Source organism: Mustelus asterias, chromosome 6, assembly GCF_964213995.1.
Source record: "Mustelus asterias chromosome 6, sMusAst1.hap1.1, whole genome shotgun sequence".
In the NCBI taxonomy this organism is placed as follows: domain Eukaryota; kingdom Metazoa; phylum Chordata; class Chondrichthyes; order Carcharhiniformes; family Triakidae; genus Mustelus; species Mustelus asterias.
The window spans coordinates 108,706,081-108,994,438 of record NC_135806.1 but is presented as its reverse complement, the minus strand read 5'-3'; the positions used below and the strand labels follow the sequence as shown (position 1 = coordinate 108,994,438).

The 288,358-nt window shown below is 41.8% G+C and overlaps 2 protein-coding genes across 3 annotated transcripts in view; both read right to left on the bottom strand.

Annotated features, from left to right (window-relative positions):
• tmem174 (transmembrane protein 174) overlaps positions 1-1,938 on the bottom strand; it is a 5,258-nt gene extending 3,320 nt beyond the window's left edge. Inside the window, exon 1 of the mRNA XM_078213882.1 lies at positions 1,301-1,938. Coding sequence (XP_078070008.1) covers positions 1,301-1,938 — 638 coding nt within the window. The remainder of the gene's footprint in view (positions 1-1,300) is intronic.
• A 75,748-nt stretch (positions 1,939-77,686) lies between these two features.
• Positions 77,687-260,554, bottom strand: fcho2 (FCH and mu domain containing endocytic adaptor 2). 2 transcript variants are annotated; one of them, XM_078214895.1, is made up of 28 exons: positions 259,997-260,554; positions 213,058-213,149; positions 199,779-199,853; positions 199,497-199,638; positions 193,267-193,419; positions 185,631-185,735; positions 182,346-182,444; positions 178,460-178,556; positions 166,367-166,411; positions 165,098-165,170; positions 163,517-163,541; positions 149,419-149,476; positions 145,746-145,915; positions 144,223-144,234; positions 143,914-143,935; positions 140,251-140,293; positions 137,129-137,223; positions 125,656-125,712; positions 119,513-119,992; positions 114,462-114,577; positions 110,016-110,145; positions 99,998-100,109; positions 95,185-95,340; positions 89,187-89,319; positions 87,702-87,901; positions 84,911-84,975; positions 80,848-81,012; positions 77,687-79,715 (listed from the first exon to the last, which is right to left on the bottom strand). In XM_078214895.1, the coding sequence occupies exons 1-28, from the start codon at positions 260,021-260,023 to the stop codon at positions 79,693-79,695; spliced, it is 2,970 nt and encodes a 989-aa protein (XP_078071021.1). In that variant the 5' UTR covers positions 260,024-260,554; the 3' UTR covers positions 77,687-79,692. The 2 variants fall into 2 exon arrangements, with proteins under 2 accessions (XP_078071021.1, XP_078071022.1); XM_078214896.1 differs by lacking the exons at positions 119,513-119,992; positions 125,656-125,712.
• Positions 260,555-288,358: the final 27,804 nt, after the last annotated feature.

Here is a 288,358-nt window from a genome sequence, read left to right as displayed (position 1 = left end):
CTCTGGGTAACACATTCCATTAAAACCCAAAGCTTTTGAGAGGGACAAGTAAAAGTTTTAGCAAATGTACTTAAAACACATTAAAACCAATTATTAGATTTAAATCATGCTTTAGTGAAATATATAGCTTTTGATTTTATTTTGTTTAAGACCTTATTTTAGACTTTGGAATTGTCTCTGACCATAGAGTCATAGAGGTTTACAGCAAGGACTCAGGCCCTTTGGCCCAACTTGTCCATGCCGCCCAGTTTTTACCACTAAACTAGTCCCAATTGCTCGCATTTGGCCCATATCCCTCTATACCCATCCTACCTATGTAACTGTCTAAGTGCTTTTTAAAAGACAAAATTGTACCTGCCTCTACTACTGTCTTCGGCAGCTTGTTCCAAGGTAAAAATGGCAGGTGATTTCTCCCCCCAACAAACATTTTGTTTGTCCAGGAAAAAACAGCCAAGAGCTTGTGCTGAGATAAAAGTTTGTGATGATAAAAGTTTCATAACTTTTTCCATTATCGTATTTATGGTATATCTTTTCAATGTTAACCTAAAAATGTGACACAATAATATGGCACAAGAAGTGAGGCTCATAGAGAGTAAATGTATGCTCTTGGCAAGAATTTTAATATAGATTCTCGAGAGAATTTATTCTATGATTAGCAAAGAAAGAATAGATCCCAAGTGCCAGAGACATGGTGAAGATCAGACAAGTGATACGTTCTGCACTTAATGAAATAAAATCTGCAAATGTGATTGTCAAAAAGGAAAAATATTTTTGCTGGTTTGAACACCAATATGTGCAGTGTAATCTCACATAATACAGAGTTATCTTTACTCCTTATCGGTCCAGCTCAATATCTATAGACTAATTGGTGCATGTATTAGATGAATACACCACTGCCATGCTTAAGGTACAAAAAGCCATTATATTTCCTTCACAGTCGAAAAACAACATGGTAGTTGAGTAAGGTGCCTTAATATTAGCTGTTACATCTTCAAAGCTATTTGATGACATGACAAAAATGGAATTATTTTTGAGACATTTCTAAATCAGGTTTGAAGCTAATGGTATGTGAGCCTCAAAACATAGTCCTGGGTTCAAATGCAAGCCACGGCAAGTAAACTATTGGCAATAAGCACTACATGCTATAAGAAAAAGTAGCTCTACTAATCTCAGTAGTTTAAAATGAATTTTGAAACAATTTTGCTCTGTGCGTCGTGTTGGTTTACTTTCAGTGTTAGTTCATGAAATTTCGAAGAGTTCTCTAGGAGATTGAATGTAAGCAATGATATTGAGAACCTACCTGATTGTTTCGTTCTCTGGTCCTTGGTAAGGTGGGCAATTATCATCTCCTGTAAAAGCTGTGCTGTCCAGAGGATAGATGCTATAGTACTGGGGAGGACATGGTGTTGTCCCTGTAGCACCATTAGGTGGATTAGTGCTTTGGGAGTTGTTCAGTGATGGCAAGCAGGTCGTGTTCATGGCAATGCCATCCTGGGCAGGAGATGCATATGGAGGAGGAATATACTGTACAACAGTAGCTCCATGGAAAGTTATAGGTTGATTAATCCCAGTAAAAACAAATGATTGTCCGCAGGGAGTCTGCTCGGTCTCCAATGTACTCTCATTAATTTGCTTGCAAGTTTTACAAGTTAACATTCGGAACTTACAAACAGCAATCAGAACAAAAGTGACTCCCACGGAAAGTAGAATGGGTCCTAATAACTGTGTCCATTCTAGATAACTAGTAGCATAATATTTAATCCAGCCCATTATTGTGAAAGTTATGCCCACCAGAACCAAAAAGACACCAGAGAACAGCAAGGTGGCCCCAGCCTTGTCACCATCTGACACCTGAACTCCAGGAGCTCTTGGTTGACAGGGAGTCACAGAAAATACATTAACAGGGAAATCATCCATGTTGCTGCTGCGCTGCTCCATTTGCATTGTTCAGTCAGTGCCGTATGACAGTTCCATGGAAGAAAAGGAGATTGCTAAGTCAGTTGGAGCAGTATATAACGTTCAAAGTTCAGTCTAGTTACAAAAAAGCACTTTGGTGCAAGTTAATAATTGATGCCAGGATATTAACATTCTTGGGAGTTGCAGAACTGGATTGTGTCTTCAATGCATTTTCCATTTTGATGAGTAAAGCATTTAATGAGGCATTAAATCTAAAAGTTGTACTCCAGCATGACCTTTCGCTTTGTATATGTGAAGGGGAAGGCTAACTGACCACAAACTCACACAACTGTACATAAGCCCCCAATATAGCCCCTTGCATTTTCAAGATTCTAGTTGAACTTTCTATTATATTGCTGGTTTTGTAGGCAAGTTACACATCCAGCCCAGTCGCTGTGAACAGTTCAATCACAATTTTATTTTATTTATCTGTTACTTTAAGTTAGCATTGATTGTCCAATAATAGCTAGTATTATCTACAGCAGAATTGGCAAAAATATACATCTAATTGGCTAGTAGCATTTTCCACATTCTTGCACGATTAGTTATTGCTCATGGTAAGTTGTCATCTAATAGAACCTAACATATAATAATGTGAATTAAACTGAAAATTACCGATTTGAGCCCTGTTCACATGATTGTCTTACTGTGCATTGGGAGTAATTATAGATAAATAGATTATGAAATCAGATTAGCACAGAAATCTTGCTACAACAAACAAGAGCTTTAGATGGTTTAGTTTGGGACAATTTACGACAAACAAAGGGAACACTATCAAATTATATGCAACCGGTGGTTTTTAAAATGCCTTGGCTAAATAGTCCAAGAAATTGGCCATGCTGGTACAGAGGAAAGCAAAAATTATAAATGAACCGCATAGGTGGAAGTAGCTGAGAATGACAATATCGACAGAATGGGATAAGATGGAGATATGCCATCGTAAACAAACAGACTGTTAATGAAAGAAAATGGACTCCATTAAAGAGCTCCCTCAGTACTGCACTGTTGTGTCAGTCTGAATTAGCTACTCAAGTGCTTGATCCCACTTCTGATTATAGTCAAGAATGCTCACAACTGAACCTCATTGACACTACTGATCAGGAGCTAGACAAATATTGCAGGAGGATTGAAATGGGAGTGTCTGTGAAAGTAAAGAATTTGGTGAACAAAACAAATTCTCAAATGGACTAATAGTCATATGAATAAATAAAATAATTGGTAAGAACTGATATCCTGTGGGGATTCATGCTGGAACCCAAACTTTTACGTGCATAGGCACATTTGCAAGTCTTCGCTTCTGATTTCCAGCCTCACAAGATAGCAGCACGGATCACAGAGTCAGCCTTAACTGCTGCCTAAGCTCCCATTCTGTGAGGCTTCACACCATGATGTCCATGAAGAGGAAAGGAATTAGCAGTCAGGTGACAAATGGATTTGGGTTTAGCATTTATTAGATGGACACTGCTGAAACTCCATGGGGTGTGGAGTATGTAGCCCAGTGTTTATGTCACTCAACTAGCAACCTGGAGGTGCAGAGTTCTGAATTTAATAAATCTGGTGACTTGAGGCCTAGGGGCAGAAAAGTACAGTAACCATGACAGCTGTCTACTTGTTGCAAAAACCCTACTGTGTCAATAATCTCCACTAGGAAAGGAAACTTCCATTATTACAGCTTATCTGGACAATATAGCACTCTTCACAGCACAGAAGTATCAGCTTAGATGCTGCTCTCAACATAGAGTGCAGTTTTCACCCATGTGCTTCTGACTCAAAGCGAAGTCTACCATTGCGCCAAAGCGGACAGTTAAATTGTGGATGATATATGTGGATTTAGATTAAATTATAACTGTGTCTCCTGAGGCAGAGAATTAATTCTCATTGTTCATTAACGCACTTGTTTGAATATGATCTCTCGCCATGAATCATGTAAATAAGTAGCTTAACATTTTTGCCAACTTTCAAGTGAAGTCCTTAAAATCCGATGATCCATATCCAAAAATTAAAAAGGAATTTGGAGAGTTGCCCCAGTGGTTTAATTGTTAAATCTGTGCATCACCTGGTAAGACACTGAGCCAGTTTTGGTTTGTGCTAAATTAGCAAATTTCAGGCACAGGGTAAAAAGTCAAGATCATTGTATGGAAATCCACCTCCCCCTTCTGTCCTTGGGAAATGTAAATGTCAGAAACAGAAAATGAAAATTTCATTCACACCAGAGAAATACCGTCAAATTGGCTTTTAGTGATGGAGCAAAATGTGCATTTAAGAAGTGGCGCCCTGTTTTACAACCTGCCTGATTTTCTTATTAATGCAGAATGTACAACTGGCTCCGGACAATGTCCAAACCCACTAATGGTTTAACTTCCTGCGTCTGAATTGGAACCATGGCAATGAGCCTTTCAGTTATGTCAAACCCCTGTTTATTCCCAGTAACAACACATATATAGAATTCAGTCGAGCCGGTGCAGGTCACGGTGGCAGGTCTGGAAATCAACGGCACTTCAATTTGCAGCAGGAATGGCTTGCGTTGGCAGGTGAATATGTGCAGAGGAGCTAAGGGGCCCAGCCAATAATGTAGTGAGGCTGGGAAGGAAGTGTCCAAACCCACCATCAGCTGATGGGGCTGGAGAACCGGGTGCCATTTTTTAAGCAGCCTCTGGACATAAATATCTGCAATGACCACAAGGCAGCATCTTGAGTGTTGCAGAAGCTCATAGAAATCCAACTTGTTTGGGTTTTGAGATGTCTGATTGGCACCCCAGATTTCTGTAGTCAGGTGACCAGGCCATGAGTCTACCTCTGGGGGCAGTCATCTTGAGATCAGTTCAATAAAAGCCTCTCACCTAAATCATGTGAATGAAGTCTGCCGTTGCAACAAGATTTCAGAAAGTGGTCAAATAAAATAGATTTTTCTGACCTGAAAAAGGAGCAGAGAAGAGGGCGGCCTTACCATCGTGCCCCACCAGCCGCTGGGCGGGGTGAGCCGGTAAGATCGCACAAGAGCCGGAGCATCAGGTTCAAGCCCGATTTCTCACCTCTCGCAATCTTACCAGCACCGGATATCCAGCGTGATCAGCCTTACGCCCATTTCCGGTGTAAGGATGAATAATTTATTTAAATTATATTTAAATGCTTTTTTGAATTGAATTAATGAGCCTGGAACGTTATTGTCTGGGCTCTCTTGCCTCTGCGGCCTCGCCGGGAGAGATGGCAGAGTGGCAGCGGGACCTCCATCCCCACACCGATCTGCTCCTCCACCACTGACCGGCCGCCTTCAGTCTGGCCCCACTTCCAGTAGGCCCTGCCCCACTCTGGCCCCACCTCCTTGGTGCAACGTCAAGGGGGTGGGGCCATGGGGCCGGGCCTACTGGGACAGGGCCAGAGCAGGGGGGGGAGCAGGGTGGCCGGTCAGTGGATGGGGGATGACCTACTGCCACTCTGCATCAGGGATCAGTGGGGTGGGGGGGGGGGCGCGATTTGGATGGGTGGGGTTGGGTCAGAACGGTGATCATGGGGGTGTCAGGCCAGTGATCATGAGGTGGTCAGGCCAGCGATCATGAGGGAAGGTCGGGCTGCAATTGCAGGGGGTCAGGCCAGCAATCAGGGGAGGGAGGCAGAGGGGAATTGGTCCGGGCAGCAAGGGGGGTAAGGGGGTCACAGGGTCAATGGGTCAGGTGAGTGGGGAGGGTTAGGATAGGCATGGGCTCCTGCAATAACTGGGGGAGGTTCTGTTTTGTAAGGCAATGCTGAGAGCAGCAGAAGCTGAGTGACAGGCCTCTGCTGCTGGAGACCTGCATATGCACAATTGCACCCTCTGCTACTCTCAGCCAGTATGTGGGTAATGTAAGCCCTGCCCCCTCCCCTACAGGTGAGAAACAATTTCTGAGGATATTTTTTTACTCTAAGCACGTAAGATAGTAAATTTGAATCGTCCAAAAAATAGATCTGAAACTCTCCCATTTTTACGCCCATCCTGGACTTAGAATTCTTTTGGTAAGATCACCCCCTGTGAAACTAGGAACACATAAAAGGTCAAAATCTGTAGAACGGCTGCCAGGGACAAAATAAAAGCACACATAGGTTGTTATGAAATTACTGGCTGCAGAAAAAAGGCAAAAGAAAAGCACGCACAGGCTGCAAGTGAAATTACTGGCTACAGAGAAAGAGGAAACACAGATAAAAGCTGCAAGTAAATTCTGAGTGAATAAAAATGGCTGCAATAAATTTTCCAATCCCATCTCTAGTCCACTTGCATGGCATAATTAGTAGTTTTTCCCATTACAATGGTAAAACCATGAGATTGCAACTGACTTAATTAAGAAGTCAGAAATGAGAAGAGTGACTGCTGGGAATGCACTACTACAAAGTATACATCACCCTAAATCTAACAGACAAGTAAAGAAGAACAACAGAGCTTTTGAAAGTCTTGAATGCACATTTTGAACACCTAATGAATGTTACATATGAATGATATGTATTCAACACTAGATTTCAGAATAAAAATTAGACCAGTAAACAGTACATCATGGCAGTAATGCAGCTACCAGAATCATATGAATTTGGACAGCTAAAAGATGATTTGATGAAAAATAGATTGGTCTTAGGCATTTAGAGGCCCCTTGGTGATGGAAAGACTGTTGAAGATGAGAAACTGATGCTAAAGAAATTGATAAATGTGTGTTGTCAAAAGAGCTAGGCAACCACAGACAAGGCGCAGGATTGAAATACCATAGAGGACAGCAAGCACAGAAAAAGAAGGAAGACTCAGATTGAGAAAAGCTGTGTTCATGCTCAGTCCCAGGCTGATCCCTGTCTCTGGCCATGGCTACATGAACTCTTCTGAAGGTGCAGTGACTACAAGTTTTGTTTTGGGCTTTTCTGGTGCAAGCTGTTTGAGTACAGTCTGTACTCTGTGTCTTACAATCAAATGAGGGGCGTTTGATCAGCCGACATACGATGAACGTCTGAGGATCGTGGGATTATATTCATTGGAGTTTAGGAGGTTGAGGGGAGATCTGATAGAAACTTACAAGATAATGAACGGCTTAGATAGGATGGACGTAGGGAAGTTGTTTCCATTAACAGGGGAGACTAGGACGCGGGGGCACAGCCTTAGAATAAAAGGGAGTCACTTTAGAACAGAGATGAGGAGAAATTTCTTCAGCCAGAGAGTGGTGGGTCTGTGGAATTCATTGCCACAGAGGGCTGTGGAGGCCGAGACGTTGAGCGTCTTCAAGACAGAAATTGATAAATTCTTGATTTCTCGAGGAATTAAGGGCTATGGGGAGAGAGCGGGTAAATGGAGTTGAAATCAACCATGATTGAATGGTGGAGTGGACTCGATGGGCCGAATGGCCTTACTTCCGCTCCTATGTCTTATGGTCTTATGGTCTTACTATGTTGACATCATGCCAGAAATGAAATTCATGCACAACATTGTTCAATTCCACGGCAGACAGAATGTCTTTTTGGATTGATGGCAGTCCTGTTAGTGGAAAATACAACTCATGCAGCCACTGCATTGTAGCAATATCAAAGGGCATCTGTTGGCAAAGTGTTTACTGTTAGATGTGATTCTGTGAATGGGCAGCACTTGCTGAACAATCTTGACTGTGTTAATAGCCTCACTAACAGACAATGTAAGTTATTCAGTTAAGCTCTTTACATGGCCCATTTACACTTGCAAAAAGCAACATCCATTCTGACACAGGGATTCATTCGCTGCGAACTAAAGGAATATGTTCATGCCTTGTACTTGTTTGTATTGCCCCTGAGTGCTTGGAGAACCCATAGTTCCTCATTACTTTTTTGTGCTGGTAATCAGAGTCGACTTGCCAACTGGTCAGGCCCCTTTTCCCCCTGGTATAAATTGTTGTGATCGTTCATAGTTTGACACTCCTGTGTTTGTCCTGATGAGTGCAAGACAAAAAGCTTCAGCAACATGTTTCAGCAATATTTACATCCTCTACTACCATACAACTGATCAGAAGAGAGTTGGAAAGAGTTCTTTTCATCGATTTTGCCATGGATATCTGGAAGTAACTGCCTGAAAGGGTGCTACATACAGAAACTTTCATTGTATTTAAAAGAATACTTGGATATATACTTGAAGTGCTGTAAACTATAGGGATATGGTTGAGGAGCTGGATAGTTCTCCTCCTGTACTGTAAATCTTTCTATGCTTCAGTGTCTGCATGCAGCAAGACCTGGACAATATCTAGTGCTGTACTGATTTACCAATTTTCTTTTCCTTCTTTTACTCTAAAATAATTTTATCCCATCCTCATCACCAGTATTCTTTTTATCCTGTTATATACTGAATTTCTTGGATAAAAAGAATGTAAAGTAATAGCACATGGATTGGGTGAATTAGGCTGACGTGACAGATAAAACCTAATGCAGATAAGTGTGAAGAGATGCATTGTGGGTCAGCCGTTCACGCCTCGCCACCACCAGAGAATTTGACACTCAGCCAACTCTCGGTTCACTGCAGCAGGACAGGAAAATCACATTGGCATGAATAGCCGGAGAATCCCACCCATGGTTGCAATAATGAGATGAGTCAATATTAACTAAATAGTACATTTGTAAAGGGGATCCAGGTATAGAGAGATTGGGAGGTACAAATACAAAAGTCCTTGAAGATGGCAGCCTAAGTTGAGAAGGCTGTTAAAGTAAACAGAATCATAGAATCCCTGCTATACAGAAGGATATCATTCGGCCCATCGAGTCTGTACTGACCACAATCCCACCCAGGCCCTATTCCTGTAACCCCCACACATTTATCTTGCTAATCCCCCTGACACTAGGGTCAATTTAGCATGGCCAATCAACCTAACCCGCACATCTTTGGACTGAGGGAGGAAACCAGAGCACAGGGAGAAAACCCACACAAACACGGGGAGAACGTGCAAGCTCCACACAGACAGTGACCCGAGGCCGGAATTGAACCCAGGTCCCTAGTATTGTGAGCGGGCAGTTCATTAAATCGATTTAAATCTGCGCCCAAATCGGGTGTTGGTAAAGCCGCGATCTGCCCGGATTCGGGTGCAGATCGCGTTAAAGGCCCGACGCCCGAATTTACTGCGATTTCGCGCCCGAAAACGGCGCAAATCTTTGGTAAAATCGGGCCCATATTTATAGCTTTTAGTTACAATTTCCAGTTACATAAATCATAAAACCTATTGATTGTTCAGGCTGCAGATGTTCTCTGTTCTCTCACTGGGAGATTGTTAATATCTATAATGTTATGGCACGGCAGGTGTAAGTGCCTGGCTGCCCAAATCCCAAAGGGAAACTTCAACAAGCTACCACTTTGCAAATTGCATATCATGAGGAGGTATCTGAAGTCAGGAGACGTTCATTTTAGACCATTTGTAAAGATTTTAAATCTTCAATTTCAAATTTATTAAAATAAAGAAAAAAAGAAAATAACACTTAAAGATACAAGAACATCATTACATAGTTAACAGTTTAGGTACAAATATTTCCTAAAAGATCTTGCCTAAAGCAAACTCAGAGCTAAATCCCTTTTAATGACAACAGTCCTCATAGATTTTTAATCTATAAAAAAATTCAGTAACATTACCACAAAATGCACTGCTACTTTAGGGGAAATCTTACACAGACTTTCCTCCTCTCTTTCGACATGGAGAAGCCAGAACCTGTCTCAAAAGCCTTGTAGACAAAAACACAATTCTCTGAGGGTGGCAGCAGCTAATTTCCACAGGTCTGTCTCAAGTGCATTGTCAAGATCTCAGCCACATACTAACAGTCTTCACTCTCTCCTTAAGTATGTATTTTTCTCTTTGATCTTTAATTCTATTGTTTCTGAAATCCTTTAGAACTTCATTTTCTCAGAATTTACCAATCGTTATTGTTATTTCATAGTTACAAAGAGCAAAAAAAAGTACAGCGCAGGAACAGGTCCTTCGGCCCTAACTAAGCTAAAAAAAAATCTTCTGCCCTTACTCGGTCCATTTGTTTATCTATTAGTCACAAGTAGGTTTACATTAACACCGCAATAAAGTTACTGTGAAAATCCCCTAGTTGCCACACTCTGGCGCCTGTTCGGGTACTGAATTTAGCATGGCCAATGCACCTAACCAGCACATCTTTCAGACAGTGGGAGAAACTGGAGCACCCGGAGGAAACCCACGCAGACATGGGGAGAATGCGCAGACTCCGCACAGGCAGTGACCCAACCGGGAATTGAACCCAGGTCCCTGGAGCTGTAAGGCAGCAGTGTTAATCACTGTGCCACCCTTATCCCTCTATTTATAGAATCATAGAATCATACAGTGCAGAAGAGACCCTCTAGCCCATCGAGTCTACACCGACACATTAGAAACATCTGAATTCCCACCTAATCACCTCTGCCAGCACTTGGCCCAGAGCCCTGAATGTTACAATGTGGGGGATCTTATTGAAACATATAAGATGATTAGAGGTTTAGATAGGGTGGATAGTGATAGCCTTTTTCCTCTGATGGAGAAATCCAGCACGAGGGGGCATGGCTTTAAATTGAGGGGGGGTAGTTATAGAACCGATGTCAGGGGTAGGTTCTTTACCCAGAGGGTGGTGAGGGATTGGAATGCCCTGCCAGCATCAGTAGTAAATGTGCCTAGTTTGGGGGCGTTTAAGAGATCCGTAGATAGGTTCATGGACGAAAAGAAATTGGTTTAGGTTGGAGGGTCACAGTTTTTTTTGTTTTTTTTTAACTGGTCGGTGCAACATCGTGGGCCGAAGGGCCTGTTCTGCGCTGTAATGTTCTATGTTCTATATGTTCTAAGTGCTCATCCAGATACTTTTTAAAAGATGTGAGGCAACCTGCTCCTACCACCCTCCCAGGCAGCGCATTCCAGACCGTCACCACCCTCTGGGTAAAAAAGTTTTTCCTCACATCTCCCCACAAAACTCCTGCCCCTCACCTTGAACCTATGACCCCTCGTGACTGACCCTTCAACTAAGGGGCACAGCTGCTCTTTATCCATATTGTCCATGTCTCTCATAAGAACCCCGATCAAGTCACCCCTCAGTCTTCTCTACTTCAACGAAAACAACCCAAGCCTACGCAACCTCTCTTCATAACTTAAATGTTCCATCCCAGGCAGCAACCTAGTGAATCTCCGCTGCACCCCCTCCAGTGCAATCACATCCTTCTGATAATGTGGCGACCAGAACTGCACACAATACTCTAGCTGTGGCCTCACCAAAGTTCTATCCAACTCCAACATGACTTCCCTGCTTTTGTAATCTATGTCTTGATTGATAAAGGCAAGTGTCCCATATGCCTTTTTCACCACCCTACTAACATGCCCTTCCGCTTTCAGAGATCTGTGGACAAATGCGCCAAGGTCCCTTTGTTCCACAGAACCTCCTAGTGTCCTACCATTCATTGAGTACTTTCTTGTCAAAATAGTCCTTCCATGGTGTATCACTTCACACTTTTCAGGGTTAAATTCCATCTGTCACTTATCTGCCCATTTGACCATTCTATCTATATCTTCTTGTAGCCCAAGACATTCTGCCTCACTGTTAACCAGCTGGACAATCTTTGTGCCATCCGCAAACTTGCTAATCCTACCCTCCCACATAGTCTTCAATGTCATTTATATAAATAGGGGGCCCAACACAAATCCCTGTGGTACGCCACTAGACACTGGCTTCCAGTCAAAGCAGCCTTCTGTCATCACCCTCTGTCTCCTCCAACTGCGCCAATTTTGAATCCACTTTATCAAATTACCTTGTATCCCATGTGAATTTATCTTCTTTACAAGTCTCCCATGTGGGACCTTGTCAAAGCTTTGCCGAAATCCATATAAACTACGTTGACTGCACTATCCTCATCTACACACCTCCTCACCTTCTCAAAAAATTCAATCAAATTTGTTAGGCATGACCACCCTCTGACGAAGCCATGCTGACTATCCCTGATCAAGCTTTGCCTCTCCAAGTGGAGATAGATGCTCTCCTTCAAATGTTTCTCTTATAGTTTCACTATCACTGACGTGAGACTCACTGGTCTGTAGTTCCCTGGTTTATCTCTACAACCCTCTTAAATAGCGGAACCACATTAGTTGTTCTCCAGTCATCTGGCACCTTCCCCGTAGCCAGAATGGAATTGAAAATTTGGGCCAGAGCCTCTGCTATCTCCTCCCTTGCCTCTCACAGCAGTCTAGGGCACAATTCATCTGGACGTGGAGATTTATCCTCGTTTAAGGCTGCCAACGCCTCCAATATCTTGTCCTTCCCTATGTCAATTTGCTCAAGCACTTCACAACCTCTCTTTCTGAATTCCATACAACTGTCCTCATTCTCTTGAGTGAAGATGGATGTGAAGTATTCATTCAACACTCTACCAATGTCCTCTAGTTCCACCCACAGATTGCCCCCTTGGTCCCTAATGGGCCCTACTCTTTCCCTGGTTACCCTCTTCCCATTGATATACTTATAGAATATCTTGACATTTTCTCCACTTTTACCAGCCAGAGCTTTTGCATATCCCCTCTTTGCATGCCTAATTGCTTTCTTAAGCTCCACCCTGCACTTCCTATACCTCACTAATGCCTCCACTGACTTACTCCCCTTGTACTTTTTAAAAGCCTTTTATTTCCTTTTCATTGTATCCAGAATATCTCTGATCATCCATGGTTCTCTGGGCTTGTTATTCTTACCCATCACCCGAGAGGGAACATGTTGGGCTTGCACCCTCCCTATTTCCTTTTTGAATGCCCCCAACTGCTCTTCTGTAGATTTTCCCATTAGTAGCTTTTCCCAGTCTACCTTGGCCAGATCCTGTCTTATTTTACTAAACTCCGCTCTCCTCCAATTCTTCCCTATTCACGTACCCATCCAGATGCCACTTAAATGTTGCTAATGTGCCTGCTTCCACCATCTCCTCTGGCAGCGCGTTCCAGGCACTCACCACTCTCTGTGTGAAAAACTTCCCCCGCACATCTCCCTTAAACTTTTTTAAACCTTTTTTAAATAAAAGTAAACTTACTACTTTGCCTCACCCATTTACAATCTCTGAATTATATATGCTCCTTTTGAAATAGAATAGTTAACTTTAAATCACTTTCCTTATCTGCCTAATGTAAATGCCTATTCATGCTCCCTCGGCACTCCATCCTAGCAATGTTCATTTCCACTTCAACAATATTATGGTACATCTTTATAAATCATTGGTTAGTCCCAGCAGGAATTATTTGTCCAGTTTTGAGCAATAGACTTGAGGGAGAATGTCAAGGTTTTAAGACAATTTATTAGAATGGTACCAGTGATATATGGAGAAACTGGAGATTCAGGGCTTGTTCTTAGCAGATTAGGAGGAAATCCAATAGGGTTGTTGAATATTTTGAGGGACTTTTTAGTATACAAAGGGGGAAACTGTTTCTACTAATGAGAAAGTCTAATGATACGTAAACAGTGAACACCGATTTAAATAGTTGGCAAAATCCCAAAGGGAAATAATTTTTTTTGCAACAAGATATGATCTGAACTGTACTGTGTGAAAGATGATGGAAGCACATTCAGTAAAAAAAAAGTTCAAAGGAGAATTGGATAAATACTCAAAGTGGAAAAACGTACGGGGCTATGGGGAAAGAACAGGGGAATGGGACTAATTAAGTAGCTCTTTCAAAGAGCTAGCACGGGTCACTTTGGACCAAATGGCCTCCTTCTCTGCTGTATCATTATTAAATGAAGACTCCAATGTCAATTAGAATTGGTACCACTACTTCCTCAACCTGCCTACAAACCATAGGTGCTGCAGTTCAGTTTGGAAGACAGCCACTTCTCGTACTAATTAAAGAAATCCTCACCTATCATTTCAAACGTTGCAAAGAATTGGGTGAACATTATGCTATTGTTTAACAGTGACCTTTAGACAGCTTGAAAGCTGTTGAACCTTGATATATTATTTATTTGGGTGCTTTTTAAGTAATAATATAATTATTAATGAAATCCAATCTCCTGCAAGAGCACAAATTAAGGCAGATCCATACCGAACTGGAATAATAACTGCTCCTTTGTAAACTGGCAGTCCCTTGCAATTTCCTGCTGAGAAACTTTAACATTAGCAAGTCATGCTGAGCCAGCTCTGGAGATAAGTATTGTCTTGACAGGGAGGTAAGCAGCAAATTTACAACTGTATGCATTCTTTCTAAATAGCAGCTTCAGCTACATGTTAGCTGGGACATGTATTCCAAGTTAACCTGGGGAACAGTCCATCAAGAAATGTTAATATAAAATACCAATATAAACATTTTGCATAATCTGATTAATTTGAGAACTTTTATTAACTTCCTAGGTGACAAACTGTCATGAGGTTGATCAGTACAGATATTTAGTGTTATAAGGACATAAGATATTTTTGTGCAAGATTTAATCACATTTTATTTATTTCAGTCAAGAGATGTGAGCGATCCAGGTAAATCCAGCATTTAATGTCAATTCCTAAATGCCCTTATGATGACAGTAATAAGCCACCTTTTTGAACAGCTAAAGTCATTGTGCTAAAAATATGCCCACAGTACTGTCAGGTAGAGGTCTCATGATTTTAACCTAGTGACAATGAAGGAACAATTCTACATTTCAAAGTCAGGATAGTATATGATTTGGAGGAAATTTGAAGGGGTGGAGTTCCATTATTTCTTTATATGCAAGTTTACCGTTCTTGAAGACAATCAAGTGTTAAAATTGCTTTTATAGTTCTATAAGTGTTTTATTGCAAAATTCTTGATGAATATGTACATTTTTGACTATTCCAACATATAAAACTTCATTCCATATAATTTAACATGTAGAGTAAACAAATTAAATACCCGGACGTAAAAGTCTGCTTCCTGCTCAATTAAAATGCCCTTTCTGTTGTTTCTTTCATGTGGGCAATGGTTTGGGAAGACAGTGTGGTTTGTGTGCAGGACATGGCATTCGGATGGGAAAATGCATCAACGCCAGGGTCATGCGATATAATCACTTTCACAACAGATCTGAAATGCAGTTCAGTACCTTGAGTCTGCTTCAATAAAATAAGAACTCAAATTCACCTTAGTTTACGCTTCTTTGGGCACAATCATGAGATCACCAATACTGAAAGTCGTACAAAGTACCAGTTTAAAAATTGGTAGCCATTGATCATGAACAATGCCCAAGGGTGTAATGGAGCATTATTACACTCACACAGCCACACGTATTTCAACCCGCTTTACTTTCAATTCTATCGATTGCAAGGGTGGCCCTACTAAAAGGAAAATACACATTTGTGAATGCACAGGTCTGTTCGTGAATTTTGGGCTCCATCCAGGTCATTTAAATACCAATGCAACCACTGTATTTACAAATTGTCCTGAGCGACACCTAAAGCTATATTTCAGCAACCTCTTTAGACTATTAGAATTGTAAGGAGAAAAATAATGAAGTGAATAAAGTAACTACAGGTCAAGTCCTCCAAACTCAAACAAATATTTAGATAATTTCACTTTAAAAATAATCAATTCTGTGAATGGACATTCCTTCTTGAATATTCAGCATATTATTTTCTTATTTCAGACTTCAATAGAACACATGTCAGGCAGACAAGGAAAGGGAAGAGAGAGGTAGGTGGTGAGAGAGTGTTACAATCCCAATTGATGTTATCACTGGACAGGAAGACTCCAGAATGGAACCCTGGCTCAAAAGACCATAACTTGTACTTTATTTTATAAAACGTGGAGTAACAGACTCACAGGACCACTTTTTACAATTATAACAACGAGAAAATAAACATTTATTAAACATGAAAAGGTTGGATTATGATACAATACTCCTTCACTCCCCCTTATCTTACAAATACATACAGATTTTAAGGTTAACATGGATTACAGAATATATCTTAAGCTACGACGGTCTCAGTTACACAATGTCCCTTTAAACATACAAAATGGCTGTGATCAAATACACGCTCCATTCTGAACCTCAAGTGAATTTCTGTGGATTCTGCTTCAGAATTCTCCTAGGTGACTGTCACATGAGAGTTTTCAAACTCCACTCCCAAAAATATATGCTTTAGAATCTTCTTTCACAATAATGCTTTCCATCTGCATTCATTCCGTCTGCATTCAAAACTCCAGTCCAGGTTTTTCAAATACTGTTTTAAACAAAGCTTCTACTCCACTTTCAAAAGTAAATCCAGTATCCATGTTTTACCACTGCCCCTATAGGATTTCTTTGCCTTGACTGTTGTACACACTGTTCACAATTGCTTTAACTATTGATTCCAGACTTTATTAAGACAACATCAAACATTTGATTTACCTCTGAAATCTGCGTTCCCACTTTAAATCTGGTTACTGCAATTGTCCATTTAACTCAGAAAATTTTGTTTACCTTTCCCCTTGAATTCCCTTGGTCTCTCTTATCTTAATTTAAGTCTTCTTCAGACATACTTTATGTCTCAATTCCCTGGTTATCTAGACTGTATCTAGTTCTTTGGGAAGCTTGCCTCTTTGTAGCTTTCTTGTCCTGTCCAGTCTTTCTTCTGGCAGAGTTGAGAGATGTTCACTCCCCAGTGTTCTGTCTCCAACCGCAAACAAATTCAGCTAAAAACTTAAACTTAAAAACCTTTCTATCCTAAATGTCCCCTAGTTGCTGAGCAACCACTGTGACTTCTATTTACTCTTCACATCGTAATCCTCTCTAAACACAATAGAAACACAATTGGAATTGAAACTAACCACCACACATGCAAAGACTTTTATCCAGCATGAGTCTAACTATAGATTTTACCCTTCTTAAAATTAAACCCACTTAAAAGTATGCCCTATTTCTAATGTTTACCAATTCAAATATAAATCTCTGAAAACTAACAAGACGATAAGCTTAAAAAATGAGAAAGCAAGCAAACGTAAGTGAATGAGAGAACAGCAGGAAATAAAAAGGAGAGAAAGCAGTTTAAATTAGGCCAAATATTTGTCACAAGACTAGCTGTTTTGCAACCAAAACCACAGAAGGTAACTGGATGCTAGATACTGGGTCAACTAGGTATAGTGCAAGTTAATGCTGAGCACAGCCACTTTAGGGACACCAGAGCCACTGCAGGTATAGAGGGTTTCCAAGCAGTCAGACAGGGCCATCTTAAGAAACTGAAGCCAACTATAGGTTTGCAATTATTTTTTAAGGTAGACGATATAGAAATTAGAAACTGGCCTGTAAGGAGTAGCTGCATGATGGGGAGGTTGTCACGTTTTTCAAAATTGTTCAGTAAAAGGTGATTGATTGGGTGACAGAGAAGGGCACTATAGCAAGGCCCATGATAGACATTGCATTTATTTATATGTTTGGAGAGGATTTAAATCTTTTTTTAAAGTTAAGTGCTACCATAAAATGCATGGCTCAAAGCTGTGATAATTTGAAGTATGGTTTTAGAACTGGAAAAATGCACTAAATGCAAGTATAGATAAAAGGGTATCAGAAGAAAGCAGGAAAATGCGACTATAAATACTAGCTCAAAGCAGAACTGAACTTCCACACAGGCAAGAATGGAATTGTCCTTTCTAGCTCTTTTCTGTTACAATGTAGATAACACCTCAATGTATGCAAGAAAATACTTTTAAAAACAAGATCATTATTGCTATTTAACATGTTATTTGGGAGTAAAAGATTATAGTTATAACAACAACTTATATTGATACATATATTTAACACAATAAAAGCAAATTACTGCGGATGCTGGAATCTGAAACATAAACAGAAAATGCTGGAAAATCTCAGCATCTGTGGAGAGAGAATAGAGCTAATGTTTCGAGTCTGGATGACCCTTTGTCAGAGCAGAAGACAATAGAACATAGGATGATATTTACACTGTTAGTGTGTGGGGGGGGCGCGGGGGGGGGGGGGTGGTGAAATTGGCAGAGATGGCATCAACAAAAAGACAAAGGGAATATGAATGGTGGTGTTCATGGCGAAGAAAAGTGCTGATAGCGGCCATGAAGAGATTAGCATGTGTAACTAGGTTATGGTCAAAGGTATGGACAACCTGAGACATGGAACTGATGGCCCTAGTGGGGTGGGGAGATGGGACACCGTGGTGGGGAAAAAAGATGGAAAGTGAGATTTTTTAAAAATGAGACAAAATGAAATGAAATAACATAAATGGAAATGGGGTGAAGGTGGAGGGGAGAGTTCATGCTCTGAAGTTACTGAACTCAATGATAAGTCCAGAATTTTAAAATCAAGGTGTTGCTTGGCCAAGAGCCAATATAGGTCAGTGAGGTAAAAACATAGAAAGCAGGAGCAGGACTAGGCTATTCAGCCCCTGAGGGCTGCTCCCTACCAGCCAGTAAGATCATGGCTGATTAGACTGTGGCCTTAATTCCACTTTACTGCCTTCTCCCATAACCTAAAATCTATCTAACTCAGCCTTGAATATATTCAACTATCCAACCCCCACTACTCACTGGGGAAGAGATTTCCAAACAATAACAATCATCTCAGAAGAAATTCCTCACCTCCATCTGAAATAGGAGACACATTATTTTTAAACTGTGCCCCCTAGTTCCGGATTCCCTCAAATGAGGAAACATTCCATCAAGCTTCATCAGAATTTTATATGTTTCAATAAGAACACCTCTCATTCTTCTAAACTCCCATGTGTATAGGCCCAACCGAGATGAGAGGACTGCACTCTCTGGGCAGGATTTTCCAACCACACGCACCCCATGACCAGAAATTCTTGCCTGGGGTCAACGGACCTTTAAATGGTCTGCCGAATTTTCTGTCCCGCCGTTACAGTTCCTGCGGCGAGCAGGAGCTGAACATCTCACCTTCTATCTCTGATCCCGTTACTCCACGGGTCACAACCTATATTAAAATGGTTTCCACAGCTAGCTATACAGTCAAATATGTGCTTTACCCATTAATCTCAGAATGACTGCTCAGTCCCCAGGTTTTTTCAATAAACAACACAATTATTAGTTGATAATAAAACCAAACATATTAAGTAGGAAGGCAAGATTATCAACCTGCAGTATGAAATGTGATCATTGCTTTCTAAATACTCTAACACACACACACGCACACACACACAACAAAGTAGCATAGTACAATTCTGCCAAAAGGTTAGAAGTCAGTGTTCAAGGGAAAAGGATAGATGGTGGAGTCTTTGAAATGGTGTCCAGGTTGTACAGTTGGTTTCTCAGCACTGATCAGGCAAACAATCGATGACTCTTGCACTACTTTTCAGTGAACCTCGAGGAACACTTGCGGTCAGTCGATTTCAGAAAGTCGAGTAATTTCAGAGCAACTTCCATTCACTCTCTGTTTTGGGACTGGGTCTGAAGTTTCAGCAACTGGGGTCTTCTTTATCCAAGCAATTGTTCCTTCTAATCTCCCCCCATGGCAAAACCAAATCTAACTTTTTAACACAGCTTTCCAGGCATGTTTTTTTTCCAAAACTGTAAACCACCATGTGACCCCTTTGTAAACAAACCATAGCATTTTGCATCATGATCTCTTACTTAGTTTTAGGGGCGGTGAACTCCACCAAAACCTATACTTTTCTTGATGTGGAGATTACAGCGTTGGAATGGGGTGGGCATAGGTGATGAAGGAGCAGCGCTCCGAAAGCTCGTGATTCCAAATAAATCTGTTGGACTTTAATCTGGTGTTGTGAGACTTCTTACTATACTTTTCTTGGCAGCACTTGTCCTGGCACTACCATGTGCCCTTGATATGTTACCTGCATTTTCACAAAGTCACATTTAGCAAGGTTTATTACCATATCAGCTGACTGCAGTTTCCTAAACAGAGCTTCTAATTGTTTCAAGTGGTCTTTCCCAGTGCCACTCTGTACCAAAACATCATCAAGATAAACCACACGGTTAGGAACACTGGCTATTACTGGCTATCACTTGGTACATTAGTCTCTGAAAAGTCGCTGAGGTGAGTTTTAGCTCGAATGGCATCATTCGTCATTGGAAAAGACCATCAGGTATGACAACGGTTAATATTTCTTTAGATCTGGGTGTTAACGGAACCTGCCAAGATCATTTTAACAAATCTATTTTGGTAAGAAACATGGCCTTGCCAACTCTTGTCAACACCGTCTCCCAAGCGAGGAAGTGGGTTGGAATCTGCTTTTGTCACTGCAGTGACCTTTCGATAGTCTATACAGAATCTGGTTGGACCATCTGGATTAGGCACTAACATGACTGATGAACCCCAACTGCTTTGGCTGGATTCAATAAGGTGATTTTCTAATGTGTATTGGATCTCTGCTTTCAGCTGAGCCTGTTTCTCTGTACACAAATGTATGAATGCTGTCTTACAAGAGAGAGTTCTCCTGCATCACATCATGTATTGCTTAGGTTGCACATCCTGATTTGTCATTACAAGCTCCTTTGAATGTTGTGCAAAGCTTTGTTATATCTTCTTCTTGTTCTGCATCTAAATATGGAAGCATGGTGTCCAATTTACCGAATAGTTCAATGTTAGCTAACCAGATAGTAGGATGTTCAATTTGAGAATTATCTAGGCTTTCTCCTGTCTCATCCTCACTATCTCTTTCATCCTCCACTCTCATTGCTACCTCATATACCAGATCTTGCTCATCTTCTCAGAATCATAGAATCATAGTGCAGAAGGAAGCCATTCAGCCCATCGAGCCTGTACCGACAACAATCCCACCCAGATCCTATCCCCATAACCCCACATATTTACCCTGCTAATCCCCCTGACACTAAGGGGCAATTAAGGATGGCCAATCAACATAACCCGCACATCTTCAGACTGTGGGAGGAAACCAGAACATCTGGAGGAAACCAACGCAAACGCGGGGAGAACGTGCAAACACCACACAGTCACCCGAGGCTGGAATCGAACTCAGGTCCCTGGTGCTTTGAGGCAGCAGTGCTAACCACTGTGCCACTGTGCTGCCCACTTCTTCCGGGCGGTGATACAGCTTCAACATCTTGGTGTGATATAGTTGATTATTTTTCCTGCGTTCTGGTGTATTAGTCAAATAATTAACTGTACTCATCCTTCCAACTATTTTATATGGACCACTGAATCATGCTTTTAGCAGTTCACACTGTAAATGCAGTAATACTGTGCAGTAATACTAACACATCATCCCCTGGTTGAAAGGTTCAGGTCTTGGCATCAGGTCTTGGTCTGCCCATTTCTTCAAGTTGTTTGGGAAGCTTTAAGGTACTCCTGAGACACTTGCGAGCCGCTCCTTGAACCCAGATAGGTAATCTGCAATGAAATGTTCGCCCCTCTCTTCCATAAACTTCTCTTTGATTTGTTTCAGAGGACTACTCACCTCACATTCATGAACTAACTCAAAATGACCAAATTCAGTAGATTCATTGGGTGCATCCCTAATGACAAACAAAAGAAATTCTAACTTCCCATCACAATCATGGGGATAGTCTTGACAGTGTGCCCTAATCATGTCTGATGGTATCGTTCTAAAGCTGTTTGCATTTGTGGGTGCTATGCTGCGGATTTTAACTTTTCTTGTACTCAGAGTACTCATAACTTCCTGCAAAATGTTAGACATGAAAATGGAACCTTAATTCAATTGGACCTCAATCAATAATTCACATCGTGTTAATTTCTCCACCACTACCTTGGCAGAAATTGTTCTCAAGGGAATGGCTCCTGGGAACCGAGTGGCCATATCCAAAATAGTCAGCATATATTGGTACCCCATTCTTGTTTTTGGTCTACCAAAACCCTACTAAACGGTTTTCCAAAAACTGGCATGGGAATTTGAGGTGCCAGTTCGATTGCAGTTTGCGGTTTTCCCACAACCTTTCATGTATGCCACATTTTAAAGAACTGGACTGCATCTCTGTGAAAACCTGGCCAGTAAAAATGTTGACTTATACGTACTTGGGTCTGTTGGATCCCCACATGTCCTGCCACAGAGATTTCACCAGCTATCCTGAATAGTTCCTGACTATATTTGGATGTACCAATACCTGATGAACCATCATCCTCTCTTCATCCACAGGTCTCCACGCACCCCAGACATATTCTCTTCCACCTTCTTCCATCGGGAAAAGGATACAAAAGTCGGAGGACACGTAACAACCGACTCAAGAACAGCTTCTTCCCTGCTGCCATCAGACTTTTGAAAGGATCTACCTTGCATTAAGTTAATCTTTCTCTATACTCTAGCTATGACTGTAATGCTACATCTGCACTCTCTCCTTTCCTTCTCTATGAACGGTATGCTTTGTCTGTATAGTGCACAAGAAACAATACTTTTCACTGTATGTTAATACATGTGACAATAATAAATCAAATCAATTAAAAATAAAGGTCTGTGAGGAGGTCTCCACATCCTCAACAGAATCTCATTTTTAACATCATAGCGTTCCTGAACTCCTTCTACTGCAGCTTTGCTTTGAGTTGATTGTGCCTCTTGACTTAATTCTGGATTGGTTTGCTGAGCCTCCATCGGAATGTTTCCTTTGGATCATCCAAATCCCCAAAGAAAGTTTCAGAGAGCCAAATATCTGTTTGTAGTGCCACATTTAACTCTAATGATGGAACTTGTTTAGTTTTTGCTTGGTTCACTACACAAGGACAAATTCCTGGAACCTTTTCCTGCAACTGCTCTGTCTCCTTGACTTCACTTGGTATTTCTGTAACTACTTGCACTCCAGTCAGATCATTTCCGAGGAATAAATCAACTCTGTCTACAGGAAAACTACAAACAACTCCCACTGTTATCATTCCAGTCATATTCCAGGTACACCCGATGCAAAGATACGGGTATAAACTTCCCACCAATACCATTCACTAAAACCTTGACAATTGGTGAACTCACTGGGGGAAAGTCAAGCTTGTCCCCAGTAAAAGAGTTGCGTTGCCCCCGTATCCCTAACTATAACTCTAGATTGACTTGCTTCATTTGAAGGATAAGGAGTTACTTTTCCTTTTGACAAGAATTTCCTGGAGCTTTCAGGTATCTTGTTCACCTCCCCTGCAATCGCAATAGTGTTGGTACAGCTGTAGTCAGTGCTACAGCTTAGTCTGTAGTCCCTTTCTCAGTATCAGTTTTGTGTACCCTAATGTGTCCCATGGATTTACCCCATAATTTCCAGCAATTCCAAGATTGTATCCCTACATTGTGGTAATGGGGATACTTAGCTCTTTGGACATCACTCCCGCTCTCAGAACTTTCCTTTCTCATCTGAGAAGATACATTCTCAGTTTTCCCTTCTCATTCCTGCCTACTTGCCTTTCTGTCACTCTCCCACCTTCTATAGTTCTCAGGTTTGTGGAGATGACGGAAGAAAGGTTGGGGCTTGTGGACAATCTCATATTCATCAGCCATAGAACCATAGAACCATAGAAAATTACAGCTCAGAAACAGGCCTTTTGGCCCTTCTTGTCTGTGCCGAACCATTTTATGCCTAGTCCCACTGACCTGCACTTGGACCACACCCCTCTCCTCCATGAACCCGTCCAAGTTTTTCTTAAATGTTAAAAGTGACCCCGCATTTACCACTTTATCTGGCAGCTCATTCCACACTCCCACCACTCTCTGCGTGAAGAAGCCCCCCCTAATATTCCCTTTAAACTTTTCTCCTTTCACCCTTAACCCATGCCCTCTGGTTTTTTTCTCCCCTAGCCTCAGCGGAAAAAGCCTGCTTGCATTCACTCTATCTATACCCATCAAAATCTTATACACCTCTATCAAATCTCCCCTCAATCTTCTACGCTCCAGGGAATAAAGTCCCAACCTATTCAATCTCTCTCTGTAACTCAGCTTCTCAAGTCCCGGCAACATCCTTGTGAACCTTCTCTGCACTCTTTCAATCTTATTTACATCCTTCCTGTAACTAGGTGACCAAAACTGTACACAATACTCCAAATTCGGCCTCACCAATGCCTTATATAACCTTACTATAACACTCCAACTTTTATACTCGATACTCCAATTTATAAAGGCCAATGTACCAAAGGCACTCTTTACGACCCTATCCACCTGTGACGTCACTTTTAGGGAATTCTGTACCTGTATTCCCAGATCCCTCTGTTCAACTGCACTCTTCAGAGTCCTACCATTTACCCTGTACGTTCTACTTTGGTTTGTCCATCTTAGCTGCCTGTCAAGCTGATGAAACCCTTTGGTTTTCTACATGAGTTCTTACTAATGGAGGGAGTGAATTTTAAATTCTTCCAGAATTATTTCCCTAAGGGCTCATACCTGGTCCCTACCTTAGTGCCCTTATACAATAATCAAAGTTAGTTTGCTTTAGCCTCTCAATTCTAAATCCATCTGCCCAGGCTGTTTCCAGTGATTCTGAAATTTCTGCCTGTGAGCTTCAGAGACCAACTCAAAAGTAGCAAGAGTAGCCTTTTGTGTAACTTCAATCTGTCAAAGCCTCTTCAGAAAGCAAGGTATAAACTTCATGAGCTCTGACAGTCAATCTGCTTTGCTTAAGCAATGTCCAGTTTTCTTTTCGTCACCCTATCTACTTCACCATTTTTTCAAAAGAAATGAAAATGTCTCTACATCACTTTGCTCAAACTTTGGGAATGTTTGTACAAATTTAAATAGTTCCCCATTGGGTCTTGGGTTAGAGTCAGGATCTTCCAATTAACATTTCCCCTCAGGAGAAGGACAACCTGTTGTTTTAGTTCCAGCATTTTAAGCCAGTGTTTCCTTTCTTTTTGTTCTTTTTTCCTTTTGTTTTGCCATTCCTCTTTCCTGTCTTTCTGCTCAATCCCTTTTAAAGTTGAACTTTTGTTTCTTCAATTCCCTTTCTCACTCCTTTTCTCTCTCCTGTCTTTGTTCTTGCTCTCCCTCTGAAATGCTTTCTCATTTTCCCTTTCCTCTCATTCTCTTGCCTTTTCCTTCATCCCTAATTCTATCCTAACTTCTTCTGTTCTGACTTGAAACTGCCCATGTAAACGTGTCTCCTGATTCTGAGGGTTCCTTTGGTTTCTTTCACTTCCATAACTCAGCTTTTTGGCCACTAGTTCGCTAGGGCAACTTGACGAATACATGTATAGGATGGGAATGGAAGGATGTGGACTCTGTAAGTGCATAAGGTTTTAGTTTAGACAGGCATCATGATTGGCACAGGCTTGGAGGGCCAAAGGGCCTGTTCCTGTGCTGTACTTTTCTTTGTTCTTTGTGTTAGTTTTCAAAGGTTGGCTTTCTAAGCTCTTGCTCTAATTTCTATCTGTAACTGTTCCACCATGCTCACCAATTGTGCAACAGTTAGATTATCAATAAAGAATTATAATTTAACTCAGACTGCTTCAAAAACACACTTGCATCAAAAGTAGCCATTACACTAACATCAATGTTACTCTATTACAGAAGAAACCTGGCTGTTGCCTTTTACCTGTTCTCAGTAATACGTTTTCAATTTGGGTTAAATCCCATGAGCCCCAGTCGTATGTTATGACTGAGATGTGAGGAGTGCACTGTCTCTGATCCCACTACTCCATGGTCACCACTTGTATTGGAATGAATTCAACAGCTGGCTATATGGCTAAATATGTGCTTTACCCAGTAAATCAGAATGACCATTCAATACCCAGGTTTCTTCAATAAGCAACACAATTATTAGTTGATAATAAAGACAGACTTATCAAGTAGAAAGGCAAAGCTTATTAACCGGTATGAAATAGGGAATTATAATAATTACTCTAAACACCCGCTCACACACATCAGAAAATACAGTAAAGTAACATCGAGCAATTCTGCCAAAAGTTTGGAAGTCAGTGGTTCAAGGGAAAAAGATGGATGGTGGAGTCCTTGAAATGGCGTCCACATTATACGGTTGGTATCTCAGCGCTGGTCGGGGAAACAATCGGTGACTCTTGCACTACTTTTCAGGTGGATTTCAGGGAAAACTTGTCGATTCAGTCAATTTCCCAAAGTAGAGCGATTTCGGGCAACTTCCATTCACTCTCTGCTTTGGGACTGTGTCTGAAGCTTCAGGATGTCTTCTTTACCTAAGCAAGTGATCCTTCTCATCGCTCACCAACATAAACCATGTGACCCTTTTGTGAACAGTTCAGCAGGGTCAAGGGGTTTCCAACTTCTTTAAAACTGTTCAATTATCTTTTCTTGCAAAATACTGTCTTCTCAAGGAACAGTCTTCTCAAGGAACAGCAGCAACCAGAATTCTTGCCTTGAAGGGACAGCGTCTTTTAAAAAAATACAAATTCTTCCAGAATGTTCGTAGTCCTTGAAGATGAACCATTTTCTGTGATTAAAGTTTTGATGACAATCTGCCCAGCTTTACCCCATAAAATAAACTTCTCGTCCCAGGAATCAGCCTAGTAAACCTTCTCTGAACTGTTTCCAATGCAAGTATGTCCCAACTTGAACAAGGTGACCATCCAGTTCACTAGGTGCAGTCTCACCAATGCCCCATATTATGGTAACAAGACTTTAATGCCCTATCCCTTGCAATAAAGGCCAATGCTGTGTTTGCCTTCCTAATTTCTTGCTGTACCTGCATGCTGACTTTTTGTGATTCATGTCCAAGGACATGTACTTAGGGATGGACAATAAATACTGGGCGAGCCAGTGATGCCCACATCCTGTGAAATAATTTAAAAAGCATTCTGCAGTCCCCTCCATTTTAATAATATTCCATTTTCTATTCTTCCTGCCCAAGTAGACAACCTCATATTTTCCCACATTATATTCCAGCTGCCAAATCTTTGCCCACACAATTAACCTATCTGTATCTCTTTGCATTCTCCTCACAACTTGCTTTCCTACCTATCTTTGTATCATTAGCAAATGTGGCTTCAAACACTCAGTCCCTTCATCCAAGTCATTAATATCAATTGCAAATAGTTGAGGCCCAAGCACTGATTCCCTTGTTATAGCTCACCAACCTGCAATTGACTCATTTATCCCCACTCTGTTCCCTGATAGTTAGCCAGTCTTCAATCGGGGATGATAGGGGAATGGGATTTAGTGGGAGTTAAGACACCAACAGCAGTTTTGGATGACCTCAAGGTTAGGGTGGGTAGAATATGGGAGAGCAGCTAGGAGTGCTCTGAATAGTCAAGTCTAGAGGGAGCAAAGGCGTGAACAAGGATTACTGCAGAAGAAGGGCTGAAACAGGGGCAAAATTACAGAGGTGGAAATAGGTGCTCTTAGTGACAGCATGAATAGGAAATCAGAATCTCACCTCAGGGTCAAATGTGACAGCAAGATTGTAAACAGACTGGTTTGTTCTCAAACTGCTGCTGGGGAGAAGGATGAAATTGGTAGTTAAGGAATGGAGTTTGGAGCAGGCTCCAAAAACAAAAGAGGAAACTTCTATTCACCCAGTACTGGATGTCAGATAAGCAGTTTGATAATTTAGCAATGATGGATTGGTGTTGGTGAGGGAGAGTTAGGTGTTGTCAGTGTATATGTAAAAGTAACACTGTACTTTCAGATGATGTTACCAAGGGACAGCATGTAGATGAGAAATGCAATTGATCATGGATTGTAAAGGGTCATATCAACAATCAAAACAACATTTCTCTAGATTATCCACCTAGTCAAATCTGCTTTATTGCTTGCTCCTCATATTCTTTAATATTTCAGTTATGAAAGGAGACTGGAGAGAATAGCGTTTTTATTAGATTTGAGAAGATTATGGAATGGTTTGATTGATGTCTTCCAACAGTTATAGAGTCATAGAGGTTTACAGCATGGAAACAGGCCCTTTGGCTCAACTTGTCCGTGCCACCCCTTTTTTACCACTAAGCTGGTCCCAATTGTTCATGTTTGGCCTATATCCCTCTATCTTATCCATGTAACTGTCTAAATGCTTTTTAAAAGACAAAATTGTACCCGTCTCTACTACTACCTCTGGCAGCTTGTTCCAGACACTCACCACCCTCTGTGTGAAACAATTGCCTCTGGACCCTTTTGTATCTCTCCCCTCTCACCTTAAACTTATGCCCTCTAGATTTAGACTCCCCTACCTTTGGGAAAAGATGTTGACTAGTTAATAAGAACATAAGAACTAGGAGCAGGAGTAGGCCAGCTGGCCCCTCGAGTCTGCTCCGCCATTCAATAAGATCATGGCTGATCTTTTTGTGGACTCAGCTCCACTTACCCGCCCGCTCACCATAACCCTTAATTCCTTTACTGTTCAAACATTTATCTATCCTTGCCTTAAAAACATTCAATGAGGTAGCCTCAACTGCTTCACTGGGCAGGGAATTCCACAGATTCACAACCCTTTGTGTGAAGAAGTTCCTCCTCAACTCAGTCCTAAATCTGCTTCCCCTTATTTTGAGGCTATGCTAGTTCTAGTTTCACCCGCCAGTGGAAACAACATCCCTCCTTCTATCTTATCTATTCCCTTCATAATCTTATATGGGATGAAGCAGCAGTATAATATGAAGGGTACCATTCTTAGCAGTGTAGAGGATCAGAAGGACCTTGGGGTCCGGGTCCATAGGACTCTTAAATCGGCCTCGCAGGTGGAGGATGCGGTCAAGAAGGCGTACAGCGTACTAGCCTTCATTAATCGAGGGATTGAGTTTAGGAGTCGGGAGATAATGCTGCAGCTTTATAGGACCCTGGTTAGACCCCACTTGGAGTACTGCGCGCAGTTCTGGTCACCTCATTACAGGAAAGATGTTGAAGCCATTGAAAGGGTGCAGAGGAGATTTACAAGGATGTTGCCTGGATTGGGGGGCATGCCTTATGAGGATAGGTTGAGGGAGCTTGGTCTCTTCTCCCTGGAGAGACGAAGGATGAGAGGTGACCTGATAGAGGTTTACAAGATGTTGAGAGGTCTGGATAGGGTAGACTCTCAGAGGCTATTTCCAAGGGCTGAAATGGTTGCTACGAGAGGACACAGGTTTAAGGTGCTGGGGGGTAGGTACAGAGGAGATGTCAGGGGTAAGTTTTTCACTCAGAGGGTGGTGGGTGAGTGGAATCGGCTGACGTCGGTGGTGGTGGAGGCAAACTCGTTGGGGTCTTTTAAGAGACTTCTGGATGAGTACATGGGATTTAATGGGATTGAGGGCTATAGATAGGCCTAGAGGTAGGGATATGATCAGCGCAACTTGTGGGCTGAAGGGCCTGTTTGTGCTGTGGCTTTCTATGTTCTATGTTCTAAGATCTCCCCTCATTCTTCTGAATTCCAATGAATATAGCCCCAGTTTACTCAGTCTCTCCTCATAAGCCAACCCTTTCAACTCTGGAATCAATCTAGTGAATCTTCTCTTCACCCCTCCAGTGCCAGTATATCCTTTCTCAAGGAGACCAAAACTGTACACAGTACTCCAGGTGTGGCCTCACCAGCACCTTACACAGCCGTAACATAATCTCGCTGTTTTTAAACTCCATCCCTCCAGCAATGAAGGACAAAATTCCATTTGCCTTCTTAATTACCTGCTGCACCTGCAAACCAACTCCTTGAGATTCCTGCACAAGGACACCCAGGTCCCTCTGCACAGCAGCATACTGCAATTTTTTACCATTTAAATAATAGTCCATTTTGCTGTTACTCCTACCAAAATGGATGACCTCACATTTACCAACATTGTACTCCATCTGCCAGACTCTCACCCACTCACTTACATTATCTATATCCCTTTGCAGGCTTTCAGCGTCCTCTGCACACTTTGCTCTTCCACTCATCTTAATGTCATCTGCGAATTTTGACACACTACACTTGGTCCCCAACTCCAAATCATCTATATAAACCGTAAACAATTGCGGTCCCAACACTGATCCCTGAGGCACACCACTAGTCACTGATCGCCAACCAGAAAAACACCCATTTACCCCCACTCTTTGCTTTCTGTTAGTTAACCAATCCTCTATCCATGCTAATACATTACCCGTAACACTGTGCATCTTTATCTTATGTAGCAGTCTTTGGTGCGGCACCTTGTCAAATGCCTTCCGGAAATCCAGATACACCACATCCACAGATTCCCCATTGTCCACTGCACATATAATGTTCTCAAAGAATTCCACCAAATTAGTCAAACATGACCTGCTCTTCATGAACCCATGCTGCGTCTTATCAATGGGACAATTTATATCCAGATGTCTTGCTATTTCTTTCTTGATGATAGATTCAAGCATTTTCCCTACTACAGAAGTTAAGCTAACCGGCCTATAATTACCTGCCTTTTGTCTACTCCTTTTTTAAACAGTGGCGTCACATTTAGCTGATCTATTCCTCTGATTATTTTTCAACCTCTATAAGATCACCCCTAAGCCTCCTAAGCTCCAGGGAAAAAAGTCCCAGTCTATTCAGCCTCTCCTTATAACTCAAACCATCAAGTCCTGGTAGCATTCTAGTAAATCTTTTCTGCACTTTTTCTAGTTTAATAATATCTTTTCTATAATAGGTTGACCAGAACTGTACACAGTATTCCAAATGTGGCCTTACCAATGTCTTGTACAACTTCAACAAGACATTCCAATTCCTGTATTCAATGTTCTGACCAATGAAACCAAGCATGCTGAATGCCTTCTTCACCACTCGATTCACCTGTGACTCCACTTTCAGGGAGCTATGAACGGTACCCCTAGATCTCTTTGTTCTCTAACTCTCCCCAATGCCCTACCATGAACTGAGTAAGTCCTACCCTGGTGTGATCTACCAAAATGCATCACCTCACATTTATCTAAATTCAACTTCATCTGCCATTCATCAGCCCACTGGCCCAATTGATCAAGATCCCGTTGCAATCCTAGATAACCTTCTTCACTGTCCACTATGCCACCAATCTCAGTGTCATCTGCAAACTTACTAAAGTTACTACTTACTAAAGTACATGCCTCCTAAATTCTCATCCAAACCATTAGTATAAATGACAAATAACAGTGGACCCAGCATCAATCCCTGAGGCACACCACTGGACACAGGCCTCCAATTTGAAAAACCCTCTACAACCATCTTCTGTCTTTCTGTCACCAAGCCAATTTTGTATCCAATTGGCTACCTTAGTCTGAATCCCAAGAGATTTAACCTTATGCAACAACCTACCATGCGGTACCTCTCCAGCGACATAGGTAGCAAAAGGAATGAGGTCCTGAAGTGTGAATATAGAGAGTTAGGCAGAAGGCTAAAGTGCAGGACCTTGAGGGTAGTAATTTCTGGACTACTGCCGGTGCCACGTGCTAGTGAGAGTAGGAATAGAAAGATTAGGCAGGTGAATGTGTGGCTTGAGAGCTTATGCAGGAGGCAAGGGAGTTGTCAGGGAGATTGCTCCCTAATTTCCCACATCTGGCAGGAGGAGCATATTACTGCCCTAACTGCCATACTGCCCCCTTTTATAGTTAAAAGGATAAAAAATTATGATAAGGTAAACAGTATTAATTGTTTCAATTGGTCAGTGAGATGGCAAGAAGCACACAAATTCAAGACATTTACAAATATAATTAAAGGTATGATCAGGAGTGAGTCTTTCTAGTGGAGTCGTTAGAATGTGAATTCCCTGTCAGAAACAGGAGCAGAATTGATTTTGTCTACAAAAAATAGTTGTACCATTTGTTGAGAAAAGGGATATTATAAGGAAATAAGGAAAGTTGGATCAGATTTTCATTTTCGCTTTCCAAAAACAGATTTGATGAGCAAAATAGCCTGTTTTGTTCATCAAAGTTCTAAGAACAGCCTGATTTAACTGAAAGCATCGAGCAAAAAAAAACCCCCCAAAAATAGCATTTTTGTTATTTATCTAAGATGCTGTTGGGTGAAGCAATTGGTTGTTCAGCTGAAGTCTGGGGATCTTTTTCCTCATTGATTGGTGATAATTCTGTTGGAAAGCAGCAGACACCAGATATATATGGTAACGTGCTGGAAAGCTCGTAAGAAGCAATCTGCCACCTGTCATGTTGGAATTAGGGTTCTCATCTTTCTGGGACCTGTCAAAGAGGTTAAAATCAAAATTCAGTTTTTGGTAGAAGAAATTATCTCATCTTAGCACGTTCAGTTCAGGAGTGGATATCTTAACATTAACAAAATAGTTCGCAGCTGTGGTTCCATATAAGAAAGGTTTTATTTAAACAAAGCAACTTCTAGAAATTGATCTATTCTGTACATTGCAAAAACACGAACAATTAAAAGGATGATACAAGGTTCTAAAGACCACTTGTTTTATTAGGATACTTTTACTATGATTTTATTTTAAATCCTTAATAATTAATGAAGAAGTGAATGATATTAGAAGATACAAAGACAGTTTCAAGTCAGTAACAAGCATGACCATCATGGGCAGATTATCTTTCACTAAACATTATATACAAAATAAAATATGGGTCATAACTTAAGCTTAACTCACTTACGCCCCATATTCCATGACCTTTTAAGCCCTGTAAAAGTAAATGGCTGGTCAATGCTCACAAGTAATTAATGGCTATTTGGATGTAACATTAGAAAGGAGAAACAAGGTGCACAAGGGATTGGGAGAGACAGGTAGAACTAGAATAAGAAATAGTAAGGTATCAGAATCAGAGGGAATATAATATGGTTTAAATTTGGTTTTCAATGCATGTATGTAAACACACGGAGCGTGCTAAATACGTTCGGTGCGCTGCAGCTGCCAATAGACAGATTGGAACACGATGTTGCGGCGATAACAGAGAGACTTGGCTCAAAAAAAGACAGGACCGTCTACTTAAACCCCCTGGATACGTTGTGTTCCAGAAAGATAGAGAAAGAGACAAAGGAGGCGTGGCACATTGATCAAGAAGAATGTTACAGTGCTGGACGGAGAAGATGTCCTAGAGGGGTCAAGAACAGAATCTACGTGGGTAAAAGCTAAGAAACAATAATGGTATCATTAGCACTACAGGGTATTTGCTATAGGGCATTACAGAGATTAACAGAAAATACAGAGTATTGAAAAAAAAACAGATATGTTGCCAAACATTTCATCCATTCTTCTGTTTGCAGGACAAACACAAGAATGCCAAATTTCAAATGATCACAACAACTTATAATAGAGGAGAAAAGGTTGCTGATTGGTTGAAAAGTCAATTCTAGTCAAGACATTTTCACGGAGAAAGCAATGGGGAACTGTAGGCTCTCCATGTTTCTGAATAATTCAAAAAAGGCTAATGGCTTGAACTTATTCCTTTTGTTTTCAAAGGACAGATCCCTGCTTCTCTTGCTTCTAGTTTGGTTAATTATCATAAATTGGTTGTTTGTGCAGCTATTGGTGCACTCAAGATTGGACAGCACTTGCTGAACACCCGTAAAATTGCATCTAACAGATGTGTTGTTTTGGGTTTTGCAAGTGGGGGCTGGTTGAGAGGGGTCTACTGTTAAATGTTATTCCATGATTATTCAGCAAGAGCTGTCCAATCGTGGCTGCACCAATAGTTATATCAACAGCCAATTTAAGGTAATCGGTCGAGCTCATAACATGGTTCACTTACATTTGCTCGAAGCAACATACATTCATATGCAAACAAAAGGAATATGTCCAAACCTCGTACCTTTGTTAAATTACCCAGGAGCATGGAAGGCCTATGGTCCCTTGTTGCTTTCTCCATAGCAATGCCTCAGTCAATCACAGTTCACTTGCCAACCAATCAGAACCCTTTCCTGTAGTATAATTTACGATCATTTAAAATTTGGCATTCTTGCATTTGTGCTGATGAGTCAAGTTGAAAAGTTTCAGCAACCTTCTTTATTATTCATTCAAGGGATGTGGGCTTCATTGGCTAAGCCAACATTTATTGCCCATCACTAATTGCCATTGAGAAGATGGTAGTGAGCTGCCTTTTGGAACCACTGCAGTCCATGTGGTGTAGATACACCCATAGTGCTGTTAGGGAGGGAGTTTGAAGATTTTGAAACAGCGACAGTGGAAGAACGACAATGTATTCTCCACCACCATTCACAGCTGGATATGGAAGGACTGCAGAGCTTAGTTGGTTGTGGGATCACTTAGCTTTATCTATCACTTGCTACTTATGCTGCTTGCTGTGCAAGTAGTCCTGTGTTGTAGCTTCACCAGGTTGACACCTCACTTTTAGGTGTGCCAGGTTCTATTCCTGGCATGCCCTCCCGCACTCTTCAGTGAACCAGGGTTGATGCCTCGGCTTGGTGGTAATGGCAGAGTGGGGGATATGCTGGGCCATGAGGTCACAAATTGTGGTTGAGTACAGTTCTGATGCTGCTGATGGTCCACAGTGTCTCATGAATGCCCATCTTGAGTTGCTAGATCTGTTTGGAATCTATCTCATTTAGCACAATTGTGGTGTCACACAACATGATGGATGGTTTCCTCAATGTGAAGATAGGGCAATGTCTCCACAAGGACTGTGCGGTGGTCACTCCTATCAATATTGTCATGGACAGATGCATCTGCTGAGACAGGTTGGTGAGGATGAGGTCAACTATGTTTCTCACTCTTGTTGGTTCCCTCACCACCTGCCGCAGTCTCAGTCAAGCAGCAATGTCCTTTAGTCCTCAACCAATTCAGTGCGTGGTGGTACCACCAAGCCACGTTTGGTGATGGACTTTGAAACCCCCACGCAGGGTACATTCTTCACCCTTGCCACCCTCAGTGCTTGCTCCAAGTGGTGTTCAACATGGAGGATACTGATTCATCAGCTAAGGGTGTGTGGAATGTGGAAATCAGTAGGAGGTTTCCTTGCCCATGTTTGACCTGATGCCATGAGACTTCATTGAGGAGTCAGTGTTGAGAACTCCTAGGGAAACTCCCTCCTGACTGTATGCCACTGTCCTACCACCTCTGCTGGGTCTGTCCTGCCGGTGGGTGATGGTCGTGTCTGAGGTATGGCTCCATGAGGGTGACTATGTCATCTTTGTCACTGACCATGCCACTGCCTCCCTATGTCTTTCTTTTCAGAATATTCAAGTTCTGTTTTACCAAGCAATTGTTTAAATACATAGTAGTTATATTGGGGGACTTAAATTATCCTAATCCAGACTGGGATAGAAATAGAGAGAGAGAAAAGTTTCTGAAGTGTTTTCGGGATAAAATTCTAGATGAATATGCTTCTAGCCCAACAATAAGGAGGCCTTGCAGGACCCGGATCTAGAGAATGAAGTGGATCAAGTGTCATTTAGCAGACAGTGATCATAGTAACACAGGGTTTAGGTTAGCTTTGCAAACTCCACACAGGCAGTCACCCAAGGCTGGAATTGAACCTGGGTCCCTGGTGCTGTGAGGCTGCAGTGCTAACCACTGTGCCACTGTGCCCCGCTTTCAGTCCTGTTGATGTCTACAGTGTTTTGTGTGGCTCGTCCGTCCCGCTGCCGGGGAACCCGCCGGGGGCGGGGGGGGGGGGGGGGGGGGGGGGTGTTGCCTTCAGCGGGACTGGAAAATCTCAACAGTGGGAAGGACCGAAAAATCCCACGGAAGATGTTTTCAAAATAATGTCAGGTTGATAATAGACGTGAGGATCAGACTGAATATAGAAAGCTTAGAGAAGAAGTAAAAAAGAGCAAGTATGAGGAGAAACTAGCTTCTAAAAGAAAAGCGAATCCAAACGTCTTCTATAAACATGCAAACAATAAAAGGGTAATGAAAAGGGCTGAATAGGGATCAAAAAAGGGGATTTTTGCATGGAGGCAGAAGGCATGGCTGAGATAATACAAAATGAGCACTTTCGATCTGTCATCACCAAGGAAGAAGATACTGCCAAAGTCATTGTGGAAGGGGATGTAAGTGAGACACTGAGTGGGTTAAAATTGGTAACGAGGAGGAATGAGAAAGCTGGCTGTACTTAAAGTTAATGTCACTACAATCAGATGTGTCTGAGAATACTGAAGACAGGAAAGGTGGAATTAGTGCAAGCACTGGGAATAATCTTGCAATCCTCTTCAGATGCAGGGGTGGTGCCAGCAGACTGGAGAATTGTAAACGCTGCACACATGTTCAAAAAAGGGTGAAAGAATAAGCCCGGCGACTGCAGGCCAAATGGTTTAACCTCAGTGGTGGGAAAATATTTCAAAATGATAATCCAGGAAATTCACTTGGACAAGTGCGAGTTAACTAAGGAAAGGCAGCACAGAGTCACTAAACTAAAACCATGTTTAACTACCTTCGTTGAGTTTTTTGATGAAGGAACAGGGAGGGTAAATGTGCTGTACATGGACTTCCAAAGTCTTTTGATAAAGTGTCACAGAACAGGCTTGTCCAAGCCTGGGAATAGGGACACTGACAGCATAGGCACTAAGTGGCCATAGTGACAGGAAACAGAGAGTAGTGTTGAAGAGTTGTTTAAAAGACTAGAGGAAAATATGAAATGGGGTTTCTCAGGGGTCGGTATTGAGTCCATCTCTTCTTTTTAAGCTTCATTAATGCCCTGAGGCTGGTTAGCTCAGTTGGCTAGCTAGCTAATGTGTGTTTCAGAATAATGCCTACAGTGTGTGTTTGATTCCCGTTCTGGCTGAGGTAGATTTGGGACCTGCCTCTGAGAGTGGAAGATAAAGGTAAAGAACACTGACAAAAACTGCCAAGAAAATGGCTCCGGGTGAAGCATCAGCAGCCAAGGAGTTGCCTTCAGGCTGATGACCCATGATGTGACAGGAAACAATTTCAACATTTCCTGACGATACAAAACTTGGAAATATTGTGAACTCTGAGGAGTATAGTCATAGACTTCATGAGGACATGGACAGGTTGGTGCTATGGACAGACATGAAATTTAATGCAGTGAAGGAATACATTTTGATAGGCAGAAGGAGGAGAGGCAATTTACTATACGGGATACAACAGTAAAAGGGGGTGCAAGGGCAGAGCAGATATATGCGCACGGATCATTGAAGGTGGCAGGATAGGTTGAGAAAGTGGTTAATAAAGCACACAGAAACCTGGCTTTATAAATCATGGTATCGAGTACAAAAGCAAGGTAGCTACGGTAAACCTGTATGTAACAATGATTTAACCTCAACTGGAGGATTGTGTCTAATTCTGGGCACCACACTTTAGAAAAAACATAAAGGCTTTCGAGGGGGTGCAGGACAGAAATGGCAACAGTTCCAGAGATATGGGACTTCATTTACGTAGTTAACTTGGAGACGGTGAGGATGCATAGGATGCATATGACAATGACCAGGTGATCTATTTTTGTAAAGTTGATTGAGGGATAAATAATGGCCAGGACACTGGGGAGAACTCCCTTGCTCCTCGTCAAAATGGTGCCACAGGCTCTTTTACATCCACCAGAGTGGGCAGATGGGGATTCAGTTTATCAACTCCTCAGAAAACGAGCACTGCCAACAGTGCAGCACTGTACACTGCAGTGGTGTACCAGCCTTGATATTTCTCTGAAGTCCTACAGTGGGATTTGAACCCTGAACCTTATGATGCGGAGGCAAGTGCTACAACTAAGCCACAGCTAACACTGGGCTGGAGGAAGTTGAAAGGAGATTTGAAGGAGGTGTTCAAAATCATGAACAGCCTGGTCAGAGTGGGTAAAAGAACTGTTACCATCGATAGAAGGGTCAAAAACCAGAAGGCAAGATTTCAGGTGAATGAAAAGAAAACTAAAACTGAAAGAAACGAATAGGATGGATCTTTTATTTCAGTCTTTCATGGGGTGTGGGCATTTCTGGCAAGGCCACCATTTAAAGTTTATTTATTAGTGTCACAAATAGGCTTACATTAATACTGCAATGAAGTTACTGTGAAAATCCCCCAGTCGCCATACTCCGGCACCTGTTTGGGTACACTGAAGGAAAATTTAGCATGGCCAATGCACCTAACCAGCGCGTCTTTCGGACTGTGGGAGGAATCTGGAGCACCCGGAGGAAACCCACGCAGACACGGGGAGAACGTGCAGACTCCACACAGACAGTCACCCAAGCCGGGAATCGAACCCAGGTCCCTGGCGCTGTGAGGCAACAGCACTAACAAGTGTTCCATTGTGCAGCCACATTTGTTGCCCATCGCTAATTACCCTTGAACTGAGTGGCTTGCTAGACCACTTAAGAGTCAACCACATCACTGTGGATCTGGAGTCACAGGTAGGCTAGGCAAGGATGACAAATTTCCTTCCCTGAAGGTCACTTGTGAACCAGGTGGTTTTTTTACGACAGTCGACAATGGTTTCATGGGCTGTGGTGGGATTTGTCCCCCAGAACATTAGCCTGGGCCTCTGGATTATTAGTCCAGTGACGTTTCCACCATGCCGCCATCTCCCCAATCTGAAATGCAGTGGACTGTGAAGGCAGATTCAAATGTGGCTTTCAAAAGACAGTTGGATAATTATTTGAAGGGAAATAAACACAGGGCTGCAGGGATAGGGTGGGGCAGTGGGATTAGCAGAGTAGCTCTTACAAAGAGCCAGCACAGATATGAAGGGCCTAGTGGCCTCCTTCTATGCTGTAACCAACCTATGATACCATTGTAGGACATCTGGTGTAGAATTGACACCTTCAGGAGAAGAGGATATATATCAGTAAGATTTGCAATGGATCGGTGGATTAAATATTTATTTCAATTTTAAGTGGTAAATGATTGACCCTCCCAACTAAAAGCACCAGGTAGTGAGTGACCTGTTATGGATATTTTTCAAAGACAAATATCTTTCAAGCGATCTTGCGCTAGGTTTTTACTTGCGCTTGAGTGCTTTACTTCAATTTTAGAATTTTAGAGTTTGAAAACTGCAATTTAGAAAGAAGCCATGTCAGGATATGTGACCTTGAGGATCTGTCCTGCATTGTTTCTAATTTTCATCATACTATTCTTCATTCCTGAAAAAAAAAATTCCAGTTAAAACTTGTTTCGAAGTTAAAAAGAACAAACATAATTGTTTAAATTTATAGCCTAACAGATTCCTTATGCGTGAAGGTGGCTATGGTGATAACTTTAATTCTGATTTGCTCCAACGGTTCACCCAATAAATTTAAACTTGATAAAAAGTGGCAGGCTCACGGAGACAGAAGCACAAAGTTATAAGTAGGGACCCATAAATGGACATTGCACTCCTGTGTGATTCTGTCATGAGGAAAGATTACTGTTTAGCTAAATAAGATGGTCAGGTAACATTCCAAGCTGGGATACTACATGCAAGTTCCAATGGTAGGATTAAGAGCCAGGTTACTTTACCTGCAGAAGACGACGCTGTAATAGGAGGGAGGACTTTCGCTGGGAGGGGGCTGGCAAATTCCATTGTAATCATTTACAACCGGTGGTGGCTCGGGGAAATAAGGCGGTGGTGGTGGAAGGACCAGCACAGAGTTATCTGAATGAAAGTAAGAATATCCATCCGGTTAACACAGCTTCCAATTCACCCAAAATATCATCTTGCATTTATATGATATTTTTAACATTAAAAAACCATCTATCTAGCATCTGTGAAGATAAGCAAAATGGAAAACATGCCGGCACGGTGGCACAGTTGTTAGTACTGCTGCCTCACAGCACCAGGAACCCAGGCTCGATACCGGCCTGGGGTCACTGTCTGTGTGGAGTTTGCACACCCTCCCCGTGTCTGCGTGGCTTTCCTCCGGGTGCTCTGGTTTCCTCCCACAGTCCAAAGATATGCAGATTAGGTGGATTGGCCATGCTAAATTGCCCCTTAGTGTCAGGGGGCTAGCAGGGTAAATAGGTGGGGTTACAGAGATAGGACCTGGATGGGATTGTGGTCAGTGCAGACTCGATGGGCCAAATGGCCTCCTTCTGCACTGTAGGGATTTTATGATGTACCGTGACAGATTAGGAAAGGTGATCGAAAACTTGGTCAAAAATATATTTGGAGGACATGTTTGAAAAAAGATTTGAAAAGTGGCGAGGTTTATGGAGGGAATTTCAGAGACTAGGCCCAAGGCTTTGCCACCCATGGCAGAGTGAAAGTGGGGCGGGGGGGGGGGGGGGGGGGGTGGGCAGGGCAAGTATACAAAAGGCCAGCATCTCAAGAATGGAGTGTGTCAGGGAGCAGGGTTACCCAGGGCCAAGAAAGCAGAAGAGGAAATAGATTTCTGAAGGAGGTTGCTGAGAGAAGGGAGAAGTCATTGCTGGAGGAAACATGCTATCAGCATAGCTAGGTACAAATGGAACAGGAATTCCAGGAGAAGCATGGCAGAGGTTGAGGACATCAGCCTTCACTTAAATCAGGACTAAGAGCTGTGAAAAAGAATAGAGCAGATCTGGAGGGAATCACTCAAGATGGATTTAGGAAAGCAGGAGATGCAGCAATAGTCAGCGAGGACTGAAGGAGCAATAGGAGGCATTTTGAGAGGGAGGGATGTGATAATATTGTGAGGATTCAAGGATGGTGCCTGACAAGAAGGAACCACTTACGGCATGAGTGAGCATAGTAGCCAAGAAAGGGAGTTGGGTGAGAAGGAGATTGATGAGGCAGGAAATGAATTGCTTTGACCGGTGGAGCTTGGGGTGAGGCTCATAAGGGTGAGAGACAACAGAGGCAATTTGAGTCTCAATCAGAGTTACAAAGAGATCTGTAAATTTCTCATTTTCATTTTGAGGGTGAAGGATGGGGAAGATGCATTTAAACGGAAACTTGGTTTTGGAAAAAGTTGCGGCCTGTGGTTAGGCTTTGAGGAAAAGTCAAGGTTTCTTCACATCCTGCATCAGGAGATAAACAGTTTGGTGGTCCAATGAAAAAAAGGTTCATTGGGTTGGGTTGTCGACATTGGTAACATCACAGAAGAACAACCTCTGGAGCAACATGGTTTAATAAAATATTACACATGATAGTCATTAAATTTTGAGCAGATAACTGCATCCTCTCTGTATGAAAATCTTGCATCGAGCATGCACTTCTTCCTCCCTTATACTTCCTATCTTATTGACATTATACACAGGCATCACAATTCTGTTGTGCTTCAAAAAGCATTGAATAGGAGAATTGTTCTGATCTTTATTGTTCAGGATCCCCCAACACTAGGTGTCACTGTTGCTCATTCAAGCGGTGTCTAACTCCATTTTTCTAGGTAACACTGTCCATTAAGTAATTAATGTAATTAAATACCAAGAAACTTGCAAATTTTAAGGGAAGCACAGATAAGCATTTCTCAAGCACTTGTACTTACCAAAGCCTTTTACAGCCAGTGAAGAGTGTTGTCATTGTTGTGATAGAAGGAAGTATTTGTAATCGGCCTTCCTCTCACACAGAAATGTTGTAAGGTGTAGCAGAGTTACTGTAAGAGCTCTGTACTGCTCCTCCATCTAATTCTCCACCCCTCAGCCATGGTTATAAACTCAGCAAGTTAAAAATGCTTCATGAGCTGTTAACATTTGTCTGCCGGTCAGTGTGCTTTGAATGGACATATCTGGTCAACAAACCAGCATGAAGGACAGTAGTGGGATATTTCAATTCAATTCTAATCAAGTGTTTCAATTCCTCCAGCAAAAGGAGTTAGTATCTGAGGGGTTGAATTATTTCCTGTGAGTTCTAATTGTCCTTTCAGCAAGCTCTGCCCCTCACAGCACTTCAGGAAGTCCGGCTGACACTTGGCACCAACATGATCGCTCACTCCACCAGTTCCAACTCAAGAGCTGCACCCTAGCGTGCTGTCATTTTCTCATGTAGTTATCACTTAAAATCATTTTCCCCCACAAAAAACATACTGGAGAAAAACATCATTCACAGAATTGTTATAGTCCAGAAGGAGCCCATTTGGCCCATTGTATCTGCACTGGCTCTCTGAATGAGAAATTCAGATTAGTGCCAATCACCCACCTTCTCTCCAGTACCTTGCACATTTCTTCCTTCTCAGAAAGCAATCTAATTCCCTTTTGCATGCCTCATTGAATCTGTTTCACCACAATCTCAGTCAGTGCATTTCAGATCCTAACCACTCGCTGTGTGAAAAAGATTTTGCTTGTGTTGCCTTTGCTTCTTTTGTCAATTAATTTACATCTGTGGATTCTCATTCTCCATTATTGCATGAGTGGGAACAGTTTCTATCTAATTACTCTGTCCAGGCTGTATCAAAACTTCACTCAACCTTCTCTTCTCCAAGCGAAACAGTCCCAACTTCTCCGATCTATCTTCATAACTGAAGTTCCTCATCCCTGGAACCATTCTAATTTTTTTCTGCATTCTCTCTAATGCTTTCATATCTTTTCCAAAGTGTGGTGCCCAGAACTGGACGCAATACTCCAGTTGAGGCTGAGCCAGTTTTTTTGTACAAGTTTTTAAAATAACCTCCTAGCTCTTGTATCCTATGCCTCTATCAATAAGGACTAGGATACTGCATGCTTTATTAACAATGTTCTCAACTTGTCCTGCAACCTTCAATGATGAAGCATGTATGAACCCAGGTCCTTCTGCTCCTGCACCCCCTTTAGAATTGTACTCTTTATTTTATATCATCTCTTCCCACCAAAATGAATCACATCACACTTCTCCACATCTGCCACTTGTTTATCCATTCCACCAACTTGTTTATGTCCTTTTCAATTTCTACGCTACCCATCTCACAGTTCAAAATGCTTCCAACTTTCATGTCATCCACAAATTTTGAAATTCTTCCCTGTACACCAAAGTGTAGATCATTAATATATATCAGGAAGAACAAGGGTCCCAAAACTGGTCCTTGGGGAACTCCTTCCTTCGTCTGAAAAATATCCATTAGCAACTATTCCCGGATTCCTGTCACTCAGCCAATTTTGTATCCATAGAGTTAAAGAGTCATAGAGATTTACAGCATGGAAACAGGCCCTTTGGCCCAGCACATCCATGCCGCCCTTTTTTAAAAAACTCCTAAACTAATCCCAATTACTTGCATTCGGCGCGTATCCCTCTATACCCATCTTACCCATGTCTACATGCTTTTTAAATTACAAAATTGTACCTGCCTCTACTACTACCTTTGCAGCTTGTTCCAGACACTCACCACTCTCTGTGTGAAAACATTGCCCCTCTGGACACTTGTATCTCTCCCCTCTCACCTTAAACCTATGCCCTCTAGTTTTAGACTCCCCTACCTTTGGGAAAAGATATTGACTATCTAGCTGATCTGTGCCCCTCATTATTTTATAGACCTCTAGAAGATCACCCCTCAGCCTCCTATGCTCCAGAGAAAAAGTCCCAGTCTATCCAGCCTCTCCTTATAACTCAAACCATCAAGTTCTGGTACCATTCTGGTAAATCTTTTCTGCACTATTTTTAGTTTAATAATATCCTTTCTATAATATGGTGACCAGAACTGTACACAGTATTCCAAGTGTGGCCTTATCAATGTCTTGCACAACTTCAACAAGACGTCCCAACTCCTGTATTCAATGTTCTGACCAATGAAACCAAGCAAGCTGAATGCCTTCTTCACCACTCTGATCACCTGTGACTCCACTTTCAAGGAGCTATGAACATGTACCCCTAGATCTCTTTGTTCTGTAACTCTCCCCAACGCCCTACCATTAACTGAGTAAGTCCTGCCCTGTTTCAATCTACCAAAATCTATCACCTCACATTTATCTAAATTAAACTCCATTTGCCATTCGTCAGCCCACTGGCCCATGTTGCTACTATCTCTTTTATTCCATAAGCTTTATTTTTGCTCACAAGTCTGTTGTGTGGCACTGTATCAAATGCCTTTTGAAAGTCCATGTACACCACATTAACAGCATTACCCTCATCAACCCTCTCTGTTACCTCTTCAAACAATTCCAGCAAGTTATTTAAATACAATTTTCTCTTAAGAAATCCGTGTTGGTTTCCTTTATTAACCAGAATTTGTCCATGTGACTAGTAATTTTGTCCTGAATTGTTTCTATCAGTTTCCCCACCATCGAAGTTAAACTGATTGGCCTGTAGTTGCTGGGCTTATCTTTATAGCCTTATCATAGATAATCATAGAATCCCTACAATACAGAAGGAGGCCATTCAGCCCATCGAGCCTGCACCCACAACAATCCTACCCCTGTTTGAACAAGGGTGTAAAATTTACAATTCTCCAATCTACTGGAACCAATCCTGAGTCTAATAAAGGCGAGTGTCTTTGGTGTATCTCACCCATCCTGGTACCTTATCAAATTTAAGTACTGACAGCCTATCCAATAACTCCTCATTATCAACTTTGAATCCTTCTAGATTATTAATTACCTTCTCTTTTACATGGCCTTGGTAGCATCCTGTTCCTTGATGAAAACAGATGCAAAGTATTCATTTAATTTCAGTTGCTTGATATCATACAACATAATTGTATCTGTTTTTATATGCAATGTTCAGTACATATTGAAAACACAAGCTAATAAAACCAATGTTCTGAAATTAGGAGCCTGGAAGTTTAGCACACACTCATTAAATTTCTTGGTCCATTCTCAACCCATGGTTAGGTTGATTTGGCCGTGTTAGACTGTCCCTTAGTGTCAGGGGTATTAGTAAGGTAAATACGTGGGGTTAAGGCCTGGGTGGGATAGTTGTCAGTGCAGGCTCGATAGGCCGATGACCTGCTTCTGCACTGGAGAGATTCAATGATTCTTCTCATTTTGAAAGGGCCCAATTTCATCTCATTAAACCAGGTGGAAAGGATGAAGGTGGTTACTACATTCTTATTAAAGCACATGATGGTTTGGAGTCCCAGATGTATGTTTCCACCGGACTTTGACAGGCAGACAAAAGTTAACATTTCAGGAAGCATTTTAACTTACTGAGGTTTCTGCCCATGGCAGATGGATGAGGAATTAGGCAGAGCTAGAGGAAGGTTATACAACCCTTTTAAATGCTCTGCTACCTCATTGAGAGGAAGGCCTATTACAAACATCACCCTGAAGCAGTAGTTACACACCAAAGTTCACCATTGACTGGTGAACTATTATATAAATGCAAGTTCCTTTCATTATGTGCTGCTGTTTCATTGTCCACCTTTGGAAGGTGTATAGGTGTATAACTCACAGATAAGCACCAGTTTTCATCATTTCACTTACCGATTGCAATTTGACATGTTCCTGATCTCTGTGGCTGTTGGTTATTTCCGGATGCACATTCTTCCTCTGCGCTTAACGCTACCTTCTTTTTGACATGGGAAATTAGTAAGAAGCAAATGCCAATAAATGTTACCACTGGACCCATGATTTGCAAGAACAGCAGTTTACACTTCTCATTTCCATTAGTTTTACTGGTTAAATTGAATCCTTCACCTTCCATGGTGCCAGGGCAGGTGATTGCCCACACTCCAATCATCGTTAACAGCACTCCACTAAAACAAAAGAGGACACCAAAGATGAGGAAACGGGCAAAGGTGTCCTGTTCGCTGCAAGAAAGAAAGCACTGTTGATCTGCTGAGTAGACAAGTTGCCTCAGATTAATTAGAGTGGTGGATCTTGATAGCAGTATGAACACCAATGCAATACCACATAAACCTGGTCCTGTTGCCTTTAGGATCACATTGCAGCCGCCACCATTACGATCACATGACTGGAACCCAAAGGTGGCAATAATGACTCCAGCGGATAGAAATGACACCCCGAAAATGAATAGAATGAATCCTGTTTTATAAGAGCTTCTATCTCCCTCTATTCTCTCCAGCGTTGGAACAGTACGCATTATCGACTTCTCAGGATTGAAATCTCCTTCTTTAATCTGAGGTGGCTGAACCTGTGAATTGAATTGAATTAAATACTGTAGCAAGTTTTGTTTTAACATCTATGATATCAAACATCATAATCAGTATTGGCGCCACCTTTCATTGACAACCAGTCTGCTAACTAACAATTGTTATCGGTGCAGACTCGATGGGCCGAATGGTCTCCTTCTGCACTGTAGGGTTTCTATGAAAAATAGAAAATGTTGGAAATACTCAGCAGGCCAGGCTGCACGGGTAGAGAGAGAAACAGAGTTAACATTTTAGGTCAATTTTAATTTCAGATTTTCAGCATCCCACAGCATTTTGATTTTGTTTTAGGTTATTAACTGGATACACTTTTGTTGTAAATCCATTACTTTTTTGTGAATTAACATCTGCAGTGCAGTATTGAAGGAGTGCTGCAGAATTACAATCTACAGATTGATCAAACTGAGGCCTTGTCTCCATGTTGAGGTGGATATAAAAAACGTAGGAAATAGGAGCAGGAGTAGACCATGTGGTTTGTTGAGCCTGTTCCACCATACAATATGATCATGGCTAAACTGTGGTTTGATCTTCACTCTCCTGCCTGCTCTCAGTATCCCTTAATTCCCTGAGAGACCTAGGCTGGAATTCTTCGACCCCGCCCACAGCAGGGGTTCCTCAGTCCCACTGCTGTGAATGGAAATCTGACTAAGCACCAAATTCTCCGTTCTCATTGGCAGTGGTGACTGGAGTACAAGACCGGAGAATTCTGGCCCCCAAATCTGTTTCAGCTTTATATCTCTGTACACTCTTAGATAGAGAGTTCCAAATATTCACAAACCTTTGAGTGAAGTAATTTCACCTCATCTCAGGCCTAAATAATCAATCCATTATCCTGAGACTGTATCACCATGTTCGAGTCAGAGAAGCCTAGTGCACTTCCATGAAGAAAAGAGAAGTTCCCTCATGTCGGGGCTAACATTTATTCCCCAACCAACACCATCAAGCAAATTAACTAGTCATTCTCCTTGAAAAGTAATCTATTGAAGCACGTTGAGACATCTTGAGGACTCAAAAGGTGCTGTGTGAATGCATGACCTTTCTTTTAATAGTTCTGCAAGAATTAAAAGTTTATATGTAATACATATTGTCAAGATAAAAGTAAGATATCACCCTGACCATGTGGAACAAAACAACCCTGTCAAGCATGAACATTTGGATAACGATTAACTTCTAGTTATTCTTACTTCAACCTTTGCTGATTTCATTTACCTATTTCAATGTGTCTACTACAGAACAGAGTTACTGTAGTATCTTGTAAAACAGCAACCACCAGAAATGTACTAATTTTCACTGGCCTTCCTGAACTCCCATTATTGCATTCTTCATTAATGCAAGAAAGAAATGAAATGGAGTCACAATCTGTACAAAACAAAGGAAAGCAATTAAAACCACGGCACAGAATGCTCGGCATAAGGGAGTTCTTAGAAGCTCATGTAAATACACATTGCTTTCCTCTCCAGTGAAAAACTCCCCAAATGGAGGTAGGGAATATCTGCCTGCCCATAGCAAGTCACAGAAAGAATATTTCACAAAAGTGAGCCATCTTTGCCTCTTTCCGGTGTCTCATCCACCTTGTCAATACCCTTCAGGATCTTAAATGTTTCAATCACATCACCTCTTATTCTACTAAACCCCAGTGGATACTAGCCTAGCCTGTCTTACTTTTCTTCATAAGACAACCCACCCATTCCTGATATTAATCCTTCCTCTAACTGCTTCTAATGCACTTACATCCTTCTTTGAATAAGGAGATCAATACTGTACACAGTTCTCCAGATGTGGTCTCACCAGTGCCCCTTTATAACTAAAGTATAATCTCCCTACTTTTAATTCTCCTCAAAATAAGTGATGACATTCCATTAGTTTTCCTAATTACTTGTGGTACCTGCATATATGATCAGGCAATGTGGGACTTGGATCGTAGGAGCATGAACTAGCTCTCAAGAATGAGATTAGGCATGAAGGTAGTAACAACAATTTGCATTTATGTAACATGTTTATTATCGTAAAATATTCCAAAGCACTTCACAGAAGTGATCAAGCAAAGTTTAAGGCCGACCCACAGCAAGAGATGTTAAAGTCAGATCACCAAAATCTTGATAAAAGGAGATTTTGAAGAACACCTTAAAGAAGAAGAGTGAAACAGAGAGGCCGAGGGTGGGAATTCCAAACTTGGGGTCCAGGCAAATAAAGATACAACTCCCAAAGGTGGAGTGAGAAAATCCGAGAAGGACAAGAAGCCGGAGATGGAGGGGTGGAGAGATCACAGAGGCTTGTAGGTCAGCAGGAAGTTACAGAGATATGCAAGTGATTTGATAACCAGGATGAGAATGTTATTATTGAAGAATTGCCAGACCAGGAGTTAAGGTAAGTCACTGAGGACAAGGGTGTTGGGTGAAGAAGGCTTGGTGCGAGTTAGGATACTGGCAGCAAGAGCTTTGGATGAGCTCAGGTTTACAGAGGGTTCAGAGCTGTGAGGCTGGCCAGGACAGCATTGGAATAGTTGAGATAAAAAGGGGTTTGAGATTAGGAGAAGAATAAGGGCATGTTTAGCTTAATGGGCAAGAGCAAAGGTTATGGGTAAGCAGCAAAATGGATGGTTTGTAACTTAATGATAGATAAATTTGTGATCTTCCCCCACATCTTGTTCATGGAGTGTGGAGGGTTTAAAAAGTTTTACTCATACTTCTTGCTATCAAATCAACTTCACTTGGTCTTAGACTGTCGACTTGAACACGAATCAATGCTCCTTTAATCAAAGTTCTATTTTGTTCTGACTTTAATTATTAAAATTCAGAACATCTAAGGCTGCATTACTCAGCAGCTACCACCAACAAGCTACATTTATATAGCACCTTTAAAGTAAAGGAACAACCTCAATCATTTCAAAAGAATGTAAAGGAAACCGACAGTGTGACTGGAAAGTCTCACTCTAGTACTTGTGAAGTGCAACATGCATTAAGCAGACCCAGGCAGTAAGTGCAACTACCCTGGTCACAGCCAATGTATCCATGAAGCAGCAATGCATATGTATATTCCTGCCTAACCGTTAGTACGAGGAGAGCACATTAGTTTAAGAAAGAAAGAGTTGCATTTATATGGTGCCTTTCACAAACTCAGGATGTGCCCAAACGCTTTATAATGGCTGAATTACTTTTGAAGAACAGTTTGTTTCAATATAGGAAATGAAGCAGCCAATTTGCATATGGCAAGGTAAACAGAAATGAAATTCTGGACATGCAATCTGTTAATGTGATGGTGGTTGAGGGATAAGGCAGAAAGGGGAGAGTTTTCCTCTTTTTCTGTGAAAGCATGCCTTGAGATTCTTTACATCCTTCTGAGGGGGTCAGACAAGGGGACGTCATTTAACATTTCGTCCAAAAGGCATCATTTTCTGAAAGTTCTGAAGTGTTAGCCTGGATTATGTGTTCAAATCTCTAATGTGGGACTTGAACCGATAACCTTCTGACTCAGTGGTACCATTAAACCACAGTGTAAAAGTTCCTTGCTGGTGTACATTTGAAATGTTGCTGTGGACTATAATGGAGTTACATCACAACCAGTGAAAACACAAAATGAATGGCATAATATAGGCTCCTGGTGATGGGTTTACAGCACTTGGGATTTGGTACGTTCAGGCATTAGGTACCATCCAAGTTACAATTGTAACCTGACATTGTTTTGCAATGTAACTCGGAATCTTGGTTTAAAATAAACATGGTGGGAATTTATCTCAGTGATTCACTTTATACTAAGATCCTCTCGCCCATCCTAAAAGCAATATATGAATCCATTGAATTCCTTCACAATTAACATGAACAGTTTTGTGTCTCTGTCCATAAGGAATTACTGTAGTGATTTCTGTAAAAAATACTCCAATAATTATTTTCAGGTAGAAATCCCACAAAAGGCAAACTGTTCATATTACCCAATTCAACATTTTAAAAATGCTGTTATTCTGTAACTACTGATATTGTGTATACCACTGAGACCAATAGCTTTTAAATAACTCCCGGCCCAGCAAAACTTCCCTGGCCCCCAGTAAGGGACAGACACATTTACACAAAGTTTGAGCTTCTCTCTCGGTTTTTACTTATTGGACTGTCTGATGAAAGGTCACCTACCTGACACATTAACTCTGGGTCTGATCGATGTTGCCTAACCTGCTGAATTGTTCCAGGATTTTCTATTCATTTAAATTACTGTGATTTTTTTTTCAGAACACAACCAGGAGCATCTATTCCCTCGAAACATTTAAAAGAATCCCGCAAAAGTATTTTATATAGGGTGGCCTGCGGGCCTTGCCTCTACTCTGCGCTGTCAAAGGGGGGGGGGCGTAGAAACATAGAAAACTACAGCACAAAACAGGCCCTTCGGCCCTACAAGTTGTGCCGAACATATCCCTACCTTTTAGGCCTATCTATAACCCTCCATCTTATTAAGTCCCATGTACTCATCCAGGAGTCTCTTAAAAGACCCGATTGAGTTCACCTCCACCACCACTGATGGCAGCCGATTCCACTCGCCCACCACCCTCTGTGTGAAAAACTTCCCCCTAACATTTCCCCTGTACCTACCCCCCAGCACCTTAAACCTGTGTCCTCTCGTAGCAGCCATTTCCACCCTGGGAAAAAGCCTCTGAGAATCCACCCGATCTATGCCTCTCAACATCTTATATACCTCTATTAGGTCTCCTCTCATTCTAAATCTCTCCAAGGAGAAAAGACCGAGCTCCCTCAGCCTATCCTCATTTGCATTTACTTGCATTTACAGAGATCCCTTTCATGATCTCTGGATTTTTCAAAGCACTCTACAGCTAATGAAGTACTGCTTGAAGAGTAAACACTGTCGTAATAAACAGGAGACATTTTGCACACAGCAAGGTCCCACAAACAGCCATGTGATAATGACCAGATAATCTTAGCAATAATCTTAGGCAATGCTGGATACACATTGGCCCGGATAGAGGGGAACAATTGCCTGCTGGCTTTTGAAATGCTACATTTTACAGAAAGGGGCCTCATCTGAAAGGCAACATCTTCCACAGTTTTTAAGTTTATTTATTAGTGTTACAAGTAGGCTCACATTAACACTGCAATGAAGTTACTGGGAAAAGCTGCAGCACTGCCTCAGTGATGCACGGAGTTCTATCTAGATTTTGACCAGAGCAGTTTTTTAAAAACCAGTGAAACTGCACTGAAATTGCAGCCCAAACCCGGTTAAACCAAGATTATCTCCCAATCTGTGCGGATTAGATGTTCATAGATTGACTTTAGCTAAAACCATGCTGTGACCAGGATGATGGAAGGTGGGGATGCAGAGTACATTCCAATTTACAGGTAAAATAGAGACAAATCTAAACGCTATTAAACATAAATGTCAGTGATTTTCCAATTAGCTAGATGATTGAGCCAGGGTGAAAATGTTGTGTTGAGAGCAGTGCCCCAGGGATTAGTTAACATGAGTCAAAAACTCTTCCCCTTTCCCTGCAAGTTCAAACCGAGCCACTCAGCTATGTTAAATCCGTGCCAGCCCCCTCCAAGCCATGCAGTCAATGTGTGGGCATTTATACTGAGCCGGAGCAGAGACGGGAGGTGTTACCTTGCTGCGCTGTGCGGAGCTCCTCTGTAACAACTACAGTTACCGGGAACCATCGGGCTTCCTCCGGCTCATCTTACACATGTAACGCCGACAATCTACCTGGGAATTTGTAACCAGTTTAACACGGGCAGTTATTTATATCGAACAGAATTGAGAAACCTTCACGCCCCAGATTCCAGAGAGATAGTTACGTTCACCAGTCTAGACCTTTGAGACCGCTCTCAACTCGACCTGACTGGTCCCGTCTGGATCCACATCCCTGCCCCCATTCTCCTTTCCTGACCCCGGGGTATGTCTGATGGAGGAGACGGACTCACAACCTGCTAAATCGTCTTGCCATCATGGGGTGGCTTATAAAATAATGACACATCTGGGCTTCAAATGTAGCATTACTGACCAAGCTTCTAGTTTTTAAAAATACATGTTGAGCAAGTTTTCACAATCTTCCATGTTTAGAATCCCTACAGTGTAGAAGCAGGCCATTCGGCCCATTGAGTCTACACTGACTCTCCAACAGAGCATCTTACCGAGGCCAATCTGAGCACCTTACCCAGAACCCTATCCCCATAGCCCCAGATATTTACAACCTGCTAATCCCCCAAACCTACACATCTTTGGGTACTAAAGGCCAATTTAGCATGGCCAATCCAGCTAACCTGCTCATCTTTGGACTGTGGGACGAAACCCACGCAGATATAGGGAGAACATGCAAACTCTACACAGTCACCCAAGGCTGGAATTGAACCCGTGTCCCTGGGGCTGTGAGGCTGCAGTTCTAACCACTGTGCCACCTGGGATCCCATTCAGTTTGTTCCAGCATTCATTCAGATGGTGGCTAATCTGTAACCAAACTCCATCCATACTCCTTAATATCTTTGACCAGCAAATATCTGACAGCCCAGACTTCAAATTATAAATTGAACTTGCATCTTCTGCTTTCTGTGAGAGAAAATTTCCACATTTACCCTTTGTGTTTCGAGTTTATTAACTTCTCTCCTGAATGAGATTCAAAGGTTATATTCTCTTAGGAAAGTGGAAAAATTCTCTTTCCATCCTATGAATTTCATTCACCATCTAAACAAGTAGTTATTTTTGTTGCAAATATATACGTTATTCATTAAATATCTGAAAAAATATTACAAACATTTCAAAATGGCCATCATACAAAGTGCAATGATATTTGCATTTTCTACATAGACCATGTAGCACTCTGAGGTGCTTCAATACTTAAACAATATATATGTTTTAATATTATTTCTTTGTCAGAGTTACAAAGCCAATGCAGAGTGGGCAAGGCAATCCCCGAATCCATCTCCTTGCTTCCTCCAAAAACCAATTCAAATTGAAATCAATCTATGGTCCCCACAAAAAAGACATCCTAGATCCAAGTTAACAAGAACAGGCATTACACCTGATCTCAGGCTTGATCCTACACTTGATCTTAACCAATACTTATGTAATATTGCCTCATTATTCAACCCATGGAACCATGGTAATATTCTGCACTACCTCCAAGGTCAGTGTACTGCTTTTAAGATGTGGTTCCGACACCCCTGGTTACAGTGCTTAAGATGTGGTCAAACCAGGATTTTGTATGGCTGCAGAAAAAAACCCTTCATTTTTCAGCCTTTTAGGTATAAAAGCTAACATTCCATTATTCTTTTTGATTTTCTTTTTAAACCTTCTACAATTTAGTGATTTGTGTACCACGACTGTCTTTTCTCTTTGGACCTCCACTGTTTCAAGCTTTTCACCATTTAAGAAATACTCTCTTTGGACCAAAATGGATGACCTCATGATTACCTGTGTTGAAATCTATCCATCACACTCCTTTTATCAGTGCCTCTTTGTAACTTTATGCACCTACCTACTTTATTTATTACATCATCTGTCATTTTGCCCGAGGCAAACCTGGATATTACAGCTCTCTATTATCTTATGTAAGTCAGAATACAATGATTATTGAGGCCCCAGCACACCACAAAGCACTTATTTCTAATCATCCCAAGTACATTACCAATACAGCCCATTACACCAGAGCCCAGCCTATTAATTACACAGACAGTCCAATACACAGCTCATTACACAGAGTCCAATACACATCCCATTACACAGACAGAGTCCAATACACAGCCTATTACGCCAAGAAGCTCCATTACATAACTAATTACATAACAAGATACTGATACACAGCCCAATCTGATATACTGCCTGTTCAAAGATAGTCACCACTTTGAGAGTTGTCACTTCTTAATTTTTTCCGCAAGACTTAAATCAGGATGGCAAATGTTTAAAACCATGATATAAAAGCAAAATACTGCGGATGCTGGAATCTGAAACAAAAACTGAAAATGCTGGAAAATCTCAGCAGATCTGACAGCGTTTGTGGAGAAAGAATAGAGCCAACGTTTCGAGTCTGGATGACCCTTCGGCAGAGCTAAGAACAAAGAAAATCAGAAGAGATTTATACAATGGGGGGGGGGGGGTTGTAATTGGACAAAGGAAATGTAAATGATAATGAAGAAGGCTGAGAAAGATGCTAAAAGTGTCCATTCAGTGATCAGAATGTGTGAATGGCAAAACAGAGGTACAGATTGTTAAGGGACTGCCTGAGGAATGTGGCAGTTGCCCTGACAGTCCAAAGAAAGTGGGAGGAAACTGGAGCACCCGGAGGAAACCCACGCAGACACAGGGTGAATGTGCAAACTCCACACAGTCACCCGAGGCTGGAATTTAACTCGGGTGCCTGGCGCTGTGAGGCAACAGTGCTAACCGCCGTGCTGCCTGAGTGGGAAGCAGTCCAAGGCCAATGCTAAACTGACCCTTAGTTTCTTTGGACTAAGAGAGAGGGAGCTCGGGCTGTTCTCTCTGGAGCGGAGGAGGTTGAGGGGAGACTTAATAGAGGTTTATAAAATGATGAAGGGGATAGATAGAGTGAACGTTCAAAGACTATTTCCTCGGGTGGATGGAGCTATTACAAGGGGCATAACTATAGGGTTCATGGTGGGAGATATAGGAAGGATGTCCGAGGTAGGTTCTTTACGCAGAGAGATGTTGGGGTGTGGAATGGACTGCCTGCAGTGATAGTGGAGTCAGACACTTTAGGAACATTTAAGCGGTTATTGGATAGGCACATGGAGCACACCAGGATGATAGGGAGTGGGATAGCTTGATCTTGGTTTCAGATAAAGCTCGGCACAACATCGTGGGCTGAAGGGCCTGTTCTGTGCTGTACTGTTCTATGTTCTATGTTCTTAGTTTCAACATGACTAGCAGGGTAAATATGTGTGGTTATGGGGATAGGGCCGTGCAGGCTCGATGGGCCGAATGGCCTCCTTGTGCAAAATAGGGATTCTAAGATTCTATGTCAATTTTAAAATTCTCATCCTTGTTTGTTTTCAAAACCCTCTGTGACCTCACTCCTCCCTATCTTTGCAATCTCCTCCTGTTCTACGAACCTGGGATATCGGTTCTCCTCCCTAATTTTCAGAACTCCACCATTTGTGACGATGCTTTTAGTCTCTAAACTTTGAAATTCCCTCTGTAAACCTCTCAGCCTCTTTACCTCTCTCTCCACCTTTAGGATGGTGATTCAAAACTACCATTTTGATCATCTGTCCACGATCTGCTTATGTGCTTCAGAATCCAATTTTGTTTGATAATATTTTGGTGAAGCACCTTGAAACACTTTACCACATTAACGATAGGATATAACCTGAAGATTGTTTCTTACAGTCTCCTCACACAATATCCTATTGGCAAAACATAGCTAACAAAGTTCTGGAAATGTTACTAGGAGCTAATTACAATTAAAATCTCAGAGACTGGTACATGTTTTGAGTGGTACAGGCTGATAGACTTACCAAGGGGCACCACTGACATCATTACCCAGCAAAAAGGCAGCTCAGCTCACTTGGCTTCTGAAGGCGAGTTAAATTTCAATGTTGGCAACATTTTGAGTGTCGTGTTGATCACAGACAGTTTCTGCTTTGAGCAACCAGCTGAAAGTAAGCACCCAGTGCCCAGTATCCAAGGTCCCAGAATAGTTCCTGATCTGCATTCGTTGATCTCAGCTGGGGCAGGAAATTGGGTATTAGAATTGCCTGCAGTCTTCTCAAACTAATAGCAAAGAAAGGAAAATACCAGCCAGGTTTCCGTTCCTGAGTGCTATCCAATGACCATGCTTATGGGTGCATGTCAAATGACAATGCTATTTTTTTTTATTCATTCGTGGGACATGGGCGTCACTGGCTGACCAGCATTTATTGCCCATCCCTTGTTGCCCTTGAATTGGGCTCAGCTGTGATCTAGTCTGGGTCCAGTAGCCTGCTGTCACTCAGTATCTAGACTGACAACAGAGGAATGGTTAATTTGAATGATTCTGGATAACTCCTGGTGCCCGTGGAAGAAAATCCCAATAGAGGTTTGTCTTCAAAAGAAAAGAAGGAAAGTTTAAGGGAAAATTGGTAAATGATTTGCAAGGCAGTGCAGTGGACTTCTGAACTTATAAAATTTTGTAGCTTACTTACTTATCCTCTTAGTCCCTTGAGGGACATAAGAGTGCGATGTACTTACACCTCCTTTCTCCATCTTTAGCCACATTTTGTGCTTTGTCCCATGAGGTGATGAAGGGCCGAATGGCCTACCCCTGCTCCTAGTTTCTATGTGAGCCCCATCTCATTCAGCTTGGCCAGCATAGCTCCATGCCATGTAGTCTTTGGCCGACCTAGCTTTCTCTTCTGTGGTGGTGTTCATCTAAGGGCCACTTTGGCTATTCTCTCTAATGGCATTTGGAATATGTGGGCATACCAGCAGAGTCAGGGATATTTGATCTCATTTATAATGCTACAACAGGCAGCTTTTCCATGCAAGTCTAAGTTGGAAGTTTTGTTTGACCAGGACATGCGGCAGGTTTTCTTTAGACATCCATTGTGGAAAGCCTCCACACTGCTCATATCTGACTTTATGACTTGCTGACGCTCTGATCCATACAGTAGAACTGATGTAACGTTGCTGTTATGAAGCCTTATCTTTGTCTTCATGCTGTATTGCTTGGACTTCCAGGTGGGTTGAAGTTGAGCAAATGCATTGCGAGCTTTGCAGGTTCTTGCATTTTGTAGCCGCTGTCACTATATTGCAGTGGGTATTAAGGTAAATTCCAGAAGGCGCCACTTGCTTGGATATAATTCAGCTGAATTCATAATCACTGGCAGGGATTTTACATTGGAAATGGTTGGAAAGTTGGGACAAACACCTCTCTGCCGGATCTAAAAGCCACAATTCAGTGTTATGTTGTTCAGACAATTAATTGCCTGCAGTCATGCTTTCCATCCCTCTGAGGCAGGATGTCCCACCTCTAAAAACTGCTGGTCAATCAGTGGATTGGCAGCTCTTCAGTTCCAATAGTGCCACTGGGTGTGGTGGCCATTGCTGGGACTGCAGCAGTCTCCAGACAGCCACAATAGAGGAGGCCCGAAGTGCATGCAAGTGGGTTCAGGGATTGCCAGGTCCAATCAGGCATGCCCTGGCAAGGAATAGGAGTGATCATAAGACAGGGGATAGAGGCAGTGATTGGATAATGCACCAGGGAACAGTTAACTGCCCAGCTTTTGTTTAAATTCAAACCAGGCAGGTCAACTATGATTGGTCAAGGTATTGCCATGGGGAATGAACAAAGGAATAGCTGTCTCCCAATTTTTATTTAGTTAAAACAAAGCACAATGCATGGACATAGACCTTCTGTCCGCAAAGGACAGCACCTGTGTGTGAATATATGTAGCATCTAGCATATGTAAGTGAGCCACACTGCGAGTCCACTGATAATCTTAAATTGTTTGTCACTGTAATTCTTAGCACAATCAGGATTGTTCAGCAAGTGTTATCCGATTGTGGAATCAAATTTAATGTTGGACATTATGTTTTGAGTTTTGCATGCTTGGGCTGGTTGGGTACACCTCTACCAATCAGAATCCATTTGTCAACAAATTAGCACTCTTCTCATGCAGTATAAATTATTGTTACCTCTACAATTGATATTGTTGCCTCTGCCCTGATGAGTGCAAAACAAAAAGCTTCAACAGCATGTTTCTTTCTTCAGCAATACTCAAGTTCTTTACAACCAAATGACGAAAACTAAATTTCTAACAATCTAATACAACTTTCACTCCTACACACTTGATAATGAAAACAGCCTCCATTCGTAAAATCTATTAAAAGCTTTTAAATCTCAAGTCATTAATCTCTTATAAAAACAAACTTTTATTCAGCCCTGAACATTGAATTCAGATAATCATTTAATAGCCTCTCTAAGCTATCATTCAAACTGTGAACTCAGAAACCCTCTGCCTAGATAATAGTAGTTTTGAAACTCAGCCAAGAATTCATGAAGAGATAATGCTAGACCTTGGGGAAATGCCAACAAAGAGCTCTATTAAAACTGCACAACCAGATGTTACGATAATGTATAAGCTATGCCATCAATCAAAGCAGTTCATTAGCGTTTATTTTAAACTCTCGCTGACAGTTGTAACTACTTTTATTTAAGCTTAAAGAGCAGGAAAAAAACTTTAGATGATGATAGTTATACAGACCTTAGCCACCCTTCAAGAGTGTTTGCATTTACTTCATCAAATTCTGACACCCACACTGCAGGTTAGAGCCCTCAGAACTGCCAAAATGGAGTTTGTTTGAGCTCAGCATTAGGTTCAAATGGTCCTGCAGAGTTTGGGATTTCCCGCTTGTGTGAATCATGGTTCGTCCCCTTTCCCCCACTGGCAAAAATTAGATCTGCTGGAAATCAGGTGCGAATTCCACATCCAGGACCTGCCCAACTCAGCAATGTTTTCTCTTCACATTTTTACCCAACTTCTTTTTGGACATTACCAACAAATCAGCTTCCAACCTCCTTTAAAGCAGTGCATTCCAAATCACTACTTGCTCTTTAGAAAAATGTTTAGTCATGTCATCTCCTTAAATCTCTGCGCTCAGGTTACTGACCCTTCCACTGAAGACAATTTCTCCCTATTTACTCTACCAAAACCATTCATGGTTTTAACAACCTCTGCTAAATTTCATCTTATCCTTCAGCTCTAAGGCAAACAACCCCAATTTCTTCAGTTTCTCCACATAACTTAAGTCCCTCTTCCCTGATATCATTCTTGTGAATTTCTTCTGCACTGTTTCCAAGGCCTTGATGCCCTTTCTACAGTGTGGTCCCCAGAATTGAACACAATACATCCACTTCTAAATGCTGATTAATTTTCCCCTGGATTATTCTCTATAAAAGTTCTCCTCACTAATGTTAGGCTGTATTTGTCAGGTTCAACCCTCTCCCCTAGTTTAAACACGGGTGGAATATCTGCAAATCTCCCATTTTCTCGTATCACCCCATATCAATAGAACTAAAAGATTGTGACTGGAGCCATTGTAATTTCTACCCTTATCTTCCTCAGTAGCTTACGATTCATCCCATCCAAACCTTTTCTATTTGCATTCCAGAAATAGTTAAAATGAAGATAAAATAAACATGAGATTTTACGGTCTCGCTCGGATGAGACTGGAAATTCCTGCCCGAGGTCAACGGAGATTTCCACTGTCGGACCCTCACCCGTTCTGATTCTGTGGCGGGCAAGGTGGTAGAGTTTGGCCCTAGAGTGTTTATTGGACTGAATGATAAACATAGACAATTAATATAGAATGAGAAACAAAGTTAATAGAATATTAAAACCTAAAGCTAAAACAGTTTGATAGAGGCAAATTAAATAATGTCCAAATTGTATGATGCTCAAATCAGACTACATTGAGTACAGTTTTTAATTCTGGTTGCTAAGGCAACAAGGAAGACATTCAAACACTTGGAAGTCTAAGTTATGAAGAAAGTGTAAATTTGAACTGTTCTGAGGATATAAACTTGGACAGAATAAATAATGACATTGACAAAGGTATAGGATTATAAAAGTCTTGAGCTAAATTTATTGAGCAATGTTTCAAAATCACAAGGACATGAATAGCACACTGATAACCGACGGACAAGTGAATAACATCATGCAGGACCTATGAACGAGAAACAAAATTTGCAAACTGATTCCTTTCAATAAAATTGTGTCATAATTTTATTAAATACCTCACAGAAGCTGAATCCTCCCAATCCAGTTTGTGTTTTACCTCTTAAACTACATTACATCCAATTCCCCGAATTACTTTAACCTATTAGACCTAGTGGTGTGGATGATACCACAAAACTGAATCTTCCACACAATCCCCAGACTTGTCCTTTAATCTGTTTACTTTGAACCACAGAAAAACTGACACTTCCTTCCAGCTCTCTGCTTTAACTTAACAAGCAGACTAAAGAGTTACATGCTCCCTGAACTATTATCACAATACTCAGCCCAGCTGATCCTTTCTAGTCCCTGTTGACACCTGGAACACTGATCAGATGCCCAGGGGGAAAGATGTGGCTTCTGACATGTTGACCAACTTCTAGCTGTATAGCAAGTAACAAAGGAAGGCAGCAAGTAACAAAGGAAGGCAGCAAGTAACAAAGGAAGGCAGCAAGTAACAAAGGAAGGCAGCAAGTAACAAAGGAAGGCAGCAAGTAACAAAGGAAGGCAGCAAGTAACAAAGGAAGGCACCCCTTTCTTATAACCCCTCTGTATATGTGTTGAAAACCGATGGCAATCAGAGATTGACTTCTCCCTACATGGTGTTAGAAATTTGGGAAGTTAACGAGGTTAACAGTTGAATTTGAGATGAAAACAACATAAGACCATGAGATATAGGAGCAGAATTAGGCCAATCGGCCCATCGAATCTGCTCCACCATTCAATCATAGCTGATATGATTCACATCCCCATTCTCCTGCCTTCTCCCCGTAACCCTTGATCCCTTTATTGATCAAGAACCTATCTATCTGTCTTAAAGGCACTCATTGACCTGGCCTTCACAGCCTCCTATGACAATAAGTTCCACAGATTCACCACCTTCTGGCTAAAGAAATTCCTCCTCATCTCAGTTTTAAAGGAGCATCCCTTCACTCTGAGGTTGTGGCCTCCAGTTCTAGTCCCTCTAGGTGTATGTGTGCATAGATCCCTGAAAGTTGGGAATCAAGTAGATAAGGTTGTTAAGAAGGCATATGGTGTCTTGGCGTTTATTGGTAGGGGGATTGAATTTAGGAGTCGTAGCGTTATGTTGCAACTGTACACAACTCTGGTGCGGCCGCACTTGGAGTACTGTGTGCAGTTCTGGTCCCCACATTACAGGAAGGATGTGGAGGCTTTGGAGAGGGTGCAGAGGAGGTTTACCAGGATGTTGCCTGGTATGGAGGGGAGATCCTATGAGGAGAGGCTGAGGGATTTGGGATTGTTTTCGCTGGAAAGGCGGCGGCTAAGAGGGGATCTTATTGAAACATATAAGATGATTAGAGGTTTAGATAGGGTGGATAGTGATAGCCTTTTTCCTCTGATGGAGAAATCCAGCACGAGGGGGCATGGCTTTAAATTGAGGGGGGGTAGTTATAGAACCGATGTCAGGGGTAGGTTCTTTACCCAGAGGGTGGTGAGGGATTGGAATGCCCTGCCAGCATCAGTAGTAAATGCGCCTAGTTTGGGGGCGTTTAAGAGATCCGTAGATAGGTTCATGGACGAAAAGAAATTGGTTTAGGTTGGAGGGTCACAGTTTTTTTTTTAACTGGTCGGTGCAACATCGTGGGCCGAAGGGCCTGTTCTGCGCTGTAATGTTCTATGTTCTATGTTCTATGTTCACTAGTGAAACATCCTTTCCTCATCCCTATCTAGGCCAATCAGTATTCAATTAGTATACAATTACATCCCCCCCTCATCCTTCTAAACTCCATCGAGTATAGACCCAGACTCCTCAACTGCACCTCATATGACAAACCCCTAATTCCTGGGATCATTCTTGCGAGCCTCCTCTGGACCCCCTCCAAAGCCAGCACATCCTTTCTTAGATACGGAGAATAACCTAACAGACAATTAACAAGATTAGCAGGCCTTTAGAGGTTAAAGAAATGCAATTTGCCCAGTAACAAGATTAGCAGGTGTCTATAGAAGTTGAGGTGTGAATTGCCATATCAGAAAATTTGTTTGCCAGAGATCAGTGGGGCCATACAAATAATAACTTCTAAAGGTAAAGAATTTGAGATATGTGGAATCTACGGGGTAAAATATCAAAGCGGTATAACTGCGAGCACCCTCATTGGGAAGAAGACTAAAAATAACAAAGAACAGTACAGCACAGGAAACAGGCCCTTTGGCCCTCCAAGCCTGTGCCGCTCCTTGGTCCAACTAGACCAATCATTTGTATCCCTCCATTCCCAGGCTGCTCATGTGACTATCCAGGTAAGTCTTAAACGATGTCAGCGTGCCTGCCTCCACCACCCTACTTGGCAGCGCATTCCAGGCCCCCACCACCCTCTGTGTAAAAAACGTCCCTATGATATCTGAGTTATACTTCGCCCCTCTCACCTTGAGCCCGTGACCCCTCGTGATCGTCACCTCCGACCTGGGAAAAAGCTTCCCACTGTTCACCCTATCTATATCCTTCATAATCTTGTACACCTCTATTAGATCTCCCCTCATTCTCCGTCTTTCCAGGGAGAACAACCCCAGTTTACCCAATCTCTCCTCATAGCTAAGACCCTCCATACCAGGCAACATCCTGGTAAACCTTCTCTGCACTCTCTCTAACGCCTCCACGTCCTTCTGGTAGTGCGGCGACCAGAACTGGACGCAGTACTCCAAATGTGGCCTAACCAGTGTTCTATACAGCTGCATCATCAGACTCCAGCTTTTATACTCTATACCCCGTCCTATAAAAGCAAGCATACCATATGCCTTCTTCACCACCTTCTCCACCTGCGTTGCCACCTTCAAGGATTTGTGGACTTGCAGGACTAGGTCCCTCTGTGTTTCTATACTCCTGATGACTCTGCCATTTATTGTATAACTCCTCCCTACATTATTTCTTCCAAAATGCATCACTTCGCATTCATCTGGTTAAACTCCATCTGCCACCTCTCTGCCCAATTTTCCAGCCTATCTATATCCTGCTTTATTGCCCGACAATGCTCATCGCTATCCGCAAGTCCAGCCATCTTCGTGTCATCCGCAAACTTGCTGATTACACCAGTTACACCTTCTTCCAAATCATTTATATATATCACAAATAGCAGAGGTCCCAGTACAGAGCCCTGCGGAACACCACTGGTCACAGACCTCCAGCCGGAAAAAGACCCTTCGACCACTACCCTCTGTCTCCTATGGCCAAGCCAGTTCTCCACCCATCTAGCCACTTCTCCTTGTATCCCATGAGCCTTAACCTTCTTAACCAACCTGCCATGTGGGACTTTGTCAAATGCCTTACTGAAATCCATATAGACGACATCCACGGCCCTTCCTTCATCAACCGTTTTTGTCACTTCCTCAAAAAACTCCACCAAATTTGTAAGGCACGACCTCCCTCTTACAAAACCATGCTGTCTGTCACTAATGAGATTGTTTCGTTCTAAATGCACATACATCCTGTCTCTAAGAATCCTCTCCAACAACTTCCCTACCACGGATGTCAAGCTCTCCGGCCTATAATTTCCTGGGTTATCCCTGCTACCCTTCTTAAACAACGGGACCACATTCGCTATCCTCCAATCCTCAGGGACCTCACCCGTGCCCAAAGAAGCGACAAAGATTTCCGTCAGAGGCCCAGCAATTTCATCTCTCGTCTTCCTGAGCAGTTGAGGATAGATGCCATCAGGCCCTGGGGCTTTGTCAGTTTTAATGTTCCCTAAAAAACCTAACACTTCCTCTCTTGTAATGGAGATTTTCTCTAACGGGTCAACACCTCCCTCCGAGACACTCCTGGTTAACACGCCCCTCTCTTTCGTGAATACCGATGCAAAGTATTCATTTAGGATCTCCCCTATTCCCTTGGGTTCTAAGCATAATTCCCCTTCTTTGTCCCTGAGAGGACCAATTTTCTCCCTGACAACTCTTTTGTTCCTAACGTATGAATAGAATGCCTTAGGATTCTCCTTAATCCTGCCTGCCAAGAACATCTCGTGACCTCTTTTTGCCCTTCTAACTCCCCGTTTGAGTTCTTTCCTACTCTCTCTGTATTCCTCCAGAGCTCCATCTGTTTTCAGTTGCCTGGACTTAACGTACGCCTCCCTTTTCATATTAATCAGCTCCTCAATTTCCCTGGTTATCCACGGCTCTCGAATCCTACCTTTCCTATCTTTCCTTTTTACAGGCACATGCCAATCCTGCAGTCTTATCAATAGTTCCTTAAAAGACTCCCACATGCCAGACGCGGACTTACCTTCGAACATCCTCTCCCAATCAACATCCACCAATTCCTGCCTAATCCGGCTATAGTTAGCCTTCCCCCAATTTAGCACCCTGCCCGTAGGACAGCACTCATCCTTGTCCATTACTATCCTAAAGTTAACAGAGTTGTGGTCACTATTTGCCACATGTTCCCCTACCGAAACTTTGATGAAAACTAGTTTTCCATTCAACAGTCAAACAGGCCAGTTCTATCTGTGATCAGAGCTAGAGAGACCTGTTCCATCTAACATTTAGAGCCCTGGCAGATTGCAGACATTCTTCAAAAAAACAGTTTTTTGCCTTTGATGAACCAGGAAAATATGTTTTCCCAGATTTAGTCATCTAAGCTGCATTGTGTGCCAACTTTTAGCTGGATGTGACTTATACAGTTACTAAAGTGAATGTTGTTTGGGAAAAAGGGTGTCTTAGCGACATATATTTGGGTATATTTTGGGAACAAGTAGTAATTACAGATAAAATGGTGCATTTTGTTATTAATATACTTAAATGTCATAGGATATATTAGTTTTTCTTGTGTGTTTTTCTTTTACTTTAAAGTTTTTAAAGTTTATTTATTAGTGTCACAAGTAGGCTTACATTAACCCCTTACATTTAATAAATACTCTTTAATAATTGTTTATACAACGACTGGACTGGTTCCTCATTGGGGGTTGTATATTGTTCCGCACACTATTGCAAACAAATATACACCATTAAGAACCAATGTTTCAAGTTATCCTGCGGGGTTTTGAGACACTCTCATGGATAACATCAACGGGTTCTTAACAATGGTCAGCTCTGTGAGAGATCAAAGGGCGATGTCACCCCTCATGGTCAGACTCCATACAAACTATTGCAAAATACCCTTTTTTGACTATTATAGGACATACAACGAGACAGAGGGTTCCACGTGGCTGGTAAGCATCACGAAGGTACATCATGACACTGCTTCAAGGTTTTTCTCCACCCTGTCTACAATGATAACCATGGAATTTGAAGAAGTTTCAAAATTTCCTTCATGATGTTCATCCTGTCAGGTATTGATAATCAAAGGCATTTGTGCCATTGAAATGCCTGCTAATAAAAACTCAAAGCTTGACCTCTTATAATTACAGGTTTTCGGTTATTTTATTATCCATATTCTTTCTTGGGACATTTCATTCTGAAGTGATCTGATCAGGTTTTCCATATTGTATTTTGTACAAATAATCATCTTTATTTAATATCCAAATTATTACAATTCAAAACACAGTGTCTACAAAAAGGTAATGGCTTTGTAATGAAGCAAAACTAATTTGCTAAATATGTCAATCAATAATAGATCACTGTATATTCATCATAACCTTTACATATCGGATTTGAAAACATACTACTGACCACTGAACCAAACTCAAACTGCAGCTAACCGATTTGTTAACTTAGCTGTTGGTTAAAGCTGGCTCGGTAATGATTACTTTTAAAACTGACTTAATAAATTGGAGCATTTGTTTGATTAGAAAATGCCAAAGATCACAGACCTTTTAGATTACAATTAAGCACTTTGGGTGGTCAGGGTATATCATACATAAGACAGGAGAATTGTCAATGTCGTTTCAATTTACTATAGAAGAAATATTGAATTCAGACAGGATAATAGGTTGAAAACCTTTTTCTGTGACAGCTATTAAGTATTATCTGCTAAGAGCTTTGAGGGGCTTTATCCATTTATGCATAGAAGCTTGGTGCAAGGTCATTATCTAAGCTTATACGGTAAGACAGGACTGTACTAAAGCAGAGTTGAAGCATTTATTTTAAAACTGCTTTTCTAAACTGATGCTATCAGCAGGAATGAAAGGACTTTTCAAAAGAGATTGATCTACACTGTGGAATGTATGTGAGAATCAGATACTGCAAATGAATGCTTAAGATTGGAAGTGTAGAAACAAAAACTAGTTCCCCCTTTAGAATTGTACAAAACTATTGCCAATGAACACAAGGTAAAATCATAGATGTTGTATCATGCACTAACTTTTTAGGTTAATTGTAATTAAACATTATGTAAGCATAACATTGTGGTACAGATAGGAAGGTTTATCTTGCTGGCCTATGTGAAGTAATTTTAGATCATTCTACCATATGCAACCACTTAAATTAAATCACTACTTCATTTGCTTCACAGTAAGCAATGAGAATTCTATTAAAGGTTTGCACCAGTTAAATACATATGACATATATAAAAGTGATCTGGACTTGTGTATAAAGGGCATTATTTAAAAGTGCCCTGATGCTAAAAAACTTAGAAACCTAGCAAATAGTGAGGAACAGACTTCATGAGGACATAGAATGTTCCCGCTGACTCGGCAAAGCAGCCAGCATAATTAAGGACCCCACGCACCCCACACATTCTCTCTTCCACCTTCTTCCGTTGGGAAAAAGTTACAAAAGTCTGAGGTCACATACCAACTGACTCAAGAACAGCTAATTCCCTGCTGCTGTTAGACTTTTGAGTGGACTTACCTTGCATTAAGTTGATCTTTCTCGACACCCTAGTGATGACTGTAACACTACATTCTGCACTCTCTCCTTTCCTTCTCTATGAACGGTATGTTTTGTCTGTATAGCGCGCAAGAAACAATACTTTTCACTGTATGTTAATACATGTGACAAAAATAAATCAAATCAGAAACTAGACTGATACCAGAAATGGGCAGGTTGTCTTGTGAGGAAAGGTGGGACAGATTAGGTTTGTATTCACTAGACTTTAGAAGAGTAAGAGGCAAGTTGATTGAAATTTTTGAGATCCTGAGGGGTATTGACAGGCTGGATGTGGAGAGTTTATTTCCTTTCTTCAAAAAATCTAGAGCTCAGGGGCTGTTTAAAAATAAGGGGTCACGCATTTAAGACCCTCGTCAGACCCCACTTGGAGTACTGTGCTCAGTTCTGGTCGCCCCACTATAGGAAGGATGTGGAAAAGATTGAAAGGGCGCAGAGGAGATTTACAAGGATGTTGCCTGGATTGAGTGGCATGCCTTATGAGGATAGGCTGAGGGAGCTCGGTCTTTTCTCCTTGGAGAGACAAAGGATGAGAGGAGACCTAATAGAGGTGTATAAGATGTAGAGAGGCATAGATCGGGTGGACTCTCAGAGGCTTTTTCCCAGGGTGGAAATGTCTGCTATGAGAGGACACAGGTTTAGGGTGGGGGGGGGGTTAGGTACAGGGGAGATGTTAGGGGGAAGTTTTTCACACAGAGGGTGGTGGGCGAGTGGAATCGGCTGCCGTCAGTGGTGGTGGAGGCGAACTCAATAGGGTCTTTTAAGAGACTCCTGGATGAGTACATGGAGCGTAATAGGATGGAGGGTTATAGGTAGGTCGAGAAGGTAGGGATGTGTTCGGCACAACTTGTGGGCCGAAGGGCCTGTTTGTGCTGTAGTTTTTCTATGTTTCTATGTTTCTAAAAGATGAGGGGGTACATTTTCTGATCCCGCTCTCCCAGGAAGCGTCACAGGAGGGAGAGACAGATAACTTAATGGACCATTAAAATGTGCATTGACCTCAGGCAGGAATTTTCAGCCCCGGGAGTGTGGGACCAAATGATCCTGTCCAAGGAAATATCTCTCTTCGCAGAGGCTCACAACTCTCCAAAATTGTCTTCCTGAAATGACAGTGAAAGCAGAGTCTTTGAATATTTTTAAGGCCGAGCTGGATCGATTCTTGATTAACAAGGGGATGAAAGGTTAATGGGAGTAGACAGGAATGTGGAATGGAGGTTACAATCAGGTCAACCATGATCTTATTGAATAACAGAGCAGGCTCAAAAGGCCGAGTGCTCTACTCCTGCTCCTAATTTCTGTGTCCATATGTCAGACCTACCGAGTATGTTGTTTCAGTTCAGTAGTCACTTTTTTTTGCTGGACCTGGCTCTCCATGCTGGTCATCTCCATCTCCATGGAGGAAACCAATGTACTTTTTTACTCTAGGCACAGTCTCACAAATGCTCTATACAGTTGTAGCAAGACTTCACAACTTTTGTACTCTGTCCTCCTTCAAATAAATGCCAATACTCTATTTGCCTTCTTAATTAGATGCTAACCTTTTGTGATGCTTGCAGTTTTCTGCATTCTCTCTCGATTTAAATATCATCTTGCTTTTCTGTTCTTCCCGCCAAAGTGAACCTCACATTTTCCCACATTGTATTCTATCTGCCAAATCTTTTGCCAAATCATTTAATCTATTTATAGCCTTTTGCAGACACTTTGGGCAATACGCTTTTGGCGAAAGAGAAAAACGTGGGTCTTACTCAATGTCAGCTCTTTTAGGGAAGACCCACAGAATTAAAGCCCACCAGAGCACTTAACTGGAGAGAGATGGCCCTTTTCTGGCATTAAGAACCCCAATGGGGTTCCACCTCAAGTGAATGGCAGCACTATCACAAAATGACAAATGGGCTTTAAAACTCGCCAATGAATTACCTGCTTGCTGAATTAATGCCTTTGGACTTCGACTCTCAGATCTACGTGTCTGTAAAGCTGAGAGCAGCATGTCCTCCCTCACTGCACAAAATTCCTGAGTTCAGTACTCCATCGATTTGGCATTTATGCTACTCCAATATGGTAGAGAATGCAGCAGTGCTCTTGTGGTTTCTAGTTTATCCATAAGACGTAGGAGGAGTAGGCCATTTGGCCCATCAAGTCTGCTCCACCATTCAATGAGATCATGACTGATCTGTTATGATAATCCTCAACTCCACTTATCCCCAAAACCCTATATTACCTTACTGATTAAAAGTCTGTTTGCCCCAGCGTTGAACATACTTAATGATCCAGCCTCTAGAGCACTCTATGGTAAAGAACTCCACAGATTCACTACCCTCAGGGCAGAAATTCCTTGTCTCTGTTGTAAAAGTGTGACCCCTTACTCTGAGATTATGTCTTTAGTCCTAGATTCTCCCACAAGGGGAAACAACCTATCAGCATCTACCCTGTCAAGCCTCCTGAGAATGCTATGTCTCAATAAGGTTGCCTCTCATTCTGCTAAACCCCAATGAGTACACCCTAACCTATTTAACCTCTCCTCATAAGAAAATCCCTTCATAACCAGGATCAACCTAGTGAACTTTCTCTGAGCTGCCTTCAATATGACACTGGTCATATGATGCCCTGATTGATATTGGGTGAATGAAAGTGTTACAAAAATCTTTGACACTCTATAAATGGTAAACCAAGGCTAGCTTTAATGAAACTTTGTAGTAGCTCTAAATATTATCTGTATTTTATACTTCTAGTTCCTTCCCCTCAATCAGTTTTGATCTCTATTATCAAATCACACTAAATCACTATTCGCCAGAACTCATAGCCACTTCTAGCATGGCGTCAGTTTGTTAGCTATCAGCTAGCTTTGTGCTGTCCAATCAACAGTGACGGAAGTGGAATCTATTTTAGCTTTTTAAAGGGGAAATGGATAAACAGTTACAAAAATGTATAAGGAGAATAGGACTTTCGGATAGGGAACTTAAGTTCAACAACTTGAAATGCCTCCTCCTGTGACATGACATTCTATGATTGTATTTCTGACAGCTTCAGATGGCAAGTGGTAAAGCTATGAAATCAAGGTCAAAAGCCCCTTCTGTGCAATGGTCTTGCCTATATTCACTGCAAGCAAAGTCTGTAAATACACAAACAGCTGAATATTCGCAATGACTGGATTTGTGAATTGAACAAAGACTTCTCAGTAACTGGCTTGATACACACTTAGCAAATTATGTCACCGGACTAATAATTCATGTTAATGAGAATATTTCAGACTGGGATTGGTGCTGGAATGCCTTACTGTCGTAGACAATGGAATGTGTACTCCATTTCAACTTTCACAGCCTAAAGGGCAGTTTGTCCTAAAAATGTTAGTAGTTTTGAATGTTTAAAAGAGAGAGTCGAAATCCCACCACAGCAGTTTGAGAATGTGAATTCAGTTTTAAAAAGATAAGAAAAGCTGGCATTAGAAAAAGTGAAGGTACAGCTGTTGGATTTTTAACTGATTTGCTAATGTTATTTATGGAAAGAAACTTGCTGCACTTGCCCAGTCTGGCTTATACATAACTCCAGTCCTTCAATGTTACTTGTTTGCTAAAATGGTCTAAAAGAATTCAATTGTCAGAAAACTACCAGAATGCGAAAGAATCAATTAGATGTGCCACTTGACTGCAACATTCATGTTGAACCAGGAAACAACAAAGGCTCATTTGGCCCAGTTCATCCTGTAAGATGTTCCTCACTAACATTTTGAGACTGGTGTCAAAGTTGGGAGGATTGTCCTGCAACTAGTCTTCAACACAGAATCATACCTATCAACCAAAATCCCAGATGTCTCCATCAGCACACCATGTATGGCAGGACTGCCATCCTGGGGATTTTACAGGTGCTCCCTCACCAGCCAAGGACCATAAAATTCTGCCCTAAGTTTTATATAAAGGCTAAAAATCCAAAAAATATTCTATTAAACAAATGAATTTCATCCAATACACAGTACTCAAATGGAATTTATATATTATTTATTTATAAGAACAGATTTAAAAGCCATGACAAGATACATTGATAAAATTAGCATTATGAAAATAATCTACAGATTTGAAGAAAACAAGTCTGTGCTTGACTTCATTTAGAATCAGAAGTAATTTGTCTTTAGTACAAATGCAAATTCCTTAAGAGTGCACTCCCCTGTTTAGACGAGTATAGGGGAGTTACAAGAGTATAGGGGAGTTACAAGGCTGTAACCAGTTCACTAACTCTCTCACTCTCTCTGGGTACTATGCCTTAAGAGGTCACTGGCAACAATGGACAGCCATGTTAATCATGCTCTGGAGGCATGGATCATCTTTGTTGATGGTACATTCATCCAGTTTGCAAGACTATAGTTTTTTTTTGCCTACTTCAATCACTTTAACCGTAAATCTTTCCCATCTACATTAGACTTTCTAAATCATGATTTGTTATTACGCGCCTAAGAAATTCCAGCTGTCTTCTTGATCTTGGTCAGGGTTTCCTCCGCTGCATCGGTTTCCTCCCACAGTCTGAAAGACGTGCTGGTTAGGTGCATTGGCCATGTTAAATTCTCCCTCAGTGTACCCGAACAGGAGCTGGAGTGTGGTGACTAGGGGATTTTCACATTAACTTCATTGCAGTGTTCACGTGAGCCTACTTGTGACACTAATGAATAAGCTTAAAATTCTTGAATCTCAAATTTTAATAGCACCTCTTTACTGGAGTGTGACTTGCCCAGCATATCTTCATCATATGCATCGGAAAACATAACTTTGCAAACTCATTCTTCTGTATTGCGTCACCGATCATCTAACACTTGCTCCATGTCAACATTGGTGAGATGTAGCATTCAAGGATTCTCAGCTTTGTTCTCATGGTTAATTTTGAGTTGATGATATTCTTTTTCATTTTTTGAAATGTACTTTTGGCCATTCCAATCCTTTATCTTATTTCTTTGTCACACTTTTCGTCCGATGTTAACATACTTCCAAGGTAATAAAATTTGTCTATCTGTTTGAACGTTTCATTCTTCACTGTGATCTTATATTCTGGTATTATCACTGAATGTACATACTTAACAGATTATAGAACCCCTATATATTTATTGGAGCTTTTAAAAAATAGAAAGCAGCTTTGAAAAGGTATTATTTTCCTCCTATATATTCATAAATACTTACTCCAGACTAGAACACATACAATTGAACTTGCTTTAAAAATTCAACTGGCTTATGTTCACATACGATTGATTGTGTAGATCTTTTATACAAATCTGCATATATTCAATTGTGCTCCGAAAGCTTATGGTATTTGCTACCAAATAAACCTGTTGGACTTTAACCTGGTGTTGTGAGACTTCTTACTATATTCAATTGTGCATTGGACAAAAATCTCAATTTGTTAAAGATTACACCTGACAAGTTTAGGTTATATTCAGATGATGTTTTATCTTCAAAAATGCATTCACAACTTTAGTTAGTAGGACTAGGGAGTGAAGAGCTCTCCCACCATGGGGACTGACATCTCACCAGTTATATGGTGCCAGCAGTATGCTCTCTTGCTGCTGCCAGGCATCATGGACAGGGCACAGAAACTATTGGCTGGACTTCACAGAAATCATAGAATCCCTACAGTGCAGAAGGAGGCCATTCGGCCCATCGAGTCTGCACCGACAATAATCCCACCCAGGCCCTATCCCTGAAACCCTACTAATCCTTCTAACATAGACATCCTGGGACTCTAAGGGGCAAGTTAGCATGGCCAATCAACCTAACCTGCACATCTTTGGAGTGTGGGAGGAAACCGGAGAACTCGGAGGAAACCCGAGAACTCGGAGGAAACCCATGCAGACACAGGGAGAATGTGCAAACTCCACACTGACAGTGACCCAAGCCGGGAATTGAACTCAGGTCCCTGGAGCAGTGCTAACCACAGTGCCACTGTGTCGCCTCTGCACAATGATGACGACTTGTATTGAGGACAGAGTGATGCTCCTCCCATTCTCAGTGACTCCTGCCTGGTAGAGTGCTTCAAGCGTCCTGCCATCGAGGTGGGCAGCTTGGCAGCACCTCAACAGCCCTTGGCCTCACAATCACAAGACAACAGTGTTAGACATGAGAGGGGTGTACCTTGTTGGAGGGGGTCAGTGCAGGGGGATTTCACCCTTCCATGTATGGGGATTGGGGAATGGGCTCCAGGAGTGGGGAGGTGCCTCCTTACTGCGTCGCCGGTGTGGGAGGGTCATAGCACTGCCATGCCATTCTCACATTCTACAGGAATGAGGTGCCAGGTGAGCTCTGTGGTTCCCGCAAGCTTGGTGAAATAAACACAGAGTGATGACTATGTGGGTGAACAAAGTGAATTTTAATGACAAACTTGCAGTACAATGGTGACCTATCTACACTGGTGCCTATATTCACCTATGCCCAGTTTAAATTATCCCTTTCACGGTCTAAGAAGTGCATTGGCCACCTTTAACATTTGCTACATCCTTACAAGGATACGTATGCTATTAATTACCAAACCTAATTTTCTGGAGCAGGTTTAAGGATCATTATATCTGCAAATCTAGCAATTATTAATAATAAATAAATTCACTAGTAGGTTCTGGAGACTCGCAAATAACAGCATTTCTCTTAATTCCCTGGACTTGCTGACTGATTTGCACATTAAAAAGTGTACGTTGTTAACATGCCATTATTTCTCCAGCAATTTCCAACCTATTTCAATTCATAATGTACGTAACCGGGAATCAAGCTTAGTTGGCAGAAACGAAGAGATTTCACTCAAAACTAAAAGACAACCAGTCTCCCTATTGTGTGGTATGTGTTTTTGTGTATACAGGTTTTAATAAGTAAAATATTAGACCTCAGGTATTTTGTCCTGAATTCTTGGCATCACTGGTTTCAGGCTGTGACAATTTTTTCCCCTTTTATTCAATTCACCCTTTCTCTGCTAAAGGCAGTTCTGGAGACAGTTCCATCAGTGTCAAAGGTTTCTAGCACCGTATTAAGTGGTCATTTCTGAAGATATAAAATAAAAACTGAAAATATTGGAAATATTCAGCAGGTCTGCAGCATCTTTGGGGGAAGAGAAAAATATTAAAGGTTGATGACTTTACAATAAAATCAAATAATTATTAAAGCACGGGCCATTCAGCCTGTTGTGTCTGCACTGGCTCTCCAAATTAGCAACTGAACTAGTGCCATTGCCCCTGCTTTCTCTCCATACCCTTGCACATTCTTCCTTTCAGATAATTACTCAAACGAAGAGGTCTTCATCACACTCAAGCAGTGCATTCCAAACCCCAACTTTTCACTGTGTGAAAATGTTTTTCCTCATGTTGCTTTTGCTTCTTTTGCCAATAATGTCTTCTCATTCTCGGTCCTTTCACAGGTGGGAAGTTTCTCCCCATCTTCCCTGTCCTCATATTCTCTATCTTGGCTCCTGATTTCGAATACATTAGTTCTAACTTTTCCAATCTATTTGCATAACTGAAATTCCTCATCCATGGAACAATTTGTGAATCTTAATTGCACCCTCTCTTATGCCTTTGTATTTTTCCTAAAGTGCAGCACCCAGAACTGGATACCATATTCCAGCTGAGGTCAAATTAGTATCTTATATAAGTTCAACCTAACCTCAGTACTGTTCTACAGTATACCCCTATTAATATAGCCTAGGATACAGTATGCTTTATTAACCAATCTCTCAATCTGTCCTGAAACCTTCAATGACTTATGCACATATCCACCCAGGTCCCTCAGCACCTGCACCCCTTACAAAGTTGTATCCTTTATTTTGTATTTTCTCTCCATGTTCTACCATAATTAATCACTTCACATTTCTCTACATTGAACTTCATCTGCCACTTGTCTGCTCATTCCATCAATTTGGCTATGGAGATTTGAGTTTAGGAATGGGGATGTTTTACTACAATTGTATAGGGTTTTGATGAGGCCACCCCTGGAGTACTGTGTACAGTTTTGGTTTCCTTATGTGAAGAAGGGTGTCTTTGCTATTGAGGGAGTGCAGCAAAGCTTTACCAGGCTCATTCCTATGTTGGCAGGTTTGTCATTTGAGGAGAGACTAAGTCAGTTAGGATTACATTCATCGGTGTTTAGAAGAGTGAGAGGGGATCTCATAGAAACTTACAAAATTCTAACCAGAATTAGGCAAGGTACACTCAGAAAGAATATTCGCATTGGTGGGGGAGTCCAGAACTAGGGGTCATAGTTTGAGGATAAGGGGTAAACCTTTTAGGACTGAGATGAGGAGAAATTTCTTCATCCAGAAAGTGGTGAATGTGTGGAATTCACTACAACAGAATGTAGTTGAGGCCAAAATGTTGTACGATTTCAAGAACTTAGATATAGCTCTTGGGCTAAAGGGGTCAAGGAATATGGGGGTAAGGCGGGATCGGGATCTTGAATTTAATGATCAACCATGATCATAATGAACGGTTCAGCAGACTCGAAGGGCCAAATGGCCTACTCCTGCTTCTATTTTCTATGTTTCTATGTCCTTTCTGAAATTCCACGCGATCCTCCTCAGTTGGCAACGGTTCTAAGTTTCATATAATCTTAAATTCTGAAATTGTTCCCTGTACACCAAGGCTTTCTAATATATATTAGAAAGAACAATGGTTCCAAAACTGACCCCTGGGAAACTACGCAAACCTTCCTTCATCCTGAAAACATCCATTAACAACTACTCTCGGTTTCCTGTCACTCAGCCAATTTTGAATTCATGTTGCTACTTTCCCTTTTCTTCCATGAGTTATAACTTTGCTCACAAGTCTGTTGTGCAATACTGTAACAAATGCCAATTGAAAGTTCATGTACACTACATCAACAACATTACCCTCCTCAACCCTCTGTTACCTTTTCAAAAAAACTGCAGCAAGTTAGTTAAATATGATTCGCCCGTAACAAACTCATTCTGGCTTTCCTTAGTTAACCTGCAATTGTCCATGTGACTATTAATTTTGTCCTGAATTATTGTTACCAGAAGTTTTCATACCGTCAAAGTTAAACTGATTGGCCTATCGGTGCTAGGCTTATCTTTACACCCGTTTTTGAACAAGGACGTAACATTTGGGGCAGCATGGTAGCACAGTGGCTAGTGCTGCTGCTTCACAGCCCCAGGGACCTAGGTTCAGCCTTGGGTGACCATCTGTGTGGAGTTTGCATGTTCTCCCCCTGTCTGCATGTGTTTCCTCCAGGTTCTCCCATTTCCTCCCACAGTTTGAAGATGTGCAGGTTAGGTGGGTTGGCCATACTAAATTGCATCTTCTATAACTTCCACGATAACCTTAATGTCCCAAGAAGTACAAGTTAGGGGAATTAGTGGAGTAAATGCGTGGGATTATGGGGATGGGGTGGAGGATGGACCGCATAACCTCCTTCAGGGATTCTACAATTTGCAATTCCCCAGTCTTCAGGAACCATCACTGAGTCTAAGGGAGACTGGAAAATTATGGCCAATACCTCCCCAGTTTCCATTCTCACTTCCCCAATATCCTTGTTGGCATCTCATCAGATCCGGATGCCTTATCAACTTTAAAAAAGACAGCCTGTCTAATACCACCTCCTTATCAATTTTAACTCCTTCTGGTGTCTGAATTACCTCTTCTTTCACCATTGATTGCTGGAGTAGCAGCTACCTCCTTGATAAATTAATATTTTGCCTTTAATACCTCTACTATTCCCCCTTCCTCCATGCGTAAATTCCTTTTCAATTCCTAATCAACACAATTCTTCCTTTTACCACCCTTTTTCTATTTATATGCCGGGAGAAAACTTTGGGATTCATTTTTATGTTAGCTGCCAGTCTCTTTTCATAATCCCCCTTTGATTCTTCATTTTCTCTCTGAATCTTCTGCATTCAGCCTAGTTTTCCATTGCACTATCCACCTGACATCTGTCATTAGTGTCCTTTTTCTTCTTCATCTTAAACTCTATCCTTTTTGTCATCTCTGGAGTTCTGAATTTGTTTACCCTACCTTTTCCTTCTGAAGGAATATACCTTGTCTGTGCCCAAACTCTCTTCTTTCAAGGAGCTCATTGTTCAGCCACTGTTTTTCCTGCCAACCTTTGATTCCAATTTATTCGGGCTAGGTCTATTCTCACCCCATTAAAGTTGGCTTTCCCCCAATTAATTATTCATACTCTAGATTGTTCTTTGTCCTTTTTCATAAACCCTCCTAAATGTTATATTACAAGATCACTGCTCCCTAAATAAATAGTTGCTCTACTCGGCCGACCTCATTCCCAAGAACCAGGTTCACCAATGCTTCCTGCTCACTGGACTGGAAAGATACAGCTGTAGAAAATTTTCATGAACATGCCCTAGGAGCTCTTGCCCTCTCTGTCCATTATATTACTGTAAGAAGTCTCACAACACCAGGTTAAAGTCCAACAGGTTTATTTGGTAGCAAATACCAAATTTGCTACCAAATAAACCTGTATTTGCTACCAAATAAACCTGTTGGACTTTAACCTGGTGTTGTGAGACTTCTTACTGTGCTTACCCCAGTCCAACGCCGGCATCTCCACATCATTATATTACTACCACCCCAGTCTCTAATTAGATACTTTAAGTCCTCCATTATAACTACCTTATAATTCTGGCACCTCTTCATAATTTCCTTGCAAATTTGTTTCTCTACATCTTTCCCACTGGTAGTCTATAGACTAGACTGAGCAATAGAAATGTTAAGGCTCTTTCCACTGCTGCTGCCAGACCTGTTGAGTATTTCCCGCATTTTCTGTTTTAATTTCAAATTTCCAATATTCACTATTTTATTTGTTTTCTTGAAGGTGTAATCCGTAAGCTTTAATCGTACAATCTATTCAACCAGGTGACCACTGCAGTGAATTCCAAGACCGTCCTCACCCAGAATCCACATTGATGCATTTCCAGCAGGCGTCAATGGATAGCTGTCAGGTAGTTTATTACTTTGCTAATCCACAGGTGCTAATGCCATTTGTTATCACGCAGCAGTACCATCCCTGCTTGGTTAACTAGTACAGAGCAAGGACTGAAATTGGAATCTTCTTAGCCTGTAATGTTCAATAGCACCTTATGGCATATTTGTCACTGAGTTGTTAGGAGAGTTCCAGGTATGTACCTTGCACTGAGAATTTAAGTTGTTACAATGGCTGTCCTTTTTTTGTGGTATTCACCTGACCAATTAGTACATTGGAAATAGAAGCAGGAATAGGCTAATCAGCCCCCTGGAGCCTGTTCAGAAAATAATAATTTTCTTATTTGTATGACGTCAGGATTGCTTATATTGCAAAAAGTTAATCCCTTTTATTGCACTAATAATTATGAAAGAGTGTAGATGAATGGAGTTAGTTCAAATTGTTCCTGTTAATGAAGTACAAAATGTTGTAAGGACACATTGGGTATTTTGTGATCTAACAATTAGTCACAAATCCTGCAGTTTTCTTTTTAATACAACAGTATAGGTGAAAACCTACAATCTATCAGGAAACAGCATTTCTTTTAAAAAGCAGGTAATAATACCAATCATTTTCAGATATTATAAAGTTTATATCCTCAGGACCAAGGCAATTATCCTTGCATTGAACAATATTAAACTTTTTGTACATTTTGTTGTTTTCGCACTTTGTTTCAAAGTTTACCATATGCACTGCACCTTAAGATAACCTTAACATTGCATATTACATGAATATTAAAGCAAATCACATGTTCACCAGTGGATGTGTTGTATATCAAGCTAAAAACATGAGCATCTTATGTTTCCCATTACATTGGCCACAGTTTATTGCAAATAGCCCATCAAAAGGAATAACATTTTTGAAACACTATTTACCACAGACTCCAGTTCTTTCACATTCATTTTCCCTTCTAAATCCAAATACAAAAGAATTTAAGGATAATTAGTATATTTATATACAAATGTTTGCAATGTCCATACATAAAAATTGTTTAGCTTAATGGATTTCATTGGAAAAAAACTAGAGGCACAATAATAAAGATAAAGGCACATATTTAAAAAAAAACTAATTTTGATAAAATAAATCTGAGCCAATGTTGACATGTGAACTGTAAGTTCAGCACTTTTTTGCGATGGGGTGTCTTTAATCTGTAGGTAAAATAACAAACTGACCTGAAACTCTGCAAGGTACAAAAACATTTCCAGTTTTTCTCAACCAGATGAGCTGGTGAAACACCAGATGACATTTATTTAATTTCTGAAGTAACACAAGTACATTTAAAAAAGAGAGATAAATCCAGGCATTCCCAGTTAAAAAAACTGGAATATCACCCCCGAGTTACAAAAAAAAAAGGCTGCTACCATTTGGACAACAAAAATATCTACTATGTGAAACTGTAGATCAGCACCTACATTCTCGGTCTTCACAAAATATCAATACATTCTCAACTACAGACAGTTGTTTAGTGCACATATACCAACATGAAACCCACAGTGAGAAAATGCACTGAATGGACAAAAGTGATGGCACTGGGTTCCAAATGAATGGTAGCCAATTTTCAAGGGATTAGTGATAATTCCATTTTACAGGAATACGATCATTAATTGCACTGTAAATAAAAGCAACTTAGTATTCTTCACCTTGAAATGAATTGGGCAGATTGTTCTGAACTCACTATTTTCCTGTACTACTAATGACATAATGGGCCATTTCACATTTGTGAAACGTTTTTTGTAACTGTCATTGATATATCTTGGCTTTATTCTATCCACATATGTATAACAACTTAAAATTTAAAAACCCACAAGTTGACAATTTGATGTGCAGTAACAATCCATATACACAAATAACTTAACAGTCTGCAGCAATGTTCCAGAATTAATTTGAAGATTACCAAGAGCTATGTGCCTATTGAACAATAGTTTCAGGTGGTTGTTCATCCCACACATCCCAAGAATGCTTGCGAGTTAAGGCCTACTCACCATTTGTGTAACAACTGCAATAACTCGCCGTCATTAGTGAAATATCCTCCATTTACACCATAACCAAAACCTAACCCTTTAGTTTAATTTTTTGTTTAATATGATGTCTATGGTACCACCCCTCAGAAAAATACCTGCTTGTATGGCACAAGAATACAACACAGAATCAGAAAGGCCATGAAACAGTTCATATTCACCGATACAAATTTCTGCAATTTGTAGATTTGTCATTGATTTTTAAACATTTTTGTTGCAAGAGCTAATCTTACAATCAGCAAAACTTGTAATTTGTAAAACTATATCTGTTTACAGGATAGTACAGAAGCACAGTGAAGGCAAATGGTTAATGCTGGTTTTTCTATCGTATATATTTATATGTGTTTGATATACATTATACATTTTTACATATTTCAGCATAACTACTGATCACTTGTTGGACTTCATTAAAGTCTAAATAAAATCATGTATTCAAAGACATTTACTTTATATTTCCTGAATATTGCAGGTTTCAAAAAATTAAACAGTGTTGAAAATCACATCAGTGCTAATTTAACGTAATAAAAATACAACTTATTCTCCCCCAAAATGACTTTTTTCTAAAAGAAAGTGCATGTTTAAATTGCGTAGCATGGATTTTCCTCATAACTCAATTACCAAAAAAAGGCAAAGGCAAAATTTAGGTTTTAAAATATTGAAAATACTCCTTTTGTCCATCTTTTGCTCCTGAATGCCGCACTGTTTGGAACTGGAAGGCAAGTATAAATGTACCATCAACATAAACACCTGACAGTGAACTTGTCCTCCGCAGAAACAAAATTTACTGATGGGACTGTCAGCAATCTGCCATGTACCGACCTGTTAAAAAGAAAAAAAAAATCACTTTCTATAAGTGCACTCCATTTATTCTTTACACCTGAATGCGTGAGATCTAGCTTAAAATGAAAACTCCCCATCAATGATATATTGTAGATAGTATAATGTGCAGCACTTTAGGAGGGATTTGCTGTCAAGCAGTTTACTAATTTCCAGTTATGGACCAAATGGCAGTACAAACAACAAACTTCCCTAAAAGAACAAGACTTTATTTAGAAAGAACTGAATGCAAGTTTCCTGTATAACTGTTACATTTTAAAATTCTTAGAAATTAGATTGCATTATTGTGATAGACAAAGTCAAAAACTGATAATAGATCAAATTAAATCCTGGCAAAATATAGGATGAGAGACGGAATTCAATGCAATAGAAACTGATTGTAGAGCCAAAAAACACGATTAAATCAAAAATGTTAACATCTTGAAAACAAGCGCAATACTGTCGCCAGTAAAATTTTAAAAGTTATTGACAACATCATTATAGATGGATTTGAGGCCAAAACCAACAGATTGCTAATGCAATGCTCCTTCACCAGTTGCCCTGAACCCTCAAAAAATACATTTACTAAAATGTGTTCATATTTGTTAATTCTACAATGCATAACAGAACATAAGAACAATACATGCAGTAGTAAGCCATATAGTTCCTTGAGCTTCCGCCATTTAGTAAGAATCTCCTTCCCCATTCAATAAGATTAAAACTGAAATTCCACATCAAGTCCACTTTCTCATCCAATCCCCATTTCCTTTCATTACCTCACTGCCTGGAAATATATCAACCTTGGTCTGGAGTATTCTCAAGAACTGAGTATCTACAGTCCCTCGGCTGCATTTCAAAGATTTGCAATTGTGAGTGCAAATATTTCCTCATCTCTGTCCTGATGGGGGTGAAACTCATCCTGGGATTGTGATCGGTTTGTCATAAGAAGTAACATTTCAACATCTAAAAACTGAACTGAAATTTGCCAACTTCCATTTTCTGGATTACGAGTCCAATAACAAAACTACTACACCACCATGATTGTTTCTCAAAAATTTATTTTTACGGCATTAAATAAACCACTTGGTGATTGTACAAGTGTGTCTTAGAAATGTAAAAAATCTGCAATTGTTACCTGTGGCAAATCTCTTCTTTATTAAGGAAAGTCTATAACCAGTGCCTACGAGCTCCACATCTGCTCCTGACAGCGTGGATCCTTCACTAAGAAATTGGACTGCAAGAGTTGATGGTTTAGTTGGACCTTCTGACACATCAAATTTTGCTCTGAGGGATCCAGAACCTGAAAGAACAGGGGTAGTTCAATGTGCAGTAATACATGCAGCTACATTATATTCTTTAAAAAGATGCACTCTTTCTGTACACTACATATACTCTTTTCTAACAAGAGTTAATTGGTTGATATTAGGGGTGGAATTTTCCAAAAAAAATTTCTAAGCGTCATAACAGCGAGAAAATGGGAGTCCTTCACCCTGGTCTTTCCGGAAAGCCCCTCACTGCAATCTTCTCACACTCATCATTTCTTTGACAGTTGGGAGCTTGGCACTTGTATAGAAGGGGTGGAGGACGAAGCGTAAATACGCCGGTGAAACTGGTTTCAGAGCGCTTGGACACTCCTATCTGCTGGTGAATTGAGACACCTCCTCCCAGCCCCCAGGAACATCGGACTATTCGCTTGATCCCGCCTTCCCCCATATTCTTTGACCTTTCACCCCAAGAGCTATATCAAACTCCTTTTTGAAAATCTACTACAATGTTTTGGCCTTGACTGCTTTCTGTGGTAATGAATTCCACAGGATTACCACTGTGTGAAGAAATTTCTCCTCATCAGTCCTAAAAGGTTTACCCCCATATCCTTAGACTATGACCCCTAGTCCTACACACCCCCACAATCGGGAACATCCTTCCTGCATCTACCCTGTCTAGTCCTGTCAGAACTTTATAGGTTTCTATGAGATAAAAGAACAAAGACCAAAGAACAGTACAGCACAGGAAACAGGCCCTTCGGCCCACCAAGCCTGTGCCACTCCTTGGCCCAACTAGACCATTCGTTTGTATCCCTCCATTCCCAGACTGCTCATGTGACTATCCAGTTAAGTCTTAAACGATGCCAGCGTGTCTGCCTCCACCACCCTACTTGGCAGCGCATTCCAGGCCCCCACCACTCTCTGTGTAAAAAACGTCCCTCTGATATCGGAGTTATACCTCACCCCTCTCACCTTGAGCCCGTGACCCCTCATGATCGTCACCTCCGACCTGGGAAAAAGCTTCCCACTGTTCACCCTATCTACACCCTTCATAATGTTGTACACCTCTATTAGGTCTCCCCTCATTCTCCGTCTTTCCAGGGAGAACAAGCCCAGTTTACCCAATCTCTCCTCATAGCTAAGACCCTCCATACCAGGCAACATCCTGGTAAACCTTCTCTGCACTCTCTCTAAAGCCTCCAAGTCCTTTTGGTAGTGCAGTGACCAGAACTGAACGCAGTACTCCAAATGTGGCCTAACCAGCATTCTATACAGCTGCAACATCAGACTCCAGCTTTTATACTCTATACCCCGTCCTATAAAGGCAAGCATACAATATGCCTTCTTCACCGCCTTCGTCACCTGTGCTGCCACCTTCAAGGATTTGTGGACTTGCACACCTAGGTCACTCTGTGTTTCTATACTCTTGATGGCTCTGCCATTTATTGTATAACTCCCCCCTACATTAGTTCTTCCAAGATGCATCACTTCGCATTTATCTGGATTAAATTCCATCTGCCATTTCTCCGCCCAATTTTCCAGCCTATCTATATTGTCCGACAATGTTCATCGCTATCTGCAAGTCCAGCCATCTTCGTGTCATCCGCAAACTTGCTGATAACATCAGTTACACCTTCTTCCAAATCATTTATATATATCACAAATAGCAGAGGTCCCAGACACACGACAGCGCAGAGTCGCTGAGCAGAAACTGATAGCCAAGGTCCGCACACATGAGGACGGCCTAAACCGGGATGTTGGATTTATGTCACACTATCAGTAACCCCCACAACTTGCCTCCTGGACTTGCGGGCTATCCTGTCTGGAGACAATACACATCTCTTTAACCTGTGCTTAATGCTCCCTCCACCCACATTGTCTGTATCTTTAAGATCTGGTTGGCTGTAGGGATTCGCATTCTAATCAGTATTCTGTAACTTGATTTTGTGTCTCTGTGCCCTGTTTGAGAGCACATTTCCACTCCATCTGACGAAGGAGCAGTGCTCCGAAAGCTAATGGTATTTGCTACCAAATAAACCTGTTGGACTTTAACCTGGTGCTGTTAAAACTCTTCCTGTGGCCAAGCCAGTTCTCTACCCATCTAGCCACCTCTCCTTGTATCCCATGAGCCTTAACCAACCTGCCATGAGGGACTTTGTCAAATGCCTTACTGAAATCCATATAGACGACATTCACGGGCCTTCCTTCGTCAACCGTTTTTGTCACTTCCTCAAAAAACTCCACCAAATTTGTAAGGCACGACCTCCCTCTTACAAAACCATGCTGTCTGTCACTAATGAGATTGTTCCGTTCTAAATGCACATACATCCTGTCTCTAAGAATCCTCTCCAACAACTTCCCTACTACGGATGTCAAGCTCACCGGCCTATAATTTCCTGGGTTATCCCTGCTACCCTTCTTAAACAACGGGACCACATTCGCTATCCTCCAATCCTCAGGGACCTCACCCGTGCCCAAAGAAGCGACAAAGATTTCCGTCAGAGGCCCAGTAATTACATCTTTTGTCTCCCTGAGCAGTCTAGGATAGATGCCATCAGGCCCTGGGGATTTGTCAGTTTTAATGTGACCTAAAAAACCGAACACTTCCTCTCTTGTAATGGAGATTCTCTCTAACGGGTCAACACCTCCCTCTGAGACACTCCCAGTCAACAAGTCCCTCTCCTTTGTGAATACCGATGCAAAGTATTCATTTAGGATCTCCCCTATTCCCTTGGGTTCTAAGCATAATTCGCCTCCTTTGTCCCTGAGAGGTCTGACTTTTTCCCTGACAACTCTTTTGTTCCTAACATATGAATAAAATGCCTTAGGATTCTCTTTAATCCTATCTGCCAAGAACATTTCGTGACCTCTTTTTGCCCTTCTAACTCCCCGTTTGAGTTCTTTCCTACTCTCTCTGTATTCCTCCAGAGCTGCATCTGTTTTCAGTTGCTTGGACCTAACGTACGCCTCTCTTTTCTTTTTGATCAGATCCTCAATTTCCCTGGTTATCCACGGCTCGCGAATCCTACCTTTCCTATCCTTCCTTTTTACAGGCACATGCCTGTCCTGCAGCCTTATCAACTGTTCCTTAAAAGAATCCCACATGCCAGACGTGGACTTACTCTCTAATTCTTCTAAACTCCAGAAAATAAAATCATAACTGACTCAATCTCTCCTCACACATCAGTCCCGCCATCCCAGGAATCAGACTGGTAAATCCTCTCTGCACTCCCTCTATAGCAAGAACATCCTTCCTCAGATAAGGAGACCAAAACTGAACACAATATTCCAGGTGTGGCCTCACCAAGGCCCTGTATAATTGCAGCAAGACATCCTTGCTCTTCTACTCAAATCCTCTTGATATGAAGGTCAATCTACCATTTGCCTTCTTTACCATCTGCTGCACCTGCATGCTTACTTTCAGCAACTGGCATACAAACCACCTAAGTCTTGTTACACATTCCCCTCTCTTAATTTATAGCCATTCAGATAATAATCTGTCTTCCTGTTTTTGCTACCAAAGTGGATTACCTCACATTTATCCACATTACACTGCATTTGCCATGCATTTGCCCACTCACTCAGCTTGTCCAAATCACATTGAAGTACCGCTTCATCCTCCTCATTGCTCACCCTCCCACCCAGCTTTGTGTCATCTGCAAACATTCAGCTCCAAGTCAAGAAGGTGCCCATATTTCAGACAATTTAGTCTTAATGGAGCCAGTGGTTAGAAAGGACATTGGAGTCCGTGACAGGATACTGGTGTTTGTAGCAGGGGTTGGAGATAATCATGAGCATCACCGCGATTCACATAAAACCTCTTTTATTCTTCATAAATTAATTTAGCAAGTGAAAATTTGCTCAAACTTGCTGTTGGGAACAAATCAACAGATGCTTTGAAATGAAAGGTAGTAATTCACATATTCTACCCACCTCCATTCTCGGATTTCTCTGAAATTTCAGACAGCTTCCATAAGGCCTTCTTCTGTTCCGCATTCCTGAATCAAGGTCAGGTAAACAAATGCAAAATAAGAATACTGTAACATTCATAGATTTATATTCTAATATTAATCAAATATACAAAATATAAAGAAGACCAAATTTGTTTTCCTTTTTAAGCACTGCCCTGCATGCCATGTTTCTGAATCATGGGAATGGAGTTTATGCCACATGGGTTTGAAGACAGAGGGCCATATAAAATTCAGTGGGTGGCCTGCCTGCCCTGTCTAAATGCTAACCACAGCTGCTACTGTAAGTTTACCAGTGGTGGAGTGGCATCAGGCAGCCAACATCCAGTGGGCGAATTGAGGCCATTAAGTGAGAAATTAATGCCAGATTAGAGTATTCCATTGCACTCCTGACCTGTGCCTGGAGATAGCAGGCAGACTTTGAGGGAGCCAGGAAGTAGTTACTTGCTGCAAAATTCCCAGTCGTTGATCTGCTTCCAACCCTATATCTGTGTCAACACCAAGACTGCCTATTTTCACCTTCGTAATATTACTCTGCACTGACCCTGCTTCAGCTCATCTGTTCCGGAAACCCTCTACCTTGCCTTTGTTATTTCTTGCCAGCCTCCCACAGTATAACTTTTGTAAACTTGGGATTATCCAGAATTCTGTTGCCCATATCCTTACATAAAGTCCAGTTCACTCATCATCCCTGTGCTTGTTGACCAAATTGACTTCCAGTCAAGCAATGTCTTGATTTTAAAATTCCCATCTTTGTTTTCAATCCATTCTTGAGGACTATGATCTCTTCCAGCCCCACAGCCCTCGAGGTTTCTGTGCTCACCTCTTTCATATTTTTAATTAGGGCTCTGTTGAATTTTATAAGGACCATCTGAAGATGATTTAAAAAAATAACCATCAGCTAGTAATAGAAGCGCTTGTTACTCAAAAGAAGCATTTTGACAAAAGGAGATGGTCAATTTGCTTTGGTTTCAGTGACTTGGCGTAAGTGAAGATCCATCCTAGATTAAAGTCTAGTAAGTAAACTAGCTCCTTCCTCCAAAAGTGCACACAAGATTCTCAGGAAAATCAGACACAAATTATCTGATCACTTACTGGAAGACATGGTGGCTGGTATCTTCCATATTGGGCATAGGGGAAAAAGTTCCGAGTAATATTAGAAAATCCTGAGGATATTTTGGATGGGAAGAAATTCTCATCCTTGTTCTTGCTGGCATTGATTATGTTGCCTCCTAATGCTTAATTAACAATGGGGGTGAAATGATAACTTCTGAAGAAAGGGGCAAATGCATTTCATTGATGAAAGTCACAGAGTTGGGATTATAAAATTAAGGTTTAATTGTCCTTGTATAAGAGGTGGACAAAATCTTGTGACCTGTAGAGAACTCAGAAGGTTGACATACGTCGTCCTCAAATCCTTCTACCCAAAAGGAGAACATACTGTTTATCCTGAAACCTCAGGTTAATTCTAAAGTTACTCAAGGAGGAGTAGGTAAACAAATATATTGCATGCAAAAAAGTTGAAAGGTCTATCCTAACTGCCAAGCAATCACTAGGGTTGGTTCCAATTCTAGATAAATATGTTCATTGTTTGGTTAAGATAATTACATGGCTATCTAATGTATAAAAAAAGCTTGCATTTATAGGAGAAAGAATATACTGACTGGATGTGACAAAATGGATGCTGGTGGAGGTAGGGTGGAAAGAAGCAAATATAACGATCCTGAAGGAATGGGCTGTAAATCGGTTCAACTGTGGCTCTTTCCGTCCAAGGGAGGTAGGGATAAAAATTTGATAAACAAGGCAAACAATTATATTTTCAACATTTTGTAAATACTAGATCGACCAATGCATTTTATTGGGAAGCCTTACTGGGTCACCGAAACAAAAATTTATTTCAACTCAAATACATTTCTTCGTATCATTAACAAGCTCTTTCATAGAATCCCTACAGCAAAAGAGGCCATTTGGCCCATCAGGTCTGCACCAACTTTCCAACAGCTTATGAGGAAAGACTGAGTAGACTGGGATCATACTCATTGGAATTCAGAAGAATGAGAGGAGATCTTATAGAAACAGAAGATTATGAAGGGAATAGTTAAGGTAGAAGCAGGGGTTGTTTCCACTGATAGGTGAAACTAGAACTAGGGGGCATGGCCTCAAAATAAGGGGGAGCAGATTTAGGACTGAGTTGAGGAGGAACTTTTTCACCCAAAGGGTTATGAATCTGTGGATTTCCCTGCCCAGTGAAGCAGTTGAGGCCAACTCATTGAATGTTTTTAAGGCAGGATAGATAAATTTTTGAACAGTGAAGGAATCAAAGGTTATGGTGAATGGGCAGGCAAGTGGAGCTGAGTCCATGAAAAGATCAGCCATGATCTTATTGAACAGCGGAGCAGGCTCGAGGGGCCAGATGGCCTACTCCTGCTCCTAGTTCTTATTTTCTAACAGAGGATTCCACCCAGGCCCTTTTCCTGTAATCCCACATATTTATGCCACCAATCCCAATCTTGGGACACTAAGGGGCAATTTAGCTTGGCCAATCGACCTAACCTGCACATCTTTGGACTGTGGGAGGAAACTGGAGCACCCAGAGGAAACCCACGCAGACACTGGGAGAACGTGCAAACTTCACACAAACAGTCACCCAAGGTCGAAATCTAGCGCAGTGAGGCAGCAGTGCTAACCACTACCTTCTTTTGTTGGTTAAGCAAAATTCCTTTACGATGAATATAAGGTTTGGATTTCTAAATTACCAGATAGCAGTAGGCAGTGACTGCATGCAGGTAACTCCACCATCTACTGGCATTAAAATTTGGACATTTGACAGCACAGAGGGAGAAACCATAGCTTCTGGGTTGTACTTGTAGTCCACTCGAATATCTGTAGTGGTAAGACTGCACTTCCAGTAGGTAGCTAAGTTTAGTGGTGTTGACTGAATACCATTAGAGGACACCTGAGAATCAGAGAGACAGACAATCATCAGGGTACTCAAAGTTTAATTGAGATAAATACCAACACTTATGCAGACTTGTTGTTTGAAGGAGCTCTAGAGAACAAATTAAGGAATTATCAGACAAAACAGCACATATTTACATCACAGACTGCATTTTTCACAAATAAAAATAGACAAACTTTAAGACTTATTTGCTTTTACCATTTATTTGGATTCAGGTAGTGATGATAGTTTTCTATTTATCAATTGTGAGGGAATCTATATTTTTGTTGGTACATTTTTGTTGTGGAGCCATTGTGTGCTGGCACCTGTTAGGACCACAATTTTGGAGATTTAATGCATTTCTGGAGGTTTCATCACATGACTTTCCCCCATGGTCTAACCTTTAGTCATCCACTGCTTCTGTATGCCAATTGGTTATCAGGCCCCTATAGTAAAATGTGCACACTCCCAACCCCCACCGTCAGAAAATGGTGGTATGATGGCAGAACAGCATCAATCACGACTGGTATCTGAGGATGTGCACCAGGTTAGCACACCTGCCAGGAGAGCTCAGGCGAGTGCAGTGCCCAAGGGGAAGAGGACTACACCTGGGTGCTTGTCCAGGCATGCTGGCTCTGCCCAGGGCTGTTCCCGTTGTAATGCCAGTGGGCAGTGCCCAGGCACCGGGTGTAAAGGGGTGTTCCAGGGTGAACTGGTTTGCTCACTTTCTGCTGGAGTGGCCTTTAAAAATGGCGCCCTAATCCTCGTGCTTCTAATTTGTTGGCGGGGCGGGTGAATCAGAACTTGAACTTTTTTTTCAAATTGCTGCACTATATGGCAGAGAAAACCGCCAACAATGCTGCTTTATCTCTCCAACATCAGCCTTTGCTGATATTGGGGAAAATCCCGGCTTCTGGGTTTGAAAGAATTATATCATGATCTGAAGAAATATTATGCGCCTGTTGAATGATGAACTGCCATAGGTTTTAGAAAATAGGAAACCTACAATGATTATATATAGATTACCAAGATAACCTGTTCAATCTACTTAGAACTATGCAAATATAAATGTAGCCCAATATTTCACTGTATAATAAAATCTGCAAATAGAACCATAATGCCATTAACCTTCACTACTTCAATGCATCCATAAGCTTTCTGTAACAGTAATATTATCAAAACTACACAAGCTAGCTCTTTTCAGAGCTGCACGTGGAAACCAAACCTGACTAATCTCAAAATACATGCAAAATATTGCTTACTGGGTCCCTTCAGCAGTGATTTTGTTCATTACTTGCTTTACCTGATATTTCAGGATGTCCACATTATAATAGGAGGAAGATGGGTTCTGTTCAGCCAGTTTCTTGAGGTAGGCAGTGAGAGTCTGCATGTTCATCCAAAAGTCCTTTGTGTTTGAGTCACTCTGTGATGGATCACTAGGAGAGAAAAACATGAAAATATTTCAGACAAGGTTCATCATTACAGATGCTCATATTTGCATATTCCAGATTTATTAACATTAACTGTTGTACCTATTCTCAATTTTTCTGTGTGTTCTGAGTCACTATTAAAAATAACTGCTCATCAACAGTTTTCAACACACAATATAGTGCAATCTTTATCCAAGATAAAGATTTTATTAAATTGTTCGCCTCCTAAAACAAAAACACTGTTTGCTTTTCCTGAATTTACTTTACTTACATGTCAGAAACACAATTTCCATACAAGCTAACCTAGAAACTTACAAAAGCTGATTAGGCTATGTTAAAAAAAGAATTAACAACTCAAAAAATCCTGAATACAAGCCAATTACTGCGACCACTGGTTTATAGCAAATCAATAAATAAAGTACCTAAATAAATTCCAGGATTTTATTAGTGGCTTTGGAAAGCATATTCTTTAATTGGCTCCATTTTTTATGAGAACTAAAGCCAAACGGACAATAAAATTTGTTCTGATCATAACTTAAGTTGCATGCATACCTCTATATTCCATATATTGTACAAACCCATGTAAAAGTCAAATTTTTGAGACCAATTTTTTGGCCAAAAATCAAGGTGCCAACTTTTACTCAAGTACTATTTACTTGGAATTGACATGCAATGCCTGATTAGGGCCAAAGTGAAATCCAATAAAAACTGTCACAATGGAATAAAGTAAAAACCAACACTAAAGAATTCACATTATTTCTTTTATAGCATTACAAACTACATACATCTTATCCAACATAATATAAGTAGGTATAAAGGTAAAGTTGCCACGGTCCCAAATGACTATAGGCTGCTTTTTCCTTTGAAAGAGAACTGACTGGTGGTGATTTAACCTGAGAATCACCAATCTCAGGCGAGGGGCAAGGTTGAGAACATGGGGCCTTCATAATAACCTGAGCTGGTATGGGAATTGAACTCACGCTGCTGGCGTTGCTCCACATCACAAACCAACCATCTAGCCAATTGAGCTAATATAAATATATAGTGAATTAACTACAACGCCTCACGTTGAAATCTTTCAGAATCACTCTGATCACCACCTGAATCTGAAAAATTTGTCCCGATTGCCTGGGTATAACATCATTCGTCTTCATCAATATCAGTAGTAACTTGGCATTATCATTCCACAAGCAATAATCCGCAGCACTGCCAACTGCATTTAATATCCCACATTTTAGAATTGATTTTTTAAAAGGAATATTGGGATCAACTTCATTCCACTCATCTGTGATCCATTGACAGAATGTTGTTAGTGAGGGTGTTCGCAAATTTTTACTCTTAGTGAATGGTTTGATTTGATTTAATTTATTATTGTCACATGTATTGCTCCCTGACAGACAAAACATACCATTCAGAGAGTACATAGGGGAGAGGAAAAGGAGAGGGTGCAGAATATAGTGTTACAGACATAGCTAGGATGTAGAGAAAGATCAGCTTAACATATGGTAGGTCCATTCAAAAGTCTGATGGCAGTCGGGAAGAAGCTGTTCTTCAGTCAGTTGGTACATGATCTCAGACTTTTGTATCTTTTTTTTGATGGAAGATGATGGAAGAGAGAATGTATGGGGTGCATGGGATCCTTAATTCTGTTGGCTGATTTTTCGAGGCAGTCGTAAGTGTAGACGGAGTCAATGGATGGGAGGCTGGTTTGCATGATGGACTGGGCTACGTTCACAACCCTTTGTAGTTTCTTGCAGTCTTGGTCAGAGCAGGAGTCACACCAAGCTGTGATACATCCAGAAAGGATGCTTTCTAAGGTGCATCTGTAAATATTGGTGAGAGTTGTAGCTGACATGCCGAATTTCCTTAGCCTCCTGAGAAAGTAGAGGCATTGGTGGGCTTTCTTAACTATTGAGGGACCAGACCAGGTTGTTGGTGATCATGGCACCTAGAAAGTTGAAGCTCTCGATCATTTCCACTTCACCACCGTTGATGCAGAAAGGGGCATGTCCTCCACTACGCTTCCTGAAGTTGATGACTAACTCTTTTGTTTTATTGACACGGAGGGAAAAATTGTCGTCGCACCTGTTCTCTATCTCTTTCCTGTACTCCATCTCATTATTGTGTGAGGTCCAACCCATTATGGTGGTGTCATCAGCAAACTTTAAAATGGAGTTGGAGCAGAATTTGGTCACAGTCGTAAGTGTATAAGGAGCATAGTAAGGGGCTGAGGACACAGCCTTGTGGGGCACCGGTGTTGAGGATAATTGTGGAGGGGGTGTCATTGCCTATCCTTACTGGTTGCAGTCTATGGATTAGAAAGTCTAGGATTCAGTCGCAGAGGGAGCAGCCGGATTCTAAGCCACAGAGTTTGAAGATGAGTTTTGTTGGGATAATGGTGTTCCAGGATTGAGTGTAGGGCCAGGGAGATGGATATGCTGTGGACCTGCTGCGGCAATAGGCAATGTAATGGGCCCAGGCAACCTGGGAGACCGGAGTTGATGTGTGTCGTAACTAACCTTTCGAAGCACTTCATAATGATGGATGTCAGAGTCACCGGCGGTAGTCATTAAGACATGCTGCCTGACTTTTCTTTGACACAGGGATGATGGTCGTCTGCTTGAAGCAGGTAGGGATCTCAGATCTCAGTCTTTTGCCATCCACATCCAATTGTTCCACATCTTTTGGATACCATTCTTGAGGTTTATTTTTCCACATCCAAGGGCTGAACAACACTTGTAAGGCCATCTGGAATAATTGCCATGTCTATGCCGATTGCTTTCACATCGATGACTACATTGTTGATGAGGTGTGATTTGAATTTGTCCCAGATGAGCCAATGTTTCTCTTTGAGAACTTCTCCTAGTCTCAAATTTTATTGTTCTATGATCATTTTCTGCAACTGCTTTCATCCATCCAGTCTTTCTCATGAACATGGATGACAATGCCTTTCTGAACTTTCTAGCTGAGGAGAATTTTTCACTTAAATCATAGAATCATAGATAAATGTCACCATTATCTCTAATTTTGTGCCACCCACCATACAAGATGGACTGCGTTTTCCCATTGTCAGTCGTCTTTACAAGGTATGTTTTTCACCAATCATGGTAATGGTCTTGTTTGCTGGGATGTCGAAATTCATCGATATTTCGAATGCAGACAATTAATGTGTGTTCACCTCTCTATGTCAGTTGACAAATCGGTGGAATTTGGTGAGTTTATCAATGAGTCCAGGTGGCAGACAGTGGGAAATCTTTGTTTTCTGATGGAGTACTAAATTGTGCCTTTTCATGAATCATGTGCACCACCCAGCACTGGCCTTGCTAGTATTCACTCTGTGTTGTCACTCTGAAAGTTGGGTCCCATGCTATGTGTTGTATGACAACATCTTTAACAAGAGGCGTGTGCAGCACTCAGTAGATTGAAGGTGTGAGGTGAATTCAGGTTAAAGTGGTTAATGCAATAAACATGTGTGGCAAGCAAAAATTATGACTTTACATATTATAACACATCTAAGTTTAACTATATTAGAAAACCATGATCCTTTGCTTCTCTGAGGGCATAGAGTCAGGTGGCTCCGTGGATGATAAGATGACCATTCTGCCAATGCGTTTTAACCCAATCTGCCACTTATTTTCTCCAATTTAAATTGATTTTTGTACTTGCTATTCTGTCTCAAAGGCATTGTGATCGATCATGTGTTGCAGCTTAGTCCTGTTGATTGTCTGGGAGATTGCTGCTAGAATTGGCAGAGAGAAAATCTAAAGGTTCTTGCTTTTAAATTGATGGACCATCGTAACTGCAAGTAATTAATAAACACAAAACCGCATGATCCCTGAAAAGCTATGGTTAACTTTTACATATGATAAATTTTGTAATTTTTAGGTTAAAAGTCATGGGATTGACTTTTACATTAGATCAACTTCTACACAAGTATGTTGTGGAGGGAAACACAGAACACACAGATGTGTTTATACAGATATTTCTGAAACCAGATGGAAATAGTGAAGGAGCAAGATTTACTTCCTGAGGTAGTCAGGGATGTTACTTGAGCTAATTTTGATTTTTAATCTTTATTTGATACATTTACAATGATCTATGATTCTGCTTTATATGCCAAAAGAAATACATTCTGCAAAGTTCACAGATAATTTAAGTGTTAATAGTTACAAATTCTGGCCACCTACACAGAGAGAAGATATGTACAGAATTCTGAGGTGACCTTGGGCACATGGGATGTTCAAATTCCAAGTTGACAAGAAACACTACCATCAGTGAGAAATATTAATGATTAACATGTATGTTTATTATTGAAGCAAGCATCCTGTAAATCATTTTTTTCAACCAGTGGGAGGTTTTAATATAGTTAAACTTAGATGTGTTATAATTTGTAAAGTCATAATTTTTGCTTGCCACACATGTTTATTGCATTAACCACTTTAACCTGAATTCACCTCACACCTTCAATCTACTGATTCCGTTGTAAGAAACTGACTCTTGATAACTAGATGCAGTGCTGCACACGCCTCTTGTTAAAGATGTTGTCATACAACACATAGCATGGGACCCAACTTTCAGTGCCAAATACAGAGTGAATACTAGCAAGAATTTGGCATTTTTATGATCAGAATCAAAAGACATTTTTTAGGGAACCTCAGGATTACCTAGAAGTTCAAACCCTATACAGTTTTGCCAGTAAATCGTGAGTAGCAGACAGAAATCTAGAGACGCTGACTGGCAGTGTGAAACACTTGGGGGTTGACATATACACTTTTAGCTCTAGGAATAACTGTATCATTGAGAAAGGAGAACTGTAAGAGCAAGCACAGGATCAAATTCGGCAAAAAGAAGTGGACTACATAGACTGTTGTGTTTCTCAGTTCACTGTATTTTCATATCATTGCATTGAGTGACAACGATGGTATGCAAAGAGTAATGAACTTCTGGGAACAAAGGCCCATAACTATTGGACACCAAGGCATCGTAACTGGGGGCTATCCGAAAGATGCGCTCGGAATCCTTGCTGGAGTCTCCAGGTAAGGATTGTCTGGCAATTGCCCAGGAAGTTCAAACTTCTGTTGGGCAATTGCCCTGCAATTGGAAATATCTGAAAGTATGATTTAAATTGCAAACTTCAGATGGTTCTGACTGTCTTACAATAATCATTACTCAGGAAAAGGTAGGAGAATTAAAACTACTTCTAACTCCTGGGTAACTATCATACTGGCCACCCTCCAGCCCAGTACGGGACTTGCCCCAAGCCCATGCCCCACTGACTCCTCCACAGGGACACTAACTGACCTTCCCAATGACCACCTCCCTGAACATCCGATCCCCACTGATCAGTCAACCTGACCCCAACCCCCCACTGATCACCTGAACTAACCCCTCAGCCAACCCCCCTCCAACCACCTGACCCCTCCCCACTGACCACCCCCCCTCCCCCAGTGACCAACAACTGATAGGAACAGTGCGGGCTGGAGATTAAAATTATTGGAGTTGGGGAGAATTTTCCAACACTTTCTTGAATAATACCGTCGGCTGTTGTACATCTACCTGAATAGTGGGAAAAGCCTCAGTTTAATGCTTCATTTGAAAGGCAGCTGCTCCAAACAATGCACCAGGGTACCACACAAAATACTGAATGATACACTCAATTCTTGGAGGACAGCCTGAACGTACAGCCTTCCCATTCAAGTGAGAGTTCTGCCAACTGCGCTCAGCTGACATTTAGTTACATGTTTTCTAATTCTTATAACTAAAAATCTACACGATTATCCAATTACAGCATACATTAAAAAGCAAGAAACAAAAGTCAGTTCTAGTTGATTTAAAACTTGTTAGTAGATAATCCAATTATGAAGAAATTACCTAAACACAAGCTGTGCATTTGGGAGGATTTGCTCAAATTTGCTGGTGTTCCGTATTCGGAAGCTAAGCACTGCTGGTGATGGATTGCTGGTAAAAACTTTAATTATTCCACTTGGAAAGGACATGGTCATATCACCAGTGATTTTGACTATGCATCTGCAGAAAGAACATAACATTAAAACAGCACCAGATAATTCAGTTATCAAGCAGATACAGATGGCTCATTTGTATTGCTTTAGATATTCCTGATAATTTCATAGGCAAAATACTTGTACTCAAATGTTATTGGAAGTTCATAGCAGATAAAATCCCATGTTACAGTAGTGCAGCACTACCTTAGTATAAACCTAACAAAGCATGCAGTGATGAATATTGTAACCATTAAAGTATCAGCAAAGTCTGATGGAATTCTCATCTGTTGAATTCTCTTCCCCAGACCACAGTGGAGCAGAGTCATTGAATATGTTTAAGGTTGAGTTGGATAGATTATTCACCGACAAGGGAGTCAAAGAATATATAGGGAGTAGATAGAAAAGTAGAAGGCATCAGATCAGCCATGATCTCATCAGAGGTATAGGCTTGAGGGGTTGGATGGCCTACTCCTGCTCCTAATCCTTCAGGATTGATTGCAAATGGTTAATGCAAATTAGATGCCTCCTTAAATTTAAGTATTTCATAATTTTACAATCTAATTGGAATATACTATAAATTATTTTGATTTCAAGTTCTCTTGAAAACCTTGGGGCAAAATTTAGTTTACAGATGTAAAACAGTTACAAATTGTCAGGAACGGATGTAAATCCTGCCGGAAACATCAAGTGATAATAGCAGGACAAACTTACTTGTAGAATCATACGCAGCACCAGGAGCACAAGATTATTAGAAGATTAAATCTGTACAGAATAAATTTAATGTTATGAGCTAATTAAAGGAGAGTGTTATGATAGCAGGGCAAAAATTCAGTAAATCTTTAGTTAACCTTAAAACGTATCTCAATACATTATTAGCATTTACCGAGGCTGGAGAGGAGTGTTCAACAATTGTCAGGGCAAAATGAAGGAAAATGGAACTTTCTGTGGACATGAATCTGCAGGCAATTGGAGGAGCAGAACAATATCATGCCTCTGATGTATGGCTGTTGAAGCCAGGGTGGTGCTACATAAGATGCTCATCTGGGGTGTTATTTTTGTGCCATTTTATCATACTATCTTCTTGGAATTGCAGCATTCTGCAATGGTGTGAATCCAGTTTTCAGACCACAGTTGGCCATTACTGTCCCCACATGTTCTGGTCCTGTGCTGCAGGGAGCTACAGTTGTCCTTGCAAATTATGGCACAGCTATGCCCTTTGCTGATCCACATCCCCAGAAAACAGGCCCCCAGTTCTTTGCTAGGTGTAGTGATGGCTGGTATGCATCTTAAGTTGTGCAGTTAACCAGTGAACACTGATTCTTCTTAATTCTAGCAAGCCTTCTTTCCTGTGGAACCATGCAAAGCATAGCATGCTATTTGTACCAATTCTAAAGAACCATCCAACATAATAGCTAGTCAGGCATTTGGATATGCTAATGACACCACTGGTGTCCCCAACTGTAAATTTGTTTGTGAAGATACATTTCACCAGCATTACATTGTAAATGCTGAGAGAAGGTATGAAGCAGCTCACAAGCAGTTCTACTTTCCCCACATCAATTAACAGGTCTTCCTCTTCTGAGCAAGCAGCTCAGAAGTCCCAGTGGTCTCATGTGGAGTTAGAACTAAATAACTGACACAAAAGATCACATGAGCCAGTGTCATGAACAAACAACATTATAGCATTATAACATTACTCAATCTGGTTCCTTTCAGCTGTCTGCACCTAAAAATCCTAGATGCCAGGTTTCCTTGATTAGATCCTTCCACATGTGGAAAATATCACCTGCTCTGCTAATTCAGTTTTATTTTCTTGTAAGTAATTAGGGTTTTAAGGTTTGAAATATCACTCTACTATTAATTGCAGTTATATTAAGTAATTTAACTAGTCCTCGGAAATCAAATGGCAAATAAGTTGATGTGAGAGCACAGAACAGTTGAAAAATTATCATAGGCAATACCTAAGTAAGAATTCAAAAGGACAACAAAGGGTCAAAGATAAGACTGCAAGATTGGCAAGACAAAGTTCAGGGAGATAGAGAAGGATTAGGCCAATTTAGCTGGGCAGACAAGTAAGCAAACAGATCGAAAGATTAACAAAATCTTTAAATATAACATGGATCCTTGTCCTCCTCGACCTCTCTGCAGCCCTTAACAGGGTTAACTGCACTATCCTCCTCCAGCACGGCGCCTCAGTTGCCAACTCATTGTGTCTGGTTTATCTTAGTTCTACCTTGACCTATCCAATTCTATCAGGCTATCTGCTACGGTGGCTTCTCTTTCCACCCCTATATCATCTTGGAGATTCTGCAGGACCTCATACTTGCCATTCTCCTCTTCCTCATTGACATATTGCTCCTTTGTAACATTACCTGCAGGCACACAGTCAACTTCCATGTATACAAATATGGCCAGCTCTAGCTCTCCATCCACTCCCTCAACCTCTGTGCTGTCAGGCTTGTCCAATGTTTAGCCTTGGTTAGCAGTAACTTTCTCAAGTTAAAGTTAAACAATGGAAAGAGCTAAGCAATCATCTTCAAACCTTAGCATAAACTCTGTGCCCTCTCAATGACTCCATCACTCTTCCATTACAAGGGGCAGTATATTTCGGGCTGAGCTAGACTATTTGGATCCTATTTGTTCCTGAACTAAACTTTCAAACCTACAACCTCTCCATCACTCAAAATCTCCATAACATCACTCACCTCCTCTCACTGTCACTACTATCTTGTATCTTCTGCGACTGAAATTCCCATCCACGTCTCTACTGCTTCTGAACTCAGCTATTTCAATGTTCTTCTGGCCAGCTTCCTAACCATCACTTTCTGCAGCTCATTCAAAACTCTGCTGCCCATTGCCTAGGATATGCCAAGCCCTATTTTCACATCACCTGCCCTCACTGACCACCACTGATTCACAGCCCCTCATCATACTGACTTTAAAATTCTCATTCTCATGCTTGAATCCCTGCATGGAATTGCCCCTCCCCATCTTTTTAACCTGTAATAGGGTGACCAACTACTCTAACTGTGGTTTAACCCAAGTTTAATTAATGCACTAAGGCATTAAGGAACTGGCTAAAATTGTATAAAAGAATAATTCAAGCAAATTCACTTGATTAGGTTAGCCAAAAAAAAGTAGATTCCCAATCTAAGATTTTTATTACTGCAGGTTTTTGCTTCAACAATGGTTAGGTATCAGCATAACAAAACTGTGGGACTTGTGATTTTATAGTCATTAAACTTTATTTTCTGTACATAAACAGAATAAGTAATTTTACCCCAATTTTCTTCCCACCTCTCCTGAAGAAACTGATTCTTACTGGTGAGAGTCCTTGGGGTGCATTTCATATTTTATTCATACATCGGTAGGTCATCAAGACGTAGAGCTCATAAAAGCAAATCTATTCATGGACTTACAGTCCACTGATTTAGTGACTCCAGTAGAAACCACAAGATAGCGATCAGCAGTGGGGGTCCTTGTTTATTGTTCCCCTCTATAGTTGAGGAAACTGAGACCAAATGTACTGCCCAACTGCTGCCTGAATAAGGCCTGCTAACTCAGCACTGGGAGATGAACTGAAGACCTTCTAGTTTGTATACCTAGAGCACGCAGAGATGTTCTTTTACTTATTAATGATAGGAGAGTAAATTTTTAACAATGTGTCTACAAATTGCAAATCTAAGACTCCCTTAACTGAAAAATGTAATTATTTGCATTTCAATATACCAGGAAAGGTTGTACAATGGGCCAAATTGTGCCAACATACAATTATGGAATCCCTACGGTACACAAGGAGGCAATGCAGCCCATTGAGTCTGCACCGACAGCAATCCCATCCAGGTCCTATCCCTGTAACCCTACATATTTACCCTGCTAATTCCCTTGACACTAACGGCCAATTTAGCCTGGCCAATCAACCTAACCTGCACATCTTTGGAGTGCAGGAGGAAACCGGAGCACCCGGAGGAAACCCACACAGACACAGGGAGAATGTACAAACTCCACACAGACAGTCACCCAAGGCTGGAATTGAACCCGGGTCCCTGGTGTTGAGAGGCAGCAGTGCTAACTACTTTGTCGCCCATACAAGTTCACTTAACTTCAATCAAAACTCTCAAAATACCATATACCAAAATGAGAGTATTGTATTTTTGATGGCCTGAGACTGAACTCGTTATCAGGATATATTTGCAATTCTGCAAAATTTATGAACATAGGAATTTGGAGCAGGAGTAGGCCATTCAGCCCTTCGAGCCTACTCCACCATTGAATAAGATCATGGCTAATCGGTTTGCAACTTCAATCTCATATTCCTGCCTACTCCTGACAAACCTTTCACCCTCTTGTTAATCAAGAATCTATCTAGATCTGCCTTAAAAACATTCAAAGACTCTGCTTCTGCTGCCTTTCGAAGAGTGTTTCAGAGACTCATGACTCTCAGAGAAAAAAACTCCTCATGTTCATCTTCAATGTGCGACCCCTTATTTTTTGAACAGTAACCCCTAGTTCTAGATTCTCCGACAAGAGAAAACATTCTCTCTACATCCACCCTGTCAATGCCCTTCAGGATTTTAAAGGTTTTGGTCAAGTACATTCATTTTTATTTTAAGTAATTTTAGTTTTTCTGTAGATTTATGGTAAATATATGTTTGCAGGCACTGTAAATCAGATCCTCTTACTTTGATGGGTCGGCTCCCTTGAAATAAGCATTCACTGATTCTGTGAAAGCAGTTGCAACTGGTAAGGAGTCTTGTGACCCAAGGCTTATCGGACTGGGTCCACGAGAAGTGCCTGATGGACAAACAGAAGAAAATAAAACTGTACTTCATCTTAATTAAATTGAACAATTGTCTTTGTGTTCTGTAGTTATTTTTTTATTAAATGCATAAAAATCTTAGTAATGCTTTAAAATCCGATCTAAGTTGTACACAGAAAACCATGTTCATATTCTTGAACTTGAAATTATCAGGCATACAAATTTGATTATCTGAAACAAGTTGGAAAGTTGAGAAATTTGAGGGTGAAACACAAAACAGCTTTCTTCTTAAATAGTACAAACTGCAGCAGTTAAACAAGCATCTGGTGATCCACAACAGCAATAATTTCCCAATATTTTAATAGATAATGTGACGCTATCCCTAAAATGGCCAAATGGAGAGAAACATGACACTGTGCAAACTGAGTCAGAACTGCAATATATGGCGCTATGAAATTGATAAAATTGTTACTTGCTCTCTGAAAAATCCCCTACACCTGACAACTAAAACCAAATTAAACAACCACCATTTAGATTAACATTAGAAAAAAAATAAAAGATCCATACTTGGCACTCTCCTATTTCTCAGCAACATTCTGTCTCTTGGCAGCATCACACAAAAGCAAAACATTCGTTTTCACAAGTATGCTGACGCCACCTAGCTCTACCTCACCATCGCCTTTCTCAGCTCCTCTACTGTTGCTACATTATCGGAATGCTTATCCCACATCCAATACTGGACAAGCAGAAATTTCCTCCAATTAAACACTGGGATGGTTGAAACGATGGTACTTGGTTTCAAACTCTGTTCTCCTGCTGCCAGCTGCATCACTCTCTCTCTGAGGTTAAACCAGTCTGCTCACAACCTTTATGTCACACGTGACCCTGAGATGAGTATTCAGCCTCATACTTGTGCCATCATCAAGACTGCCTACTTCCACCTTCATGACATCACCCAATTTTTCCCCTGTCTCAGCTCATCTGCTGATGAAACCTTTGTTCATGCCTTCACTACCTCTAGACTTGAGTATTCCAAAGGACCCCTGGCTGATCTCCCACATTCTACCTTCTGTAAACTCGAGAACACCAAATCTCTGGCTATCTGTGCCTTATCTCACACCAAGTCATGTTCACCTATTACTCCTTGTGCATCTGACCAAGCAATGTCTTGATTTAAAAATTCTTATCCTTGTTTTTTAATCCTCCATAACCTCGCCCCTCCCTATCTCTAAAATCTCCTCCAGCCCCACGAACCTCTGAGATATCTTCGTTCCTCTATTTCTGGCCATTTAAGCATTCCTGATTTTATTTGCTTCACCATTGGTGGCCATGCCTTCAGTCGCCTAGGTCCCCAGTGCTGGAGTGCCCTTCCTACACCAATCAGCCTCTCTACTTCATCTTCCTGATTTAAGATATTCTTTAAAACCTACCTCTTTGACTGACCTCTTGGTCGTCTGACCTAATATCTCCTTATGTGGCTCGGTGTCACATTTTAATTTATAATGCTCCAGTGAAGTGACTTGGGACATTTTATTATATTAAAGGCACTATATAAATGTAAATCATTATTGTTGTTATAACAGTCAACATATTTTGGTACATAAGCCTGTGCTCATTAGATTGTAAAGATCCCCTCCTCTCAGGATGTCTTTATTATTCATTGGAGATACAAAAAAAATTAAAAAACAGTAATTAAAAGAAATCAAAATTTCCCAGCAGAATTTGTTGGTATATTCAACAATGGTGGTAGGCTTTCTCAGCCACTCTTGTGCCACCTCATTACAGCTGGCATAAAAGACTCCCAAACTTCTTTTACATCTGATGCCAAAAACTGCTCTGGGCAACAAAAAAAAATCACAGGTGAATTGGTTGTTAACAAGCTTAATAGTTTGTTAATTAGTGATTTCAAAGTGATGGGCAAGTTGCCAATTTCTATTCCTGTGCATCTTTCATATTATCAGAGACTGGTGTGATGACATCAGGGTGCCAATCTGAAGTCATCACTCTGAATTTTTTGTCAGTGTGGAGGAACCAGTGCGCCTGATTGGAAAACATAAAATCCAACCCAGAGATATTTGTAGATTTGTGTTCCTACATCAAAAGAACTAAAACTTCACAAATCTGAGCACTCAATATTTAAAAGAACTTGCTAGATTAACAGGAATTTAAGATTTATCATGACATAACTATTGTAATCAACCCAGAGTATTTCAATATGTAAGTCTGCTTGTAAAGATCATCAAATAATTAAATACAATAGTTTACCTTCAATGAAAATGTATCTTATTGCTGGGAGAGGACAGATAATTCCCTTAAAGGCATTGTGTCCTGTACAAATGCTTACAACCAATGTGGAGATGCCGGGGTAAACACAGTAAGAAGTCTCACAACACCAGGTTAAAGTCCAACAGGTTTATTTGGTAGCAAAAGCCACTAGCTTTCGGAGCACTGCTCCTTTGTCAGGTGAGTGGGAGTTCTGTTCACAAACAGGTGCGTGTGCGGAACTTGGCTATCAGTTTCTGCTCAGCGACTCTGCGTTGTCTATGCCCTGTTTGTGAACAGAACTCTCACTTACCTGACGAAGGAGCAGCGCTCCGAAAGCTAGTGGCTTTTGCTATCAAATAAACCTGTTGGACGTTACCCTGGTGTTGTGAGACTTCTTACAACCAATGTGGCCAGTTATAGCCATTATTAACTCAAACAGTTCACAACTGATAACTAGTAAAAAGTATAACCGTGTTGCAATAATGGGATTGATGCCTCTAAAAACTGGTTCAAAGCTTTCACCAATTACTGTACCTGCCGGTGTCTCACTGCGCTTCTCAAATGAAGGAAGTTTTCCAGTGAATACATCACCATCTGGTACAATAAAAACACAAACATTGCGACAAAGACCAAAAAATAGTGATCAGATATTAAAGCTAAGGTCGCATGCAGAGACATGCTAAATTCTTTAATTTTTAATTCTGCAAAACTTAAATATTAAGTTTTAGGACATGAAAAATAGATATCTGTTGACATTCTGATAGTTTCACCTAAGTGCTAAGTACACTTATAGAATAAAATAGGACTTCATTTTAGTCATATGGTATATATGTAATTTCTGTCAAAGTAACTACCATCAAAATATGAAGAACTTTTAGGAGCAGTAGCAATTTTGCACAATTAAACACCATTTTAGCAAGTTTTTAGACAGGGTTACATATTTGAAAAGAATAACACTGCAAAAAAATCATGCAGTTAATTACAAATATACCACAATTTATTGCAAAGTTGCAATGTATCAACTTTCCAAAGCTTCAGTTTCATCACAATACATATGCATTACTTCTATTGCAAAATCTGGCTGAAGGGCCAAACCAGTCCATGAAAGCACTAAGGTTAAAATAATTAAAGAGAATGAAAAGTTGATTGTGTGAATTAAACTAAAGCTATCTTTAATAAAAATATTTTCCTCTGTCCCCATAACAATTATTTTGAATGTGAATAAAATCTAGATTAGACAACTAATTGCTTTAAAAAACAAATTAGCAAATTAAGATCTGTATACAATATTCCAGGGAGGTCTTGTGGCGCAGTGGTGACATCCCTGCCTCTAAGCAAAAAGCTCTGAATTTGATTCCCAATCCAACTCTTGATGGCCAAAGGAAGGCACATTGATAATGTGGCCGAACAGGTTGCTTATCAACTTGTAAATCCTTCCAACATAAGCCAATGGCAGGCGGAAAGAGCGGGATAGATTCATGGTCAGCCATCAGATGGAAAGAAATTGGAGCCTCTACCATGACTAGTCATATTTCCAGATTGCAACATGCATATAAAAGTGTATGTTGCCACAGTGATTCGGAGTCCCTGGGGGAACTACCTGGCCCAGCCGGTGTGGATCAAATTGGTGCCAACAGGGTTTGATTCAACAAGAATGGGTTCAGGACCTTTCTCCTTGCCATACTGTGGTGGAGATCACAGTGCAGTGGGTCAGACTTGCTTTTATGCAGAGAACTCAAGAACAACAACAACATATTCGACAAAAACCTATTTTGTTTATTATATGAAACTAGTTTTGAAAGTTAGTTTTCTAGATAAAATCAGGTACGCAACCGAAATAGGCCATGCTCAATAACAATGTCAAAACCTATCTGAACACAGTATTAAAGGCAGTGATTGACAAACCAGGGCCTACATTAGCAAAATTCATAACCAACATTGCAGAAAAACACATGCAGAGTAACCAAACCACATACTTTTGACAGGATATATTTATTTAAACATTAAATAAAAATTAGAGGTGTGGGCTAAAAATAAGTTTATATTTTACTCCATTATCTAAGTATTCAGCAACTTCCATGATTAGAATGGCCTGGCCAATGGACATTGCGTTAACAGCACCAATGATTCATGGTCAAGCTGAAAGTTGGGAGTCAATGGTATTGGAAGAAATCATTTCCTGCTTTCCTCTCTTCCTGTGCAAGTAGGATGATGATGAAGCATTCCATTAACCCCAAAGGAAACATGATTGTAAACACAAAAGAGATGTGGAATTTGCTATTTGAGTCTATTTTCTACAATGAAGTCTCTAGCTATCTATTCTGGGCTGATTTATTAATCATAGAATCCCTACAGTGCAGCAAGAGGCCATTCGGCCCATCGAGCCTGCACCGACAATAATCCCACCCAGGCACCTTCCCCGTAACTCCACATATTTACCCTACTAATACTCCTGACACTAAGGGGCAATTTAGCATGGCCAATCCACCGAACCCGCACATCACTGGAGTGCGGGAGGAAACCGGAGCAAACCCAGGCACATGTGCAAACTTGACACAGGCAGTCACCCAAGGCCGGAATTGAACCCGGGTACCTGAAATGTGAGGCAGCAATGCTAACCACTGTGCCACCCTGCAATCCACCAGAGAAGTGAACTTTTATCTGCACAAGTAAAAAACTTCACTCTTTTAGTTATAAGCCCAGTTTGACTGCATAGTGACAAAAGTGATTGCAAGTGCACAATTCAGTTGAGGTTATGTGCTAAGTTCTTTCATCATTTGAATGTACGATAGCGATCAGTATGGGCAATATTTTGGAAAAAAAGCAATCAAAACTAAAATGTTCATCATTTGCCATTTTCGACTTGAGTAAAGCCATTAATTCTTGTGTCGTGAACATTTGGAGTGGTGTGTTATTAGATCACATCCACACATAGCTTGCTGTAGCAATGGCTGGAATTTCAAGAAGGCAGCAGAGATCCCAGTTCCAGGGGGCTTCTCTATTGGCCATACAGTGCCCAAAAAGGAGGGTCTCTCCTCAGAACCATGGCAAGACCGCCCAGTGGACACCAGTGGACTAATTTACATAGAAATTAGTTTTGAGACTTTAAAAGAATTTTTCCTGTTCTTTCAGATGAGATTTTAAACTATGACCCTGTTTGCTTTTATAATTGAGCGCAGAAGATTCCATGTCATTTCTCTCGGAAAAAGAGTTCTTCCAAAGTCTTGGACAATATTTATTTAACAATACTAGAACAGAATATACAATCTTTGAGTCATGTTGTTTGTAGAAACGAGCTGTGCATATCTTGCTTGTGTTTCCCTACATTACATGAGTGACTACAATTCAAAAGTACATCATTACTTAGAAATGCTATGGAACTTCCTGAGGCTGTGTAAAGTTCCATTTAGAGTGCCAAAAAATGAAAAAAAAAACTTATTAATGCCTGCTAGCTATTAGACAAGTTATTTGAAGCATTTCTCTAATATTGTTATAGCTGTTGTAAATTAATATTTTTGAGAGTTGAGTTTTTACAGATTAAGGGCAGAATTTTCTCTTTTATTTCTCTTTTTTAGTCCTGGCTGTGGTGAGAAAACTGGTGTGCAGTTTGCTGGCTGCACAGCCGGCTTTTCTCGTCACATTGTGCAGTACTCTGTGCAGAAAAAAAAAAGCAAGCACAGCCACACCATTCAGATGGTGGGGTGGGGGTGGAAAAAGGAATCCCGAGATTGGGACGTCAATTTATTGGGTGCCCCAATCTCTGATAAACGAAAAACAGGAATACTTCCCCATCCCCCCCACAACAGGCTTACCCCCCACGGACATGGGGACACCACCCCCCACCTATAAGGGGAAACTCCTAATCCCAAAGAAGCTCCCAAGAGGGGTCCCTCAACACTGCCCCAGGTACTGCCAGAGTATGGCCTGGGCATGTTCCTCTCCCCCCAAGGGTTGCACATATTTGTGCACCCACAGTGGGTTTCCTCTGCCTGGTTCTCATTTTTAAAGAGCTGTTGTATACCTTGCCGGGGGGGGTGGGGGGGAGATCCCAAAGACAGGGAAGGCTTTTAATAACATTATAATTTATTTAAATGAGATTCCTGACCTTTCTGGACAGAAACTTCATTATGTCACCAGCAGGGGTCAGGGAAAATCTGAAAACAAGATCTCGCCAGTGAGATTCTCGCTTTCTGACTCTCGCAGGATTTTGTGCCCATGTCACGGTTTGCAGGCACAAAATCATGGCCTAAGTATTCATTAAATTACTACAATAACTATTATTATAAGTGATATTTGCAACAGTATAATAAATAAGAAAGTAAAGTTTAAATAAACTTTCCTGTCACAGAATTATAACCACAGTATGCAAATTTCTCTCTTTCCTTATGATGCAAAGCGATATAACAAAACCCTGCAGGCACAATAATTAGTATATAAAAAATAGCAGATATATAACCTTCAAATCCAAAATTCATACGAAAAACCTCAGCAACTGAGGAAAAATAAATGAAGAAAATCAAGCGTATAGACAAAATTTAAAATAATCTAAATTTGAAGCATTTCCAAAATCTGATATATTGTCACTGCTTATAAGAATCATAACTGCCCAACATTCCTAATACACTTAGATGTTATAATTACTTCCCTCTTGCATTAAGAAAAACTTTGTCACTGTGCCATTCATTTTGGTTCTATCAATATAAGTTAATGTTTATTTTTATGATCAATCCACATTCCAATTGAGTATCAAGCAATTAAAATCCCAATGCAGAGGCTTAATTTTAAAAGGGGTAATAGATTCAAAACTGCTTGGCAAATGCAAAAGAAAAGTTTGAAAACACAGGGTACAAATATACCTGTGATTCAGGTTATAAGAATCGAGTTACAAGGATATTATGTGCCATCTACACAATGAAGATTACTAGTCGCTGCTAATTAGTTCTCCCAGTAATTAAGAAAGCACCTCTTGAAGTGGTAATGAAATTGGATGATGTGGGTGTTTCAATTTAATACGAGACTTTGAAAATTAGCATCAGACCTCACCACATGACACATTGGACACAATCCAAAGCATTGAGACACCAGCAACAATGCTTGCTTCATCATCTCCTTTCTAGACTGACTTACAAATGTGTGCCAACGATTGACCAGTTTGAGTTCATGTCAGCTTTTATACTTGCTGTCTCAGAAGCAACTGTCTGAAAAATCAAGTTTCAGATGTGATTTGCAACCAAATCAAGGCCAATTTTTTGGGAAGTTCATTTCATCGTCAAAATTCATAAAAGGACTCTGAAAACATCTGAAGAAAGGTGTTCATAAACAGTCGCTTGGTAGTACAGAACTTAAATATTACTCAAAAGAGACATGTTGTTGAAGCTTTTCGTCTTGCCCTCATCAGGACAAATGCAAGAATGCTACATTTCAAAAGATCACTATAATTTATACTGCAGGAGAAAAGTTGGCACGTCAACCCTGACTGCTTGAGACATTGTCATGGAGAAAGCACTTGGAATATTGGTACAGTACAATATTGAATATTAGTACAGTTTTGATCCTCTTACTTGAGGAAGGTTGTAGTTGCATTGGAGATGGTTCAGAGAAGGCTCATTAGAATAATTCCAGAGATCAGGGGTTTGGGTTGTCTTACAAAGAGCAATTGGGCAGTTTAGGCCTAAACTCCCTGGAGTTTAGAAGAATGAGAGGAGATCTACATGAGGTGTACAAGATGATAAGGGGGGATTGACAATGTAGACATAAGGAGGATACTTTCTCTTGTGGAGCAATCATAGAATCCTTAGTGAAGAAGGAGGCCATTTAGCTCATTGAACCTGTACCGACAACAATTCCATCCAGGCCCTATCCTTGTAACTCCACATATTTACCTTGCTAATTTAGCCTAACACACTAACAGGCAATTTAGCATGGCCAATCAACCTAACCCACACACCTTTAGACTGTGGGACGAAACCGGATCACCTGGAGGAAACCCACGCAGATGCAGGGAGAGACCACACAGACTGGCACTTTTCAGGTCTGGAAGTGGAAGCCTTTGGCCGATTTGGAAGTGTGTGTGATATACAGCGCATTAAGGTATGGAAGGAAATCCTTGTATGTGACTACAAATTCAAAAATCACAAATGTAGCATCAATGTATCAGAAATATGTACAGGGCAGAACATTAGGGTTTGCTGTTCTTCAGTTTGAGAGATGGAGTTTCTCCAAGACTTAGTGGATTTTAACCTTTCAATATACAGCAAGAAATCAGCATGCGCTTTTAGGTACAGAAACAGAAAATGCTGGAAGAATTTTCTGGGCGGCACAGTAGCACATTGGTTAGCACTGCTGCTTTACAGCTCCAGGAACCTGGGTTCGATTCCCGGCTTGGGTCACTGTCTGTGTGGAGTTTGCACATTCTCCTCGTGTCTGCGTGGGTTACCTCCGGGTGCTCCGGTTTCCTCCCACAGTCCAAAGATGTGCGGGTTAGGTTGATTGGCCATGCTTAAAAATTGCCCCTTAGTGTCCTGAGATGCGTAGGTTAGAGGGATTAGCAGGTAAATATTAGGGATATCGGGGTAGGGCCTGGGTGGGATTGTGGTCGGTGCAGACTCGATGGGCCAAATGGCCCCTTTCTGCACTGTAGGGTTTCTATGATTCTATGAATTCAGCAGGTCTGGCAGCATCTGTGGAGGGAGAAAATAGAGTTATCGTTTCGCATCTATAAGACTTCTTCAGGGCTCTGAAGAGGAGCTCCAAGAAGAGTCACACGGACTTGAAAAGTTAACTCAGTTTCTCTCTCCACAGATGCTGTCAGATCTGCTGACATTTTTCAGCATTTTCTGTTTTTGTTTCAGATGACAGCATCCACTGTATTTTGCTTTAGTTATACAGTTTTAGGTATTCATTTATGTAAAATTCTCTGTGATAATATATAAACATGTGAAAATGCATGGTATATTGTTAGGATTATTTTTTATGAATTATCACAAGTAACCCATAACCTAAAAGCTACAAGCGGAACTATAAACAGGACGTTAAGACTAATTGGTGAAGATTAAAATCAAATTTGTCCATAACTTTTAAGAATTCAACTGAGTTTTGGGACTGAAAAGTGATTTGTAGGCAAATTGTAGTTTTGAAAGCTATGAATGGATCCTTAAAATGAACAGTTGTTAAACTGTTTATATAAAGCTATTCAGGAGTGCCATTATTGTATATTATTAAACATATCCTAAATGAAATGGTGATGTCAATTGTTGCTAATGTTAAGCTAAGTTTATTTAATAGTATCACAAGTAGGCTTACAATGAAGTGAACTTCCTGTGAAAATCCCCTCCTTGCCACACTGTGGTGCCTGTTCAGGTACACTAATGGACAATTTAGTACAGCCAATGCACCTAATCAGCACGTCTTTCGGACTGTGAGAAGAAACCAGAGCACCTGGAGGAAACCCACACAACAACAGGGAGAACTTGCAGACTCCACAGACAGTGACCCAAGCCAGGAATCGAACCTGGGTCCACGGCGCTGTGAGGCAGCAGTTCTAACCACTGTGCCACTCAGCAATGTTCATAGCAAGTAGGACAAGAATCAATGCATTGGGCCAATTTGTTTATTGAGTTATATTACATCGGCAGCTAGCAGAATTTAAACCCAACTGACCTCTAATGTGTACCTACCAATGGTTGGCGTTGTTGTTGCACTTAAAGAAGCTGAGGACCCAATTGAAGATGTACTTTCTGCACGTGCCAGTGGGGCTACAGGAGGTGGACTGGTAGATGATATTGATGTAGGACTGAATGATCTGGACTGGAAAAAAAGTCAGCATTAATACAGTATGCTCATGTAAAAGTTTGTAACTAAATATGAATCATTGTACAATATATCAGTAAGGTTCCAACTTGAATTCAGACACCAGATGGCAAAGTTGTAGTATACTATAGAGTAAATTATGTATTTCAGCAAAAAAGGCTGGAATTCTCCAGTCTCGCATGCCCTGCTACCACTGCCAGCAAGAACGGAGAGTTTGGCACTCAGCCAAATCTCTGTTCATAGTAGTGGGACCAGATAAGCCCAACCGCAGGCGAGATTGGAGAATTCACGTCAAAGACAAAAACAGGTCATTAGAGAAATCCTGTCAATTTAAAAATGTGTAGAAAAAAAACAAGAATTTAATTTTCTTAGTTTTATACAGTTCACTAAAGGACAAGTTGATACTTAAGTTAGAATAGAAAATATATTGTATTGTTGAACCTCAAATTATTTGTAATTTTTAAAGAAAATTATGTTAAAAAACCCTTGTGCCTTGTGTTTGCCTACCGATTTAAGAGATATAATTTATGAAATAGATGGCAACAGGAGGATAAAAGCAAAAATGTGCTCCAAGATAATTTCTGGATTTGACTACTTTATATCAAGGGTGATCTAATCAAGGTACTTAAAATGTGAAAAGGATGTCAATGGGTAAATACACAGAAACCATTTCTTCTGAAAGGGAATGAAGAGCAAGAGGATATAATCTTAAAATTTGACCTCATCATTTAGAATGAAAGTCAGGAAACACTTTCACACACAGGATGATTGAAATCTGGAATTCTCGTCCCCAAAAAGTTGTGGGTATTTGATTTGATTTATTATTGTCACATGTATTAGTATTCAGTGAAAAGTATTGTTTCTTGTGCACTATACAAAGCATACCGTTCATAGGGAAGGAAAGGAGATTGTGCAGAATGTAGTGTTACAGCTATAGCTAGGGTGTAGAGAAAGATCAACTTAGTGTGAGGTAGGTCCATTCAAAAGTCTGATGGCAGCAGGCAAGAAGCTGTTCTTGAGTCGGTTGGTGCATGTTCTCAGACTTTTGTATCTTTTTCCCGATAGAAGAAGGTGGAAGAGAGCATGTCTCGGGTGTGTGGAGTCCTTGATTATGCTGGCTGCTTTGCCAAGGCAGCGGGAAGTGTAGACAGTGTCAATGGATGGGAGGCTGGTTTGATATTGCAACAATTGGAAGTTTCCAGACTGAGATTGGCAGATATCTATCAAGAGATATAGCATTAAGGTGGGTAGATGAAGTAGATCTCTAGATCAGCTATGATCTAACTGAATGGTAGAGCAGGATGGAGAGACGGTTCCTGCTAAATGGAATGTAGAGAGGTTCAAGCACTTTTGAAGCCTTTCTAGTTAACTATATGGTCAACAAGTCGGCTGAATGGAAAGATTTTAAATAGGATCCTTTTTTGCCCAACAAAAAAGGTCAATTCCAAACTCTCTAGCTAAATACAAAGTAGCTTATTAATTTTAATGAACCAAGCAACAAAACAGATGCCTATACGTAGCGTTTCAGGGAACGTATCTCTATCATGTATCGAACTGTTGCAACCTATGGTGGGATTCAGTGTGCTGGGTAAGACAAAAGATGGTTTGCGAACAGGCTTGTGGCTGTGGAACTGGTTAGAACTGGTTCAAGCTGCAGCCTAGAGAACAATGGAAAGGTACTTACTGAGAGGTTGCTTAAGTTGTGAAACCTGCCCAGCAAGAGAGAGAGAGCTATAAAAAGAGGGACACGAGGAAACCATTTTTGTTACGACACTGTACTGCTGGACTTTTTAAAAATTCATTCATGGGACATAGGCACCACTGGCTGGCCAGCATTTATTGCCCATCCCTAGTTGCCCTTGAGAAGGTAGTGGTGAGCTGCCTTCTTGAATCGCTGCAGTCCATGTTCTGTGGGTTGACCCACAATGCCGTTAGGGAGGGAATTCTAGGATTTTGACCCAGCAACTGCGAAGGAAAGGCGATATGTTTCCAAGTCAGGATGGTGAGTGGCTTGGAGAGGAACATGCAGGTGGTGGTGTTCCCATTTATCTGCTGCCCTTGTCCTTCTAGATGGAAGTGGTCGTGGGTTTGGAAGGTGCTGTCTCAGGATCTTCGGTGAATTGCTGCAGTGCATCTTGTAGATAGTACACACTGCTGCTACTGAGTGTCAGTGGTGGAGGGATTGAATGTTTGTAGATGTGGTGCCAATCAAGTGGGCTGCTTTGTCCTGGATGGTGTCAAGCTTCTTGAATGTTCTTGGAGCTGCACCCATCCAGGCAAGTGGGAGTATTCCATCACACTCCTGACTTGTGCCTTGTAGATGGTAGATAGGCTCTGGGGAGTTAGGAGGTGAGTTACTCGCCACAGTATATGTGGTGAGTCCAGTTGAGTTTCTGGTCAATGGTAACCCCAAGTGGGGGATTCAGTGATGGTTACACCATTGAATGTTAAGGGACGGTGGTTAGATGTCTCTTATTGGTGATGGTCATTGCCTGGCATTTGTGTGGTGCGAATGTTATTTGTCAGCCCAAGCCTGGATATTGTCCAGATCTTGTTGCATTCGAACATGGACTGCTTCAGTATTTGAGGAGTAGCGAATGGTGCTGAACATCGTGCAATCATCAGCGAACATCCCCACTTCTGACCTTATGATGGAGGGAAAGTCATTGATGAAGCAGCTGAAGATTGTTGGGCCTAGGACACTACCCTGAGGGACTCCTGCAGAGATGTTGTGGAGCTGAGATGACTGACCCTCCACAACCGCAACCATCTTCCTATGTACCAGGTATGACTCCAACCAGCGGAGAGTTTGTCCCCTGATACCCATTGATTCCAGTTTTGCTAGGGCTCCTTGATGCCACTGAATACCACGTGCCTTTGAAATAAAAGTTTGCAACCAAAAGCTTTGTGCTTCATCACCGACTCTCCAAAGAACCAGGATTTGAAGCTAAAATCTAACAGTTTGAAGCTAGAATCCAACACGTTCCTCGATTGATAGAAAAGAGTGGATCTGTGCCATCACCCCTTGGCAATTTTAGAAACTTCTAGTAGCCTCTCTCCCTGTAGTAGGCATGTGTTCGTTTCTACAGCTGTTATATATTTAAGTTAAGTAATTCATTTTGGGATTCCTGCATGCAAACCCACACAATCACAGCACACTAAAATGCACCGGCCATAAAAAGCAACTGCCATGACCTACAAACGGGTTACAGTAGCTAATGCACCTGGACTTTGTAGAATTGATAATCCTGAATGCATGTTAATTAAAAGAAATGGAGATAATATTAGTTATTATTTACATAACGTATTAGACAAGTAGATTTGAAATACCTAATAAAAGTCAGTTAAGAGGAGGGATCTCCCCAGGGCATAAACCTACTTTTATTTAACATCTCATAACATCTCTGAGAAATGTTGCAAACTATTTCACATAAATGAAGTACTCTGAAGTGAGTGGCTGTTGCTGAAGGCGCATTCAGTTTTTGTTTTGTGCATGGCATATCCCAGGACAGTAATGAAATGACTAAATCTATGATTTTTGCCGCTGGTTGAAATAACCAACTGAACTCTATTTTTCTTTTTGAATAGCACTGTGAAATCTCTTAATATCCATGGAACAGGCAAATGGGACTTCAGTTTAATTTTCATCTAAATGCAGCACCTGCAACATCAACACCTCAATTTTAAAATACTGACCCTCCTGCTCCAATTTCTTCAGGGCCTCGCCTCTCTTCTTCTTTGTAATTTCCTCTACCCCGACAACTCTCGGTGTTCTTTCAACTCAGGACTGTTGTGCATTTCCTCACTTTGTTCAGCCATCTAGGTCCTGAGCTTTGAATTCATCCCCAACCCAAAACTCTCTACCTTTCTATCTTCCATCTCCCTTTAAGCAAGATATTCGGCACTTGTTCTAATATCTCTTTCTTTAGCTCGGTCACTTTTTTGTTTGATACAAATATTTGAAAATTGTAACAGGTCAAACAACTTTCTGTGCTGTAAAACTCTATAGGGCACAATCTTACCGGCCATTCATGCCACGCTCCCACTGCAGCAAAGTTGCAGAATTTGGCGCCCAGCCAAATCTCTATTCACTGCAGCGGGATGGGGAAAATCCTGCTGGCATTAACGGTGGTAACATTCCATCTTCTGACTTTATATTCTGGTATCTGTGCCAGCACTCAAAAGTTAGCACAAAGTCAACTTTAACAGTAGTTTATAAACGTTATTTTTTATTAATTCCAAATAGAAATACTTCTGCAAGAATAATTACATCAGCAATAATGATTTATAGTATTAAAGAAAAAGGGCCTTACCATTTCATTAATTCCACCCAGTTTTCCTGCTGAAAGCTTTGGTCTGGAAGCAGGACGTAGTGGTGGCACAATCATACTTGTATTAAGAGGGGTGGTAGGTCTTGCTGGGGGTGTTACTGAAAAGGGAGGAAGTGATTGAGAGAAGCAAAAAATAAAATTGTGAGAAATACCAGTTGACAAAATGACATACGATCACACTTTCCAACTGTTGTTTCTACCATTTATAAAGGATGCTATTAGATGACGCACAGGATTGTGAAGAATGCTGCAATATGCAACATTCATTTCACAATATACTTACGCTTAAATCTAGTTTGATTTTCAAATTTTTTTTCAAAAATCAAAAGGCTTTTACGTTTGGAGTAATGAGAACTCTCATACTATATGTGTCAATGAAATTTAAAGCTCGTCGCGCAAAATTCATAGCTAATTGCTATTAACAAGAAACTTTATAGTACAAAATAGTAACAAAAACTATGTACTTGCAAATAGACTGTCCATGACACAAACATGAAGTTTCAGAGTTATCATGGTAACTTGTTGAATTTACATATAGCCTTATCATATCAAAACATTTCAGGCAGGGACTGCAGCTGGATGTGACAACTATGCCTAGCTTATCAGCACTTAATCAGATGGAGTCTTCTTTACATGAAAAATGGCATAACAAGTTCCAGCTCACTGTGCCTCCATGATATAGCATTTATTTATTTGTAAAATTCATGAGGGAAGTACAGATTCTTTAACTGAAACCTTGAAAAGATTTAAGCAAAATACTGTGGATGCTGGAATCTGAAACAAAAGCAGAAAATGCTGGAAAAGCTCAGCAGGCCTGACAGCATTTGTGGAGTGAGAATAGAGCCAATGTTTTGAGTCTGGATGACCCTTCGTCAGAGCTAAGAGCAAAGAAAATTAGATGAGATTTATACTATGAGGGGGGCTGGGATTGAACAAAGGAGTTTTTAGGTGTCCAGATCACCAACAACCTGTCCTGGTCTCTCCATGCTGACATGATTGTTAAGAAAGCCCACCAATGCCTCTACTTTCTTAGAAAACTAAGGAAATTTAGCATGTCCACTACGACTCTCACCATCCTTTACAGATGCACCATTGAAAGCATTCTTTCTGGTTGTATCACAGCTTGGTACAGCTCCAGCTCTGTCCAAGACCACAGGAAACTACAAAGGGTTGTGAACGAAGCCCAGTCCATCACTCAAACCAGCCTCCCACCTATTGATACAGTCTACACATCCCGCTGCCTTGGAAAAGCAGCCAGCATAACTAAGGACCCCACGCACTCCAGACATACTTTCTTCCATCTTCTTCCGTCGGGAAAAGGATACAAAGGTCTGAGAACACGTGCCAACCGACTCAAGAACAACTTTTTCCATGCTGCCATTAGACTTTTAGAAACATAAACATAGAAAACCTACAGCACAAACAGGCCCTTCGGCCCACAAGTTGTGCCGATCACATCCCTACCTTCTAGACCTACCTATAACCCTCCATCCTATTAAGCTCCATGTACTCATCCAGGAGTCTCTTAAAAGACCCTATTGAGTTCGCCTCCACCACCCCTGACGGCAGCCGATTCCACTCGCCCACCACCCTCTGTGTGAAAAACGTACCCCTAACATCTCCCCTGTACCTACCCCCCAGCACCTTAAACCTGTGTCCTCTCGTAGCAGACATTTCCACCCTGGGAAAAAGCCTCTGAGAGTCCACCCGATCTATGCCTCTCAACATCTTATACACCTCTATTAGGTCTCCTCTCATCCTTCGTCTCTCCAAGGAGAAAAGACCGAGCTCCCTCAGCCTATCCTCATAAGGCATGCCACTCAATCCAGGCAACATCCTTGTAAATCTCCTCTGCACCCTTCCAATCTTTTCCACATCCTTCCTATAGTGAGGCGACCAGAACTGAGCACAGTACTCCAAGTGGGGTCTGACAAGGGTCTTATATAGCTGCATCATTATCCCCGGACTCCTAAACTCAATCCCTCGATTGATAAAGGCCAGCACACCATACGCCTTCTTAACCACCTCCTCCACCTGCGGAGCCGATTTCAGAGTCCTATGGACCCGGACCCCAAGGTCCTTCTGATCCTCTACAGTACTAAGAGTCTCTCCCTTTATATTGTACTCCTTCATCCCATTTGTCCTACCAAAATGGACCACGACGCATTTATCTGGGTTGAAGTCCATCTGCCACTTGTCCGCCCAGTCTTGCATCCTATCTATGTCCCTCTGTAACTTCTGACATCCCTCAAGACTATCCACAACCCCACCAACCTTCGTGTCGTCGGCAAACTTACCAACCCATCCCTCCGCTTCCTCATCCAGGTCATTTATGAAAATGACAAACAGCAAGGGTCCCAGAACAGATCCCTGGGGCACACCACTAGTGACCGACCTCCATTTAGAAAAAGACCCATCTATACCCACTCTCTGCCTCCTTTGGGCAAGCCAGTTCTGGATCCACCGGGCAGTAGCCCCTTGGATCCCATGCCCTCTCACTTTTTCTAGAAGCCTTGCATAGGGGACCTTATCGAATGCCTTGCTAAAATCCATATAAACCACATCTACCGCCTTCCCTTCGTCAATGTGTTTAGTCACATTTTCGAAGAACTCCACCAGGCCCGTAAGGCACGATCTGCCCTTGACAAAGCCATGCTGAGTATTCTTGAGCATACTAAACCTCTCTAAATGCTCATATATCTTGTCCCTCAGGATCTTCTCCATCAGTTTACCAACCACTGAGGTTAGACTCACCGGTCGGTAATTACCTGGGCTATCCCTATTCCCCTTCTTGAAAATAGGAACCACATCCGCAATCCTCCAATCCTCCGGCACCTCTCCCGTCTCCATCGACGACGCAAGGATCATCGCCAGAGGCTCTGCAATCTCCTCCCTCGTCTCCCACAGTAACCTGGGTACATCCCATCCGGACCCGGCGATTTATCTATCTTGATGCCATTCAAAGATTCCAGCACAACCTCTTTCTTAAAGTCCACATACTCAATCCTTTCAGTCCACCACACGCCCGCAGTACATCCACCCAGGTCCTTCTCCTCTGTGAAAACCGAGGCAAAATACTCATTGAGCACCTCTGCCATTTCTACTGGTTCCGTACAGACTTTCCCGCCTTCACCTTTTATAGGCCCTATTGCATCACGTCTCATCCTTTTACTCTTCACATATTTATAGAACGCCTTAGGGTTCTCCTTAATCCTACCTGCCAGGGCCTTCTCGTGACCCCTTCTGGCTCTCCTAATTTCCTTCTTTAGTCCCTTCCTACAAGCCGTATACACTTCTAAATCCCTATCTTCACCAAGCTCTCTGAGCCTTTTGTACGCTTTCCTTTTCTTCTCGACTAGGTCCCGCACAGCTTTCGTGCACCACGGTTCCTTTAACCGACCAACACCTCCCTGTCTGCTCGGAATGTTGTCCTGTAGAACTCTAGACAGACATTCCTTGAAAAACTGCCACCTCTCTTCAGTACATTTCCCCGAGAATACCTCCTCCAATTTACTCCTCTAATTTGCTGTCTAATGTCTTCAGATTTCCCCTTACTCCATATAAACGCTTTCCTAGCTTGCCTGATCCTCTCTTTTTCCAATGCAAGCCTAAAGGAGATAGAGTTATGATCGCTATCCCCAAGATGCTCTCCCACTGAGAGATCTGACACCTGTCCAGGTTCATTGGTCAGTATCAGATCAAGTACAGCCTCTCCTCTTGTAGGCTTGTCCACATGCTGTGTCAGGAAACCCTCCTGAACACACCTAACGAACTCTTCCCCATCCAATTCCCTTACCCTAGGGATATTCCAATCTATTGAATGGACCTATGTTATATTAAGTTGATCTTTCTCTACACCCTAGCTATGACTGTAACACTACATGCTGCACTCTCTCCTTTTCTTCTCTATGTATCGTATGCTTTGTCTGTATAGCATGCAAGAAACAATACTTTTCACTGTATACTAATACATGTGACATTAATAAATCAAATCAAATCAAAATGATGATGAAAAAGGCTGAGAAAAGTTTTAAAAGTGTCCTTAAGCAAACAGAATTCACATTCACACATTGATCATTTAATGGACACTTTTAGCATCTTTCTCGGCCTTCTTCGTCATTATTTACATTTCCTTTGCCCAATTACAGCACCCACATCCCCCACCCTCATAGTATAAATCTCATCTGATTTTGTTTGCTCTTAGCTCTGACAAAGGTTCATCCAGACTCAATGTTGGCTCTATTCTCTCTCCATAGATGGTGTCAGGCCCGCTGAGGTTTTCCAGCATTTTCTGTTTTTGTTCTTGAAAAGATTTGTTCTGCAGTACCAGCATCAAAGGTCTACTTCCAACCAACAAACATCCTGGTCTGAAATGAATTGAATGGGCAGAGTGAATTGAATATCAGCATTTCTTTCAAAATATTTTATTGAGACCATCAAAATGCAGTTTGCTGATGACACAACCAATTTAGAAAAATCTGGATCCCACCTTTCTTGCTAAATTTAAAACATTATTCTAAAAGCAAACTGACATGTTTGTCTATTGCACCACCATTAACTACCTCTATTGCCTTACATTTCTTCCACTATTTTAATGGTACTCAAACATAATGTGACTTTTGACTTCCAAGTTGTAAACTATTGGTCCTTTTAATGAACTAATTTCCACTACAAACTCATGATCAGTTTAAGACCTCCATGTACATAATCCGATCCCAAATAACATCAATAAGGATTGAAGTTTGCAAATCACACCAATTGATTGTCACAAATAGAATGCTGTCCTTAGTAACTCAGCCTTAAAGTTAGAAAATTTGCAGTTTACACAGATGTAGATTGGCTCAGTCAGTGCAATCACATATGTGTAAGACGAGTACATAAATGTATAATTTGATCACCTAGAGAAATCTTTGTTGGTTAAGAGAAATTTACTTCAACTATTTCATTTGAAAATACAATACTTTTTGTTAATGAAAGACATGTTCTCAGTCAGAATATCAAGCACAATGTTGTATAAATCATGCTTGCCATACCATTATTCAAACGAGTAACCATAGGTGTTAAATTAACATCCACTGGCTGAGCTGCAGAAAAGGGAAAACGTTCTGATCCAGTGTCATTCTCTTCAAAGGGTAATTTCTTGTTGCCTGTAAAATCACTCTGAAGGTCACTTTGGTCATCAAAAGTGCTGCTGGAAGACGAGAACTGAAAAGAGGCCACAGGAGGATTGGAGTTTGGTGAAGTTTTAATTTGTGTTGGTTCCTTCAGCTCTGAGTTTAAAGGTTTTCTTGGACTTAGTTCATCATTAAATGAAATCCACTGGGTCCGTGTAGTAGGAATATAAGTAGGACCATTTAAGGTCTCTAAAATTGCGGCTATACTAAAACCTGAGCCAGGACTAGAACTCTTAGACTCACAGCTTGGCTGGTGCTTCACTGAGGACTCATATTCTACACCCCATGGTGAAATAGGACTTGAGAAAGTTGAGCTCCCTTCATGCCATGTTAATTCAGCTAAAGGAAAAGGAAAAATTGAAAGCTTGGGAAATATATGCATTAAGAAGGTGTGTAATATTAACTTAACCACATGAATAATCATTGTAAGGTCCTTTCACAACCTTTAATGACAAAATAATCTACAAGTGGGCTTCAGGAAGTGCTGAACAAAGTTCAGGACTAAACAATTTATGGAAGGCTGATATATATTTTTTTTAAAACATACAAATATATAAATTTAATAAATCAAAATATTAGTTGCAGCACATCAAGCTGGGAATAGATTTAGAGACAACTTAGTCAGTTATCCAATTTAAATAAAGATGATGGTATTAAACTATTATTTCACACCTTTGGCAGTTAGCAAGCAGAACAATCACACAGCAAAATACATTCCTTTAAGATTCAAAATACTAATCACAACAAACGACAACAAAAAATGCACTTGAGAGCGCATTAATAGAGTGAAAGTCAGTAAATTAAACAAAAATGAACACCAGGGCTGTCCTCAGCATGTCATTATACTTCTAATATTCCCATATTACACTAGAAGACCACTTTGAAGTTGTTTTGCTGACATCAGTTGACGATTAGTTGAAGTGTCAGATTAGTTATGTGCTGTCAAGAGAAGTAGAACCTCACTATAGCTAAAGATGTAGCACCATGTACCACTTTTGGCTTTCCAATTATTCATTTGAATTTATAACTCCTTCAGGAAAATCAAAGTAAAAATTATGATCAAGTATCTCTTGAACACAATAAAAAGAAACAATTTAGTAAGTAGAAAGAGTATCCAAGTGTTGTGCTTTTGACTGCTCTTCCGAAATGTTTCTGCAACATTTTTCCCATTTGCATCAATTAATTTCTAGTTTTCCATAAACCTGCACGGTGGGCTCACTTTAAATGTAAAGTTCCTCCCTCAAAAGATGACAATTCAGGATGTAAATTTCAGAGTAAACTCACCTAAATGGGCCTGAGAAGAATTCTCGAATACTACAGGTTTCTGTTTCCAAAGTCCCTTTGTCTATAATAACGTGTAGTAATTTGAAATAACTTTCATAATAAGCAAAGTTTCAGCTTAAAAATAAGCAAGGTGATAAATACAAGATAACGGGTAAGATTTTCCAGTCCCCCCTCAGTGTATTTTCCAGCAGTCCACCATTGGCTGGCAGCGGAATCTTCTGTTCCCAACCATGTCTGTGGGGTTTTGTAAGCCCTGCTGCACCTTCTGACATTGGTGGGGGGGAGTTTGCCGTTGGTGTGACCAGAAGATCCTGCCGGCGGGAAAGGGTCAGAAAATTTCAGCCCATGTTTTATGGTATTGTGGTAGACATTCAGTTATTTTTAGCAATTAAAACAAAGAATTATATTTTGAAATACATGCAAACTATTTGTGCAATAGAAAGTAATTCAAAGTTACATTAAAATAGCAGTGTGTGCACATTTCCATGTGGTGACTTGACCAGGTCAACAGACCATAAATATATAAGAACATAAGCAACAGGAGTAGGCCATCTGGCCCTTCGAGCTTGCTCCGGCATTCAATAAGATTATGGCTGATCTTTTCTTGGACTCAGCTCCATTTACCCACCCGTTCACCATAATCCTTAATTCCTTTACTGTTCAAAAATCTAATTATCTTTGCCTTAAAAACATTCAACAAGGTAGCCTCAATTGCTTCACTGGGCAGGGAATTCCACAGATTCACAACCCCTTTGGGTGAAGAAGTTCCTTCTCAACTCAGTCCTAAATCTGCTCCCCTTTATTTTGAGGTTATGCCCTCAAGTTCTAGTTTCACCTGCCAGTGGAAACAACCTCCCTGCTTCTATCTTATCTATTTCCTTGATAATTTTATATGTTTCTATAAGATCCCCCTCATTCTTCTAAATTCCAATGAGTAGTCCTAGTCTACTCAGTCTCTCATAAGCCAACCCTCTCAACAACAGAATCAACCTAGTGAATCTCCTATGCACCCCCTCCAGTGCCAGTATATCCTTTCTCAAGAAAGGAGACCAAAACTGTACACAGTACTCCAGGTGTGGCCTCACCAGAACCTTATACAGCTGCAACATAACCTCCCTGTTTTTAAACTCTATCCCTCTATGCAAAAATGCAAAATTTCATTTGCTTTCTTAATTACCTGTTGCACCTACAAACCAACCATTTGCAAATCATACACAAGGACATCCAGATCCCTCTGCACAGCTGCATGCTGTAATTTTTTACCATTTAAATAACAGTCCATTTTGCTGTTATTCCTACCAAAATGGATGACCTCACATTTACCAACATTGTACTCCATCTGCCAGACTCTTGTCCACTCACTTAAACTATCTATATCCCTCTGCACACTTTGCTCTACCACTCATCTTAGTGTCATCTGCAAACTTTGACACACTACACTTGGTCCCGAACTCCAAATCATCTATGTAAATTATAAAGAATTGCGGTCCCAACAGTACATAAACTGGGTGATCAGGAAATAGCTGGGAGCTGCAGAAGACCAAGGTATGAATTAATGGGAACATTGTAGGAGATTTAACAGCACGCAATAAAAAAATCTAAATTACAGGTGTTGCTATTTACCTCCAGATATATTAATAGCATTTCTACGACTCCCTAAATGGCCAGAGGCTCTTTGTATGGGTGACTTCCATACATATGTTGGGCAGACAGTGATTCATGGTCGACATGCCTTGGTCACCATGAGATGGGCAAGATCAATAACGCCTTCTTGAGTTTCAGGCCATGAATAAACTCTGTGTCATCAATATCTTCTTCGAGGGCAGCCATCATTACAAGTTATCATGGTGTTACCCAAGGTTTAGATATTGGCACCATGTAGACCTAGTCATCAAGAAAAGGCACAATCTTCCCAGTGTGATACAAAAATTATCATGCTGTACAAAAACAAGTGATAGAGGAGACTAAAACGACTACAGGGTCATCTTACTCCTCAGTGTCACAGGTCAGGCCTTTTCTAGGGTAGTGGTTAAAAAATCTCCATCTACTTGTAGACCGAGTGTACCCGGAAGCACAGTGCTGTTTGTATGTCAGCAAACCTACTGTAGACGTGACCTTCTCCATCGGCTAGATACAAAAGAATTGTTGGGAACAGAGTATACCTCTTTGCTTTAATTTCGTAGATCTCACTAAGATATTCAATGCTGTCAACATTACAGGATTCTGAAAGATTCTGGGGAAAACTGGCGGTCCACGAAAGCTCCTCCAACTCATCTGCTCCTTCCATGAGAATATGCACTGCGCTGTACAGTTTTATGACTCCACTTCCGACAGTTTCAGAATGGAGTGAAACAGAATTGTGTCCTAACCCTCATTCTGTTTGGTATCTTCTTCATATACCTTCCTTGCATATGTGGAAAGAGTCTATATGCATACTCAGTCAGACAGCAAGTTCTGCAACCTATCAAGATTGAAAGCAAAGGTAAAGTACATCATGTCCTGATCAGAGAACTCCTTGATACTGATGGCACTGCACTAGTCACTCACACAGAGACTCAGCTACAAAGAAAGGCCTGCGTTCTCAGCACCTTATTGAATGGATGGCTTAAGCTATCAAAAGAAACTCAACAATTTCCATCTTCTCTGTCTGAAGCATATTACTGGTGTGTGTTGACAGGAAAATATCACAAATGTGGCAGTCTTTTCAAAGGCAGAGCTCCCTAGTTTTTTCTGGCACTCATCAAACAGAGAGCGCTTCATTGGCTGTGGCATGTCCATAAGATGGAAGGCAATCACATGCCAAAGAACTTTATATACGGTGAGATAGCCAGAGCATCAGTAGGACACCCAAAGCAAACAATGATTATTGCACTTGAGAGTTGATGACCGAGGAAAATGGTGACAGTTCTTGTGGCTGGTATGTACCACCATGATGACCAATAACCATAGCAGTTTGGCAATAGACACAAATGCTGAAAACATCAAGCCACAATGATACCTGGCAGCCTCATGTTCATCACCTGTGGCTGAACCTACCTCGGAAGGACTGGCCTCTTCTGCCATCAGCAAAGATGTGCCATAAGAAGACACATCAATGGTTTGCTTGCTGCGTGTACATCATCTTTTGTAGATGGAAAGATGCCGGCAACCTCCAGATATATAATCAGCCAGGACATAGAATTTAACAGCAAGGAGAATATAACATCTCTTAGCACAAATATCACTGGGGCATAGATTTAAATTATTTTGCAGGAGGATTGGGAGACACCTGCTCATCCAGAGCATGGTGGGGGTCTGGAACACACTGCTTGAATGGCTGGCAGAGAGAAAAACCATCATTGCATTTAAAAAGTGCAGTACAGTTTTTGTTATCCAGCATGCTCAAGAAATAGGTGGTGCTGGCTATTCAAAAATTAACAAGGACTTACCATGGCATGGTTTCATTTTTGTTTAGCAAGTTATCGATGTAAGTGCGTCAATGTCCCTATATGCAGCTCTCTCTCCCCCACCCCTCACATGTGAGTGAGATGAGGTAGTCGGGTGCGCCTTGTCTAAGACATGGCCTGTTATGGCCACCAGTGCTTCTGGGTTCCAGCATTCTCTCTAATTCTATTTCTGGCTCTGCAACACGTAGGCAGCAGCAACGGGCCCTTTAAAGAGTTCCAAACTCCAGAGAGAGTGAAGACTTATAGGGATTTTGATGTAGATTTGGATTGGTATGTTTATTCCTTTATGATACTGGCTCTATAAAGACTACAACAGAAGCTGAAGAAAGAAGGTTCAAGGCGGGCCGATTGTACAAATTCCGGTTAGCAGTGAATTCTGGTTTGTATAGTGTCAGATAACAGAAATTTTACTCGACTTGGGTTTGCACTTGGAAGTACTGTTACCTACAGAGGTACAAACCCAAGATGTGGAATGTGGAATCAGCCTGGGTAGATCATCTTTGGCTGGCAGTGGCACACTGGACCAAATAGCCTCCTTCTGTGCCATAATTTTTCTACGTTTCTATATATTGTGCAGCTCTATGTCAATTAATAGATTTATAAATTGGGTCAACTGCAGATAAAAGTTTCCTTCAAAGCATTTAGCAACCTAGTAACAGCAACTGAGTCATATTAATAGCATGTTGATTTAATTGAAACTCAGTTAACAGGAAGCAATATAAAAGTGTGTTCTTCAATTAACAATTTAGTTGAAAGAATGCAGAGATATGAAGTGTCAAATATTCCCGTCAAGGTTGTCTAACAAAATGTCATGCTTTTTTCTTAAATGTATTGTACAGCCCTGGAATTCATGAAATATCATGATACAAGTTTCTATGTCATGTATATGTAAAACTAAATAGATTTTAAAAGAAATAGAAATACGCTATTTTTTCCAAGATACAATTTGCACATTATGCATGCCAATCAGCAAGGTGGTATTATTTCACAATTATTCACATCATCTTTCATGTTAAATGCAGCAGATTTTGAGCAGTCTCAACGTGTGGTAAATTTGAAAAACTTAATTTGAGATTACTCAGGCACTTCTTACTGAAGACACCTCAACAAGATACTTGAAAAAAATTCCAAAGCTTTATAGCTTAGTGAGGTGCATTGCAGTTGTGTTGCTTCAATAATAGCCTGGTTACTGGTCTCCAATTTCCCTTTATAAAACCACTTTGCTGGATAATACATCACAAAAACACATGTCCAATAGTTCATGTTATTTACCTGAAGCAAGCACCGTGTGCACCTCAGAAGTATTACTGACTGGAAGGAAAGGAAAAGCTAGGAACAAGGTTAAGAAAAACAAGAAGAAAGACGAAAGCAAAAGTAATTAATGAAATATACTATAGATACGAGCATGGTTAATTTTAAAATCCAATGCTAAAGCAAGTTTTAAACTTTTAATGTGTAGGACAAAGTGCATTATTCCCATTTTCCATCAAGAACTGCCCTGTTCTTAACAATTGGACAAGACAAAAGATTGATTGAGGTGTGCCAAGCATCTTTCATCCATAGAATGATAAGGTTTACAGCACAGGAGGCAGCCATTCAGTCCACTGTGTTTATTTGTTAGAACAATCCAAAATTAATCCAACCACTTTTTTCTTTCTCTGCTTCAAATATTTATCTAATTTTCCATTGAGAAAAGCAAGGATGCCTTAACCACTCCCTGTGACTTTCCATGTTCAAACAATTTGTTGTAAATTAAGTTTCTGTCCAAAGATGTGCGGGTTAGGTTGATTGGCCAAGCTAAAAAAATTGCCCTTAGTGTCCTGGGATGCGTAGGTTAGAGGGATTAGTGGGTAAAATATGTAGGGATATGGGGGTACGGCCTGGGTGGGATTGTGGTCGGTGCAGACTCGATGGGCCGAATGGACTCTTTCTGTGCTGTAGGGATTCTAAGATTCTAAGAACCCTACTTTTTATGAAGAATGTTGATTTTAAATGGATGAACCTTAGTCCTGCCTCTCCAAAGGCAGGTGCCTTCCTCTATTTACTCTTGTCAAATTTCATCATAATTTAAAAAATCACTATTAAATCTTTTTGTAGTCTTCTCTGATCTGCTGAAAATTATACCAATATCTTAAGCTTCTGGTTATAACTATATTTTCCCATAGAGCCATAGAACATTACAGCACAGAAACAGGCCTTTTGGCCCTTCTTGTCTGCGCCGAGCCATTTTTCTGCCTCGTCCCACTGACCTGCACCTGGACCATATCCCTCCACACCCCTCTCATCCATGTACCTGTCCAAGTTTTTCTTAAATGTTAAAAGTGAGCCCACATTCACCACTTTATCCGGCAGCTCATTCCACACTCCCACCACTCTCTGTGTGAAGAAGCCCCCCCCTAATATTCCCTTTAAACTTTTCCCCCCTCACCCTTAACCCATGTCCTCTAGTTATTTTCTCCCCTAGCCTCAGTGGAAAAAGCCTGCTTGTATTCACTCTATCTATACCCATCATAATTTTATACACGTCTATCAAATCTCCCCTCATTCTTCTGCGCTACAGGGAATAAAGTCCTAACCTATTCAACCTTTCTCTGTAACTCAGTTTCTCAAGTCCCGGCAACATCCTTGTAAACCTTCTCTGCACTCTTTCAACCTTATTAATATCCTTCCTGTAATTAGGTGACCAAAACTGCACACAATACTCTAAATTCGGCCTCGCCATAACATTCCAACTCCTATACTCAATACTCTGATTTATAAAGGCCAATGTACCAAAAGCACTCTTTACCTGTGACGCCACTTTTAGGGAATTATGTATCTGTATTCCCAGATCCCTCTGTTCTACTGCACTCTTCAGTGTCCTAACATTTACCTTGTATGTTCTACCTTGGTTTGTCCTTCCAAAGTGCAATATCTCACACTTGTCTGCATTAAACGCCATCTGTCATTTTTCAGCCCATTTTTCTAGCTGGTCCAAATCCCTCTGCAAGCTTTGAAAACCTTCCTCACTGTCCACTACACCTCCAATCTTTGTATCATCAGCAAATTTGCTGATCCAATTTACCACATTATCATCCAGATCATTGATATAGATGACAAACAACAATGGACCCAGCACTGATCCCTGCGGCACACCACTAGTCACAGGCCTCCACTCAGATAAGCAATCCTCCACTACCACTCTCTGGCTTCTTCCATTGAGCCAATGTCTAATCCAATTTATTACCTCTCCATGTATACCTAGTGACTGAACCTTCCTGACTAACCTCCCATGCGGGACCTTGTCAAAGGCCTTACTGAAGTCCATGTAGACAACATCCACTGCCTTCCCTTCATCCACTTTCCTGGTAACCTCCTCGAAAAACTCTAATAGATTGGTTAAACATGACCTACCATGCACAAAGCCATGTTGGACTCTCCCTAATAAGTCCCTGTCTATCCAAATATTTGTAGGCCCTCTCTCTTAGTACTCCTTCCAATAATTTACCTACTACTGACGTCAAACTTACCGGCCTATAATTTCCCGCATTACTTTTTGAGGCTTTTTTAAACAACGGAACAACATGAGCTATCCTTCAATCATCTGGCACCTCACCCGTAGATAGCGACATTTTAAATATATCTGCCAGGGCCCCTGCAATTTCAACAGTAGTCTCCTTCAAGGTCCGAGGGAATACCCTGTCCGGTCCTGAGGATTTATCTACTCTGATTTGCCTCAAGACAGCAAGCACCTCCTCCCCTTTAATCTGTATAGGTTCCATGACCTCCCTACTTGTTTGCCTCATCTCCATAGACTCCATGCCAGTTTCCTTAGTAAATATGGATGCAAAAAACCCATTTAATATCTCCCCCATTTCTTTTGGTTCCATACATAGCCGACCACTCTGATCTTCAAGAGGACCAATTTTATCCCTTACTATCCTTTTGCTCATAGGATACCTGTAGAAGCTCTTAGGATTATCCTTCACCTTGTCTGCCAAAGCAACCTCATGTCTTCTTTTAGCCCTCCTGATTTCTTTCTTTAGTTTCTTGCACTTTTTATACTCCTCAAGCATCTTATTTGCTCCCTGTGCCTATACATGTCATACATCTCTCTCCTCTTCATGAACAGAGTTCCAATATCCCTCGAGAACCAAGGTTCCTTATTCTTATTCACTTTACCTTTAATCCTGACAGGAACATACAAACTCTGCACTCTCAAAATTTCTCCTTTGAAGGCCTCCCACTTACCATTCACACCCTTGCCAGAGAACAGCCTGTCCCAATCCACGCTTTTTAGATCCTTTCTCATTTCTTCAAATTTGGCCTTCAAATTTCTTCAAATTTGGCCATCCCACGTACATCCAGGCATATGTACAATCTGTGGCTTTGATGCCCTTTTTATAATGAAACTCACAAAACTGCACACGGTAACCTTCATGTTTGGTATAAATTATTTCTTTATACTTGTCTCACCACTATTAACAAAATATAAAGTTTTATTGACCTTCTTCTGTTGCTTTATTTAACTGTACTTTCACTCTCAGGGAATTATAGCTCAGAATTTCCTGAAAACATGTACTAGAGCCTAGTACAGAATTGGGAGGAAATAATGACAAAAAATGATATATTCTATTTTTATGCCACACTAAAATTTCCCGGGCCATTTTCACTGCTCCACTGAAACTTCTGCAGAAGTTGCAATAAATGAATTTTAGCAGCTCCTCTCCAGCTCAACACAATAGGAATTTGCTAGTTTTATTGCCGTTTGTAAACACGCTGATAAATAATAGTATAAGAGGACTCTTGACAACTAGCTAACAAATTGTAACGTTAAAATAAAATCAGCCCAGAATTTAATTTTCTCAAATAACACCAAAAGTGATTTTAAATTAATTCGCAAGATAAAAACCATCCACTCTTGCTAATGTTCTCCTGACATTGCCCTCTGATCTATTGAAAGATCAATCTATCAATTATTTTGTTTAAAATGTCACAAAACTGTTCTCTTAGGCACCGAAACAAATTCAATCTCCCCCTTCAACTTTGTGGAGATGGTGAATGCAGTTTGCAAAGAAATTGAAGAACACTTGAGCTTTGACTCAGTTGCTGCATGGCTGATGTTCGATCGTTCTTCAGAAGCATCCCCAACACAGCATGTTTTAACTGGTATTGCTTGAAAGACATACCAAGATTATCATCAATTTACAAACCCTGATTCATGCACCCAGAAAGCTGCCACTGTTGTGCCTACTTGACAACTGTGGAATATAGTTTTCACAGATCTAGGTCAGCAAAAAGCCAGGTGCAGAGATTTGCTATCTGCTTTCAGAACAGAAATTGCTAGCAAGAGACATAGTACTTACTGCTACAACCAGTGATGGTGCTAGTCAGTTGCATCCTCAACCTACTTTCATCTCCTTCCATATATTTTACAACATGGAGTAACAGAGATTGTGACATGGAGATGGGCACCATGTGATGCAACATCGTGTCACTTTACTGGGGCCCTTTCAATTGCAACATTATAACCTTCACTTATGCATATTTTTCACTCTTACCATCATACCTCCCTGCAGTTTTGGTCTCCATATCTAAGGGTATACTTGCATCAGAAGTGGTACTGTTGAGCTTTATTAGATTAGTTTCAGGGATGAGAGGGTTGCTTTATGATGAGAGACTGAGTAAATTAGGTACATAGTCTCTGGAGTTTACATGAAAGACTGGAAGCCTCATTGAATCAAAAAGTCTGAGGAATACAAAAGTCTGAGGACACGTACCAAGCGACTCAAGAACAGCTCCTTCCCTGCTACTTTTGAATGGGCCTACCTCTTAGTGAGTTGATCTTTCTCTACATCCTAGCTATGACTGTAACACTACATTCTGCATTCTGTCCTTTCCTTCTCTATGTACAGTATGCTTTGTCTGCATAGTGTGCAAGAAACGATACTTTTCACTGTATTCTAATACATGTGACAATAATAAATCAAATCGAATCAGACAATATTCTGAAGGGGCTGAGAGCTTGCTCCCCTGCCTGGAGAATCTAGAACACAGGGCACAGTCCCAGGATAAGGACTGAGATGAGGAAAAATGTCTTCACTTAAAGGGCTCTCAATCTTTCGAATTGTCTATCTGAGCAGGTTGGAAGCTCTTCATATGATTCTTTTGTTGAGAATATAGAAAAAGCCTGAGCTAGACAGATTCTTGGTCTCTCAGAGGTCAAAGGATATGGGAGCAGGCAGAGAAGTTTAGTTGAGGCAAAAGTTCAACTATTGACATACTGAATGGAGGAACAGGTTGAGGGGCCTATTCCTGCTCCTATTTTGGATGTTATGTTCTTGCATCTGCCCAAATTTGCAAATGGATCTGCAAATAATTATACTGGTTGATCAACAAAACTGGATTACCATTAGCCCACCATCATTTTCTTGATGTAATCACCAATTCTCAATCAGATTGAACTAATATACATCAATAGATAGAAAATTTCCAATTTCTCCAATACATTGATTTTAAGTTTGCTACTGGACATGATCTTCTGGTCCTGCCCACTCTGGGACCAGAAATTCCTACGCAAGGTCAGCGAACCTTTCACTTGTTCATTTAATTCTTCGTCGTGTCTGCAACAATTTCTGCAGTGGCAGGACCAGAAGATTTAGGCCTACATATTTACTTAAATTGATATTCTCTTGGCACCCACCTCACTTGCTTCTTCTTAGACTTTCCTTAAAACATCTCCATTCATTTGGATCATTTTTGTTGCTGCTCTTTGCATCCTCCTTGATTCTTGCATGACTTTTTTGTAGCACAGTAACCAAGCCTACCTACATATTCCAGATCTGATCTGACCTTTGCAATGTAAAGGCTTAGCATAAAGTTTATAGATTGGTTCTCCATTAGTTTAATGTTACAAAGTTCTTAACTGCTTCTTTGCATTGTTGGTACATTGACCTATGATTCCCTATATTTCGAAGTCTCAATTGTTTCATTCGTTTCATATTTATGTTGCCCCAATATGCCATACTTTGCATTTATTCGTGATAAATTCAATCTGCCTTTTGTCTGTCCAATAGTATAACTGATCAAAATTATTTTGCAAATTGCTATTAAATTTTTTGCCACTACTTTTAAACTTGACAAGTTACAACTGGTCTGGCATGCAGATTAGAATATGAAATAAATACAAATACTAATATAAGACGTTGGAGCAAGGATGGGTCATTCGGCTCCTCAAGTCTGCTTAACCATTCAATAAGATCATAGCTGATCTGGTTGTGGCCTCAACTCCAATTTCCTGTCTTCCCCGTATAACTCTTAACTCCCTGGCAGATCTTAAAATCTGTCTAACCCAGCCATGAATATATTCAACCACCCAACCTCCACTGCTCTCTGGGGTAGAGAATTCTAATTCCATTCCATAGCGTCAGTATGGTCTTGCCCAGGCATTGTACATCAGCAAGACCATGCAGATGCGACAACAACGGATGAACGGATACTGCGCAACAATCACCGCGCAGGAGTGTTCCCTTCCTGTCGAGGAACACTTCAGCAGTCAAGGGCATTCAGTCTCCGATCTTCAGGTAAGCGTTCTCCAAGGCAGCCTTCAAGACACACAACAATGCAGAATCGCCAAGCAGAAACTGATAACCAAATTCCGCATGCACGAGGGTGGCCTCAACCAGGATTTTGGGTTCATGTCACACTACATGTAACCCCACCATTTGGCCTGGGCTTGCAAAATCCTACTAACTGTCCTGGCTTGAGACAATTCACACCTCTTTAACCTGTGATTATCCCTCTCTCCACTCGCATTGTCTGTATCTATAAAGACCTGATTACCTGTAAAGACTCGCATTCCAACCATTGTCTTGCAATTGTGCCTCTGTCTATATATGCCGTGTTTGTGAACCCACCTCTCCACTCAACTGATGAAGGAGCAGCACTCCAAAGGCTCGTGATTCCAAATAAATCTGTTGGCCTTTAACCTGATGTTGTCAGACCTTTCATAGTATACTTCCTTGTCAAATTACTCCTTCCAGTGTATCGCCTCGCACTTCTCAGGGTTAAGTTCCATCTGCCACTTATCAGCCCACTTGACCATCTCATCTATGTCTTCCTGTAACCCAAGACACTCAACCTCACTGTTAACCACCCAGCCAATCTTTGTGTCATCAGCAAACTTACTGATCCTACCCCCCACGTAGTCATCTATGTCATTTATATAAATGACGAACAATAGGGGGCCCAGCATGGATTCCTGTGGTACACCACTGGTCACTGGCCCCCAGTTACTGACGCAGCTGTCTATCATCAACCTCTGTCTCCTCCCGCTAGGCCAATTATGAATCCACCTTATCAGATCACCCTGTGTCCCACGTGCATTTGCCTTCTTAATAAGTCTCCCATATGGGACTTTGTCAAAGGCTTTGCTGAAATCCATGTAAACTACATCAACTGCACTACCCTTATTTTTTGAAGATGTAACTAGACACGTAGACGAGGGAAGTGCGGTAGATGTAGTTTATATGGATTTCAGCAAGGCGTTTGATAAGGTGCCCCATGCAAGGCTCATTGAGAAAGTGAAGAGGTATGGGATACAAGGGGACATTGCTTTGTGGATTCAGAACTGGCTTGCCCACAGAAGGCAAAGAGTGCTTGTAGATGGGTCTTTTTCAGCATGGAGGTCGGTCACCAGTGAAGTGCCCCAGGGATCTGTTCTGGGATCCTTGCTCTTTGTGATTTTTATAAATGACCTGGATGAGGAAGTGGAAGGATGGGTTGGCAAGTTTGCTGATGACACAAAGGTTGGTGGTGTTGTGGATAGTGTAGAGGGATGTCAGCAGTTGCAACGAGACATAGATAAGATGCAAGACTGGGCGGAGGAGTGGCAGATGGACTTCAACCCAGATAAGTGTGTGGTGGTTCATTTTGGCAGGTCGAATAGGATGAAAGAATATATTAAGGGGAAGACGCTTGGCAGCGTGGAAGATCAGAAGGATCTTGGGGTCCGGGTTCATAGGACGCTCAAAGCAGCGTCGCAGGTAGAGGCTGTGGTTAAGAAGGCGTATGGAATACTGGCCTTCATCAATAGAGGAATTGAGTTTAGAAATCGGGAGATAATGCTGCAGGACCCTGGTCAGACCCCACCTGGAGTACTGTGCCCAGTTCTGGTCGCCTCATTACAGAAAGGATGTGGAAGCCATAGAAAGGGTGCAGAGGAGATTTACAAGGATGTTGCCTGGATTAGATGGCATGCCTTATGAAGATAGGTTGAGAGAGCTAGGTCTTTTCTCCTTGGAGAGGCGAAGGATGAGAGGTGACCTGATAGAAGTGTATAAAACGTTGAGGGGTATTGATAGAGTGGATTCTCAGAGGCTTTTATCCATTGCTGAAATGGTTGCCACAAGAGGTCACAGGTTTAGGGTGCTGGGGAGTAGGTACAGAGGAGATGTTAGGGGGTGGTGGGTGCGTGGAATCGGCTGCCGGTAGTGGTGGTGGAGGCCGATTCGATAGGGTCTTTTAAGAGACTTTTGGATAAGTTCATGAAAGTTAGTAAGATAGAGGGTTATAGATAAGCCTAGTAGGTAGGGACATGTTCGGCGCAACTTGTGGGCCGAAGGGCCTGTTTGAGCTGTAGCTTTTCTATGTTCTACCCTCATCTACACACTTGGTTACATGCTCAAAAAATTCAATCAAATTTGTTAGGCATGACCTCCCTCTGACAAAACCATGCTGACTATCCCTGATCAAATCTTGCCTCTCCAAATGGAGATAGATTCTCTCCTTCAGAATCTTCTGCAGTAGTTTCCCAATCACAGACTTGAGATTCACTGGTCTGTAGTTCCTTGGCTTGTCTCTACAGCTCCCTGGTGGCCAGGGAGGAATTAAAAATTTGGGTCAGAGCCCTTGCAATTTCCTCCCTCGCCTCCCACAACAGATTGGGACACAATTCATCTGGACCTGGAGATTTGTCCACTTTTAAGCCCGCCAATACCTTTTCACTCTCTATGATAATTTGCTCTAGAACCTCACAGTCTCTCTCCCCGAGTTCCATAACTGCCTCCTCATTCACGTGGGTGAAGATAGATGTGAAATATTCGTTTAACACCCTACCAATGTCCTCTGCCTCCACCCACAGATTCCCCCACTTGATTTGGTATCAGATTTAAACTAATGTTGGGAAAGGAGAAGCCCTCACTCGGGAAACTGCGAGATCTTTGCGGGCCATCTTCTTCAAAGTCAGCGGTGAACATTGTTACTTCAATGTTTACATAAAATCTAGCCCAATATTCAAGTTTCTTGGCACATTCAAAAGGAAAGTTCAAGACTTAGTTGAATTTGAAATTGGATCTGGAAATCTGAGGAAATAATTTTGAGATTGAGTACCAGAGTTTTAAACAGTATCCACATCTCTGTATCAGATTTTTTAAGAGTGAAGTATTGTAGTTGTCAGTTGTGTTTAGAGCGAGCACCAATGATTCAGCTCTGCTCTTATACCAGCCAAAATGCTCAGGACATAGGCTACTTAAAGCATAAGCTTTAGAAATAACCAATGATCTAAAGAAGCAAGTTGCTATGCTTTGGGAGTCAGACAAAGGTACTTTGAGTGCATTAATGTTTTTCAAGTGCAAGGCTAGTTCAGCATTTTGATATAAATTACTCCAAGGCTGTCTGCTGACAGTGTGTGAAATTTGAAGCAAGACTTATTCACACAGTCAGCAGACAGCCTTGGAGTAATTTATATCAAAATGCTGAACTAGCCTTGCACTTGAAAAACATTAATGCACTCAAAGTACCTTTGTCTGACTCCCAAAGCATAGCAACTTGCTTCTTTAGATCATAGGCTACTTAAAGCACAAGCTTTAGAAATAACCAATGTCCTGAGCATTTTGGCTGGTTTAAGAGCAGAGCTGAATCATTGGTGCTCGCTCTAAACACAACTGACAACTACAATACTTCACTCTTTAAAATCTCATACAGAGATGTGGGTACTGTTTAAAACTCTGGTGCTCAATCTCAAAATTATTTCCTCAGATTTCCAGATCCAATTTTGAATTCAACAAATTAAAATATATCAAAGAATGAAGACAAACCAATTATAGTGAAGTTTAGAACAATGTGTTCAATCGCAGCATCTGTATGATTTACACAGCTTATGAGTCTACAATGAAATGTATTTAGCATCCTCAGTAGTGTTTATCCACAAATTTCCTACATCAGGATCTTTCTTTGATCCAAGAATATCCTATTCCATCAATGATCAGATATCAATCTTAAAACTTTATTAAAATTTGGCATGAAATAAGTATGGTTTTTCTCCTACTGTTATTTCCAACACACTGCTCTACTGCCAGCAGATGGAAGTTGTATTCCTGAGGCAGTGCCTTTCTCTAATCTCTCTTGCCCAAATGAAGAGGGGCACACAAAGTAAAGCATGGAGCACAAATACATTTTTGGCTGAAATTAGGACTGGGTCATATGAAGAGCTGAAGAAAATAAACATCTCTATTTAACAGCGCATGGATTTCTAAAACAGTATTTTACATAAGTATGCATGAAAGTACCAAATAATCTGATATTTAACGACTCCCTACAGGTCAGCTGTGATGCATGAGACCTTCTACCTAGACAAAATAAAGTAACTCAATCCAATATACACAAAAAAGTTTGTCTGATATTTTTATTGGTGCAACCTATTGCACAAATCTTTCAAACTGGTTCCAGATAATCTCAAATTGGGGATATGGGTCACATCTGTTTGCTTTTCATTGAAACTTGTAATATTTTAAAAGATGCTTTGCCGCTCCATTTCTACTCATTTTCAACTGGCCTCAAATGTAAATAGATTGGATTGTAATGCACTGAGGTCATGGTCCATCATTTTTGGAGAACTGGTGGTGCAGTGGTATTGTCACTGGACGAGTAATCCAGAGGCCCAGAGTAATGATCTGTGGACCCGGGTTCGAATCCCACCATAGCAGATGGTGGAATTTGAATTCAATAATAATCAGGAATTAAAAGCCTAATGATGACCAAGAAACCATATTGATTGTTGGAAAAACCCATTTGGTTCACTAATGTCCTTTAGGGAAGGAAATCTGCCGTCCTTACTTGGGCAAGCCTACATGTGGCTCCAATCCCACAGCAATGTGATTGGCTCTCTTAAATGACCTTTGAAAATGGCCTAGCAAATCACTCAGTTCAAGGGCACTTAGGAGTGAGCAATAAAAGCTGGCTCAGCCAGCAAAGCCCACAACCCCATACCAAATAAAAACTCTAAAATAATTTATAGATTGCATTTATTTTATCAACAATTTATAGAATTATCCTTTAAATACATATATTTGAATTCCTCAACTTAAATATAGAATACTTCCAAAATGGAGTTTCAAAAGAAGTTAACAATTACCCTGTCTCTTCTGCATTTTATTAAATTAACAGTAGCCAAAAGTTCTCACTTTTTTAGTTAAAATCAAATTACAGTTTCAAAGAGAAAATCTCTCAAGAAAACTGGGTTTAGTATAAACAGAATATTATCACTTGTCAATGGTATATTACTTATGCACTGAAATGGGAAAAAAATAGCAAATATTTAATTATTTTATCGCATTATGTTAACATGACATACTGATAGTAACACTATATTAGTGTGGAAATAAAATAACATGCACAAAAATCATACTCAGCTTGAAAGTGTCATATATAGTATTACTCCACTTAAAATAATTACACCATTGGGCAACATTAGAAAGTAAATACTCACCTGATGAAGTCGTTGATGTGGATGAAGATGAGGAATCAAGTGGAGGTCCAAACAGTGGATCCAGTGAAAACAGGTCATTATTGACTCTTTTGGCACTATATGGGTTAAATAAAATGGAAGGTTTTAATTTATTGTACTATTCTATTAATTAGTCATTGCTTTCTGGAGTTAATTAATCCTCATAACTCTGTTTTAATGTCTATATAATAACTTCCATCCTTAATCATTTCATGGATGATTGGTAACATTTTATGAAAATAGGCCCAGAAGGAGAGATGGAGCTGTTTAATACTTCCATCAGCATGTTTGAAGGCAGGGGTACATGAGATCCTGCAGATTTCCACTGGCTACTACTCACCCTGTAAAAATCCAGCCCATGGGAAAGGTAAACCACGTCTCATTCACTATTTAAGTTTTACACGTGTAGACCACACTTTTCAGCCAAATGCTTAGTCATAAATATGCAAGCGTAGTTTAGTTGTGCAATTATATTTTTATGAAACCCTATCATAACTGTCAACGTCTGATTGTGCAATATATGCAATGAATTACTTTGAGTGTAGTCACTTAAATAGGCAAATATAGGTGCCAATATTTGCACATAAAATCTAATTAAAAATCAGTGATTAATTAGTTAATTGTTTTGATGTTGAAATGTCAACCAGAAATTCTGTCCATTCCAGTGATGAAATGTTAACCAGGAGAACAGTAAATATCTATGCTTTATCTTGAAAAAGTGTGAGGGAATTATTAATGTTCCATGAGCGACTGAAACGAGTCAACAGAGCCTTGGTTTCTTGTCTCAAAATGTTATCTCCAACAATGCAGCACTCTTAACACTCCTAAAATGTTAACTTAGATTGTGAGTTCAAAAAATGAGATTTCAACAAACAATTTTCAGACTGATGGGTCTGTAATCACTGAGTCTAATGGAGACTATAAACATCATAGAAAACTTTCCAGTTACATTAACATGCAAGTTTAAAGGAAGAAAATGACACCAGAATCTTGGTACCTCCCTTTTGTGGATTCAGAGATACATTACTTAAAAAGATTGCATTCCATAAACCTTCTCTACCTTTTTATGTCTGATAATTAAATACTATCCAGATTCAAAAACATCCAGTGCACATAAAACAATAAGACGACAAAGAGCCACTTAACCGTTATTGCAAATATTAGCAATTTTCTTTATGGCCTTGGCATGTAGGCAAAGCGGGATTCACTATCTATCCCTGGGAGCCTTGAAAATATGCTAGTAGCGGAACTTCTTAAAATGGTGTTAGATAGAAGACTCCACCAGCTCTGGTCCCTTCCTGCTCCCCCCAGGTCCAGGAGAATGCCCCCTCACCCCTGATGGAGCATGCCACTTTGCAGAAGTTATGGGCTAATATGTTGTGTACGGTTCTTTCAAGAAACTTTCAAATCCTTGAGATACAAATTGTGACCCGTTATCACTCACTAACCCCATAAATGCTCAGGAAATCCAAATCTACTAAAGATTTCTCTTAAATGTTGGCCTCCTGCCAATCCTGCAAAATGGTCATCGATATGGGATAGATGGTATTATTGACACACAATATTGGATGTAGAACAACTTTGAGGTCTCTGCAAATCCGTACGGGTCCATCCTTTTAAATAACTGGCATGACTGGTGCAGTCCATTCACTAATGTTACAGGCTCCAAGACTCCAGTCTTCACCAGCCAATCCAAGCCAGCCTCTACTTTTGGCCTAATAGCATAGGAGTACCGACCTTGCTTTCGAGCATTTCCCTCGACTCCCTTCTTTAATCTTAAATTTAATTGTGATGTCTTTCATATTTCCCATTTCTCCATCAAACATGCTGTTGTGGTTCTTGAGAATTTGTGTAAGGCCTTATTCTGCACTAATCATCAGGTTGACTTTGGCCCAATTTAGTCGAATCTTTTCTAATGTTCGATCCGCCAATGCCGGATAATTGCCCTTTATTACAGAATCCCTACAGTGCAGAAAGAGACCATTTAGCCCGTTGGATATGCACTGAATCTCTGAAAGAACATCCCACCCAGGTCCTTCCCATCTGCCCTATCCTGTAACCCCATACATTTGCTAAGGTCAATCCACCTAACCTGCACATCTAGGGATTTTCACAGTAACCTCATTGCAGTGTTAATGTAAGCCTACATGTGGCACTAATAATAAATAAAAATAAAAATCTTTGGACTATGGGAGGAAAGCAGAGCACCCAGGGGAAAACCACACAGACATGGGGAGAACATGCAAACTCCATATAGACAGTCACACATGGCCGGAACTCAATAGGCGTATGGCCTACTTCTGCTCCTACGTCCCTGGTCTTCTAGGTTATAAAACTGAAAATGCTGGAAATACTCAGCAGGTCTGGCAGCTTCTGTGGAGAAGGAAACAGGGTTAACGTTTCATCAGTTGTGATGACAGACCTGAAAAGTTAGCCCTGTTTCTCTCTCCATACATACTGCCAGACCTGCTGAATAGCTTCAGCATTTTTGGTTTTTATTTCTGATTTCCTGCAGTATTTTGCTTTTGTATTAGTGTTTAATTCATTGCCACTTCTCTTCTAGGAATGCCCACCTCTGCTCTTGAAGATACCATGTTGAATTTCTTCACAACATGCTAAAGATTTTAGTAAGTTATCACTATACAAATAAATACATTTTTTGTAGCCTCTCACATTTTTAAGTTGGAAAGGAAAATAAGAAAACGGGGTAACGTATCGACATCTGGCTGGTGTAAGTGATAAATCTCAGAATTACTAAAATTAATAATTAATCGTATTGTAACATATTCAAGATCACTACTACAGCTAAAAGAATAATAGTTCACTAAATATAGCTTAAACATTTGCAGTAACTATTGATTTTATTATATCACTGAGCCAAAATAAAGGTGGGGAAAATTTTATATTTTGTCAAGTCTAATAGGCTGCAATTTATGATCACAACAACAAATGGGCTCTAGAATGTTAGCTACCAATGCAATTGAGGAAACAGGGTTGATATTAATTTCTAACACATGATTGCCCTTTAGCCGACCCCACTTCGAGTTCCTCTCCAAGTGTATGTAAAGTTACCAAACATTCTATTTAAAACTTTAGTGACTTACTCAGGTGATGGAACACATGATTTTGATCGAACCAGCTCTTCACCTTGTAGAAGGGAGACAAAGGGGGAAAATAATATTGAAAGTTAATCCAAGTATTTGAATATAACAGGCTTCTAAAATCTTTCCAGCAAAAGAATGATCCTCAAAAATTTCTAATCATTTCACATTAACTTGTCAATCTTTTTAAAAATTCATTCCTCATTGTTCATGATATTGTAACTGCAGGAAAATGTGTTCAGCAAATATTTCTCCAAATCATTCATTCCGTATCATAGAATTTTGCAGCACAGGAAGAGGCTGTTCAGCCCAGCATGTCTGTGCCAGCCCTTTGAAAGTGCTAACAATCAACCCCACTTCCCTGCTCTTTTGCCTGCAAATTTTTCTTTTCAAGTATAAAAATAATTACATTTCCAAATTTACCGTTGTATCAGCATTCCAAATTTTAACTGTCTGCATAAAATAAATTCTCGTCTTCCCTGTAGATGTAGCTTTAACAATGCTCTTTAGTAATGTTAACATGGCTGTCAATGTTGTATTAATTTGTATTATAGATAGTTGTTAATCTTCAGGAATAAATATGAAAGGACAAAGCATGTTAAACCAAAAAAAATCCTTAGCGATGGTATATATCGGTACAATTCTGCAACAGGTACCGAAAGCAAAATGTGCTGAACTGCATTAGTATCTAACTTGCAGGTATCTTTTCTTCCCATCAACTTTACTATTCAATTCATAGGTTTCACAGCACATAAACAAACCACTGAGTCCAAGAATCCATGTCGGTGTTTGTACTAAAGACGGGCCTCCTCTCACCCCTCTTCATCTTGCCTAATCAGCATAAATTTCTATTCATTTTTATAATATAAGAAATAGAAGCAGGAGTAGGCCATTTGGCCCCTCAAGCCTGTTCAGTCATCCAATAAGGCTGCAGCTGATCTAACTGTGGCCTTAACTCTGCTTTCTTGCCTACACTGCATAAACCTCAATTCCCTTGTAGATCAAAAATCTGTCTAACTAAGCCTTGAATGTATTCAGTACCCAGCCCCAATTGCTCTTTGTGGAAGAGAATTCTAAAGATTAACGACCCCAACAAAAGAAATTACCCCGCATCTCCACCTTAAGTGACCTCATTGTTTTAAGATTTCAGTGTTTGATGCAGTTAGTACATGTAATACCAAAATAAATACTAACCCCAGAACACAACGTTGAAAACGTATTCATAAATCTGCCAAAGACTTACAAACACTGCTGACTGGTTTCATTTTTCCTTTGTCAGCTGAATGTACAACTGTAACATCTGCTTTTCCATTCTTTACACCAAAGTGGATGGTTTCAGACCCACATTAAACTCTGTCACCTTGATGCCTATCACATAATACAGCTTTGTATCTTCAGCAACCAAGGATATTAGTCCTTTCAAATGAGATATTGATATAGATACGGGATATAGAAATATATTGGTTCCAACATGTTCCAGTCCTGCTTTCAATCTGTTCTGACAACTGCAGCAAGAAACCAGTGAAGGGGGAAAAAAGATGATCTTTCTGATGCAGTAACAATAAATTGGTATGTTTAAAGCACGTATGGTGGGCATGTGTACTGCCACTACATTTCAGAAACTAGAAAATACTAGAAACATTTTAGAGATCTGTGAGTAAGCTAAAGAGAAAGATTCACATTTCAGATATAACCCTCGAATGTTCCAAAATAAGCAAACATTTTGTTTGTGGGGAAAGGATATTATTTATTTAACCCTACTAAACTGCTTCATCTCCTAGTTTTCTGATCTTTCCAAATTGCAATATCTTCCCTTTATAGAAGCTGTTGCTTATTTCCAGCATTCTCTATTTTTATTTCTGATTGCCAGATTGCAAAGTTCTCCTCTAATTTTATGTCGGGACTCCTCTGTGCAAAGCTATTTCTAAATTCACACACCTCCCCTCTTCCTCCGCATCCTGCGCCCTTTATGGATGGATGGATTGTTTCCTGGTCATTGGTTTATGTGTAGTCGGTATAAGAGTCAGGCAAGGTCTGTGCTCTCCTATCTCCCAGGGTCAGTCCCTTTTCAACTGGACCAGCTGCTCCCCTTCAACCACTCCTGCTTCAAATTAAACTGACCTGGTTGATTAGACAACTAATCAATCAAATGCCTGCCTCAACAACAGCTGAAATCTATTGGATGGGTTAGATTATGATTGATAAATGTCAGAGCCAAAGAGTGGCCTTGGCCAACCAAGGCCCTGCCTCCTTCTCCCATGCACAAACAGAATCAACCAATCAGTGCAGGGTTTTGGAGGGGCCAGGGCAATTGGTGGACAATGGTTGAAAAGTGCTTGTGGGGCAATAAAGAACTGAAGTGGGAATGGTACAGAATGTGGAATAAGAGAGCAATCAGCTTCATCAGCTAGAGGAGTCCATTACAGTCAAAATATAATGGCCAGGGAGATCCCTGGGACTGGGAATGTTTGATCAGCAGACATTGTTTATCCTCTAAGACAGTAGGTGAGACCAGATGACTGGCCTGTACCTGTTGGGACAAATGGTGTGAGATTGCTGAAAACAAATGGTGAGTTCACAGCGCTATTTTTGACAAAGTCACGTAACACAGGCAGCCAGGGGCAGGCAGATGGCATACACATTCTCTTCTGCCTGAGTCAGTAATAAGTCTGTACCCTTTCTGTTGTTGGATTTGGAAATTCGGAGCTCCATTTGCTCTTTTTAAAATGCTTAAATCACGATATATTTCAAATACACCTCTTCAGAGGTGGGGCTCAGAAAAAAGTTAAGTACTTAATTCCATAATCCCAAAGTAAGAAGTCCGCAAAATGGCTGAAATTTCTCGTTCTTGTAATTACTACTATACTTTCATGCTGACTTTTTGAGATTCATGTACAAAGATACCCAGGTCACTTTGTATCACAGCATCTGCAGTCTTTCTCTTTTTTAAATACTATTCTGCTTTTCTATTTTTCCTGCTAAAGTGAACAACTTCACATTTTCCCACTTATACTTCGTTGGCCAAATGTTTGCCCACTCACTTAACCTTTTTTATATCATTTTTGCAGTCTCTTTGTATTGTCCTCGCAATATGCTTTCCTACCTACCTTTGTATCATCAGCAAATTTGACTTAAATGTGACTCCAGATTCACAGCATTGTAACTGACTCTTAACTGCCCTCTGCAGTGGCACAGCAAGCCACTCGGTTAAGGGCAATTAGGGATGGGCAATGCTGGGCAATTAGGGCTGGTCCTGCCAGTGAAGCCCAAATTCCGTGAATGAATAAAAAGACCTATAAAAAGCTATCAGGACTTGATAGCTTTCTGTCTGCTAAATTCTCCCCAACATTTACAAAGAAACTTGAACAAAATCAGTCCCAGAATAAACCTGAAACTTTCTAATAATAGATGATTTCAGCAAAGCAAATATATTAAGTCACTTTTCAGAGGGTTATATCTGCTTCTACTGAAACCAAGCAACACAGTTTCTTGTAGAAAGCAAAATACACAATAAACGATGAGTTAAATATTTGCAAGCATTTATTTCTTCAGTTTCTCGAACATGACAATCAGGAACCAAAATAGTTTGACAACACAAACAAATAAGTTACAATCTCAGTTGCTGAGATTAAAATATAAAGCAAAAAACCTATTAACAATACTTACTGGATGAATTTTTCATTGCATTCTGGAATGGAGAATCAAAATTAAATTCATAAATGTATTAATACTTCAATTCAAATTTTACTCAACTAAATATGTATAAAACAGAAATAGCAAGACAATACAAATTAATTCCGTAACTATTGAAAATAGACTAATATCCAACTGCAATAACAATATGAATTTCTCATTAGCACACGGTCACAGAAATAAATTACAAAAATATGTGTATATATCTGTACATATATGCATGTACAAATAAGCAAAAACTCACTAAGTGACCTTTCAAAGATTAAAAAAAAAGTTACTCACCGGACTATGCCTCTGAAGTCAGCATGTAAAAAGGGAAAGTAAAAGTAACAAGTCAAATACTCATCTGTGGAATGACACAGTAATATATTTATGTCTAAAGATTGATTTCTAAGACAAAAAATATTTTTACAGTTCCATTCATGTTCACCTAGCAAGTATCAATTACACTTTTAACCTTCAATTAAGAATAGTGAAGCCAATAGCTAAACTAAACAAAGGTCGATGAAAAAGAAATGAAGCTAAAAAGGTGAAAGATGGCCTTCACAAAAATCCTTCAAGATCATGAGAATATTTCCATTGGCTTGAGGCTCTACAGATCAAATACATGCAACTCAATATTAAGCTTCTCAAATTAATTTTACTGTTATAAATAATCATTTTACTGTTTCCAGTATTAACATTCATATTTCTGTTCATTCTTTCGTAGCTTCTTTTTCACCCTTTACCCCAGTTACCCAGGCAACAAAAAATGCCCTTGAGCTAATTAATAAAAGGTGCATTAGCACAGCTTTATGTTAGTTTTACTAATAACTAGGAAAATGTGTTTAGTTTCCAATCTGAGAGAATCCGAGGATCTTTTTGGTGTTAATTGAGTTGCATAATTTTCACATCCCTCAAAACAAGCTTGTTTCAAAGTGTACAAATTGGTGACACTGACATTAGTTGACACCAGGAACTTATGAAAGACATAACGGTCCAATTGAAGTTGTGATCAGTTTTGGATGAGTTGTGCCAGAATCAATAATGGGTCGAAAGATGCAGGGTAATCAGTTATTCAGTGAAACATTTATTTTAAGATGGCTTTCAGAGAACTTAATTCAAATCAAACTTGGATAAATACCCAAAAGAGGTCAAACATTCACCAGGTTACCCCATATGGCACAGGATGCCAATTTCATCTTTAACTTCAATTCATACTAAATCAATGCTATGACACTGCACAACAAGCAGCAAAAGGTGCAATATTTATCTAATGCAACTGCTTCAAAATTTCCATTGCTTCTTCCCATGAGCAGGTTGATTCTAAAATATATTTCTACCTGGAAAACAGATAATATACATCTTACAATATATCTTCGAAGCACCAGCCATAGTGAAATTTGGCTTCTGATTGCCTAAACAGGCTACATTATAATGCTTATATTTATTAACTAAGTAAAAGTTTAGAAGAAATTATCTTCAATTCTTGACAAATTATTATTTAAAATTATAAAGTGTACATTTTTTATACACATTTTCAATGGGCTTCCAAGAACCATTGTTTCCATTAGAGGTTAAATAAGGTATGTATATGCAATGTCCTTCAGAAACTGCTAAAGAGGCTTCACATTGGCCAAAATTCTCCCATCTCGCCTGCCGCGGGAATCATATCAGGCTAGGCAGAAAATTCGGCAGACCATTTAAAGGTCCGTTGAGTTTGGGCGGGAATTTCCAGTCTTGGGCTACACACAGCTGCAGAATCCCATTCGTTATCTTTAATATACAAGATCAAAACATTACTTCCAGATAAAAATATTACTTACAGATGGGGAGGGAGAGAGTGTAATATTCCCAATGGATGCTTTCAGTTCCTCCAATGTGTGGTTAGTACCATTGTTTGGTTGCACAGGTTTAATTTGCACATGGAACTTCCTGGGCTCATCATCATCAGAACCTGAGTCACTTGATGAGTAAAAATTGTTCTCTTTGGCATGTTTTCATCAGTTAAGGGAGAGAAATACATACTTTTATAATTGTATATAGGCTACTTATCATGTCCAGATTTAATCCTTCAATCAGTAACAAAAATATATTCAATTCTCTTTCACAACGTGCAGATATGAAATGAGCATTAGCTTTACATTCCATATAACAGAATCACAGAAATTTTACACACAGGAGGCCATTTGGCTGATTGTGCCTGCACCAGCTCTCCAAATGAGCATCATGACTTAGTACTATTCCCGTCTTTTCCACATGCCCCTGCACATTGTTTACATTCAAATAATCATCTCAGGCCCTCTTAAATTCATCGATTGAACCTGTCTCCACCACACTTCCAGGCAGAGCATTCCAAACCCGACACAATTGTTGTATGAATAAAATTCTCATATCACATTTGCTTCTTTCATAAACTACTTTAAATCTATGCCTTCTAGCGCTTGATCCTTTTACGAGCAAGAACAATTTCCACCCTATCTACTCTGTCCAGCCCCATCATGAATATGAATATCGTACGTAGCAGAGCAGCCATCTCGTATGCAATCTCCTGAAAGTCATCCCTCGTGCCAAACTCTTGCTGGTACCAAGTAGAATAATCTCAACCTCTCCAATCTGTCCTCTTAACTGAAGTTTCTCATCCCTGGAACCATTCTTTTAAACTTCTGCGCTCTCGCCAATATATTGATATCCTTCCTATAATATGGTATCCAGAACTGTACACGATACTCCAGCTGAGGTCTAACTCATGTCTTGTATAAGTTCAGCATAACCTCCTTGCTCATTTACTCTATTCCACAATTAAAGACCAGAATACTATATGCTTTATTAACCTTTTTCTCCACCTGTCCTGCCACATTCAATGGTCTATGTACTTATACACCCAGGTCCCACTGTTTCTGCACCCCTTAAGAATTTTACTCCTTATTTTATATTGTCTCTCTATGTTCTTCCTACCAAAATGCATCACCTTACACTTCAGCCATGATCATAATGAATGGCGGCGCAGATTCAAAGGGCCGAATGGCCCCGCCTGCTTCTATTTTCTATGTTTTTCCACATTGAACTTCATCTACCACCTATCTGCCCACTCCACCAATTTGTCTATGTCCTTTTGAAGTTCTACACTGTCCTCCTCTCAGTTTACAATGCCTCCAACTTTTGTATCTACTGCAAACATTGAAACTGTCCCCTACACATCACTATCTAGATCATTATATATCAGGAAAAGCAAGTGTTCCAATACCGACCTCTGGTGACCACCACAACAAACCTTCCTCCAGTCCGAAAAATATACATTGACCATTATTCAATGTTTCCTATTTAGTCAGCCAATTTTGTATCCGCATTTCTACTGTCCCCTTTATTCTATGAGCTATAACTTTTCTCACTAGTTTGTTTTGTGGCACTGTATCGAATGCCTAATGCTTGGAGTTTTGTGTGCAAAATTAGGAGAATTCCAGGTTCCATGAACCCCAATTTTAAAAATGGTTGCCTGGAAATCAGATTTTCAGTCATGGGATGATGGTATCTAGATTAGAAGCACTGAAGATTGCGCCAGGTGCAGAGGTGAGCTGGGTGGAAGGCCTGCCTGGGGTTCTGATACTGTGTCCAAAACTTGAAACGTGAACATTCCTCTATCTATCACTCCATCTCAATGCCCTGCCCATGCTCACCTTTACCCACTCATGACCCACTCCTCACAGCCCCTCATACTAACCTGTGCTCCTGTACCCACTCCCATGACCCCTCGTGTCCCCTGGCTAACCTACCCATGCCTTTTATAGCCCCTATGCCAACTTAGTGCCAACTCATGCCCCCTCCACCCTTGGCTTACACATACTCTGCCAACTCACCCAGAACCCACCATGGGTAGGATCCATGCAGCGATGAGATAAAAGAGATAACTAAAATACATCTCTACATGTCACTATATTGAAAAAAGTCATTCATAAAAACCCACTTACTACATTTACATTCCTTCAACTACATAAAGTCTGATAACGGCAAACATTTCATTCAAGTGCACAATCCCTTATAACAACAAACTGAGAGTCAGAATCTCACTTAAAAGTAACTGCCAAACTGTGAAATGGCATTCATACAGCAGTAATCCAGTCATGAAAGCCCTCAGGTTTATGTCAATAGATTATGTGAAATAGCAAGCAATGAATGTTTTTTAACACGCCATAACATTTTTTTCCCAAATATTTAAGGGGCAGGATTTCTAAATGTCTTGACAGCTCCCTTTGACACATCCCCTTAAGAATAGGTCTTCTTGACAGTAATTTTGGACACATCTGTTGACAGTTCTAATGATCTTGACAATGATTTTATGTATTTTTATGTACATTTATGATTTTAACAGTTCCAAAGAGCATTTGACTTTGTCCAAAGGGCACCAAGCTCCCCCAAAGGTGTCCCAGGACCCTATCCAAACCCTATGAAAGTTCACATTGCTCTTACTAGGCCTACTCATGTTACACATTCCCGGACTACAAAAACCTGACTTTAGTGGAGGCAGCTGATGATTTAAAATGACCAGCTGCCTCCGTGAGCCATGCATGTACCAAATGCAAATCACCCTCATTCCCACCCACTGTGCAAATGGGAAGTGCCATGTTCAGGGGCAGGGCTTAGAGCGGCTCGCTTTCACAGCGAAAATCTAGGCCTAATTGTTTAAAGGACAGAAGGATAAAGCATCTTTTGCACATCCCTCGGTACTTCACTATGGTACAATGTACTAAAATAAAATCAAAATACTGCAGATGCTGGAGATCTGAAATAAAAACAGAAAATGCTGGCTAAAGAACAGTCCTGTAGCAGTGTCTCATGGACTCAAAACATTAACTGTTTCTCTCTACAGATACTACCAGAACGGTTGCGTTTATCCAGCATTTTCTGTTTTATTAGTGCAATGTTCTAATGTGGGATGTTAGTGTAGTCCATACCCCTCCCTCCAAGAGTTGTATTCCAAATTATTAAAGTTTCAACATTTTTAAATACTAGTGAGATATCAAGCACATATTTCCTGTAACTTTCCTCCTGTGATAACACTAAGATGAAAGCAAAATACTGCAGATGCTGGAATATGAAACAAAAACAGAAAAAGGTGGATAAACTCAGCAGGTCTTTATAGAGCCAACGTTACGAGTCTGGATGACCCTTCATCAGCTCTAACGAAGGGTCATCCAGACTCGAAACGTTGACTCTATTCTCTCTCCACAGATGCGGTCAGACCTGCTGAGTTTCTCCTGCTTTTTCTGTTTTTGCTCTGGTGATAACAGTTTGTCAGAGTTGTTTGTCTGTAATCTGGATATCAATCTGGATGCCAACATATTCTTGGGTGGTGCATGCCGAATCCTAACCATTCACTGTATTAGAAAGGTATTTGTAGAATCATAGTGGTTATATCCCTGTAACAATCTGTTTAATTTCTATTCAAATATTAACAAAATGAAGATAAGTTTAACAATGGATGGTTCAAGTTAAGGATATTAATTTGATTCACTTCTGGCTTGATACAGTAACCTTCTTCATCCACCTCTGGGATGTTCTATTGGGGAAAGAGAAAGACATAGTTGTTAAATGCTTACAATGAGAACCATATTTTTGTATATAAGGACTCTGCTACTTACTGTGATTAACATCGATCAATAAATGTATTTCCAGCTGTAAACATAAACTAAAACTAAATGTAAAAGTAAAGTTTATTTATTAGTTACAATTAGGCTTGCATTAACACTGCAATGAAAGTTGCTGTGAAAATCTCCCAGTCGCCACACTCCGGCACCTGTTCGGGTACACTGAGGGAGAATTTAGCATGGTCAATGCACCTAACCTGCACGTTTTTCTGACTGTGGGAGGAAACCGGGGCACCCGGAGAAAACCCACACGGACATGCAGTATCAGTTAAACTGTTGAAGATGTTGTGCTGTGCCATAAAACTAATGTGCAAATTAGGGGCGGCACGGTAGCACAGTGTAGCACTGCTGCTTCACAGCTCCAGGGACCTGGGTTCGATTCCCGGCTTGGGTCACTGTCTGTGTGGAGTTTGCACATTCTCCTCGTGTCTGAGTGGGTTTCCTCCGGGTGCTCCGGTTTCCTCCCACAGTCCAAAGATGTGCGGGTTAGGTTGATTGGCCATGCTAAAATTGCCCCTTAGTGTCCTGGGCTGCGTAGATTAGAGGGATTAGTGGGTAAAATATGTAGGGATATGGGGGTAGGACCTGGGTGGGATTGTGGTCAGTGCAGACTCGATGGGCCGAATGGCCTCTTTCTGTACTGTAGGGTTTCTATGATTTCTATGAAATTATCTTCTTCCTTTATAGATTTAAAAATAAGGTAGTTTGAGCAACAAACCTATGAAAAAAGAAAGATTTTCCATGGTCAGCAGCATTAAATGGACCTTTCTGACAGAAAAAAACCCCATATGAACTAACATATGAATTAGGAGCACGAGTAGGCCACTTGGCCCCTTAAGCTTGCAGCGCCATTCAATAAGATCATGGCTGAACTGATTGCAACCTCAACTCTAATTTCCCGCCTACCCTCCCAATAACCTTTCACCACCTTGTTTATCAAGAATCTATCTATCTCTGTCTTAAAAATATTCAAAGACTCTGCCTCCACTGCCATTTAAGAGGTACAGAGTTCCAAAGACTCATCCCTGAGAGAAAAAAAATTCTCCTCATCTCTGTCTTAAATGGGTGATGCCTTACTTTTAAACGGTGACCCTAGGCCCAAATTTTCCCACAAGAGGAAACATCCTCTCCACATCCATACTGCAAGGTCCCTCAGCCTTTTACATGTTTCAACCAAATCAAGATTCCTGTTTTCTGTCTCCCTCCCCTTTGAAATGAAAAAGTTACGTTTGCTATTTTCCAATCTACTGGAACCTTTTCCGAATCTGGGGATTTAAAAAAATTAAAACCAACTCTCTCTCTAATCACTTCTTTGAAGACCCGAGGATGAAGTCCATCAGGACCCAGGGATCTGTCAGCCCACAGTTTCACCCATATCCACTTGAATTTACCACCACTAAACCACATCAATTTAATTAGTATTACCACCACTAAATTCCACACCATCAACATCCTGAGGCTCATCACTGACCATAAATTTAACTGGACTAGTCACATAAATCCTCTGACTACAAGAGCAGGTCAAAGGCAGAGAATTCTGCAGTATTGCACCACCTAACTTCCCAAAGGTTTTCCACCATCTACAATACAAAAGTAAACAATGTAACAAAATACTCCATACTTGTCTGGATAACTGCAGCTCAAGAAGCTCAACAACATCCAGGACAATGAAGCCTGCTTGGCTGACCTCATCCATCCATCATCTTAGACAATTACTCCTTCTACTACAGGCACCCTGGCCCTGCAGCGCATGCCATTTACAAAATGGACTGCAGCAACTCATCAAGACTTTTTCAACACCTGCAGGCCAAAGAACAAGGGCAGCAGGCCAGTGGGAGCACCACCGCTCTAGGTCAAACACTGACTCAAAAATATATCACCATTTGGACCTCTTGCCCTTGCCAGCCCTCTGAAAAAGCAATTTTGCTCATCCCAAACTCCTACCTGTACCTTTCTGTGTAGTCCTGCAAATTTACTGTCTTCTGATAATTACCCAATTCCCTTTTTGAAAGCAACAATTGAATCTGTCAACAAATTCTTGGGTGGTGCATGCCGGATCCTAACCATTCACTGTATTAGAAAGGTATCTGTAGAGTCATAGTGGTTATATCACAAGTGGCTATTCAGTCCATCATATCTGTGCTGACTCTCTGAAGGAGCAATTCACAAGTGCCACTCCCTGTCTTTTGCTAAAACCCTGGATCCCTATAGCCTTTTTAACCACTTTCTCAACCTACCCTCTCACCTTCAATGACAGGCTGGACCTCTAGGTCAAAATCTAGAGCTATACTATAAGCTCCATATCCACTACTATGAGGACACAGAAGATAAAGTGCATGGATTAGTTTTTGAGAAATCTCAAAAATAAAGCATGAATATTACTGCAGACTAGCAGTAATGGGCACTCTTGGGCCAGTTCTTCAAAACAGCTCTCTGCTGAATCCCATTCCCTTTTAATTTTATTGTTGGCAAATATATAGAGAGGAATAAAAATTCTCATTCGTAGGTTATATATAAAACTCACTGTCTCTGACCTCTCCTGAATGGGATACAACTGATATTTAGGAAGCTTATGCAAATCCTGATACGTGTCATCATATGAACGTTCTGCAAGACGGAATGTCAATGAGCGAAATCATGAGAGAGAGTAGAGGATCTGACACAACTTGTAATTGTTCTGTACTGTCCTAAAAACTAATTCTCAATTGCACAATCACTCAAGTACTTATCCAACTCTTCTTCAAAGTTTTACAAACAATTTGCCCCAGTCCCTCCTTGTCTATTCCACATGTTCATCATCTATGTGTAAAATAGGAAACCTAAACCTTTGCCCCAGTTGTAGTATTCTGGAAATCTAGATTATATTATCTATGTTCAATTTACCTATTTCTTTAAATACTTGGAAAACCCCTCCAAGTAATCAATCCCCTTTAGCCTCCTGAGCTCATAGTTCAGTGCCTTAATATGCGTATAAGTTTGTTTGCCCTTTTCCACTTGCATCTCCAATATCGGATGTAAATGCAATGGGATAGTAGCAAGAATTGTATCCGAAGGTATGGCTGTACCAGTTAGTGCCTTATACAAATTTAGCTCCTCATGGATTTTGTGCTAGACATCCCAAGATCCCATTATCTTTCTTTACTGCTGCCACAAATGTCATTGTTAGTTTTGGTGAACAATCCATCTGTCCAACAATATTACAACAGCAACGGCATTATAAATTTCCATTTAAATAGTGCCTTTAAAGCAGAAAACTGCCTCACAGAGGTGTGAAGCTGAGTATCCCCATTTTCTTCTCTGATGTTGTGTCCTATAGTCTATTGCTATTTAACACTCACTGGTCTTTCCGAGTCTCATCAACTTAAATTGGGCCACATTAAATGTAACTTCAGCGATTCATTAGTCCAGCTTCCTGATCTATCCAGATCACTTTATATTTGGTTTAACACTTCAATACAGTTTGAAACCTCTCCCAATGAGACATAATCTACAAATTTTGCTTCTGTCTCCCAACTCCATATCATTTAAATATACTGTAATTAGGAAAAGCATCAGCACTGATTCCTGTGATGCCATGACCTCTTGAAATCAAATATAACTCTATTTACAGCCACGTTTTACTTTCTGATTCAGCTTGTTTTAAACACCCAAGAAGTTTTTCTTCATGTCGTCCTAATTTGTGGATAAATCACTTGTGTTGCGCAATTTAAAAAAAATCTGAGCATAACATAAATGTTAGGAAAATGGTGGCAAACCATATTAGCAGAGACCTCTGAATAAAAGGGTAACTTTTGATGCAAGTTACTCTGCAATTCAGCCTTTGATCTCCAGAAGCACTTCTTGAATAAAATACCATTATCATAAGAACATAATAGTGCATATAATGGCAGGTGGAACCTAGACAGATAATTAGGATTATGTTACACAAACAATCTTCTGCCATAAAGCATGTAATATTTGGGTAATAATCTTAGTTCTGCAAGCTGTAGACACAATAGCAGCATTTCTCAAAACTGCTCTGATTACTATAAGGAGACTTGGATGTCTGATCTCCAAACAGTTTTGGCCACCATCAACTTGCTTGGCAAATGGTTATGGGCGTTGTGTAGTTCTTTTTTCTTTCCCGTTTCAATAATTCAATTTACCTCCAAGTTGTTCATCTATTGACAGCATCTATCAGTCCCAAATCAATGATACCAATTAAATGCAGAGTAGAGCACCCTCTACTCTGTTCGAGTAATATGCCTCCGCCCAAACCAAGAAAGATTCCACCTATTTATCGTATATTGTGAGATATTTTTCAATTTCTCGTCTCAGCAATGCTGCGGTCTATGAATAAAACTGTCAAACAAGGGCTACTTTGGGATGTGATTTAAATTATTTAAGACTGTTATAATCAGCAGATAGGAAACGGACGGAAGATGTCTGGGCCAGGGTTCTCTGGGTCCATTCACCCCAACTAGGAATAGCAGGGAAGTTGTTTCCACTGGCAGGTGAAACTAGAACTAGGGCATAGCCTCAATAAGGGGAAGCAGATTTAGGACTGAGTTGAGGAGGAACTTCTTCACACAAAGGGTTGTGAATATGTGGAATTCCCTGCCCAGTGAAGCAGTTGAGGCTACCTCATTGAATGTTTTTAAGGCAAGGATAGATAAATTTTTGAACAGTAAAGGAATTAAGAGTTATGGTGACGGGCGGGTAAGTGGCGCTGAGTCCACGAAAAGATCAGCCATGATCTTATTGAATGGCGGAGCAGGCTCGAGGGGCCAGATGGCCTACTCCTGCTCCTAGTTCTTATGTTCTTATGAATCCCGATGACGCGTTGAATTGGGCGAGAGGGCCAAATCGGGATTCCCACTAGGCACTGATCCCATGTCAATTCTCTGCCTCCCGCCCACTGCTGCTGTAGAAATCAGGTTCTTACCCATAGCGGATGTGAACTTGATCGCAGGTCATTTAAATTAATTTAAATGTAATTAGCGAGCTTGAAGCCAGATTCAATGGGCTCCCAGATTTCTCATCCAACCAAGCCGAAAGTCCTGCAAGCACTGAATATGCCTGGTCCACAGAAGCGTGAACCCGGCGCTGTGGAATCCGAGGGGGTCAAGAAGTAAACTGTAACCTCCAACTGTATCCCTGTGTCCCTCTGGCAGGTTGCAGGAGTGAGTTGGGGGTGGTGGGTGGAGGGCCCTCAAGGGACATGGCATGGAGGTTGGGGAGGGCTCAGGCTGAGGGGAAGGGGTTCACCTTGGAGTTCTTCCCCAGGATGGTGGTCTAGTGGCTGCACTTGTCCTTGTTGCCCTCGAAAAAGTGGTGTTCATTCTCAGGATGGTGATTTCAGACACCATTCTGGTAAAGATATTCACTGTTGTCTCTGTCCTTTAAAATTTTTGAAGTGCCCTGGTCACTTTGATATACATGCCCCATGGACACCTGGAAGCCTTCAAAATCACTACAGCACTCCATTCCACATTAGGGATTGGCCCTGGTTAATCTCAAGTTCTAGGCGTTAAATTACCTCTTCAAAGTGTTCTTATAGAAAAGATATGTCAGTTTTTCCAAGGAGATCCCCTTGCTTTCTCATTTAATTCCCAGCTGCTCTGAAACCTCTTTGAAGTTCTTTGATTGACAACAGGGATTGCGTTTCACTGGGGAGTTCCCCCTTTTAATATTGAAAGAGTAGTATCTGGTGTCTGGCTCGTTTGAAATGCTTTGATTGACAGGTTGGGGATCACTTGCCCACTGGCCAGGAACTTTGTTTTTCTCCCTTCAGGGTTGAATGCATTTCAAATGCTATCTTTGGTCTTAAGGCAATGTTTATAAACATTCTGCCTTTGATTGACGGGTTGGATCAATTACTCACCAGTCATGAGGTTTCATTTCCTCTTGAGATGCATTCAACTGTGAAGGGAAAGAAAAACAAACAAAGCTCCTGTCTAGTGGGTAAGTGATCCAACCTGTCAATCAAAGCCCTTCAAAGGAGTCAGATACCAGATGGTATTCTTTCATATGAATCATAAAAAGCCCCCCGAGCTTGCTCCGCCATTTAATCCGATCATGGCTGATCTCATCTCAGCCTCAAATCCACTTTACTGCCTGTTCACCATAGCCCTTCAAACCCTTTCAATAGTAAAAGGGGAACTCCTCATTGAAATCAACATCCTGAGAGTGAACAACATTTTTTCCAGGGCATCAAGGACAATTGCAACCACTAGACCACCTTTGGGGATACTCCCTTTGCAGCCTAGCAGCGCAAAGGGGCACATGGGCACAGCGTTCACCTTCCTGCACCCCCTCAGAGTCCATGGTATCAGGTCAGGATGCCAGGGAGGGCTGAGGCCTGAGGGGACCCCATCTCAGAGTGTCTCTCCTGTGGGATGGGAGATGAGGCCTCTGGCTGGGAGGAGTGTCGGGCCACCATCAGGCTTGCATAGTGTGGGTGGAGGGTGGGGACCCATTCTTTCAGTGGTAGGGACAAGGCTTCCTCTCTGCGCTGAGGAATTGGGGTGCTCCCCTTGCCAGTGGGGGTCGCCATGTCTTTGTGGGGGGAGGGACGTCTGTCTCAACACTGAGATCGGGGCACCCCTTAAAAAGGATGCCCCGATCTCTGTAAAGCCAGGCTGGCCGACCAGTTTTTGCACCACAAATATTTTTAAATGCTTATGGCAGAAGAGTCCCACTAGACAGCTGGAAACATTCTGGTTTTCCCCATCACGGAACCACTTAAGAGTGCAGTGGGTGAACTGCACCCCTGATTTCTTCACCCCATTACTCTGGATCGGATTTGAATTCAGAGTGCTGAGTTTCAGGAGTGAAAGAGCCATGATTGTCAATGCATAACCCAATCCCTTTAAATAAAATGTTAGATTGTATTAATGTTTTCACTGGGTAATATTAAAACAGTCATAAAAATAACTTTTAAAATGTTCACATGTTCTTCTGATGAACACTTTAATTTAGAATGCTTTCCACTTGTCTAACATTATTGGTGAAAGATTGAAGCAACTCATACAAATCTGAACTAATTTTAACTAAAGAACAACTGGAACCTTGGTTCTCGAGGGAGATTGTAACACTGATTAAGAGGAAGAGAGAGTTGTATGAAATGTACAGGCAGCAAGGAACAGATCAGATGCTCGAGGAGTATAAAAAGTGCAAGAAGCTACTTAAGAGGGAAATCAGGAGGGCTAAAAGACATGAGGTTGCTTTGGCAGACAGAGTGAAGGAAAATCCAAAGAGCTTCTATAGGTATGTTAGGAGCAAAAGGATAGTGAGGGATAAAATTGGTCCTCTTGAAGACCAGAGTGGTAGACTGTGTATGGAACCAAAAGAGATGGGGGAGATACTAAATGGTTTTTTTGCATCCGTATTTACTGAGGAAACGGGCATGGAGTCTACGGAAATAGGGCAAAGTGGTAGGGAGGTCATGGAACCTTTACAGATTAAAGGGGAGGAGGTGCTCGCTGTCTTGAGGCAAATCAGAGTGGATAAATCCCCAGGACCGGACAGGGTATTCCCACGGACCTTGAGGGAAGCTAGTGTTGAACTTGCAGGGGCCCTGGCAGACATATTTGAAATGTCAGTATTCACGGGGGAGGTGCCGGATGATTGGAGGGTGGCTCATGTTGTTCCGTTGTTTAAAAAAGGTTCCAAAAGAAATCCGGGAAATTATCGGCCAGTATGTTTGACGTCGGTGGTGGGCAAGTTATTGGAAGGTGTGATAAGGGATAGGATCTACAAATATTTGGATAGACAGGGACTTATTAGGGAGAGTCAACATGGCTTTGTGCGTGGTAGGTCATGTTTGACCAATCTATTAGAGTTTTTCGAGGAGGTTACCAGGAAAGTGGATGAAGGGAAGGCGGTGGATGTTGTCTACCTGGATCTCAGCAAGGCCTTTGACAAGGTCCCTCATGGGAGGTTAGTTAGGAAGGTTCAGTCGCTAGGTATACATGGGGAGGTAGTAAATTGGATAAGACACTGGCTCAATGGAAGAAGCCAGAGAGTGGTTGTGGAGGATTGCTTCTCTGAGTGGAGGCCTGTGACTAGTGGTGTGCCGCAGGGATCGGTGTTGGGTCCATTGTTGTTTGTCATCTATATCAATGATCTGGATGATAATGTGGTCAATTGGATCAGCAAGTTTGCTGATGATACAAAGATTGGAGGTGTAGTGGACAGTGAGGAAGGTTTTCAAAGCTTGCAGAGGGATTTGGACCAACTAGAAAAATGGGCTGAAAAATGGCAAATGGAATTTAATGCGGACAAGTGTGAGATATTGCACTTTGGAAGGACAAACCAAAGAAGAACGTACAGGGTAAATGGTAGGACTCTGAAGAGTGCAGTTGAACAGAGGGATCTGGGAATACAGGTACAGAATTCCCTAAAAGTGACGTCACAGGTGGATAGGGTCGTAAAGAGTGCCTTTGGTACATTGGCCTTTATAAATCGGAGTATCGAGTATAAAAGTTGGAGTGTTATGGTAAGGTTATATAAGGCATTGGTGAGGCCGAATTTGGAGTATTGTGTACAGTTTTGGTCACCTAGTTACAGGAAGGATGTAAATAAGATTGAAAGAGTGCAGAGAAGGTTCACAAGGATGTTGCCGGGACTTGAGAAGCTGAGTTACAGAGAGAGATTGAATAGGTTGGGACTTTATTCCCTGGAGCGTAGAAGATTGAGGGGAGATTTGATAGAGGTGTATAAGATTTTGATGGGTATAGATAGAGTGAATGCAAGCAGGCTTTTTCCGCTGAGGCTAGGGGAGAAAAAAACGAGAGGGCATGGGTTAAGGGTGAAAGGAGAAAAGTTTAAAGGGAATATTAGGGGGGGCTTCTTCACGCAGAGAGTGGTGGGAGTGTGGAATGAGCTGCCGGATAAAGTGGTAAATGCGGGGTCACTTTTAACATTTAAGAAAAACTTGGACGGGTTCATGGATGAGAGGGGTGTGGAGGGATATGGTCCAAGTGCAGGTCAGTGGGACTAGGCATAAAATGGTTCGGCACAGACAAGAAGGGCCAAAAGGCCAGTTTCTGAGCTGTAATTTTCTATGGTTCTATGGAAGTCCTAAAGATCAATCAGGGCCTTCCAAGCACAGATACCTGTTACCGTAACTTCCTTGGCTCACATGGATCATTTTTCTTAAATCCCCTTCAGTCAGTTAAGTTGCTATACCAGGTGGAGCTTTCTGAGTTATTTTTATAGGAAGAAGTCTAACAACACCAGGTTAAAGTCCAACAGGTATATTTGGTAGTAATTGCCACTAGCTTTCAGAGCACTGCCCCTTCGTCAGGTGGAGTGGGAGAAGTGCTCACAAACAGGGCATACAGAGACACAAACAGGGCATACAGAGACACAAACTCAATTTACAGAATAATGATTGGAATGCTAATCATAGAGACATAGAAAAACTACAGCACAAAAGAGGCCCTTCGGCCCCACAAGTTGTGCCGAACATATCCCTACCTTCTAGGCCTACCTATAACCCTCCATCCTATTAAGTCTCATGTACTCATCCAGGAGTCTCTTAAAAGACCCTATTGAGTTTGCCTCCACCACCACTGACAGCAGCCGATTCCACTCGCCCACCACCCTCTGTGAAAAACTTCCCCCTAACATTTCTCCTGTACCTACCCCCCAGCACCTTAAACCTGTGTCCTCTCGTAGCAGACATTTCCACCCTGGGAAAAAGCCTCTGAGAGTCCACCCGATCTATGCCTCTCAACATCTTATATACCTCTATTAGGCCTCCTCTCATCCTACGTCTCTCCAAGGAGAAAAGACCGAGCTCCCTCAGCCTATCCTCATAAGGCATGCCACTCAATCCAGGCAACATCCTTGTAAATCTCCTCTGCACCCTTTCAATCTTTTCCACATCCTTCCTGTAATGAGGCAACCAGAACTGAGCACAGTACTCCAAGTGGGGTCTGACGAGGATCTTATATAACTGCATCATTATCCCCGGACTCCGAAACTCAATCCCTCGATTGATAAAGGCCAGCACATCATACGCCTTCTTAACCACCTCCTCCACCTGCGGGGCTGATTTTAGAGTCCTATGGACCCGGACCCCAAGGCCTTCTGATCCTCGACAGTACGAAGAGTCTTTCCCTTTATATTGTACTCCTTCATCCCATTTGACCTGCCAAAATGGACCACTGCGTATTTATCTGGGTTGAAGTCCATCTGCCACTTCTCCGCCCAGTCTTGCATCCTATCTATGTCCCTCTGTAACTTCTGACATCCCTCCAGACTATCCACAACCCCACCAACCTTCGTGTCGTCGGCAAAGTTACCAACCCATCCCTCCACTTCCTCATCCAGGTCATTTATGAAAAATGACAAACAGCAAGGGTCCCAGAACAGATCCCTGGGGCACACCACTGGTGACCGACCTCCATTTAGAAAAAGACCCATCTATACCCACTCTCTGCCTCCTTTGGGCAAGCCAGTTCTGGATCCACCGGGCAGCAGCCTTGGATCCCATGCCCTCTCACTTTTTCTAGAAGCCTTGCATGGGGGACCTTATCGAACGCCTTGCTAAAATCCATATAAACCACATCTACCACTTTCCCTTCGTCAATGTGTTTAGTCACATTTTCGAAGAACTCCACCAGGCTCGTAAGGCACGGTCTGCCTTTGACAAAGCCACGCTGAGTATTGAGCATACTAAACCTCTCTAAATGCTCATATATCCTGTCCCTCAGGATCTTCTCCATCAGCTTACCAACTACTGAGGTTAGACTCACTGGTCGGTAATTTCCTGGGCTATTCCTATTCCCCTTCTTGAAAATAGGAACCACATCCGCAATCCTCCAAACCTCCGGCACCCTCTCCCATCTCCATCGACGACTCAAAGATCATCGCTAGAGGCTCTGCAATCTCTTCCCTTGCCTCCCACAGTAACCTGGGGTACATCCCATCTGGACCCGGCGACTCATCTATCGTGATGCCATTCAAAGATTCCAGCACAACCTCTTTGTTAAAGTCCACATACTCAATCTTTTCAGTCCACTGCAAGCCCGCAGTACATCCACCCAGGTCCTTCTCCTCTGTGAAAACCGAGGCAAAATACTCATTAAGCACCTCTGCCATTTCTACTGGTTCTGTACAGACTTTCCCGCCTTCAGCTTTTATAGACCCTATTCCTTCACGTCTCATCCTTTTACTCTTCACATATTTATAGAACGCCTTAGGGTTTTCCTTAGTCCTACCTGCCAAGGCCTTCTCGTGACCCCTTCTGGCTCTCCTAATTTCCTTCTTTAGTCCCTTCCTACAAGCCGTATACTCATCTAGATCCCTATCTTCGCCAAGCTCTCTGAACCTTTTGTACGCTTTCCTTTTCTTCTCGACTAGGTCCCGCACAGCTTTCGTGCACCACGGTTCCTTTAACCTACCAACACCTCCCTGTCTGCTCGGAACGCTGTCCTGTAGATCTCTAGACAGACATTCCTTGACAAGCCGCCACCTCTCTTCAGTACATTTCCCTGAGAATACCTCCTTCCAATTTTCTCCTCCAATTTGCTGCCTTATGTCTTCATATTTCCCCTTACTCCATATAAACGCTTTCCTCTCTTTTTCCAATGCAAGCATAAAGGAGATAGAGGTATGATCGCTATCCCTAAGATGCTCTCCCACTGAGAGATCTGACACCTGTCCAGGTTCATTGGTCAGTATCAGATCAAGTACAGCCTCTCCTCTTGTAGGGTTGTCCACATGCTGTGTCAGGAAACCCTCCTGAACACACCTAATGAACTCCTCCCCATCCAATCCCCTTACCCTAAGGATATTCCAATCTATGTTTGGGAAATTAAAGTCTCCCATCACAACAACTCTGCTATTATTGCATCTCTCCAGGATCTGTTTCCCTATCTGCTCCTCCACCTCCCTGTTACTATTGGGCGGCCTATAGAAAACTCCCAGCAAAGTGATCGACCACTTCCCACTCCGAACTTCCACCCACAGAGTCTCTGTGGACAATCTCTCCACAGCATACACCTTCTCTACAGCTGTGACACTATCCCTGATCAGCAGTGCCACTCCACCCCCTCTCTTGCCTCCCTCCCTGTCCTTCCTGAAACATCTGAATCCTGGCACCTGGAGTATCCAGTCCTGCCCTGAGACATCCAAGTCTCCGTAATGGCCACCACATCACACTTTCAGGCATCGATCCACGCTCTGAGCTCATCCCCTTTATTCACTATACTCCTGGCATTAAAGTAAACACATCTCAATCCTTTGGTCTGAGCTCTCCCCTTCTCTATCCCCCGTCTATCGTCCCTCATGCACTGTCTATAACCCTTCTCTGTTTGCGAGCTCACTTCCAGTCACCTCGTCACGATCCCCTCCCCCCAACCTATCTAGTTCAAACTCTCCCCAGTAGCCTTAGCCAACCTTCCCGCCAGGACATTGGTCCCCCTGGGATTCAAGTGCCACCCGAGGCTTGTGGAGAAAGTGAAGGGGCATGGGATACAAGGGGGCATTGCTTTGTGGATTCACAACTGGCTTGCCCACAGAAGGCAAAGAGTGCTTGTAGATGGGTCTTTTTCAGCATGGAGGTCGGTCACCAGTGGAGTGCCCCAGGGATCTGTTCTGGGACCCTTGCTCTTTGTGATTTTTATAAATGACCTGGATGAGGAAGTGGAAGGATGGGTTGGCAAGTTTTCTGATGACACAAAGGTTGGTGGGGTTGTGGATAGTGTAGAGGGATGTCAGCAGTTGCAACGAGACATAGATAAGATGCAAGACTGGGCGGAGGAGTGGCAGATGGACTTCAATCCAGATAAGTGTGTGGTGGTTCATTTTGGCAGGTCGAATAGGATGAAAGAATATAATATTAAGGGTAAGACGCTTGGCAGTGTGGAAGATCAGAAGGATCTTGGGGTCTGGGTTCATAGGTCACTCAAAGCAGCGTCGCAGGTAGAGGCTGTAATTAAGAGGGCGTATGGAATACTGGCCTTCATCAATAGAGGAATTGAGTTTAGAAATCGGGAGATAATGCTGCAGCTGTATAGGACCCTGGTCAGACCCCACCTGGAGTACTGTGCCCAGTTCTGGTCGCCTCATTACAGAAAGGATGTGGAAGCCATAGAAAGGGTGCAGAAGAGATTTTCAAGGATGTTGCCTGGATTAGGATTAGGATAGGTTGAGAGAGCTCGGTCTTTTCTCCTTGGAGAGGCGAAGGATGAGAGGTGACCAGATAGAAGTGTATAAGATGTTGAGAGGTATTGATAGAGTGGATTCTCAGAGGCCTTTACCCGGGGCTGGAATGGTTGCCACAAGAGGTCACAGGTTTAGGGTGCTGGGGAGTAGGTACAGAGGAGATGTTAGGGGTAGGTTTTTCACTCAGAGGGTGGTGGGTGCGTGGAATCGGCTGCCGGTAGTGGTGGTGGAGGCGGATTCGATAGGGTCTTTTAAGGGACTTTTGGATAAGTTCATGGACGTTAGTAAGATAGAGGGTTATAGGTAAGCCTAGTAGGTAGGGACATGTTCGGCGCAACTTGTGGGCCAAAGGACCTGTTTGTGCTGTAGCTTTTCTATGTTCTATTATGTAAATGTTTTCTGCGCTAGCAGTTAATAGACTTATGTTTGAAAACTGGAAGGTAACACTTAGCTAGCAAAAGGCTTATTTCTTTGAAACAAATACACCCAGCACAAAAAAGTTACTGCTTGAAAATGACACAGCAATTAAAACTTCTAACCATTGGTCATTTATATGCAAATCTCTATGTCTGCTCGGTTGATCAATTTACTGAGACATTCATCAGATGTATTACCTGATTATTTATTTACGAATTGTTCTCATGAGTTGAACTCAGACATTACAGATGGATGACTCTTTTCCTGTATTTTATATGCAGCAATTTATCAAAGTGGTATAGTACCCAGAAGAATGAGACTGATTCTATCACCAAACTGTTCATAATTAGATTTGTGTCTTTGCTTGATTTACTTACAACAGAATCAGCATCTGGAGATTCCCTGTAGAAGGAATAAAATAAAAACAAAATGTAGTTGTTGAAAATATTTGAATCATAAATACATAAATAAAAAGCCAATTGGAATCACTTGCTTTGTTTTTAGAAGGTATATTCCCTATCTGTAATATTGTAAAACACTTGTATATACATAAAATAGTTATCCAAATATATTTTAAGAGAAGGTTGGACCGAAAGCCATAGATGTTATGGTAATTAATATACTCTGAGAAAGACAATAGAACAAATAAAACACTTAAATTGAACATGTGTGACAAAAGCTACAGCCTAATAAGAAGAGTATGATGTGAATTTTTGGTCAAGCACTCAATTATCTGTGATTGCATAAAATCATAAGTGAAAAATCATCAATTCTAAGATGGAATTATTGCTTTAAGTTCACTTCCAGATACCATCCTATTCTATTGTTTGTTAGCAGTGTATGCCAAGTACAGCAGAGCTGACTGAACAATGGTAAGTCTACTAAGCATATGCAACATTAGACAACTACCACAGCAACACAATTTGTTTCAAAATCAAATACAGAAAATGATAAACATAATATTTTCCATAAGAAAAACTCAGCAGGTCTGGCAGCATCTGTGGAGAGAGGAACAGAGTTAATGTTTCGAGTCCAATATGACTCTTTTTCGGAACTCTCCACAGAACCTGCCAGATCTGCTGAGCTTTTCCAGCACTCTTTGCTTTTATTTCAGATCTCCAGCATCTGCAATATTTTGGTTTTATAATATTTTCCAATTTTGAGATGCTGACTCTTAATTTGGAAAACTAGAGTCAAGGTTTACAGTGCTGGACATCACCAAAGATCAAAAGACTAAAATAGAAGATTGAATAAATCACAAAGAAACAATGGAGTGATGCCAAACTTGGGTTTTAAAAATCTTAAGACTGCTGGCAGGAGGAACAGCTGAGAGCAAGAACTTCCAATTCTGGTGGATATTTTCCTATTTTCTCCCTTCCACAGTGGGCACTCACTTCTTTAGAAGACAAAGTTGAATGGCACTTGTAATTGGGAATTGTTCTCAAGTCACTCGAGCCATATTTAAACAGCTCAACTGCCATGCTAGAATCACTGCCTTCCATCACACATCTCATAAAGCCAACGCCAACCAATAAAAATTATTTATAGATTTGCTACAGCTGGTCGGTCGGTGGATCAAGGAGGCCCAAGTTTAAAAGAAAGGTTTTTCCCAAGTTAGCTTAGCAAGTTTATCTTTACTTGCTGTCATTGGTTATGCAAGACCCATCATGCCAGGAGTTGGTAGAAATTGCAGGGCACTACAGGAATATAAAAACCACTCTTAACACTACTACTGACAAACTTCCAGAAACATTTCTTTTGTTGAAATTTAAAGTACTGGAGAACAAAAATGTCACAGAATGCATGGCTTTCAGCTAAAATAAACTCGTTTAAAATGCAATGAATAATTGCACAATCATTGAAAATGGTGACAATTTTAACTGCTATAGAACTTCAAGAACATTAAAAGATGGTATGTCTTCTGAGCATTTGATTGTACCATTAAATTAAAAACTCACATTGAATCAGTATCTTTTTCTTTCTTTATCCGCCCTGGAATTCCAAAAGCTTTTCTTCTCGTCTTTTTCACCCCTGCATCACAAACATTGGTTAACAAATCAACACTATTAAGTAAAATAACAGATCCAATCTTGTAGCAAGAAATACCCTTCCTTGGTGTCCTAAAAATGAAGTTTTGCTTCAGAGACCGTGGCTGGAATTTTCTGACCCCGCCCACAGTTGGGATTCTCCAGTCCCGCTGCAGTAAATGGAGATTTGGCAGAGTGACAAATTCTCTGTTCTCGCTAGCAGCGGTAGCAGGGCATGCGAGACCGGAGAATTCCAGTCCGAATTTGCACAGTAATTAATGCTGAACAATTAATGAATATGTTTTCTCCAAATTACAAAGGAAAACTGCAATTTAAAGTTGCTCTCTATCCCAATCTTATCTTGTCTGCCTTATGCTGTGTTCTGAATGTGTCCATTTCCTATATTGCTATTATTGCTAAAACCATGCCAATGTTAATTGTCTTCTTGCTTGATTCTCTGAGGAGGAAGTAGGAAAGGAATGAAGAACAAGAGAGAATGAGGAAGGAGAGAGTAAACACATGACAAATGGAAGGGAAAGCAGAGATATGAAGCAGTGGGGAGCAAGAGAGGGAAGGAATTGATGGGGGTGGGCAGGCAAGATAGCAGAGGGAAAAGGCACAGAAAAGGATCAAGTGTACGAGGAGGAGGAGGAGGGGAGAGAGGGTAACTCTCCAATTGTAAGTGGTAAGAAGGAGAAAGTGCCTAATTAAATAGGAAGGAGAAGACGAAGGATGGTAGATGCAAGATGGTAGAAAAGAAAAGGGAGAGTAAGAATAAGACTGAGAGAGACCTCCTGGGAAGCCAAGACTATCCTTCACCCTGGCCTCTTGCCACTGAACAGTCCCTCTGTCATCATTTCCTCTCCCCTTTGTTCCTGGTTTGCTTTTTCCATTGACTGGGGAGGGTTAAAGATTTTAAGCAGGACAGGCACAGAGAATGAGCCTCTGGGAGAACAAAATTAAAAGAGTGGCGATTAGATATGTTGTGTGCTGGATGCTGGGAAAGAATCAGTTATAGAAAGACTAGAAATGAGGGAAGTGAAATCATATTATGTTAGGGGTTGAGAAGGAAATTGCTGGTTGTGATGAGAGTGAGAGGAATGTCAGGAATTTGAAAGTCAACCTGAGAAACACCATATCTTACAATCCATCACAAGCAACATGACAAGTTAATACATTTACTAAAAGCAACAAATTTACCTTCTAGAGCATTGGCTACATTACATTCTTCAAATTCAACAGATCCTAAAACAAGAAAACAAATAATCATGTTTCAAATTAAGTTTCCTTCAGAATTCACCACAGTTATGTCAGTTCAACAGTCAAAATATTTATTAGTTTTTAAATGAAACGTTAAATGCTTGTAAGTTTTATTGATGTTTTCAAACAGAGGTTATATAATCCTTTGTGAAATTATATCGCTGAACTTCCTCTGGTTTGTTTCCAGAGAGCATTCCCTGGGTGCATAACAGAAAATAAAGCAAGACTAACGACAGCTGGTCTTGCTAATTTCTGCCACAGCAAACGTTCAAATCCATTCCTTTCCAAGTGGGAGTAATGCAATGGTAACTTCTGTCACACTAGGCAGCAACCCATTTAAGTGCCCAGAGCAGTAGGTCACGGATTCTTTCACTTAGTTTCTCTCAAAACAGAAGACTGAATAAGGACAGACAGTAAGACAGTGGAGGTCCTAAAAAGGTATGTGCCTTACATCAATCGGAACAGTTTCTCCTTATCTACTCTGTTCAGACCCTTCATGGTTTTGACCCCTCGATCAAAACTCCTCATTCTTCTGTTCTCCAAGGAGAACAGTCCCAACTTCTTCAAATTCATGTCCACGTTAGATTTTAAGGGCAATAAGGCTGTTATTTTAGGGCAGAAGCCAGAAGGTCCCGCAGTCATTGGTGTTCTGGGGAAGAGGGCAATTACCTGAACCCACAAACAGGCAGGAGGCAGTTGGCAAGGAGGGTAAAAATCAACCAGATTTGTACTTTCAGCAGGAAGTTTAACTGAGTGTGGCACTAAAAATATCAAAATATAAAAAATAATTTGTCTTTACATCTAATTGGATATCATAAAATAGAATCCCTACAGTACAGAAGGCCGCCATTCGGCCCATCGGGTCTGTAACGACCACAATCCCACTCAGGCCCTATTCCCGTAACCCCACACATTTACCCTGCTAATTCCCCCTGACACTAAGGGGCAATTTAGCATAGCAAATCAACCTAATCCACACATCTTTGGACCGTGGGAGGAAACCGGAGCACCCGGAGGAAACCCATACAGACACAGGGAGAAAGTGCAAACTTCACACACACAGTGACCTGAGGCCGGAATTGAACCTGGGTCCCTGGCACTGTGAGACAGCAGTGCTAACCACTGTGTCACCATGCCGTCCTATATATTTTTTATTCTTTCATGGGATATGGACGTGCCGGCAAGGCCAGCTTATGCTGCCCATCCCGAATTGCCCTTGAACTGTGCAGCGTGCCACATCATTTCAGAGGGCAGTTAAGAGTCAACCACATTGTTGTGGGTCTGGAGTCACATGTAGGCAGACCAGGTAAGGACGGCAGATTTACTTCGCTAAAGGACATTAGTGAACTCGATGGGTTTTTAACAACAATTTACAATAGTTTCATCGTTACCAATACTGAGGCTAGATTTTCATATTTTTCAATCCAAGGCCCCAGATCATTAGCTTTGGCCTCTGGATTATTAGTCCAGTTGATAGGAAAAATAAAGAAGCTGAATATTATTTAAATGGAGAAAGACAGAAGAAAGCACAGAGGGATTTGGGGGTCCTTGTGCATAAATCACAAAAAGCTAACATGCAAGTTTAACAGATAATAGGGAAGGCAAATAGAACGTTGTCATAATGTTCAACTCCACTTTCCCACCTTATTCCCATAACCCTTGATTCCCTTACTGATTAAAAATGTCTGTCTCAACCTTCAACATATTTAATGATCAGTCTCTACAGACCTCTGTTGTAAAGAATTCCACAGATTCACTACCTTCTGAGAGAAGAAATTCCTTCTCATCTCCATTTTAAATGGGCGACCCCTTACTCTGAGATTATGTCCTCTAGTCCTAGACCCTCCTACAAGGGGAAACAACATCTCAGCATCTACCCTGTCAAGCCCTCTGAGAATCCTTATGTCTCAATAAGATGGTCTCTTGATCTTCTGAACTCCAGGCTCAACCTCTCAAGAAAATCACTCCATAACTGGGATCAATCTAATGAACCTTCTCTGGACTGCCTCCAATGCCAGTATATCTTTCCTTAGATAAGGTTCATAGTATTTCAGGTGTGGTCTAACTAATGCCTTATATAGTTTTAGCAAGACATCCCTATTTTTATACCTCATTCCCTTTGAAATAAAAGCCAATTTATTAAGGAAGCTGCTGGAATTTAAATTATTTGTTTCGTTCAAATTTTAAGTAACTTAAAATGCAATTTTTAACTTTAAAAGTCATCATTCTGTTTGTTTCATTAGCCTCCAGTAGATTCCCCAGAATAAATTGGGGCAAATATAAAACACGTCTGGCCTCAACTGGAGCATTGCATCCAGTCCTGGGCACAACACATTAGGAGGAATGTGAAGACATTAGAGGGGATGGAGAAAAGATTTATGAAAATGGTTCCAAGGGTGTGGAACTTAAGGAGAAAGATTGAAGAAGTTGGGACTGTTCTCCTTGGAGAACAAAAGGATAGGAGGAATTTTGATAGAGAGGTCAAAATCATGAAGGATCTGAACAGAGTAAATAAGGAGAAACTGTTCCCACTGATGTAAGGATCGAGAAGCAGAGGATGCAGATTTAAGGTAATTGGCAAAAGAAGCAATGGGGACATGAGGAAAAGCTTTTTCATGCAGTGCGTTGTTAGGATCTGGAATGCATTGCCTGAGAATATAGCGGAGGGACGGTTGATTGAGACTTCCAAAGTGGAATTGGAGCATTACCAATGAGAAAAAAAATAAAGGGTTACATGGAAAACATGGGGGAATGGTATCAGGTGAACTAGGGTAGCACTGCTGCTTCACAGTGGCAGGGACCCAGGTTCGATTCCCGGCTTGGGTCACTGTCCGTGTGGAGTCTGCACGTTCTCCCATGTTTGCATGGGTTTCCTCCGGGTGCTCTGGTTTTCTCCCACAGTCCAAAGATGTGCTGGTTAGGTGCATTGGCCATGCTAAATTCTCCCTCAGTGTACCCGAACAGGCGCCGGAGTGTAGTGACTAGGGGATTTTACAGCAACTTTATTGCAGTGTTCATGTAAGCATACTCGTGATACTAATAAATAAACCTTAAACTTTAATTGAAATGTTCCTTCAAACAGCTAGCACAGACACACCTGGCTGATTGGCATCCTTTTAACCAGTCCATGACTCTGTGAAGTGCTGTGTACCTATCTGAAAAATAGTATCAGGTAGGAACAGAACTCGTTGAATTGTAGATAGATAGATAGATAGATACCCTACAGTGCAGAAAGAGGCCCTTCGGCCCATCGAGTCTGCACCGACTACAATCCCACCCAGGCCCTATCCCCATATCCCACCCACTAATCCCTCTAACCTAGACATCTCAGGACTCGAAGGGGCAATTTTTAGCATGGCCCATCAACCTAACCTGCACATCTTTGGACGGTGGGAGGAAACCGGAGCACCCGGAGGAAACCCATGCAGACACAAGGAGAATGTGCAAACTCCACACAGACAGTGACCCAAGCCAGGAATCGAACCCAGGTCCCTGGAGCTGTGAAGCAGCAGTGCTAACCACTGTGCTACCGTCCCTGAAGTATTGTGGTTAAAGAATACAGTCCTGGTAGAGGGTTAAAAAACTCTCATTTTTAAATAGAATGTTTTCAAATATAATGCACTGTAGCACCTATGTTATGAAGCTATATTGCAATTTTTGTTGTCTGAGCAGCAGCATCTTCTGATATTAAGGAACAATTTAAGAATAAATCTTGCTGATTTAAAACTCGAATCAGCAATATTTGAGTGCAGGGCTACACACATCAATTGGGCAATCCTATATTTTGGGGGTGGATGGGGAATGAAAAACATCTGACTATAAAATGAAGATCTTAGTGAAAATATGCCAGAAATTATTTTAACTATAAATGTTCTTATTAGTTCAATCTTCGCTTCAAATCGTTTGGAGCAGTTTATACTGAAACTGCCTCAAACTGCAACATTTGCTGCAACGTGGGAACAAGTAACACAAAAAATATTGCCAATTCTAAAAACAAGTTTGATCAGAAACATAGACAACAGACCGATTTTTATAACGAGATATGTTTGTGAGCCATGAAATCACGCATGAAAGGGCAGTTTTTAAATTGCATATGCTTCAAATGTTGCTTGAAGCGACAAAGCCTTTGCGTGCCTGGCTTCGAGCCAGTTGACAACTCAGCTGGATATGAGTGCACATTCTGACCCCCCCTTGCAGCACGTCACTTCTGAATTGTTTCCGCAGTAGAAAGTTTATTCAACCTCTCTCTTAAAAGCACTGAACCAACCATCAGTCTGCTATTTAATCATGCCAAAACATGTTATTTTTCTGACAGCACTGAAGCCAGAGTGCAATCCCTAATGAACAGCTTGGTACAAGAAGAATTTGAAATGTTTTAGCCTCAATTAATTCTGCTGTCAAAACAAATGGTAACCGTTGGTACTTAGATGTTGAGCTTGCACACAAAGGTCATTTTTTGTATACATAAAACACATCCAAGCAATTTCTAATTTCGGTGTCTGATGCCTTTCATGCTTTTTTTCAAAAACAGAAATCAGTTTTTTTAAGACATACTTCAATGGCTGGAGACCAATATGCACATATATTATTAAAAAGACAACATTTTTTTATATTGGAACCAGAGGGCTATATAAATTATTTATGCTACTATAGGGAAAAAAAACAAATTAGAAATAATGATGTATAAAATGATATATGTAACCAAAGATTAAAGAACGTTAGACAGAAACTCGCTATTTTTTTTGAAACATACAAGCATTCGATCAGAATACGGTTATGGATATTTCAATATTGAAGAGAAATAAATATTTCCAAAAGGTGGAAATCACCCCACTGCACTGCCCACTATCTTATGTTATCAACGATACATTGTATTTTTCACTTTTCACCAGGGGAAAATAGGAATTACATTTTCTGAAAGAGAAGCAAACAAATGTGACAAAATGCAGATCAAGATCTATAAATACAGGATCATAAATTAACTTGCTGACTATGATTCATATATCTTAATTTCCACATTTTACCAACCTTCACATCTACTACTTAAGTAAGCACCTTCACCGGGTTTAGGGTGTAATGTCATATCTAGTGTTAGAGTTCTAGTATAGTAGTTCTATATATAGTTCTATATCTAGTATAGTGTTCTATACTGAAATACAAATCTCACGCTCCAAAAAAAAAGTTTCCGAGCTATCTTTCCAAGTACAACATATTCATTAATTCCCATTAGTTAGATAACAAATTTGACACGTTAGTAAATTATTGGTGTGTTATACTGAGGCAGCCAAAGCAGTATCAGATCCAACTGAACAAAGGTGTGAAAGCTGAAATGCAGAGCATTGCATACATATTCAAACATATACAGAGAACACACAGCTTAGTCAACCAGAAGCATGGTGAAATTTGGCATGATAGTACAGATCTGTAGAGGCATCATTTGCTCTTTTTAGCCATTAGAAATTTAAAAGCAATGCAACAAATTTGAAGTCAACTGTGGCAGAGATGTGAAGCGGAATCTTCTACTTTCAATGGTGGCTTGAAGGTGGGAAGGGCATTTAATAGGCAGGACGGTGGCATACTGGAAGCCTGGCTCTGCCAGAATTAAGTTCTGGGCAGGAAAGCTGATGGTCAACCTGGTATTAATATAGTGGCGGGTGGGCCAGTCACCACGTGATGTGCACGGCAGTTAAAATTACATCGCACCTTGTCATGTGCTGCAAGAGATTTGTGGGGAGATTTGTGCGAGGGGGGTTCCCACACGGAGCTACCCCTTGCCCTTTCTGCCACCCCTTTGCGTCCCTCTCAACCCACATCACAAAAAAAACCCACTCCACATTACTTATTACCCAGCAACAGTCACAGCCTTCTCAGTCATAAAATCATAGAATCCCTACAGTGCAGAAGGAGGCCATTCTGCTCATCAAGTCTGCACCGACTATCCAACAGAGCATCTTACCCAGGCCCTATCCCCATAACACCACGTATTTACCTAGCTAATCCTCCTAACCTATACATCTTGGGACACTAAGGGGCAATTTACCATGGCCAATCCACTTAACCTGCACATCTTTGTATTGTGGGAGGAATGATGTGGAGATGCCTAAACCGGGATGTTGGATTTATGTCACATTATCAGTAACCCCCACAGCTTGCCTCCTGGACTTGCAGAATTTCACGAGCTGTTCTGTCTGGAGACAATACACATCTCTTTAACCTGTGTTTAATGTTCCCTCCACCCACATTGTCTGTACATTTAAGACCTGGCTGGCTGTAGGATTCACATTCTAATCAGTATTCTGCAACTTGATTCTTTCTGTTTGCACTGTTTGAGAGCAGATTTCCACTCCATCTGACGAAGGAGCAGCGCTCCGAAAGCTTATGGTATTTGCTACCAAATAAACCTGTTGGACTTTAACCTGGTGTTGTGAGACTTCTTATTGTAGGAGGAAACCAGAGGACCCGGAGGAAATCCACGCAGACAAAGGAAGAGCGTGCAAACTCCACACTGATGGTCATTCAAGGCTGGAATCGAACCCAGGTCCCTGGCATTGTGAGGCAGCAATGCTAAGCACTGTGCCACTCCGTGCTGCTGAGCAAAAGAACTGCCAACATTTTGGTAGACAAGACTTCCTTCCTCCAGGGTCTTGATTCCAGGGGAAGACTCACCATTGCCTGATTGCTTTGAGGTTCAGTGAGCCTTTCCGAAAAAGGCAGCACTCTCCAGCTGGAGGCAAGACCCTTGATGTCTCAACAAGATTCTGCCCATTAAAACACTTCTTTTGGATTGTCTTACCACTAAAACAAATACAGAAATCAGCACTGTGCAAGCCATTTGGTATTGATGGAGCAAACAATAATATGCCATACTGCTTTCAAATGTGAAGACTGACTGAGGCATTAATCAGAAATGCATGATAGCATGTCAATTGATTCAAAAAACTTAAAAGACACTTTAGTTCAGTGCATTACAAAGCCCACCCCAACTATTCATTACCTGCACAACTGGATATTAATATTTTGACAGACATAAACATACAAAAAGTAAATTAATAGTTAAAGGAAAGGTGGGGCCAATTAGGGAGTGAAAAGGAAATCTCCTTGTGGAGATGAAAAACATGGCTAAGGTACTAAATGAGTATCTTGCATCTATCTTCACAAAAGAAGAGGATGTTGCCAATATCACAGTAAAGGAGCAGTGTGTAGAGAAATTGGATAGATAGAAATAAATCAAAGGTGGCAGGAGGGCTACTTAAAAGATTGGTAACATTCAAATTCAAAAGTAGTCAGAAAGGGATGAATCCTAGCTTGCTGAGGCAAGTAACTTGCATAGGCAAGAAATCTTCTATACAATCTTTCAATCCCGTTTGGATTTGGGAATGGTGCGAGGACTGGAGGTTTGCAAATGTTACACCTCTATTCAAAAAAGGGGGAAAAGGGATAAACTCCATAACTATAGATCGATCCATCCAAATCGGTGGTGGTGAATGATCTAATGATGATAATCTGGGACAAAATGAACTGCCACTTACAAAGACGTGGTAATAAGCAATACAGCCACCACAAATTTATTATCAACAAATTGTGTCTAACAAACTTGATTGAATTCTTCAATGAAGCAATGAGGAAGGCTGCTGAGAAAAGTGAAGTTCATGTTGTGTATATGGACTCTCAAAGACATTTTCAATTTAATGCAGAAAAGTGTTAAGTTATAAACTTTAGTAGGAAGAATGTGTAGAGGCAATATAAACTAAATGATATACTTTCAAAGAGGGCTGCACCAAAAGAGAGCTCCAGGGTATCATATAAATAAGCCTTTGACAGTGGCAGAACAAGTTGATAAATCAGTTTAAAATGTATATGGGTTGCTTTGCTTTATAATGGATGCAGAGAGTACAGAAACAAGGAAATTCTATTAAATCTTTATAAATCATTGTGTAGAGCTCAGGTGCTGCAGTGTTCATTAGAGGCACCATAATTTAGAAGGACGTTAAGCACTCAGAGAACAAAATTAAAGATGAGGGACTTCAATTGTTTGGAGACATTAGGGAATTGGGATTGTTCTCCTTAGAGATAGTTAAGGGGAGATTTAATAGAGGTGTTCTTAAATTACAAAGGGTAAATACAGTAAATAGCTACAAACCATTTCGACTGGCACGAGGTTAACAACAACTCGTATTTAAAAGCATCTTTAACATTCTTCAGCAGCATTACTGAACAAAACTTGACACCAAGCTACATTAAGAAATTTTACGGTAAAACTTAGTCAAAGAGGTAGGTTTTAAGGAGAGTCTTAAAGAAGAGAGGTGGAGGGAAAAAGAGATTTCAGGAAGAAATTCCAGAGCTTAAGAGGTGGCTGAAGACATATAATCAGAGTTGAGAGATTTTAGATCTTGGCAAAACAAAATGGAGGGAGATAAGGCAAAACCAACTGATGTTTCAAGATGTTATACTCTGGAATGGATGAAAAGCAAAACTTTGCATGGTAATGGGGAAACAGCGGGAAGTTGGAGTTTTATATAGCACTTTTGGAGTGTTAGAACAGCACGATTGGCCTAATAGCCACCTTCCGTGATATCGATACTATTACAAACCATTAGTGATTGTACACTCATTTAAATGAGGGGGCATAGATAAGGTAGACAGCCAATATCTTTTCCCAAAGGTAGGGGAGTCTAAAACTAGAGGGCATAGGTTTAAGATCAGAGGGGAGAGATACAAAAGTGTCCAGAGGGGCAATTTCTTCACGCAGAGGGTGGTGAGTGTCTGGAACAAGCTGCCAGAGGTAGTAGTAGAGGCGGGTACAATTTTGTCTTTTAAAAAGCATTTAGATAGTTACATGGATAAGCTGGGTCTAGAGGGATATGGGCCAAATGCGGGCTTAGGGGTTTAAAAAAAAAGGCTGGCATGGACAAGTTGGGCCGAAGGGCCTGTTTCCATGCTGTAAACATCGGGTGGATGGAGCTATTACAAGGGGGCATAACTATAGGGTTCATGGTGGGAGATATAGGAAGGATATCAGAGGTAGGTTCTTCACGCAGAGAGTGGTTGGGGTGTGGAATGGACTGCCTGCAGTGATAGTGGAGTCAGACACTTTAGGAACATTTAAGCGGTTATTGGATAGGCACATGGAGCACACCAGGATGGTAGGGAGTGGGATAGCTTGATCTTGGTTTCAGATGAAGGTTGGCACAACATCGTGGGCCGAAGGGCCTGTTCTGTGCTGTACTGTTCTATGTTCTAAACCTCTATGACTCATTACTCAAGGCACCTCAGCTGAGTCAGAAGCTGGGTGCTGTTCTCCCGAAGTAAAAGCTAACCAATCTACTGCCTCTTCATCAAATAATATTCTTCCTTTAACTTTTTGAGCCAATTGGGATGTTCAGGTCACATGATTGTATAAGAATGATGTGTGTTGTGGATATTCCATTTTTATCTATACTTTCTTTAGGTTGTAGACAGGACATATATATTTTTGCCAGATTGGGGGAGGTCGCAGGAGAGTGTGGGGGTGTTGGGCGTGGAGGGAGGGGTGGTGAGAGTTGGCGGGATTAGCTGTACAGTTACACAGGGAATGCTGCATAAGTCGGAACTGTCCAAAGTCTCCAACACTAACTCAGTTCCAGACATTCTCCTGGAATCTGTCGCTCTGTGCTGACTACCTCCTGGATGCTCTCCAGAAAATTCTCAACTTTCCATTTGCTAAAATATAAAACACAGTTAACAAAAATGTTCTGTTCCACATGTGAAACAATAAAAGCATAGATCACTGCATTTTCTTCTGATTAGGAGTTGCTGGGACAATCAGTTCTTTTTAAAAAGAAAAAAAAATGCAAGAACGAAGGAAGCAATGAGTGTTTTTAATGACATTTGTTGCTCTTCTACTGCTTTCAGGACAAGGAAAAAATTGCCCTGTATTCGCACCAGCAGCTTTCTTTTGCACTTTTGGCACTAAAATAAACTAAATCATGGAACAAGCTTCAAATAACTACTAGCCCATTTGGCAAGGAAGTTTTTCATCTAAATTTTTTCAAGATTTTTATATTGCACAACATCTTTCTGTATATAAGTTCCCTCCTGACCTTGTAAATCCTTATGTGGCTCTGTGTCAGACTTTGTTTAACAATGCTAATGTGAAGCACCTTGAAACGTTTCATTACATTTAAGGTGCAACATAAATCATTGTTGTAGTATAGCACCTTTCACAACCTTCAGGATGTCTGAAAGCACTTCACAGCCAATAAAGTACTCTTCTGAGGTACAATCAACATTGTAGGAATACTAAATGCTAAAGGAGAAACAAATATCATGGGTGAGATTTTCCCAAAATATTTCAAGTGTCATAACAGCAAGAAAACAGGAGTTTTTCATACTGGTCATAGAGTTATAGAAGTTTGCATCATGGAAATAGGCCCTTCGGCCCAACTTGTCCATGCTGCCCATGGTCTTCTCGGCATGCTCTGCATCGCAATTTTCTGACACTTAATGCAATGTAATTCATGCCATCATGAGGGCTCCAGGCACGAGACTCGTCCAAAGTGGCTGCAGCTGTGTGCCATTAAGCGGGGCTGGGGGGCGGGGTACTCCACGTAAACACTAATGATGAACACACAGACAATCACACCAAGAAGATGGCTCTCCATAGAGCTCCTCCACAATTTACGGAGGGAGAGCTAGGACGGCTACTGGACCCTGTGGAGGAGGGCCGTCTTCTTCCCCCATGATGGGCGGAGGCCCAGGGGTCAGGCTAACAATGTGGCCTGGGAAGCAATGGCAGCAGCAGTAAGTGCCAATGCACTGGCACGGAGGATGGCGGCCAGTGCCAAAAGAAGCCCATGCCAGACCCCGGCCCTTCCGAATCCCTCCATGCTGACATGCATCTCATCGGCAACAGGATGAAGAGGGTGGCACTGTTATATCCATCACACCTGAAAGTCGGCCAGGGTCCTCCAGGTCCCGGCCTCCCATGGGGCGTCTGCCAAGGGTATCACAGGCCACCAAGTGCGAAACATAGCTGACCGCCTCCACCTCCGATGTGAATTGTCTGGGCTAAGGCGGGGCAGGGGGGTGGGGGCATCTGAACATAGCAGTAGGACAAGTACGGTTAAGAGGTTGTAGGGTCACCAAGAGGGCACAGGTGAAGGCATTCACTACTTAGGATTCTGTTAACTGTCACTTAGAAAATCATTATTAATTGTTATTGTATCCCCCACCTGTGACTTATCTATCTGTGATCCGCCTCTCAAAGGGATGACCGCATCCTGACCATACGTATAGAGACTCAGAGCATCATTCTGCACGTGAGATGCGCTTCGGCCTACCGAGTCACAGAATCTGTCCAGCAGATAGATGGTAGTGTAACCATAGCAACATCAGTGGGGTTGGGAGTTGACCTCATAAGCAATCACTCAAGGGTCATTCAGTGGTTGGGGGAATGCACGCAACACAAGCCCCAAAGCAGTGGCAACCCCCGACATGAGAAGCCCCAACTGGCACGAGCCCCCCCCAAACCCCTGCACCCATGCAAGGCCCCACCCCACACTATGGCAGCAGCTGAAACCACCCCTGCACCCCGGGGGTTGGTACTCAGTGGTACTCACCTCCTAGCCCCCCTTTGTTACTGCTGCTCCTGAACCACACTTTTATACAGTAGAGATTCGCGCCGGCATGATGTCACACCAAAGGAGTGGGAAGCATTCGGGAGAGGGGATGCTAGCATGCCGACCTCGCGAATAATATTGAAATCCATTCAAATTCAGCCAATAAGCTTTGTGTCTAACTTGGGTGCAAAGCAGTTCATGCCAGTAAAAAGGGCTGGGAAGAGAACAAACTATTTTGCTATTCGCCAGGCACGGATCGGATTTCTCACATCTCATGCTATTTTTCCAGCTCGCCATGCTGATCGATGGGCATGGCAAGGTGGTAAGAGTGAGCCCCATAACGCTGTGTACCCAATAACACAAATAAAAATGGCAACATTTTAGTCTAAATGAGAAAAAAATGAACTGATCAGCAGACAAGACACTACAGTCTTACCAGGTCTGTCTTTGCCAGTGCCTTTTGTTTCAGCAAACTTCTGTATTAAGCTTTCGACCGTAGTGCTCTCCATGTTCTGTGCTAACTCTTCATGCACCTAAAAATTAGGAATATATTTTTTAATGAATAAATGCAATATATTTGAAATGGATCATAATTATATATAGGTGCCAGGCCTAGGGGACAGGGGTGGGGAATCCCATGGATTGGCGAGTTCCATGCGGGGGTGAGGGGGTTCCCATGGTGGTGGGGGGGGGGCGGGGTCGGGCATAGTGCTCCAGGCAGGGATTTGGGTTGGCAGTAGTCGGGTGTAGATTAGTGGAGACCCCGCAGGGTGGGAAAGGGAGTAGTGGGGGCAGTTCATGGGAGTGGTTCCGTACAATAGCTTTTTCTGGGTAAATATTGATGTAACGCAGTATTTTTGTTCGGTTTCCATGCAGGGCAGTTGCCCAGAGGGAGTTTGTACTTTGCGGAAATTGCTGTGCAAACCTACATAAGAACATAAACATAAGAATTTGGAGCAGGAGTAGGCCATCTGGCCCCTCGAGCCTGCTCCGCCATTCAATAAGATCATGGCTGATCTTTTTGTGGACTCAGGTCCACTTATCCACCTGCTCACCATAACCCTCAATTCCTTTACTGTTCAAAAATTTATCTATCCTTGCCTTAAAAACATTCAATGAGGTAGCCTCAACTGCTTCACTGGGCAGGGAATGCCACAGATTCACAACCCTTTGTGTGAAGTTCCTCCTCAACTCAGTCCTAAATCTGCTTCCCCTTATTTTGAGGTTATGCCCCCTAGTTCTAGTTTCACCCCACCAGTGGAAACAACATCCCTGCTTCTATCTTATTTATTCGCTTCATAATCTTATATGTTTCTATAAGATCTCCCCTCATTCTTTTGAATTCCAACGAGTATAGCCCAGTCTACTCAGTCTCTTCTCATAAGCCAACCCTCTCAACTCTGGAATCAACCTAGTGAATCTCCTCTGCACTCCCTCCAGTGCCAGTATATCCTTTCTCAAGTAAGGAGACCAAACCAGGTGTGGCCTCAGCAGCACCTTATACAGCTGCAACATAACCTCGCTGTTTTTAAACTCCATCCCTCTAGCAATGGAGGACAAAATTCCATCTGCCTTCTTAATTACCTGCTGCACCTGCAAACCAACTCCTTGAGATTCCTGCACAAGGACACCCATGTACCTTTGCACAGCAGCATGCTGCAATTTTTTACCATTTAAATAATAGTCCATTTTGCTGTTATTCCTACCAAAATGGATGACCTCACATTTACCAACATTGTACTCCATCTGCCAGACCCTCGCCCACTCACTTAGACTATCTATATCCCTCTGCAGACTCTCAGCGTCCTTTGTACACTTTGCTCTTCCACCCATCTTGGTGTCATCTGTGAATTTTGACACACTACACTTGGTCCCCAACTCCAAATCATCTATGTAAATTGTAAACAATTGCAGTCCCAACACTGATCCCTGACGCACACCACTAGTCACTGATCGCCAACCAGAAAAACACCCATTTACCCCCACTCTTTGCTTTCTGTTAGTTAACCAATCCTCTATCCATGCTAATACATTACCCGTAACACCATGCACCTTTATCTTATGTAGCAGTCTTTGGTGCGGCACCTTGTCAAATGCCTTCTGGAAATCCAGATACACCATATCTACAGGTTCCCCATTGTCCACTGCACACATAATGTTCTCAAAGAATTCCACCAAATTAATCAAACATGACCTGCCCTTCATGAACCCATGCTGCGTCTTACCAATGCGACAATTTATATCCAGATGTCTCGCTATTTCTTCCTTGATGATAGATTCAAGCATTTTCTCTACTCCAGAAGTTAAGCTAACCGGCCTATAGTTAGTTACCTGCCTTTGGTCTACCTCCTTTTTTAACCAGTGACGTCACATTTCCTGACCTGTGAACTTCCAGGGCAGGATTTCCCAGTGCATTTTTGGCATTACCTGCCCCCCCCAACTCGCCAATATGGCGCTTTGGAACTCGGAAATTACAGCCTTATGTACCCTTCTGGCACAGTGGTTAGCACTCACAGTGCCAAAGACCCAGGTTCGTTTCCTGGTTTGGGTCACTGTCTGTGTGGAGTTTGCATGTTCTCCCTGTGTCTGAGTGGGTTTCCTCCCACAGCCTGAAAGACGTGCTGGTTAGGTGCACTGACCCGAGCAGGGGTCAGAGTGTGGCGGCTAGGGGAATTTCACAGTAACTTCATTGCAGTGTAAACGCAAGCCTACGTGTGACTAATAAATAAACTTTAAAAAAACTTTGCTTTATGTTTTGTTGATGGGCGTATAGAGTAGACTTAATGTTGGGATTCTACTGTCTCTCAGTTAAATAAATAACCTACTCAGATACTCAATGCCATGTGGGAGGGGTAGAAGAATTGTAGAAAGCAGCACAAAAACTGCAGAATAAGCGGGGTCAAAATTATATGCTGACAAAGTGTTGCATATTGGATGGAAAACTAGGAAACACATATGTTCCATTTATTGTCATAAAATAGGTAAGAATGAAGTTGAATTAGAACCTTGCTGAGTATATGTATAAAACCATTGCAAAGCAGCAATCAACAAAGCCAACAGCATATTGAACTACATAGCCTGAATTATATTCAAATTGTACAGTTGTTCATTCAGATCACTGTACTGTATCAGGTTCTAGTTGCCTTGACATATTCAGTTGCTGCAGAAAAGTGCAGAGAACAGCAATGATAAGTCTGATCCTAAACGTCAGGGGTCAGGTTAGAGGGAAAACTGAAGTAATGTAGTTTTTTCAGCCAATAAAGTATCAGAGAATATCTTAGAAGTATCTAAGATAAAAGTGGTATGGAAAAGATAAATCTGGAATATTTTCAGTCGAAAACAAGGGACCATAAGATTCAACGGTAACATTACAATTAATCTTAAGAAGCTCTTCTTCATACAGAGAGTAAAATAGATATCTGATGGTGTAGGGGAAGCTCAAACGCTGGGTGCATTTAAGAAACATGTAGATTAAGCAATAACAGAAGGTTGTGGTCATAAAAGAGTACTTGCGACTACCCATTTTCAACTTGTACAATTTTTAAACCAGAAGTTCTTCTCTTTATCCAATATTATAAACTAACAAAGTGCAGTTAAAACAGTTAAACTGGGAAAGATAACAGATTATGAATAATGCTAGCGATATGATGATTGTCAGATATACTGAATTACAAAGTATAATCACATTATTGATCTAGATAATCACAATGTTGACTGTTTAGTGCCCTGTGGACTAGATTGTTACAGCAATATCTTTTGCATTCCAATACTTAAAATACACAAGTGTCACATACAGCCCATTATATTACCTTAACAATTTTATTAAATGTGTTTGAATCAGTATCAAACACACAAAATCAGTATCTGCACCACTGATTTAAATTAGGAAATTTATATGGTGAAAGTATGTTGTCTGATATGTTCAAGGAAAAATTAATACACTTGTAAGAAATTATTTTGGTTGGTAATGATCAACCCTTTTCATCCAACTTGCTCAAATGTTAATACAAGACGAGTTCATCCAGTTAAACGCCAATGGAAGTGATTTTGCAAACTGATCTGGTTCCCTCCCAGTTTTCATTCATAATGTTGGATGGTTTCAGAGGCTGGCGGCAATACTATATCTTGTATATCAGCGGTTACTACAGTCGCAGACTGCAATTTATAAATGATCTATTGGATGAAGTGTGATCACTGGATCATTTTTTAAAATATGGTTCCATACTTTCTTGGAAATCATGTTCCTTGAAAAAAACCTGGCAAGCTTGAATAAAGTAATTACATTTAAAATTTACCACAATTGATTTTCACTGCGAACATACCTGACCAATCTGTATGTGAGTTTCTTCTATTGATTGTGCAAAAGAACTCAATATTTCTTTCATGTGCCTAAGATGAGCTTCTTCAATCTCCTGAAATTTCTGAAGGGCAAAAAAATACAACCACAAGAATGTTTAAAATGAAATAAAATTCCATATTTTTACATTTCAAAGTGTAAACAAAAAATCAAAATTAAATGAAAGACAGCAATACAAAATAAATTAAGCAACATCAAATAACAGTGTTATGCCATTTAATTTGACAGTGCCAGGGATGCTGCTAATAGAGGCCGTGAGCAAACAGAAAGTGGGTCACAGGTAAAAACGCAGGACAAAACGAGTTTGATGAGTCTGAAGGCCCAGTTCAAACAAAAAAAGTCAAAGGCAAATAAAGTCAGGACTCAGAAGCTCTGGACAATTCCCTGGCATTAAGTTTTCAGTTATAGTACTTACAGAATCCAGAAACCTAGGGAGTGAAGGGCTATAGTCAACAGCTGGGGTGCAAACCCATTTGTCATAATTGCTCTTCGGATATAAGGTTTTATATTTTATTTACACTCCTTATATAGCACCCAAATGATTTGGCAAGCAATTGTTTATGATCAGCAGAATATGCATTGGTGGTGGTCTTATGAGCTTTAAGGAGGTGATATTGTCCAATGTTAAAACCATTCTCTGCATAGCAAATATAATGTAACAAGCAATACATTTGAGAACAAAAATCTAATTCATGATGTTGATTAAAAAAATTCCATTCATGATACAGATAATCATTAGCACTGTAACACTTTTAAAAGATGTATATACCATCACTCACCAATGTCTATCCTATTTTTTCTCAACCTCTTACATACCTTCTAAAAGCCCGTATGTAAGCTTCAGAAACAAAAAAAGAAAAAGAAGATTTTATCCTGGCAACCATTCACACTGCCCCTTTAAGAGCAGTATTCCTTCCCTAATGGTAGGATTGCTAATATGATCATTTCAACACCAATGACTTACAATTTAAATATAATTTTAAGGTGATGGAGGCACCATGGATTAGGATATTTCCTTTTCCTTGAGGTGTATATTCACCTAATGTCTAAAATCCAGCTCTCAATTCACCCATCCCTCTCCAAACTTCATTTCCACTCCAGTCACGCACCACCTTTGCAATCTGAGGCTGGTATGATACTGTCATTCTGATCCCATGAACAGATCACATACCATCAGTATGTATGCTTCCCGCAACAAGGCCTTCGCCATTCGCAACTTGCACTGATTGCCACAGAGAAATTGTCTTCACAGAAGCCTCCCTTCCTGAGTACTTTCCCAAGGCTCCAGCTTATCCAAAACCACCCCATCCCTGGCCTAATTCTACTCATTCAAAGTCCAAATTCTGTCATTTGTAGTTTCTCCACCACCCCCCCAATTTTCCCATTACTTTCTTCAACTTCATCCAACTGACCTATTTATTTTCCCTCGATTTTCTATCAACTCTATTCAACTTCCTGATATCGAACAGTGCTGGCCACCAACCTTGAACCTTTAGGATATCAGCTTTGGCTTAGTTTTAGCATCCTTGTATCTCAAGTCAGAAAGCTATGGATTCAAGTCAAACTCCAGAAATTCACTACACAATTTAAGACGATACTATGTGCAGAGTTGAGAAAGATGCTGTTTTCAGATGGGGTATTAAGCAGATACCTGTTTACCCTGTCAGGTGAGCTTAAATTATCCCATAAAAGAGCAGAAGCATTTTCCTGATGTCCTGAACAATGTTTGTTCATTTGGCCCTCGTTTCATCACGACCCCCATTTGGTCATTTATCCCAATGCTGTTTTGAGACCTTACTGTGCTTAAATAGACTGCAGGATTTCCCTCGCTTTCAACAATAACAACATTTTAAAAGTACTTTGTTGACTCTGAAACATTTCGGGACATTCTGTAGTCATGAAAGGTGCAACATCCTTTTCAAGTGGTCATCGTTCTACTTCCTCTTCAAAAGCCCAGCCCTCAATCCATCCATCTCTCTCCAACTTCCACTTCTCCTCCAAACTTCATTTTCACTCCACTCACGTCCCCACCCTTGCAAACTGAGGCTGGTATGATGCTGTCATTCTGACCCCATTAACAGAACAAATACCATCAGTATGTACGCTTTCCTGCAACAAGGCCTTCACCATTCACAACTTCATGGGTACAATTTCACTGGCAATTTGCACTGATTGCCATAGAGCAACTGTCTTCACAGAAGCCTTCCCTACCTGGATCTTTTTCCTACTTTCCTGAGGCTCTAGCCATTCCACCACTCCCCACATCTGGCCTAATTTCAACACTGTGCCCATCTCTTCCTTCTGTTAGCAGGCTACAGAATGCAATACTATTGAGTAAGAATAGCAGTAAAAGATCTCACCCCAGACCAAATGGGATTTCCCTCTCCAAGTTCTTACATAACACTGGTGGAATTGAGATATCTTCTTACTCTAATCATACCAAACCATTGCTAGAAGCTCTGTGTGTGCCTGTTCAAAGCCAGAGTACCATTTTACATCTTACGATGTCCTGGGGGCTAGATCCTTGGAAGGAAAACTGTTGATCAAGATGGAAACATTTAAAATGTGATATCTGAATTTCTCACTTGATGCAATAAAACTCTACTGGATTGCCTGAGCTCTTCACTAGAAGTATAGAAATTTACATCAGAAGGAAGTCATTTAGCTCATCGTGCTTTTGCTGAATGAAAACGAGCTATCCGGTCCAATCTCACTTTGCAACTCTTGGTCCGTAGCCTTTTAGGCACTTTGAGTGCATATCCAATTTTTTTTTAATGCGGTGAGGGTTTTTGCCTCTTCTACCACCGTTTCAGGTTGTGTGCTCCAACACTCAACATGCATAGAGACAGGAAATTCAACCTACTTAAATTAAGGCATTTTTTTAACCATTTAGTTCATTATACAATAAAATTTCTGCTGGTGTCCTTCTCTCACAGAATCTCAGATAAGATGCTTATTAAGACACTGCAGGAACAGACCATAATTTTTCATCCATTAAAACAATTGGTGGAAAATCATGGATTATGCAGGAGTATGCAAGCGGAAAATTTAACGTCATTCTCAATCTTAATTTTCTGCCCATTCTCCATTTCCCTTAATAGATTTATATACTGGAAAGATCCTTCCTAGTATATAACTACATGTAGATATAAAAGATCACATTCTTAGTTGGGCTCCAGCTTCTGTATTAAGCAAATAACAAATAAGTAATATAGTGCACACCAATGATTAGCCAACAGATAATACATACCCGAGCAGTTTCTGTCATTTTCTGTTCAAAATCTGTTCTGGCTGCAGCATACTTTTCCACATATAGTTTATAGGTTTCTGTAGCTTTTTTAGATTTTACAACTGCCTGAACACAACATAAAGACAAAATATATATTAACTCCTGAAGAACTTATCTTACAAAATAGGGTACATGTATTCTTATGGAGCTACGCAATACATGAAATTTAGAGCAGTGTCAAAGTATTTTACTGTCTGCTTCTTTTTTCAACTGAACAAATTGTTGCTATCCTGTTGGAGGCAGTTAACATTTATAGATGGAACCTGAAAACTCAGCAATTGACTGAAACAAGATTTCATATTTTTAAACAGAGAATCTAGAAATGGCTTACCCATTGTTTAAGTTATTTTTAAAATTTCAGCTTTAACCTAACAAGATAAATACAGGTTAATTAGACCAAGGCAAGTTTGATGTGCCTTTACATTAGGGTGGATATATCATTTTCTTAACCAAGCTTCTTCCATTTATCTACAGTTAAAACTTGAACTACTAAAACTAAAAGTTATATTCTCAAACATATAAATTACAACCTGAGTTTTTACAACATAGATATACATGTTACAAACTCTGTAGAGACTCATGTTCCTCATATAAGAAGCTCTTCATTCCAGGGATCATTCTTGTGAACCTCCTCTGGTCCTTCCTTAGATACGGGGCCCAAAACTGCTCACAATACTCTAAGTGGGGTTTGACCAGAGCCTTATACAGCCTCAGAAGTACATCCCTGCTCTTGAATTCTAGCCCTCTCGACATGAATGCTAACATTGCATTTGCCTTCCTAACTGCCGATTGAACCTGCACGTTAACTTTAAGAGAATCTTGAACAATGACTCCCAAGTCCCTTTGTGTTTCTGATTTCCTAAGCATTTCCCCATTTAGAAAATAGCCTACGCCTCTATTCCTCCTTCCAAAATGCATAACCTCATACTTTTCAACATTGTATTCCATCTGCCACTTCCTTGCCCACTCTCCTAACCTGTCTCAAGTCCTTCTGCAGCCCTCCTGCTTCCTCAATACTATCTGTCCCTCTACATATCTTTGTATTATCTGCAAACTTAGCAACAGTGCCGCCTTCAGTTCTTTCTTCCAAATCGTTAATGTATATTGTGAAAAGTTGTGGTCCCAGCACTGACCCCTGAGACACACCACTAGTCACCGGCTGCCATCCTGAAAAAGACCCCTTTATCCCCCACTCTATGCCTTCTGCCAGTCAGCCAATCATCTATCCATGCCAGGATCTTACTCTTGACACCATGGGCTCTTAATTTATTTAACAGTTTCCTGTGCGGCACCTTGTCAAAGGCCTTCCGGAAATCTAAATAAATCACATCCACTTAGATCTCCTTTATCTACCTTCCTTGTTACCTCCTCAAAGAACTCTTTCAGATTTGTCAGACATGACCTCCCCTTGACAAAGCTGTGCTGACTCAGTCCTATTTTATCATGCACTTCCAAGTATTCCACGATCTCATCTTTAATAATGGACTCTAAAATCTTGCCAATGACCGAAGTCAGGCTAACCGGCCTATAATTTCCCGTCTGCTGCCTCCCTCCCTTCTTAAACAATGGTGTTACGTTAGTTAGCTACTTTCCAGTTCTCTGGGGCCCTCCCTGCGTCCAGTGATTCCTTGAAAGATCACCACCAATGCCTCCACAATTTCCTCAGCTATCTCTTTTAGAACCCTGGGGTGTAGTCTTATAAACTAAACAATCTTACAAATGAAAGGTGGAAGTTACTGCACAACCAGCTGCGTGTTTTGCGGCAGTGGGAGGCGGCCCGTCATTGGCCGGCGGCAAGGTGTTCTAGTCTCACTACTGTCAACAGGGTTTCCCGTTGAATGCACCCTTTGCCAACGTGAAACCTGCGGTAGGGGTGCATCATCGATGGGAATAGAAGATCCTGTCAGAGTGAATGGCTGGAAAGTTCTGGCCATTGCACTTTAAAAATAACAACAGCATATTCCGTTAACTACAGTGCATTTCCTTTTGTCTCTTCAGCTTAATGTTTACTTAGTAAAATACCTTACGAGGGTTTAACTCTGGTACACGTAGTTGGTAAAAGCTGGTCTATACCATCTATCTGGTTTAATCTGGCTCCCACAATGTATTCAACACCACTATTTGGTTAAACAGAACAGGGTTACCAGACACAAAAACAGAAAATGCTAGAAAATGTCAGCAGATCTGACGGCATCTGTGGAGAGAGAATAGAGGCAACATTTCAAGGCAGGATGACCCTTCATCAGAGCTGCCGAAGGGTCATCCAGATTCGAAACGTTGGATCTATTCTCTCTCCACAAGCGCTGTCAGACCTGCTCAGATTTTCTGTTTTTGTTTTAGAGTCCAGCATCTGCAGTATTTTGCTTTTACCTCAGGGTTACCAGGCAATTTTCAGAAGTTTAATAAAACAAATCTGCTCAAATTTACCCATGACCAGTAAAGTATCAGCTTGCGCCTGTCTGTACTTCATCATGAACATCCATTTTTGGTCCATTTAATTAGATACAATTTGAAAAAGGGAATATATAGTAATTAATCAATAAATTGACCACAGTTAATTATGGACAAGCATAGTTCCATTAAAATTAAACCTCAAGAAAATGTGCATATTTACATAATTTAAAGTTTGTGTCTACGATTAATACAATTACAATTTCATTACACTTGCTTTGTAACATGCAATGGTTTGATTCTGGCCTCTTTTGCAATCCTGATTTTTATTGCTGTACCATTGCCTTCAGCTGCCTCAATCCGATCCTCTAGAATTCTCTCCCTAAATCTTTTGCCGTTTTTCTCCTTTAAGACACTTCTTCAAGCCTACCTGTTTGACCAAGCTTTCGGCTTCTGGCCTTCACTCCAATCTGTGAGCCCAATATGGAGATACAGCAGAGTACTACTACCCCAGACAACTTTTAAGCAAGACAGCCTTGATTAAACTTGGAATAAGCAGAACAGCTGATGTGACAAGCCCCACTCCAAAAGCAACAGATTATCAGAGCTCCTTTACAACAAATATTCTTCTTTGGACACCAAACAAAACGACCAGCATCACAAAAGCTTTATCTTTAACTTCCCCTTTAATTGTAGTTCTGGTCCTCTTCTCCCTCAATCTATTTTTGAAATCTGGACCTTACCCTCTCATCACTTTGAATTTTGACTCCCACTGCCAAACTTCCAGTTATGTGATCTACTTTCTGTAAGATGTTTTTGAGGGGGAGACCAGGTGTGTAGATGAGGGTAGTGCAGTTGATGTAATTTATACGGATTTCAGCAAAGCCTTTGACAAGGTCCCACATGGGAGATTTATAAAGAAGGCAAATGCACATATGGAATACAGGGAAATTTGATAAGGTGGATTCAAAATTGGCTTAGTTGTAGGAGATAGAGGGTGATGATAGAAGGCTGCTTCAGTGACTGGAAACCAGTGTCCAGTGATGTACCACAGGGATCTGTGCTGGATCCCCTATTATTTGTCATTTATATAATTGACATAGATGACTATGTGGGGGGTAAGATTAGTAAGTTTGTGGATAACACAAAGACTGGACGGGTGGTTAACATTGAGGTTGAGTGCCTAGGGCTACAGGAAGATATAAATGGGATAATTATATGGGCAGGTAAGTGACTGATAGAATTTAACCCTAAAAGTCTGTGGTGATACACTTTGGAAGGAGTAATTTGAAAGGAAGTATTCAATGAATGGCATGACACTAGGAAGTTCTGAGGAACAAAGGGACCTTTGGTGTGTTTGTCCATAGATCTCTGAAGGAGGAAGGGCATGTTAGTCGGATGGTGAAAAAGGCATTTGGGACATTTGCCTTTATCAATCGATGCATTGATCACAAAAGCAGGGAAGCCATGTTGGAGGTGTCTGGAACTTTGGTGAGGTCACAGCTGGAGTACTGTGGACAGTTTTGCTTGCCACATTATAGGAAGGATGTGATTGCACTGAAGGTGGTGCATAGGAGATCAACCAGGATGTTGCCTGGGATGGAACATTTAAGTTATGAAGAGAGGTTGGATAGCCTTGGGCTGTTTTAGTTGGACCAGGGAAGACTGAGGGGCATGGACAGGGTGGAGCAGCTGTTCTTAGCTGAAGGGTCAATCACGAGGGGACACAAGTTCAAGGTGAGGGGCAAGAGGTTTAGGGAGGATGTGAGGAAAAATAATTTTACCCAGAGGATGGTGATGGTCTAGAATGCACAGGCTGGGATAGTGGTGGAGGCGGGTTGCCTCACATTCTTTTTAAAAAGTACCTGGATGAGCACTTGGCACATCATAACATTCAAGGCTGTTGGTTAAATGCTGGTAAGTGGGATTAGGTAGGTAGGTCAGGTGTTTCTCATGTGTCGGTACAGACTCAATGGGCTGAAGGGGCTCTTCTGCACTGTGACTTAGGCCTCCTCCTCCTTTCCAGCCATATAACTGTATCTTTTAACAACCTCTCCACCCAGCCCAGATCCCTTCTTCTCACCAGGCTTAGCTCTCATCTTGCTCTATGGTTTGTCTTCAAAGAGTATAAAATATATGAACTTGACCAGTTCAAGAAGGTTGCTCACCATCTTAAGCACAATTAGGGATGAGCAATAATTGCCAATCTTACCAATGATGTCCAGCTTCTGTGACTAACTGAATAAAAGTAAAATATATATTTATTATATGGGCACATAGACATGGCAGAATTTAGTGTGAAGATGAAAGGAAAGAAAGGCAATTTTAAAAATCTCTAAGAACAATTTACTTCCTGCAAGAATGAAATTACACAGCTATGACTGTTCTTTTTCTAGGTAGACAAGTTGTGTGCCATTGCAGGAACATGTATCTCATCATTAAAAAATTCCTCATGCAATTATATACAAGCCCTAACATTCTACAGTGATTGCAATTTGGATTTACTGTGCAAGTGCAGCAATTCCTTGAAACTCACAGGGAGGGACATACAAACATACAAATTAGGAGCAGGAATAAGTCAATTGGCCCCTTGAATCTAAACTGTCATTTAAAATTCATGCTAATCTGATTGTGGCCTACTTTCCTGGCTATCCCTATAACCTTTGAAGCCCTTGTCAATCAAGAATGTATCTAACTTGGCCTTAAAAATATTTAATGTTCCTGCCTTCACAGCTCTCTGGGAAGCAAAGTCATAGAAACATAGAAAATAGGAGCACGAGAAAGCCATTTGGCTCAAGCCTGCTCCGCCATTCATTATGATCAAGGCTGATCATCCAAACACTGATCTCCACAATTTCCACTAGTCACTGCCTGCCATTTGGTAAAAAGTCCATTTATTCCTACTCTTTGTTTCCTGGCTGCCAACCAGGTTTCTATCCATCTCAATAGACCACCCCCAATCCCATGTGCTTTAATTTTACACGTTAATCTCTTGTGTGGGCTTTGGTGGTAAGCCTTCTGAAAGTCCAAACAAACCACATCCACTGGCTCCGCATCAACTCTACTAGTTATACCCTCGAAGAATTGCAGTAGAATTGTCAAGCATGATTTCCTTTTCATAAATCCAAGCTGACTCTGTCCAATCCTGCCACTGTTTTCCAAGTGTTTTGCTCTAAAATCTTTGATAACAGATTCTAGAATTTTCCTCACTACCTATGTCAGGATTGCTGGTCTATAATCCCGTTTTTCTCTCTATCTCCTTTTTTAAATATTGGGGTTACATTAGCTACTCTCCAATCTGTAGGAACAGTTCCAGAGTCTATAGAGTCTTGAAGGATGACCACCAATGCATAATGCATCCACTATTTCTCAGACCACTTCCTCAAGAACTCTGGGATGTGGATTATCAGGCCCTGGGGATTTATCGGCCTTCAATTCCATCGGTTTCCCCAGCACCATTTCTCTACTAATACTGAAGTCTTTCAGTTCCTACCTCTCACTAAACCTAAGTTCCCCAACATTTCTGGTATCTTATTTGTGCCCTCCTTTGTGAAGACAAACCTGAAGTATGCATTCAATTGGTCAGCCATTTCTGTGTTCCCAATTATAAATTCCCCTGTTTCTGACTGTAAGGGACCTACATTTGTCTTCACCAATCGTCTTCTCCTCACATACCTATAGACACGTTTACAGTAAGTTTTAATGTTCTGCGCAAGCTTACTCTCGTACTCTTATTTTCCCCTTCTCAATCAGTCCCTTGATTCTCCTTCGCTGAATTCCAAACTGCTCCCAATCCTGGGGTCTGTTGCTTTTCTTGGCCAATTTGTATGCCTCTCCCTTGGATCTAATGCTATCTCTAATTTCCCTTGTCAGTCATGGTTTGGCCACCTTTCCAGTTTTACTTTTGCGCCAGACAGGAATAAAGAATCGTTGCAGTTCACCCATGCGCTCCTTGAATGTTTTTTATTGTCTATCCACTATCTTCCCTTTAAGTAACATTTCCCAATCTATCATAGCCAACTCTTGCCTCATGCCAAGATAGTTTCCTTTATTAAGTTCCAGAATCCTTGTCTCAGAATCAATGACGTCACTCTCCATCTTGAAGAAAAATTCTACCATATTATGATTGATCATCCCCAAGGCGTCTTGCACAACTAGATTGTCAATTATTCCTTTCACAATTACTAGTCCATTAACAATGCCACTACACCAGCTCTGTATTTTTCTCCGAGTCTTTCTTTCTCATGAGAATGTACCTTTTCTGAGTATTCTGAAATTTCCCCTTAAATGTCTGCCACTGTACCTCTAGCGTCTTACCCTGTAATCTGATTTTCAAGTTCAGTTTAGCCAGCTTTCTTCATACTCTTGTAATTGTCTCTATTTATCTTTAAAACACAAGTCTAAACCCACATTTTTCGCTCTCAAATTGAATGCGAAATTCAATCATGTTGTGATCGTTGCTACCGAGAGGCTCCTTTACTATGAGGTCACTAACTAATCCTATCGTATTGCATATTACCAGGTCTAGAATTGCCCACTCCCTGGCTGGCTCTAGAATGTGCTGTTTGAAGAAATTGTCCCAAAAAAGCTCTATGAACTCATTTTTCCAGGTTACCTTTGCCAATCTGATTCAGTCAATCTAAATGTAAATCAAAAGGGTGGTGGGTGAGTGGAATCGGCTGACGTCGGTGGTGGTGGAGGCAAACTCGTTGGGGTCTTTTAAGAGACTTCTGGATGAGTACATGGGATTTAATGGGATTGAGGGCTATAGATAGGCTTAGAGGTAGGGATATGATCGGCGCAACTTGTGGGCCGAAGGGCCTGTTTGTGCTGTGGCTTTCTATGTTCTATTAAAATCATTCAGGATTATTGCAGTACCGTTCTTAGAAGCCCCCATTATTTTTTCTTGGTGGCCCCATTACTGCAAGATTAACAGCAGAGCAGCTGAAATCATCGAATAATTTCTGGCTACTTGCAACTCATAGGGCAGTTCTTCGTCATCACAAACTGCTGAATGTATTTACGCATGAATAATGGAAGCATATTAAACACTTGCTGTTATTTTCCTGATGTTCTGGGCACTCATGTTTCTGGGTTCTGCACAGTTGTTCATTCCTACCAGTCTCTCTTGGCCCTTTTAATCAGGAATTCCTTCTCAACCTAAGAAATTTGAGAAATTGATTTTTTTTTAAAATATAGAGCTTACCTTTTCTACTTCTTTTTGTGTTGCTCCCTCTTTTTTTAACCTTTCATATTCTACACATTTAACACTGTAGTTTTCTTTAGATTTCTGCAGTGATTGAGTGATGCTCTGAATGTTCTGTACAGCATCCAGGGTTCCTGCCACTTCTTCTTTAGTCTATGATGGAAAATAAATTGTCAAAAATGAATTATTTTATGGTTAGCAGGCACTGATTCCAAAATTTAAGTTCAATAACCTCTCTAATTGGTGTCAATTAATTGGGATTTATTAAAAGTACAGTTTCAAAAAAGTCATAATGCATTTTCAATCATTCAATGATTCATTTATGTTTCAAAATACTTTAAGATTATTTAACGATCAATAAAGGAAACATCGAGGAATGACATGTATCCAATTTTGTTCAAAATGTCCGCATGAAACACTTCCAAGATTATGGAATCATAAAATAGTACAGCATAGAATGAAGCCATTGGCATGTTCTGCCTGTGCTAGCACTTTGATTGAGGACAAGAGTTCCCAAACTAAGGTCCGCAGACTGGTACCGAGAGGTCTGGGAACGGTCTCCATGGAGTCCGCAAAGCCTGTGGCCATCATGTGAATGGCAAACGCCAGTTTGAATGCGCAAAGTTTAAAAATAATTAGCAGCATAGGCCAATCAGAGAAAGGCCTCTTATAGCCCAAGATGCTGATAGGCGATCTCTGTGGTTGGCAAACAGTGACTCTATCAAGCCCCACCCCGTCAGTGTGACAGAGTCAGAGATGCCTGCAGCATTTTTCTAATCTAAGTGCTGCATTATCTGGCGAGAAAAGCTAAAGTTAAAGTTTATTTATTAGTCACAAATAAGGGCTTACATTAACACTGCAATGAAGTTATTATGAAATACCCCTAGTCGTCACATTCTGGCGCCTGTTCAGGTCAATGCACCTAACCATGCACCTAATCAGACTGTGGGAGGAAACCAGAGCACCCGGAGGAAACCAATGCAGACACAGGGAGAACGTGTAAGCTACGCACAGACAGTGACCCAAGGCGGGAATCGAATCCGGGTCCCTGAGGCAGCAGTGCTAACCACTGTTGTGGGAGGCTAGGGAGGAAATTGCGGGTCCCCTAGCAGAGATATTTGCATCATCGGTAGTCACGGGTGAGGTGCCTGAAGATTGGAGAGTGGGAAATGTTGTGCCTTTGTTTAAAAAGGGCTGCAGGGAAAAGCCTGGGAACTACAGGCCAGTGAGCCTCACATCTGTGGTGGGTAAATTGTTGGAAGGTATTTTGAGAGACAGGATCTACAGGCATTTAGAGATGCAAGGACTGATTAGGGACAGTCAGCATGGCTTTGAGAGTGGAAAATCATGTCTCACAAATTTAATTGAGTTTTTTGAAGGGGTAACCAAGAAGGTAGATGAGGGCAGTGCAGTTAATGTTGTCTACATGGACTTTAGCAAGGCCTTTGACAAGGTACCGCATGGTAGGTTGTTGCATAAAGTTAAATCTCACGGGATCCAGGGTGAGGTATCTAAATGGATACAAAATTGGCTTCTTGACAGAAGCCAGAGGATGGTTGTAGAGAGTTGTTTTTCAAACTGGAGGCCGGTGATCAGTGGTGTGCCTCAGAGATCAGTGCTGGGCCCACTGTTATTTGTCATTTATATTAATGATTTGGATGAGAATAGAGGAGGCATGGTTAGTAAGTTTTCAGATGACACCAAGATTGGTGGCATAGTGGACAGTGAAGAAAGTTATCTCCAATTGCAACGGGATCTTGATCAATTGGGCCAGTGGGCTGATGAATGGCAGATGGAGTTTAATTTAGATAAATGCAAGGTGATGCATTTTGGTAGATCGAACCAGGGCAGGACTTACTCAGTTAATGGTAGGGCGTTGAGGAGAGTTACAGAACAAAGAGATCTAGGGGTACATGTTCATAGCTCCTTGAAAGTGGAATCACAGGTGGACAGAGTGGTGAAGGCGGCATTCGGCATGCTTGGTTTCATCGGTCAGAACATTGAATACAGGAGTTGGGACATCTTGTTGAAGTTGTACAAGACATTGGTAAGGCTACACTTGGAATACTGTGTGCAATTCTGGTCACCCTATTATAGAAAGGATATTATTAAACTAGAAAGAGTGCAGAAAAGATTTACTAGGATGCTACCGGGACTTGATGGATTGAATTATAAGGAGAGGCAGGATAGACTGGGACTTTTTTCTCTGGAGGCTGAGGGGTGACCTTATAGAGGTCTATAAAATAATGAGGGGCATAAACAAGGTAGATAGTTAATATCGTTTCCCAACGGTAGGGAGTCTAAAACTAGAGGGCATAGGTTTAAGGTGAGAGGGGAGAGATACAAAGTGTCCAGAGGCGCAATAGTTTCACACTGAGGGTGATGAGTGTCTGGAACAAGCTGCCAGAGGTAGTAGTAGAGGCGGGTACAATTTTATCTTTTAAAAAGCATTTGGATAGTTGCATGGGTACGATGGGTGTAGAGGGATATGGGCCAAATGCGGGCAATTGGGATTAGCTTAGGGTTTTTTTTTTAAAAGTACGGCATGGACAAGTTGGACCAAAGGGCCTGTTTCCATGCTGTAAACTTCTATGACTCTACGACACTGTGCCCCGTGCCACTGACTGTGCAGCCGGGGTGCTGCATGCCGGTTTCCTCGGCAGAGTCAGCAATTATAGAGTAGATGTCAGAAAATTTCGCTCTACATGTTTTGATAAGAATATGTGATTTGCTTCGAACTCTTCAAAACTTTCACACCACCAACAAGGCACAAATCAGGGATGTGATAAAATACTCTCCACTTACCTGAATCTTTGCTCCATCAAAACTCCAGAAACTGAGCACTATCCAGAACAAACAACCTGCTTGATGGGCACCCCAACCAGATTGAATTCCATTTGCCACTGATCAGCCCATATGACCAACCTATCTATATCCTCCATAGTGTAAGACTATCCTCGTCACAATTTACCTCCCCATCAAGTTTTGTGTCATCCACGAACTTACTGATCAACCCTGCTATATTCATGTCTAAATTATTTATATAAACAATTACAGTAGAAGTCTTCAAACAAGAAATCTTGACATGTCATCCTTTCGACTATTAGCTGCAGGTTCAAATTTAAGTTGTCAGCCTCTACAGAGATTGTAACACCATCTACAAGATGCACTGCAGCAGCTAGCCAAAACTTCTTTGACACCTTAACCTCTACTGCCTAAAAGGGCAATGGCAGCAGGTGCATTGAAACACCAGAGCTGTCAAGCTCCCCTCCAGGTCACATACCACCCCGACTTGGAACTATATTGCTGTTCCTTCAATGTCACTGGTTCAAAATCCTTGACCATTCTCCTTGATAGCACTATCAGTGTACTCGCACCATGAAGACTGGAGCTGTTCAAGGACTCGGCTCCCCAGCACTTTCTGAAGGATAATTAAGGGTAGGCAGTGAATGCTGGTGTTGCTACCAAAATCCATATCTCATGAATAAATTAAACAAAAATGGCAAACCGCCTCTGAATACTTTTAACGTCCTTCATAAAGTGTTGTACACAAAACTCCAGTTGAGACATGGAGTAATTTTTATAAGGTTTATTATGAATTTCTTGCTTTTAAAGTCACAGAGTCATTACGGCACAGGAGGCCGCCATTTGGCCCATCAAATCAATTCTGGTTCTCAGTCATGCAATCCAAAAATAATTTTTCTCACTCTTTCCCCTAAGCCCTGCAAATTTTCCTCAAGTGCCGATGCAATTTCCTTTTGAAGTTATTAAATGTCTCTGCTTCCACCACCCTTGTAGGCAGCAAATTTCTGATCATTACCACTTGCTGTGTGAAAAAGCTCTTCATCACATCCTCCTGCATGTCTTCACCAAAATTTGTATCCCCGAATCCTTGTACCATCAGCTAATGGGAACAGCTTTTGTCTATCTTATCTAAACCTGTCATAAACTTGGTCACCATTATCAAATATTCCCTCAATCTTCATAAAAGCAAAATACTGCAAATGCTGACATCTGAAGAAGTGTCAAGTTAACACTGTTTCTCTCTCCACAGATGTTACCCACCTGCTAAGTATTTCCAGCACTTTCTGCTTTCATCCCTTCAATATTCTTTGCTTCAAGGAGAACAACCCCAGCTTCTCCAACCTAACCTTTTAGCCAAGTTTCCTCACACCTGGAACTAAATTTCCTCTGCACCCTCTCAAGGGTCCTCACATCCTTCCTGATGTGTGATGACCAAATGGTAGCAATAATTGTGACCTAACCAGAGCTTTATAAAAGCTCAGCATAACTTCCATGCCTTTGTAATCCATACCTTTATAGGTAATTATGTGCTTTGCTAATTACTCTCTCATTATCTCCTGTCACCTTCAAAGATCTATGCACATGAACACAGATCTGTTCCCGTACAGTCTTTAGAACTGTGCCATTGAGTCTATATTGACTTTCTCTACACCGTCTGCCAAAATGCTTCACCTCATACTTCTATCTGTACCAATTTCCACCAGCCAATTGCTGGCCTATTCTGCTAGCTGAATGCCCTGTTGCAGTTGATTGCTATCACCCTCAATGTCAAACAATGTGCAATTTATAGCATGTAATGGTAGGCTGTGTGGTAGTTTATCCTCCACCTTTCAGAAAAGCTTATTTTTCTTACAAATTGGAACATCGAACAATCTTAATCTTATCAAATGCCAGCATGTTCCAAAAAATTACTGAGTTTCTGTCTGAAAATAATTTTTGGCTATGGGTGACTGTAGTTCCAAATTAATTAATTTAATGCAAACCACTGGAAGCCAGTGTAACCTGATAAAACACTGTAGACGGTTATTTGAATTACTATTTAGTTTTATTATTTTACAGATTTTGTTTTCGAGGTGTTTCAATTACAGAGACAATACAATAACCACTTGATGACCATAGTTTCTTAAAATCATGGAATAATATAGCACACAAGAACATCACAGACTGTTACCTTATTGTAGAGCTATCCAATTAATTCTCCTCCCATGCTCTTTCCCTTTCAAATATTTGAAAATATATTTTCAAATATTTATCCAATTCTCTTTTGCATGTTCATACTGAATCTACCTCCAACAACTTTTCAGGGCAATGCATTCCAGATTTTAAAAACTCACTGTAAACGATGTTGAAGAGATGCTAGTTCGCTATCCTGGCAGTCCAACTCACTGTCAGGAGGCCTTCAATTAACTTTAAACTCTTTTAGCCAGCACACACAATTTCAGCTGAACACTGCATGAAAGAGATGTTTCCTGCAGCAAGCTTCTTCTAAAACAAAAAAAACTGAAAGCCTGTTTGAGATCAGAAAGCAATGTGCTTTATCAAGTATCAACTCCTAGAGAAACCTAGCTCTTAAGGGAACCATCACCCCAACATGAAATATAGTTTTTTCCTCAAAAGCTATTGGGCCATCACAACAGTGAACAGAAATGGCTCCAGAACCAAATGCTGCAATTTAAGCCATTCTGAAAATGTGTCCTAACTCTTACTCTGTCCTTTATAACCAATTTTTAAAATAGAATTTGCTATCTTTTCACAATTCCATAGTCTTCAATCTTCTCTGTGATCTCATGTGTGGTGGGTACCTTGTCAAGGACTTTCTTGTATTCATGCTTACTATATCCATTGCAGTTCCACCACATTGGTGATTTCCTCAAAGAATTTCAAAATGTTTACTCAGCACTATTGTGTATTTTGTAATCAATGTTGACTATTTCTATTTTCTCTTTATTTCATTGCATATAATTTCATCCTCAGATGTTAAACTATCTGGTTTATAATTAGTCAGTTTCTGACTCAGGCTCCTGTCTGCCTAGCTATTAAGTGTTAACTGTCTCATGGCACTTCTCAAAGAAAATGAAGGAATGTTGAGCTGTTCTATCCATTAATTTTCACTTAGCACATGCAATTAAAAAACTAAACTAGACCTTCATTTCACTGCTATGTGGGATATTATTACTACAGTGCAAACTGGCTGCTGCTATGCTTACATAGCAAACACTGCAACTTCATAAGTTATTCAATCTGTGATGCACTGGTACATTTCAATTACATAACAAAGTATTATATAAATAATAATATCTATTAGATAAAAGACAGACAAATGATTTATCTGATCAGATTCTTAGCATTGAAATATTTGGTTTGTTGCAATTAAATTTGTTCTGATTCGATTCGTACTAGGTAAAAGGTGCCATATGTTTTCTTACCTTCTTATGTGCCTTGGTCTGTTCATCTCCATACTTTTGTACTTCTTTAATTAATTCTTGAAGTTTTCGCACTAGATCTAAATGGCTACTGGCTAATTTCTCAGTGGACAATTTTAAAACATCCCATACTGGTGCAAAAGTTCTGAAGGAATACATAATGTAAATAGATAAACACCATAGCACGAGCAGACAGAAAATGGTTTCAAGTAAGACATTTTCTAAATCCTTTTAAAATCTCTCTACAATCACATCACATTTGGAATATTCATCAAAGAAACTTACCCCAGCTGACTGTAATTACTTGTTGTTTTGGCTAATTTGGTCATGGATCTTGAATAAATATCTTCTATTGTTACACTGTTTAGGAGGGAAGAGAATTATTTTAAATAAAATTATTTGATCAAAACAAATTTATGGCCAGTCAATCTATGGAGCAGGTTCCATAGGGAGATGGTGGAATAGATATTGATTTATCCAAATGCAAATCAGATAGACTTTTTTTCAGAAAGTAATAGTTCGGTATGTCATATTTGAGTAACTTGAGACATGACAGGGGTGGGTGTAGAATGCATGAGAGGAGGAGAACCTTGGATGTACGGTTCTCAAAGCTCTCAACCACTGCCATTTTCCATATGTCATTTCTAGGTTTGTTGTAAACAAATTGATAAGAGATTGATTACTGCAATTAGTCAACAACTATGGACATTGAGAACCAGATGAACCTTAGTATTTTCTCATTAAACAATTCTATTCTCCTGTGCTTGAGATTGAGATTTCAAACAGTCTTCTTCCACCCAAGAAAGTGCGCTAAGAGGGCGATGTCATTTCTGACTAAAGTTTCACAGAATCATAGAATCCCTTTGTGCAGAAGGCCATTTGGCCCATCAAGTCTGCACCGACAACAATCCCAGCCAGGCCCCATCCCCGTAACCCTACATATTTACCCCGCTAATCCCTCTAACCTACACATCCTGGGACACAAAGGGGAAATTTAGCATAGACAATCAATCTAACCCGCACATCTTTGGACTGTGTGCGGAAACCGGAGCATCCAGAGGAAACCCACACAGACATGGGGAAAATGTGCAAACTCCACACTGACAGTGACCCAAACCGGGTATTGAACCCAGGTCCCTGGAGCTGTGAGGCAGCAGTGCTAACCACTGTGCCACCGTGCCGCCCACGTTTGGACATGGGGGTCAAAAATGTTGACTTTAATCTTGATGTGGAAATGCTGGCGTTGGACTGGGGTAAACACAGTAAGAAGTTTAACAACACCAGGTTAAAGTCCAACAGGTTTATTTGATAGCAAAAGCTTGTGTGGCTTTTGCTACCAAATAAACCTGTTGGACTTTAACCTGGTGTTGTTAAACTTCTTACTGACTTTAATCTTCCCAGCATTTGCTTTTTTATTAATCATTCACAGGATGTGGGTGTCACCAGGAAGGCTAACATTTATTATTCATCCCCAATTGTTCGAGAAGGTGATAGTGATCTGCCTATGAATTGCCGTGGTCCAGGCAGTGAAGATATTCAGGGAATTTGGGGAATTCCAGGATTTTGATCCGGTGATGATGAAGGAATAGTGATATATTGAGATTTCTCATTTGGTCAATATCGTTTCACTGCAATGTCACTGATACAATTGGGAACATATATTCCTTTTCGTTTGCCAGCAGGCCATAACTAGGAGAATTTAAATGTATAAATGAAATCAGCCTCACTCTTTACTTAATTCAGCAGTCACAGAGATTTTAAAGCGCAATATTTAAATAAATTATCAGTGAATATTATGTATTTTATTCAGTAAATAAATATGGAAATAGAACTTTCTGCAAAACAGACTGAGGACCTGACGAGGATAAATACACAGGCAGCAAGTCCAACAATAAAACTAACCCAAACTGACAACAACTTAATAACAACCTCAGCTCACTATTTCTCTCCAATTGCTCTGGACACTTCAGAAATTCATCTCCATGCTGCTGCTTCGCACATTCTCTCCTTCTCCCTGCTCCTTCCATCCCTCTCTGTTGCCTTCTCTCTCTGTCTGGAATACTCACTCTTTGCAATTTCTCTCTCAAGGATCCTTTTTTTCATCCAATTTGATTCTTACATCCTGCACCTGCATTCTGTTCACCAGCCCATGATTAATTATTCCATTCTCACTGACATTGTAGTTCAATGGTGACACTTTGTGAATTGTTTAAACTCATATTTATTTTTAGAAATATATTTTACTTGGAGAGTTCTTTCATTTATGAATGCACATGTATAGTACTTCAGCTTATATTTTTTCCCCAGACAGGAAATGCTTAACAGAACCTAAACCCAGTTTATACATTAGTTCTTAAAAGAAAACCTGATTCACTTAACATTGTTTTGCTTAAAGACACTTTTCAGGAATGTAACTGTGACGTCAACTGAGGTATTACTGTATGCCCAAGTCATAGTGTTGTGTCACATCAACTTGTAGGTGGTGATGCTCCCATGCTCCTGCTGCCCTTGTCCTTGTGGTAGAAGTTAGAGTCATAGAGGTTTACAGCATGAAAACAGGCCTTTCGGCCCAACTTGTCCATGCTGCTCTTTTTTTTTAAACCTCAAAGCTAGTCCCAATTGCCCGCATTTGGCCCATATCCCTCTATACCCATCTGACCCATGTAACCGTCTAAATGCTTTATAAAGACAAAATTGTACCCGCCTCTACTACTACCTCTGGCACTCACCACCCTCTGTGTGAAACAATTGCCCCTCTGCACTTTTGTATCTCTCCCCTCTCACGTTAAACCTATGCCCTCTAGTTTTAGACTCTCCTACCTATGCCCCTCATTATTTTATAGACCTCGCTAATATCACCCCTTAGCCTTCTACGCTCCAGAGAAAAAAGTCCCAGTCTATCCAGCCTCTCCTTATAACTCAACCATCAAGTCCCGGTAGCATCCGAGTAAATCTTTTCTGCACTCTTTCTAGTTGAATAATATCCTTTCTATAAATAGGGTGCCCAGAACTGTACACAGTATTCCAAGTGTGGCCTTACTAATGTCTTGTACAACTTCAACAAGACATCCCAGCTCCTGTATTCAATGTTCTGACCAATGAAACCAAGCATGCTGAATCCCTTCTTCACCACTCTGTCCACCTGTGATTCCACTTTCAAGGAGCTATGAACATGTACCCCTAGATCTCTTTGTTTTGTAACTCTCCCCAATGCCCTACCATTAACTGGGTAAGTCCAGCCCTGGTTCAATCAACCAAAATGCATCACCTCGCATTTATCTAAATTAAACTCCATCTGCCATTCATCAGCCCACTGGCCCAATTGATCAAGATCCCGTTGCAATCCGAAATAACTTTCTTCACTATCCACTATGCCACCAATCTTGGTGTCATCTGCAAACTTACTAACCATGCCTCCTCTATTCTCATTCAAATCATTAATATAAATGACAAATAACAGTGGACCCAGCACTGTTCCCTGAGCCATAACGCTGATCACAGGCCTCCAGTTTGAAAAACAACCCTCTGCAACCACTCTCTGGCTTCTGTCATCAAGATGTGGAGATGCCGGCGTTGGACTGGGGTAAGCACAGTAAGAAGTCTCACAACACCAGGTTAAAGTCCAACAGGTTTATTTGGTAGCAAATACCATAAGCTTTTGGAGCACTGCTCCTTCGTCAGATGGAGTGGATATCTGCTCTCAAACAGTGCACAGACACAGAAATCAAGTTACAGAATGCTAATTAGAATGCGAATCTCTAGAACCAGCCAGGTCTTAAAGGTACAGACAATGTGGGTGGAGGGAGCATTCAACACAGGTTATAGAGATGTGTATTGTCTCCAGACAGAACAGCTAGTGAGATTCTGCAAGACCAGGGGGAAAGCTGTGGGGGTTACTGATAATGTGACATAAATCCAACATCCAGGTTTAGGCCGTCCTCACGTGTGCGGAACTTGGCTATCAGTTTCTGCTCAGCGACTCTGCGCTGTCGTGTGTCGTGAAGGCCGCCTTGGTAAGCGTTCTCCAAGGCGGCCTTCACGACACACGACAGCGCAGAGTCGCTGAGCAGAAACTGATAGCCAAGTTCCGCACACATGAGGACGGCCTAAACCGGGATGTTGGATTTATGTCACATTATCAGTAACCCCCACAGCTTTCCCCCTGGTCTTGCAGAATCTCACTAGCTGTTCTGTCTGGAGACAATACACATCTCTTTAACCTGTGTTGAATGCTCCCTCCACCCACATTGTTTAAGACCTGGCTGGCTGTAGAGATTCGCATTCTAATTAGTATTCTGTAACTTGATTTCTGTGTCTGTGCACTGTTTGCGAGCAGATATCCACTCCATCTGACGAAGGAGCAGTGCTCCGAAAACTTATGGTATTTGCTACCAAATAAACCTGTTGGACTTTAACCTGGTGTTGTGAGACTTCTTACTATTCTGTCATCAAGCCAATTTTGTATCCATTTAGCTACCTCATCCTGGATCCCGTGAGATTTAACCTTATGCAACAACCAACCATGCGGTACTTGTCAAAGGCCTTGCTAAAGTCCATGTAGACAACATCAACTGTACTGTCCTCATCTAACTTCTTAGTTGCCCCTTCAAAAAACTCTATCAAATTTATGAGACATGCTTTTCCACTCATAAAGCCAAGCTGACTGTCCCTAATCAGTCCATACGTCTTTAAATGCCTGTAGATCCTGTCTCTCAAAATACCTTCCAACAACTTACCCACCACAGATGTGAGGCTCACTGACCTGTAGTTCCCAGGCTTTTCCCTGCAGCCCTTCTTAAACAAAGGCACAACATTTGCCGCCCTCCAATCTTCAGGCACCTCACCTGTGACTATCGATGATGCAAATATCTCTGCTAGGGGACCTGCAATTTCCTCCCTAGCCTCCCACAACGTCCTGGGATACACTTCATCAGGTCCCAGGGATTTATCTACTTTGATGCGCTTTAAGACTTCCAGCATCTCCTTCTCTGTAATATGTACACTCCTCAGGACATCACTATTTATTTCCCCAAGTTCCCTAACATCCATGCTTTTCTCAACAGTAAATACTGGTGAGAAATATTGATTTAGGATCTCACTCATCTCTTGTGGATCACCACATAGATGACCTTGTTGATCTTTAAGAGGCCCTACTCTCTCTCCCTTGTTACTCTTTTGCTCTTTATGAATTTGTAGAAGCTTTTTGGATTTTCCTTTGCCTTATCTGCCAAAACAATCTTGTGTCCCCTTTTTGCCTTCCTGATTTCTCTCTTAACTCTACTTCTACACCCCCTATATTAGGTTGTTTAAGTTTTAAGTTTATTTATCAGTGTCACAAGTAGGTTTACGTTAACACTGCAATGAAGTCACTGGTTGTGGAGGTTTGTTAAAGAAGCTATGGTGCAATGTATCCTGGAGATGTGCACACTGCAGACAAGGTGTACCATGATTGGAGTGAATGTTTAAGATGTTTTATATATTATAACTATATATGTACATTTAAATATTATGTCTGCACACAATTTCTGTTATCATATTTTAATCATACTTTTTGAATGAATGTTTCTGGTTATAAATTCCTTTGCATAATAGTTTTTGCCTGTGTGAATTTGATACGCTAATTTCATAATTTGGATTCCAGGTTTTGGGCACAAATCACTCAAAATATTTGCTGCAAATTTCTGTCATTTGCATGTTGTTGTCAGGGTGTGGGGGAAAATGGGCTAATTGTATGGGGGGGACAGTAATTATTGTGCCAATGCCTTTCTCCCTTTTGAACAGGCGCACTGGGCTCCAGCTGGTGGCCACAAGGAGGAGAGCAAATACGTAACAGTGGCATTGCTGGAATTGATGATGTACTCACAAGCTCTTTCTCCCAGCGAGATAGGATGCCATCCTCCCCCAGCCCCCCCCCAACCTGGTCTCATGTTCCCTCCCACTTCAACACAGCCCTCCCTGTTGAAGTTTCCCTTATTTTATTTCTTATGGCTTGGTTACCCTGATCAACTCTGTCATTTTTCTGAAATCAATGCAGTATTCATATCGATCACTGGGCAGCACAGCATTAATGAAGCCACACTGAATTCATGGTGAAGGTAAGTAACTTGTACTGGCTCCGGCGCCAGAAATCTTATCTAGCAGAGAAAAACAAACCTAAGACCAGTGAAGACACAACAGTCTTCCATGAGCACAAACCAACAAACCACAAAATTAATCACAGATGCTCAAGCACATGCTCAAGAGGTTGAATAAACTTTCACAAATAGTTCACATCCAAATATTGTATCTGGGCTTTTGATAACATTTGACCTTAATACTTGGAATATACAAGTCAAAAGCACAGGGAACAAGGGTCACATAGGAACTGCAATGGTTCAAGAAAGCAGCTCACCATCACCTTCTGAAACGCAACTCGGGATGGGCAATTAATGCTGGCCTAGCCAGCAACGCTCACATCCCGTAAAATGAATTTAAAAAAAGGACTCACTGTGAAGCAAGTTGATTTGATTGCGAACTAAGAGGAGAAATCGGCAGACTAATCCATCAAATACAAATACTGTATTGCGCTAAAGGAAGGCTAACTTCAGTGAGTTGAAAAGTGATCAGGCCCAGTTCTGACAAAAGGTCAACATGAAAACCTAACTCTTTTTCTCCTCCACAGATACTGATCGACATGCTGAGTACTTCCATTATTTTCTGTTCTGATTTCAGGTTTCCAACAACTGCAATATTTAGCTTTCATATTAGTGACGAGGCCCAGATAGACTGTAATCAAAGATTGACAGGAGCAACAGTAAATGAGCAATGGGAGACCTTTAAAGGGTAGATAATTTGGTTACAGACTACACAAGGTATATACTACACTACATATATTAGACCGGGTAATATGCAATGAGACATAATTAATTAGCAATTCATAGTAAGGGATCCTCGAGGCAACAACATGATGGAATTCCATATTCAGTTTGAGGCTGAGAAAAATGAGTCTATGACTAGTGTCTTAAATTTAAATAAAGACAATTGCAAGGGTATGAAGACTGAATTGGCTAGTGGGCTGGTAAAATAGATAAGATGGCAGAGAAGCAGTAGCAGACATTTAAGGAGATGTTTCATAGCTCGTAGCAAAGATATATTCCATTAAGAAAAACAGGTTTCCCAAGCCTTCAAGCTGCAGATCCCTTTTGACCTCCCAAGAGTACTGAAAGCCTCGACCTCAGTTGTTCCCTGCAGCCCCCCCAACCCCAGCCGTGGCTCTTTTCGGGCTCTCCCCAAACCAACCCGGCTGGACCAACCACAGAACCCCTGCAGGAAACCCATAGAACCCAGTGTGGGAACCCTTGCTCTACGAGAAGGATCTTCATCCATAGCTAACCAAGGAAGTTAAGGATGGTATCAAATTAAAAGAAGACTGCCAGTGCTGCTAAGATTAGTGGCAGGAGAGAAGATTGGGAAATATTAAAAAGCAACAAAAATGACTTTAAAAAAGGGAGAAATTAGAGCAGTAGAAAAAATTAGCAAGAAATATAGAAACAGACAGTTAACACTTCTACAAGGTATATCAAACAGGAAAAGAGTGGTTAAATTAAGAATTGGTCCTTTACAGGATAAGACTGGGGAATGAATAATGGGAAATATGGAAACAGCAGAGGCCATCAGCCAGTATTTTGAATTTGTCATCACAGTAGAAGACACAAAAAGCATCGCAATAAATCAAGAAGCAAAAGGGAGGGACGAACTTAAAACAACTGTGATTACCAAAGGAAAAGTACTGCGTAAACTTTTGGAAATAAAGGTTGACAAGTTCCCAGGACCTGATGGCCTGCATCTTAGAGTCTTAGAAAAGTGGCTGTAGAGATACAAATGCATTAGTTGTAATTTTCCAAAATCCCATTTATTCTGGAAAGTTCGCAGTGGATTGGAAAATTGCAACTGTAACACCATTATTCAAGAAGGGAGTGATGGAATAGTCCCCATTTGCTGGATGGGTGCAGCTCTAACAACACTCAAGAAGCTTGACACCATCCAGGGCAAAGTAGCCCACTTGATTGGCACCACATCTACAAACATCCACTCCCTCCACCACCGACGCTCAATAGCAGCAGTGTGTACTATCTACAAGATGGACTGTAGCAAGTCACCAAAGATCCTTTGACAGCACATTCCAAACTCACGACCACTTCCATCTAGAAGGACAAGGGCAGCAAATACATGGAAACACTACCACCTGCAAATTCCCCTCCAAGCCACTCCCCATCCTGAATATATCGCCGTTCTTTTGCAGTCAGTGGGTCAAAACCCTGGAATTCCCTCCCTGACAGCATTATGGGTCAACCCACAGCACATGGACTGCAGCAATTCAAGAAGGCAGCTCACCACCACCTTCTCAAGGGCAACTAGGGATGGGCAATAAATGCTGGCCAGCCAGTGGCGCACATGTCCCATGAATGAATAAAAAGTCAGAAAGCAGCAAATTATAGGCCAGTTAGCTTAACATTTGGCAGTTGAAAAATGTTCGAATCCATTATTAAAAAATAATGGCAAATTATTATTCAATCAGGCAGGGAAAAGAAAATCATGTTTGATTAATTTATTAGAGTTCTTTGAGGAGGTAAGAAGCAGGACAGGTAAAGGAGAACAAGTATATGCAGTGTATTTGGATTTCCAAAAGTGCCACATAAAAATTTACTGCTCAAGACAAGAATTCATGATGTTGGGGTTGATATATTAGCAATGTAGAGTATTGTTTAACAAGCAGGATAAATGAGTCATTTTCAAGTTGGCAAATTGTAACTAGTGGAGTGCCACATGGATCAATGCTGGATTCTCAGCTATTTACAATATCTATTAACGACTAGGATGAAGAGACTGACTATAGAGCAGCCAAATTTGTTAACAATATATAGGTCGAAAAGCAAGATGTGAAGGGAATACAAAGAGTTTGCAAAGGGACATAGATATGCTAAGTGAGTCAGCAACAATTTGGCAGATGGAATGTGGAAAAATGTGAGTTATACACTTTGGTGAGAATAGGAAGGCAGAACATTATTTAAATGGGGAGAGACTACAGAATACTACAGTACAGAGGGATCTGGGCATTCTCTTGCATAAATCACAAAAAAATAACATTTGGACACTGCAGATAATCAGGAAGGCAAATCAAATGTTGGCCTTGAATGCAAGATTGATGGAGCACCATAGTGAGAGGATTTTGAGTATAGGAATAGGGATGTTTTACTGCAATTGTATAGGGTGTTGGTGAGGCCACACCTGGAATATTGCATTCAGTTTTGGTGTCCTTATCTGAGGAAGGGTATTCTTGCTATAGAGGGAGTACAGTGAAAGTTTACCAGGTTGACTCTGGGGTGGTAGGACAGTCACATGAGGAGAGACTAAATCAGGATTATATTCATTGGAGTTTAGAAGAGTGAGAGGTGATTTCATAGAAGGTTATAAAACTCTAACTGGATTAGACAGGGTAGATTCAGAAAGAATGTTCCTGATGGTGGGGGAGTCCAGAACTAAGGGTCATAGTTTGAGAATAAGGAGTAAACCTTTTAGGACTGAGGTGAGGTGAAATTTCTTCACCGAGAGAATGAATAATCATAATCACAATGAATGACAGAGCAGGCTCGAAGGGCCAAATGGCCTACTCTTGCTTCTATTTTCTATGTATGTTTCTATGTATAAATGGACACATGCATCTCCATTAAGGACGGTCACCTCAGCACCTCACTGTACCGCAAGCCCACGGATAACCTCACGATGCTCCACTTCTCCAGCTTCCACCCTAAACACGTTAAAGAAGCCATCCCCTATGGACAAGCCCTCCGTATACACAGGATCCGCTCGGATGAGGAGGATCGCAACAGACACCTCCAGACGCTGAAAGATGCCCTCATAAGAACAGGATATGGCGCTCGACTCATTGATCAACAGTTCCAACGCGCCACAGCGAAAAACCGCACCGACCTCCTCAGAAGACAAACACGGGACACAGTGGACAGAGTACCCTTTGTTGTCCAGTACTTCCCCGGAGCGGAGAAGCTACGGCATCTCCTCCGGAGCCTTCAACATGTCATTGATGAAGACGAACATCTCGCCAAGGCCATCCCCACACCCCCACTTCTTGCCTTCAAACAACCGCACAACCTCAAACAGACCATTGTCCGCAGCAAACTACCCAGCCTTCAGGAGAACAGTGACCATGACACCACACAACCCTGCCACAGCAACCTCTGCAAGACGTGCCGGATCATCGACACAGATGCCATCATCTCACGTGAGAACACCATCCACAAGGTACACGGTACATACTCTTGCAACTCGGCCAACGGTGTCTACCTGATACGCTGCAAGAAAGGATGTCCCGAGGCATGGTACATTGGGGAAACTATGCAGACGCTGCGACAACGTATGAATGAACACCGCTCGACAATCACCAGGCAAGACTGTTCTCTTCCTGTTGGGGAGCACTTCAGCGGTCACGGGCATTCGGCCTCTGATATTCAGGTAAGCGTTCTCCAAGGCGGCCTTCGCGACACACGACGGCGCAGAGTCGCTGAGCAGAAACTGATAGCCAAGTTCCGCACACACAAGGACGGCCTCAACCGGGATATTGGGTTCATGTCACACTATTTGTAACCCCCACAGAGTTTCACTGGCTGTCTTGTCTGGAGACAATACACATCTTTTTAGCCTGTCTTGATGCTCTCTCCACTCACGTTGTTTTGTTTCTTAAAGACTTGATTAGTTGTAAGTATTCGCATTCCAACCATTATTCATGTTAATTGAGTTTGTGTCTTTATATGCTCTGTTTGTGAACAGAATTCCCACTCACCTGAAGAAGGGGTTTGGAGCTCCGAAAGCTTGTGTGGCTTTTGCTACCAAATAAACCTGTTGGACTTTAACCTGGTGTTGTTAAACTTCTTTCTATGTATAAAAGCAGGGAAGCCTTGCTCCAACTGTACAGGGTACTGGTGAGCCCTCACCTAGAATAGTTTTGGTCTCCTTACTTATGGAGGGATATATCTGCATTAGAGGCAGTTCAGAGAAGATTCACTAGGTTGACTGTTCGGATTAGGTTGTCTTATGAGGAAATGTTGAGCAGTTGTGTGATGAAATACTCCCATTTTGCCTGAATGAGGGTGGCTCAAACAATAACAAGAAGCTTGACACCATCCAGGGCAAAGCAATCGATTTGATTGGCCACTACCTTAAATATTCACCCCCACCACCACTAGAACACAGTGGCAGCATTGTACACCATCTACAAGATGCACTGCAGGAACTCACCAAGGCTCCTTCAACAGACCTTTCCAAAACCACAACTTGTACCAAACAGAAAAAAAAGAGCATCAGGTGCACAGGGACACCTCCAAATCATACACCATTCTGACCGAGAAATATATTGCTATTCCTTCAAAATGTGTTGTGCGTCAACATCCTTGTACTCCCTTCTGAACAGCATTGTGGGGGTAGCTATATCACATAGGATGGAATTCTCCTTTCCTGTCCCAGTGAGTTTAGTAGTGGATGGGAGCAGAGAATGTAGCAGGAGCCAAAAGGTCGGAAACCCACCGGCATAAAATCACATTGCAATTCTCCCAATGGAGGGTTAATGACAGGTCAGTCTTCCTGCTGGCTGGTGGTGAGACTGCCTTTTGCATTCATTTGCATCTCATGAATGCTCATTAAAACAGCTGCCCGCCGGTCTCCCATCAAGCCTTCCAATCATGCTGGCGTCAAACCCAAACCCAATTGCAAAAGAGTGGCATGTGCAAGATGGCTGGATAAGGCTCTGGTCAGACCCCATTTGGAATACTGTGAGCAGTTTTGGGCTCCATATCTAAGGAAGGTTGTGCTGGCCTTGGAAAGGGTCCAGAGGAGGTTCACAAGAATGATCCCAGGAATGAAGAGTTTGTCGTATGAGGAATGGTTGAGGACTCTGGGTCTGTACTCGTTGCAATTTAGAAGGATGAGGGAGGATCTTATTGAAACCTACCGGATACTGCGAGGCCTGGATAGAGTGGACGTGAAGAGGATGTTTCCACTAGTAGGAAAAACTAGAACCAGAGGGTACAACCTCAGGCTAAAAGGATGATCCTTTAAAACAGAGATGAGGAGGAATTTCTTCAGCCAGAGAGTGGTGAATCTGTGGAATTCTTTATCGCAGAAGGCTGTGGGGGCCACATCATTGAGTGTCTTTAAGACAGAGATAGATAGGTTCTTGATTAATAAGGGGATCAGGGGTTATGGGGAAAAGGCAGGAGAATGGGGATGAGAAAAATATCAGCCATGATTGAATGGCAGAGCAGACTCGATGGGCCAGGTGGCCTAATTCTGCTCCTATGTCTTATGGTCCTCAGTTGACAAGAGACTTCAAGGTGAGTGCAACACTGCCATAGTGCTGCGTTGCTCCTAATCCTCTGTACACTACTCTGCCGGAGCAAACTAGTTGTGATCTCCAGCTCCATGCAAAGCAGGTCTTCATAGGCAGCGCCTTGCTGCTATACTAATGGACCCTCCTGTGTTACTGAGTTCCCCCCCACCCCCACTATCACACACCAGTCCTTCAGCAGTGTGCTGTGGGACTCATGCAGTCACGCAACAAAGGTCTGAAGGGGTGGAGTGTGGTGGGGTGGAGTGTGCTGAGGCAGGGTATGTGGAAGGAGGGTTGTGTAAGCAGGGTATTGAGAGGTTTGGGCTCAAAATGTCAGGCAGAGGGGCAAAGAGGTGGATGAAGAAGATGAACAATGGAAGGCAAAAAGTAGACCGAGGAGAGGAAAGCTGGACCCCCACAAGGCTGCATGAAAAGCTCACAAACAAGAGGGTCAAAGGAATGGTTTACTGGAAGGGAATGCGCAAAGACACCAGTTGTGGTGGGTAGAGGTCCAAGTGAGGCATGGGCACCTCACAGGTGATGGGCTCGGGGGAGGGTGGAAGAGTGGTTAAATCAGGGAAGCTGAGTTGCTGATATCCTGCATGGTCTGGTGAAGACAGGTGGGCTGGAAAAAGTGTGGACTGTTTTTTAAAAAAAATATGGCGCCAGGACCTTCGAGCCTGTCAGCTGAGAGCAGGCGGACGAATCAGCTGCCAACTCTCCTGGAGAGGAGAGCGGAACTTACCTGTGCAATTTAATGAGGTTCCAAGTGCAGAATATGGCATGGGATTCTACCATTCTGGCCAGTGACAAAGGTGCCGCTGGTGCCACCTGCCACGACACTCAAATCTCAAAATAGGAGAACTCCACCGTAGACTGTAGCGGTTCAGGGAAGCGACTTGCCACCTCTCAAGAGCAGTTAGGAACGAACAATAAATGCTATGCCTGCCAGTGACACCCACATCCCATGAATGAATATGAAAGAGTCTCTCAAAGATGCAAAACATTTTGTATTCATATCTGTTTCCTGTGATTACAATCACTGTTCTACATTTGTTCACTGGCAAAATAATACAATGACTACATTTGCTTTCTTACAGAAAAGGAATAATTTGAATTAAATTTATATTTCTAACTCTACTAATCCATAGAAGTGCGGAAGTGTCTCAAAAACAATTTAAATACCTTTCTCTGATGAAGTCTGCCAAGTCTTTTGTCGATGTTTGACCATGTTTCATATTATGATAAAGGACATCAAAGCCATTGTTCTTCTCGCCCTGAAAATAACAATCTATTTTAATATTTGAACTTTGAAAAAGGTGTCTAGATTTAGTGTAAAAGTAAACAGTAATTTAAAACGAAACAACACATTAAGCTTTTATCTTGTCTTATATATGTCCAAAGATGTGCGGGTTAGGTTGATTGGTCATGCTAAAAATTGCCCTTAGTGTCCCGAGATGTGTAGGTTAGAGGGATTAGTAGGTAAATATATAGGGATATGGGGGTAGGGCCTGGGTGGGATTGTGGTCGGTGCAGACTCGATGGGCCGAATGGCCTCTTTCTGTACTGTAAGGTTTCTATGATTCTATGATTTGGGCACACGCATTCAGTTAAAACCAGAAAAATTACAAATTAAAATTTCCAGGAACAAAACAGCATTTCAGAGAATACGTTTTTCACCATGAAACTCCAGTAATCATTGACAGGTTTAATCCATAAGTTCAAAATGAAACACCCAGGCAATTCAACAAACCAGTGCAAAAATGGAGTCTCAAGTACGTTATAAAGAACAAAGAACAGTACGAAGGAAACAGGCCCTTCGGCCCTCCAAGCCTGTGCCGCTCCTTGGTCCAACTAGACCAATCGTTTGTATCCCTCCATTCCCAGGCTGCTCATGTGACTATCCAGGTAAGTCTTAAACGATGTCAGCGTGCCTGCCTCCACCACCCTACTTGGCAGCGCATTCCAGGCCCCCACCACCCTCTGTGTAAAAAACGTCCCTCTGATGTCTGAGTTATACCTCGCCCCTCTCAGCTTGAGCCCGTGACCCCTCGTGATCGTCACCTCCTGTTCACCCTGCTTCCCACTGTTCACCCTATCTATACCCTTCATAATCTTGTATACCTCTATTAGATCTCCCCTCATTCTCCGTCTTTCCAAGGAGAACAACCCCAGTCTACCCAATCTCTCCTCATAGCTAAGACCCTCCATACCAGGCAACATCCTGGTAAACCTTCTCTGCACTCTCTCCAATGCCTCCACGTCCTTCTGGTAGTGCGGCGACCAGAACTGGACGCAGTACTCCAAATGTGGCCTAACCAGCGTTCTATACAGCTGCATCATCAGACTCCAGCTTTTATACTCTATACCCCGTCCTATAAAGGCAAGCATACCATATGCCTTCTTCACCACCTTCTCCACCTGTGTTGCCACCTTCAAGGATTTGTGGACTTGCACACCTAGGTCCCTCTGTGTTTCTATACTCCTGATGACTCCTCCCTACATTATTTCTTCCAAAATGCATCACTTCGCATTTATCCGGATTAAACTCCATCTGCCACCTCTCCGCCCAATTTTTCAGCCTATCTATATCCTGCTGTATTGCCCGACAATGCTCTTCGCTATCCGCAATTCCAGCCATCTTCGTGTCATCCGCAAACTTGCTGATTACACCAGTTACACCTTCTTCCAAATCATTCATATATATCACAAATAGCAGAGGTCCCAGTACAGAGCCCTGCGGAACACCACTGGTCACAGACCTCCAGCCGGAAAAAGACCCTTCGACCACTACCCTCTGTCTCCTATGGCCAAGCCAGTTCTCCACCCATCTAGCCACTTCTCCTTGTATCCCATGAGCCTTAACCTTCTTAACCAACCTGCCATGTGGGACTTTGTCAAATGCCTTACTGAAATCCATATAGACGACATCCACGGCCCTTCCTTCATCAACCGTTTTTGTCACTTCCTCAAAAAACTCCACCAAATTTGTAAGGCACGACCTCCCTCTTACAAAACCATGCTGTCTGTCACTAATGAGATTCTTCCGTTCTAAATGCACATACATCCTGTCTCTAAGAATCCTCTCCAACAACTTCCCTACCACGGACGTTATGCATCATTGCTTTACATCTTTAATAAAAGGACAAAGAAAAGATCACAAATGCTGGTATAACATAGTCAATAGGAGATCTGGCATAAATACACAGAACTATTATTTAACTCACAAAACATTTATGGTCAAATTAGTACCTTCATTGCAATAGAACTTGTTTAAGTCCAGAATTTCTGGTGATTCACTCACCAAAGACTATAATAGAATCAACATTTCTAAGTTGGTGAAGAGGTACATAAAGCTAGGTGGAAAAACAGGCTTGGAAATATAAATACAAAATGTTTCAAAAGTCTAGGTGTGTAATTTGTTTTAGTAGTAGAATACGAAAGTCTAGTTAGGAATTGTTTTCGCTGGAGTTGAAAAGACATGTTTACATTATAAGGAAATAAGGGGCGGCACGGTAGCACAGTAGTTAGCACCGCTGCTTCACAGCACCAGGGACCCGGATTCGATTCCCAGCTTGGGTCATTGTCTGTGTGGAGTTTGCACATTCTCCCCGTGTCTGCGTGGGTGCTCCGGTTTCCTCCCACATTCTGAAAGACGTGCTGGTTAGGTGCATTGACCCGAACAGGCGCCAGACTGTGGCGACTAGGGGAATTTCACAGTAAATTCATTGCAGTGTTAATGTAAGCCTTACTTGTGACTAATAAATAAACTACTTTTACTTTACTTTATATTTCCTTGAAATATAGCTATTATAATTTCAGGGTCTATCATTGAAGAAAACAGCTTCCTAACTGCAAATCTTGTTCCATGACAAAGTCCTTGGGCTGAATAAAATGAGGAAGACAGGGAGGCAAAGCGAAGTTGGTGTGGAGCCAACCTGCCTTCAAGCAGGCCCATCCCACAGCCATCGCATGCTGTGGAATGGCTCGACAGGGCCAGTGCGGAATCCCTGCCCCTCAATGTGGAGGAAGTCTCACCCGCTGAAACTGCAAGCTGATCTGATTGGCTGAAAGATCCATCAGTCCCAGCAGCACGCACCAAGAACGTGTGAATGGCCATTGCCAAGACTGTAACGAGGAGGTGGAAGGCCTTATGGACCCATGGAACTGATGATTCCAGGGTCTTGGGCAAGGATGGTTTCTGGAGGGCTGGACACAACGGGCGGCATAGGGGTGGGGGAGGGATTTTGGTTTACAACTTTGGCGCGGTTAGGAGAAAAGGTGGGGCTTGATCTTAGAAGGGGCCACCCCCAGTCTGCATAGGGCAGCCTCCAAAGATTGAACTCCCACTTTCTTCCCATTCTTCGAAGGTTAGATTTAAAACATTGGGCTGCCCATGCTAAATGTTTTACGGCAAGAGCAGCATATTATCAGGGTCAATTGGCTTGGTAACAAGCTTAATGATCCTTGATAACATATCTGAATATGGCAGGCAGGCTGCAGCTTTCGGCATCCACCCACTACCTGTATTATGGGGATGAACTCACTCACTCTATTTTACATGCGACGACCACCCCCCTCCCCGGCAGGAAACATACCAGTCAGGGGCATGTACAATGCAGCCCCTTGTTTAGGATTGAGTTTCGAAGGAATATTATAATTGTCATTCCTTGAGTTTAAGCTTGGTGCAGTGGCATGCCCATTGTAATTAGACTGTGTAGAAAGTCTGGAACATTTAGACTTCCCAATAGAATCAATGCAGATGTATTCTTTTAGTTCACCGGAGATCTTTTCTAAAACATTTTCATTCAAATGTCGCGAATCATCATTTTTAGTACAAATAGCTTTCCAATAATGTTATTTCAAGAAGTCGTTCCAGCCAGTTTGCCACACTTAACCAATTCCACCATCTTATCCACAAGTCTCATGCCATTCCCATGTTTTGTCATTCCATTCTTGCTATGACATCCCCATCCCATTCCTTATATCCCTCGGATGTCTTCTCCATCCCTCCCCATTAATCGCATCTCATCCCTCAAGGAAATAATCTCTCTAGCCAGAGTAACTTTGTCAGAAACACTTTTCACTGTTTCTTCCTCCACCAACTGTTGGCAGCCACCATATGCCCCAAGTGACTCCACGTGCACCTACCAAATAAACCCACTAAGACATTCCCCTCATGAACCTACTGATAAATCAAAACAGTCCAAACAGACACAAAATTAATATTGTCATGGTTTCCAACACAGGCACTAACATATATTTGATGATAATAACCCACTTGTGAACAGAAAATATGTTGCCAAATAATTAAAACACAATTTTATTTTTCTTTTGTGTCATGAGTACCTGCTTGACAGTATTATAATTCTGTTTTTAAAGGTTACATTTTAAAATAAATAAAACTGGAACTCAAGATGACTCCTCAGAACTATCAAGGGCTTTATGGATTAAACTATTTTATCTCTCAAGCAGACAAAGAGGACAAAGATACCTTTTCTAACACTGGCTTACTGTGGCTTTGGCCAGAAGATTAAAAATAAAATTCCATCAACACCTTTGTTGTAAAAATGCAAACTTACCTTGTCAAATCAAAAGGCTTTAGCCACCAAATGAAACCACAGATGAATGAAGGATAAAAGACTGTGGTTTGAATTACCACAATACCTTAATTGGGACCATGACTCTACAGTGCCGTGAAGTCAAATGATACAGTGGCCATTTTGGCCCCACGCTAAAAACGAAGCTGAAAATTCAAACTGCTTTTTACAGACACCTTCAGAGACACAGGCAGAATCCAACAGGCAAAGACATAGAATCCCTACACTGCAGAAGGAGGCCATTTGGCCCATCGAATCTGCACCGACTCTCTGACAAAGTATCTTACCCAGGCCCACTCGCCCCCCCCCCCCCCCCCCCCCCCCCCCCACCAACTCTATCTCTGTGACCTCACACTTTACCTCACTAATCCCCCTAACCTTCACATCTTAGGATTCTAAGGGGCAATTTAGCATGGCCATTCCACCTAACCTGCACACCTTTGGACTGTGGGAGGAAACCGGAGCACCCGGAGGAAACCCATGCAGACACGGGGAGAACGTGCAAACTTCACAGTCACCCAAGGCCGGAACTGAACCTGGTCCCTGACACAGTGAGCCAGCAGTGCTAACCACTGTACCACCCATCAATCGCTGCAGCCAGTTAAGCAGCAAAGTAACTACTTACAATATTTTGGAAACTAAATCTCTCCCTCTCCTCTAACCTGTTCAACGTTCAAGCCTGCCTGTGAAAACAACATCTAGGCAGATCAACTCTGGGAACCATCGCAAGTACTGAGAACGCTTGTGTTTTCAAGACCATCACTTCTGCTGAAGTCAATCACGAAACATCAGGTACCAAAGTAGAGAATTACTGTTTTACTTACAACTGTACCTAGTGTTTTTGTGAGATAGTGTGGATGAGTTGTGTGAGTGAGATGTCATATTTCTGTTAACCTCCAGAGCAAGTGTGTGAGAAATAAATTAAATGTGAGAAATAAACTAGCATTTTTCCTGCTGGGTTATTTAAATTGACACAATCACACTGAGGATAAGAAAATACATATATCCAAATGTATTTGATCACAAGCAATAAAAGATGAAGTTTTAAAATTGCCCACGAAATTTATTCTTTTATGGATGTGTGCATCGCTGGTAAGGCCAGAATTTGTTGACCGTCACTATTTGCCCTTGAACTCTTAGTATATCATTTCAGAGACCCTTTAAGACCAACTACATTACTGTGAAATAAAAAAATGCTGGAAAACCTCAGTAGGCCGGGCAGCATCTGGGGGAAGAGATAAACAGAGGTCGAAATTCTCCTGCTGGCGTGTTCAATAGCGGGTACGGGAGTTTGGCAGGAGCCACACTGGCATAAATTTACAGTGCGATTTTCCACTGGTGCCTGCCATGGCAGATCGGAAAACCCGCCATGAACCTTATTTGCATCTGGTTAATGGAAGGCAAATAAAGGTCTGACCCCCGCACTCCAGATTCTTCGCAATATCAGCAGGAAAACAGGTTTGGAATAATGCGGCGCTCAGTTGTCGGGACTCACCTGAACAATAACTGGGGCTGCTTCCAGAGTTCAGGACGGAGGCTGCCCGCAACCCTGGATCCTGGAACACCACAGCGATGACTCAGTGGAACATCTGCAGGCAGACCTTCCAGATTTGGTGTCTTGATGGGGTCTGTCTTCCAGCCTCAATGTTCTTGGAGATCGATCTTCATTCTCAGGGGGTTCATCTTCCAGTCTCAGGGTGCCCCCAGAGATCCATCTTCATTTTCAGATAGTCTATCTTCTTTTTCTATTGTTTGTCAGTGATGTTCTTGCCTTTTTAATATGGCACCCAGACATAAGATGGACTACACGCCATTCAAGCCTGCTCTGCCATTGACTATGGCGTAAAACCCCCAGGTGCATAATTAATGAGGTCAAAGCCAGAAAGTCTACAAGTTCCCCACCAGGAGAATTAGTCTCAAAATGGGAAAATTTCACCCAGAGTTAACGTTTTGAGTCCATATGACTCTTCTTGAGAGTTGAAGAGTCACATAGACTTGAAACATTATCTGTTTCTTCCTCCACAGATGTTGCTGGACCTGCTGAGTCCTTCCATGATATTCTATTTTTACTTCAGATTTCCAGCATCTGCAGTATTTTGCTTTTACATTATTGTGAATCATTTTAAATTACATTTATTCCTGCAGGAGGAACTTCCTGTCCTGGCTACAAGGTGGTTCAATCGTCAAGGCATTGCAATCCCCATAGAGACTGATTGCTTTTAAAAAGAGATATGAATTTCCCAGTGACCAAAACAAAAGGTCACATGACAAGATTTCACACTTTAAGACTTTTACTGTAACAAACTAAAATCAACATGGACTAAATAGCACTTAGTAGGCAACTAATACTTATATTACAGAAAAGTTTAACTTAAATGCTGAAAATATGTTTCTCCTCATGGATGAGTCTTGGACCAGAAGGCATAGTCTCAGAATAAAGCGGTGCCAACTTAAGGCTGAGTTGAGGAGAAATTTCTTCTCTCAGAGGGTTGAGGGTCTTTGGAAGTACTTACACAGAGAACGGTGGGGGAAGAGTCCTTGTGTATATTTAAGGCTGAGATAGATTTTAGATCAGTAAGGGAATCAAGGGTTACGGGGAAAAGGCAGGAAAGTGGATGTGAGGAATGTCGGATCAGCCATGATCCTATTGAAAGGCGGAACAGGCTTGAAGGACCGAACAGCCTATGCAAGTTCCTATTTCTTATGGCCTTGACATTAACTTTTTAATGAAAACCCCCATGCCACGTTTAATAATTGCACTGCACATTTCCCTGCCCCAAAGGGTGAATCATCCTTTTAATGCAAAGTCCTTCACTCAATGTTCTAAGCATAATCTAATGGACTTCCTGTAGCAAGACAACCTCTGGTAACTCCTTGGTCTTGAACTCTACACAAACCTCATTTCAATAAACCAAAATTTTGTCTTCACCAACATGCTGTTTGGTGATTAACCTAATAACAGTCCATAACAGTTGCAAGGCATGGCAGCACATGTTGTGAGTCTTCTCTAAAATTCTTTGACTGACTCCCAGAATCTGTGAATATGTATACAGCAAGACCAGCTAACTCCGCCTGTGTGTTCTGGTGTTAAAACTTGCACCTTACTTTCACTAAGTGTCAATTTGAGTTTCTGTCTCCATAAAACATGGGTCTGTCCCTGGGTAGATTTAGTATGAAGTAACATAAGCTTATGTCTGGGATTAATTTGTAGGGGGTCACATCCCCCACTCCAAACTATTTCACCTTACCTTGAATTAAAGGAGACAGTTTAAAATATAACTATTATAAAGTTCAATGTTTATAACAGAGGCCTAGTAGGGAGGCCTAGTGACAAAGTGCAGTTGAAATGAAACCACGTCACCTTTGTTTTCATTGCAGAAAAGATGCAAGGAGGTTCTCACATGGGGATAAACACAGGGAACATAAATGGGTTTTGCCAAATGGCCTGTTTCTATGCCGTAAATTTTATGTAATCCTATATGCAATCCTGGTCTCAGGCCTTTAGTCATTGGGTGGTGCTGTGGCATGAAGCTGTACTCACAGGCCTTCTGCCACTCGGTGGCACTGCAAGAGGCTGCCCAGGACCACCCATTTTTTAAAATCAAATTTTCACTTTTCTTTTACTGTTTTCAAGTATTTGAAATACAAGTTGTTGTGTGTTTTTTTGGGGGGGTGGTGTTAACCTAATTTACATCCAACCCATTTACATACATCAATTTCAGACCTTTACCTAACTGTTCCTCAGCTGCCATGGTATCGGGCCTTCAGCCTAATACTCAAAGCCACCTAGTTTGTCTACTTTTGTCCACAGATGGTCATAGTAGTCTCCTGTTTTGAGCCTGTCACCTCACTTTTTATGCTCCAGGTTTCGCACTATCCTGCACACCCTTACCTTTGGGAGTTTTCCTCTCAACGAATGCTTTTCAAGGAGGCTAAACCACCATTGGATTATTAAGAATTCTTTACAGCGCATAATATTTATAGCATACAAATTGCCTTTATAAGCTTAAAATATATTCAAGAGATGTTTAAATTTAAGCTTATGGCATACATCCAATAGGCCTGAGATACAGAAGAGTGCCACAGAAATGAAGGGGTGCGAATGCAACAACTCAGTTCATTAATTATAGACTACTCAGCCTAACATTATAGTATGTAAGCTTTCAAAGCACATAATTAATGTAGTATAAAATGAATAATTTCAATAAGATTATGAGTTAATTAATTGAGGACAGCAGGCAGCAATTTGTAAAAGGCTGTTGTATCTTCCAAATAAAGTTCTGCTTCTCTTCCTACTGTCTGATTTCTCTGCCTCCACTTTGGATTCTCCCTTTCCTATCCTCTGCTATATCCGTCGAGGAAAGCCCAGGCTTCTCATCTCCTGCTACCTCCTTCCCACTTCCCATGGAAGACTGTACCTTCTTAAGAAAAGAACAAAGAAAAGTACAGCACAGGAACAGGCCCTTTGGTCCTCCAAACCTGTGCCGATTATGATGCTTTAACTGAACTAAAAAAATCTTTTGCCCTTGCTCGGTCCATATCCCTCTATTTCCTTTCTATTCATGTATCCATTCAGATACCTCTTAAATGTTGCTGATGTGCCTACTTCCACCACCTCCTCTGGCAGTGCGTACCAGGCACTCACCACTCTGCATGAAAAACTTACCTCGCATATCTCCCTTAAACTTTCCCCCTCTCACCTTGTGCTCCCTTGTAATTGACACTTCTATGTTTGGAAAAAGTCTGACTATCCACCCTATGCCTCTCAATTTTGTAGACCTCTTTCAGGTCTCCCCTCAGCCTCCGTCTTTCCAGTGAAAACAATCCTAGTTTATTCACCCTCTCCTCATAGCCAACATCCTCGAAACCGTGAACCTTCTCTGCACTCTCTCCAAAGCTTCCACGTCCTTTTGGTAGTGTGGTGACCAGAACTGCATGCAATACTCCAAATGCGGCCTAACCAACGTTTTATATAGCTGCAACATGATTTCCCAGCTCTTGTACTCACTGCCCTGGCTGATGACAGCAAACTTGCCATATGCCTTCTTAATCACCATGGCCACCTGTGTTGCCACTTTTAGGGAACTGTGGACCTGCACGCCCAGATCCCTCTGTATGTTAATGTTCCTAAGGGTTCGGCCATTTACAGTACAATTCACTCCTAAATTTGATCCTCCAAAATGCATCACCTCGCATTTGTCCAGATTAAACTCCATCTGCCATTTCTGTGCCCAAGTCTCCAATCTAGCCGACCTGACAACTTTGTCTGCAGGAAATGTGTCCAGTTGCAGCTCCTCACAGACCACATTATTCAGTTGGAGCAGCAGATGGACACACTGCGGAGCATACAGGGGGCAGATAGTGTGATAGACACTAGTTACAGGGAGGTTGTCACACTACAAGTTTAGTCAGGTAGATGGGTGACTATCAGGAGAGGCAGGCAGGTAGTGCAGGAGGCACCTGTGGCTTTTTCCGTTTCCAACAGGTATACTGTTTTGGATACTGTTGAGGGGGATAGCATGTCGGGAAGATACCAGCAGCAGCCAGACCTGTGGCACCATACCTGGTTCTGCTGTAGAGCAGCGTCGGGCAAAGAGCAAGCGAGCAGTAGTAATAGGGGACTCGCTAATTAGAGGCACAGACAGGCGGTTCTGTGGCCGCAATCGAGACTCCAGGATGGTGTGTTGCCTCCCTGGTGCCAGGGTCAAGGACGTCTCTGAGCGGTTGCAGGACATTCTTAAGGGGGAGGCTGAGCAGCCAGAAGTCGTTGTACATATTGGTACCAACGACATAGGTAGGAAAAGGGATGAGGTCCTGGAGTGTGAATATAGAGAGTTAGGCAAAAGGCTAAAGTGCAGGACCTCAAAGGTAGTAATTTCTGGACTATTACCGGTGCCACATGCGAGTGAGAATAGAAATAGGAGGATTAGGCAGATGAATGCGTGACTTGAGAGCTGGTGCAGGGGGCAGGGATTTAGATTTTTGGATCATTGAGATCTCTTCTGGGGAAAGGCTGACTTGTTCAAGAGGGACGGGTTACACCTGAACTGGAGGGGGACTAATATCCTGGCGGGGTGATTTGCTAGAGCCACTTGGGAGGATTTAAACTAGCTTGACAGGGGGGTGGGACCCAACGCAGTAGGGAGACAGAAGAAAAGGTTGAGGACAGCACAGAAGTTAAAGAAAGCACATTAAGTAGTAAAGGCAGTAATCCTAGTACTAGACAGATCAGGTAAAAGCAAGACAGAGAGCAAGGGAAGTTCAGATTAAACTGCATTTATTTCAATGCAAGAGGCCTGATGGGCAAGGCAGATGAGCTCAGGGCATGGATGGATACATGGGACTGGGATATTATAGCAATTACTGAAAAATGGCTAAGGGAAGGATAGGACTGGCAGCTCAATGTTCCAGGGTACAGATGCTATAGGAAAGATAGAACAGGAGGTAAGAGAGATGGGGGAGTTGCACTTTTGGTTAAGGAAAACATCATAGAACCATGGCAGTACTGAGGGGGGATACATCCGAGGGTTCGCCTACTGAGTCTATATGGATTGAACTGAGAAATAAGAAGGGGGAAATCACTTTGATAGGGTTGTACTATAGGCCCCCAAATAGTCGGCGGGAAATTGAGGGGCAAATATGTAAGGAGATTACAGATAGCTCCAAGGAAAATAGGGTGATAACAGTCAGGGATTTTAACTTTCCCAACATTGACTGGGACAGCCATAGTATTAGAAGCTTGAATGGTGAGAAATTTATTGTGTGTGTTCAGGAGGAATTTCTCATTCAGTATGTGGATGGTCCGACTAGAGAGGGGGCAAAACTTGAACTCCACTTGGGAAATAAGGAAGGGCAGGTGACAGAAGTGTTAGTGAGGGATCACTTTGGGACCAGTGACCATAATTCCATTAGTTTTAGGATAGCTGTGGAGAATGATAGGTCTGGCCCAAACGTTAATATTCTAAATTGGGGCAAGGCCAATTTTGATGGTATCAAGCAAGAACTTTCAACAGTTAATTGGGGGAGTCTGTGGGAAGGCAAAGGGACATCTGGTAAGTGGGAGGCTTTCTAAAGTGTGTTAACCGGGGTTCAAGGTAAGCACATTCCTTCTTAGAGTGAAGGGAAGGCTGGTAGAAGTAGAGAACCCTGGATGACTCGGGATATTGAGGCCCTGATCAAGAAGGAGGAAGAGGCACATGAAATGCATAGGCAGCTGGGATCAAGTGGATCCCTTGAAGAGTATAGAGGGTGTAGGAGTAGAGTTAAGAGAGAAATCAGGAGAGTAAAAAGGGGACACAGAGATTGTTTTGGCAGATAAGAATCCAAAGAGCTTTTACAAATACATAAAGGGCAAAAGACTAACTAGGGAGAGAGTAGACCTCTTAAGGATCAACAAGGTCATCTATGTGTGGATCCACAAGAGATGGGCGAGATCCTAAATGAATATTTCTCATCAGTATTCACTGTTGAGAAAAGCATGGATGTTAGGGAACTTGGGAAATAAATAGTGATGTCTTGAGGAGTGTATATATAACAGAGAAGGTGCTGGAAGTCTTAAAGCGCATCAAGGTAGATAAATCCCTGGGACCCGATGAAGTGTATCCCAGGACACTGTGGGAGGCTAGGGAGGAAATTGCGGGTCCCCTAGCAGAGATATTTGAATCATCGATAGTTACAGGTGAGGTGCCTGAAGATTGGAGGGTGGCAAATGTTGTGCCATTGTTTAAGAAGGACTTCTGAGAAAAGCCTGGGAACTACAGGCTGGTGAGCCTCACATTTGTAGTGGTTAAGTTGTTGGACAGGATCTACAAGCATTTAGAGATGCAAGGACTGATTAGGGACAGTCAGCGTGGCTTTGTGAGTGGAAAATCATGTCTCACTAATTTGATTGAGTTTTCAAAGGGTAACCAAGAAGGTAGATGAGGGCAGTGCAGTTGATGTTGTCTACATGGACTTTAGCAAGGCCTTTGACAAGGTACCATATGGAAGGTTGTTACATCAGGTTAAATCTCACGGGATCCAGGGTGAGATAGCCAAATGATTACAAAATTGGCTTGATGACAGAAGACAGAGGGTGGTTGTAGAGGGGTGTTTTCCAAACTGGAGGCCTATGACCAGTGGTGTGCCTCAGGGATCAGTGCTGGGTCCACTGTTGTTTGTCATTTATATTAATGATTTGGATGAGAATTTAGTAGGCATGGTTAGTAAGTTTGCAGATGATACCAAAATTGATGGCATAGTGGATAGTGATGAAGGTTATCTAGGATTGCAATGGGATCTTGATCAATTGGGCCAATGGGCTGACGAATGGCAGATGGAGTTTAATTTAGATAAATGTGAGGTGATGCATTTTGGTCGATCGAACCAGGGCAGGATTTATTCAGTTAATGGTAGGGAATTGGGGAGAGTTATAGAACAAAGAGGGATACAGGTTCATAGCTCCTAGAAAGTGGAGTCACAGGTGGACAGAGTGGTGAAGAAGGCATTCGGTATGCTTGGTTTCATTGGTCAGAACATTGAATACAGGAGTTGGGACGTCTTGTTGAAGTTGTACAAGACATTGGTAAGGCCGTACTTGGAATACTGTGTATAGTTCTGGTCACCCTATTATAGAAAGGATATTATTAAACTAGAAAGAGTGCAAAAAAGATTTACTAGGATGCTACCGGAACTTGATGGTTTGAGTTATAAGGAGAGGCTGGATAGAATGGGACTTTTTTCTCTGGAGCATAGGAGACTTAGGGGTGATCTTCTCGAGGTCTATAAAATAATAAGGGGCATAGATCAGCTAGATAGTCAATATCTTTTCCCAAAGGTAGGGGAGTCTAAAACTAGAGGGCATAGGCTTAAGGTGAGAAGGGAGAGATACAAAAGTGTCCAGAGGGGCAATTTTTTTCACACAGAGGGTGGTGAGTGTCTGGAACAAGCTGCCAGAGGTAGTAGTAGAGGCATTTAGACAGTTACATGGGTAAGATGGGTATTGAGGGATATGAGCCAAACGCAGGGAATTGGAACTAGCTTAGGAGTTAAAAAAGGGGGCGGCATGGATGGGTTGGGCCAAAGGGCCTGTTTCCATGCTGTAAACCTCTATGACTATGCCTCTATCTATATCCTGTTGTATCCTCTGACAATCCCCAGCACTATCAGCAACTTGACCAGTCTTCGTGTCATCTGCAAAGTTACTAATCAGACCACCCACATTTTCCTCCAGATGATTTATATATACTACAAACAACAGCGGCCCTCACACTGATCCCTGCAGAACACCAGTAGCTACAGATCTCCATTTTGAAAACACCCTTCCACTGCTACTCTCAGTCTTCTATATATCCATCTAGCCAGCCCACCCCAAATGCCATGTGATTTTACTTTTTGTACCAATCTGGCATGTGGGTCCTTGTCAAACGCCTTATTAAAGTCCATATAAACTACATCCACAGTCCTTCCCTCATCAATCATCTTTGTCACCTCTTCAAAATATTTAATCAAGTTGGTGAGACATGACCTTCCCTATACAAAAACATGCTGGTGTCACTAACTCGTCCATTTTCCTCCAAATGTGCATATATCTTCCTATCCCTCATATCTTCTCCAAAAGCTTTCCCACCACTGATGTCAGGTTCATTGGCCTAGAATTTCCTGGATTATCCATGCTTCCTTTCTTAAACAAAGGAACAACATTGGTTATTCTCTAGTCCTCTGGAATCTCGCCTGTGGTCAAAGAGGATGTCAAGATATCTGTTAAGGCCCCAGCTATTTCTCCCCTTGTCTCCCGCAGTAACCTGGGAGAGATCCCATCTGACCCCGGGGACTTGTCTACCCTAATGAAATGTTTATAGTGTGTTATATCTCTACAGTTCTCCTACTCTCACTATCCTCTCACTGCAGGTCCAGTCTCCAACTTACGGTTGCGAGGATCAGTTAGGACATCAAAACATAACTGCAGGAGGCACAAGGGAAGGTACAACCACATGGGCCAAGAAGGTGATTGCAAATCACTGAAATCAAAACCAGGTTAATAAAGTCATAAAAAAGTAAAACACTTGGGCTCATTTGTAGAAAGAGGAATTGCAAAACGGGCAAGTTTCATTAAATCTGTATGGAACCTTTGTTGACCACACTGTGCACAGTTCTACTTTCCATATAATAGAGGGATATAGGAGAAAGTGCAAAAAAGGATTTACAGAATTGACTTATGAGAACTGAGTGGGAGCTTATACATATCAAGGGGGACTCAACTGGCTGTGGATATTGTCTCTATAAAAAAAGAGGCTGAGAGTGACCTGATACAGTTAGTAGTCATAAATATAAGGAAGTTCCTAATAAATCTAATAGGGAATTCAGAAGAAATTTTACCCATTTTCTAACTCTCTGAAACAATAATCAGTTGAGGCAAATAACACAGATGCATTTAAGGGACTGATGTACACAAGGGAGAAAGGAATAGAAGATTATGTTGTTAGAGTTAGAAGGGTTAGGAGTAGGTTTGGAGCTTAAACACTGGCATAGGCCAGTTGGGTCAAATGGCCTGTTTCTGCGTAATATCTAAGAGCACTGTCACAAAGATAGAATCTGACAGCAGATGTTGGCTGTTTGGCCCATCATGCTTATACCTAGTCTTTGAAATAACTATCCAATTAGCCTCGCTGCCCTGCTCTTTCCCTGTGAACATTTCCTTTTCAAGTATGTTTCCAATATCTTTTTGGAAGATACAACTGAATCCACTTCCACCACTCTTTCAGGCAATGTTTTCAGCACTTAAAATTGAAAGTATTTGAAAGACCACCCCCCCCCCCCCCCCCCCCCGCCAAGGAGTTTGAATTGCTCTAGCAACATGCACTGTTACATGTATGTTCCAACCTGGCGCTATTAATATTGGTTAAGAGGCTCTAATTTTCTTTGCAACACCTGGCTGACCAGAAATCCCCTGCGCTCTTATCACCTACCATTAGCATATGTTGTAAGGATTTACAAGTTGATACTCAACCAGTTTGGCCACGTTATGGATACACCTTCCTTGGTCATCAAGTTCTGGGGTGGGACTTGAATCCAGAGCTTCTGGCTCAGGGACAGGGTCACTACCTACTGTGCCGCAAGACATCCTTATAAAAGTATACAAGACAATAAATGTAGATTGATTCTGTAAGGAGAAGCGGGAAGAACCCAATTGTAATCATCTAGATAAATCTTAAGACGGTATACATAAGGTCCTTATACAGGATATACAGCGCAGAAAAGGCCCTTTGGTCCATTGAGTCGGCACCGACAATAACTACCACTAAAGTCACGCTAATCCCATTTTTCAGCACTTGACCCATATAACTGAATGTTATGATATTTAAAATGCTCATCCAAATAACTTTTAACGGTTGTAAGGCTTCCGGCCTCCACTACCTTCCAGGGCAGTGCATTCATAAATACATAACCTGCTGTACGAGCTAGGTCCCTTTGTGTATTTGTTACATAATATGATGCAGACTGTTCGGCTCAAGTTTCTTGGCATTTGTGTTTCTTGGATTGTTTTTACTGTGCCATTTCTCTGGCAGAAATACTCCTGCTGTCATCAACATTTCAGTAAATGTAATTGTGAATTTGACAATTTTTACTTAAGGGCACTTAAGTTCATTTTAAATGTGAACACACAGTTATAGATTTTGATGTTTCGAGCCTGGGTTATGACTGAAGTGAGCAGTTTTTGATTTTTAAAGATTTCACACGATAATAAAGTTGTAGATTTTGCTCACCTTTAGATGCCCTGAGATAGTGGTGATGCATGATCTCATTGAACCAATGCAATGACTGTGAAGCTGCTCTCACAATGGTGTTAGGTAGAAAATTTCAGGATTTCAACTTAACAATAATAGCATTCTCATTTCTGAATTATATGGTTGTGTTCTACTCAGAGTCACCTCATAGGCCGGCAGCTGATTTATCCACCATCCATCAGCCGGCGGGTTCGAAGGTTTGGCACCATAATTAAATTCCACTCTCCAGCCCAACTGTCTTCACTACAGCGTGCAGAATGTCAGCAACCCAGAGACAAAAATGCTAGCGGCCTCAGGAAGAAGTCTGTTCCTCAATTCAACCATCCTTCTCGAACCCATCACCTGCGAGTCGCCCACTTGGACCTCTGCCCACATCATCTGGAGTCTTTGTGCATTCCTTCCAGTAAACGATCTGGTATCCCTTCTACCCCCTAGTTTGTAAGCTTTCCATGCAGTCTTGTCGGGGTCCAGTTTCCCTCCTCTTAGACTTCCCTCTGCCTTTCATTAATCATCTCCTTCATCCACCTCCTTGTCCCACTGCACATCGTGAGCCCTTGTCTTTCCCCCACCACTCTCCTTCCACATTGTGCCCTTGGTCTCATTAGGCCACCACCACCTCTATTTTTGATTTGATTTGATTTCCCACCCTCACTTTGACTCCGCCCCAGTCAAACTTCAGACCTTGCTGCATGAGCCCAGAGCAGTCACGTCCAGACACTGGTGTGTGGCACCAGGGGCAAGGAGATCCCTCTACGCCCCAGCCCCAGTACTGATCTGAGACAGTGACACAGGAGAATCCATGGGTCAGCAGCACTGTGCTTTCCATGAAGACCAGCTCGGCATGGAGATGAAGGGCAGGAACTGGTCTGCCCTGGCAGAATGGTGTAGAGCCCATCACAGTAGTGTTGCACTCACCCCATAGTCTCTTTTGAACTGAGGACTGCTTTGTGCATGCCATTCATTAACCACCTGGTTTTAGATTGACAAAATTTCACGCTGGTGTCGCGCAAGACTGAAAGCCCCAACAGAATGTTGGGATAACGGTCTTTCTCAGGAGCTAGGAATGTTATGTTTTCTTAGTTTATGGCTCACACATAAGGATTTGCAGGTAGCTAAGAACAAATAGTGCCAAAGGCCATAATACTAACACCTAAGTAAATTGTGGCCTATGTGCATGATACCATCCCTTGTGCTTTTTGTAACTATTTGAATATTTTTTACCTACTCGTTGTCTGGTCAGGGAAGATTGGAAGAAGTTAGAATAGAATGGTTCTTTTTATCACTATTTGGTTTTATAATTTCACAGATCGTGTATTTGAACTTCTCAAAGTCAATACAACACACTACTTCATTACCAATTTAGTAGAGGCACAGGATAATACAGGCAGGAGATTATTTGGCCAATCGTGCCAATGTTGGCTCATTGGTACAGCTACCTAACTAGTTCCTTTCCCATGCTCTATATTTTTTTCCATCGAGTATTTATCCAATTCTATGTTGAATGCTACCACTGATTCACCTTTCACCACGTTTTCAGGCAGTGCATCCAGATCAATGCAAATACCAGTTTTATGATAGTATTTTAATACTATCATAAATACTACATATTTTACTATCATAAATACTATCTTAATATGATAGCATTTTAATACTATCATAAATTAATACTATCAGCAGTTAAATACATTTTAATGTATGATATTCAGCAGCCCCAAGAAAACATTTCCTGAAAACTAAGGTTATAGTATAAAATGTATTCCTTTGGCAGCAAAACAAGCCATCCCAAATGTTATTACTGCCTCTGAGTATATGCTGATGAACTTGTCAAGGCAGTTCTATAACTAATGTTTAAAGATCATTTATTAAATATCCAAACCAAAATGGTAATGTAATTGAAGACACAGAGTTTCATGAAACAAAAAGAGAAAATGCTGGAAAATCTCAGCAGGTCTGGCAGCATCTGCAAGGAGAGAAAAGAGCTGACGTTTTGAGTCCAGATGACCCTTTGTCAAAACTCCTTTTTTACACAGAGTTTCATATTGGGAATAGGGAATACTGTACTGCATTTCAATTTCTTAGATCTCAAGTATATTTTAATACTCACCCATACTTATAATTTCATGTTAGTGACAAACTCCATCACAAATTCAAGTCCTTTGTTATTGACTCCATCCATTCATCAATGACTTAGGCAAAAACAGATTGCAACATCACTATCCTGTTTGTCTGAGTCGAGTTTCCAACTTTCTTTTCTCTCGAACATATGATCACGCACTTTCTCTTCTACATCATTGCCCCCACCCTTCTTCATCTGCCACTGTAACCCTCAACCATGCTTAAATCACTTTCCAATTCAATTACTCCAATAATCTCTTTTCGAACCTCTAATCATACAGCTTCAATAAACCTCAGCTCACCCAAAACATAGCTGTCTATAATCTATTCAAGTTCAATTCACCCGCCAGCCTTGGTGATCTACAGAATTATCAACCTGAAATGTTAACTCTGTTTCTCACTCCACAGATGCTCTCTGGCCTGTTGAGTTTTCCCAACGTTTTGTTTTTATTTCAGATTTCCAGCATCTGTAGTATTTTGCTTTTGTTATAATTCTTAACCACACCATGTGTGGTTAAATTGATGCATGTTTTGACCAAATATTTGGCAACATGGAAGTTCCCGCGCAGGCCCACACAAGTTGGTTTCTTTGAAATACCACACATGTGCAACCACGCAAAAAAAACTAATTAAAAACAAAAAAGGAAAAATTGTTTTGGCCGTCCCCATCTTGGAAGCACGTTGGCACAGTGGTTACCACTGCTGCCTCACAGCGCCATGGATCTGGGTTCAATTCCAACCTCGGGTCACTGTCTGTGTGGAGTTTGCATATTCTTCCAGTGTCTGTGTGGGTTTCCTCCGGGTGCTCCGGTTTCCTCCCACAGTCCAAAGATATGCCGGTTAGGTTGATTGGCCATGGTAAATTGACCCTAGTGTCAGGGGATTAGCAGGGTAAATATGTGGGGTTACAGGAATAGGGCCTGGGTGGGATTATGGTCGGTGCAGACTTGATGGGCCGAATGGGCCTCCTTCTGCACTGTAGGGATTCTGTTCTATTCTAACTTCTTCCAATCTTCCCTGACCAGATAGTGAATTGGTAAAAAATGTTCAAATAGTTACAAAAGGCACAAGGGATGGTTAGAAAAAGGTCTTTACAAAACATATCGTTAACATGCAAAATCTGGGTCACAAAATGTTAGAGTCCATAAATACTTCCAACATCCACACTATTTTACTTTTATTATTGGAAGGGAATTATGTTATGGTTTCCACTCCAAATTTCTGTCTAATGGGCATTGCTGTAAAGTAAACCAAACAAGAGAAGGACTGCACCAGCCTATGATACATGTTACCCTCCACTCTAGATTCTGATGCTTAAATAATTAAGCTAATTTATGAAAAAATCATTTGGTGAGGCACAATAAAAGATGCCAGTGCATTCCTTTCTAGTCACCACATTCTGAAGAGCAGGGGTAAAAGGTTGTTGGGGGTCAATAAACATTGTCAAGGTTTCATAATCCAATCCTTCTAATGACAGTGCTCCCACAACAATATTAGACAGGGAATTCCAGAATTTCCCTCAGCAAGAGTAAATATTCAAGAATATATGGTGCGAGGCAGGATGATGAGTGGAATTTGAATACTTTTTCAACCTTTTCATGGTAGAAGTTGCAAGGTTTCAGGAGGTCTATTTCAGCAAACATTGCATCCACTGGTGGATAGTACAACATGCAACAGCAGTGTGCTGCTGGTGGAGGAGTTGATTAGTCCTGTAGCGCCAATGTAACAGTATGTTTTATTCTGAAGGTGTTGAGCTCCTTAGGTGTTACCCAAAGAATATCAAGGTGGTAATGAAAAGCCTTTGAAAGGTTATCCATTGACTCAATCTCTACCCTTCTAAGCATGACATCCATGATAAAGGTAACACCATGATGTTAGTAGTGCCACTAAAAGTCAGGAAAGGTTATTGTGGTTTCTCTTGTTCAGAAGATAGTCAATGTCTGGGGTCTATGTGGCACAATGTTATCTGCTACATGTCAGTTCAAGGCTGGGGGATGTTCCAGTCTTACCATTGGCATCTCCATTGTGAGAAAGAATTGTGAATGAAGCAGAACATGACAAGGAAGATCACTTCTAAATCGGCTGAAAATTGATGAATCAAGACAATTACTGAGGAATCTTGTAGTGATGCCCTTTGGCTCTGAGGACTGACCTCTGATGGCCTTGTCCATCTGCTGGTGGATGGTTTTCCCCTTGACCCCCAGAGCTCTTGGTTTTACTAAGTTTTGTGCATGCTATACACAATGAAATGTTTCCTTGATTTCTACTCATATAACTAAGACACCAGCATTTTTAAAGAATATGCTTTCAGAATGCCAGTTTTCATAATTTTAGTTAAAGGAAACTGCATTTTACCAAGAAATAATTTTCAGTACGGTACCCATAATTGTTTGTTTCTATTTTATGACGTCTATCTTGACAGTGTAGAACAGCTGACATAGCAAACTACTCTTATTCATATAAGTAATTAGAGGCTTTGATTTTCCATTACTTGATAAAAACAGGATGTACCAGAAGGAAACTTTCTATTGTTTCTTCCTTCCCCAGGAACATTATTTTTTTGAAGTATTAATGAAACATTAATGCATCTCTGTACCAGGGTCGTTAATAATAAAAATGACAGGACCTGCAGACAACAATAAAAAGAAAAAACAAAATAGATCTAGAATTGTAAAAACAAGTGAAGACACAATAGAGAGAGAAGGATATAAACTTAGTGTTGATATACAGTTAAAAATCTTTTTGATTTGTAAATAATAAGGATTCATACTTCATCTCCCATACAGTTAAAAATTGTTTTGATTTGTAAATAATAAATAAGGATTCATATTTCATCTCCCAATTGGGTTCCATTGGCTACATCCAGGGGCTCCACGGTAGCCCAGGCTGATGTATAACATTTGTAAAATGTTGTGAAGTTGCTTGTCCAATCAGAGGCTGGTTTCTCCCTGCATTAGCAGCTGATAGGCTGCAGCCAATTCAGTGAGAAACCAGCCTCTGACTGGACAATCCAGCAGGAATTCAGCCTTCAAATGTCTGGGCCAGGACAAAATCAGGGAGGAGGCAGACAGCGGAGCGAGGAAAAGAGTAGCCATGGGACAGGAGAGGGAGTGGCTTTGGGGAGGAGGAGGAGAAGCAGCCATGGAGTGAGGGAGAGAAGAGTGTACATATGTGTGTGTGTGTGTGTGAGAGAGAGGTGATTGTGTGTGGGTGAGAAAGAGAAAGAAAGAGGTAAGTGTCTGTATTTGTGTATGAGAGAGCTGAGTGTCTGTGAGAGAAAGAGAGAGGTGTGTGTGTGTAAGTTTTATACGAGACTCTAGCTCTCCAGCAGCACTCCTAATAGTCAATAAATTTGTGAGCAAAAGCAGCAGCATCAAAAATGGCTAGGATCTAAGACTTAACTACTTTTTTGAATAAGAGAACTTTTTAATTATGAAAATGTAAATATATATAAGAAATAGAAAACACTTTTATAAATTCTTGTACTTTTGTACCTATTATGCAAAAGCAATTCTTTTGTGGTTTAACTGTAGTTTAACACTTAGAATACAGTGTACAGTTCTGGTCACCCTATTATAGAAAGGATATTATTAAACTAGAAAGAGTGCAGAAAAGATTTACAAGGATGCTACTGGAACTTGATGGTTTGAGTTATAAGGAGAGGCTGGATAGACTGGGACTTTTTTCTCCAGAGCGTAGGAGGCTGAGGGGTGATTTTATATAAAATAATGAGGGGGCATAGATCAGTAAGATAGTCAATATCTTTTCCCAAAGGTAGGGGAGTCTAAAACTAGAGGGCATAGGTTTAAGATGAAAGGGGAGAGATACAAGTGTTCAGAGGGACAATTTTTTCACACAGAGGATGGTGAGTGTCTGGAACAAGCTGCCAGAGGTAGTAGTAGAGGTGGGTACAATTTTGTCTTTTAAAAAGCATTTAGACAGTTACATGGGTAAGATGGATATAGAGGGATATGGGCCAAATGCGGACAATTGGGACTAGCTTCAGGGTTTAAAAAAAAGTGCGGCATGGACAAGTTGGGCCGAAGGGCCTGTTTCCATGCTGTAAACCTCTATGGCTCTATAACTCCTCAACATAATAAGAATGTTTTATCACTACACTTAGGAAGTCAAAAGGATTCACTGGCTGGAAAAGTTTGGAAAACCCTGACCTTGGGTATTTAACTCTAACAGCCTGGAATGCTCGAATAGATTGCTCTTATCCTATCACGTACTTAACAGCTTAATTTGAAGTTGACAATTTGTGGTCAGAGTTGCAACTTGACACACTCACGATATGACTGAGGCTTGCTTTGTATCTAACTTTTGTTTGCTATATGGCTTGGGCTGAGTACTGTCAGTAGGGACAGTATTACTGACACTAAAGAAGACAGAGTCTGACATTTAATCAATGTATCACAAGTACAGGCAACAAGTGTAGTACTTTGTGCCTGCACCCAGACAGCTGCAACTAAAGTGTAGGTACAAGAACTAAAATGCACATTATTGTTTTTTTTAAACTTCCTGATGGTTTCTCTCAACAAAACTGCAGAGGTTTCATAGTCACATATAAGATTACCTCCTTTCCATTTGAAACCCAAACCAGAGCAACTATCTCATCATGTCTACTAGTCTATATTGCAACTCAGCACAACCTAAAAGTTCAAACTAGAAATTCTGGCTTATATGGTTCATTACTGGCAGATTGTACCAGTCTGGGAAGGCCACAAGAAATGAGTGAGAAAAGTTATTTGCTCCGTTTCATTTCACCAATTGAGATAAATTTTAACATCCACCCATTTTACCATCCAAATGTTTATTACATGATTTTTATTGGATTTTTGCCTCCATTGCCTGCTGGAAATATATTCCATATGTTGATCAGTCTATGCGAAGAAGAATGTCCAAATATCTATGCCAAAAGTACCCTCTAATTTGAATTTGTGACCTTAATTGTGCTCTCAATAGTTTAATTTAAAAACAAAATTCCAGGTTCCCTGTTTTTAATACCTTTACTTATCTCATGTACACCACTTGAAGATCACCTCTTTCCTTTCCTAGTTAAGAAGACCAAGTCTCTGAAAGAGCATTCTACTGAGTGCCACTCCCCTACCTCATGTACATCACTCAAAGATCACCTCTTAAGTTATTTCTTTTCTGGGTTAAGAAGGCCAAGTCTATAAAAGAGCATTCTAACTAATACTGCCCTATCCTATCCCCATAACCTTGCACATTCTTTCTTTTCAGATAGCAATCTGATTCTCTATTGAATACCTCGGTTGAACCTGCCTCCACCACCCTCTCAGGAAATTAATTCCAGACTAAAAAAGACTTCCTCACATCACTTTAACCCCTTTTGCCACTTATTATCAATCTGTGCGCTCTAGTTCTTGATACTCGAGTGGAACCAGTTTCTCACTATTTAACCCTGTCCATACACCTCAAGATCTTGAATACCTCGATAAAATCTCTTCTCAGCGTTCGTTTCTCCAAGGAAAACAGTCCCAAATTCTCCAATCTATCCTCATAGCTACAGTTCTTTATCCCTGGAATCATTCTTGTGAATGTCCTTTGTACTCTCTCCAGTGCCTTCAGATCCTTCCTCAGGTATGTTTCCCAGAACTGGATGCAGTATACCAGATGAGGCCTAACTAGTGACTTAGACATTTTCCTTTTATTCATTTGTGAGACATGGGCATCGCTGGCTGGCCAGCATTTATTGCCCATCCCTACTTGTACTTGAGAAGCTGGTGGTGAGCTGCCTTCTTGAATCACTTCAGTCCACATGCTGTGGTTTGACTCACAATGCCGTTAGGGAAGAAATTCCAGTATTTTGACCCAGTGACTGTGAAGGAATGACGATATAATTCAAAGTAAGGATGGTGAGTGGCTTGGAGGGGAACTTGCAGGTGGTGGTGTTCCCATGCATCTACTGCCCTTGTCCTTCTAGATGGAAGTGGTCATGGGTTGGAAGGTCCTGTCCAAGGATCTTTGGTGAATCTTTGCAGTGTATCTTGTAGATAATGCACACTGCTGCTACTAAGTGTCGGTGGTGGAGGGAGTGGATATTTGTGGATGTGGAGCCAATCATGGCCTCTTTACTCTTGTACCCATGCCCCCATGAATAAAGGCTAAGATACTCTATGTTTCATTAACTGCTGTCTCAGCCTGCTCTGCTATCTTCAATTAGTTATGTGTATTTATGAGGTCCTCATGTTCCTGCACCTTCTATGCTGTCTCTCCACATTCTTCCTGCTAAAATGAACCACCTCACACTTCTCTGCATTGAAATTGTCTTGGAATTACATGAAATAGTGGTAAGACTAATGGTTTTGTAATTGCTCGAGTCAGTTTTGGCACTTTGAGTATGGATAATACATAAGCCCATATTCAACCTTCCAATTGGGATACCTTTCCTATGTTTAATGAGTCCTTATACTGATGATCACTGCCTCACAAAAATGTTGCCTAGCCTTCCAGATAAATACCATCTAACCTTTGGGATTAACTTTGATCCATTAGGTTTTCAATTTACTTGAGATAACTTTAGCTGGAGAAGGTATTTCAGGTTGTTCTTACTTGAGAGAAGTAGTCATTCAATATTTACGATGTTGTGTTAATTTTCAGGTTTATGTCTGTTTACACCTTTTAAGGCTCGCCCCTCTTTTCTGACTGTCCCTATGTGGATTTCTTTTCCAATTATGCTTAGTTTAAACTCCTATGTTTTTCCCCTTGTCTCTCTTTGCCCTCTGATCAACCTTTTAGAAATTGCATGGTAGCGAATCTCTCTGCAGAATTTGTGGAGATCGTTTTTCCTCTTCATCTCTTCTAATACTAATTTTTATTACATTAAAATTTAGAGGGATGTAGGGAACTTTGAAACCATATAATGGTTCGCATCTAAGATCAATAGCTCCAGTAACATTTATAAATATTGTCCCAAGTTCAGCATCAGCAATCTTACCTATAATCATATCCTACAATCTCTATATCAAAATTTTACCTTACAGGTCAAGTTCTAATTATATGATAACTTGACCTGGGAGGACGGGATGACAGGATATAACATCAAAACCCCTGAAAAGATATCCTGTGCACTACAACCACAAGCTCGTCCTCCTATCTTCTAGATTGTTGACTAAAACACATTAGTATATTTAAGACTGAGATAGAAAGATTTATGATCAGTAAGGGAATCAAGGGTTACGAGGAAAGGGCAGGAAAATGGACATGAGGAATGTTGGATCAGCATGATCCTACTGAATGTCAGAGCAGGCTCGAGGGGCTGAACAGCCTACTCCTGCTTCTATTAATTCTGGTCTAATAATTTTCAGCACTCTAATCAACTATACAATGCCCTTCATCTTCCTGCTCCTTGTTCAGTGTCCATTCTCTTCTGTCTAGTTTTGAGGTGCTTTAAACATTTATGTTATTTTATAAATGCAAATTATTTTGTACACAGAGAAATTAAACAAAACAATCATCACTAACTTAAGACTTTATTGCAACAGTACTTCTTTAAATACAGGATTTCTAGTTATTCTTTCACCAAAGAGTTCAAGAAAACCAAAGCTTCCCATTCTGGAAAATAGCACAAAGCTGTCCATGCATAAAAACAGGTGGAGGAATAGAAATACAAATTCCATCAAGAGTCTGGCCTTGTGACTTGTTTATAGGCACAGAATATGAAAGTGTAATTGGGAATGGTTCCCCCCCACCCCACCCCATCCCGACCCTACCCCCCGACCCACACGCCCAAACCCCCCCACACCCACACCCCACCCCACCCCTACCGCCCACCCCACCCCCCCACCCCTACCCCCTCCCCCACCCCTACCCCCCCACCCCTACCCCCTCCCCTACCCCCTCCCCCACCCCTACCCCCCCACCCCCTCCCCCCCCACCACCCCTACCCCCCACCTCACCCCTACCCCCCCCAGCCCCACCACCCCACCCCTACCCCCTCCCCTACCCCCCCACCACCCCTAATTCCCCACCACCCCTACCTCCCCACCACCCCTACCCCCTCCACCCCACCCCCACCCCACCCCTACCCCCCACCCCACCCCTACCCCCCACCCCCCTCGAGCCCTACCCCCCCACCCCCCCCCCCGAGCCCTACCCCCCCACCGCCCTCGAGCCCTACCCCCCCTCCCCCCCCCCGAGCCCTACCCCCCCACCGCCCCCCCGAGTTGAAAAGGCAGCTTTACATCTGATGGCTCTAGTTTGTTTGAGGAATAAACACGCTATTTCCTTGAAATTTGCCTCTTGTAATTTCAGCATCTATCATCAAAGTAAACAGCTTCCACCAATTTTGTTCAGTGACAAAGTCCATGTTTATAATTCAGGTTTCCTAGCAACATTGCAGCTGCACCTTCCTTGAGTTAAAGTTTGAGTGATAGTATGCCCATGACTGTGTGTAGATTATCATCTACAACTATAAAATCAAAACTGATATATTTCTTCTGACGATACAGTTTCCTCCATATTCGGAAGATCAAATGCAGATTAAGTCACCATTTTGCAGAGCACCTCTATTCAGTCCGCAAGCATATGATTGACCTTGTAATCACCTGCCATTTTAATTCTCTGTCCCATCCTACTCTTGATGTGGAGATGCCGGCGTTGGACTGGGGTAAACACAGTAAGAAGTTAACAACACCAGGTTAAAGTCCAACAGGTTTATTTGGTAGCAAAAGCCACACAAGCTTTCGGAGCTCTGAGCCCCTTCTTCAGGTGAGTGGGAATTCTGTTCACAAACAGAGCTTATAAAGACACAGACTCAATTTACATGAATAATGGTTGGAATGCGAATACTTACAACTAATCAAGTCTTTAAGAAACAAAACAATGTGAGTGGAGAGAGCATCAAGACAGGCTAAAAAGATGTGTATTGTCTCCAGACAAGACAGCCAGTGAAACTCTGCGGTCACGGGCATTCGGCCTCTGATATTCGGGTAAGCGTTCTCCAAGGTGGCCTTCGCGACACACGACAGCGCAGAGTCGCTGAGCAGAAACTGATAGCCAAGTTCCGCACACACGAGGGCGGCCTCAACCGGGATATTGGGTTCATGTCACACTATTTGTAACTCCCACAGTTGCGTGGACCTGCAGAGTTTCACTGGCTGTCTTGTCTGGAGACAATACACATCTTTTTAGCCTGTCTTGATGCTCTCTCCACTCACATTGTTTTGTTTCTTAAAGACTTGATTAGTTGTAAGTATTCGCATTCCAACCATTATTCATGTAAATTGAGTCTGTGTCTTTATAAGCTCTGTTTGTGAACAGAATTCCCACTCACCTGAAGAAGGGGCTCAGAGCTCCGAAAGCTTGTGTGGCTTTTGCTACCAAATAAACCTGTTGGACTTTAACCTGGTGTTGTTAAACTTCTTACCATCCTACTCTGACATCTCCCTCCTCGCACTACTACTGCATTGTTCCAATGAAGATCAAAATTAGCTGGTGGAACAAACTGCACCTCAGTGTTCAATTAGGCATTTTACAGCCTTCAAAACCCAACATTATTTCAACAATTTCAGATAATAACCTCTGGCCCTATTTTCTCCAGGCATCCCATTACCTTTTGCCTTACACCATCCTTCCTTTTGCCATTTAAGCTCCACCCTATCAGAATTCTTCTCTATTGTCCTTTGTTCCTCTATCCCTTTTCCATGCCTCAATATTTGCTTAAAATCTGTTACATTTCTAATGTCTTCAGTTCTGGTAAAAGGTCATCAGACTGAAACATTAATTCTGTTTCTCTCCCCACAGGTTATGTCGCTGACTATTTCCAGCATTTTCTGTTTTTATGTCAATTTCCAGTTTATGCAGTATTTTGATGTTGTATTGGCTATATCCGAATTGGATGGGTGCTAATATGCTGGTAAAACTGTTAAATAGAGAAGTTTTGTAAAAATACTTGCATATTTCTAGTACTTTTTCCATGTTCCAAAGAACTTTACAGCCAGTCGGTACTTTAGAAGTAGTCTCTGTTGCAACGTAGCAGAGCACACCACAAGGTCTCCTGAACAGCAAATGATAATGACCAGTTAACCTGTTTTACTAATATTGGTTGAGGAACAAGAGTCTCATCTTCGAAACTGTGTCACAGGATACGTCCACCTGATAGGGTCTCAGTTTAACATCTCATCCAAAGGACAGCATCTCCCAATACAGCATTCCCTCAGTACTCCAATGGAATGTCAGGTTAGATTTTGTGCTCAAGTCTCTTGAGTGGGATTTGAACCCACAACCTTCTGACTTAAAGGCAAGAGTGCTACTCACTGAGCCACAACTGACACCCAATTACGTACTTAAGCTAGGAAAAGAGAAAAGGGCTGAAAAAGTTTTTAAAAACTGAGTCAGCTAATAGTGAATGGAGAAGCAGGTGAGATTAAAACATGCGCAGAAAATAACCTAGCAGGAGGAATAGGAAGTCATGAAATACTAGCTATATAAATGGCAGAAAAATGAAGAATATGTAGGGGGTAGATTAGACAAAAAGGAATGGGAAACACAAAGGAAGGTTCAAATTCATGTATTGGAACTGGGAGCAATTATTTTACAGGAAGGTCAAGATTTATGAATAACAAAAGCTAGGCTGCAAGCAAAACAGCAATAAAAAAGAAACATACTGAAATATAATTAAAAAGGGTTGAAAAGATGAAAAAGAAGCAAAGTGATAATATGAGTAAAAATTAACATTTGTTATACAAAGCTTAGATGTAGATAGGGAGGTTTTGTGGCACAGTAGTAGCATCCCTACCTCTGGACCAGCAGCTCCAGGTTCAAGACCCACATCAGGACCTGGTGGCCATGAAATTACATTCATTACATGGCCATATCAACCTATAAATCCTTCCAATATGTCTGATGTCAGGCAATGAGCAGAATAATTTTCTGGTAAGCCATACTGCAGAAGGCAACAGCAAACCACTGCATTACCTTGCTAAGCATAATCATAGACCAATCTAATGCAAGTGCATGGTCAGCAACACTCTCTTGGGGCACAATATCTATAGGAGCAGGAGATATAGACAAGCAATGAGTATATAATCATAATATAAACAGGAACTGCTGAAAGAACTCAGCAGGTCTGACAGCATCTGTGGATAATTGTTTAATGTTTCAAGTTCGTATGATTCCTCTTCAACATATTGATTATATACTAGGAAAGGAGAAAAGGGCTGGGAAAGTTAAAAAAAATCAGGGTTAGCTGATAGTGAATGGAGAAGTAGATGAGGTTAAAATGCATGTAAAAAACAATCTAGCAGGAGAGATGGGCAGTCAACGATATCATCATAGCATATAATAAATATCATTCAAGCTCCAAGATTTTTAAAAGGCCTGTTACATTAGTAGAGGCGTATTAAATTTCTAAAATGTGAGAAGGAAATGAAGAGGAACTCTGTAGATGAGAGAGGTATACATGAATAAGAAAAGTATTGTTCTAGCAGATTTTAATTATTATCTTCTTATTGGGACTGTGGGAGTAAACAGATAAAAGGGAATTAAATTCCTAAAATCAGGACAGTACATCCCCTACAAGCAGTATATCAAGTCTACAAAGGTAAAAAGTTTTGCTAAATCTGCTTATGAGAAATGGACTAGATCAGTTTAATGAACTAAATGTGGGTGAGTTCCTTGGAACTAGTAACCACAATACAATAGCTGAAGATAGCAGAAAGTGAGGTGGAAGGAGAAATTGTTGAAGCTGATTATAGAGCAACAGCACTGTGCTTTTTCAAGTAGAGATTGCAAAGGTGCAAAATAGAACAGCATAGCACAGGAGACCATTCAGCCCATCCATCTACACTGGCTCTTTTGAAGACGAATTCTGCGAGTTCCACTTCTCCACTCTATCCATATCTCTATTTATCCTTTGAAGGTTACCACTGAATCTGTAACCATCACCTTATCAGACAGTGTATTCCAAATCTTAATCGCCCGTTGCATTAAAAAGTACTTTCTCATGTCACCTCTGCCTCTTTCACCCATTGCCTTAAATCAAAATCTGTTGGTTATCCACCTTTTAGCTTGTGGATACAATTTATCTTTTATTACTGTATCAAAACCTTTCATGATTTTAAATATTGCTATCAAATCTCCTCTTAGCCGTTTCTGTTCCAAGAAGGAAAATCCCAACATCTCTAGTCACTCCACATTCAATCCCTCATCTCTGGAACTATTTTATTAAGTATCTTATGTACCCTCTCCAAAGCCTTTAAGTTCCTTTCTAAAATGTGGTTTCCAGAATCGGGCATAATACTCCAACTGAGCTGAACAGGCGTTTTAGGCTCAGCATAACCTGCTCTGTGCCTTAAAACCCAACATCCCACATGGGTATTCATTGCTTTATTAGTTGTATTGATTTCTTATTAAGATTGAGGAATAAAAGGTTGGGGCAGATATAATTAAGGTGACTTCTTGCGTAGAAGGTAGCACTCAAAGCTAATTCTCAGTCATGATCACTCTCACACGGCGTCAGTTGAGGACTCAAGCCCCAAAATTCAGACACTCCCTGGTGCCAGTACTGAGGGAGCACTGCACCTTTGGAAGTTTTGTCTTAGAATACAATTAAAATTGAACAAGAGAGCCAAAAGGAGAATACATAAAGATTATAATGAGAATAATTGAAAAAACTTTAAAAATATGAAAATAAGAGATTGTAGGAGCAGAATAAGGAAAGCTAGGATGGGGCAAGAGAAAAATATTTCCAGAAATATCAATAAAGTGCAAATATATCAGTAAAGAGAGAACTGTTAGAAGTGAGATGGGGCCCCCCCAGAATATTGTCAATTTATGGAAGAGGATCAAAAACTGGCAGATATTTTATTAAGCGCTTCACAGTGGTCTTTGCTAAAGAAGACATTGGTGAGAAAGTGAATATTGAATGGTTGAGGGCAAGTGTGATAATAAAGGAAAACATTAGACAATTTAGTTTAGGTTAAAAGGTAACAAATTGGCCAAGTTCAATGTGATACATCCTTAAAAACACGAGTGTGTTTCGGGCAGAAACAATTGATACCTAAAAACAATGTCACAGATTTTGCTATCAAATAGCTATGGCCTTCGCTAAGCATGCCCTTGCTAGGTTAGGTTTTTAAATTTTTGCATGGCAAGTTGCTGAAACTGCAGGCTGATTATGGTATTGTAGGAAAAATGGTGCATCTAAGACCTGAGTCTTAGGGAAAGCAACTGTGCACCTCCTTAACCAAGCAGATTGAAGGATTGCGAAATTAATAGACTCAAAATGAAGTGTAAATTAAAGTGGGTGAATTCAAAGTCAAATCAAGTACAGAGGAAAAATAAAGTGAGGGGAAAAAAATAGATTAAGAGGTAATGGAGAGACAGAGACACAGAGAAAAGAGGCAGAAATGGGAAAATGTTTAACATTTCCAAGAATGAAAGTCTTAAGGAATCAGACTCCATACTTGTAATAGTTAATTTTCAGTGCCAGAGGTGTTGTTTGACATAATTAGCATTCATCGCACATTTAGTCATCACATCAAGTCCAGAAAGGACCAGAGTTAACTTGCTGAGACAAGTTTAGTTACCATTTATCACGAAAATATTCCAATTTTATACCATTGAATGTATCTTAATGCTGAGCCATTTTCAAAAAGCTAATGGCAGAGTGAAGTATCTCGTTCAACAACATTTGGATTTTTAAGTTTACCCAAATATGTGTCCTTGTTTAAGTTGCTGTACCCCAATTTGTGCATAAATAATCAAGTACGCTATCAGAAAAATCTTATCCATTAAAGTAGATGCAGTGCTGTGGAACAGCTGCAGGATTTGGGAGCACAGGTTCACATTATATTAAAAGTAACAGCACAGATTGATTGAGCTGTTGATAAAAAAGCTAATGGAAATCTAGATTTCATCACAAGAAGCAGAGAGTTAATGAGGAAGCTAAATAAACCTTAATGAAATCTCAGAGTACTTCAGTATTGGCCTCCACACGACAAGAAGGATATTCAGGTTTCAGTGACTGTACAAAGCAGATTCATTCGACTGATGTCTGGTATGAGGAAATATTAATACAAATAAAGTCTTGAAAAAAACTGGAAAATTTAGCTTTTTTTCTTTAAAATAAATTGCAGATCACAGAGCAATAAAAGGCATTTAAAAATTTGAAAGGTGAAAAAGTAGATAGGAGACTTTTCAGTAGTTGAGGGATCATAAATTCACGATTGAATGTTAAGGGATTTACAAGAGACCAAAACAAACTTTTTTTAAACATGGGCTGGAAAATTCACAACTGGATTTAGAGGTTGAGCTACATGTGAAATTAACATTGAAGATCAATTTGGATGGGCAGATGGTGCAAAAAGAGATAAGGGGATAAGGGAACAAGGCAGATGTATGATGAGGGCCAAATGATTCAAGTATTTGGTGGTGGAAGGATTCACAGCCAAGCCTGATCCCATCCTGACGCATATACTTTCAGCAGGAAATGCTGCATACCAATCAACAACTAAAATATTGGCAAAGTTTTCTCTCCCTAACCCAGAGGCTCAAATGCCACTGTAGCACCAGCTGAGATCAATTAACTCAACACAGACCACAGATCAATTGCTGTTCCATGTGGCTCGACTATTTAGTCCTCTTAACTAGAAAATTATTATAATTTTAAATTTAACTGAGTACACATGACAGGGCTTGTTAATTTGTAAATCAGCAAGCCAATGCGGGTAACTAGTCATTAGTGTGACAGCAAATAACACTGCACTGCACATTTGACCAAGAGGTTGAGACTGCCTGAAAACTAAAATTCCAATGAGCACTGTTTCATTTCGCAGAAACTTAATTTAAGGAAGGTATTCTATTTTTGACTAAGTTTAGCTGATTAATTATTAAAGACTAGTCTTTGATAATAAAAATATTTTGGCATATTCAAACTAAAACACAATTCAAGTATACATTGGTCTCACTTTAGCACCATAAACAAAACAGAGGACAAAATAATCCCTGCATTAATAATCAAGTACTGGTGTCAACTACAGTTCATTTTGTGGTTCTTTCATGTGATGTGGACATCGCTTGCAAGGTCAGCATTAATGGCCTATCCTTAACTGCCCTTGAACTGAATGGGTCACTAGGCCATTTCAAAGGGCAGTTAAAAGTTTACCACACTGCTGTGGGTCTGTAGTCTCATGTTAGCTAGACAAGGCAAGGATGGCAGATTTCATACCCTAAAGGATATTAGTGAACCCAGTGTGTTTTTTTGACAATCAATGGGAGTTTCATGCACCCTATTGCTGAAACTAGCTTTCAATTCCAGATTTTACTGTTGAATTTTAAGAACCGTCAGCTGCTATGGTGGGATGTCCGCAGAGCATTAGCCTGGAAGTCTGGATCACTAGTCCACTGACATCAGCGATGCAGAGAACCAAATGGACAGCATGTTTCTGGAGGTGGTCTCTCCACAGTTGAAGAGTACACAAGCAGAGGGGGAATGGGTAAACTTCAGTCAGGGCAGACCAGGCAGGTAGTGCAGCAACCCAAGTGCATTTTGCTCTTTAACCAGCATTGAGTTTTGAATAGTAGTGAGGGCAATGATTTTTCTGGGGAGCACAGGCACACTCAGCTTAACGGCATCATTAGTGACTCAACTGCACAGAATGGAGCGTCGAAGGGGGGGGGTGAAAAAGGGCGTAACAGCAATAATGATAAAGGATTCAATATCTAGAATAGACAGGCGTTTCAACAGCTCCAGGCATGGCTGCAGCGGTGCTGCCTCTCTGGTGCGATGGTCAATAATGCCACAGAGTGACTACAGACCATTCTAAACAGAGAAAAGTGAACTGCGAGAGGTTATGGTCCATATTGGTACCAATGACATAAGCAGAAAGAGGGATGAGGTCCTGGAGACAGATTTTTTGAGAGCTAGGAAGTAAATTAAAAGGACCTCAAGGATAGTTTTTTAAAATTCATTTATGGGATGTGGGTGTTGCTTGCTCGGCCAGCATTTATTGCCCATCCCTAGTTGGTCTTCAGAAGGTGGTAGTGAGCTGCCTTCTTGAACCGCTGCAGTTCCTGAGATGGAGGTACACCCACAGTGCTGTTAGGAAGGGAATTCTGGGATTTTGACCCAGCGATAGTGAAAGAATGGCAAAATATTTCCAAGTCAGGGTGGTGAGTGACTTGAAAGGGAACCTCCAGGTGGTGGTATTCCTAGGTATCTGGTGCTCTTGTCCTTCTAGATGGTAGTGGTTGTGTGTTTTGAAGGTGTTGCCGAAGGAACCTTGGTCAGTTCCTTCAGTGCATCTCGTAAATGGTACACACTGCAGCTATTGTTCTTCAGTGTGAAGCAATTGAATGTTTGTGGAAGGGGTACCAAAAGGGCTTTGTCCTGGATGGTGTTGAGCTTCTTGAGTGTTGTTGGAGCTACACTCATCCAGGCAAGTGAACAATATTCCATCACACTCCTGACTGGCATCTTGCAGATGGTGGATAGGATTTGGGGAGTCAGAAAGCTGTAGGATTCCTAGCCACTGACTTACTCTTGTAGCCACAGTATTTATATGACTAGTCCAGTTCAGTTTCTGGTCAATAATAACCCCCTTGGATGGCAATGCCATTGAATGTCAAGAGGCAATGGTCAGATCCTCTCTTGTTGGAGATGGTCATTACCTGGCACTTGTGTGGCATGGATATTACTTGCCACTTCTCAGTGCAAGTCTGGATATTGTCCAGGTCTTGCTGCGTTTGGATATGGACTGCTTCAGTGTCTGAGGAGTTGCGAATGGGATTTAACATTGTGCAGCCAGCGAACATCCCCACTTCTGACTTATGATAGAAGGAAGGTCATTGATGATGCAGCTGAAGATAGTTGCGCCCAGGACACTACGCTGAGGAATTCCTGTGGTGATATCCTGAAGCTGAGATGATTCACCTCCAACCACCACAACCACCATCTTCCTTTAAGCCAGTTATGACTCCAACCAGTGGAGGGTTTTCCCCTTGATTCCCACTGACGCCAGTTTTGCTAGGGTTCCTTGATGCCATATTCAGTCAGATGCTGCCTTGATCTCAAGGGCACTCAAACTCACCTCATCTCTGGAGTTCAGCTCTTTTGTCTATGTTTGAACCAAGGCTATAGTGAGGTCAGGAGCTGGGTGACCCTGGCAAAACCAAAACTGAGCATCAGCGAGCAAATTACTGCTGAATAAGTGTCACTTGATAGCGCTGTTGCTGACCCCTTCCATTGACTGATGATCAAGAGTAGACTGAGGGGGTGGTAATTGGTCGGGATGGATTTGTATAGAACAACATAGAACATAGAACATAGAAAGCCACAGCACAAACAGGCCCTTCGGCCCACAAGTTGCGCCGATCACATCCCCACCTCTAGGCCTATCTATAGCCCTCAATCCCATTAAATCCCATGTACTCATCCAGAAGTCTCTTAAAAGACCCCAACGAGTTTGCCTCCACCACCACCGACGTCAGCCGATTCCACTCACCCACCACCCTCTGAGTGAAAAACTTACCCCTGACATCTCCTCTATACCTACCCCCCAGCACCTTAAACCTGTGTCCTCTCGTAGCAACCATTTCAGCCCTTGGAAATAACCTCTGAGAGTCTACCCTATCCAGACCTCTCAACATCTTGTAAACCTCTATCAGGTCACCTCTCATCCTTCGTCTCTCCAGGGAGAAGAGACCAAGCTCCCTCAACCTATCCTCATAAGGCATGCCCCCCAATCCAGGCAACATCCTTGTAAATCTCCTCTGCACCCTTTCAATGGCTTCAACATCTTTCCTGTAATGAGGTGACCAGAACTGCGCGCAGTACTCCAAGTGGGGTCTAACCAGGGTCCTATAAAGCTGCAGCATTATCTCCCGACTCCTAAACTCAATCCCTCGATTAATGAAGGCTAGTACGCCGTACGCCTTCTTGACCGCATCCTCCACCTGCGAGGCCGATTTAAGAGTCCTATGGACCCGGACCCCAAGGTCCTTCTGATCCTCTACACTGCTAAGAATGGTACCCTTCATATTATACTGCTGCTTCATCCCATTGGATCTGCCAAAATGGATCACCACACACTTATCCGGGTTGAAGTCCATCTGCCACTTCTCCGCCCAGTCTTGCATTCTATCTATGTCTCGCTGCAACTTCTGACATCCCTCCAAACTATCCACAACACCACCTACCTTGGTGTCGTCAGCAAACTTACCAACCCATCCCTCCACTTCCTCATCCAGGTCATTTATGAAAATGACAAACAGCAAGGGTCCCAGAACAGATCCCTGGGGCACTCCACTGGTCACTGACCTCCATGCAGAGAAAGACCCCTCCACAGCCACTCTCTGCCTTCTGCAGGCAAGCCAGTTCTGGATCCACAAGGCAACAGCCCCTTGGATCCCATGCCCTCTCACTTTCTCAAGAAGTCTTGCATGGGGGACCTTATCGAACGCCTTGCTGAAGTCCATATAGACCACATCCACCGCTCTTCCTTCGTCAATGTGTTTGGTCACATTTTCAAAGAACTCAACCAGGCTCGTAAGGCACGACCTGCCCTTGACAAAGCCGTGCTGACTACTTTTGATCATACTAAACTTCTCTAGATGATCATAAATCCTGTCTCTCAGGATCCTCTCCATCAACTTACCAACCACTGAGGTTAGACTCACCGGTCGGTAATTTCCCGGGCTGTCCCTGTTCCCTTTCTTGAATATAGGGACCACATCTGCAATCCTCCAATCCTCCGGAACCTCTCCCGTCTCCATCGACGATGCAAAGATCATCGCCAAAGGCTCCGCAATCTCCTCCCTCGCCTCCCACAGTAACCTGGGGTACATCCCATCCGGTCCCGGCGACTTACCAACCTTGATGCCATTCAATAGTTCCAACACATCCTCTTTCTTTATGTCCACATGCTCGATCCTTTCTGTCCACCGCAAACCAGCAGTACAACCACCCAGATCCCTTTCCACCGTGAATACCGAGGTAAAGTATTCATTAAGCAGCTCCGCCATTTCTAACGGTTCCGCACAAACTTTTCCCCCTTCACCTTTTAAGGGTCCTATGCCTTCACATCTCATCCTTTTACTCTTGACATATTTGTAGAAAGCCTTGGGATTCTCCTTAATCTTACCCGCCAAGGCCTTCTCATGACCCCTTCTCGCTCTCCTAATTTCCTTCTTAAGCTCCTTCCTACATCCCGTATACTCCTCTAAATCCTTAACACCTCCTAGCTCTCTGAACCTTCTGTACGCCTCTCTTTTCTTATTCACCAGGTTCATCACAACCTTCGTGCACCACGGTTCCCGTACCCTACCAACACCCCCCTGTCTCATCGGAACGTTGTCATGCAGAGCTCCAGACAAACATTCCTTGAAAATCCTCCACTTTCCTTCGGTACTTTTCCCCAAGAATGCCTCCTTCCAATTTACCCGTCTAATTTCCTCCCTGATGACACTGTATTTCCCTTTACTCCAGAGAAACACTTTCCTAGCCTGCCTGATCCTATCTCTTTCCAATGCTATCGTGAAGGAGATAGAATTATGATCGCTATCCCCAAGATGCTCACCCACCGAGAGATCCTCCACCTGTCCAGGTTCATTAGCCAGCACCAGATCAAGTACAGCCTCTCCTCTAGTAGGCTTATCCACATACTGTGTCAGGAAACTCTCCTGGACGTATAGAGGACTTACCTGGATTACTCCCAGTGCTATTCACTGATGAGAACTGAATAGGGGGAATAGTGCAGATGAATACATGGCTGGAGAGAAAGTGGAGGGAGGGCTTTGGATTCATGCTGCATTGGTGCTGATTTTGAAGGAGATGGGATCTGTGCAAGCCAGACAAGGTTGCACCATTTTTTAATAAATTAATTCATGGGTGTGAGCATAGCTGGCTAGGCCAGCCTTTGTTGAGCGGGGGGGGGGAGGGGGGGAGAGTTTTTTTTGCATCAAGACAAATATCTTTGGTGATGTTGGGGTCATAATCCAGAGGGAAGTAGGAGGAAGTGCCTGAGAGTTGGCAAGGTCGAGGTCAGACAACAAGAGCACCACTCGTCAGCAAGTTTGATCACCACACATCGAGTCATTGTGTCCAGGACCATCACTGACCACACCGCCTCTGGAGATCTTCCCTCCACAGCTTCCAACCACATTGTCCCCCAACCCCACATAGCCCGCTTCTATCCCCCTTTTAAAATCCACCGACAGGACTGCCCTGGAAGACCCATCGGATCAGCCTGTTCCTGCCCCACAGAACCCATTTCTTCCGATCTTGACTCCATCCACTCTCCTCTTGTCCAGTCTCTTCCCTTGACTCTACCCACTCTCCCCTTGTCCAGTCTCTTCCCACCTACATTCGCGATTCCTCTGATGCCTTACATCATATCAACAATTCCCAGTTTCCTGGCCCTAACTGCCTCCTCTTCACTCTGGATGTCCAATCCCTCTTCACCTGGCATCCTCAACCAGGAGGGTCTAATGATTCTCCATTTCTTCCTTGAGCAGAAGCCTGAACAATCGCTGTCCACCGCCACCATCTGCCTGAGCTTGTTCTGTCACTCAACAATTTCTCCTTTAACTTGCCTCACTTCCTGTAAATAAAAGGTGTGGCTATGCATATCCACTTGGGCCCCAGTTATGCCCATCTTTTTGAGGATTATGTGGAACATTCCATGTTCCAGTCTGAATACCTTTCGTTACATTGATGACTATATCAGTGCTGCTTGATGCTCTCGCCTGGACCTGGAGAAATTGATTTATTTTGCTTCCAATTTCCACCTTCCCATGATCCATCTCTGACACTTCCCTTTCTGGACCTCGCTGTCTCCATTTCTGGTAATAGACTGACTACCAATGTTCATCACAACCCCATTGAATCCCACAGCTACCTTGATTACAACTCCTCACAGCAATCTCCCTGTGAGGACTTCATCTCATGCTCCAAGTGTCTCCACCTCCATTGCATCTGTTCTAAAAATGCCAACTTCGAAAATTGCACTTCTGACATAGAATCCATAGCAGAAGGAGGCCATCTGCCCCATCGAGCCCGCACCAACAACAATCCCACCGGTCCTATCCCCATAACCCTACGTATTTACCCTGCAAATCCCCCAATCCACTTAACTTGCACATCTTTGGACTGTGGGAGGAAACCGGAGCATCCAACGCAGACATGGGAGAACATGCAAACTCCACACAGTCACCCAAGGCCAGAATTGAACCCAGGTCCTTGGCGCTGTGAGGTAGCAGCATTAACCACTGTGCCACCATGCTGCCCCATATCTGCCTTTTTCCTTAACTGAGGTTTCCATCCACCCTCCATGGTTGACAGGGCACTCAACAAAGATCAACCCCTTCCCCTCCCTCCCAGAACCATGATAGGGTCCCCCTTGTCCTCACTTTCCACCCCAACAGCCTCCACATTCAAAGGATCATCCTCCGCCATTTCCACTAATTCCAACGTGAAGTCACCACAAAACACAGGTTCCCCTCACACCTGTCAGCACTCCGCAGGGTCCACAGTTTCGTGGCCTACCTCACAAATCTTTGTTATAATCGCTCCATCAATTACTGACCCTCTATTCTGCTCCAGTTTCTACACCCTCTCCTATACAGCATTTCATCCATCACATTTCTACTTCTCTTTGAAGGCATACAGTCTTGAAACATTAACTCGATTTTCTTCCTCCTCAGATGTTGCCAGACTTGCTGATTTTTTCTAGCATTTTCTGTTTTTGTTTCAAATTCCACCATCCACAGGACTGCCCTAGTGGACCCATCGTATTGTATTACAAGGAGGCCAATCTCATTTTCACACTTCAATACGATGCAGACATTATTACCACTGGACTAGTAATCCAGGTAAAGCTCTGGGGACCCGGGTTTAAATCCCACCATGGCAAACGGTGGAATTTGAATCCAAAAACCTGGAATTAAAAATATTAATGACAACCATGAAATCATTGTTGATTGGTTGTAAAAACCCATCTGGTTCACAAGGTTCCTTTAGGGAAGGAACCCTGCCATCCTTACCTGTGACTTCATGTGACTCCAGACCCACATCAATGGATCTGGAATTACTTGCCCCCTGAAATGGCCAAATAAGCCACTTTGTTGTATCCAACTGCTACAAAGACAACAAAAAGGAACAAAACCAAATGGACCCCTGGCATCAACCTAGGCACCAGAAATGGCAACAGCAAACCCAGCCTTGTCAATCCTACAAAATCCTCCTTGTCAACATCTGGGGACTTGTGACAAAATTGGAACAGCTGTCTCACAGACTAGTCAAGCAACAGCCTGACAATCTTACGTGACAGATACTGTCCCAGACATCACTATCACCATTCCTGGGTAAGTCCTGCCCCACCAGCATGACAGACCCAGCAGAGGTAGCAGCACAGTGAAATACAGTCAGGAGAGAGTTGACCCGGGAGTTCTCAACATTGAGTCTGGATGCCATGAAGTCTCATGATACCGGGCCAAATAAGGCAAGTAAGCCTCTTGCTGGTTACCACGCATAGTCCCCCTCAGCTGCTGAACACCACATCACCCACCCTATCATTACCACCACGGCAAGGGATCAATGTTCAATCAAGGCATGCCAGGAACAACACTAGACATACCTAAAAATGAAGTGTCAACCAGATGAAGCTGTAACATAGGACTACTTGCATGCCAAACAGCATAAGCAGCAAGTAATAGACAAAGCTAAACATTTCCACAGCAAACGGATCAGATCATAGAAATCATAGAAACCCTACAGTACAGAAAAAGGCCATTCGGCCCATCGAGTCTGCACCGACCACAATCCCACCCAGGCCCTACCCCCATATCCCTACATATTTTACCCACTAATCTCTCTAACCTATGCATCTCAAGACACTAAGGGGCAATTTTAGCATGGCCAATCAACCTAACCCGCACATCTTTGGACTGTGGGAGGAAACCGGAGCACCCGGAAGAAACCCACGCAGACACGAGGAGAATAACTCCACACAGACAGCTTTGCAGTCCAGCCCACATCAGTTGTGAGTGGTGGTGGAAAGTTAAACAACTCCCTAGAGGAGCAGGCTCCTCAAATATCCCCATGCTCAACGATGGAGGAGCACAACACAAAAACAAGGCTGAAGCATTGCAACAATCTTCAGCCAGAAGTGCCGAGTGGGTGATTAATCTCGGCCTCCTCCGGAGGTCCTAGCATTACATATGTCAGTCTTCAGCCAATTTGATTAGTGCAGTTTCTACAACATTCAAGAAGCTCGACACATCCAGGACAAAACAGCCCACTTAATTGATAGTTCCACAAACATTCAATGCCTCCACTAGCGACTCACCAAGGCTCCTTAGGCAGTACCTTCCAAATCCACAACCTATACCATCTAGAAGGGCAAGGGTAGCAGATACCTGGGAACACCACCATATGGAAGCTCCTTTCTAAGTCACTCACCATCCTGACTTGGAAATATATAATTTCTTTATTGTTATCGGATCAAAATCTAAGACTCCCTCCCTAACAGCACTGTGGGTGCACATACATCTCAGGGATGGGAGCAATTCAAGAAGGCAGCTCACCACCACCTTCTCAAGGGCAACTCGGGATGGGCAATAAATGCTGGTCTAGCCAGCAATGCCCACATCCCATAAATGAATAAACTAAAGTGCAGGCAACTATAATGTAGCTGGCACATTTTAAATCATTCTAGAATACCCTGCACAACGTTGTGTTGTTACCATTTTTAATGGAGATTTCAAAACGCTGAAAACACTAAAATATTTCTAAATACAGAGGGGCAACACGAGATATCGTTTAATAATATGCCTGTAATCACATATTATTTGTTTTAATTCACTCATGATAGACACACATCTCATGTACCACAAATTAATTTGCCTCTTGGGCTTGATTTAAAATTAATGAAAAGTACTGCGATATACAGGCAATTTTTAAAACAGCAATCTTATGATAGGAATTTGAAGGCAAGACATCAGGTACATTGGTACATGAAGGGGCAACAGTTTAGGGTTAATATTTAATCAAAACCATGACCTTCCTGCTTTAGAAAATAAATCAAATACTGACCCATTTTCTTTGAATTATCAAAGGCCAATAACCTTAATTCTTTTGTCCCCTACATCACTCACTGACAGTAGGCACAGGAGAAAACTATTGATTGCAAAGCATTATTCCTCAGCCAATCATGTTTAGCATTACTATTCAATGGTTCAATTTAGATTTAGTCTTCAAAAATGTTCACAAATATACCACAACAAACATGAAGTAGGTTTCTGATGTTTCATCACCACAGGTGCTGCTAGAATTAAAATCAAACTAAATATTGCTATCTACATTAGATAAGAGAGGGGGTGGAGATAATTATTCAATAACACAAAACAATCCTGGTCCAACAAGTTCGATATGGCATTTCAACTCTAAGAGTTAGATTGAAATCCATCTCAAGATAATAGCAGCAAGGGTCAATGCAAAATGAATTTGAAAAGTCTGAATCGATTGGTATTAGACATTGGCCTGTAATAGAAAAATGGCCTATAATTTGACATTAATCTTCAATCTCATTCAGAAAAGTATACAATGGCCGGTACAAGAAGCTGGATAAAGTTCACTCCTTTCAGGTTGTGGCTGAGGCACTTTAACGGAGTGTTTCTAAAGCATGAGTCCCCTTCGAGCCTGCTCTGCCATTCATCTGTACCTCAACTCGGCACAATTCATCTGTACCTCAAAGCTCGGCACAACATCGTGGGCCGAAGGGCCTGTTCTGTGCTGTACTGTTCTATGTTCTATAACTCCATTTACCTGTTTTGTCTTTGATACCTCTACTGAACAAAAATGAAATCAATTTGTGTTGAAAGCTCCAAGCGTTGACAGCCTTGTGGGGCAGAGAATTCCAGATTTCTACTATGAAAAAGTGCTTCCTGACTTCCTTTCTATATGGCCTAAGTCTAATTTTAAGATTATGTTCCCTCATTCTTCATTCCCCATCAAAGGAAATAATTTCTCTATTTACCACGTCATACCTTTTTATCATTTTAAGCACCTCAACCAGACCACTCCTCAATCTTCCATACACAGCAGAATATAAGCCAAATTTATCAGTTTAGCAAGTCTTCATAATTTAACCGTCTAAATTCAGCACCATTCTGGTGAATCTTTGCACCCATTTTAAGGCCAATATTTCCTTCCTGAGATTTTGTGTTCTAAACTAAAAGCTGTATCCAAGATGGGATCTGACAAAAGCTCTATACCAGTAGTGGGCAATGTGCTGCCTGTAGGCCACATACAGCCTATCAGGGTACTGAGGCACTTGTTGACCGCTGCCCACATGCAGGGTTGCCAGATTCCGCTGGTTTTCATCCACATGGTTTTTTTAACACACATGCCAAGCAAGGGCATGTGAGTAAGGAGCGTGTAATTTCACGTAATAACTGTGAGAGCCGCGCACTCACTCTGTGTCCAATCAAAGCATAAATCTTTTTGTTTTTACCATTTGAAGTTGAAAACAGTTCTATATATGAATGATTAAGCATTTTCTATAACTCGTTATAAAACTTTTGGCATATATTAAATGTATTATCTTTTTTGTGGGGTCATGGTTAGTGAAATGCCTGATTTCAATCTTGCAGCCCACTGAGGTGAAGGAAGCCCACTCACGTGGCCTATTCACTAGCCTAGGTTAGCCATCGCTGCTCTATACAAACAAGGGCAAGGTACTCCATCGGGATAACTAAGTCATAGAGCTTTACAGCACAGAAAGAGGCCCTTCAGTCCACCGTGTCTGTGTTGGCCATCAAGCACATATCTATTCTCATGCCATTTTCCATTGGTCTGTAGTCTTGTACGATATGGCATTTCAAGTGCTCATCTAAATGCTTCTTAGATGTCGTGAGAGTTCCTGTCTCTACCACCCTTTCAGGCAGTGAGTTCTAGATTCCCATGGGGAATAGATAGGGGCAGCACGGTAGCACAGGTGTTAGCACTGCTGCTTCACAGCGCCAGGGACCCAGGTTCGATTCCCAGCTTGGGTCACTGTGTGGACTTTGCACATTTTCCGTGTCTGCATGGGTTTCCTCCGGGTGCTCCAGTTTCCTGAAGACGTGCTGGTTGGGCGCATTGACCTGAAAAGGCGCCGGACTGTGGTAACTGGAGGAATTTCACAGTAACTTCATTGCAGTGTCAATGTAAGCCTTCCTTGAGACTAATAAATAAACTTTGCACCATTCTCTGCGTAAAAAAGATTTTCCTCAAATCCCTTCTAAACCTCCTGGCCTTTACCTTAAATCTATGCCACTTGGTTATTGACCCCTCTACTAAGGGGAAAGGTTCCTTCCTATCTACCCTATTTATATCCCTCATAATTTTGTACATCGCAATCAGATCCCTTTCAGCCTTTTCTGCTCTAAGGAGAGCAACCCCAGTATAACCAGCCTCTCTTCAGAGCTGAAACGCTCCAGCCCAGGCTTGGTGATTCTCCTCTGCAAGCTTTCTAGTGCAATCACATCCTTTCTATAGCAAGACCACCCTTGGAATACAGTGTACAGTTCTGGTCACCTTATTATAGAAAGGATATTATTAAACTAGAAATAGTGCAGCAAAGATTTACTAGGATGCTACCAGGACTTGATGGTGTGAGTTATAAGAGGCTGGATAGACTGGAACTTTTTTCCCTGGAGTGTTGGGGGCTTAGGGGTGATCTTATAGAGGTCTATAAAATAATGAGAGGCATCGGTCAGCTTGATAATCCACATCTTTTCCCAAAGGTAGGAGAATCTAAAACTAGAGGGCATAGATTTAAGGTGAGAGGGGAGAGATACAAAAGGGTCCAGAGGGGCAATTATTTCACAGAGGGTGGTGAGTATCTGGAACAAGCTGCCAGAAGTAGTAAAGAGGCAGATATAATTTTGTCTTTTAAAAAGCATTTAGATAGTTATATGGGTAAGATGGGTATAGAGGGATATGGATCAAACGTGGACAATTGGGACTAGATTAATGGTTTTTAAAAAAAGGGCGGTGTGGACAAGTTGGGCCGAAGGGCCTGTTTCCATGCTATAAACCTCTTTGACCCTACGTATGGCAACCGAACTGCACACAGTACTCTACCTGTGGCCTAACAAGCGTTTGATACAGCTCCATCATAACCTGCCAGCTCTTATATTCTATCCCTCGGCTAATAAAAGCAAGTATCCCATGTGCCTTCTTAATCATCTTATCTACCTGTTGGGAGAGGATGCCTCTGTGACTAACCAAAATCTGACCTGTTGGCATTTGATACCATCACTGATACAAGAGAATAGCAGCTCAGCATGCCTTAAGTTCCAATTTGGGAACCGTAGCACCACAAAACATAACATACCTCTGGATTTCTAATAACAAATCCGAGAATCTATATTTTACCAATTGCACTTGTGAAGTGTCTATCCGCTCGCTATATGCTGAACTGTACAAACGCCTGCCCAAAGAAATCACAGAACAGCAGCTTTCCAAGGAGAGTGAAATTTGCTTATGACTCCAATAAATATAGATTTGTGTTATTTGTGAAATAGTTCTTGTCGGCGCAATGTTTCAGATTGAGTTTAGTTAGTATATTGCTGTACACACGTTAAAAGCAAAATACTGTGGGTGCTGGAATCTGAAACAAAAACAAAAATACTGGAAAATCTCAACAGGTCTGACAGCATCTGTGGAGAGAGAACAGAGCCAACGGTTCAAATCTGGGTGACTCTTCGACAGCTCTGACGAAGGGTCAGCCTGACTTGAAACGTTGGCTCTATTCTTTCTCCACAGATGCTGTCAGACCTGCTGAGATTTTCCAGCATTTTCTGTTTTTGTGCCGTACATACTTTGCTCGGGCTCGATCTGAACAAACACTCTCTGCACACGCACAAGTGGCACCATCACTATCACAGATCTTGAATTAAACAAGGGAAAAGTTGGGTGCGGCTAACTAAGCAGGGAAAGCAAACCGGATTGTTCACCCATGCAGACTCCATCGGGGTGTACATCTGGTGTGTTGTCAGTTCAGAGCAGCCGGGAGTTCAGTGCGGGGGCGGGGGGGGAGAGCCCATTCTCGGAAGAATTGCTGAATCTGGGGAACACCCAGTTTCCCAACTCCGATGCTTGCACTGCCACAAGCCCTTAAAGAGCAGCTGGATCAATGGGATGGTGCTGAGAGCCGCTGAGAGAGAGAGGATGTGGAGAAGCGGGGGGTATTTGGGATCTCTATCCAGGATGTCCATTCCTGCGGCAGCGCCGGGGCTGCGGGTCCTCCCCACCCGCCACACAAACTTGTTTACGGAAGAACGGGAGCGGCCTGACAGACGTGCGGCGGGACCAATCACCTCCGACTGCCGAGGCGAGGCCGCCAGTCAGAAACAGACTGGGCGGGGACCTGGGCCAATAGGCGGGGGGGGGAGTGGGCGGGCTCTCTCTCCTCCCCGCCCCTCCCTCCCAGCCGGCAGGTTTGGTTGCACCGAAGCTCCCGGCGCTGGGAAGGCCCGATCCGCGGGACTCGCGTAAACCCGGCTGCCGGAGACACACGGCTGACCCCGGCCGGAGGGGGGAGGGAACACACCTTAAAAAAAGACAGGCTGGATAGTTGGACACGACTATCCATTCGCAACGAATAATAATAATGTGTTGAGAATCAATCGACGTACCCAGAAATTATCGACGAACTGCGACATCTTTGAAGCAAAAGCCGTCGTCGTCGCCACCGCCTCCTGTGTGATCCTGAGCTGCCCCCCCCCGCCCCCCCCCAAAAAAAACCCACCCGGGTCGCTTACCGTTTCGGGACAGAGGGAGGAATGGTTATTTATTTTTCTCTCTTGTTTTATTTTCTGTTACAGAAAAAGGGAATCGGATGTTTTTGTTTGGCAGCAGGACATGAGGGAGAGGGGGGGGGTTAAAAACAAAAAGCCCTTTTCCGAGGCGCACGGAGAGGAAAGCCGCTGCGGCGCTGCCACTGTCCGGCCGGCCCCAGTGCAGCCTGTCAGCACGGCGCATGCACAGCAGCGGCGAGCACGCCCCTCGGCGCGAGACACTCTGCCGCGCGAGAAGCGCGGGCACGCCCCTCGGCGCGCGCGACACCAGCCCCGCCAGAGGAGCGAGCGCGCCTCCTTGCCTGCGAGCGTGAGCGCGGCCCGGCGCGCGACACCGGCCCTCGGGCTGAGCTGCAAAAGCCTCTGCTAAACTTTTTAAGTGTATTTTTTAGTGTCACCAGTAAGGCTTACATTAACGCTGCAATGAAGTCACGGTGAAAATCCCCTAGTCGCCACACTCCCGGCGCCTGTTTGGGTAACACTGAGGGAGAATTTAGCACGGCCAATGCACCCTAACCAGCACGTCTTTCGGACTGTGGGAAGAAACCGGAGCACCCGGAGGAAACCCACACAGACACGCGAGAATGTTCAGATTCTGCACAGACAGTGACCCAAGCCGGTAATCGAACCCAGGTCCCCTGGCGCTGTGAGGCAGCAATGCTAACCATTGTGCCACCGTGCTGCCCATAAGACAAGACACTCTTGTGGTGATGAAGGAAGAGGAACTATATCCAGCCACCTCCGCTGCCCCCCCCCCCCCCCCACACAAGGTCTACAAAAAAGGTGTATTCTTGTCAATGTTAAAAGAAACTGTGAGAACACTTAAAAAAAACTTCACACCAGCTGTAACCACACCTCAAGTGTAAACCACCCCTGGGTCACAGCTCACAAGTCAGCACACTGCAGCAAATATAAATAATCCCTGACTGCAATAATATCTGATTACGGCAGATTGTCAGGGTGGAGTGGGAGACGGGACAGAATTACAGTTTTTTAAAAATCACGCAATCAATGTATGATTTGGTATTACTGCTGATGTGTTTACTGGTTTGTTGCCCTGTCCACTTGCTCTAATCCTTCACCGTTGTCCTGTTGGTTGAGTTTATGAATGCGTTGGTGCCCAAAATGTCAGTAAGTGATCGATTTGTTTTCGTGTTCCCGCTGCTTAATATATCCATTAAACTATTGCTGCCAACATGACTGTTTTGCAATGTTAATGAATATCCTCTCATTGTTGCCAGTCAGTCATGTGGTTTATGTGCAGTTTTTGTAGATTCCGTTTTCCTGTTGCGAATATATCAGTTCAGGAAAAAAAACAGTAAAGGAATATGCTGTAATTTAACTTTCGGGTTTATTATCAGCTTTGGTTTGGTCACATTCTTTGGGAACATTGTGAGAACGAACTTTTTAAACTTTGTACCGATCTTGACTTCTATAGGAGATGAATGAGTAACAACAATAACCTGCATTTATAAAGCACCTCTAACAGAATAAAACAACCCAAGACCCTTCACAGGAGCAATATAAAGTAAAATATGACATCAAGCCACACAGGAATATAAGAGCAAAAAGCTGGGTCAAAGATATACGTTTCAAAGTATATCTTTAGGGAGAAAATAGAGGCGGAGAGGCTTTAGCAAGGGAATTCCAGAAGTTAGGGCCTTGCTCACTAAAGTTGAATTGATTTATTGTCACATATATTAGTATACAGTGAAAAGTTTTGTTTCTTGTGCACTGTACAGACAAAGCATACCGTGCACAGAGAAGGAAAGGAGAGGGTGCAGAAGTGGTGGAGCAATTAAAATCAGAGATGCTCAAAAGTCCAGAATTAGATGAGTGCAAAGATCTTAGAGGTTTGTTGGGCTGGAGGGGATTAGAGATTGCTGGGGGCTGGAGGGGATTAGAGATTGCTGGGGGCTGGGGGCAGTGATAAGGAGGAATCTGATATCTAAAATAGAGGTGTTGCTTGTCTGGGAGCCATTACAGGCCAGCGAGCACAAAGGTGATGAGCGAATGGAATTTGGCAGAAGAACATTCAAAGATTTATGCTAACATGAAAGCAAAACATAGCAGATTCTGGAAATCTGAAATAAAACCGAAAATGCTTGAAAAACTCAGCAAGGTAGTAAGTGTTAATGGCGGTGTGAAGGTGCTGATAGTGGCATAGCAGAATGTATTAATAGGAGACCAAAGGTCGATGCTCAGTCTCCTCTGCATTGGGAGATGAAATGCAGGCTGGGTGACCTTTGACAAGGTACCGCATGGTAGGTTGTTGCATAAAGTTAAATCTCACGGGATCCAGGGTGAGGTATCTAAATAGATACAAAATTGGCTTCTTGACAGAACAGTAAGAAGTCTCACAACACCAGGTTAAAGTCCAACAGGTTTATTTGGTAGCAAATACCATAAGCTTTCGGAGCGCTGCCCCTTCGTCAGATGGAGTGAAAATCTGTTCTCCAACAGGGCACAGAGACACAACATCAAGTTACAGAATACTAATTAGAATGCAAATCTCTGCAGCCAGCCAGGTCTTAACGGTACAGATAATGTGGGTGGAGGGAACATTAAACACAGGTTAAAGAGATGTGTATTGTCTCCAGACAGAACAGCTAGTAAGATTCTGCAAGATCAGGAGGCAAGCTGTGGGGGTTACTGATAATGTGACATAAATCCAACATCCCGGTTTAGGCCGTCCTCATGTGTACGGAACTTGGCTATCAGTTTCTGCTCAGCGACTCTGCGCTGTCGTGTGTCGTGAAGGCCGCCTTGGAGAACGCTTACCTGAAGATCCAAGGCTGAATGCCCGTGACTGCTGAAGTGCTCCCCAACAGGAAGAGAACAGTCTTGCCTGGTGATTGTCGAGCGGTGTTCATTCATCCGTTGTCGTAGCGTCTGCATGGTTTCCCCAATGTACCATGCCTTGGGACATCCTTTCCTGCAGCGTATCAGGTAGACAACGTTGGCTGAGTTGCAAGAGTATGTACCGTGTACCTGGTAGATGGTGTTCTCACGTGAGATGATGGCATCCGTGTCGATGATCCAGCACGTCTTGCAGAGGTTGCTGTGGCAGGGTTGTGTGGTGTCATGGTCACTGTTCTCCTGAAGGCTGGGTAGTTTGCTGCGGACAATGGTCTGTTTGAGGTTGCGTGGTTGTTTGAAGGCAAGAAGTGGGGGTGTGGGGATGGCCTTGGCGAGATGTTAGTCTTCATCAATGACATGTTGAAGGCTCCGGAGGAGATGCCGTAGCTTCTCCGCTCCGGGGAAGTACTGGACGACGAAGGGTACTCTGTCCACCGTGTCCCGTGTTTGTCTTCTGAGGAGGTCGGTGCGGTTTTTCGCTGTGGCGCGTCGGAACTGTTGATCGATGAGTCGAGCGCCATATCCTGTTCTTATGAGGGCATCTTTCAGCGTCTGGAGGTGTCTGTTGCGATCCTCCTCATCCGAGCAGATCCTGTGTATTCGGAGGGCTTGTCCGTAGGGGATGGCTTCTTTTACGTGTTTAGGGTGGAAGCTGGAGAAGTGGAGCATCATGAGGTTATCCGTGGGTTTGCGGTACAGTGAGGTGCTGAGATGACCGTCCTTAATGGAGATGCGTGTGTCCAAGAATGCAACCGATTCCGGAGAGTAGTCCATGGTGAGTCTGATGGTGGGATGGAACTTGTTGATGTCATCATATAGTTGTTTCAGTGATTGTTCACCATGACTCCAAAGGAAGAAAATGTCATCGATGTATCTAGTGTATAGCATCGGTTGAAGGTCCTGTGCGGTGGAGAAGTCTTGTTCGAACCTGTGCATGAAGATGTTGGCATATTGAGGTGCGAACTTTGTCCCCATGGCTGTTCCGTGTGTTTGGATGAAGAACTGGTTGTTGAAGGTGAAGATATTGTGGTCCAGGATGAAGCGGATGAGTTGTAAAATTGCATCTGGAAACTGGCAGTTGACGGCATTGAGTACTGAGGCCGTTGCAGCAATGCCATCCTCGTGGGGGATGCTGGTGTAGAGTGCCGAGACATCCATTGTGACGAGGAGTGCTCCTGGTTCAACTGCTCCATGTGTGTTGAGTTTCTGTAGGAAGTCCGTAGTGTCGCGACAAAAGCTGGGGGTTCTTTGTACAATGGGTTTCAAGATGCCCTCGACATAGCCGGAGAGGTTCTCGCACAGGGTTCCATTTCCTGAAACGATGGGACGGCCGGGTGTGTTTGCCTTGTGTATTTTTGGGAGGCAGTAGAGATCTCCAACGCGTGGAGTACGTGGGATGAGAGCAGGGAGGGTGCTCTGAAGGTCCGGATCTTCAGGTAAGCGTTCTCCAAGGCGGCCTTCACGACACACGACAGCGCAGAGTCGCTGAGCAGAAACTGATAGCCAAGTTCCGTACACATGAGGACGGCCTAAACCGGGATGTTGGATTTATGTCACATTATCAGTAACCCCCACAGCTTGCCTCCTGATCTTGCAGAATCTTACTAGCTGTTCTGTCTGGAGACAATACACATCTCTTTAACCTGTGTTTAATGTTCCCTCCACCCACATTATCTGTACCTTTAAGACCTGGCTGGCTGTAGAGATTTGCATTCTAATTAGTATTCTGTAACTTGATGTTGTGTCTCTGTGCACTGTTGGAGAACAGATTTTCACTCCATCTGACGAAGGGGCAGCGCTCCGAAAGCTTATGGTATTTGCTACCAAATAAACCTGTTGGACTTTAACCTGGTGTTGTGAGACTCCTTACTGTGCTTACCCCAGTCCAACGCCGGCATCTCCACATCATGACTACCATTCTTGACAGAAGCCAGAGGGTGGTTGTAGAGAGCTGTTTTCAAACTGGAGGCCTGAGACCAGCAGTGTGCCTCAGGGATCAGTGCTGGGCCCACTGTTATTTGTCATTTATATTAATGATTTGGATGAGAATATCGGGGGCATGGTTAGTAAGTTTGCAGATGACACCAAGATTGGTGTCCCAGGGCGGCACGGTAGCGCAGTGGTTAGCACTGCTGCTTCACAGCTCCAGGGACCTGGGTTCAATTCCAGGCTTGGGTCACTGTCTGTATGCAGTTTGCACATTCTCCTCGTGTCTGCTTGGGTTTCCTCCGGGTGTTCCGGTTTCCTCCCACAGTCCTAAGATGTGCGGGTTAGGTTGATTGACCATGCTAAAATTGCCCCTTAGTGTCCTGAGATGCGTAGGTTAGAGGGATTAGCGGGTAAATGTGTAGGGATATGGGGGTAGGGCCTGGGTGGGATTGTGGTTGGTGCAGACTCGATGGACCAGGTGGCCTCTTTCTGCACTGTAGAGTTTCTATGATTCTATGGTGGCATAGTGGACAATGAAGAAAGTTATCTCCAATTGCAACGGGATCTTGATCAATTGGGCCAGTGGGCTGACGAATGGCAGATGGAGTTTAATTTAGACAAATGCGAGGTGATGCATTTTGGTAGATTGAACCAGGGCAGTTAATGGTAGGGCATTGGGGAGAGTTACAGAACAAAGAGATCTAGGGGTACATGTTCATAGCTCCTTGAAAGTGGAGTCACAAGTGGACAGAGTGGTGAAGAAGGCATTTGGCATGCTTGGTTTCATCGGTCAGAACATTGAATACAGGGACGTCTTATTAAAGTTGTACAAGACATTGGTAAGGCCACACTTGGAATACTGTGTGCAATTCTGGTCACCCTATTATAGAAAAGATATTATTAAACTAGAAAGAATGCAGAAAAGATTTACTAGGATGCGACCGGGACTTGATGGATTTAGTTATAAGGAGAGGCTGAATAGACTGGGACTTTTTTCTCTGGAGCGTAGGAGGCTGAGGGGTGACCTTATAGAGGTCTATACAATAATGAGGGGCATAGTCAAGGTAGATAGTCAATATCTTTTCCCAAAGGTAGGGGAGTCTTAAACTAGAGGGCATAGGTTTAAGGTGAGAGGGGAAAAATACAAAAGTGTCCGGAGGGGCAATTTTTTCACACAGAGGGTGGTGAGTGTCTGGAACAAGCTGCCAGAGGTAGTAGTAGAGGCAGGTACAATTTTATCTTTTAAAAAGCATTTAGATAGTTACATGGGTACGATGGGTATCGAGGGATATGGGCCAAATGCGGGCAATTGGGATTAGCTTAGGGGTTTTTAAAAAAAAAGGGCGGCATGGACAAGTTGGGCCGAAGGGCCTGTTTCCATGCTGTAGACCTTTGTGACTCTATGACCGCTTTGCAGAACATCTTTGCTCAGTCCGCAAGCATGACTCCAAACTTCCTGTTGCTTGCTATTTCAACACAGCAGTTTCAGTTCAGCACCCTGATTTCATGTCCAAATGTCCATCCATCGCCTACTGCAATGTTCCAGTGAAGCCCAATGCAAACTGGAGGAGCAGCACCACATCTTCCAATTAGGTACTTTACAGGCCTCAGGACTCAACAACTTTAGACTAGACTGTGACTTTTCTCCTCAATCTTGACCCTCTTAATGCAAAAAATAGTTTGTCCTGACGGAACACCCATCTCCCTCACCAGGCCATGTGTAATTTCTGAGGTTTTGCTTTCACTGAGCACTGACCTCTGTTCTCCTATTAATACATTCTGCTATGCCATTATCAGGACCTTATATATTCCTTCATTCTGCCATTAACATTTCCTCTGTCTTACACATCTGTGTGCAATCTCTCCTAGCTCGCACATATCACTGACCAATTTTGCTTCATGCTCTCTCATTTCCCTCTCCCTCTCTTTAGCTCTGGAGAAGTCATAGTAACTCAAAACATTAACAGTTTCTCCACAGATGCTGCCAGACCTGTTAAGTTTTTCCAACATTTTCTGTTTCTAGTAAAAGATTTACCTTTGAGCATGCTCCTTGTAATACATTGCTATCATGTCAGATTTCATTCGATCTCATGCCATCTTTTCTCTGTGGTGTTCGCTCTTGCATCTGAGTGAGAAGGTTGTGAATTCAAGATGCTTCCTCCAGGATTTAAGCATGCACACTAGGTTGGCACATTGGGCTGAATTTTTCTGTGGGCTTCAGGTTAGCAAAGTTGGGACCAAAAGGGGGTGCCAAGAGCAGACTCGCTGGAAGCGAGACTGCAAAGGGAGATTCCTGGAGGCAGCCTCCTAATTGATCATCTTTGAGCCTGCAGTCCAATTACGCACAGCAGGAAGGCCTCCAGTGCTGCCCACTTACTCAGAGGGCTGACAACCCTGATTCCTGTACAGCCCCACCAAGAGAATTGGGTGCTGCTGAGAGAATGCAAGGGTACGCAAAATCTGAGGCATCCTCAGAATCTACAACATAAATAATGATTGAAGAGGTGGAAATATAGTAGGCCCTTCCAGTGGCAGCATTTGGACCACATAGTCAGCCTTTCCTCATTGGGGGTTAGAGTCTCCGTTTCTGATAGCCCCCAAGATTGCAACAGGAAGACTGCCTCCATTGCACATCCCTTGATACTAAGCAAAATCCCATCAACTTCAGTCTCTAAAATGTTAGTTGATCCAGAATCCACAGTTTTTGATGGAGAGTGCCCCAGATTTCCATTGCCCTTTGTGTGGACAGTTGCTTTCTGATTTCTCTGCTGGAACTATTCTCTGGCAAGGCTAATCTGTTTGGCCCACAGTAGATACTGGGCTGTCGTCCTGAACTGATGCAGTCCAAAGATGCTCCCACAATATTTGTAGTGTTTGATAAAACTGATTGGTTCGTTAAGCCATTTTAGGGGCAGGCTGTTAAGAATCAAGCACGTTTGATCCAGAGTCAAGTTATGATCGCAACTGGCAAGGAGGACATTTCATTCCCAAAGGTGAAACTGTTAATTTTTATGACATTCCTACGACTTTCTGTACTTAAAAGTTTTTTTTAAGTTTATTTATTAGTGTCACAAGTAGACTTACTCTTAACACTGCAATGAAGTTATTGTAAAAAATCCCCCAATCACCACACTCTGGCGCCTGTTCGGGTACACTGAGGGAGAATTTAGTATGGCCAATGTACCCAACCAGCATGTGTTTCAGACTGTGGGAGGAAACCAGAGCACCCGGAGGAAACTGACGCAGAAACGGGGAGAACGTGCACACTCCGCACAGACAGTGACCCAAGCTGGGAACCGAACTCCGGTCCCTGGTGCTGCAAGGCAGCAGTGCTAACCACTGTGCCACCATACTATCCCTAAAAGCAAGGTTCCACCAAGATTTGGACTCGAGTCCAGAGTGCTCACCATTGCACCACAGAACCCACAGCTGGAAGTGGTCGAGATGCATCCAAAGATACTGAGAGAAAAGAGAGTGGAAATTGCAGGGGCACTGGCCAGGATTTATCATTCTTCTTTAGACTCAGGGTCGTCCCAGTGGATGGTGTAATTGCAAACATTGCACCCTTTTCTTAAAAGGGTGTCAGATAAGCCTAGCGACTATAGGCCAGTCAATTTAACTTCTGTGGTCGGGAAAAGTTTTGAAACGATAATTTGGGACAAAATTAATAGTCACATAGACAACTGTGGGTTAATTAAAGGAAAGCCAGCATGGATTTCTTAAGGCTTTTGCTGGAGTCTTTTGAGGAGATAATAGAGTGTTGATGAGGATAATGCTGTTGATGTGATGTACACAGACTTCCAAATGGCCTTTGATACAGTGCCACACAACAGACTTGAGAGCAAAGTTATCGCTCATGGAATAAAAGGGACATGGATACAGAATTGGCTGAGCGGCTGGAAACAGAGGGGAGTGGTTAATGGATGTTTTTCCTTCTGAAGGAAGGTATGCATTGGAGCTCCCCAGGGGTCAATATTGGGATTCTGCTTTTCCTGAATATATTAATGCACAATTCAGTTTGTGCATATTACAAAACTTGGATGTATTGCGAATTGAGGAAGACAGTATAGAACTTCAAAGGGACATTAACAAATTGGAGGAATGAGCAGACAGGTGGTAGGTAAAGTTCAATGCAGATAAGTGAGGTGATTCATTTTGGTAGGAAGAACATAGAGAAACAATATAATCTAAAGGGTGCAATTCTGAAGTGGGAGGAGGAGCAGGGGGACCTAGGTGTACGTATGCATAGATCATTAAAAGTGACAGGACAGGTCCAGAGAGTGGTTAATAAAACATACAACATCCTTAGTTTTATAATAAGGGGATAGAGTACAAGAGCAAGGAGGTTATGTTGAATTTGTATAAGTCACTAGTTTGGCCTCAGTTGGGGTATTGTGACCACTTCCGGCTGCTGTCAAGAACGCTGATGTTATCTCTGAGGGTGTCCCAACTTGAAACAATGGTTCCTGATGGTGTACAGTTTTTTTGGAATGTTATGTGGAGTCATATGCAACCCCAGTGAAGAACAAGTCCAGTTGTTATATAGTAATGTTAAAATATTTATTAACTTAAAAAGACAAATACAATGAAAAGGATTACAATACCCCAAGACATTTAAGTATGTGAATAACTAAATACACACAGTTTATGTAGAAATTACCCTTTTTTCCCAAAATATGTCTATGATCCCTGAACTCACTAAAGGCTTCCATTTCCCAAACAACATCCAAATTAAAACTCCACAAGTCAAATCCAGCTTCTAGTCACCACAATACAGGGCTGATGATCTGGGAAAAAGTCTTTTCCTGGTCTAACAAAGATATTTAAACCTTGAAGGTTTTCTGCAATGCCTTGGCTCTGAGACTTGGATGCAAAACTATAGCATCTTTGAGAAGTAAAAGATGTTACAGCATCCCTTGGTTGTGAAATGGGTCCTAGCCTCCAGGCTTTGAGTTATGGACTGGCATCTCTGCTCCAGAGGGGAATAACAGTTATAGTGTTTTCCCTTTTGTTATTTCAAACTTGAGAAATTTCAAACAGGCAGAAATTGGCAGCTCTTGATTGGGAGAGGCTGTTTGAGGGTAAATCCACATCTGGTATGTGGCAGTCTTTTAAGGAACGGTTGTTAGGGCTACAGGACAAGCATGTGCCTGTAAAAAAGAAGGATAGGAGGGGTAGGATTAGAGAACCGTGGATAACCAGGGAAATTGAGGGACTGGTCAAAAGGAAAAGAGAGGCGTATGTTAGGTCCAATCAGCTAAAAACGGAGGGAGCTCTGGAGGAGTACAATGAAAGTAGGAAAATACTCAAACGGGGAATTAGAAGAGCAAAAAGGGGTCACGAAATGTTCTTGGCAGACAGGATTAAGGAGAATCCCAAGGCATTTTATTCATACGTTAGGAACAAAAGGGTTGTTAGGGAAAAAATCGGACCTCTCAGGGACAAAAGTGGGGACTTATGCTTGGAGCCCAAAGAGGTAGGGGAGATCCTAAATGAATACTTTGCGTCGGTATTCACAAAGGAGAGGGATGTGTTGACTGGGAGTGTCTCGGAGGGGAGTGTTGAACCGTTGGAGAAAATCTCCATTACAAAGGAGGAAGTGTTAGGTTTGTTAGAGAATATAAAGACTGACAAATCCCCAGGGCCTGATGGAATCTATCCAAGGCTGCTCAGGGAGACGAGAGGTGAAATCGTTGGGCCTCTGACGCAAATCTTTGTCTCGTCACTGGACACAGGTGAGGTCCCAGAGGATTGGAGGATAGCCAATGTGGTCCCGTTATTTAAGAAGGGTAGGAAGGATAACCCGGGTAATTATAGGCCGGTGAGCTTGACGTCCGTGGTGGGGAAGTTGTTGGAGAAGATTCTTAAAGATAGGATGTATGCGCATTTAGAAAGGAATAAACTCATTAACGATAGTCAACATGGTTTTGTGAGAGGGAGGTCATGCCTCACTAACCTGGTGGTGTTTTTTGAAGAAGTGACCAAAATGGTTGACGAAGGAAGGGCCGTGGATGTTGTCTATATGGACTTTAGTAAAGCTTTTGACAAAGTCCCTCATGGTAGGCTAGTGAAAAAGGTTGGATCCCATGGGATAAAGGGGGAGGTGGCTAGATGGGTGGAGAACTGGCTTGGTCATAGAAGACAGAGGGTGGTAGTGGAAGGGTCTTTTTCCGGCTCTGTATTGGGACCTCTGCTGTTTGTGATTTATATAAATGATCTGGAAGAAGGAGTAACTGGGGTGATCAGTAAGTTTGCGGACGACACAAAACTGGCAGGACTTGCAGATAGTGAGGAACATTGTCAGAGGCTACAGAAGGATATAGATAGGCTGGAAATTTGGGCAAGGAAATGGCAGATGGAGTTCAATCCTGATAAATGCGAAGTGATGCATTTTGGTGGGAATAATGTAGGGAGGAGCTACACGATAAATGGAAGACCAATAAAGGGTGTAGAGACGCAGAGGGACCTGGGTGTGCAAGTCCACAGATCTTTGAAGGTGACGTGACAGGTGGAGAAGGTGGTGAAGAAGGCATATGGCATGCTTGCCTTTATAGGACAGGGCATAGAGTATAAAAGTTGGGGTCTGATGTTGCAGATGTATAGAACGCTGGTTCGGCCGCATTTGGAATACTGCGTCCAGTTCTGGTCGCCACACTACCAGAAGGACGTGGAGGCTTTGGAGAGAGTACAGAGGAGGTTTACCAGGATGTTGCCTGGTATGGAGGGGCTTGGTTATGAGGAGAGATTGGGGAAACTGGGGTTGTTCTCCTTGGAAAGACGGAGGATGAGGGGAGACTTAATAGAGGTGTATAAAATTATGAAAGGCATAGATAGGGTGAACGGTGGGAAGCTTTTCCCCGGGTCGGTGGTGACGTTCACGAGGGGTCATAGGTTCAAGGTGAAGGGGGGGAGGTTTAACACAGATATCAGAAGGACATATTTCACACAGAGGGTCGTGGGGGCCTGGAATGTGTTGCCGGGCAAGGTGGTGGAGGCGGACACACTGGGAACGTTTAAGACTTATCTAGACAGCTATATGAACGGAGTGGGAATGGAGGGATACAAAAGAGTGGTCTAGTTTGGACCAGGGAGCGGCGCGGGCTAATTGTTCCTTGTTTCTCGTTTCAAGGCTTCATTCTATGATCATCTTGCTGGTGCCAGTACAGAGCGAGACTGCGGATAGTTGGGAACCTGTCTCGGGGGCAGGGAATTCATATGGTGTTCGTGGAAGTGGAAATGACTAGGGTTGGGAAGCATTTTCTGATCAGGGCCATTGTGATCTCCTGGACTCGTTTCGATCGCCTCAGGGGGTCGGAGAGGAATTTCCCAGATTTTTCTTTCCCCATATTGGCCCTGGGGTTTTTCACTCTGGGTTTTCGCCTCTCCCTGGAGATCACATGGTCTGGAATGGGGGGGTGGGGGTGAGTTAATAGGTTGTAATGAACAAAGCATCGTAGCTGTGAGGGACAGCTCGGTGGATAGGATATTGGTATGTAGATAGGCTGGAAAATTGGGCGGGGATCCTGGATTCAGGATTCAATCCTGGACCGGGGAGCGGCGCGGGCTTGGAGGGCCGAAGGGCCTGTTCCTGTGCTGTATTGTTCTTTGTTCTTTGAGAGTCTGCTGTCTGCATATCTCAAATTAGAACAATAGAAATGATACAGCACAGAAGGGACCATTCGGCCCAAATGTCCATGCTGACTCAAAAACACCCACGTGTCTTTTCTCATCCCATCGTCCTGTACACTACACATAACCCTGAAACTTACAGCACTTCAGGTGCAGATCCAGGTACTTTTAAAATGAGTTTAGGGTCTCTGCTTCCACTACCAACTTAGGCAACAAATTCCAAACACACATCACCCTCTGTGTAAAAATGTTTTTCCTCATGTTTCCTATAACCCTTCTGCCACTTAGCTTGAATCTATGATCCCTGGTTCACTGCCAAGGGAAATAGGTTCCTCCTGTTTATTCTGACTCTATCCCTCACAATTTTATATACCTCAATCATATCCTCCTCAGCCTCCCCTGTTCCAAGGAAAACACTCCCAAGCTCTCTAATCGCTCCTCGTAGCCACAATTCTCCAGCCCTGGCAACATTCTTGTAAATGTTCTGTGCACTCTCTCCAGAGCAATTGCATCCATCCAGTAATGTGATGTCCAGACCTACAAACAGTACTCCACTGGCCTCACCAGTGTCTAATATAGTTTCATCATTATATCCCTACTTTTGTATTCTTTACCTCTGCCAATGATGGAGAGCATTCCACATGCCTTCTTTGATAAGGTTCCCCACGGTAAGCTATTGCAGAAGATACGGAGGCATGGGATTGAGGGTGATTTAGCAGTTTGGATCAGAAATTGGCTAACTGTAAGAAGACAGAGGGTGGTGGTTGATGGGAAATGTTCATCCTGGAGTTCAGTTACTAATGGTGTACCGCAAGGATCTGTTTTGGGGCCACTGCTGTTTGTCATTTTTATAAATGACCTGGATGAGGGCGTTGAAGGATGGGTTAGTAAATTTGCGGATGACACTAATGTTGGTGGAGTTATGGAAGGTTACAGAGGGACATAGATAAGCTGCAGAGCTGGGCTGAGAGGTGGCAATTGGAGTTTAATGCTCCAGTGTGAGGTGATTCACTTTGGAAGGAGTAACAGGAATACAGAGTACTGGGCTAATGGTAAGATACTTGGTAGTGTGAATGAGCAGAGAGATCTAGGTGTCCATGTGCATAAATCCCTGAAAGTTGGCACCCAGGTTGATAGAGTTGTTAAGAAGGCGTACGGTGTGTTAGCCTTTATTGGTAGAGGGATTGAGTTTCGGAGCTGAGGTCATGTTGCAGCTGTACGGCACTCTGGTGCGGCTGTACTTGGAGTATTGCGTACAGTTCTGGTCGCCGTATTATAGGAAGGCTGTGGAAGCATTGGAAAGGGTGCAGAGGAGATTTACCAGGATGTTGCCTGGTATGGTGGGAAGGTCTTGTGAGGAAAGGCTGAGGGACTTGAGCCTGTTTTCGTTAGAGAGAAGGTTAAGAGGTGACTTAATAGAGGCATATAAGATGATCAGAGGATTAGATAGGGTGGACAGTGAGAGCCTTTTTCCTCTGATGGTGATGGCTAGCACGAGGGGACATAGCTTTAAATTGAGGGGTGATAGATATAGGACAGATGTCAGAGGTAGGTTCTTTACTCAGAGTAGTAAGGGCACGGAATGCCCTGCCTGCAACAGTAGTGGACTCGCCAACATTAAGGGCATTTAAATGGTCATTGGATAAACATATGGATGATATTGGAATAGTGTAGGTTAGATGGGCTTTAGATTGGTTTCACAGGTCGGCGCAACATCAAGGGCCGAAGGGCCTGTACTGTGCTGTAATGTTCTATACAATCTTATTTACCTGTACTGCTATCTTTAGGGACGTGTGCACTTACACACCAAGATCCCTCACTTCATCTACCCTCATAGTATGTTACTGTTTATTATCTATTCCCTTTTACTGTTTGACCTCCCTAACCGTACACTTATAAGAGTTGAACTCCATCAGCCACTTTCTTGCCCACTCTACGAACCCATCTGTATAATTTAGGAGCTATCCACTACTCAGCCAATTTTTGCGCTGTCCACAAATTTCCCAATCACACCCCCACGTTCAAGTCTAAATTGTAAATATATAAAACAAATAGCAGGGGTCCCAACACCGAGCCTCATGGAACACCATTTGAAACAGCTTTCCACTCACAAGGGCAACCATTGACCGTTATCCTTTGCTTCCTGTTAATAAGCCAACTTTGGATCCACATTACCCTGCATCCCATGGGCTTTTACTTTTTGACCAATCTGCCAAGTGGAACCTTGTCAAATGCCTTACTAAAATTCAAGTAGACAACATCCACTGCACTACCCTCATCGATCCTCCTTCTCACATCCTCAAAGAATTCAATCAAGTTTGTAAGGCATGACCTTCCCTTAACAAAGCTATGCTGACTATCCCTCACTTGTCCGTATCTAAGTGACAGTTTACCTGATCTCTCAGGATTGATTCTAACAATTTGCCCATCACTAAAGTAAGATTAACTGGCCCATAATTGTTTGGCATTTCTTTCATACCCTTTTCAAATAACAGAACCACATTTGTATTTCTCCAGTCCTCCAGCGCCTCACCTGTGTCTAAAGATTGGAAAATAATCTTCAGATCATTCTCCCTCTATTTCCTCCCTCACCTGCTTCAACATCCTGAGGAACAATCCATTTACAAGGATTCCAACTTATGTTATCCATATTACATACTGCTCCTCTTGGATTACTGTATCTGCAGAGTATAAAAGTTGGGGTCTGATGTTGCAGATGTATAGAACGTTGGTTCGGCCGCATCTGGAATACTGCGTCCAGTTCTGGTCGCCACACTACCAGAAGGACGTGGAGGCTTTGGAGAGAGTACAGAGGAGGTTTACCAGGATGTTACCTGGTATGGAGGGGCTTAGTTATGAGGAGAGATTGGGTAAACTGGGGTTGTTCTCCCTGGAAAGACGGAGGATGAGGGGAGACTTAATAGAGGTGTATAAGATTATGAAAGGCATAGATAGGGTGAACGGTGGGAAGCTTTTCCCCAGGTCGGTGGTGATGTTCACGAGGGGTCATAGGTTCAAGGTGAAAGGGGGGGGGGGGGGTTTAACACAGATATCAGAAGGACATATTTTACACAGAGGGTGGTGGGGGCCTGGAATGCGCTGCCAGGCAAGGTGGTGGAGGCGGACACACTGGGAACGTTTAAGACTTATCTAGACAGCCATATGAACGGAGTGGGAATGGAGGGATACAAAAGAATGGTCTAGTTTGGACCAGGGAGCGGCGCAGGCTTGGAGGGCTGAAGGGCCTGTTCCTGTGCTGTATTGTTCTTTGTGCATCATCCCTTACATTTGTGAATATGGAGACAAAAAACATTTAAAACTCTTCCCATATCCTCTGCGTCTTCACCCAAGTTCGCTTCTTCATCTCTGATAGGTCCCATTCTTTCCTTAACTCTTTTTTGCTCTTTATATACTAGTAAAACATCTTTGGGTTTTCCTTGATCTTGCTTGCTAATATTTTTTTTCATGCCCTCTTTGATCTCCATTTCTTTTTTACTATTTTTCTATACTCCTCTAGATTCTCTGCAGTGTTGAGTTTTTGTGTCTATCATAAGCTTTCTTTTTTTTGTTTAATCTTCCCCTATATTTTTTCAAAACAATCATGGAGGTCTAGATTTGGCAGTACCATTCTTATTTTTGGAGGGGACATGTTTGCTTTGTACACCAAAGATCTCATTTATTAGTGCCACTGGTTTACCACTGATTTATCCTTTAGCAGTCTCATCCAGTTCACCTCAACCAAATCATTTCTCAGTTTTGTAAAATTTGCCCTCTCCCCCCACCCACCCCTTTAAAACATTTATTCCTGATTTAAAGTTAAACTTTATTTATTAGTCACAAGTAGTCTTACATTAACACTGCAATGAAGTTACTGTGAAAATCTCCTAGTCGCCACACTCTGGCGCCTGTTCGGGTACATTGAGGGAGAATTTAGCATAACCAGTGCACCTAACCAGCACATCTTTTGATTGTGGGAGGAAACCATAGCATCCGAAGGAAACCCACAGAGACAGTGACCCAAGCCAGGAATCGAACCTGGTTCCTGGCACTGTGATTGGCTATGCTAAATTGCCCCTTAGTGTCAGGGGGACAAGCTAGGGTAAATGCATTGAATTGTGGGGATAGGATCTGGGTGGGTTTGTGGTTGGTGCAGACTCGATGGGCCGAATGGCTTCCGTCTGCACTGTAGGATTCTAAACATGCAATCCATGACATTGTCAGCATCGCAGATGCTCCACAGTGAGTCCACCCGCAGCTTTTCATTGAACTAGGGTTGATCCCATGGCTTGGTGGTAATGGTAGATTGAGGAATATGCCAGGCCATGAGGTTACAGATTGTGGTTGGGTACAGTTCTGCTGCTATTGGCACACAGCGCCTCATGGATGCCCAGTCTTTTGTTACTAGATCTGTTCAATCGCATTGTGCCACACAACACAATGCTGGGTATCCTCGATGTGAAGGTGGGACTTCGTCTCCACAAGGCCTGTGGTCACTCCTATCGATGCTGTCATGGACAGATGCATCTGTGGCATGTAGGTTGGTGAGGATGAGGTCAAGTATGTTTTTCTCTCGTTCGTTCCCTCACCACCTGCTGCAAACCCAGTCTAGCAGCTGTGTCCATTAGGACCTGGCCAGCTCGGTTTGTGGTGCTATCAAGCTGGTGATGGACATTGAAGTCTCCACCCAGAGTACTTTCTGTGCCCTTGCCACCCTCAGTGTTTCTTCCAAGTGATGTACAACATGAAGGAGTACTGATTCATCAGCTGAGGGGAGACAGTATGTGGTAATCAGCAGGAGAAAAGCAAATTACTGCGGATGCTGAAATCTGAAACCAAAAGAGAAAATGCTGGAAAATTTCAGCAGGACTGGCAGCATCTGTAAGGAGAGAAAAGAGCTGTGAATTGTCTCAAGTCAGGACAATTAGTGAGATTTTGCAAGCCCAGGCAAGTCGTGGGGATTACAGATAGTGTGACATGAACCCAAGATCCCGGTCAAGGCCGTCCTCATGTGTGCAGAACTTGGCTATCAGTTTCTGCTCAGCGATTCTGCGTTGTTGTGTGTCTTGAAGGCCACCTTGGAGAACATTTACCTGAAGATCAGAGGCTGAATGCCCTTGATTGCTGACGTGTTCCCTGACAGAAAGGGAACATTCCTGCCTGGTGCTTGTCAAGTGGTGTCCAATCATCCGTTGTCGTAGCGTCTGCATGGTCTCCCATTGATGTACCATGCCTCAGGACATCCTTTCCTGCAGTGTATCAGGTAAACACATCAAGAAGTTTAACAACACCAGGTTAAAGTCCAACAGGTTTATTTGGCAGCAAAAGCCACATGGTGTGGCTTTTGCTACCAAATAAACCTGTTGGACTTTAACCTGATAGTTAAACTTCTTATTGTTTACCCCAGTCCAACGCTGGCATCTCCACATCATGTGCATCGGGTCGACACCTCTTTAACCTGTACTTAACCCTCTCTCCACTTGCATTGTCTGTACCTGTAAAGACTTGATTATCTGTTAAGACTCGCATTCCAACCATTATCTTGTAATTGAGTTTGTGTCTATATATGCCCTGTTTTTGAACCCAACTCCCACTCACCTGATGAAGGAGCAGCACTCCGAAAGCTCGTGCTACCAAATAAACCTGTTGGACTTTAACCTGGCGTTGTGAGACTTCTTTACTGTGCTTACCCAGTCCAACGCCACCATCTCCACATCATGGTTATTATTCCCGCTTTATTAATTAATTGAATTTAATCCCATCACAGCAGGTTCTTAGAAATTCCTCTGATAGATTTCCAGCTGCTCACCTCACTCCTCAGTTTGCTGTCAAATCAACAAAGTATGTCAGATTATGATTATGGAAGCGTGAGTCTCATGACAGGAAATGAATACAAATGTACCATTTTTGATGAGAGATCAGTAGATAGCCTGATGCTTTTCTTGGCCATGTTTTAAATGTTTAAAAATCTCTTGCTTTTGCCACAAGAAGGTTTCACCCGTGCTACTTATCTTCCTCAGTTTGTAATTATTATGAAGTAATAGATATCTTTTCTCAATCCACAATCTCAACATGGTGACGTTGACCATATCAATTTCTTATGTGCTTCATAGATATGGATGCAGAGGCCATTTCTCCAATTCTTCCATGGAAAATTGGAATTCGACCAGCACCGAATATATTTTCCTGTAATTTTTCCAAGGTTTCAATTCCGCTATCCAATCCAGCCAAACCATTAATCATTTTTCATAACAAACCCCAGATTTACCTTTTATTCGAAGTTTCTTTTGTGTTTGGAACTGAATTCCGTGCTCAAGGTTGAGTTTTATCAGAGCACCACTATCAGTATGATAGCCTCATACTAAAATGGTGACATATCTTAACACTGTTAATCACTGTGCAATCCAAAACGTGGTCAATGTTGAGTCATCAATGTAATCATTAAGTTTAAAACTTTAAAAACCTTTAAAGTTAACGATTATTAATTATTGTTAATGTAAACCTACCTGTGACAATGAAATTACTGTGCAAATCCCCAAGCCACCACACTCCGGCACCTATTCGGGAACAGAGTGAATTTGGCATGGTCAATGCACCTAACTAGCACGTCTTTCAGACTGTGGGAGGAAATCAGAGCACCCGGAGGAAACACGTGCAGACACGGGTAGGCAGCAGTGCTATGTGCTGTGCCATTACAGCATATAAGGAAGCCATTCAGTTTATCAAACCTTTGCTGCCTCTATAGAGCATTCCAGTCAATTCCACATCCTCCACTCTATCCCCGTAGCCCACCTATAGCCATCCAATTTCCTCTGGAATTTTTTGGACTCTGCCTTCATCACACCTGGCTGCACTGTGTTCCAGGTCACTGCCACTCAGCATGGAAGTATTTTTCCTCACACCCTACTGTTGTGAAGTTGGGTAGAGTAATTGTAGATTGGGAGATAGGAAATTAGAAGATATTTGTAAAATGCTTGGGGGGGGGGGGGGGGGGGAAGAGGGGGTAGGAGCTTTGCATGGTCCTGTTAAAAGGTGGTGCTTTTTCTGTGCTTAGAGATTTAAGATGCAAGTACACAGAGCCTAAACTGACACATTTGCATCGAAAGGCCAAGCAGCAGATTCTTGAATTGAACCTATCCATTTGAAGCAAGCACCTATATACCAAAAACCTGTTAAATCTGATGGTTTTGACAACCTAGAACCAATCCTATTGTGGGAAATATTGATATGTCATCATGGGTATAAAAGGGGGCAGTGGGACAAAGAGGGGAGAGCAATTGTCATCTGCCAGAGCTAACAGCTCTCTCTCGAGATTTAATTGCTGGCTCTTATAGTTTCATCTATGTCATAAAGAGAGCATCATCTAGATAGCAAAGGCCCCAAAGACAGAAGTTCCAGACATAAGAATCAACAGAAAAGGCCCAGAATATTCCAGAAGACACAAAGCCTGGTTGTACTTTTGAGAGTGAATAAATTCTATTTTGTTAATGCGCGGGAATTGTATTTATTTGAACAGCGTACCATTAGAATCTTGTTTTATTTAGGAATAGTAACTAACTAGAAGGGATTTATTCGGTTTGTTAATAGTTCATTTGTTCACTTGTTAGATAAATAAATTGTTACGTGTTCATTTTTGAGAGTCTGTCAGGGATTTATTTTTGTTTAACCACTAGAAGTTGTTGAAGAGCAGGTCACACCACTTCACACACTTCTTACAGATTATAGGACAAGGTACCCCTCTTTGAGGTGTTTTGCTGTTAGTTCTGAGAGGTGGGAATCAGCCTCCACTTTATAACACCACCCTCTGCATTTTTGCACCAAATATTAAACCTGTGTCACTCCGTCTTAGTACCTTTGGCAAATAGGAACTGATTTTGTGTCTACCTTTGTACAACTCTTATTAAATCAGCCCTTAATTTCCTTTGATCGAAGGAGAATATCACCTTTTAAATCCATTCATGGAATGTGGGCATTGCTGGCTGGGCCAGGATTTACTGCTCATTCACAATTGCCCTTTTACTGAGTGGCTTGATGTCAAGGGCAGTTATTCTCACCTCATCTCTAAGGTTCAGCTCTTTTGTCTATGTTTGAACCAAGGCTGTAATGAATCAGGAGCTATAAATGAAACACTGAATAAATCAAACAATATTTATTGCAATTCATTCGGAATGTCGATCTTGCTAGGAAGGCAGATCATCACCACCACCACCCCCCCTCCCCATTGCTCTTGGAAGGCGGTTATGGGCAATTTTCTTGAACCATAGTCGTCATTTAATGAAATGAGTGACTCACTTAACTGCTAACAATCCAAACCTATCCAGTGGGGATGATGCCAGTACAATGTATGTTGTGGATATAGATTTCAGCAAGGCTTTTGACAAGGTTCTATGGATCAGGCAGGCCAAAAATTGTAAAAGCCCATGGGATCCAAGGGTCAGTAGCAAATTGGATCCAACATTGGATTAGTGGAGAGAAGCAAATAGTTGACAGGGTTTTTTTTAAAAAACGACTGGGAAGGCTGTCACCAGTGAGATTCAGTAAGAAGTTTAACAACACCAGGTTAAAGTCCAACAGATTTATTTGGTAGCAAAAGCCACACAAGCTTTCGGAGCCTTGAGCCCCTCCGAAAGCTTGTGTGACTTTTGCTACCAAATAAACCTGTTGGACTTTAACCTGGTGTTGTTAAACTTCTTACTGTGTTTACCCCAGTCCAACGCTGGCATCTCCACATCATGACCAGTGAGATTCCACAAGGCTCAGTAATCAGTCCTTGTTTTTTGTCGTGTATATTAATGATTTAGACTCAAAGAACAAAGAACAATACAGCACAGGAACAGGCCCTTCGGCCCTCCAAGCCCGCGCCGCTCCCTGGTCCAAACTAGATCATTCTTTTGTATCCCTCCATTCCCACTCCATTCATGTGGCTATCTAGAGAAGTCTTAAACGTTCCCAGTGTGTCCGCCTCCACCACCTTGCCCGGCAGCGCATTCCAGGCCCCCATCACCCTCTGTGTAAAATACGTCCTTCTGATATCCGTGTTAAACCTCCCCCCCCCTCACCTTGAACCTATGACCCCTCGTGAACGTCACCACCGACCTGGGAAAAAGCTTCCCACCGTTCACCCTATCTATGCCTTTCATAATTTTGTACACCTCTATTAGGTCACCCTCATCCTCCGTCTTTCCAGTGAGAACAACCCCAGTTTACCCAATCTCTCCTCATAACTAAGCCCTTCCATACCAGGCAACATCCTGGTAAACCTCCTCTACACTCTCTCTAAAGCCTCCACGTCCTTCTGGTAGTGTGGCGACCGGAACTGGGCGCAGTATTCCAAATGCGGTCGAACCAACGTTCTATACATCTGCAACATCAGACCCCAACTTTTATACTCTACGCCCCGTCCTATAAAGGCAAGCATGCCATATGCCTTCTTCAGTACCTTCTCCACCTGAGACATCACCTTCAAGGATCTGTGGACTTACACACCCAGGTCCCTCTGCATATCTACACCCTTTCTGGTTCTGCCATTTATCGTATAGCTCCCCCCTACGTTAGTTCTACCAAAATGCATCACTTCGCATTTATCCGGATTGAACTCCATCTGCCATTTCTTTGCCCAAATTTCCAGCCTATCTATATCCTTCTGTAGCCTCTGACAATGTTCCTCACTATCTGCAAGTCCAGCCATTTTCGTGTCGTCCGCAAACTTACTGATCACTCCAGTTACACCTTCTTCCAGATCGTTTATATAAATCACAAACAGCAGAGGTCCCAATACAGAGCCCTGCGGAACACCACTAGTCACAGGCATCCAGCCGGAAAAAGACCCTTCCACTACCACCCTCTGTCTTCTGTGACCAAGCCAGTTCTCCACCCATCTAGCCACCTCCCCCTTTATCCCATGAGATCCAACCTTTTGCACCAACCTACCATGAGGGACTTTGTCAAACGCTTTACTAAAGTCCATATAGACAACATCCACGGCCCTTCCCTCGTCAACCATTCTCGTCACTTCTTCAAAAAACTCCACCAGGTTAGTGAGGCATGACCTCCCTCTCACAAAACCATGCTATCGTTAATGAGTTTATTCCTTTCTAAATGCGCATACATCCTATCTCTAAGAATCCTCTCCAACAACTTCCCGACCACGGACGTCAAGCTCACCGGCCTATAATTTCCCGGGTTATCCTTCCTACCCTTCTTAAATAACGGGACCACATTAGCTATCCTCCAATCCTCTGGGACCTCACCTGTGTCCAGTGACGAGACAAAGATTTGCGTCAGAGGCCCAGCGATTTCATCTCTCGTCTCCCTGAGCAGCCTTGGATAGATTCCATCAGGCCCTGGGGATTTGTCAGTCTTTATATTCCCTAAAAAACCTAACACTTCCTCCCTTGTAATGGAGATTTTCTCTAACGGGTCAACACTCCCCTCCAAGACACTCCCAGTCAACACATCCCTCTCCTTTGTGAATACCGACGCAAAGTATTCATTTAGGATCTCCCCTACTTCTTTGGGTTCCAAGCATAATTCCCCACTTTTGTCCCTGAGAGGTCCGATTTTCCCCCCGACAACCCTTTTGCTCCTAACGTATGAATAAAATGCCTCAGGATTCTCCGTTAGCAAAATGCCATCTACATTTGAGTTTATGTTATAAAAATTGGCTGTCTGGTTAACAGTGAAGAGAAAAGCTCGAGATGAAGGTATAGATAGGTGATGATTAGTTGGGCACAAAAATAGAAAATAAATTCAATCTAGCAAAGTTTTGGGACATGCAACAAGTAAATACAGTCAACAGGAGGATACTGAGTAGTGTGAAGGAACAGAAGGACCTTGAAATATGAACACTGATCCTCAAAAACAACAGGATATGCTGATTAAACAAAAAGTATATGACATGCTTTCCTTCATTAGTTAAGGTACATAATCTGTGTGTTCCCCAACCGGAAACCATGGATGAACAGGGATATCCAGTGCTTGCTGAAGTCCAGGTCTGAGGCGTTCACGTCAGGCGACACTGACCTATACAAGAAAGCCAGATACGATCTAAGGAGATCCATCAAAGATGCCAAAAGACAGTACCGGACCAAGCGAGAGTCCCAGGCTAGCCATACCAACCCCCACCAATTATGACATGGTCTGCAAGACATAACACGCTACAAGATGACGGCATGTAAAATCACCAGCTCCAATGCACCCCTTCCTGATGAGCTCAATGCATTCAACGCCCGTTTTGAGCAACAGGTCAAGGAGAGCATGCCCTCCACCCTGGATGAACCTGTATCTGGGGTCACCATTGCGAATGTCAGAGCAGTTTTCTCGAAGGTCAACCCATGGAAAGCAACTGGCCCGGATGGGGTACCCTGAGCACTCAGATGCTGCGCGGATCAGCTGGTGGGGTATTAGCAGACACCTTCAACCTCTCTTTACAACAATCTGAGGTCCCTATCTGCTTCAAGACGACGATCATCATCCTGGTACCCAAGATAAATCAAGCAGCGTGTCTTAATGACTATCGGCTGGTGGCTCTGACATCCATCATTATGAAATGCTTCGAAAGGCTAGTCATGGCACGAATCAATTCCAGCCTCTTGGCCTACCTGGATCCACTACAGTGTGACTACCGCCGCAACAGGTCCACAGCAGACGCCATCTCCCTGGCCCTGCACCCAACTCTGGAACACCTAGATAACAAAGACGCCTATGTCAGACTCCTATTTATTGATTACAGCTCAGCCTTCAACACCATTATTCTTACGAAACTCATCTCCAAACTCTATGGCCTACGCCTCGGCACCTCCCTCTGCGACTGGATCCTGAACTTCCTAACTCTCAGACCCACAATCAGCAAGGATAGGCAACACCACCTCCACGATCATCCTCAACACCAGTGCCCCACAAGGCACTGTTCTCAGCCCCCTACTGTTCTCCTTATACACCTATGACTGTGTGGCCAAATTCCCCTCCAATTCGATTTTCAAGTTTGCGGACGAAGCCACCGTAGCGGGTCGGATCTCAAACAATGACGAGACAGGATACAGGAATGAAACAGAGACTCTGGTGAACTGGTGTGGCAACAATAATCTCTCCCTCAATGTCAAAACAAAGAAAATTGTCATCAACTTCAGGAAGCGTAAAGAACATGCCCCGGTCTACATCAACGGGGACGAAGCAGAAAGGGTTGAGAGCTTCAAGTTTTTAGGTGTCCAGATCACCAACAACCTGTCCTGGTCCCCCCACGCCGACACTATAGTTAAGAAAGCCCACCAATGCCTCTACTTTCTCAGAAGAAATTTGGCATTTCAGCTACAACTCTCACCAACTTTTACAGATGCACCATAGAAAGCATTCTTTCTGGTTGTATCACAGCTTGGTATGGCTCCTGCTCTGCCCAAGACCACAAGGAACTACAAAAGTTTGTGAATGTAACCCAATCTGTCACGCAAACCAGACTCCCATCCACACTTCCAGCTGCCTTGGCAAAGCAGCCAGCATAATTAAGGACTCCCACACACCCTGGACATTCTCTTTTCCACCTTCTTCTGTTGGGAAAAAGATACAAAAGTCTGAGGTCACGTACCAACTGACTCAAGAACAGCTTCCTCCCTGCTGCTGGCAGACTTTCGAATGGACTTACCTTGCATTAAGTTGATCTTTCTCTACACCCTAGCTATGACTGTGACACTATATTCTGCAATCTCTCGTTTCCTTCTCTATGAACAGTATGCTGTCTGTATAGCACACAAGAAACAATACTTTCACTATATTAATACGTGACAATAATAAATCAAATCAATTAAGTTATGTCGAACTATATACACCAGTTAGACCACAGCTTGAATATTGCATATAGTTCTAGTTACAAGAAAGAAGTGACTGCACTGGAAAGAGTACAGTGGTGATGTACAAGAATGTTGCCAGGACTGAAATATTTTAGCTCAGAGGGAAATTGGACAAGGGCTAGCTAGTTTCCTTAGAACAGAGGAGGTTGTAAGCTGACTTAATTGGCATTAAAAAAATTCTGAGGGGCTGAGATAGAGTGAATAGGGAGGTGGTCAGGAAGTAGGGAAATAAAAGATTTGAAGTAATTGGTAGGGGAGATGAGGAAACTTTTTTTAAAACCCAGAGTTATTACATTTAGGAAGTATCCTAAAGTCTACTGGAACAGTTGACAGACCAACAGGGTTATGGACCCAATTCAGGAAGGCAGAATTAATTTTGGTAGCTCTTTGTTGAACAGTACACACAATGGGTCAAGTAGCCTCCTTCTGTATTGTAAATTTTCTATGATGCCAAGTTTCCTTCCCTGAAGGATATTAGCAAATTGTTTGTATGGCAAACATCATGATTATGTTAATGATTTATTTTTCTTTTACATAATTTATTTTTTTAAAAACTGAAATTTGCTCAATTACTAGTCCAGACCCTTGAATTCCAGTATCAGTCTATTAATACAATTTACACAGCCACGCCAATGTTAAAAAAAATAATTCTCTGATCCTCTCCAGTTGCTGAGGTCTAGTTCCAAAGAGGTCCCTTGGGTAACTCACTGGCATGTTTGCATGAATGTAAATAGTACATGTTAGCTGGCGATTTAGCCTGGGCCCCTCCAAGCTGAGTTAGATGATTTCATTAAGTATTCACACATGTGCGCTTACCAGAAAAAGTTGGAAAAGAAATAAGGATTGGAATTTTATCTTCCTCAGTCAGCCAGTTTTAGGCTAATTGAAGTGCTTGTATTGCCAGTTAGAGATCAAATAAACTGCCTGAATTAGTCAGCGTATTTACCTATTTCAAAACAACTGTATTGTAGATGAGGCTGACAAAGCCTTGAAGTAGTAATAGTGTGTACAACTGTCCAGCTCAATTAACCGTTTTAGACGTTTTAAGTCAGCAGACTGTGGATTAGACCCACGTAAAATATGAGCTAAACTTGAAGAGCCATTGTGTTTCTCAATCTGGCATCTTCCCAGGTTAACCCACAATTAACATATTTATTGAAGTCATTTCACAAATCAACCATTCTAGGATGTGAACTCAACTAGTCTTGCTAATCTATTGCCATAATCATTGCACTATTATATACTTAGGTTAACATTTATGGCCTCTGAATAAATTTAACAGAAGTGTGGAGATTATGCGATTAATTTGAAAAACATATATTTCAAAATGTACTTTGTGCCATTTAGTACATCAAGTTTTAAAAATTATGAAAGTAACTATCTACTGCATACCATCATTAAATAGCAAGGTCGCCTACAAGTGATGATCAATCTTTTACAACTAGTGGACTTATCAAACGTGTATGAGCTGCATATGATTGAGTACAAGCTCAAATCTCATGGGCTCCAAAAATGAGTTGCCAACAAACAACACAGACTCTACTGTGTATAAACAAACAATTCCTGTTGATCCCATCCACATATACTTTCTCATTCTTCTTTCTCCTATTTTCCACCCTCAAAGTCTGAAAAAATGTAATTTTCAGCTCTTTAAAAATTCCAATCCTGAAGAGATGATAAAGGCTGACCACTGATTTGTCAGCACTGAAATTCAAAAGGTGGCTTTGCACATGGATGTAACAGTAGCTTTGAGATTAATCAAATGTGCTAGTAGGTATGTAATGGAAGATAAGTTAGCAATAGTTCATCTGAACACACTGAAGAACGTCAGGCGCAGTTGCATTCCATTAACTTGGGAGGGCAACAATTTTGCATATTTTATTTTTCTACTAATGTCCTGGCCATTATTTATCCATCAACCAACATTATAGTCATGTTGTTTGGTGAAACTTGCATGTGCAAATTGGCTGCCACATTTCCTACATCAGTGACTACAATTCAAAAGTACTCCATTGGTTGTAAAATGCTTTCAGATGTCTGATGGTTGTCTTTGGTGGCCTCTTCAATGCCCTCCATCTCATCTCCTTGAAGTTACTCTTTGGAACACATCTTTTTGACCAAGCTTTTGGGTTGCTTGCTTTAAGAAAGCAGATATTATCAATGTTAAATTGCTTTCAGAGGTTTCAACCAGCTCAATGGTCATCTTTTGCATTGCTCAGGGCAATGCACTTAGAAGATTTTCTTTCTTCATGGTTAGAAAACTGCTTGGTATCATCAGATGTAACTGAGTTAATATCTTACACCCTAATTTTGTCTGAAAAATAACACTGGAACTGGTTAGTTGCTGGATTAAACAGCTCAAGTTAATTTTGACAGTTTAGTGTTTGCTTATTAATTTGATTCTACCAGTGATGTAACCTCAATCATTTGCAACTGGGCCAGCGACAGAATCTGTATTTCATCCAAGATCAGAATTGATGGATGAAGTGTTAATATACAGTACTAGGCAGTAATGAAACAGTTAAGTATTAGCAGGTCTCAAAATAAATTTGCAAGGGTACTGCAAACAGTAATAGTAATATAGAAACAAATGTAATTTTTAAAACATGGTACGAAAGAATAAGGATAGTGGAGATGCAAGGTTTTACAAAAATTCATCAAGATGGTAAATTAACAAGTAAATAGTGCAGCAGGTGGCACAGGGGTGTGCGTGGTGAGGAGTGAGAGGAGACAGGGTTGACTGAAAACAAACACTGTTAACAATTACAGAATAAAGGAAGTTGAAATTTATGTGCGATAATTTTCAAATACCCAGCTAAAACCTACAAGTACATTATCTCAGCGTATATGATTTTAGAATGAGAAATAGATGAGGTTAGAACTGGCAGTATTAAAACAGAATGACAGGAGGAGAAATTTAATTATTCAAAAAAACCTAAACATT

Excerpts from the sequence above, each read along its gene's own strand:
- fcho2 (XM_078214895.1), bottom strand. The coding sequence starts at position 260,023 with ATGTCGCAGTTCGTCGATAATTTCTGG. Across the intron at positions 185,736-193,266 it reads CACAAAAAGAAGTAGAAAAG|GCAGTTGTAAAATCTAAAAA; the intron begins GTAAGCTCTATA and ends TGTTGTGTTCAG. Across the intron at positions 149,477-163,516 it reads CTCCAGATGCTGATTCTGTT|AACATCCCAGAGGTGGATGA; the intron begins GTAAGTAAATCA and ends TTTCCCCAATAG.